The sequence below is a fragment of the Hemiscyllium ocellatum genome, chromosome 12 (genome assembly GCF_020745735.1).
Source record: "Hemiscyllium ocellatum isolate sHemOce1 chromosome 12, sHemOce1.pat.X.cur, whole genome shotgun sequence".
Classification (NCBI taxonomy): Eukaryota; Metazoa; Chordata; class Chondrichthyes; order Orectolobiformes; family Hemiscylliidae; genus Hemiscyllium; species Hemiscyllium ocellatum.
This window is the reverse complement of record NC_083412.1, coordinates 13,121,848-13,410,205: the sequence shown is the minus strand read 5'-3', so window position 1 is coordinate 13,410,205 and position 288,358 is coordinate 13,121,848. Positions and strand designations below refer to the sequence as shown.

The following is a 288,358-nucleotide window of genomic DNA, read 5'->3' as shown; positions in this document are numbered from 1 at the left end:
TGGTGCAACACTGTCTCACGAATGACCCACTGCCTGTGCAGCGCTATCTCAGGACTGACCCGCGGCTGGTCACACCTGAATTGTCATAGGCTATGATTCTGTCCTGACCAAGTGACTTCTCACAGTCAGTGCTGTGGGATTGTTCGAGAGCAGATTGACCGCCATTGACTCATTATGCCATTTAGTGGTGCGCACCTTTAATTCTCCCATAAAGCGCCCATTCTGCAAAACTGCACCAATTCTCCCATTTCCTGCTTCACTGCACTACATCTCTCCTTTAGTGCTGTGCAGTGAACATTCTCCCATTTACTGCTGCACTGTCACAAATCTGCCATTCATTGCTGCACCACCTCAATTCTCCCGTTTAGATCTAAACTGACCCATTTCACAGATTTATTGCTGCACATTCCAAATTGTACTGTTTCGCCCCGCACAGTATCATTTCCCCCAATTTGATGCGACAGTGAACGACTTCTCCCCTACAGTGCTGCAATGCCTCAATTCTCTCATTTAGAGCTGTACTGCCTAAATCAGCCATGTATTGCAACATTGCAACAATCCTTCTTTAGTGGTACACCGTGCCTCTGACACTGAGACACTGTCTCATGCTGACTCATCACTAGTGAAGCACCGACTTTCACACACTCTAAAGATAGTTCACTGCCTCAAGAATGACCCAAATTCTCCCATTTACTGCTCTACTACCCCAATTATCCCAATTATTACCACACAACTCCAATTCTCCCATTTACTGTTGGATTGGACCAATCTCCCATTTATTGCTACACTCCAAATTCTCCCATTTTATGCTACACTGCCCCAACCCTCCCATTTAGTGCTCCAATGCCCAAATATATCCCTTTTAGTGCGAGACTGCAGATTTTTTCCATTTAGTACGACATTGCGACAAACATCGAGCAACTTTCCCGAATTCTCCCTTATCGTGCAACACTGCAGCAAGCTTCCTGTTTAGTGCTTCACCGTCTCTCTGACGGTGAGACACTGCCTCAGACTGTCTCTCTGATGGTGAGGCACTGCCTCAGGCTGACACTCTGACGGTGAGACACTGCCTCAGGCTGACACACTGACGATACATCGCTGCCTCAGGAATGACCTTCTGATGGTGAGGCACTAACCTGCCTTATCCTACTGATGGCGAGGCACCGTGTAAGACTGACCATCTGTCGGTGAAGCATTGCCTTAGGCTTTCCCTTTGATGGTGAGACACTGCCTGCGGCTGACCCTCTTTCGGTGAGGCACTGCCTCAGCCACACCTTCTGATGATGAGTCACTGCCTCAGTACTGACCCTAGATGGTGATGAACTGCCTCAGGACTGACCCACTGCTGCTCAGACACTAATTGTCACGGCCTGTGGATCAGTCTGGCGGAAGTGACTAATCACAGAGTTGTGGAATTGTTCGAGAACTGATGGAATGCCTTAGCTACATTCTCCCATTTCGGAGTGCCCTTCTCTAATTCTCCCATTTATTATTATACTGCCCCATTTCCTGCAAAACTGCACCAATTCTACCATTGACTGCTCCAATGCCCTAATTCTCCCATTTACTGCTGTGCTACTCCAATTCTCCCATTTTATGCCACACAGTCCCAATTCTTCCATTTAATTCTGTACAGCTCCAATTCTCTCATTTAGTGTTACACTACCACGATTCTTCCATTTAGTGTGACACTGCACCCATTCTGACATTTTGTGTTACCCTGCCCCAATCCTTCCATTTAGTGCTCCAATTCTCCCATTTAATGTCTCACTTCACCAATTATTCCTTTTAATGCTGTACTCCCCATTTCTCCCGTTTGATGCTACACAGCATCAACTAATACATCGAGAGTTACACTGCACCAATTCTTTCATTTAGTGCTACATGACATCTTCCCATTTAGTACGAAACTTCACCAGTTTTCCCATTTAGTGCTACTCTGGCCCATTTTTCCCATTTAGTGTTCACTCTCCCATTCTCTCACAATTGAGCACTGTCTTGCCCAAAACCCTCCCATTTCCTCTGAGACACATCTTACACAATGGTTCCCTGCTCAATATTTCTTTCTCCAAGTCTATAATTTAGTGGCACTGGCAACAGTTCTCCAATTATCGATTCCCTGTATCAATGACTTGTTGTCTGGTGCAGATGTTTTTCTCTTTCTGTTTTTGTTGCGAGGTGAACCGAATCTCAAATTTGCAGATGCCTCCTTTTCATTGATTCCCTGCTCCTATCCTACCATTTAGACAATTTCTGTTCCAATTGTTTAACTTATTAACCAACCTAGCAATTTTTGATTGTGAGCCATGCACAAAATCTCCCATTTACTGATGCCCAATACTTCTCCCATTTATTCATACCCATATAGCTACCCCTACTCGTCCATCTGCTGATGCCTAGCACATTTCTGCTATGTAGGGGTGCTGAACTATAATTCTCCCGTTTACTGTTGGTATGCCCCAATTCTTCCAGAGACAGAGTGAGGCAAAGAGAGACAGAGAGAAAGACAGAGAGACGGAAAAAATAGCGAAAGGGAGGGAAAGAGAGAGAAATAGAGAGGAAGAGAGAAAGGAAGAGAAAACGGGAGAGAGCGAGGGAAAGAGAGTGAAAGAGAGGGAACAGGAGGGAAGGAGACAGAAAGAGAGAGAGGAAGAGAAACAGAGAGAAGGAGAGAGATAGTGAAAGGGAAAGAAAGGGAAAGAGAGAAAAAAGAGAGGTAAAGTGAAGAAATCAGAGGGAAAGTGAGAGTAAGAGAGAGAAAGAGGGGCAGAGAGGAAAGAGAGAAAACACAGAAAGTGAGGGAAATACATTGAATGAGAAAAAAAGAAAGTGAAACAGAGGGAAAGAGAGTAAGAGAAAGAGAGAGAGACATAAAGGGAAAGAACGAAAGAGAGAGAAAGAGAAAAAGACATATAGAAACACAGCGATAGATAGAGATAGTGAGAAAGCGAGAGAAAGAGGGTAAGAGTGCGAAAGAGAGGGAGAAAGAGACAAAGAGAGAGAAAGAGAGACAGAGAAAGAGAGAGAAAAAGAGGGAAACATAGATAGAGTAAGGCTGGAAGAGAGAGAAATACAGAGAGATGGAAAGAAAGTGAAAGAGAGAATAGAAATGGAGAGGGGGAAGGAAGAGAAACAGAGAGAAAGACACAGAGAGGGAAAGAGAAAGAATGAGAGGGCAAGAGTGGGAAACAGAGTGAAAGAGAGAGAAAGACAGAGGTAGGGAAAGAGTGAGAAAGGGAGAGAGAGAGCGGGAAGAGAGAAAGATAGAGAGAGGACAAGAGAGGGAAATAGAGGTAAAGAAAGAGAAAGAGAAGAAGAGAGAGGGAAAGAGAAGGAGGGAGAGGGAAAGAGAAAGAAGGAGAGAGAAAGACAGAGAAAACGTCTAAGAGAGATAGAAAGACAGAGAGAGGGGCAGAGGAAAAGAGAGGGAAGGAGAGAAAGTGAGGGAAAGAGAAACAGAGGGAGACAGGGACAGAGAGGGAAAGAGAGGGGAAAAAGAGAAAGAGAAAAGGAGAGGGAAAGAGAAAACGTGAGAGGGAAAGAGACAAAAGAGAGTGGAAGACAGAGAGGGAAAGAGAGAAAAAGAAAGAGAAAGAAGAGAGAGAAATAGACAGAAAGAGAGAAAGAGAGAGAAAGATGATGGGATAATTGGCGCAGTGTAACTCTTAATGGGAGATTTGGTTCCGTGGAGCATTAAATGGGACAATTGGGCCAGTGGAACACGAAATGGGAGAACTAAAACAGTGCAGCACTAATTGGGGGAATTAGCGCAGGACAATACAGGATGGGAGAATTAGAGTAGGGAACTCCTAATTTGGGTGAGGGCATCAGTCAATATGAAAATTGTAGGGCAACATTAAGTGGAGAACGTGTTCAGGACATCAGTAATTGGGGGAAATGGTGCTTAGGAACATTAAATTTAAGAATTGGTGTGGGACAGCAATTGGAGACCTGATGCAGGATGGCAATAACGTTGAGAATTGTAGCAAATGGGAGAACACGGGCAATGCATCAGTAAATAGGACAAATGTTGCAAATGATTAGACATGGAGACGTGGAACCTTATCTCTCCTTCGGGCACTCATACTGTTCATCATATTCTAGATGTGGTCTTTCGTGTACCTTGCTTAATTGCAGCAATGCCTTCCTATTTTTAAAGAATATTCCCTTTGTAACAAATGCTAGCATTTGATTTGCCTGCTCTGCTAAATGCTGATGCTGTGAGCTACATCTTCTTTCAGATCTATGCGCAAGTACTGCCAAAATCCTTTGTTATGTCAGTCTGAAACCAAACGGTGTTAACCTGACAGTAAGTCGGGAATGTGCTGGAAAATCCTGCAAACGATTTGACAATAACCGATAACTGGAACCTGAGAAATAATGAGGGACATATTTTATAATTATTTTTTGTACCTATTAGATTTTATTTGTTGATGGGAATATAAATGGAAGAATAGAGTGGGAGAGTGGAGTGGTGGGAGGGGGATAAAATTTATTTGAATATTCAGCAGTGCTTGGACAAGATTTAATTGGGGCTAAAGAGTAACTCGGAAGAGAGTATGTCGTCTTAAAGATCGTCTGTGTGTGAAACCATAGGTATGGGGGAGTTATGAAACAAATATCTTCTGTCAGAATTTACTGTGGACAAATACATTGAAGCTTGGTAACTTGGGAAAGTAAAAAATCCACAATAGAGAAGGGAAGTAGCTGGAAGCTTAAATTAAATAAAGGTAGGTCGATCGTCAGGAGCTCATCAGGTGTATCCCAGTATCTTGTGGGCAACTAGGGAAAACATTGCAGGACCCCTAAAAGAGGTATTCGTATTATCAAACGTAATGGTGAGGTACCAGAAGACTGGAGGGGGGATAATGCTCTTCTATTACTAAAGAGTTGCAAGGAAAAAAAAAATAGAAAGTGCATGACCAGTGAGGCAGTGATGTGTAAGTTGTTAGAAGAGATTCTGACAGAAAGCAGCTTCACGTATTTGCAAAGGCAAGGGCTGATTAGAGAGAGTCAGTACGGCTTTCTGAGTGGAAAGTCATGTCTCGCAATGAGATCAGTATGAACGGGCATGGGATCCAGGAGGAGCTAGTCAACTGAATACAAAATTTGCTTGATGGTAGGAGACAGAGGATGATTGGAGACATTTTGATTTCCTGACTGCAGGCATGTGAACAGAAGTGTAGTGGGTCCACTGTTATTTGTCATTTGTACAAATGATTTCGATGACAATGTTCCTTTCATGGTTAGTAAGGTTATCGATGACACTAAAGTTCGTGGTATCATGGACAGTAAATTAGGTTGTCATGATACAACAGGATTAATATTTCTGCTGGAATAATGGTTTGAGGAATAGCAGATGGTGTTTTTGTATAAATGTGAGGTGTCACATTTTGATAAGACAAACCAGGAGGGAACTTGCAGACTTAATGTTCTGTGTATTGCTGTCAAACAGAGACCCAAGGATGCAGGTACACATTCCTTTGAAAGTGTGTTTAAGATAAACAGGGAAATTAAGCAAGTGTTTGGTCAAGCTTGCCTTCATTGGTCAGAACTCTGAGAGTAGGAGTGAGGAGGTCATGTAGTGGCTGTACAAGACATTGGTCGCACTGCCATATAAAATAAATTGTTGATCAGTCGGAAGAACTCATTTGGCGCATTTACGTCCTTTAGAGAAGGACACCTGAAATTCTTACCAGGGCTGCATCACATTGAACTCCAGCCCCAAACCAATATGGCTGACTCTGAGCTGCCCACTGGGCAACTAGCAGTGGGACAAAGAATGCTTTCCCTCCTTCCTCTGCAAACACACCTCCAGGCTTCAGCAATTTCTATTGGGTTTGTTACACTGCTTATGTCCTGGCTAATCCCTGTCCACTCTCCCCACCACCAGTATTTTTAGCTCGCCCTGTTCCTATCATCTTATTATACCCAGAAAATTATTCCCCTTCCCACTGCCCTCCTCCTGCTTGGAGAACCTTTGCAATCGCCTTAACACTTACTCTGAAAACACTCTCTCACTTCAGAACTGTTAGTTTTTTTTTCTTGGTGATCTTCTCTGCTTCATAATCTAATAATATCCACTTTGTCCTGAGCGAGAGACAAGTGGGAAATTCCTGATGAGGCTTGTCTGATTCAATGGGATACCATTTTTCTGAGTGATTTACACAATTCCTGTAAGTGCTTTCAATTGTCCACATCAGCCATACATTTTAGTCTGTTTAACCTGTTTACTTTACAACTCATGTCATTGGCAATTTTTATTTTTGTTTAGTTTACCCATTCTGTGATTCAATTTAAACTTGATAATTCAACTAATTTCCGCTTTATCACCGAGATTACTCATTCACTCAGCCTCATCACACAACTGTCGATCTGAGACAGTTACGTCCCCACCCAATTGCACAATGTGCTAATCTTGCCAGATTATATGAAGATTGAAGCCCGACAAAAATATCACAATGCCTTTGTTACAAATTCCAATAAATTCCTGTTTAATGCAGGGGTGAGCAATGAAATGCTGAAAGCAACATAAAACAGATCTTCTGCTTATGTTTTTGGCTCGAAGTACACAGAATCTGCATTCAGGCTGATTCAACTCCATGATCTGATACCCAATGTTTTTAGTGCCTTTGTTATCTAGTAATGTCATGGTTTCCCATCCCGATTTCCCATGCTGCACGAAATTCCACAAAATTGTCTACCATTGAATATTGATATTCCAACATCTGTTTACCCGGTAACCACGTTTCTCTGATGACTAAATCTCTTTTATCTCTGTGTCGCAAGTTCTTCCAACGTTTTGCGCAGACAATTGTCCATTCCCAAAAAGAACCTCATGATTGACGTTTTACCCAAAATTTCCAGTCACAAACTATTCACTGATGTACAGGTTTAGGAAAACTCTATGCTTTCCTGTTCGTTTACGCTTATCTTAACCACATCCCGATTGTATTCTGATGCTTCACTTTTCCGCCTGGGGTTGGAAAGCTCCTTTCACCTGAACCCTGTCCCTGTAGCCCTGTCCATAAGCCTACTGACATGATTGGCCAGGATGCTGGTCTCAGCACGATTCCACTGGGGCCCAATGCAATGAGTTTTTTTTTTAATGCACTCGTGGGATGTGGTGGTGGCTCACTTACCAGCGTTTATTTCCTAGCTACGAACTGCTCTTGAACTGAGTAGGTTTCTAGGCCATTTCAGAGAGTAGTTGAGACACAACCACATCGCTCTGAGTGTGGAGTCACACAATGACATCCACACCGGGTTAGAATGGCAGATGTACTTTACTAAAGACATAAATGCATTCGATAGATTTTTCGTAACATCAGCAATTGTTCAATTCTTATTTGTAGATTGTTGATTCCAGATTGTTTTAGAAGCATTAAATTCTAATTCGAACAATTCCGAAGGTTGGATTCGAACATTAGCTGTGATTCTGGATAAATACACTCACAAGAATACAGCGAGGACATCACTTTGCCCTCTTATAGGTTTTCCATCCCTGCGCACTGATACCTGTGGCACAATAAATCAAAAAACTTGTTCCCACACAATTGTTTGATTCTGAAATCATCCTGCACTCTAGTGATACCATTCCGTTTCTCTCCATTGATGTCCCTCTCTGTGTGGATCTAATTGTTGTCTCTGTCAGCACAGTAAGAACCTGCTTCAGATCCAGATTCAACAGCTTTCTCCACTCCAGAGAACACAGGGCAGGGAGGGATCACTTTGGGAGTTAATGTTATTCTGCCTGTGTAACCCTCGCTCTAATTTCGGAGTCTGCCTATTTCTCTGTATCCTGTTGCTTCTCAAGAAGTTCCTGACACAGTAGACTTCTCAACTGCTGGGTGTCCCGTTCATCACCTTATTGCAGATGTTTGCTCAGCAAGAGAACAAAGAGAAGGGAGATCACGAGTCTTTAATAAATCCTGCAGAGAGGTAAGATCGCTCACAGTGTCACAGAACAGAGAGCAAATAGAGGGCTCCAAGCACCAGCTAACAAGGCATGACAAAGATTCAGTGCTGGAGGGGGAGCATGGTGCATACACACTCCAGGCTCATTCAACACTCTACTTTGACTGATGTTGAACTAAGTCAGCACAGGGAGTTCACAGTTATCACTCCAGTCCTGTACTGCCTTCCTGAGGGTCAGTACAACAGGTGGGAACATGCCTTCCACAAGGGAATGGCAATGCTGCCTGGGATCTTTCTATTCTCTATGCTCTCTCCAACACAATATCTACGTCATGTCTTGCGGGCTGCTGTCTTCAATCATTCAAACTCCAAGAACAGTTCCAATCTCTGTGACCTTCTCACTCTCCAATCACTCCACATATTTGAAAGTTACTCCATTGGTCCAGGATATTCAGCCTCGGACCTTCGGGTGGCCATCCTCCAACGTGGACCTCGGTTCAAGAAGCAGAGAAAAGTGGCCGAGCAGAGGCTGATAGCTAAGTTCAGTACCCATAGGGATGGCCTCAACTGGGACCTTGGGTTCATGTTACATGACAGTGATCACCATTGCACTACACACAAACATACTCTCACGTACACATGGACACAGGTACACACAGATGCGTACACAGACACACACAGACACCCTTATAGACACACACACTCCCACATTCACACATGCACCCCTCACAGACTTAAGACACTCTGCACTCACTACATGCACACAAACACACACACACTTTCTCACACTCACAACCCCCACCCCAGACAGACACACACAAAGACCCACATGCACACACATATTTTGTGGGGTGAATTTGTACTTAGAGAGTTAATTGTACTTTTCTCAAAAACTGCATGCATTCATGTCGAACCCTGAGCTCAAAAACTGCAGGAATTAATGTAAAACTCTGTTATCTCACTTTTTAGATTAGAATCAATCTAAACATCATGGCATAGACAGAGAACACAGGGGGCCAATACCTTCAACATATTGTCTAGCTATCACCATTGTTAACAGCTAACCCGAGAATGCAATTTAAAAATAGGTTTTGTGATTTACTCATGAAATAAGTGAAACTATCACTGTATTCTAACAGATGAAGGGCATAACAGACAGTCAATTTTTCAATGTATAATTTCAATTACATCACACTGTAAATTTTTGCTTTAAATTCTGTGTTACGATCGCGCCCTCCACTATCACCTGAAGAAGGAGCGTAGCGCCAAAAGCTAGTGTGCTTTCAATTAAACCTGTTGGATGATAACCGGGTATTGTGTGATTTTAAACTTTGTACTCCAATCTAGACTACTATCCCTATGTATGCAACATGTTTCAGCCCCTAAAACATGCCTTACCTTGGTATTATCCTCTTCCAGTAACTGGAGACATAGAGTCATGCAGCACCGAAACATACCCCTCGGTCCCACTTTCCCATGCCGACTAGGTTTCTCAATCTGAATGGGTCGCATTTGCATTTGCACGGCCCATGTCCCTTAAACCCTTCTCCTCTCCACACACCTGCCCAAATGTCTTTTACATATTGCAACTGAACTGTTTTTTTTTCTCAATTCCTCTGGCAGTTTGTTCCATACATGCAACGACAGTGTGGAAATCGGCCCTTCAGTCCAACGAGTCCAAATCGACACTTTGAAGTGTATCCTACCCAGACTCTTTCACTAACACTATATTTAACCCTAACTAATGCACCTAAACGAGATATCTCCGATCTGTATGGACAATCTATTATGCCCAATTCACCTAACCTGATCATCTTTGAATTATAGGAGGAAACCCATGCAGGCAAAGTGAGAATGTGCAAACTCAACACAGGCTGTCGCCCGATGTTGGGCTCGATCCCCCATCCCTGGTGCCATGAGGTAGTTGTGCTAATCATTTAGCCACCATGCCGCTCTACCTTTGCTCTTGCACCTCACGTTAATGACCTCTAGTTTTGCACTCCCCTACCTTTGGCTACTCACATTATTTGAGTCCCGCGTGGTTTTATAAATCTTTATAAGGTCATCCCGTAGCCTTCTTTGTCCAATTGCAGTGGTTAGCTGGAACTTGCCTCGGGGAGTGGAGCTGACTTTTGCTGTTTCCTGTTTGTTGCCATTTGCGTTGGAGCTCGCTTGCAGCAGGTCTCATGCTGGTTTTCTATTCAGTTTGACAGTTGTCCGAGTTTTCAGAAACAGCAGTTATGGGTCTTTCCGCTTTGATGAGAGTATCTTTTTCCAGTGAATTGATCATTATGTAGTGCCCAGGTTGGAACATATGAAGTGACTCAGGGTGGAGTGTTGGCATTGCTGCCTTTCCCAAATTATGTTTCGGTGAATGGCCCTATTAAGGGCTTGAACGTAATCCAGCAGGGTCTCCTGGGTCAGGAGTATCGCTGTATCTGTGGGGAGTTTTGTGAGCCTGGTCACTGTCAGCAGGAGTTTTCCCATAAGAACCTCGAAAGGCGTGAGCCCCGTTCCCCAGTTTAACTTGCCAAGTATTGTGTAAAGTGTTAAAGCAAGGCATCTGGCCAGGACAGACCTGATGACTGGATAATTTTAGTAGGATATTTATAAGCATACCATTCATCCATTTCACCTGATAACTGGGGCTGATATGGAGTGTGATGATTCCATGATTTTCCCAGGTCCACTCATCCATTTAAATGTTAGCTGGACTCTGAATATGGAAATAACACCTTTCATCTGAAATTTACACGCTGTGCTCGCGTCATCATTGTTCATGTTGAATGCATCAACATTCTTGCGTAACATACCAATAATCACCAAAATATATTTAAAGCCTTGTTTAAGGGTTTTTTTAATGATTTCTATGTGGGTGAAGGGTCCCTCAGTAATAGGTAGGTGGTCATAATTGGCTGTAGGCTAACCTGCAATGTTTTGGAGCCAAATCATACCGCGTGACAGTAGGATTAGAGCCACGGCAGCAAATCCCATCGCATACCGAGATTACCTGTCCGCATGTATCAATCCCCTCTTCACTGTTGATCAATGCTGTGGGCTTCCAGATCTAGTACATGGAGGTGGGTCTTGGGTTAGATAAAACCATCTTACAGGGTGCATCAGTAGTTGTAGAAATGGTCATTCTTAAGCCCCGCGGCGGATCGAACTGTCCTTATTCACCGTTGGAGCAACCTGTTTCGCGACTCGTGTCGTGTCAGTGACGTCGAAGTGATTCTGGAGCTTCCCGTATCCTGCCGGTCTGCAGTACGTTTGTATTGGAATTGAAAATAGTTTCTCGAGCCGCTGAGTCAGCGGAGATATCTCCGCAAGTGATGGGGTCACTGGCAGCGATGTAAGCAGCACACTATATAACAGCCATGACAGAGGGTAGAAGAATTGCTTTCAGCAGGTTGTCAATTAACTGAGTGTGGTGAAATGGCTTCCCTACTGATGAAATCAATCCCCTGGCTTCCAAATATTGCCGAAGTTATGGAAGACTCAGAATGGATACCTGGAGTCCGAATAAGTGTTGGCTGAGTTGTCTTCAGAGATATTAATGGCTCTGGTTAGATGTCTGATCCAGCAGACAGGAGGGTCTCACAGGAGATGCAGATGTCGTACTGTGCCTGTGCCTGATGTTATGAGTTTCTTAAAGAAAGCCCATCTGTGAAGAAGAACAGGTTAGGCTTATCCCGTAATGTCTCAGAGAGTTCAGGGCACGGAGTAACAAACTGCTGCACTCAGTCCAAACAATCATAATAGAACATAGAAAAATACAGCGCAATACAGGTCCTTCGGCCCTCGATGTTGCCCCGATCCAAGTCCACCTAACCTACACTAGCCCACTTTCCTCCATATGCATATCCAATGCCCGTTTGAATGCCCATAAAGAGGGAGAGTCCACCACTGTTACTGGCAGGGCATTCCATGAACTCACGACTCGCTGAGTAAAGAATCTACCCCTAACATCTGTCCTATACCTACCACCCCTTAATTTAAAGCTATGCCCCCTCGTAATATCTGACTTCATACTTGGAAAAAGGTTCTCATGGTCAACCCTATCTAAATCCCAAATTATCTCGTACACCTCTATCAAGTCACCCCTAAACCTTCTTTTCTCCAACGAAAACAGCCCCAAGTGCCTCAGCCTTTCCTCATACGATCTTCCTACCATACCAGGCAACATCCTGGTAAACCTCCTCTGCACCCGTTCCAGTGCCTCCACATCCTTCCTATGGTATGACGACCAAAACTGCACACAATACACCAGATTAGACCGCACCAGAGTCTTATTCAACTGCAACATGACCTCAGGACTCCGGAACTCAATTCCTCTACCAATAAAAGCCAGTACACCATATGCCTTCTTCACAGCACTATTTACCTGGATGGCAACTTTCAGAGATCTGTGTACATGGACACCAAGATCCCTCTGCTCATCCACACTACCAAGTATCCGACCATTAGCCCAGTACTCCATCTTCTTGTTACTCTTACCAAAGTGAATCACTTCACACTTAGCAACATTGAACTCCATTTGCCACCTTTCTGCCCAGCTCTGCAGCTTATCTATATCCCGCTGTAACCTGCCACATCCTTCCTCACTGGCAACAACTCCACCGACTTTCGTATCATCCACAAACTTGCTAACCCAAACTTCTAGCCCCACCTCCAGGTCATTTATAAAAATGACAAACAGCAATGGTCCCAAAACAGATCCTTGCGGAACACCGCTGGTAACTGCATTCCAAGATGAACCTTTACCATCAACTACTACCCTCTGTCTTCTTCCAGCCAGCCAATTCCTAATCCAAACCTCCAACTCGCCCTCAATGCCATACCTCCGTATTTTTTGCAGGAGCCTCCCATGGGGAACCTTATCAAACGCCTACTAAAATCCATATACACCACATCAACCCCTTTTACCCTCGTCCACCTCCCTAGTCACCTTCTCAAAGAATTCAATAAGGTTTATGAGGCACGAACGGCCCTTAACAAAACCATACAAATCTTCTCACAAACTTTGTTCATAAATCCTATCCCTTACAATTCTCTCGAAGAATTTGCCCACAACAGAGTTAAGACTCACTGGCCTATAGTTACTAGGGTTATCCCTACTCCCATTCTTGAACAAGGGAACCACATTTGCTATCCTCCAGTCTTCTGGCACTATTGGTGTAGACAACGAGGACATAAAAATCAAGGCCAATGTCTCTGCAGTCTCCTCCCTTGCTTCCCAGAGAATCCTCGGATAAATGCCATCAGGCCCAGGGGACTTATCCACATTCACCCTTTCCAGAATTTCCAACACCTCTTCCCTACATATCTCAAAGCCATCCATTCTAATTAATTGTGACTCAATATTCACATCAGCAACAATGTCCTGTTCCTGAGTGAATACTGACGACAAGTATTCATTCAGAATCTCCCCAATTTCTTCAGCCTCCACGCACAACCTCCCACTACTATCATTGATGGGACCTATTCCTACCCTAGTCATCCTTTTATTCTTGACATACCTAGAGAAAGCCTTTGGGTTTTACCTAATCCTATCAACCAAGGACTTTTCATGTCTCCTCCATGCTGCTCTTAGCTCTCTCTTTAGATCCTTCCTGGCTACCTTATAACTCTCAATCGCCCCAATTGAACCTTCACGCCTCATCTTTATATAGGCCGCCCTCTTCCCTTTAACAAGGGATTCCAATTCCTTTTTAAACCACGGCTCCCTCACACGACTCTTTCCTCCCTGCCTGACAGGTACATACTTATCAAGGACACTCCGTAGTTGTTCCTTGAACAAGCTCCACATATCGATTGCACCCTTCCCTTGAAGCCTACTTTTCCGAGCCACGCATCCTAAGTCATGCCTCACCGCATCATAATTTCCCTGCCCCCGGCAATAACTCTTGCCCTGTAGTGCACACCTATCCCTCTCCATCACTAGAGTAAAATGATTGTCTGCAGAACTCCTGGGTGATTTGAATGAATGTTTTAAAGCAGGGATGTTCTGATGGGAGAGTTTGGTCCATGGGAGCAAGATGTCCTTGGAGCCTATTCGCCGATTAGTTAAGAAGTGTTGATTTGCTGCTGTGTAAAACAGCAGGGAGACCAAATCGTGAAACAAAACAGTGCTTCGATAGTCCAGCATAATTGGGCTGGTCGTCTCTACGGCTACTGCAGTGGTTTCCACAGCTCTCAATCGAGCCTGTATTTGCCTTACAACTAGTGGCAATTATACAAAGCTAGGGCGCCAGAGACCCCCATGAACCTTTCTGAAGATGGCGGACACATGTCCCACTTTCTCAGTGAAATGGCTGTGTTTCCTCAGCGAGCCCGCGATCACGAACTGAGATTAGTTGTTATTTGAGGTCTGTGAGTACCTCTTCTATCGTAGGTGACTAGCGTCCCTTTGCTGTCTACTTTGGTGAGGATGTCGTGCGTACGGGTGATTCAACGACATGGTGATCAAGAATCCAGTACCTGCAATATTGAATCATCCCTGGAAAAGCTGACAGCTGGGTCCGTTTGGCAGGCGGGGAGATCTTAGTAATGGCTGTCACCTACTCCTTAGACAGTGCTCTGATACTGTGTGAGAGTTCATATCCCAGGTATTGTATTTTCTTCTGACAGTGTTGCAGCTTGTCCATGCAGACTCCGTGTCCACCCTGAGTCAGGCAATGAGATAAGAAAACAGTGTCCTGTATGCATGAATCAGAGGAGGTAAAGACCACTAATAAATCGTCAGCCTACAGAAGGAGCTTACTTTGGCTTGGCAAGTGGAGAGTTGCACGTGTCCGTTGTATGCAGAAGGCATACACAGTGGGGTTATCCGTATACCTTTGGGCAAGCCACGTGCATGATTTGACTGCTGTGTCCACACCGAGGCTGGAAAGTTGCTTAGCAGTAGGGGTGCTTCGTAAAAGTGGTCAGTAGCTGGACTCCGTTTTTTCAAGGTGGCCAGCAACGATATCAGAACGCAGCCCTCGCAGAACTCATTCTGCGCTAGTTAGGCAGTCTGAACTTAGGGAGTACTGGCGGGGTGAGTGGGGGCAAATTGCACTGCTCGATGTTGTAGCCGCGCTGTCAAAGATTATTAGTTCTTGAACAGCGAGGGGCTATTGACCATGGGAGGAACATGCGAAATCTAAGCCAGCTGTTAGCAGAGCAGTGCAGTCTGCATTGTATTGAGCTGGAATTCTGCTGCAACCTCCTGTCGTCTCACAAAATGCAGTCCGATCAGGGCCAGGGAGATTCTCAGAGCGAGAGGAAAGTACACAAGCACACTGTAATGTGATGTCTGCTCTTGCGGGCCTGAGGCAGTGCAATTAAATTGTCAAAGGCAGCTCTGTCAACACCACTCAGCAGATGCAGGATGCAGTGGGAGATAGAAAGACTGTTGGCAAGTGGGAAACTGGGGGTCAAGGATGGCACGGTCATGTGAGAGCGAACATGATCAGGCACAGATGAAGTCTGAAGGCATACAGGACACTGGGCATTTGGAATGGGCAGCCTGAAGCATGGAAAGATGTTTCTCGGGGATTTCGAGCGTGACACCTTGTGGAGAGCAATGAATGCGAACTTTTCATTCACACAGTTTGCAGGCCCAGGAGGGCTACTGAGCATGATGCAGATGTTGTTGATGTATCCGGGACTGTGACAGAATCTATGCAAATGTTGACAAATCGGATAACGACTGTAAAATGTGTGCCACAGAGATAGCCATGGTGGGACCAGTTTGCGAACTAGAGGACAGTTCCACAAAGGATTGAGTAAAGGAGTCGTGAGATCATGTTGCGGCTATACAGGACATTGGTTAGGCCAGGTGCTGACAGGTGGGACTAGATTCGGTTGGGATATCTGGTCGGCATGGACGGAAGAGTTTGTTTCCATACTGTACATCTCTATGATTCTATGACACTAGATCCCCAACCAGCAATGATGTTTCCGGAAAGTAATAGCAACAGAAGTAATTTGTTTTCACTTTTTTTCCAGATTCGATTGGTTCCACTTCAGTTTCAGACTAATGCATTTCATTGGTGATTATGTACTGCCATTTCTACATCAATGCTCCTCTCTCACTGAGAAATGAAGTATCAGATCAACAATATGTTTAAAGACATTTTATAAACCAATTGTATGAGCCCTGAATCACAAAGTCAAAATTCATTGCCAGGATTATTTTATTTTATGCTTTTGTCCATGATCTGTGTCTTTACCTTATGGTTAATTTGAAGCATGACTGCACTAATCATTAAGTAAAGAATGGTAAAAGAAAGGCGATAGTGAACGGAAAGGTATCTGACTGGCCAGTTGGAGGAAAAATGTATGCAATAGTTGGATTGAAGCATGTATATCGGATGGAACGCCCATTCCTATTTGAGGGAAGCAATGGGAATTTTCACCAGATAATCCTCAGCACACACCCTGATTATGAACCTTCCCTTAAACTGAACGTGTTGGGTCCAGTATCATTGTCCAACTTCATTGCCGACATCATTGCAGTGAGAGTCCTGAGCCATGTGAACAAGATACCGTCTCAAGAATCAGATGAATGTTTATGAGGATAGCATCAGACCGCAAGGAGAAACCGGCCCAATTTGTTTAATGCGTCCTTAGAATGATACATGTGTAAAGGCCACGAACATCTGGGAGTGACACGAATAAAAATGGATTGAGACTGAATTCAGTGGCCAGCTGTCTGACGCAAGAGGAATACGGCCCGCAAATGAAAATGATCATGAAGCTGATTCATCTTTGTTAAAAACTATTGTATTTCCATTCATTCCTTCTGGTTTCGCCTACGTGATCTGGTCAAACAATATTAACTGGATCAGTAATTTCTAATCGCAAATAAGGTGATTGGCGGTCGTTTGCTGGGATGGCCAGAATGAGACTAAATTACGATCCAAGTTACAGGTAAAACAGAATAAGTCAAGCAACCTCAGATACATGTACGCTGTAGGTCAGCCACAACGAGGTTTGTTGTGACCAGAAGATCCACTGAGGGCGGAACATACCTCAGACGCTCGCCCGGGGCCACTGTTCAGACACCCTTTCCAGAGGGCACCCTAGAAGTGGGGACAGGCAGTGGAATTTAACTGTGGAAATATGGCCAATGGGAAGTGTTGTGTCCTTATTGTTCTCTTGGGATTAACACAAGGCTCGGCAGGCTTGCAGCAACCAGAAAATCTCCTAATGAGCATAGAGTCTCGATGTCATTTTGTGTGGCCCACGATTTGAAATCTTCTGTGAGCACAGCAGATTTAGTCTGCACCAGAGAACCAAATGATGTTGCTGTTTGTTGAACCAGTCTGGCAGTTGTCAAAATGTTCGAATCACGTGAATGCAACTGATACCGTCTCGAAAGGAATGAGATAGGTTTTGCAGACAAACAGGCAGCCGAACGCCCCAAACTTCTGAACCAATTGGTTTCGCCGCAAAACCTGGTTTGAGACATTTTACGGATTGGAATGACAGACCTGGGTATGATTCATAAATATCAGGGAAGACCCTGCTGAAGAGCCGCAGTTTATGGCCTCCAATGGATGATTTCTCGAAACTCAAAGCAAAATATGGGTGATCCCTGGTGGACTAGTCTATATTCCTTCTTTGTTGCACTATTTTAGTTGATTATTTATAATCATAGAGTCTGAGACATGGAACGCATGGAAACAGACCAATCAGTCCAAATCATCCATGCTTACCAAATATCCCAATTTAATCGTGCCCCTTTGCCAGCACCTGGCTCATATCATTCTAAACCTTTCGTTTTCACAGAGCAATGCAGATGCCATTTAAATGATGCAATTATCCGAGCCTCCACCATTGCTCTGGCAAATCAATCCATACACTCACCACTCTCTGACTGAAAAAGTTGTCCCTTAGATCGCGTTTATATCTTTTTCATCTCGAACTAAATCTGTGCACTCCAGTTCTGTATTCGCCCATTGCAGGGAAAACATTTTGTCTATTTAGCTTATCCTTGCCGCTCAATATTAAATAAACTTCTAAACGTCCACGCCTCCGCCTTCGATGCTCCAGTGAAAACAGCTAGAGACTATTCAGACTCTCTCTATAGCTCAACTCCGCCAATCCTGGCAACATGCTTGCAAAAGGATACATAACTGTCTACACTTGGGCAAAGAAGGAATGGCTTATACACTATTACAAATTGGGCAGAAGCCAGAATTTCAGAAAGAAGCTGAGCAATGAACTGAACAATATTTGATAAGAATAGAAAAAAGATGAATTCTGTAAAAGGGTTGCGCTGCGTTTATTGAACGACTTCCTTGACTCATTGGCATTTTACTTGTCGACACCTTGCTTTTATGGAATTACCTCGTATACGTTGTTATGAACATTGCCTAATAATAGGAAATATATTTAGCAGATGAATCAAAAATAATGACTGATACTGCTGCCACTATGGGGGTGGACATGTGGGAAATGCTTGCATCAGTTAACCAACACTCTTCAAAGTTTACAGTCACAGGTACTTTAATCCTAAAAAAAACTATGATGCAAGTGAAAGGCCCATTTATCGTCCACATGGTGACCCATTCAGCAGTCAAATTCGAAGGAGAACATGACTGAATGCATGCGATGTAATTCAAAAGAGTGCTACCCCCGGGAGGAACACTGGAATCCCCTGTCTAAGACTTCTGTTCAGTCACTGTCCGCAGCCTAACCATTCTGGCTTTCATTACACTGCGTCTCATCTTCCTATCGGCGCAATGGATCGCCTGATTACCTCTCGTAAACAGAAGTCACAGACTAATGTTTTTCTCTTTGCATAGTTCATCCATGTGAATGTGCCAAATTGCTGTGAATGTGCCAAATACCCATCCGTTCCGAACTCTCACCAATCAGAGTCCTTATGGAATTTTAGCGACACGCAAGTTTAATTTCCCCTGCCTTTGGAACTGTTCAATTAGAAATCGAATTAACACTGCAGACAATCCTGTGCTTGTTTCAGTTCACTGTTGTAGCCCCCCTGTCCAGCCTCGATTTCTCCTTCCTGGTGAAATTCATAATGCGTATTTCCAGTTGCGGAGCCTTCTACCCACGGAGCATTTGTTGATTGTCAGTAATTGACCTTTACTCTTAACATTCAGCAGTGAAGTATACTGCCAATCACATTCTACTGGGTCTGAACTTACTTTTAAACTTGAACAGGTAATTATCTTAGCTATCTTAAGCAAACGACATCACGAGAACAGACAAGTTTTTATACAAGACCCTACTTCTTTTCTGGTTGTTATTTTAGAAGTCCTGGCTTTTTATCTTTTGAATTTAATTTCTGCCGTCATCTGTGGTTGAAGTTGAAACAGTGACTTTAGTGTAATAACGTGGGCCTCTGAATTGTCGGCCCAGTGAAATAACTACTCTCAATGGTGTTCTTGTCGTGAAGTTACTTCAGAGAGAAGAACTAGTTCGTGATAGAAATATTTGTAATCCGAAGACTGGCAACAAGAGAGCTGGAACCGTTCAGTGCGAATTTCATCAGGACGTAGTTGATGGTTTATTCAGCAGAGGCGAGGACTGGGGAATATTATAGAGTTTCTAGTGGACAACATTGTTGGTGAAGAGAACATAGAGACATAAATCAGTTCAGAGCAAAGTGGACCTTTGAAGTTGTAAAAAGTCTTGTTCTCAGATGTTTGTGTTTGTGGGCGTCTGAAATTCGGTAATATTTAATTTGAGTTGTTTTTCAGCCTCGATTACCTCCTACTGGTATTTCCTGTGCAAGCCACAACATCTCCTTTCGATAACACACTCGTAACACGAATTTCCGAAATTATGCCTTTTTTCTGATCTGCTTGAAAGTGTAATGGTCATCATCTCCCTCTATTTTTAACATAGTGATAGTGAGGAAGACAGTCAAATTCGTCACCCTGGTCTGAACCTTGATAGAATTGCATCCGTTTGTCACCATTCAGTTGTAACTCAGTTCATTATTCTGAGCTGAAAATATTCACGTTATCCTCCAAATGTTCCTATTTTCTCCAACCATTCGATCAAATAGGGTTTCTGATAATTCTACTTCCTTTCGTTATCTGTATTCGTTGAATTCTCCTCATGTCTGAAGTGGTGACTTAGTGACTGTGTTACCACACAGCCAGGGAAAACCCAGGTTTTGCTTCCGGTAGTAGCTTATTTGCATGATTTTCCACTGTTTTTTTTACACCACAGTAGGCAGCAGTCCTCGTGCTACTAAACAAGAACAAACTACATTCCCGAATCCGAGTGATCTTCCAATGCGCTGACAATCACATCTCCAATTTTCACTTGATACTGTCTCCTCACTCCACACGACTGAGCAAAAAATTCTCACTATAAAGTCCACGGAATCGCACTTCTTTTTCCTGTCAATAATCATTCAGAGATCCATATTTCCTCATAAATCAACATCAAAGATAGACATGATGCCGTATACCTTTTACTGAAACCTGTACTTGTTGGCCTATGGCAGTAAAACTGACCTTTCTGCACAAATGGCATTTGTTCCTTCCCCAACCTTCGAAGATTTTGGACCTTCTGATGTGTTTTTCTCGACTCCACTGTGCTTTCGTTTAACAGTTCAGCATGCTCATCCTGTTTTCCTATACCCGTCCTCACAATACGTTTTTTTTCTGACCCAACAACAATGTTTCTACATTTGGACCACTTTCTGTCAGTGAAAGCACTGGAACACTTCCATTTCTCTATCCACGTTCCTGGGTTTCCTTGAAGTTATCTAAAACGAGATCTAAAATTTCTTGGAAAGGCCGGGAAGTATCCAGTTCCAGTAACACCCCTTGTTGTGAAGAAACCAAAGAAAGACCAGGGAAATGAAGTTAAATGAAAAATGCCCTGCTATTTTCACAGACTATGTGATTACAAGATTCGACTATCATAAGTCATAGCACGATGCTAGAACTGTGAGAACGATGAAGTTTACATTCAGCTTGCTGACACCCTGTTTGACGTCAAGGTACAGAAAAAGGTAACTGCCGAACAGGTCGAGTGTCAGGCAGAGGTGTTTTCTCTTGAAAATCTAATGGAACTAAAATAGAACAGTGGGACAATAAACGTGAATATATTTTGATGCAGTCTCAGAAAAGGAGGCAGCGAATATTCCCCAGGGTTATTATCAGAAAGATAGAACCATAAGAAGAGAATGGGGACTGTGGCAATTTCAGGCAGACGAGAATTGCACCACATTGTGTTTCTAGTAGCATGCAGAGAGGAACTGTCTGTCACCAGTTTCATTCTATATTGTTCTATCTTCAGATGCTGTTGACCTAACTCACTGAACCGATTTAGTTTCTCCCTCGTCCAGAAAATTGTTCTTAAAATAATTTTAATAGCCCTCTTACTTCATATCTGAATATTGAAGGGAGTGAGTTGAGTAGATTTATTTGGGGCACCTCTCAAGATGAAAAATAAAAATGGGATTCCTCTATCCCAATCATTCTTGTTATCTTGAGAGTATGCTGTTGACGTGGTTTGCAGATTCTGATGCCGTCTTTCTCAAGCTCCTTGGGATTAAGAATGACTCTCACTTGAGTTAAAATACTGTTCACATAACCTATCCATGCCTTTCTCAAACAACTAAGATGTAAATCTGAAAGAAACGATCTGATTCAATCTGCCTACGTAGACCTTACTGCGTGAAGAAAGCTGCTAATTCCTCTACGAAGCCTTTTGCCTTGATGGTCCAAAAGGAAGTTGTGTTCAGAAATCTATTAGACACATTAATTTAATATATTGAGTACTGGTTCCCATTTCTGGTTCTACTCTGTCATCATAATTCTCGAGTAATGTTCTTCGAAGATGGGATTTGGCACGAAGGTTGCTGGTTTTATTACTGCCTGTGGTTTATCTGCCATGTGGCATGCATGACATGTTCAGCAAACGTTAACCCCATCCTTGTGCATTCCAGGGCAAGGAAAAAAATGTACCTTAGCCTGTGTCTTCCGAACTCCTAGGTAACCTCTTACGGGTAGTTCATTTGCTATGTGTAACACATCCTATCTGTATGTGACCAGAAACACAATCTGTTGCCACTCTGCCCATTTCTCGAACCTGCCGTGGTCTCTATTTACGTCTTGCGACACGATCTTGCAAATAATAACCCTGGGGAGTTTTTGCCTCCTTTTCAGAGTCTGCATCAGCATATGTATTTATATTGTCGAGTCTTTCTGCTCTAAGTCCATTGGCTTTTCAGAACTAAACCTATCTGCCTGACTTCGAGTTGTTCATTTTTTTTTCCAGAACCATTAGGTCAAATAGTATCAGGATCCCAAATCAGCAATCAACAAATTTATGTGGGTTATCAGAAATTCAACGTAGCAAAATCGGACTCATAACTAATACGGAGATTGGAGAACTGTGTGAAGAAATTAGCACAAGCCAGTTTCACAACAAAGTTGGACTCAGCGTGGTTAATGGCAGGTAGCTTTCTGGAGGAAAGCGAAAGTTATCTCTGCCTTATAACCACAAATGTGCTCTGTCAATTCAAAACGGAACACACTGGAATGAAGCTCGCACCAGCAACATTCCATAGACACATGAATGTAGTTGTGGCTGGGACACCACATTGCACATTATATTTGCATGACGTAGAGATCTTTGGTGAGTCATAGAAAGATTATTTTGTACAGCTGGCAGAGCTCGTTGAAAGAATAACAAAAACAAAACTTGTAAGAAACTTAAATAAAACAGATTTGGCGATTGCAGTGGCGACGTTCTTGGGAAATAACATTTTTCATCGAAGGTTAACCCTAAGGAACGCGAACACGAAGGTCAGCCGTCCTCGAAACAACGGAAATGTCAACCTATTTGGAGTTTTCTTCAGCCTCCGATTTGTACAAGAGACGCAGAGAAAAAGACAGTAAAGATAAATCTGGATGGGATCGACAGCAGCAGGCTAGTTTTTATGGGAAACTTTAACTTTCAAATTATTGACTGGAAATACTATATTTCGAGTAAAATAGATGGATCAATTTCTACCCACGTTGTTTAAGATGGTTTCCTTACACAATATGTAGACCAGCCAACAAAGTGCAAGGCCACGTTGAATTTGGTCCTGGGAAATGAAAGTGTCCAGGTGTCAGATTCGGAGATAGGGGAACACCGAGTTGATACTGAATGCAATTCGATTTTGTTCACTTGAGCGATAGCAGGGGAAAGGTATGTAATGCAGTGCAAGCGTTTTTGCTGGTGGAAAGGCAATTATTTTGCGATTAGACCACATTTATGATGCACAGAATAGGGAAGGAATCTGCTGGACATGGGCACAATTGAAAGTGAAATTATTCAAGAAACAACTACTCTGTGTCCTTGATAATTGTGTATCTGTCCAGCAGGGATAAGGTGGTCGAGCTAAGGAACCATGGTTTATGAACGAAGTTGAATGTATTGTCCAGGCAAAGAAGAAAGCTTATTTTATGAGGAGACATGAAGGGTCAGTTATGGCGCATGAAATGTATAATTAACCAAGAAAGACCAAAAGAGAGCGCGACGAAGAACCAGAAGGGGAGAGGAGAAGTAGTTAGTAGGGAAATTGCAGGAAATCTCTCAACGCTTAATCGGTACATCAGGAATACAAGAATGATTAGAGAAAGATTTGGGCCAAATAAGGATAATAGTGGAACATTGTGCATGGAGTCCAAGGAGATAGGGGAAGTGCAAAATGAATTTTATTTCTCCGTATTGACAGTGGAGAAAAACATTTTGTTTAGGACAGCGCTAAGATACAGTTTACTGGACGAGACCGGATTGACGTTCGCAAGGAGTAGGTGATAGAAATTCTGGATCGTGTGAAAAAAGATAAGTCCTTGGGTTGGATGGGATTTAATGGAGGATACTCTGGGAGAACTGGCAGGAGATTGAAGAGTCTTTGGTTTTGATCTTTCTATCGTCATTCCTAACAGGAACAGGGCCAGAAAACTAGAGGATAACAAATGTCACATTGTTCAAGGAGAGGAATACTGACATCCTTGTTAATTTTGTATCAGTGAACCTAACTTCGGTTGTGAGCAAAGTATTGGCAAAGGGTTTAAAGATAGGATTTATAGTCAAATCGTGAGGGGTAAGCTCATTAGGGATAGTAAACACCGTGTTATGACGAGGAGGTCGTGCAAAAAACAGGTTATTAGGTTCTTTGAGATGATGCCCAAGCAAGTGGACGAAGGTATAGTGCCTGTCCTGATGCATATGGATTTCAGTAAGGAGTTTGATAAGGTTCCCTATGGTAGGACATTGCACAAAACAACGAGTGTGTTGCTGGATAAGCACAGCAGGTAAGGCCGCATCCGAGGAACAGGAAACTCGACGTTTTGGGCCAAGCTCTTCCTTCGGTCTGAAATTTTGGATTTTCCTGTTCCTCAGATGCTGCCTAACCTGTTGTGCTTCTCCAGAAACACACTCTCGAGTCTGATTTCCAGCATCTGCACACGTCACAATCCCCACAAAATACAGAGGCAAAGAATTGAGGGTAATTTAGCGGTTTGGATCAGAAGTTGGCTTGCTGAAAGAACTCGGAGTTTGGTGGTCGATGGGAAATGTTAACCCTGGAGATTTTTTAATTGTGGTATACCATAAGGATCAGTTTTGGCATCACTGCTTTTTTTTTATTGTTATAAATGGCCTGCATGAGGGCATCAAAGAATGTGTTAGTAAATTTGCGACTGACCCCACGGTCGCTGGCGTTGTGGATAACGCTGAAGGATGTTGCAGGCTACAGAGTGACATAGGTAGATTAGATTACTTACAGTGTGGAAACAGGCCATTCGGCCCAACAATCCACACCGACCTCCGAAGAGCAACACACCCATGCCTATTCCCCTGCATTTACCCCTTCACCTATCAATACGGGCAACTTAACATGGCCAATTCACCTAACCTGCACGTTTTTGGACTGTGGGAGGAAACCGGAGCACCCATAGGAAACCCACGCGCTCACGGGGAGAATGTGCAAACTCCACACAAACAGTTGCCTGAGGTGGGAATTGAACGTGGCGCTGTGAGGCAGAAGTGCTAACAACTGAGCCACCGTGGCTGCAGGTAGGCTGTAGATTTGGGCTGAGAGGTGCAAATGGAGTTTAATGTGGATAAGCCTGAGGTGATTTGCAATGAACAAGAGGAGTAAAGAGTGCTGGACAGCTGGGAACATTCTTAATATTTTCAGTGAGCAATGAGGTCCCGGTGTCCATGTGCATTCGTCCCTCACAGGTGCCACCCAGGTTTCTACGCTTATTTAACAAACATTCTGTTTTCACTATTATTGGAAGAGGGATTGGGTTTGGGAACCAAGAGGACATGCTGCAGCTGTGCAAAACTAAGGTGCTTCCTAAACATGGAGTATGGCATTCATTTCTGGTCACCACATTAAAAGAAGAATGTGGAATCTTTTGTGACAGTTCAAAGGAGATTTACTGGGAAGTTGAATGGTATTGAGGGAAATCTTATGGGGAAAGTCTGTGGGATTGAGGCTGTTTTTGTTCGAGAGGAGAAGATTGAGGGGTGACTTAATTGAGACTTACAACATAATCAGAGCGTTAGATACTGTGGACAGTGAAAGCCGTTTTCCTCGGATGGTGATGGAAGCCATGAAAGGATATCATATGCTTGCACACCACTGAATGAAAGCAACACTGCAGCATCAGAAAGAAGTTCAGAAAATAAATGGGGTGTTGAACTTCACTTTAAGGGGAACTGAGTATATGACTAAGGTTAAGTAAAAAATGAGGTCTGCAGATGCTGGAGATCACAGCTGCAAATGTGTTGCTGGTCAAAGCACAGCAGGTTAGGCAGCATCTCAGGAATAGAGAATTCGACGTTTCGAGCATAAGCCCTTCATCAGGAATAAGAGAGAGAGAGCCAAGCAGGCTGAGATAAAAGGTAGGGAGGAGGGACTAGGGGGAGGGGCGATGGAGGTGGGATAGGTGGAAGGAGGTCAAGGTGAGGGTGATAGGCCGGAGTGGGCCTCACCTTGACCTCCTTCCACCTATCCCACCTCCATCGCCCCTCCCCCTAGTCCCTCCTCCCTACCTTTTATCTCAGCCTGCTTGGCTCTCTCTCTCTTATTCCTGATGAAGGGCTTATGCTCGAAACGTCGAATTCTCTATTCCTGAGATGCTGCCTAACCATATGACTAAGGTTGTCTTACTGCAGCTGTACAGGGCCTTGGTGAGAATACATCTCTAACATTGTGCAGTATTGTGTGACGTGTTTGTCTCCTTCCCTAAAATTGGAGAAACCAGAGCGAACGCTGTGAAGGATGGCCAGACAGATATCTGAGATGGCAGGCTTGTTGTGGGAGCAGAGATTGGATCGAATGTGCCTGCATTACATGGGGTTTGTAAAACGTGAGTAGAGATCTCAGTGAAATATATAAAGCTCTCACAGGGTGAGACAGATTGGAAGCAGCAATAATAATTTCCCTGCATGGGATTCCAAAATACGGGCTCGCAGTATTTACTACAGGCTCGGCAGTCTGTATTGACATGAGATTAAATGTCTACACACAGAGACGACTTAACATGGGAAATTCTTTCATTTGACGGATGTGGTAGCCAAGGTACTGAATATAAATAAGGGTGGGTGGACGCTAAAGCTTTGAGGCATAACAAAAATGTGATAAGTAAATGGAGGAACAGCGACTATTACATTGAATGGGTAGTATAATTGATGTACTGAAAAGAACACTGAAGTGCGTATTTTATTTTTTCAATATTTGAACGCATTAACATATACAAACTTTGTAAGGGAAAAATATTGAGGAGATGTTCGGCCAAGAACGAGAATGGGGAACTTTCAATGTGTTGACTGACCTATTGCGTACCCTGTGCTTCTGTGCAGACTGTGGGAAAGCTCTGGAAATGTTGTCACAAGCTTGCAGATATTTGGAAGGAGGTCTCTGCAGGGTGGAAACGGCAATGTTGCCGTTCCCTTTTCTGATGCGGATGCCAATTGCAGATGTTCTGCCAGGGGTTATCCTTGAAAATCTCGAAGCAATTTGATACAATTGGGCATCTTGTTTGGCCGTTACAGAGAGCATTGAAGAATCTGTCGCATGTCTGTGTGTCTGGCGTCTTTTTACACCAGGCCACAAAAGCACGTGAAATTCATTTCCTGAAAGTGCGTTGGGGATATTAATTCGTCTTTACAATCTACTTTGCTTTTCGGGTCTCAATTAAATCTAGAAATGTCACTAATTTTTTTTTAACTTTCAGCAGCTGACAGAATATTAGCCTTAGCCTGGATTAATAATCCAGTGACATTCCGACGAAATGTCAGATAGGCATTGAACGGAAACCCAAATAGACAGGTTATTTCTGTGTTGCTGGACCGTTCTGTGAAAAAAATAACTTCCACCTGTTTGACTATCGTGATGGAACGGACGGCGTGAAGACTGTTCAGATTGCTTTTATTCACCTCTTAGTGGACTAGATAAAGTTGATGAATTTCACGCAGTGTCAGGGACATTTCAGAGTTGTGTCTGGACTGAAACAGTTTCCCTTGGGGATACACCTTGTTGCACAAGACAGTTCTTCAGTCGTATTGCAGGAATAGTGACAGAGCCCACTACATTCGTCATAGCTGCTGCGTTCACCTGTTTCGTGATATCACGTGCAGTGAAACGATTTGTTTGCGCACTTGTGTCTATGATTCTGTGGGCATCATGACGAGGGTGAGCTGTTATTGATTCTACACTTCTTGCTGATGGTCGTGTAGACTCTACACCATTGTCTTTTAAACTGATTTGCAGGACAGTTCCATTATTTCAGATGGTGATACGTGTGTGCAGCCATCTCCTCGAGAGAGTAAACCATTTATGACTGAGAGCAACAGTACTGGACAGCTAATACCGGAACTATTGGTCTTGGCTCGTTTTACACTCACTGTCAGCTGTTAATTCTGCTGTTTGCGATGCAAGCAGTTCTGACCATCGAATGCCTACCCTCCTTCTTCATGAAACTAGAGATCGGCTTGTTATAAAAAGTGTACTGGGGTTTATCACTGGCCAAAAAAGACAGATTTATTTTTGAATCTGCTTCGGCTGCTGCGGTGGTTTATAGCACTATGTGAAAGTTTAGTTTTGTGCTGCAAAAACTGCGACACAATTTTGCTGCCTGTCCCCGAAATCACATCAACACCCATTCACCATAAGCTTGCACTGAGTAGTGAGAGAAATATTCTCGTGTCTGAATTCTTATCGTTTCCACTTAAATATTCCCACGCATTGGAGGTCACTCCGTGGTGACACGCCTTCAATTTGTCCCATTCCTGAAAACAAATTCACATATTCATCTGAATGTTTTCCCTTTTAGCCGTGCCATCTTCTGTCTTTCAAATGTGTTTCCCTGTTATGCGGCTAGCTGGCTGTAACAGAATGCACTGAAAATTTGAAAATATGCAACATTTGACTGTGAAACGGATGCCTGGATTTTGGAGACTGTTTTGAGAACAAATCATATTGAACCAAACTCTAACATTTACGCTCCAGGAATCCAAAATCTTCTCCCAACTTGGAAATCCAAAATACAATCGATATGAATTTAATGTTTTGACAACTTTGAACCAATGAGACGATCCAATGTCAGGATAAAAAAGAGACAGACAGTTTGACAGCCAGACAGAGAGTAAAAAATCGTCGAAGGTAAACTGACATCGAGAGTGAGTGCCATTGAAATCACACTCAATCAAATCCAACTTTCTCATATGAAACCTCATTGTCAGTAAAGACAAGTCTCAGAGAGATCCTCATGCGAAAGATCCTCATGCGATGAAATCCGCTGCAAATTTTGAAGTTAAGTTGATGTTATTTTCGTAAGGATTGTTACCAGAAGAGTATATTGTGAAAGAGTTGAAGGCAGTTAACAGGCCGTTAGGAAAAAAGGAGGCGAGTGTTGAGGAAAGTTATTCACTTTTAGTGACAAAGGAAACCTTTCTTTTATTTCTTTACAGTGTGCAATTTGGGACTTCGCAGTTACTCATACTTTAACACGGAATACAGGGAGAACTAACCATTTGGATACAGAACTGTCTGAAAGGTAGAAGACACAGGGTGGTGTTGGAGGGTTGTTTTTTTCGACTGGAGGCCTGTAACCAGTGGAGTACCACAAGAATCGCTGCTGGGACCCCTACTTTTTGTCATTTACAAAAATGATTTGGATGCGATCATAAGAGGTACAGTAAGTAAGTTGCAGCTGACACAACAATTGGAGGTGTATTGGACGGCGAAGAGGGTTTCCTCAGACTACAACAGAATCTGGACCACTGTTCAGATGGTCCAGAATCTGGGTAGTGGGTAGAGAAGTGGCAGATGGAGTTTAATTCAGATAATTGCGAGGTGCTGCATTTTGGGAAAGCAAATCTTTGCAGGACTTATACACTTCATGGTAAGGTCCTAGGGAATGTTGCTGAAAAAAGAGACCTTAGTGTGTAGGTTCAGAGATCCTTTAAAGTGGAGTCGCAGATAGATAGGATAGTGAAGAAGGCATTTGGTATGCTTTCCTTTATTGGTCAGCGTATTGAGTACAGGAGTTGGGAGGTCATGTTGCAGCTAAACAGGACATTGGTTTGGCCACTGTTGGAATATTGCATGCAATTCTGGTCTCCTTCCTATCGGAAAGATGTTGTGAAACTTGAAAATGTTCAGAAACATTTACAAGGACATTGCCAGGTTTGGCGGATCTGAGCTACAGTGGGGCTGCTTTCGGTGGAGCGTTGGAGCCTGAGGGGTGACCTTATAGAGGTTTACAAAATTATGTGGGGCATGGCTAGGATAAATAGACAACAATGTTTCTCTCGGGTCGTGGAGCCAAGTTCTAGAGGGCATAGGTTTAGGTTGAGAGGGAAAATGGACTGACTATTTGTTGAACGTGAAATAAATGTAAAACATTTGTGAATTAAGATGTGAAGCAGACAAGTAAATTCACACTATTGAGATCAGGAAGGCACGAACATAGAGAGATCAGTCCGAGGAAAAGCTGAAAAATAGAGAGAAATCATAATCAGTTTATGATGTGAAGTTATACAACTGAATGTTTGCTACTACTGTGTGATGCTTAAAAAAACAGCAGGTCAGGCAGCATCTGAAGAGCAGAGCAGGAGAATGAACGTTTAGACATAATATTTTCATCAGGAATCATATAAATCTGCAACTTATCAAAGTTTAATGCGAGGTGACAATCGAATTTGGGTTTATAATTCATTGAAACATTGAAGCAGGAAACAACTAAAATGTTAGATTGAGAGCACGGTGACTTATTGAATTTGGGAAGTGATGATAAGGTCAGGGTTATACCTGTAGACAGAGTGGAAGTGTTAGAACATAAGACATAGAACACAGAACAATACAGCACAGAACAGGCCTTTCAGCCCACGATGTTGTGCCGAAACTTGGTAATAGCTTAAGTACCTATCCATGTACCTATCCAACTGCCGCTTGAAGGTCACCAATGATTCTAACTCTGCCACTCCCACAGGCAGTGCATTCCATGCACCCATTGCTCTCTTGGTAAAAAACAACCTACCTTGACATGCCCACTAAACCTTCCACCCTTCAATTTAAATTTATGTCCCCATTTAACACTCTGTTGTACTCGAGGAAAGCGTCTCTGACTGTCTACTCTATCTATTCTCCTGATCATCTAATAAACATCTGTCAAGTCACCCCTCATCCTTCACCATTCCAATGAGAAAAGGCCTAGCAATCTCAACCTATCCTCGTATGACCTATTCGCCATTCCAGGCAACATCCTGGTAAATCTCCTCTGGACCCACATCTTTCCTAAAGTGAGGCGACCAGAACTGCACACAGTACTCCAAATGTGGTCTTACTAAGGTCCTGTACATCTGCAACATCACCTCACGACTCTTGAATTCAATCCCTCTGCAAATGAATGCTAATCAACCATAGGCCTTCTTACAAGCTCTATCCACCTGAGTGCTAATTTTCACAGAGCTATGAACATACACCCCAGGATCCCTCTACTCCTCCACCTTACTAAGAACCCTACCGTTAACCCTGTATTTCGCATTCTTATTCGTCCTTCCAAAATGGACAACTTCACACTTGACAGGGTTAAATTCCATCTGCCACTCCTCAGCCCAGCTCTGCATCATATCTAAGTCCCTTTGCAGCTGACAACAGCCCTCCTCACTATTCACAACTCCAGCAATGTTCACATCGTCTGCAAATTTACTGACCCACCCTACGACTCCCTCTTCCAAGTCATTAATGAAAATTACAAACAGCAGAGGACCCAGAACCGATCCCTGTGGAACTCCACTTGTAACTGGGCTTCAGGCTGAATATTTACCATCTACCACCACTCTCCGACTTCGACCGGTTGGCCAGTTCTCTATCCAACTGGCCAAATTTCCCACTATCCCATGCATCCTGACTTTCCCCATTAGCCTACCATGGGGAATCTAATCAATGCCTTCCAAACTCCAGGTACACTACATCCACTGCTCTACACTTATCCACATGTTTGGTCACCTCCTCAAAGAATTCAATAAGACTTGTAAGGCAAGACCTACCCCTCACAAATCTGTGCTGGCTTTCCCTGTGTTCGTCAAAGTAGTCTCTGTTTGGCCTGACACTGCAAAGCAGATACAAATGACACTAAGATTGCTTGCAGATGAAACTAAGTTTGGTGGAGTATCAGTTAGTGAAGGGGGCTGTCAGAGAATTTAGACGTAAACAGAAAAATTGCAGAGTTGGGCAGAAAAAAAAGGCAGATGCATTTCAATCCGGTCAAATGCAACGGGATACATTTAGGAAGCTCCAATTCTGAAGTGAATTATGTGGGAAATTAGAATCTCTAGGCAAAATTCTTAAAGAGACAGATCTGGGTGTTCGAGTCCGTTGTACGCTGAAGGTGGCAACGCTGGTCGATAGAGTGGTCAAGAAGTCATAAAGCATACTTTCCTTCATCATACTGTGTACTGAAAACAAGAGGTGGCAGGTCATGTTACAGTTCGATAAGACTTTCGTTCTACCACATATGGAAAACTGTGCCCAGCTCTGCATACCACATTACCATCAGGATATGGATGCTTTGGACACGGTGCAAAGGACCTTCACCAGATTTTTCCTAGTATAGAAAGTCCTAGTATGAAGAGAGGTTGCGTAGATTAGCATGACTTGCATGGGAAATACTGAGTCATGAAGGGAAAACATTCAGGTCTCAAAATCATGACAGGTATATACAGGGTGGATAGCAAGAAGCTTTTTTTCCCAGAACAAGCGACTCAAATATTAGAGATCAGGAGTTCAATGTAATAGGGGAAACCTCGAGAATAAGTATGCTTTGAAAGTTCTTCCTGCAGAGGGTGGTGGGTATCTAGAACACATTGCTAGCAGAAGTAGTAGAAACGGTCCCAGATAGCGTCATTTAAGTTGGATACAGAATGGGCAGCAAACACAAGGAGAGTGATTCGTGGAAAATATTGACAGGGATAGATAGAGTATCTGGGACAGCACAGGTTTGTCGGCCCAAGAGCCTCTTCCTCTTCAGTAACTTTTTGTTCTCTTTAGACTGTGTTTTGAACAGCAATGAAAGGAGACTGGATTGACCTAGCAGAAATGAGACGCTGCTTCACGTGGAAGACGTGTATTGTGTTGCCAAGAAATTAGGAACGAATCTACAATCTTTTCACACGTCTAGCGTTATTTCTTATTCCAAGCCATTGCATGTTATGGCCTCCGCAGCAACACCTTTAGTCGTCCTTTCTTAGCCGATTGTTTTTAGTCTAACCACTCTCAAGCTGCCCCACCCCCCACCCCGACACATCCTACCAACAGAATAGAGGCAACAATCTGTCACATGTGCTCTTGTCTGGTTTTTTTTCCGATTTTACTTGTTTCAACCGCACTTGCAAATCTGTCGCTTCCATTCGTATTTGTTGTCAAGTTGAAATTGTGCACTGTTCCTTTAAGAGAGAGCGAATCATGTTTTGGACTGAGAGCTTGTAGGCATCTATCAGGTGACTCAATAGAAGTCTCAGGATGTACTCCCAAACTGAAAAAATGAGTAGCATTCGGCTCTGAAACAAATCCATAAATATCGGTTGCTACATTGACATACATTCGAATTCAACTCATGAGTTTGAACTACATTCCAGGAAATTAAAACGCAATTGATTTTTAATTTACTCTTTTGCCAACATCGAACAAATGATCCAATTGTTGGGTATAAGGAAGTAGATATTTTGAGAGTCTGTCAGTGAGACCAACTGCCTTTGCCAGAGTACGTGCCAAGAAAACAAATTCTATCAAAGGTACCTTTCACATGTAAGATATATTTACAACATAAATATATGTTAGTCCGACAACTAACCTTCCTGCCATAAATTTTTATTCAATTTGCTGGCTCCCCCCACGATGCGGATTTCATGCGGTCTAAACTTCCAGAGCAGTCTACTATGCAGAAACGTATCAATGGGCTGATTGCTATTCATACGGACTACGTGCATCACTGTGCCCGCGTCAACCCTCCTGGTCACTTCTTCAAAATTCTCTAAAATACTTTGAGGCATGATTTACGATACAAAGCAATGCAAAATTCGACTCACACATAATTTGTGAAGGTAATTTGGGCAGTGAATAGCATGACGTCTGTTACTGTAAGATGAGTAAAGTACAAAATTCAAGCCATTTTCATGCAAATGCAGAACCTTGATGAGAGAGTATTTGGGGCACTGTGCACAGATTTGATCTCCCTTGTAAGGAGTGATCTCCTAGCCACAGACACAAATTATCTCCCATGAGGAGAGTGTGAAAAACTGCATGCTTAATCTGTCGCGTTGTCAGAGAAGAGATGGTTGCATTGTAACAGGAGTGTTGATGGCAATCATTTATTTCGAAAGGACACATGGATAGATTGAGAAATTCCATACTTTACGCAAGATTGTTGGATTTGATATATTGTCACGCGCACCTGGGTACAGGTGAAAGGCATTTTTGATCAACACAGGAAGATCATAGTGAGTAAGAAGATACGCATCATATCTTGAAATAAAAACATTTCTGCTTCACTGCGCAAAACGTGCAGTGGGCAAGATGAGCATGATTGAAGCAAAGAAAGTCTATTCATCAATCTAATTGAGCATTCATAATCGTTTATATGTCTCAATGATCTCTCTTCACACTGACGTACAGTCGGTGTGTGACCTGCACTAAACTGCATCTGGCTCTCAATCCTGACAATAGCAATAATACCTTCCTTTGAAACGGATAGCCGTTCCCACAAGCTTCAGCCATCCACAGAGAAGACCAGTCTGTCTTCTCAATCATGGAAGATGCCTCCCTGGGATATCTGGATTTCGTTTTCTCAGTAAGATCAGAAGCCATTGCGGTCTCAATAAGCTTCAGTGAAGGTCTCCTTGCTGCTGCTCGTTCTGTTATCTTTATGTTATTTTCTTCCTGTTGCCTCAGAGAATTGCATGCGAGAATTTGGGTTGGAAATGTTGTTTTTGACCAACAGTTGTTGTTATGGAGTATTGGACGGCATGGCGGTTCTGTGGTTAGCACTGCTGTCTCACAAGAGCAGGAACTCGGATTTAATTCCAGTCTTGGGCAGCTGGTTGTGTGACATTTCCACGTCCTCCCTGTGTCTGAGTGGATTTCCTGCCATAGTCCAAAGATGTTCAGGTAGGTCAATTGTTCATGCTAAATTGCCCACGCGTTAGGTGCATTGGTCAAACGGAAATGGGTCTGGGTGAGTTGTTTTTCGAAGGATCAGTGTGGACTGGTTGGGCCAGAGGGCCTTTTCCCACATTTTAAGAAATTTAATCTAATAGAGAGGAATCGTTATTTAGTGATAATTACTGCAACTTTTATTCTGGTAATGTTTCCAACGGAGTTAGCTTAATATGAATTCCTCTTCATTTGGTTGTATTTTATCGAAAGTTTTGGAACAAATTGTGTTTTGCTTATTCTCAAGTAGTTTAACAAGTCAAATCGTATCGAGATCAGATAACTTTTCGCTCACCTGTCTTTAAAACAAGAAAGCTTTATCATCTAGGTTCGCTCCTTAAACTATTTTCGAGAGCCCCTGGTCTGATCCAGAACACCAGACTCCAATTTTTCCTGTGCGATAGTCCTAATGCACTGAATAGGCTACCTCTGTTCTGGTCCAATCCTTCCAATGGGCAGGAACAGAATGGTCTCTTCATTTTGACTTGTGGAAATGAGAAGTGTATCGTAGTCATGCTACATAAATAATACGTGCACTAATGCAAAGCAAGCTTGGATGTTGCCCAGCTCCTACTGCACGGGGGCAAGTTGGGGGGAATCCTGAGTGACAGGATGTATTTGGAAAGGCAAGGGCTGATTAGGGATAGTCAACACGGTGTTTGTTCATGGGAAATCATATCCCACAAACTTGATTGAGTTTTTTTGTAAAAGTAACAAGGAGGATTGACGAGGGCAGAGTGGTAGATGTGATTTACATGGATTTCAGTAAGGCGTTCAACAAGGTTCCCCAGAGGAGACTGGTTAACAAAGTTAGCTCTCACAGAATACAGGGAGGATTAACCATTTAGATACAGAACTGGCTCAAAGGTAGAAGACAGAGTTTGGTGGTGGAGGATTGCTTTTCAGACTGGAGGCCTGGAACCAGTGGAGTGCCACAAAAATCAGTGCTTAGTCCACGACCTTTCATCATTTATGCTCACATGCAAATCATTTATATAAGAGGTATCGTAAGTTTGCAAATGAAATGAAAATTGGAGGTGTGATGGACAGCAAAGGTTATCTCAGATTACAACGGGATCATGATCAGATGGGCCAGTGGGCTTAGAAGTGGGAGATGGAGTTTAATTTAGATAAATGTGAGGTGCTGTATTTTGGGAAAGCAAATTTTAGCAGGACTTACCATTAAGTGTATAAGATCCTAAGGAATGTTGCTGAACAAAGAGACCTTGGAGTGCAGGTTCACAGCTCCGTGAAAGTGGAGTCACTTTCAAGATAGGATAGTGAAGAGGGTGTTTGGTATGCTTTCCTTTATTGGTCAGAGTATTGAGTATTGCAGTTGGAAGGTCATGTAGCACCTGTACAGGACATTGGTTAGGTCACTTTTGGAATATTGCATGCAATTCTGGTCTCCTTCCTATCGGAAAAATGTTGTGAAACCTGAAAGGGTTCAGAAAAGATTTACAAAGATATTGCCAAGGTTGGAGTATTTGAGCTATAGGGAGAAGTTGAAAAGGCTGGGGCTGTTTTCCCTGGACCGTTGGAAGGTGAGGGATGACCTTATAGAGGTTTACAAAATCATGAGGGGCATGGATAGGATAAATAGACAAAGTCTCTTCCCTGGGGTGAGGGAGTCCAGAACTAGAGGACATATAGGTTTATGGGGAGAGGGGAAAGATATAAAAGATTCCTAAGGGGGCAACTTTTTCACGCAGAGGGTGGTATGTGTATGGAATGAGCTGCCAGAGGATGTGGTGGAGGCTGATGCAATTGCACCATTTAAAAGGCATCTGGATGGGTATGTGAATAGAAAGGGTTTGAAGGAATATGGGCCAGGTGCTGGCAGGTGGGACTAGATTGGGTTGGGATATCTGGTCAGCATGGACAAGTTGGATCAAAGGGTTTGTTTCCATGCTGTACATCTCTATAACTCTATCACAGATTGGTTTGAGGGCAACATTACTGTGATAGAGCCTGTCATTGAAGACAACAGTTCCAGTCTCATCGAATAAAGAGAGATCTGAGTGAGAAAGTATTGGATGCAGTAAGAGCCATTTGAGGGGCAAGAATAAAGAACTCTAACAATCAAGAAACCAGGATCCTGTTGGTGATCATCTCTGGATTACTTTCAGTGCCACATACTGGTGAAGGTAAGAACAGGAGTATATGGCAGATGAATGCGTGGCGAAAGAATTGATGCAGGTATTCAGATTTTTGGATCATTGGGATCTTTTCTGGGGCAAAGGTAACCTGTTCAAGAGAGATGGGTTGCACCTGAACTGGAGAGGGACCAATATCTTGGCGGCCAGGTTTGCTAGTGCTGCAATGTAGGGTTTAAACTAGATTGGCACGGGGGAGGTGGGGATCTCAACAGCAGGGAGGCAAGTGGGAGGCTCAAAGGTGACACAGTAATCAGAAATAGTAAGTTGATGAGACAGGTCAGGGTTGAACACGACAGGGAGCAAAGGATGCCTGTTAGATAAAATTGCATTTATTTCAATGCAAGAGGGCTGACAGGTAAGGCCGATGAACTCAGGGCATGGATAGGTACATGGGACTGGGATATTATAGCCATTATAGAAACATGGCTAAGGGAGAGACAGGGCTCACATCATAATGTATGAGGTTACAGGTACCTTTGGCGGGTCAGAAGTGGTGGAAAGAGGGGAGGGGGCATTGCAATTTCAATTAAGGCGAATATCATAGCAGTAGTCAGCAATGAAATAACTGAAGGATCATCCACTGAGGTTTTGTGGGTGGAGCTAAGGAATAAGGAGGGGGTTGGTGAAGTCATTGAAGTTTACTGTAGGCCCCCAAGTAGTCAATAGGAATAAGAGGAACAAATATGCATGGAGACTGGAAAGAGTACAGAAGAAATTTACAAGGATGTTGCCTGGACTCAACGGTCTGAGTTATAGGGACATGTTGGGCAAGCTAGGATGTTTTCTTTAGAGCAAAGAGACTGAGGGGAGATCTTATAGAGGTGTATAAGATCATGAGAGGTATGGATAGGGTGAATGCACCCAGTCGTTTTCCCAGCATTGGGGTATCGAGAGCGAGAGGGCATCAGTTTAAGGTGAGAGGGGAAAGAATAAAAGGGAATCTGAGGGGCAACATTTTTACACAGAGGGTGGTATGCATATGGAATGAGCTGCCAGTGGAAGTGTTTGAAGTGGGTACATTAATAACATTTAAAAGGCAATTGGTCAAATATATGGATAGGAAAGGATTAGAAGAATATGGGCCAAGTGTAGGGAAATGGCGTTAGCATGTGGATGGACATTTTGGCCAACATGGTCCAGTTTGGGCCAAAGGTCTGTTTTCATGCTGTAGGACTCTCATAACCTTGCAAGAATATCCACAGCTACTTCGTCACAGGGAAATGTATGGATGAAAGGATCGGAAATGTGGAAGATGCATGAGGAAAAGAAACAGTTCGACTGAAACAAAGGCAGGAGAGATCATCACCCACTGTTATAAATAGTTGGAGAGATGGGGAGATCATTGCCTTGAACTCTAATGCAGAGAGAACATTGTCACTGAGGAAGCTCTAGACACCATTAAAATCCTCCCTGTTATGGCAGAGCCGGGGGAGTTTAGCAAAGCTATTGACACACACTCATGAATAAAGCTCCAGTTACTTTTGAATGTGCTCATCAAGCACAGAAAACCCCAATCCTGCAGCTTCTGCACTAACCTCTCTGTTTCTTCTGGAGGAGGGGACATTTCCACAGGGAGAGTATGATGTAAGGATTGTGACCCTGTACATGTAAAAGGGCAACTGCAGAGATTGCCAAAACTGTTGAAGTGTCTCCCTGCTAAGCCTCCCTGCATTGGAAAAGGATTTCCCCATGTGGCCTTGTCAGGTTGCAGACAGCGGCTTAAGGCAACTGCCCCCAGTTTCCAATGTGGTTTCAGAATTGCAAGCTCAACAATCTCGGTTCCCTTTTCTCGCAGCTGCAAGATAAATACATCAACAAAGGAGACCGAAAGGACAGTGCAAGGAGACTATATCTGCATTTGAAGAGAGATTAATTACTCAGACACAGGATTTGTTACAGGAAGTTTGTGTTTAAATAAATTCAGCAAAGTTATCAAAGAAGTAACCTGGTGTGTTGACGAGGGCAGTGCATATGATGTGGTCTACATGGATGTCAGCAAGGCTTTTGGCAAAGTCCCTCATGCAGATTGGTCAAGACAGTAAAAGCCAATGGGACCTCATGTAAAGTGCTGGATCTGAAACTGGCTGAGAGGTAGGAGGACAGGGGAATGGTTGAGGGATGTTTCTGTGACAGGAAGTCTGAATTCAGTGGGGTTTCACAGAGCTGAGTGCTGGGAGCTTGCTGTTTGTTGTGTAGATGAATGATTTCGACTTAAAATCAGGGGAATATGATAAAAATATTCACAGATGGCATGAAACTCAGTAGGGTGGTAAAAAGTGAGGAGGATATCTGTAACCTCCAGGAGGATATCAATGGACTGGTCAACTGGGCAGAGCAGGGACAACAGGAACTCAACCTGGAAAAGGGTGCACTTTCCTTTGAGGAGGGGCTAACAAGGCAAGGAATTACTCTGTGAATGATAGGGCCCTGGAAAGGACTGAAGATCAGAGGGACCTCAGATGCATATCCAGATGCAGGTTAGGTAGATAATATTGTTAACAAAGCAATTAGGAAACACATTTTTTATTCACTGAGACATAGAATAAAAGAGCCAGGAGTTTATACTGGAACTATATAAAATGTTAGTTAGGCCACAATTGGTGTCCTTTATGTCGTTCTGGAAGGATATGAATGCCCTGGAGGGGGAATAGAGGAGATTCACCAGGAAGCCATGCCAGGAAGCTGGAGGGGCTGAGCTGTGAAGAAAGATTGGAGAGACTGAGGTTGTTTTCCCTGAGGCAACAAGGATTGGGAAGGAACTTTTAGAGATGTACAAGAATATGATGGGCAGAGGTAAGGTGAATAGAAAGGCACTTTTTCCATGAGTAGAGGGGTCAATCAACAGGAGGCATAGAGAGCAAGAAGGCTAAGAGGAGAGTTGAAGAGTTTCTTTTTCAGAGAGTGGTAGGAGTCTGAAAAATCGCAGTCTGAAAAGCTGGTTGAGTCAGAAACTCTTAATAACCCTTAATCAGATATTAGATAGTCATTTATATTGACAATCTCTAGAGCTACAGGCCAAGAGCTGCTAGAAGGTGGTAGTATCGTGAGACCTTTTTTGACTGGCATGGCCATAATGGGGCTGAAGACCTTCTTCAGTGCTATTTAAGTCGATGATTCTATATTGACATCACTGGTTTTACAGAGGGATTTAACCTCATGAGCATCACTGGCCGAGTCAATCAAGAAAGAACACGTGTGGAGAGGGTGGATACAGGGGAATACAAAGTCATCACAACGACAGTTTTAAATACATTCAGAACAACAGTCAGTTCAACAATTCCATCGATACAGCAGTTACCAAGGGAAATGATACATTAGATTGGAACCAAAGGGGCAGTGTGAAGGAGTTGGAGATGACCTTTGTATTTTGCCAGAACATTCAGTGATGAATTTGATGTTTATATCTTTGGGCTTTCTGCAAAAGACAGGTTTTAAATTAAAACATCATGACATGAGTAAACTGAGAATGGAACTGGGATTAGGATTCACTGAAATGTAAAGTTAAACTGAAAAGAATTTAAAAGAAGCAAAATAAACATAAGGAATAATAGGTTTAAAAATGGATCAATGTCTTGGTAAATATTGATGGAGATAGAAACAGACTTCTGGAGGATTATTATCACTGATATAGAGATTTCTTGTTTTTAATGGGAGAATGGTGTTAAACTGGGGTTCCCAGCGTCAAGGATTAAGACGACTGTTGTTTATGAGATACATTCAAGTTTTCAATTTTTGGGTCCAGGACAAACTCTCAAGTAAAAGAGGAGACAGTTACTGAATTCAAAAGGATTTAGATGGATTGACTGAAGGCAGATTTTTGGCAGGTATGTGAGATAATACATTTGGGTATGACGAATGATGAGGGACTATACAAGACAAACAGTACCATGTTAATGCAGAGGCCCAAGGTGTTTGTATACAAATCTTTGAAGGTGATAGGACAGATTGAAAAAGCAATAAAGCATAATCCTGGTTTAATAAATAGTGGCACAGAATGCAAAATTTGGGAAATTCTGCTCAACATGAACAACTCAACTTCTCTCTGACCTGGTACACTGTGACCAGTACTAAACATTACAGTTTAATGAGGATGTGGAAACTTTGCAGTGGGTATCAGGACGTTTTAATCAGTGTTGGTTCCAGCACTAAGGGATTGCAATGACTTGGACAGATGGATAAATTGGAGTTATTCTTGTGAGAGAAACCTCCAGAATATTAAAAAGGATAGATAAGACAGAGACAGTAAGGTATTGGTTGGGGAGACTAGAAATGGGGCATCATTTAAGAATAAGGTAGAAGTCATTTAGGATTGAGATGAGAAGAAATTGTTTTACTTTGAAAATGATGAATCTTTGGAAATCTCATTCCCAGAGGGCTGTGGAAGCATAGCCGGGGTCTATTTAAAGTAAAAGTTGATACATTTTTGAGTATCAATCACATAAAGAATCATGGAGATAGTCTGGGTCAAAGGCAATGAAGTAACTCGACAAATGCCAGTGTCCCATCACGAAGTCACCTTTTATTTAAGCATGCATAATACATGACACTGACCCAACTAGTTCAGAGCCAGCTCCTAGAGTGAGCAGAACGCCTGACACTCGAATTTATTTTTTCTTTTTCTTACATTCTTATTTATATCTGTCAGCTAGGACTCCCTGATCTGATCAGGTTAACAGCCCCAGTCAGGGAACTCATATTCTAAGATCCATCTGGCCGACCTTATTCCATTCACTACATCCCTCCCACTCTAACCCTTGGGATCCAAGCCCAATGTTCTTCCTGTAGTTTCTGCTGGGGCATTTTCACACCAGGTCCACTTCCTCAAAGTCTGTCTTGGATATTGTTGGCATGTGCCAGACCAAAGCCTTGGAGTGTCTTGGCTAAAATTCATCATCTTCAGGCAGGAATAGTATTGAGGTTGTGACAATTGCCATGTCCATTTCATCCTCAGAGGTTTCTTCGATGCTAAACAGAGTGGGAGAACCCATTGTTTCTGACAGCATTGTGGGATGTTCTGAAGGGCCGGGTATGCTTTGCGCCTGCCCTATTTGCAAAGTCTCAGTTTCCAAGTGATTCATATAATTGCTCAGAATCACCTGTCCTATTGTATATCATCGGATCTTGCCTCGGGTCAAATATGCCTCTTACCCATGCAAGGCCATTCTGTCATTTGAACACGAACTTCATCCCCTGAAGTAAACTGCCTCTCTTGCTTAGCGGAGTTGTGTGTCCCGCATTGGTGTCCCTAATGCTGTGTCAATGTCCCACCCAGGTCTAGGTAGATCAGGTTTAACCTGGTGTGGAGTCTTCTCCCCATCAGCAACTTTGCTGCAGCTGTCCCTGTATATGCATGAGGAGTGGTTCAAATACGATTCAGGACAATTTGGTATCAAGAGAAACTGCAGCCTGTTTCTTTAAGGCTGCCTTCATATTTTGGACTGCTCTTTCCACCAGACCATTGGATGATGGACAATATGTCCTTACATGCCAAATGCCATTCAACTTTCAGAAATACTTCAATTTCCTGCTGATGAATGATGGTGAAATATCTGTGGTCAACACTTCTGAGAGTCCATGCATTGCAGAAGATGCTCACAACTTTTCACTCGTCATCTCCATGTTTGACGAATGAACTTTGCACGTCCAACCACTTTGAATGGGCATCCATTCAATGACTAAAAAGGTAGAACCCATGAAAGGATCGATGTGTAACCAAGTCCAGGGTTTACCCAGCCATTCCCACGAAAATGGGGCAGCTTCTGGCAGTAACTTTTGTCCTGGTTGACACTCTGTGCACTGCCCCACCATTGAGGCTGTGGTCAGCATCCAATCCTGACAACCAGACATAACTTCTCACCAACATCTTCAATTTGGACACATTTGGATGACCCTAGTGGAGTTCAGCCAGTATCTGGAAACACCTTTGCTTAGGACAATCACTGTTGCTCCTCATTATAATATGCTTGCCTCTATGGTCTCACCAGGTCTCAAAAGGTTTCAGTTGTGGTTGTGATGGCCCTTTTGTTTCCCCCATCACCCCATCAGCCATTTTAGTTTTGCCAGGAGGAGATCTTTTTGTGTCCACAGTCTGATACTGTCAGCATGACTGGAAGGTTTAAAACCAGAACGACTCTTCTTATGGCAACACACGTAGCGTATCCACCAGTGGGAGGCAGCTCAAGTCTTGCACATTTACCACTTCGCCTCCCAGATGGTGTTCCAACCTGTAATTGTATATGCACTCAGAATAAGAACCCATTGCTGGATTTACCCTGCAGCTGTGGATGGCACGGCCATGTCTACTTTAAGTAACCCTTTTTCAATAGGAGATGTAAGGGTGTCAGGATGAAGGCCAGTTTATGTATGAACTTCCTGTAATAATCAACCACACCAAGGAAAGACCTAAGCTCTAGTACAGCCGTGGGGGCTGAGGCACCTTTGATCACCGAGGGGGTAATCCAGTCTTATTGACTCTGTCGCCCAAGTAAGTCACCTGGGATGAGTGGAACACATTGTTCCCCTCCTCAGACATATCATCTGCCTTAGAGAAATGTTTGAACGCTATCTCCAAGTTCTCTAAATGTTCTTCATTGTCTTCACAGTTATTAGCACATCTTTCAGATAAATGGCAATCTGAGATAAAATGTAAAATGTTCTCTATCTTCTGTTGGAAAATGGCACAAGCTGTTGATACCCCAAAAGGCAGTCTCCTATATTGGAAGAAACCATTATGGGCATGAGCCCTTCTTCAGGAAATGAGCCTTGCTTCATGCCCAAAATGTCGATTCTCCTGCTCCTTGGATGCTGCCTGACCTGCTGCGCTTTTCCAGCAACAAATTTTCAGCTCTGATCTCCAGCATCTGCAGTCCTCCCTTTCTCCTAGAAACCATTATGGGTATTATTTGAAGCTTACTTCTGGCAACCTTCATCAAATCACAGTGATGGGTATGCATGGCTCATGTTCAGCTTCATGAAGGGCAGCGCCAACCATCCCCCACCCCACACCCACATATCACCAACCCCCCCACGGTCAGTTTTGCATTCAAGTCCTTTATGCAAGGGATTGGGTATTTATCCAGCTGCGAAGTGGTTTACCATTTGTTTACAATCCCCCACCAAGACAAACCGACCCATTGTGTTTCACAATCGTTATGACCGGTGCTGCCCATTTGGCAAACTGTACCGGTTTTATGTTAGCTTTGTTTTCCAGCCTTCTGATTTCCACCTCAATTTTTGCACATAAGGCAAATGGCACTTCATGGGCCTGGCAGAACTGTGGAATTGCTTCTTGGTCAACATGTAAGGTGGCCTTGGGTCCTTTCATAATCCCCAGTCCTTCCTGAAAAATGACTGGGTATTCAATTAGGACTTCAATCAGGCAGCCAATTTCTAATCAATAAACATTGTGCCAATCAAGGTGATTCTTTCTCAACTAATTTTGCCGCAGTAATCTTGGGCCTGAGCCTTTTACTGGAAATCAGTGGTAACTTGACTAGCTGATTCTCATAAGATACTAGAACCAAAGCTGTACCCTTAATCTGTAGGGGTTCTCTGGTATTGGTTCTCAGCCTGGCTGAGGTCTTATACAAACTGAAGGGTTGGAATCCAGAGTGAACTTTGGTAAAGACTGTTCCTGCAATCACTGATACAGTTGCACTGATATTGACCTCCATCAGAACTGGATGACCTTTGATTGGTTCTGATTTGTATGTTGTTAAGCAATTCAACTGTTCCAACCCAAATGTAGGTGGACTTTTCACAACCTTTGCCACCTCTGGAATTTTAGTTTTGTCCCTTTTAAAGATGTAACACAGTGGGCCCTGTGTAAAAAAAAATGTAGGTGAGCTTTCCAAGGTGTGCACTCTCCTGGATACCAGTCTATACGTTCTCTCACTCAATTCAGGCCTATTGGGCTCTTTTGCAACTACAATAGCCTGCTGGCCTAGATCCTCGAAAAAAATTTTAAACAGTTGGCCAAGGTTTGGCTGTGTTTTGGGGTTTTGTTGCGGGCTGATCTAGAGTCCCTTTGCTCAGGATATATCCTGAATAAGGCTATGCAATCTCCTTCACTCAAGTAGTGTTCTCCAAACTCAGTCACCCTGATGAGAAGTCCACTTCAGTCAGAATACCCTATAACTCACAAGCTCCACTTTCCACATTTTCTAATGAAGCTCGTAGGCGCTTTTGCACAGTTACATCATTAATGCAACACGCCAATAACAGGTCTCTTAGTATCTCGTTTGGGGTGAAACCAATATCATATGCCTCTGCCAGTCATCTTAACCTTGTCAAACCCCCAATACAGATTCCCCAGTTCTCAAACAGCTGAGTAAAACAGACAGTGTCTCAGAATTAGAAGCAGCTTGCAGTCATAATATTCCTTAGCTAAATCTGTCAACTCGTCAAAAGATTTTAGTATCTGATGCCTCAGGGAGTGTTCACTTGCACCCAACAATTATGGGGCTCAGTTTTGGACACAAACCAGCCTCACCACCTAATCATGGCACTTTTCAGACTATTGAAGAATGCAACTCTTCACTTTGGTGCTTGCTGACATCTTAACATTGCAATGCTGCTGCCAGGCCAGAGTGTGTGCAGGGAAAGGCACCTATCTCGTGCATCAAAGCAGTGCATTATAGCACTCTTTTTGCTTTCTCTCTTCGAACTATCCTAATTCACCATCAATTTCTCAGGGGCAATTGGGAATGGACAACAAAAGACTAACCTTGCAGTGACTATTGAAAATTAATGTAATCCCAGAGACCAGAAAAAACAAAGCAGCATAATCATTTAGTATAGTATAGTATAGTATTAAGATATATGCATGAAGATCAACAAAAACAATACATCATCGTAAACTTGGGAAAAAATTTCCTAATTTATACATTCAGGTAGGTTTTAGCTAAATTCTTCACATTCCATGGTGCCACGACTTAACTGAGATGAATGCACCAATAATTGTGCTCCACATGGCTTCACAAAATCCATAAAATCCCAGTTAGACCACCTTGATAACCATTTTGCCTGACAGACTGCTATTCAGGACAAAAGCAGTTCACACAAAGGTATTCCTGATGAAGGGCGTTTGCCCAAAACATCGATTTTACTGCTCCTCGGATGCTGCCTGAACTGCTGTACTTTTTCATCACCACTCTAATCTAGACTCTGGTTTCCAGCATCTGCAGTCATTGTTTTTACCTAATTCACACAAGGGTTTTATCATTAACAGGAAATTAATATTTTTCCCCAAGAGTACTTAACTTCAAATGTGACAAAATTTTAAAAAATATCTACTATGCAATTTAAACTATTATCTTTAAAAACCTCAATACACAGAGATTCATCCACAATTAAAACAGATCAAAGACAGATATTTTGACATATTATGGTGGTCAAAATTATAGACAAGGGTAGATTAAATGGTCTCTTACTTTCTTTTGAAATTAGTAATGATGACATGTTGCATGTAAAGTAATAGTCATTCTACAATTCAACAGTCGACTTAGATCTTATTAGAATTCCCGGAATGGTGAATTGCCTTCTGAGGAAACGTTAGATAGGCTAAGCCTGTATCCTTTGGAGTTCAGGAAAATCAGAGATGATTCAATTGAAATGTAGGGGATCCTGAAGGGACTTGTCCACGTGAATATGGAAGGATGTTTCATTACTCTTAGGGGTGAATCTAGAATGAGGAGGCATAATTTACCCATTTAAGACATTAAGGAAGAAAGCTCTCAAAGGGGTTCAGAGTCTTTGGAATCCTCTTTATCAAAGCAGTGGATGCAGAATCTTTAAACATTTTAGGCAAAGGTAGATAGATTCTTGATTACGAAGGGACGAAAGATTGTCAGTGGTATGCAGGAATGTAGAATTTTCTTGCTCGTTGAGAGGAGGAAACAGAGAAATCGTTACAAATTGCCAGTGCTGGATGTCTGTCTGCTCTGCACCTACAGATTTGTAGCAAAATGCAGCTGTCATTCAGAGTGTCTTTCATTAAGACTCACTGCACCAGTCTGTCTCAAAGTACCAATCTCAGTGCTTCATTATCTTAAAGAATTAAAAATGTACACCATTTGACTTTGCCAAGTTGCAAAACTCTCCTGCTATTCCAGTTATATAGAAGTCCAATCTCCATTTTATTTTACAGTCCAAAGAGGAGGAAAATGGGATCCCCTACAATAATGTCAGAAGATTCCATGAAGTTCCTCTTCTCATCAACCCATACTCACATTGTAATCAACTCCACTCCCCACACCACACACAGATACATCTTTCTAAGCTACCTCCTGCAACTCAAACATGACCCCTGTCTGCACTTAGCTCACCCCACTCAATTATGCCTGTCCATTCAACTCAAGCCCAACTCATTTATGCCCATTCATCCTCATTCATAGATATCATCCCTCTCCACTCATCCAGCTCTTCTTCTCCTCTACCCTCCTCATTATCTAGATTTACTTTCCATATTTCCAAGATGTGGGAAAGCTACATTCGAAAAGCAATGATAGTGGAATGATGCAAAATTGGCAACATTTTATCAATCAGACCGAAATCCCAAAATTTTAAAAAGTGTTGATTGATGTTGGAGAGAAACACCCATCAAGACAGAAACCCAGTCCCCAGATCCCTGCCCTTGGCCCCACTGCTCCTTGCAATGAAAAGTATCTAGCTTATTGAAATTCACATTGGCCTTTAGAAAAGAATGAATGATTGCATGGCAGCACATCACTATTGCTCACCAAATTACACTTGCAAGTTTTAACATGGGCACTGGGCGCACAAAACATATTAAAGGGAATTTCAACATAAACTCCAGACTGATACAAGATTATTTTTTGAGGAGAAATTAAAATCTCACATTTACAAAACTCTCCAAGCAAAACCAAAATCCACACTTGCTGCTATATTTAGTAGCCCATTCAATTAGGATTAGTCACTTACCCCCATCACCTCATCTCCAAGGAGTCCTGCAATCAGCTTCTCTCTCTCTCCCTCTTCCACTGCACACACACACCCAACTCACCCTCTCCACTCACATTCAGCTACCACCCTCACCCAAGCAAACTCTCTGCAATCCTAGCTCTCACACCAATTCAGTAGCATTGGCTCTTCAGGGTGCACATGGGAGCAACAGTGACTAGGGTGCGACCTCTGCCAGTCCCAATCACCGACAGTCAGATTGATTGGTGGAAAACTCAATAGTAGTGCTAATTGACAGTTCCCCTAGGCAAAATTAACAGGGTGGTAAAAGAAAATCAAAAGGTGGGATTTTATTTTCTAAAAGTCAGAATTCAACCAAGTGGTGAATATTTCTTGTCCCTTAAGAACTGAGATGTGGTGAAATGACCTCAGTCAAAAGTTGTGAATCTTTGGAATTCTGTACCACAGAGAGGTGTGGATGCTCCATCATTAGAGGAATTTGATGAAGGGCTTTTGCCTGAAATGTTGATTTTCCTGCTCCTCAGATGCTGCCTGATCTACTGTCCTTTTCCAGCGCTGCTCTAATTGAGATGTTGTTTAACTGAGATCTATCCTCAGGTACTCTGGACTGATAGGAAGTTACCAGAGGCAGGTGGGCTATTTTGTTTTTAAACTATTGGCTGTTACTGTTTTAGGGCTGTTCTTTCTCATTCCTTATTTATGTGGAGGTACATACTCATCAATAGGAGTATTTGTCTGTGTCCTTTTGTGTGCAAGACTGTATACAGGAATGTCTGTCTGTTTTGGATGTAGGTTTGTTCGCTGAGCTGAAAGGGTCATTTCCAGAAGTTTTGTTACCTTACTCGGTCACATCTTCAGTGGACCTCATGCAAAGCAATGCTGAAAATTCCTGCTTTCTATTTATATGTTTGGGTTTCTTTGGGTTGGTGATGCCATTTCCTGTGGTGATATTATTTCCTGTGGTGAAGTCACTTCCTGTTCCTTTTCTCAGAGGATGGTAGATGGAGTCTAACTCGATGTGATAGAGTTCTGGTTGGAATGCCATGCTTCTAGGAATTCTCGTGCGTGTCTCTGTTTGGCTTGTCCAAGGATGGATGTATTGTCCCAGTCGAATTGGTGTCCTTCCTCATCCGTATGTGAGAATACTAGTGAGAGAGGGTCTTTTTTTTTGTGGCTAGTTGGTGTTCATGTATCCTGGTGGCTGGTTTTCTACCCATTTATCCAATGTAATGTTTGTTACAGTCCTTGCATGGTATTTTGTAAATGACATTAGTTTTGCTTGTTGTCTGTATAAGGTCCTTCAAGTTCATTAGCTGCTGTTTTAGTGTGTTGGTGGGTTTGTGGGCTACCATGATGCCAAGAGATCTGAGTAGTCTGGGTAAAAACAATGACTGCAGATGCTGGAAACCAGAGTCTAGATTAGAGTGGTGCTGGAAAAGCGAAGCAGTTCAGGCAGCATCCGAAATGCAGTAAAATCGACGTTTCGGGCAAAAGCCCTTCATCAAGAATACAGGGATTCCTGATGAAGGGCTTTTGCCAGAAATGTCGATTTTACTGCTCCTCAGATGCTGCCTGAACTGCTGTGCTTTTCCAGCACCACTCTAGTCTGAGTAGGCTGGCAGTCATTTCCGAGGTGTCTTTGTAGGGGAGAGTGGCTAGGGTTTCTGGATGTGTTTTGTTTGCTTGTTTGGGTTTGTTGCTGAGAAATCAGCAGACTGTGTTCATTGGGTACCCATTCTTTTTGAATACACGGTATAGGTGATTTTCCTCTGTGCTGTGTAGTTCCTCTTTCCAAAATGTGTGTTGGTTCATTGGAATTATGTTCTGATGCATCTTCATTTGTGGGTGTTGGGATGATTGCTTCTGTAGTTCAATATTTGGTCCATACGTGTTGTTTTCTGTAGAAGTTTCTGTAGAAGCTGGTTTGAATTTCCCCATTGGCTGTTCGCTCTACTGTGATATCTAAGAATGGCGGTTTGTTGTTGTTTTCTTCCTCTTTAGTGAATTTTATGCCAGTAAGGGTATATTGATGGTCTTGAAGGTTTCCTCTAACTTGTTTCGTTTAGTGACGACAATGGTATCATCCACGTCCCCTACATGGATGACACCTTTGTCATCACTAAACAAAATTCATTGTTTATAGCTTGCATTTCTTTCAATTTCATGAATCGACTGCACTACTGAACATGTTAACCAACAGCTATAGCTTGCTGCCAGGATCAGTGAGCGACTGAGCTGTTGATTTGCCTAAAGCAGCAACAGCTAACAGTTAAATAACAAAATAGGAAGTGAATGGTATGACCAGAGGCAGGTAAGCTATCAGTAGAGTACCAGAGGATAGAGGTCAGACAGCCCAGAGCATAAGGGCTAACAAGAAACTAAACAGTATGATTGCTGGAAATCTGAAACAGAAAATACTGAGCACGAACAGAAATGTCAGCATAACGCTCATAATTGTTGTGTACATATTGAGAATGTAGGTGCAAGAAATTCCAGAATTCATGTTTTGGCAGTGTTAATCAACAGCATTCTGTCAAAATTGGAAGGAGAAACTGGGGGCATGCAAGAATCTGAACACAGAATTTCTTGACTGAATTGCCTTCTATTCCAATTTTTTTTCCGGAGTGCAGCAGCTTAGTGCAAAAAAAAACCAAGAATTGAGAAACACCACAATGATGGGAATCCATTATGATTACTCCCTTTATTGTATTCATGCTTCCATTCACATAATACAGAAGATGACATGTTGGACGAGTTCAAAAGTTTATGGACACCACCATTAAAAATGAACAAAGTGCTGCATAAAGTGCCATGAAGTGTGCTGTAGTGCATCACATTATCTAAGGTACACTATGACGTGCGAGGAGTAACACTTTGATTAGGTCAAATGTTGCATTAAAATATCCCAGTAAAATCTAACAAGACAGTAGAAGCAGTCATGGCATCAGCCACCATTGAACACATCAACACTCAACTGCAATTGATTTAGTTGATGGTGAAGTGATACCAAGCATCTGATTGCACTCAATGGGCGAGGTAAAGCAGATAAACCTTTTCCTGTACTACTGATATCCAAGTAATCCAAGCTTTGGAAAGCATTACAACAGCTCACAAGCACATCATTTACGTATCAAAGTATAGTCAAAGAGTTATAGCCAAAGCTCACAGGTACTATAAAGAATGCTGCACCTGTAAAATACTCCTTACTCATGGTCATTTATATAAATGAGTTAAATACTTTGTTTAATAATTGACATTTGCAGCATTTTCCCAGACCTATAATGCAGCACATTGGTTGCTAATGGAATGGAGTCACAGTGAATTCCAGAGCAGCTGGACACTCTCAGAGTGTTCCAACAGATCTATGAATGATTTGGTAAATCAACCACTAACAAATAAACTATCAAATGGCTGTGTAAACACTCAAAAGATCATTACCTGCAAGTGCCATATTCAAAAGTTGAAAATATCATTCTGGGACTTAAAGACCAGATTCTCTCACAGTGGTGACCAAGAAAAAAAGTTTTACTACTAAACTGCTGATTGTGTATTAGGTCCAAAAATAAATACATGTGATGACCACATGCATTAAGAAGCATTTGAAAAGCACAGTCAAATGCTGAGTTATGTCTTCATAAAGTGCGACTCAATATCCCTGCCAGTTGCTCTGAAATGTGCTTATCTGAAGCTTTTGATAAAGTACCATCATAGTGGTACTTTTGTGCTGTTATCACTGCTGTTCCTTCAATGCATCATAGCAATAGCTCACCCCCAAAATACCCCACCCGCAAAATAGCCTCACCTTGTCTAGAACTGTCCTTATTATCAAATTGTACTGTTGTAATATTCCACTCCAATCTCTAAAACTTTGGCATGGCCCATTTCTTAATTATTCCATTACTTATCCATCAGAAAATGCTCTTGGCACCACGACTAAATTCACAAAGTGTGCATCCGTCAAAAGAATGAAGAGTTATAAATAAATTCAAGAGCCTTGTGCTCCTCTTTCTGAAGGTCTCAGTAACAGTTTAACAGACACCAGATGTAACGCTACTCCAAGGAGCACTTAATTTAGAAGTTAAAGCCCAGGTGAGAATGAAGATGATGGAGGATGAAGATACAAAATCTTTGACCTTCTACTTCAAAGCTGGTTAGTTTAAGAGGAGGGAGAATTTCCACAAACAGTGTCACCAATTTTATACATCAAAGAGAATTGTTAGCCCTTAATATCTACAACGCTGGTGCTACTGGCAGTGCAATGTTCAGCACAACTTGAAGAGGAGCTCAGGGTGCTTGAAGCACTGGCAGACTCTGGAAAAGAGAGTGAAAGACAAGTGAACGATATTTGATGCTCCAAAAAAAAAGTCAAAGATCATGAAACAAAGTACATTTTACTTTGACACTGAAAACTGCACAATTTCTATAGCAAATGAATGTTAAAGAGACTTTCTAGTTGTTCACACCTGATTAACTGGCATAACGAGTGATAACTAAGTGAAAAAATATAATATGATTTATTATGTCATATTTCTACCCAATTAGAGTCCAATCCAAGATTTCATTCTGGTTTTGTACTGATGCCAGAACTGTGCTCTTGACTGCAACTAATGATATTAGCAATGGATGGATCACTAAACCAATGGGATCACAGTACATTAACAGGAAGGAAGGCTGGATGGAAGTGGGGTGGGAATAAGCAGACTAATATGGTGGGCAGTATATTAAAGGGATAGGTACATCATGATCATAGAGTGAGTACATGTCAATGGGGGGGGGGGGGGGTGAACATGTGCTAATGGAGTGAACGATCAGTCAGTGGCGTGTCCAACAAACCAATCAAGAACATTGTAAAAACCATTGTCACCAACAGTGGGTTGTGCATTAATAATGCAGTTCCTCAACTAACAGCAACTCAGAGGCATCTCTTTGTTTTCTTACCTGAGCTACTTATTGATTGGGAAGAGCTGGAATCCCCGATCAGTGCCTGCAGGTTTGTAGCTGGGACCCAGCCCTCTTTATTTGTGTTAAGATTTCTGACAAGCCTGAGAGCAAAATGAAATTGACATGAACATCGCCCCAGTTTCTTATACAGCAGCCAGGGGACAAGCATACTGATTACTGGCACAGTAGCCATTAAGAGTAGGAAAGCAGCTTAACAAAGCCATTAAAAAGTACAAAGAGAGCACTGGGATTCATTTCTAGAGGATACCAATGTTAAAAAGTTATATAAAGTTTGCATTAGGACCTTGGTCAGAACACACAAATTGTATTATGCAGAATCCTGGTCTCCATATTCCAAAAATAACACTAAAACATTGGAGAAGGCACAAAAATGACTTGGAGGTAACACCACAGCCTGGGTTAAATATTGACTAGGATCACATTTCTTTTTCATAAATAAAAAAATGAATGAATTCAGTAGAATTATGTTTCCATTTGCAGAACAGTTCAAAAATACAGATGCTAAGTAAAACATAATTACCAAGGAGGATTTCAGGAGTAATATTCTTACCCCAAAGATTGATAAGAGTGTGAAACTTGTCAGCAAATGGCTTAGTTGAGGTGAATAGTGTGGATTTAGTTCAGGGAAAACTATGCAATTACATTAGGTAGAAAAAAGATAGAAGGGTACAATTGTTAATGTTGAATGAAGAGTAGAAGACACATGTGGAGCACAAATACCAATTCAGAATTATGGGCCAAATGTTTTGCTTTGGTGTTGTAACATCTATGCTATTTCAAGTAATTTTATGTAATTTTCAGCAGCATAACTCACTCATTTAGTTTATCTACTTGTAATTCACAGATAGGAGATAGTGTGATGGAGGCAATGTCATGGACTAGTATTCCAGAGGTCCAGGTTAAATGTTCTGTGGTTGGGGGTTCAAATTCCAGCATGGCAACTGGTGAAATTTAAATTCAATTAATTACCACATCTGGAATTGAAACCCAGCCTCAGTAATACAAGCATGGGAAATATCAATTGCCATTAAAAAACATCTGGTTCACTAATCTCTTTGAGGGAAAGAAATTTGCCGATGCTTCCAGATTCATAGCATGTGGATCAACTGCTCTCTGAAAGTGATCTGGAAGACTATTCAGTGCAAGGCTAATGAAACTTAGACAATGAATGTTGGCCTTCCAGTTACGATATGCAACATGAAAGAGTTTCAAAAAGTAAACATATTGGTCATGAAATCTGTTCAGAATTTATGGTACCTGTGTAACCATACAATAAGTTAAAATAGTGCTTCCAGAGACTAAGTCACAGCCTGCATGATTCCAGTGCCTGTTTAGATTAGGATCCCTGCTTACTGTGCATAGATTGCTGACATCATAGGAGGGGATCTCCAGGTTGGAAATAGGAGTTTTTCCAAATAGCTGTTAACACAGGAGAAACAAGATGACCTACCTGATGGGTGTGGAGCTCAACGGCAGTTCACAAGTGACAAGTGTGGAACTCAAAAAGCTTGACACCTAAACTCCAGCTGCTTCAAACCCACACACTTCCATTTTTAATAGCTGCAGGAGGAGCAGTGACACACTCTCAGGAAGTGAGATACTTATTTAAATATTTTAATAGAACTACATAGCTTAGATTTTCTCCTTATTTAATGCTGGAGGTAGAGTGAGGCAGTTAGGAATGTTGAATTTGAAGAACAAACAGTTAGGCATGATCTCATTGAATGAAAGAACATGCTCAAATAGCCAAATGGTCTACTTCTACTCCTATTTTTTATGTGCACATGATAGACAGGTTTCCTTGGTCTCAACAAACCAGAAAGCAAAGAGTAGGCAAGGACTGAAACTGCTGGAGAAACTCAGCAGGTCTGACAGCATTTGTGCAGAGAAAACAGAGTTAACATTTTGACTTCAACGATCCTTGTTTTTGTTACAGATTTCCAGCATCTGCAAAAAAAATTTAATTTGGTTGGTTAAATCTGACAGAACTGACTGCAAACTAAACCTGGAAGTCCACTATGTACCCATCAATATCAAAGCAAAGCACTGTCTGTGCAAAATAGTTTTTAAAAAATCAAGCAGCATGAAGGAACGTTTGCTGTCACCCTAATGACATTATACTTTATTTCACACGTAGGATCAGTGTTCATTTTGTGCAGATATTGTGTGACATTGGTTTAAATGTGAGAAGACCTGGGTTCATATCACAGAAGAGCCCTGGCATTCTGCATCTAGCTTAGTGGTTAGCTCTGCTGCCTCACATCACCAAGGACCCGGATTCAATCCCAGTCTTGGGCAATGTCTGTGTGGAATTTGCACATTCTCCCTGTGGCTGCTCGAGTTACCTCTGGTGTCCAACCACAGTCCAAAGATGTGCAGGTTAGATGAATAGACCATGCTATATTTCCCATAGTGTTCACGAATGTGTAGGTTAAGTGGATTACCCATGGGAAATGCAGGGTTACAGGGATAGGATAGCGGGGTGATTCTGTTTGGAATGCTCTTTGGTGAGTCGGTGTTGACTTGTTGGACTGAGTGACCCGTTTCCACGTTGTAGGGATTCTATAAATTAAAAGACTTTCTGAAGAAATAAAATATCAGTGCTACATTGCTCTGCTGCAAAATGTACAGTAAACTTGCATAATTCTTCGAATCTGTAAACATACCATCGTCCATCCTGGCCCTCACAGATCAGTTGCAACAGATCACCGGTACTTGCAGTCAATTCCTCTCCACCTGACTTCCCATAGTCTGCTATTACTGTATATTTTCCAGGGAGCTGGAATGAGAAAGTGAAAACATGGGGCTGAATCACATTCCTGGTTGATGAAAGCAGCAATCAGATTTTCCTTGTGACCATTTTTCCTGGAGTAAGGAATAGGGAGCAGTTGATGTAGAGAGAATTGATTTCATGAAGAAAAAAATGAAGCAACGAATATGTATTTGAAACAGGAAAAATGCAGATACACATTGAGAGAGTAAACAAGGCAATGGGACTGCATCAACAAGCAAGCACAGGCATGATGGTCCAATGGCTGCCTATTCTGTAGATTTCTACTTTGAGTATGCAACCCTGTAACAATTCCTAAAAGATCAAAGTAGAAAACCTTTTAACCACACAAAATATTTCAAGCATGCATTATTTGTACACCAAATAAAGCAACTGTTACTGAAGAGGTAAAGCTATGGAGGTGATTTTCCTACTGTAAAGAGGTCTTCAAAGGCAATTCATTGATTATGTTGCACTGTGGAATATCCTGAACAGTAATGCATACTTATCGGAATGCTCGGATTTAATCAGAGAAGCCAGGATAAGGGGAAAGAAAAATGTATAAAGGAAATTATGTCGAGACAATCAACCTGGTTTAATTTTTATCAGCTTGAAATTAAAAGCTTCAGAAAATGTTTGAGTACTTTCATGGTAGATTTAGTTGCAGCTTATCAAATAACTTATAAAGACATCTTTGAATTATTGTTTTGCAGATCAAGCCATTTCCTCATAATCTAACCAACCAACCAACCTTATGTAAAAGAAAATGAATTCTTATTTGCAAAATGACACCACCAAATTATTGCTTCAGCATAAATTTATTCAGTGGCCCATTCTGATATCTTGCAAGAAGATTCTTTTACCCAAAAGCATACAATAATAAGCAGGGAGTGTGGGAATATTAGTAACTAAAAGTAATGAATGCCGAAATATAACAAACCAATGTTTTAAATAAAAAATTATTGAAAACTAAGTTTATGATTCATTCGTATTTACGTTGTACTAGAAACTATTTTCAATGTCATTGATAAAAGCTGATCCAAATATCTTCCAATTTACCTGAAAAAAACTTTTCCAGGATTTTCTTGTGCAACTAAATTAAATGGGAGCATCTATACTGAGTGTCTAGTCCTTGCGCATCCCAGTATCTTCATCTTTTCCCAGATAGACAACTATTTACATCCCTCAGCTCTGTTCTACTCTACATTGTTTCAAAATCCCGAAGGGAATAAATCTCACACATATTGGACTGCTTGTTCATCTCTCTCAGAAGCTCTTGCCATGGTCAATGAGCTTAATGCATGCATTTCACAATGGAACCAAAGCATTGATGCTATGACTGCTCAGATAGTATGATTTTACCCACGATCAACAATGCTGGGTATGAGACTTCAAGTGGGAAACTAAACCAACATGCTTATCATCCAACAAATATTTGGCTGGAACCTTTGATTAAAACTGCAGCAAAACAATGAATGTTCTCAACTGTTGGAAAAATCTTGCAATTGATGACAGGATTTCAGCAACAGTGGTACAGCTGATGGCCTCAGTTTGAACAGCCAAAAAAAATGAAGTCATTGTCTGATGCACATGGGATACTCACTCCAATAGAAATGGAAGAGGAAATCTGAGTCTCATTCTGTACTTAAGATTTCAGCGCTCATCATGGAAGTTGATATAAAGACATCAAGAACCTACATTCAATGGAAGTTACTCAACCATTAATTGCAGCTAGAAGCTTATACCTACCAACTTTCTACTAGTTTCCTCTTCACAATCAGATGAATTGAGCTGGTCATCAGCACTGGACCATCCATCATTATTTTCTTCTGAAATGTCAAGGGACTGAGACACTTTGGTCCAACCTGCAATGTAAATACAACTACTGACCAGAGAATCTAAAAACATGACATATTATTGTTATGATTTAAAATATTAAAAGATGAACCTGAAAAAATAAAAACAATAATCTAATTTAAGAGCACTTTAAACATTTAAGAATTAAATCAGTTACTTGTAGAGATGTGGGTACCACTGGCAATTCCTATTCTTCCTCTGGTGTTTGGGATCCTAGTGCACAACAGAAGGCTATTCAGCCTACAATGACTATGCTGCTCATTGAAATACCTATTTAATTAGTCCCACGCCCCCTTCTCTTACACCACAATCTTGATTTATTTTTCCCACAAATATTTATACATTTCCCTTTTGGAAGTTTCTGTTGAATGCATTTCACTACTCATTAAGTCACCTAAATCATATCTCCTTGTATTTAAAAAAATTCCATCTCTCCAATAGCTTTTTTTATTTTAAATTGGTGTTATCAGTTATCAACTTGCCTGCCAGCATAAAGGTCTGATCCCCAAAAATAGCCCTTCATTTTAAAACTTCTCATCTATTCTGAAGGTAAATAATTTTTGCTTCCCTAAAGTTTGTGACCTGCCACAACTCTTAACTTTAATCTGTATGTCCATGACGTACATTGTTTGTTCAGACTGGTGCCCAGACAGTAGCCAAACTGAAGCAAGTTTTATCAACTTGTTCTGCATCTTCAAAGGTTTGCATACAAGAACCCAAAGGTCTGTCACCATTCTGGAGTTCGACATATATGGAATGGTGCAATGAGGGTAAATTATGGGATTGCCTTGTGCGGTGTGCAACTGTGTAAGGTGGCGTGATGCAGGCTTGCTGGCTGACTTACTGTTTTCTTCCAGCCTCCTGCTGTCTACTTTGAATTCTAGCATCTGCAGGTTTTTTTTTTGCCTCTGCCCTCAAATTTGAAAGCATGATTCAGCACAGAGTCAACATTACAATATCCTTGTTTAAGTGCAGCTGAAGAGGATGGACAATGCCTGAGAGGGGACCAAGGTTAGAGATGGGCTTGCAAACCAAACTATTCTGACACTAACTGAGCAAGTCCTGGAGTTGGATCCAAATGATTAGAGTTGTGAGTGTGGTACTGGAAAAGCACAGGTCAGGCAGCATCAGAGGAGCAGAAGAATCAACATTTTGGGCAAAAGCCCTTCATCAGGCATCTACAGTCCTCACTTTCTCCAAATGATTACAGCACATCCATTGGTCAAGGCAATATTAGAGGAAGGTGGTGAGATTCCAAGACCACATTCGTATAAATCCTATAAATATTGCTGAAAGGAGTTTTTGGAAACTGTGAAGCTGATACAACAGTAACATTGATTGTTTGTTACTTTAGAGACTTGCTGATTTCCAGCAGGAAGGTGTGTTGCTACACTTAAGGTTAGCATCTCCCAACGGTTTCAATGTTTTTTTAAGGAAGCATATATCTATTTCTCCTCAAATGATGATGATGCCCCTCAGTCTTTCTTTTGTTTTGCCCCAATAAGTGAAACATCAACAGCTGTAAACAACAGCCGAGAGGACCAATTTTAACCTCTGCAGAGCAAGTGGAATCTTCTGGCGGTGCATCACCACATCCTTGCGCACCCCCAATAGAGCTATGTGAATATTAAGGTAGGTATGGTTGATTGTAAGATCACACACTGATGACAAGGGCAGCTGTCACAGACTGACATGAAGCAGCCTCCAAGTGCATGGAGAAATGCAGGAGTGAACTTAGATGCTAGCTGCAAGCCAGTAGTTAATAGCAGGAGGAGCTGTCCATGAGGTGGCAGATTCTGGACATCTAACATTCAGTTTATGGAGACCTAACTGTCACACACTGGCACAGACATTGGAAGTGTCCATACAGGCCATGATCACTGCAATTATCTTCAGAGTTCATGATTTGACAGATGAACCACCTGTCTGTGTAAAGCAGACTTGCAACATGCAGGGCCCTCCACCTCAGGCAACAACAGAACAACTGCCAAAGCCATTCCAGGAAAGGGACTCAACAGTCAATCTGTTTCTAGCAGCAAAGAGGGAGCATAATGCTGCATATCTGATAGAGAATCAAGACAACCTTACATTAGATTAGTGATACAGATGGATGCTTTTCATATTTGTGACTTTTGAACATTTAAGTATTATATTTTCACATAATGTTCTGGTTGCATGGCTACATCATCTGTATGTGTAGTACTGGTTATATAGGTGTTTGTGTTCATGTTCCACGCAACATTATTTGGGACTGCTGCTCTTGACAGGGAGATAACAGACGAAGGTAACAAGGACCAAGAAGGTGTTGAGCTGTGAACCACTTGCTGTTCAAACCTTTTCCACACACAAGAATTTCTGATCTCCCGGGCATCCATACCTTTCTATTCAATAGAATGCACAGCTGGTTGGTATGGCTCACACTCCTCTTCATCAGAATCAGCAATTGAGGGTGGGACTGTCTTCACCAAATGTTTCTCTGCAAGGCTTTCTCCTCTCTGATGGACCAGGTTGTGCAAAATACACAAGAAAATGGCCATAACTGACACTCTTACGGGTACATATTAAAGAGCACCACCTGATCTGACCAAAGACCTAAAGCAGATGCTGATGGCTCTAGTTCATGCATGCTATTATTATACCTCCTCCCAGGCTCTTTCCATAGATTCCTTACTGGTGTAATACATCTTTAAAGATGAGGCAAGGGCTGTGTGGAACAGGTTTAGAATGTAGAACAGTATGGCACAGTACAGGCCCTTTGTCCCTCGATGTTGTGCCAACCTTTTATCCTACTCTTGGATCAAACTAACCTACATACCCTTCATTTTGCTATCATTGACGTGTCTATCCAAGAGTCATTTAAATGTCCCTAATGTATCTGATTCTACTACCATTGATGGCAGTGCATTCCACGCACCCACCACACTCTGTGTAAAGATCTGATATCTCCCCTAAACCTTTCTCCAGTTACCTTAAAATTATACCCCCTTGTGATTGCCCTTTCCACCCCGAAAAAACGTCTCTGGCTATCCACTCTGTGCCTCTCATCATCTTGTACACTCTCTCAAGTCACTTCTCATCCTCTTCGCTTCAATGAGAAAAGCCATAGCTCCCTCAACATTTCTTCTTAAGACATGCCCCCTAATCCAGGCAGCCTCCTGGTAAATCTCCTCTGCACCCTCTTTAAAGTTTCCATATCCTTCCTATAATGAGGTGACCAGAACTGAACACAACATTTCCAAGTATGGTCTAACAAGGCTTTTATAGACCTGCAGTATAAACTCAATCCCCCTGCTGCTGAAAGCCAACACACCATACACCATCTTAACAACCTTAACAGCTTGAGTGGCAATTTTGAGGGATCCATAGATGTTCCACCACACTGCCAAGACTCCTGCCTTTAACCCTGTAATCTGCATTCAAATCTGACCATCCAAATGAATCACTTCACATTTTTCCAGGTTGAACTCCATCTGCCACTTATCAGCCCATTACAACCTACAACAGCCCTCCACACTATCATAACTCCACCAACCTTCATGTCATTAACAAACTTACAAACCCACCTTTCCACTTCCTCATCCAAATGATTTATAAAAAAGAGCAGAGATCCCAGAACAGATCCCTGCGGTATCCATTATTGTATAGAAGACAGCCATCCAAAAGTTTGGAACCAGTGAATCTTCCTGCAACCTGACCGAGTCTAAGTAACCATGACGCATACATCCTATCTAGAGAATATACATACTTGCATTATTTTATGATTATAACTGCATTTAATTTGGATTTTGAGCATTTACTACAGCATAGATGCAATCAATTAACTCTTGATCCTTTGAAAATCCATCCAGGGTAGGTTGTATTTCATTGGCATACCCAAACATGGCATCATGAAAACCTTATGAGGTAACAGGCTGCAGGCTTAGTGATTCCATTAAGGTCTTCACATACTACTGGAATGATTCAAAGGCCGCAGTGGCTTTGAAGGCGACAAACCCTAGCAGCCACTTGCCTAATCAGAAACTAACTCCCAATAAAGCAAGTCATAAAGAAATGGGACTGTCTTCCTTGAAAAATGCAGAATGGCAGAGCAAGGTCAAAGGGCTGAATGGCCTCCCACAGCTCCAATTTTTTTGTTTTTATTTCCAGACTCACTGTTCTTCTGACATCTACATGTGCGACATACTGACCCTGTATGTTCTGTTGCCAGGATAGTGCCCTTACCTATCTTTGCCTGCCTGATGTTGCTGTCTTCCCTCCTAAACCCCTTGCCTTGTTATAAGTTTCCAATCTTGCTGGACAGTATGGCTCATTTGTTTTTGATCAGCTATCCTCCTCTTCATGGGGGAGACACCTCAAATAGAGCAGACAATTCCCAACGGGGACAGCAATATAGAGCACGAATGCTGCAGTGCTCATTTGATTGGTACCCTCCTTTTTACCCCCTTCTGAGAAAATGTCCCAGTGTAGGTTGAAATCTAATGAACTATATGAATGCCAAGTCTTCCATGTACAACAGCAGACACTTATATTAAGTCAGTCATAGTCCCACTTGCAGCAGCCTAATGGTACTGTTGTTGAACTAATAATCCCACCATGGTAGATGGTGAAATTTAAATTTAATTTTTTTTAAAAATCTGGAACTAAAAGTTCTAAAGATGACCACGGTCAATTGTCATAAAAACCCATCTGGTTCACTACTATGCTTTAGGGAAGAAAACTGCTGTCCTTATCTGCTATGTCCTACAATGTGACTCTCGGCCACAATAAATGTGATTTGACTCTTGACTGCCTTCTGAAATAGCCTAGTAAGCCATTCAGTTGTATCAACTATTAGAAAGGGAAAAGGAACAACATTTGGCAGACAGCCAGGCATCAACTAAGGCACTGGAAGTAACAATGGCAAAAAAACAGCCCTTTCAACACTGCAATGTCATTAATCGTAATATCTGGGAGCTAGTACCAAAGTTGAGAAAGCTGTCTCACAGGCTAATCAAGCAGCCCAACACGGTCACACTCATGGAATCATACCTTATACACAAAGTCCCAGATAACAGCATCATCAACCCTGTTGCGCCAGCAGGTCAGATCCAGCAGGGGTGGAGGCACAGTGACATATAGACAGGAGGGAGTTGCCCTAGAAGTCCTCCACATTGACTCCAAATCCCATAAAGTCTCATAGCATCAGGTCAAACATTAACCTGTTGATTCCACCTACTGTGCTGCACCTTACCACACCCATCTCCCCTACAGTTAATGGATGAGTACTCCTACATGTTGAGCAACAACACCTCCTGACTCTCCAAAGCCTGTTCACCATCTACATGCCATAGGTCATACTGCGATGGAATACTCCCCATATGCCTGAACCAGCACAGCTCCAACAGCACTCAAGAAGCTCAACACTATCCAGGACAAAGCAACCTGCATTATTGGCACTGCATTCACAACTATTCAGTCCCTTCCATCACTAGTATTCAGTAATCGCAAAGTGTACTCTCTGCAGATGCACTGCAGAAATTCACAAAGGTCCCTAAGACAACACCTTCCAAATCCACAACCACTTCCATCTAGAAGGACAAGGTCAGCAGGTAAATGGGAACATGGGAACTGCAAGTCACTTTTTACCCTGACTAGGGAAAAATATTGCCATTCCTTCCATGTCACAGGGTCAAAATCTTGGAACTTCCTCCACGAAAAGATTGTGGTTTACTTACACCAAACAGACTGGAGCAGTTTAAGAAGGCAGCTCACCACCACCTCCTCAACAGCAACTAGGATGGGTAATAAGTGCTGGCCCAGCCAGCACTGCCAAAATCACATGTGTGCATTTAAAAAAGAACAAGCCTTACCTTTCACTTTTTCTTGTCTCTTTGGTGAGGTCACTGAAATGCTGTGATTTTCTGGGCTCACAATCTCAGCCCTTTTCATTTTCTGTGCGCTCCGCAGGGGACTGACATGAAAATAAAATAGATTGCACAAACATTACAACCAAGTAAGATGGAAACAGTAGTAAAAATATTAATGTCTCTGAAAGAGGACATAGTTTACAAATAGATTATATCCAACTAATAGCTAGTCACTCAACTTTAAAAATCCATCCTTTTCAAATGATACGCAAATAGTTATCATGCAGAGTTTATGACAGGCCCCAAGGAGGGGCTCAGAAGAATAGATATAATCAAGAGATAAAAGAGAAATGTCCTCTTTGTTATATTGAATGGGCTGACACACAAGGAAAAATAAACAAACAAAAAAGGATAAAACAATGATAGGAAGGAGATAGGTGTCACACATTAGCCTTTTTAAAGTATAAAAGTAGAGATTAAAATACAACTAGGTTTTGACGCATGATAATAAGTAGGTTTAAAAAGGGATAGCCACAAATAAGAAATGTTTCCAGCTCAAAAGGAAGGGAGCAGCATGCTTAAAGAAATTCAATTATGATGCCAAACAGAATTGAACCAAGAAAACCTATAGCATTAATCCAACAGGACCAATACAAGTACAAGTCGTTCTGGTATAATGCAAATTTTGTCAATGAAAAATTGGCAATAACGTGATTAACGAATTGTAAATGTCGCTGTTTGGATAATGCGAACTTTCTACTGAACGAGTACAGTGATTTTCTATGGTGATCTTTCACAGTGTGATTTTTCTATAGCGGGAAGTTACTGTTGTGTTATAGCAGAATGACCTGTACATTAATTCATCTGCATCAGAAAGAGGGTGTTCTTTCCATACAAGTCAACTGGTATTAGCATAAGTTTTCTAAGCTATACTAAGCATGATTACAAAATGAAATGGTTGACATTCGTTCAAAATACAAATACATTTGATTAATCCCAACACTTTGATTTGTTATAGGGTTATAGCTCTACACAACTAATTCTGTGACTTGTACTCCCATCAAGTGAGACACAAAGCCAGCACTGCAGCCTGCTTCAATATGCAATGTATTAGTTTTTGAGTTTCTGTGTTTAACCCTAAACCATATGTACATATACAATTTTCAAGTGTGCAGAAAATAATCCAAGATTATTATGATATTGAATGAATGAAAGTGATTTACTTCTCAGTTAATCAAGTTTTCCACTGAATATCAATTACATAAATTATAAACATCAGACAACATTCATTCAATTAAAGTAACAGAGAGAACTTGCCTGGTATTAACAGGTATAGCTAAAGGAGCCACAGGTGTGTGCTCTAACTTTTGTTGCTGGTTGGAAACTGGAAAACAAAAGTAGCTTGCACTTTATGGTATATAACATCAGCACCACAAATTTCAACAAGTACAGGATCCATAAAAGTGGATGTGAGTCAAAGGAATAACAGAACAACTGCAAATGGGATCACTGTATTCAGATAGTATAAAGGTTATATGTGTCTCATGATTTACCATAAATGGAAGAAGTCATCTTTATGCTATCTGAATACAGTGACCACATTTGCAGTTGTTCTGTTATTCCTTTGACTCAGATCTGCTTAGCATGCACATCCCCGGACACTGGTCAGCAATTTAGCATGGCCAGTCCACCTAAACTGCACATCTTTTGACTGTGGAGGAAACTGGGCCACCTGGAGGAAACCCACACAGACACCAAGACAACATACAAATTCCACACAGACAGACAATCACCCGAAATTGGTATAAAACTCAGGCAGTGGTGCTAACCACTCAGCCTATCACCCAACTCAGATTAATTAACATAATATCAGCACTAGATAATAAGCTAGAGAGATAACAGGGCCATGTCCAAAATCACGGGATTACCATAAATCAGAAATCAGACTGGACCTGCCATATAAATACTGTGGCTGCAAGAGCAAATCAAGACGAGGAATTATGTAGTAGCTCACCGCCTCTCTCCCCAGTGTCCGTGTGCCATCTACAAGGATAAGACAGGAGTGTAATGGAATACTGTCCAATTTCCTGAAGAGTTGCAACTCCAACACTCAAGAAGCTCAATAACACTCAGGATGAAGTAGCTCATTGATTGGCATCATATCCAACACCAGCAAAATTAGCAGATAGTGTTTAATGTAGGGAAATGGGAACTTGTACATTTTGGCAGGAAGAATAGTGAAGTAGCTACAGAGAGGCCAGTACCTTGTCACCAAGACACCCTTTATTTATATGTTCATAGTACACTCGCTGTGACCAGCAAGCTTAGAGTCAGCCTCTGAAGTTAGGAGACTCTCTGAATCCCCTGCTTATATCTGTCAGCCAAGCCTCCCAAGTTAACAACCCCAAACAAGGATCTCATAGCCAATGTGATCCACCTGGTTTTAATCATTATATCACAAACCACCCCTCCCACACACCCCACCCACCCAACCTTCCCCACAAGCCTGTTCTTTTTGTTTAGCTTCTCTTGGGGCATTTTCGCCACAGGTCTGGTTTGTCGGACTCAGAAACGGGCAGCACATAACAACTATTGCCCATCTCTTTCATCCAGAGGATCTCAGGAATTTCCTCCTCCTCTTCCAGCAATAATAGTATCAAGGCTACATCATCTTGGACTCTGAAGTTTCCTCAGCACAAGACAGAGGGGGAGGACCCATGGTTTCGAACAGGTCTTCTGGCTGTTCTGAGCAGCCAGGTATGTTTTAGCCTTGCTCTGTTTGTGAGGTAGCAGCTTTCATATAATCCATGTTTGTTCAGGACTGCCTCACCAACATGAACTTTGTAATGCCACTAGACCTGACCTTGCATTGAGCCTCACTTCATACACATGCAGGGCCGTTTCGTAAACTGTACTAGTTTGATGATTCCTTTGCTTTTCAGCCTCCTGATGCCTACCTCTACATTTTCCTATAAGGTAAACAGCACCAGATGGGCCTCGCAAAATCATAGAATTGCTTCCTGGTCAGCTAGTAAAAAGGCCTTGGCCCCTTTCACTGTCCCTAGCCCTTCCTGAAAAACTCCAGGATATTTAATTAGGACCTCATTCAGGGAGATATTGTCTAATCAAAAAATGTTGAGCCAATCAAGGTGAATGTTTTTCAACCAATTCCACCCCAATGAGCTTGGGCCAAGCATCTTACTGCAATCTGTGGTAATAGCACCAACTGCTTTTCATAGGAGATCAGAACCAAAGTTATACCCTTCATCTGTAACAGATCCCCCGTTCTCAGATTGGCTGACGTCTTGCATGAACTTGGAGTCCAGAGCAAATCTTGTTAAAACAGTTTGCACAACCTCCGATGCAGTTGTGCCAGTAGTGACCCCCATAAGAAACAGGTGACCGTTCAACCAGCCATTCATTTTAATTTGTTGTAATTTGGATGTTGCTAAGCAATTTAACTCTTCCACCTAATATGTAGGTGGACTTGCAGGGATGGTACTCTCTTGGACACCAGACTGCAAGTTCTCTTACTCAAATCTGGCCTTATGGGGCTCCTTTTCTTTTGTGAACCTGATAGTAACTACTATGGCTTGTCGGCCTATATCCTGAAGAAGATTTTAGCCATTTAGCTGAGGCACCCTTGCTAGGTCCCCTTGCTCACAAAATACCCTGCATGAGACTCTGAAATTGCCTACGCTCAAGTTGTGTTCTCCAAGCTAAGTCAGACAGGTAAGGGTGTCCACTTCCATTGGGATGCCCTGTAGTTTCCACATTCTACTTGCTGTGTTTTCTAATGACGACGCCAGTTGTAATGCCTGTTTGAAGTCCAGTTGGATTTCAGCTGATAGGTTCTTGTGCATGATTACATCACTAATCCCACATACCAAACAGTCTTTCAGCATTTCATTCAGGGTTAACCCAAAGTCATCCACCTCTTTCAGTTGTTTTAACCTAGTCATAGATACCGATTCAGATTCTCCTTGTTCTCAAACAGCCAAATAAAAGCAATTGCATCTCAGAGTTAGAGGTCGTTTGAGGTCATAATATTCCTTAACCAAACCCATCAACTCTTGGAAGGTTTTACTGTCTGCAGCCTCTGGGAAAGTTAAGCCCCTAATAAGCAAAAATGCGGCAGGTCTGCAGGCAGTGAGAAGGAGCGCTCATTGCTCTTCATCAGCCCCAATACCATTTGCCCAGGCAAAAAATTGTATTCTAACCACATACTGTGCCAAGTCTTCAACAGCAGGATTGAACAAGTCAAGCTTTCCAAATAAAGGCATGACACCAGAAATGCTTACCCCAACTCAAATGTTCTTCAGGCACGTATTGTTTTCTCCCGTTGACATTGAAATAACTGCACAGAGGCCGTTGCCCCTTTCGCTGTGTCATCCTTTATTTACATGTGCACAGTACACTGGCTATAATCAGCCAGTTCAGAGTCAGTCCCTGAAGTCAGGAGTCTGTCTGAATCTCCTATTTAGATCTGACTTCCTGATTGAGTGGGGTTGTTTACCTGGGCCAACCATCCCAGTCAATGAGATCCACCAGATTCCAATCACTACAAATAGATAAACACGATATGATTTGATTGGATTGCAGAACCTAATGTTACAAAGGGATCTGGATGCCCTGGTACATGTATCACAAAAGGTCAGTCTGCAGCTTCAGCAAGTGATTAGGAAGGCAAATAGAATGTTGGTGTTTATTGCAAGGTAAGTGGAATAGAGAAGTAGCAAAGTTTTACTGTAGGTGTACACAATTTGACATGACCACATCTGGAGTTTTATGTAGTCTACATATTTAACAAAGCATTAGAAGCAATTGCGACAGGGTTTTTCTGTCTCATTGTTGTGATGAAGTGATTATCTTTTAAAGGAAGGTTGAATAGGTTGGGCTTATGCTCATTATTCTAGACTTCAATGATATCATTTAAGCATAACAAGATCCTCAGCAAGCTTAATAGTTGGATGTGGAGGGTATTTGCTCCTTTGGGGGACTCTGGAATGACAATACTCAAAATAAGAACAAGAGATCTCCCTTTTTAGTCTGAGATGAGCAGATTTCCTTTTCTCTCAGAAGATTGTGATCTAAGGAGTTCTCTTGTCCAGAAAGCAGTGAAGGCTATCACTAAATTTCTACAAGGCCAAGTTCTCCATAGTAAAAACTGATGCAAAATACTGATTCAGTATCTCCTCCATCTCCTGTGGTTTCACATATACGCGGCCTTGCTGATCTTTATAAGGAGCCCTATTCTCGCCCTTGTTACTCTTTTGTCCTAAATTGCCCAGTAGTGTCCAGGGATTTGCAGATTAGGTGGAGTAGCCATAGTAAAAACCCTGTGTGGGGTTACAGGGATTGGATAGGGTGGAATGCTCTTTAGAGTGTCAGTGTAGACTTGATGGGCCATATGGCCTCTTTCTGCACCATACGGATTCTATGATCTGACATTGGGGAAACAGGGAAATGAGAGATAACATCACTCCAATTCACTTTACAGTCAGTTTGGTCTGATTTATTATATAATCGTCATTATAGGTATCAGAGATATTCATGATAGCAATATTAACTCTGATGTGGGCATAATATTTTATTTAAAATATGTATCGTAAGTAAAGTTTTAAACTGGAGTTTATCACGTATGTACTTAGAGTGTGTATGTACACACTAAGTAAAGAAATCAAATGCTCAATAAATTAGTAAATAACTAACCATAGGTTACTGCATCAGCAGGTTGCACTGATACAAGCTATATCAAGGCCAAGTTCTGCCTGTGGCAGTTTCCTTGGGTAACTGCATCTAACTGATCCAATGACCCCAACTGTAGGAACAAGATGATCTCATAAATTCTAAACCCAATGCCCAATATCTATGCACCAATACAGCACACATTGAGAAAGGACAGTCAAAGCACTGAAATGGATGGAAACTGCATCATGCCTTGTTCTTTGTGTCTAACTCAACAAAAGAAGAAAATTCATAATTCCTCAATACCAGCAGTCAGCAGTAATATGGAGTCCTGCAATAAGTACCATCCACCTGAAAAGGATCATAATATCTCTTATGGTGCAACTAAGTTTTCTAAATTTCTACATTTTCTCATATTTTTACAACTGGAAAAGCATTGCCATTAAATACTTATCTTCATTTTTTTTTAACATAAATGTACCAGCAACCTAACACAGAATGGCCTTACCCACACATAGCTTGCGCCCAGTAATACATAGATGTTCCTTACCTCTACGAGCTTCCAGTTGACTTGTTAGGACTTTTCGTATTTCATTTACCCATATATTTTTGATTTCATGTGTTGCTGCCTAATGAAAGATAAGTGCATTCTTACATCTTGCAAATATATATTGCAATTTCAGAGAACTTCAGGGTTATTGCAATGAAGTTATTATCCCCTCTGTATAATCATTAAATGCTATTCCATCACTTAAAGAGGCAGTGGAGCATTCAAATCGCTTAATTCTGAGATAGGCCAGCATCAAAAGAGGTGAAAATTACATTTGTCCTTTTATTTGTAAAATGTCAAAAGTATGGTGTTAAAATGAAGTCTCGTTCCTTTTGATATATTTGTCTCCTAACACGTGAATTATTTAGTAAAATGTTTTTTTTGTAGCTTTATATCATGACTAAGGCTGCCACTGTTATAACTTCAAGGACTGAAGATTCTAAACTTTGTTGGTCATACAGGACAATACATGGTGATTCAGACTCAACTATCATACTTTTGAAAGAAACTAAGCAAACAAGAAATGGGTCAAAATTAATTGCCTTGGTTCTTCACTGTCACTGAGAATTTCTTTAATGTCTGGTAACCTTTAAACCCACATCTATATGCAAATCATATGGCAGAAGCAGAGCCACTGGAACGTCAAAAGTTTCTCCAATTGAACATGAAATTCAACAAACTAGTGGCCACTATACCAAAACAGTTGAGATATAATAGATTTAGTCAGGGTGTATGTGATCCAAGGTAGCATATAGCCAGCAAATAGCCAGTCAAATTGATCTCATTGTTGAAGAGGAAGAGTGGCAAATCTGAAGAAAACCCACTTCACAATAACCAGGCATGCTGCTGAATAAATTTCCATGAGGTATGATATGGCCAAGGACTAACATGGTGCCCAAAGTGGACTTAACTGCCCATGTAAATTATGCACCTTCTTGTAGACCTAGTAAATTTTGGTAGGGAGTGTGTTAACAAATATCTGTGGATGCATTCATAGTAAATGGAAAGACACTCAATGAGCGGAAATGTGGGCTCAATGAGCGGAAATGTGGGCTCAATGAACATACAAATCAGGAGAAAATATACCATTGGGCTCCGCCATTCAATAAGATCATAGCTGATCTAGTTATCTTCTACAATTGGCTAACAAAATAGATCCTTGGCTAACAAAAATTTATCTTTCTGCCTTAATGACAATAATCCCTTCCTGAGTTTTTTTCCCCAAGTGCCCAGTTGTAACAATTGACTCTAATGACTTCCCCGCCATGGATGTCAAGCTAACTAAGCTGTAGTTTGCTGTTGGATTTTATTTAATTTATTATTGTCACATCTGCTGAGATGGAGTGAAAAGTATTGTTTTGTATGCTAACCAGACAATTCTTACCTTACATAAGTATATCAGGGTAATAGAACAGAATGTAGGATACCGTGTTATCGCTACAGAGAAGGTGCAGAGATAGATTAAGTCGAATATATGAGCGATCCATTCATAAGTCTAATAACTGCAGGGAAGAAGCTGTTCTTAAATCTGTTGATACATGTTTTCAAACTTTTGTATCTTCTGCCTGATGGAAGAGGGTGGAAGAGAGTATAACTGGGATGGGGTTGAGCTTTGATTATTGGTTGTTTTCCTGAGGCAGCGGGAAGTATAGACCAAATCAGTGGAAAGAAAGCAGATTTTGTCTAGGCTGCATTTCCAATACTGTCTGCAATTTCTTGAGGTCTTGGGCAGAGCAGTTGCCATACCAAGCTGTGATACATCTGGATAGGATGCTTTCTATGGTGCATCTATAAAAATTGGTAAGAATCAGTGTAGACACACTGAATTTCCTTAGCCTCTGAGCAAGTAGAGGCATTAGTGTGCTTTCTTGAAACGTAGTATTGATGTCTTTCTATCTCCCTTCCTCCTTGAGTACAGGGGTATTGCTTGCTGTCATTCATACTTAAGGAATCTTTCCAGTATCTAACAAATTCAGGAAAATTAACACCAACCCATCTATCATCTCATTCGCCACCTACTTAAAGGCCCTAGGACAAAGTTCCTCAGGACCTGGAGACCTATCCACCTACATATCCATCAATTTGCTCAGTACCACTTCCTTAGTGATTTCACCCAGTTCCTTCCTTCCTTCATCCAACCTTGGGTTTACCATGGTGGGTTATCCCCTTGGAATTTTTCTTTATTGTAGGAATGTACTTATTCTGAACACTCTAACATCCCTTTAAAGATCAGAAAAGAAGGAGTGGCAGATATATCTCAATTCACTTCAGCTTTCATGCCCACATAGTCGTTCTTTTTAAATGTAAAATACTAATTTTAGAACCACTGTTCTGCCTTTCAAACTGGAAGTAAACTTCAATCATATTATGATCACTGCTGTCTCGAGGTGCCTTTACTCGGAGTCCATTAATTGACACTGTCAGATTACACAATACTATGCCTATTATTGCTTGCTCTCGTTGATATCAAAAGTGCTGCTGGAAGAAACCATCTTGAAACAAAAGCATTCTAATAACTCATCACCAGGGCGATTATTAGCAATCTAATTTTTGTAGTTTATATATAAATTAAAATAGCCCATAATTATTCACGTGCCTTTACCACAAGCACCCAATGTTGGTCTGGTGAGATTTATGCTAAAAACGGTTACTGTTCATGAACCTGTGAACCAACCCAAGTAATTTATTTTCCTTAGTATTCCTCATCTTCACCCAAAATAGACTCTCAACTTGATTGCCGAAACTAAGGTCATCTCTAATTATTGCACCAATACAATGATTTGGAACGTCACCCCTCCCACCTTTACCTAGCTACCAATTCTTCTTGAATGTCATATAGCCACTAATATTCAGATTCCAATTTTTGTTATCCTGCAGCCAAACCTCCAAAATGGCTATCAGATTATAGTTATTTCTTTCAATGTGCACTATTAATTTCTTAACTTGTTATGAATGTCTTACTCATTCAGGTACAGAATCTTTGATTTTGGATTTTTTTTGTCATTCTTGTGGCAACTAGTCTGAAATATTGGTATACTCTTAGGTTTTTTTTCTTTGCCTACTGTGGTCCTGCCTTTCTTGTACCTTCATTTAACATTTTGCCCTCCTGCCCTGACTTGTTACAATAACTAACTTTGACCCATCACTCTGCTGGACAAGTTTAAAGCCCTTTCTATTTATATAATTGTGAGGCTCACAATAACACCAGTTGCAGTATAGTTCAGGTCTTGACTGTCCAAATGTAGAGATCCCACTTTCCCCAGTTCTGGTGCCTGTGTCACATTCTTCCTTTGGTATGATGACCAGAGCTACACACAATACTCTAGTTGTGGCTCAACCAACATTATATACAGTTCCACTATAACCTCCTTGTTCTTATATTTAATGCCTTGACTGATAAAGTCAGGTCTCCCCTGGACCATCTTAACCGCCTTTGCTATCTTCAAAGATCTGATCTTCTGTATTTCCTACCTTTCAACATGTATTCCCTTGGCTTGTTAGTGCTGTCAAAATGAATTACCTCACATTTTTCAGGATTACATTTCATTTCCCAGTGTTCAACCCATCTGATCATTTATCTATTTTATCCAGTTGTCTAAGGCTTTCCTCCTTGCTTTTTACCACATCACCAATTTTTGTGTCACCTGCAAACTTACTGATCAAACCTCCTGCATTCATGTCTCGATCATTAATAGACATAACATACAGCAACCAACCCAGCACTAAATGCTATGGAACGTCACTGGAAACAGGCTTCCAGTCACAATGCGGGTAAGTGAAAAATACCCTTTGACCTACTCACACTATACTATCCTCTCCAGCTACTACATTCCTTCTTACGCCTTTCACTTAAGAGGCTTCCTGTACTGCACTGAATGGCAAGTTAGCAGATCCACTCTGCAGCACTTACTCTAATCCAAACAACTTGAGAAAACCTCAGGCCTTTTGGACAAATGAGGTTGCTGTACTCCTGTCCCTGGGTCCCCTTTTCTTCCTCACTTGCAGCAACACCACCCGACTCTGACTAAATCAGAAGATCCTGTTTTCTGCAATAAAATGTAGAGGTAATATCACTCTTGTATGATCAGTCATTGTGTCTACAGTTCAGCCTCCACCTCAATAACTGAGCCAAAGTTCCCACATCTACAAACACTTGCTGCAGATTTTTTTTCTTTGAGTTGTGAAACATTGGAATTCCTTTCCTCAAAAGACAGCAGATGCACAATCTATAAGTATCTTAACGCAGAGCTAGATAGTTTCTTTATTACCAAGGGGATGAAAGATTATCGGGGCTATGCATGAATGAGCTGTTGACATTAAAATCAGATCAGTGATGACCTTATTGAATAATGGAACAGATTTGAAGGGCCAAGTAGCCTACCCTTGAATGTTTGTTCTGGTGTTTCACCACTACTAGTAAATTTTGAAATAGTGATGAAACAATGTAATATTTACAACAATGATAAAGCTTACTGTTTCTATCAATACCAAATACTAATATTCCTGCTCCTACTGCTGAACCAGATATCAAATCCTGAAAACAGAGGAAAAATAGATGCAGAAAATCTCTAACCCACCTTCCATACTTACTTTTCACAGCAAACCAGTTTAAAGGACTACTTTCCTACTCTGAATCAAAATCTAAGATATACTACTTCAGCAAAGTCTTCCTCATATTGACAACGTTCCATGCCAACTGTTGTTTGGAAATTTCTTTTCTTTCTTAGAGTTGTCTCAGAGTCTTATCTGGAATTTAGCTTCCTGCTGCAAGGAAGCTGAAGGGTTTCTTAAGGTAAAGGTTTCAGTAACAGATATCTTCTAACCACCTATTAGCAGCTATCTGTTAACCTAGTTATTTTACCTCAAAGTCTGTTAGTTCTAGGTAAGAATCTGACTCTTGATCTAAAATTGAACTTGAAAAAGATTTACTCTCCAAATATCCACTGTGAATTGAATTTCAATATATGTTCCTTTGGCCATTGTCTAACTCGGGTGAAATCTCTCTCACACTGATCTTGCTCCTTAGTGAGAGTTTTTTTTGCTTCTTAACCCAATGCTTTATTTAAATAGTGAAGAGCTAGTGTTGTCAAGAGTGTCAACAATGCTGCACTATTCCAAAGAAGGGAATTGAATGAGATGATGTAAATGTACCATTGAATCAATGGATTTGCCTTTTAATGTCTGCATGGTTTTTGATCTTTCGTTCACACTTACCTGTACTATGTAAACCTCTTCCCTTGCATTGTACCAAATTTCAAACTTCTTGTTATCTCCCTTAACATTCTCAGTGATACCAACAGTGGTCATCTGCAAAATAGAAAAAAAACAGTTATGTCCAGATGTTTCTACAAACACCAAGGCTTTTTTTTACAAACTACAACCATAGAATTTATGGGACTGGTATAGAATGATGAGATTAATCTAACTGGACTTAGTCTTCAGGATATAATATTGCATACATAGCTGCATTAAAATGTTTATCCAGGTATAATCCAACTGTATCTTCAATATACTGACAATTTACCCCATATAGAATTATCAGCTCTGTGTAAATCAGCGGTCAATCATCTAAACTGTCAGTCCCTCTAAAACCTGTGGGAGCAGTGCATTTCATCCACAAGATGCACTGCAGCAACTCGTCAAAGCTCCTTCAACGATATCTTCCAAACTCTTCACTTATACCACTTAGCAGGTTGAGGGCAGCAAATATTTGGTGACAGCATAATTCTTGGAAGTTCTTTTCCAAGTCATAAACAAATTGACATGAAATTCTATCACCATTCCTTCACTGTTGCTGGATCAAAATTCTGAAAACTCATTCCTAACAGCATTGTTACTGCATATCTCCACCAGATAGTTCAAGTAGTCAACTCATGATCACATTCTCAAGGAGAATTGTGGATGTGTAATAAATGCTGATCTTGCCAGCAGAATATATTAATAATAATAATTAAATGATGATGCAGGCTTTCAAATGTCCCTCTTCTAAGTTTGAAACTGTATTCATCGTAAAATGTTTTGTTTATTCATTACAGATTTAATAACTATTCATTATGGAAAAGACTTTGAAGTCACTCTGAATAGAAATTAATAACATATTGCCAAGCTCTTATACTAAACATGTTTTAGGGAGAATGTGTGACAGTAGGTATCCAAATACTTGAACGTGGAAATGCTAACATTCCAAAGCCTTGATAATGGTATAATCTGCTCTTGCAAACTACAGGAATATACACTATTGCTCACGAGATCAAAGTTATCCATTCCTGAGAACTCTGGAAAGAACTCTGCAGTGCCATGTGAAGTGCTTAATTCATTAAAACCTTAGTTTCATTGTAGTAACAGCTTTAACCTGTCACGTAGAAGCCAGAATTTTTTTTTAAAAGGAGAAGAAACTAGTGCTTTGAAGGACTTAATACTCGCAGTTGATGGGTAAAAGAGATGTAGTCTTTTTCTATCAATCACATTTTGTTTCCATTTAGCATTTAACAGTGATCTACAATTTAAATTATAATTGGGCCCCAGGTATGCCTGTCTCTTTGTTGGCTACGTAGAACAGTTGATCTTCTGTAATTATACCGGCACCACTCCCCACCTCTTCCTCCGCTACATTGATGACTGCATTGGTGCCATCTTGTGCTCCCGTGAGGAGCAATTCATCAACTTCACCAACACATTCCATCCTGACCTTAAATTTACCTGGACCATCTCTGACACCTCCCTCCCCTTCCTGGACCTCTCCATCTCCATTAATGACGACCGACTTGACACTGACATTTTTTACAAACCCACCGACTCCCACAGCTACCTGGATTACACCTCTTCCCACCCTACCTCTTGCAAAAATGCCATCCTGTATTCCCAATTCCTCCACCTCCGCCGTATCTGCTCCCAGGAGGACCAGTTCCACCATAGAACACACCAGATGGCCTCCTTCTTTAGAGACCACAATTTCCCTTCCCACGTAGTTAAAGATGCCCTCCAACGTATCTCGTCCACATCCCGCACCACCGCCTTCAGACCCCACCCCTCCAACCGTAACAAGGACAGAACGCCCCTAGTGCTCACCTTCCACCCTACAAACCTTCGCATAAACCAAATCATCCGCCGACATTTCCGCCACCTCCAAAACTACCGCACCAGCAGGGATATATTTCCCTCCCCACCCCTTTCCGCCTTCCACAAATACTGTTCCCTCCGTGACTACATGGTCAGGTCCACGCCCCCCTACAACCCACCCTCCCATCCTGGCACTTTCCCCTGCCACCGCAGGAACTGTAAAACCTGTGCCCACACACCTTCTCTCTCACCTTAATCCAAGGCCCTAAAGGAGCCTTCCACATCCATCAAAGTTTTACCTGCACATCCACTAATATCATTTATTGTATCCGTTGCTCCGGATGCGGTCTCCTCTACATTGGGGAGACTGGACGCCTCCTAGCAGAGCGCTTTAGGGAATATCTCTGGGACACCCACACCAATCAACCACATCGCCCCGTGGCCCAACATTTCAACTCCCCCTCCCACACTGCCGAGGACATGGAGGTCCTGGGCCTGCTTCACCGCCGCTCCCTCACCACCAGACGCCTGGAGGAAGAACGCCTCATCTTCTGCCTCGGAACACTTCAACCCCAGGGCATCAATGTGGACTTCAACAGTTTCCTCTTTTCCCCTTCCCCCACCTCACCCTAGTTTCAAACTTCCAGCTCAGCACTGTCCCCATGACTTGTCCGGACTTGTCCTACCTGCCTAACTCCTTTTCCACCTATCCACTCCACCCTCTCCTCCCTGACCTATCACCTTCATCCCCTCCCCCATTCACCCATTGTACTCTATGCTACTTTCTCCCACCCCCACCCTCCTCGAGTTTATCTCTCCACGCTTCAGGCTCACTGCCTTTATTCCTGATGAAGGGCTTTTGCCCGAAACGTACATTTCGCTGCACTTTGGATGATGCCTGAACTGCTGTGCTCTTCCAGCACCACTGATCCAGAATCTGGTTTCCAGCATCTGCAGTCATTGTTTTTACCCAATTTAAATTATAATTCCACCTTTATGTAAAAATTTAACAAGGTCTCTGCTTGATGAGCCATTGTACTTATTTGATTAAAGGAACAGCTGAACAGTTCCTCTGTAACTAGGTCAGCCAGGCCTAGTTTGTAAGGAGCATTTAATACAGACAGCTAACTCAAATGAACCAATGCATTTGTGTGTGACTTACAACAGTTTTGAAAATATGGGAGTTAGGGCAAAGTGAAAGAAGTGTACTGCTCTTTAGTTTATTCTAACTTTTCAGCTCCTAGGGTGTAGTCCTTACTCTGCTACATGAGAAGAATCAAGTTGTTTCATGAGTTTCCAGTAAGTAACTAAGGTCTATGATATTCCTGAAGTTCAAAATAGTACAGCAATGGATGGTAAGCTTAATACGTAAAAATGTAAATATGTTATTAAATAATTAGTTTATTAAAATAAATTAAGGATGGCAGAATGGGTGATGTGCCACAGCTGCAGCATTTAAGGAGACTCAGAGGCCTCCAGCAAAGGAGATTCAGCATGTGCAATCATCCAACAGATTTGCAATTCTTTCAAGTGAGGGTTGAGACTGGATTACCGTATCAGCATTTTGCAGGAAGCCATTCATGTCGGATGGGTTAAAGGGATGTAGTGGTATTTGCAAATAGTATAGTCAAAGGGATTGACAATCTTCTCTAAATCAAAGAATGCAAGTCCAAAATCCTGTGTTGCCTGCCCAGTGCCAGAGTTCAGGACATATGCTCAGGGCTGGAGAAGAACATGCAGCAACAAGGTCAGGATCTGGTCATCTTGATCCATGCACGTACCAACAACATAGGCAGGAAGTTCTGCATAGTTAGTATGAGGAGCAAGGCACCAAACAAACAAATGGCTAAAAGGTCATAATCTCCACTGTGGGCGGCACGGTGGCACAGTGGTTAGCACTGCTGCCTCACAGCGCCTGAGACCCGGGTTCAATTCCCTACTGACTGTGTGGAGTTTGCACGTTCTCCTCGTGTCTGCGTGGGTTTCCTTGGGGTGCTCCATTTTCCTCCCACAGTCCAAAGATGTGCAGGTCAGGTGAATTGGCCATGCTAAATTGCCCGTAGTGTTAGGTAAGGGGTAAATGTAGGGGTATGGGTGGGTTGCGCTTCAGCGGGTCAGTGTGGACTTTTTGGGCCGAAGGGCCTGTTTCCACACTGTAATGTAATCTAATAATCTGAGACATTTGTAAATTAGTACGGAGAAAATCGGATTAGATAGCTGAATGGCTCAGACTGATGTGGGACTTGTAGAGTCTGGATAGTCAGGTACTGTCACCTGTGTTGGAGAAATTGGGATCCACAACTTACCATGAATCATACTGGGCTGATATTCTTGTCAGTCATATAACCAGCGAAGTAGAGACAATTTTACACTAAGTAGAGGAGGTATGGAGTCAAATTTGGGAAAATATGGTAAATTAAAGAGCAGAAATGAGGCAAAAGAAAGAAAATAATATGGGAAATGATAAACAGATTGTAATAGTAACAATACAGAGTAAAAATCAAAGAGTAAATCCATACGACAAGGCTACATGTTAAAAGAACAACAGATAAAAGCAATGACTCCATATCATAACATTTGAAACAAAACAGAGTGATGAACAGAGTACAACAGAAATAAGTACAGTCTGGTAGCCATTATAAACCCAGAGGCCTCCAGGAAAGGAGACTCCACATTTGCAATTGTCTAACAGGTTTGCAGTTCTTTCAAGCTGCAGGATAACTTGGATTAGTGCCTGAATATTTAGGATAGGTATCTTGGAAAAAGAGGAAGGATGATTCTACTAGTCAATGATGGCATTAACACAATAGAAATAGATGGCCAAAGCTCAGGCATAGCTGTAGAGTTGAAGTAAAGCAAATTTAACTTGGCAATGGGTTTGAGCAATTCCAAGATTTACCAGACTAAAGCCTGGAATAGTCAAGTTGTCTGATGAGCAAAGGTTGAACAGATCAGGTTCGTATCTGCTGGAAATTAATGGAGTCACAGGCAACTTGATTGAAATGTCCAAAACCCCAAGAGGTCTTGACAGGATCAACATGGAGACTTCGTTCCCTCATATGGGAGCATCTAGTAATAATTGTCATTGTTTAAAAATAAGGAGTTACCCATTTAAAATAGAGGAAGATATCTTTAAAGAGAGGGTAATGAGTCTTTGGAATGTTCTTCCTGAAAAGACAGTGAAAGCAGATTGTTTGAATATTTTTAATTAGCAATTACAATGGCTGTTTGTTGATAATCACACAACGCCAGATTATAGTCCAACAGGTTTAATTGGAAGCACACTAGCTTTCGGAGCGTCGCTCCATCAGGTGGTAGTCGGAGCAGCGTTCCGAAAGCTAGTGTGCTTCCAATTAAACCTGTTGGACTATAATCTGGTGTAGTGTGATTTTTAACTTTGTATATACCAGTCCAACACTGGCATCTCCAATCATGTTTGTTGATGTTTTCCCAAGGACTATCAATTTCTCAAAACAAATGCTTGGCTGCTACCCACAATCTATAACCTATCTCAGAATGGTTCCTAATTTCATAGTATGATTGATAGCTTAAAGAGCGTTTTTTAAAATCTCATCCGGGGATGTGGATTTCACTGACTGGGTCGATTTTTCTTACTCATCCCTAAGCAAACTTGAGAATATCATGGCAAATTACTTCTCGAATTGCTGCAGTCCAGTTTATTAAAGAATTAGTTGTCTTTGTTGAGGTTATGAATAAAAGGCAGTTTTCATAGGATATTAAGTATTTGAAGAGATTTTAAATATTTTTAAATAGGTTTCATGACTAGGAGAGATATGTAGCCCTTTGTTTTACTTCAATCATTATGGTTCATGAGGTCTACTCATGTGAATATTAGGTGAGTTAGAAGATAAAGATATAAAGTGCGAGTAAGGAGGCATGAGTTAGCAAAGGTTGTCATCAGGTTGGCCATAGGGGGCTGTGAAGGTGGGTGTGGGAACAGGTTGGCATGAATTGGCATAGGGATGGGATATGAAGACTGAGCATCAGAAGGTCTAAAACTTAAAGAAACTAGTGGGATAAGTCTTGGAGAACCAAAGTAGTCTTCTAAACAGCCTGCTTTAGCACTTGTCAGATCTTGCGGTTACCTTTGATCTGCTAGGGTGGTAATGCCAACTCCACACTTACTATCTCCTTACTTTCAAGTCAAGCCCAAGCTAAACTTAAATATACTGTCAAAGCTGATATTTTACAGCAATACTAAAGGAACAGTGCATTATCAATGCTGCCTTTTTTATAAACGAGATATTATACTACGGTGTCCTCCATCCTCTCAGACGATGCTAAGAAGCCTTGCCACTATGAAAGAAAATGCACTCTCTTATGTCCTGCCTCATGTTCACCTCTCAACACAGAATGATTAAATTATTTGATCATTATCATATTGCTGTTTTCATGACCCCATCACATGCACTGTGGCTGTTATTTATTACATTACTAAAGTAGCTAAATTTTGAGATTACTTCTTTCACTGCACATTGCTTTAGGACTTTGAGGTTATAAAGGTTCAATGTAAATGTATTAGAAAGAAATACAAAATGCAAAATAATGATAATTGCAAATTTGAAACTTGTAATCAGTTTAATTTCAGATCGACATGTTCCATTATAATAAGGAGTTTAATTGAGAATAATGGCATTTCAATGTTTAGGATCATTTGTTTGCAGACAAAACTAAAATTTACAAAAGAGTACAGTTCTGTGTGGTGAAAGGTTAAGCAGATTTGACAGCAGCATCAATTTAAACTCAGTTATGATATCTTAATCAGTGATAGATTCAAAGGAAAATAAACTGTACCAAGGTTGCTTTATTCATATTAAGTACACATTACTTACATGCAAAGACTGCTTATAACTGTAGGAGGGGGCTTTCTCATACCCTTCCCCACTTTCTTCTCTTCTCTTGCAAAAAAGCAATGCTTTCTCATGGAGGAACAGGTGTCTCTGCATTGGTTTGAATCGTGCTAAATCTTTGACTTTTGCATGCCCCTTCTTGTGGTCTATCCAGACGTTGAATGAACCTTGCATTAAAAGCTTACCAAGTTCATTTAAATTCCCCTGTTAGAAAAGAAAAATCACAAGCCCCATGTTTAAAACATCAAATTATTCAAATACAATTTTTATGATCCAGTTCATGTGAGTAACTTAATATCCTCAAACTTTTAATCTCCTTGTATAAACTAAGTTCAAGCGAAGCTCCCTGCCTGAAGTTTCAATTAATTAATATCAATTATTGTTCAAATGAAACTTAAAACCACTTATGTGGTTCACAAATTCACAGAATCGCTACAGTGTGGAAACAGGCCATTCAGCCCATCAAGTCCACACTGACTCTCTGAACAGCATCCCACCCAGACCTATTTCCCCCTTACCTATCCCTGTAACTCTGCATTTCCGATGGCTAATCCTAGCCTGCATATTCCTAGACACTACGGACAATGTAGCAGGGTCAATCCACCCAACCTGCACATCTTTGGACTGTGGGAGGAAACCAGAGGAAACCCATGCAGACATAGGGAGAATATGTAAACTCCACACAGACGGTCGTCCAAAGGTGGAATTGAACCTGAGCTGGTGGTGCTGTGAGGCAGCAGTGCTAACCATTAAGTCCCCATGCCACCCCTTTATTGACCGTGGCATCAAATGAGTTTGATTACACGACAGATTTAATCCTTTACTTGAACTTCATAAAACTGGCCTTCATGTATAAACAGCTTGTCAATCAATTGTTATGTCACAGGGTAAACCCTCCTGCTTAATTTATACCAGCAACATGGAAAGGATTTACCCAATGCAGTAAACTCTGAAAATTCAAGAGGCCAAGAACTATTTAAAGTAAAAATTAAGTATATTTCTTAAAGTATAACAGAAAATAGTTAACAACTATTTACAACTCCTTCTTCGAAATTAACTTTTATCTTTTCTTCTATAATACTACTCCGATTAAAACCCCCCAATTAAGATTTACCCAAAATTTAAGATTTCAAAATCAACCAACTGTCGAATCTTCTATTTGGACCTTTCTGCGTCGTCTTTTAGATTCATAGAGTCATAGGGATGTACAGCATGGTAACAGATCCTTTGGTCCAACCCGTCCATGCTGACCAGATATCCCAACCCAATCTAGTCCCACCTGCCAGCACCCGGCCCATATCCCTCCAAACCCTTCCTATTCTAATACCCATCTACATGCCTCTTAAATGTTGCAATTGTACTAGCCTCCACCACATCCTCTGGCAACTCATTCCATACACGTACCACCCTCTGCGTGAAAAAGTTTCCCTTGAGGTCTCTTTTATATCTTTGCCCTCTCACTCTAAATCTATGCCCTCTAGTTCCAGACTCCCCCACCCCAGGGAAAAGCTATTTATCCTATCCATGCCCCTCATGATTTTGTAAACCTCTATCAGGTCACCCCTCAGTCTCCGACGCTCCAGGGAAAACAGCCCCAGCCTGTTAAGCCTCTCCCTGTAGCTCAAATCCTCCAACCCTGGCAACATCCTTGTAAATCTTTTCTGAACCCTTTCAAGTTTCATAACATCGGCACGGTGGCACAGTGGTTAGCACTGCTGCCTCACAGCGCCAGGGACCTGGGTCCAATTCCCACCTCAGGTGGCTGACTGTATGGAGTTTGCACATTCTCCCCGTGTCTGCGTGGGTTTCCTCCGGGTGCTCCAGTTTCCTCCCACAGTCCAAAGATGTGCGGGTCAGGTGAATTGGCCGTGTTAAATTGCCCGTAGTGTTAGGTAAGGGTTATATGTAGGGGTATGGGTGGGTTGCGCTTCGGCTGGTTGGTGTGGACTTGTTGGGCCGAAGGGCCTGTTTCCACACTGTAAGTAATCTAATCTAATCTTTCCGATAGGAAGTAAACCAGAATTGCATGCAATATTCCAATAATGACCTAACCAATGTCCTGTACAGGCGCAACATGACCTTCCAACTCCAATACTCAATACTCTGACCAATAAAGGAAAGCATACCAAACACCACCTTCACTATCCTATCTTGAAAGTGACTCCACTTTCAACGAGCTATGAACCTGCATTCCAAGGTCTCTTTGCTCAGCAACACTCCCTAAGACCTTACCATTAAGTGTATGAGTCCTGCTAAAATTTGCTTTCCCAAAATGCAGCACGTCACATTTATCTAAATTAAACTCCATCTGGCACTCTCAGCCCATTGGCCCATTTGGTCAAGATCCCGTTGGATTCTGATATAATCTCCTTCGCTGTTCACTACACCTTCAATTTTGGTGTCATCTGCAAACTTACTAACTGTACCTCTTATGCTCGCATCCAAATCATTTATGTAAATGACAAAAAGTATAGGACCCAACACTGATCCTTGTGGCACTCCACTGGTCACAGGCCTCCAGTTTGAAAAACAACCCTCCACCATCACCCTCTGTCTTCTACCTTTGAGCCAGTTCTGTATCCAAATGTCTAACTCTCCCTGTATTCCGTGAGATCTAACCTTTATGCTTTATAGGTCATGGATCGATAAAGGTACCTTTTAAGAGAACTGTTTTTCAGGCAGTCTCCACATGCTGGTGGCATGGCAGTTCTCCTCCAACTGTTCAGGTTTTCTCAGTTTTATACCCCCAAAACATTGGATTGTGTCATTGGCTTTTAAGATAGTCAACATACTCAATTCAAACTTGATTGGAATTTGGTATTTTTCAGGGTATAATTTAAAATGATTGGCCTATTTCAAATCTGTTTTGTTGTTTCCAGACAACCCAGCTAACCTAGCTTTTGACCAAGTGTTACATTGTTACCTTATGAAGGATACTTGGTGCTGTCAGGTAGTTCTGCTAGCTTTTAACTCTCTCAAAGGTCAGTATACCCACATCTTCAACTCTTCTTTTTGAGATAAGAATAGGTTTCTTGATTGAAGCAATGAAATTTGCGATACTTGCAATGTGAACAAAGTAATATAAATAGAGGAACAATAGCCACCCATCAATATGGCTCATTACAAGAATTTCCCATCACATTCAGAGGCATCAGAAACACTGGTTTGAATTATCCAATGATCAGGCTATAGTTCAGAATTTCATCTCCATTGTAGCACATATTAAAGGAAATCCCCATGAAATTAAAATTTCTGCTGGATAATTCCTTACAGACTGGAATCGTCCAAGTCTTTATTTAAGTCTGAGACTTTGAATGATTAAGTAAAATAATTACTTGGGGAAGTTACACTATTGATTATACAAATCGAACTCCTGTGTAACTATTAAACTGACCACATACTTACCTCACAGGAGAAAGTGAGAACTGCAGATGCTGGAAATCAGAGTCAAAATAGGTGGTGCTGGAAAAGCACAGCCAGTCAGGCAGCATCCGAGGAGCAGTAAAGTCGATGTTTAGAGCATATGTTTTTCATTAGGAATGCCACATTCCTAATGAAGATCTTGTGCTTGAAATGTCAATTCTCCTGCTCCTCAGATGTTGCCTGACCGGCTGTGCTTTTCCAGCACTACACTTTTTGATCCACATACTTACCTCACCACAATTCTGCTAGACATCAGCCTCATGGAATCCTACACTCCAGCTGCCTCACACTGTATTATTCTCTCCACCCTGCTGAATCCAGAATGACCCCCACCCTGCCGGACCTAACCCAACAGCACATTGCACCCACCACTAACACCCCTTTCCTTCCTGCAAGACCCAACCTCTCACCCCCACCCTAACTGCTGAACCCGATCCAACAGTACGTGGAACTCCATTTCTCCCACTCATCCTGACCAACTCCAAGCACTGAATCAGATGACTTGCCACCTTACAGCCTGGATCTACACTCACTTGGCACCCTAACTTCTCTCATGCGCTTATATTTTGGCAAGAGCTTCGAGGTGGCTGGCAGAGCCTTTAAATTTCAGAAAACGGCAGCTTACTGCTTTGAAAAGGGGGTGTAGTTTGTTCCAATTATGGGCTAGGAAGAACTATTAAAATGGAAGTATTTCTCCACATTCCTGATCAAAATCTCCGATAAGAGATGCGAAACTCCCTTCTTTCTCGCAGTGGCTGTTAGGTAGGGAGCTCCAAGATGCTGGAACACTCAATTTTGTAAATTCTGTCCTTTCCTGCCACACATCAGTCATCATTACCTAAACCACTACTTTGTCCTTTCCTTTGATTTAATGCGTAATATCTCATGTGATCATTCCTTGCAGTATTTAATTTAAAACCTTCTCTAACACCTGAGTAACACAGCTAGGCAGAGATAAGTGGTCTTTTTCTGGCAGGCAATATGTTTCTAGTGGTGTGCCACAGTGTTTGCAAACTTTCCTGAATGTTGATACTAGGGCCCCATGAATCAAAACTCACTTCTCCAATACCAATGTTTAAATTGTGCATTCAGCTTTAATTTACCGTACACCAATTTGCCTTTGATTCAAGCATTAATACACAGATTTGGATCATAACGCTGGTAATATCCTTCTCACCCACCTTAATATTTCTCCAGGCCAAAGCAGATGACTAAAATCCTGGCATTAGACAGGAATGCATCGTTCTGTACTTCCACTCTCAAGTGCAGAGAAGTATATCTAAACCCTCTGTCTATACTTTTCCTTCCTACCAATAATTTCCTATATTCTCCCCACTTGAATGACAACGTACCTTGATGCCATGGTCAGTTCACTCATACACCTTGCAACCTATTCTCAGATCCATACAAGCTGCAAGAACTCCAAACATTTCGGAAATTTACAACAGTTGAGGCAGCTTCACTTTCAGTTTCTTGGTCCCCTTACCTGTCATCACATCTTCCCATCTTTCACTGTGGACTAAATCAGAAGTGCCTCGCATAAGGCATATGACAGCCTTCTGGAACAGAATACCTCCCACACCCCGGATGAATCAATGTTCATAGCTCAGTCTCCAGTTCAAGTCAAGCTGTAGAAACTTACTTTAGACATGGTTCCTGTAGATCACATTGGTGCCCAGCAGTCCCCATATACTTCACCTGTTCGGCCATCTTTAACGTGTTCAATTTCAGTTTAGGAATATCACACACCTAATCAACACTTGCAGGCTTCAGCTTTCACATCCTGCTGGTTTCTTCTCATAGTTCACTCCTTTGACATAAAGGATTGAAAAGCACTCCTACCCTCACTTACTAAATTCCTTCATACACTGAATTCCTCAGCTAAGACTGCATCCATCTGCACTTAGTGATGAACTGCTCTCACTGTGCTTGCTCACTTAAAGCACAGCTAGCAAACAAAACCATGTACAATGCGAAACATTTTAAGCAGACTAACTTGTACAACACAAATCACAGCTACAAGACTGACAGATATAGTGCAAATGAAAACTCGGAACCAAAACCCGTACACAGTGCAAACTAAATAGTTGGTAGACTCAATGATATATATTATATATCACAACCAGTACAGCAATGCACATGGAATGTAAACCAAAGCTACAGAGTGACCAAGGTACAGATCAAACCAAAATTCAGATAGAACAAATACAGCAAAAATCACGTTGTCAGATGGCATATGTAGAATGTGCATCATAGATTGCAAACTGATTCATATACAGGGTAAATTACAGTCAGTATGGTGAAGGTGTACAATGTACATCACAGCCAGACTAGATCATAATAAGGAAACCTGTCCAGAATATCGGATGCCCTTTGCATCCCTGTCATTCTTCAATGCAGCCACTAATATTGCAACACAAATTAGCAATCTTATGCTGATTCAAAACTGATTGCACTCAGAGAAAAGATGTACTTCATTTTGTCTAACTTCTAATTACTGAAGATGCTCTAATTTCATAAAATGCATAACTCTATATCCATTTAACATGGATAATTCATAGATTATAGAATCCCTACAATGTGGAAACTGGCCATTGGCCCAACTAGTCCACATCGACCCTCCGAAGAGTAACCCACCCAGACCCATTCCCCCACCCTATTACTCTACACTTCCCCTGACTAATGCACCTAACCTACACAATCCTGAACACTGTGGGCTTTTTTAGCATGGCCAATTCACCTAAACTGCATATCTTTAGATTGTGGGAGGAAACCAGAGCATCCGGAGGAAACCCATGCAGACTCTGGGAGAATGTACAAACTCCACAAAGACAATTGCCAGAGTCTAGAATCGAACCCAGGTCCCTAATGCTGTGAGGCAGCAATGCTAACCAGATGAGTCATCCATGCCGCCCATGATGGTTCCCAGGATCCATGTTGGTTTGTTCTAAATCCATTCTTTTGGCCCCCAATCTCTTAAATCTACCATTCCTATTGCCCGTGTGTACAACTATTTTCTGGGAGAAAGTGAGCAATGCAGATGATGGAGATGAGAATCGAAGATTGTGGTGGTGGAAAAGCATAGCTGGTCAGGCAGCATCTGAAGAGCTGGAGAATCGACATTTTGATCATAAGCTCTTCATCCCAATGAAGAGCTTGTGCTCAAAACATTGATTCTCCTGCTCCTCGGATGCTGCCTGACCAGCTGTGCTTTTCCACCACCACAATCTTCGACTGCAACTATTTTCTGCCAGGTTTGCTCTTGCCCCTCCCCATGCTCTTTCCAAATCCATCACATTCCTAGGTTCCTGGTATAGTTCTGAGCTTGAATTCTCAAGGCATTCCTCAAAGGGCCAAAGATTCTTTTTGCTGCATCTTTCAAAGCAGCAGCTCAACTACCTCACCCTTCTGTTTCACCAATTTACACACTCAACATGCCAGCTCAGACTAAACTCACTAAATCCCTGCGTAAAGAATTCACAACACTCTTGGTTGATTAGATGGGCAATTAACACATTACATTTCACTCCAGAATTTCTGTGAGTGCGAGCAACAGCCTTTCTTCTCATGGCCTCACTTTTCAAGACTTCACTATCAATGATATCAGTGGCTGTTAAATAACTTGTCTCACATGAAGCATTGTTAGCCTTGACAAAATATTGCTAACAGCTGGTATTTAGTCTGATGTACTAGTTACTAAAGAAACTGTTTGACAATGTAGTCACAGCACCTCACGTACACTGTGTTAAAGAAAGAGAATCAATACCATAATGTGATGGTGTGAGGCATCATATCACCCATAGCTCTCAGTGAGATCAGCTTGTCTCATACCTCATATCCTGTGATGGCGACCTGGTGCATAGAGTCATTCACAGCTTTCAGAATTCCCAAGATAGCTGCCAGTGCTTCTTGCAGATCCTCGGCTCCATCAGAGTTTTTGCTGTACTTCAATAACTCCTGTTAATTCAGGCATATTCATCAATTCCTCAAACCCACAATTTTTAATACGAAGTGAAAAACTATCAATCTGTTTGAATAAAGAGACTCCTGGGTTCATCCTATTCAAGTCCATATCTTAATGGATAAACTATTAAAAGTAATGACTCTTCTGATTTTGGAAGTTAGTTATGTACAATGAAGAACTTTGCATCACCAATAACGCTTCTGAATGTCTTCCTTCTTCCTCAGCCTTGGACTCACCCCCCTGCACGCACTGAAAACCATAGGTGCCAGGGGCTCAACTTTGTCAGATCATTTCCTGCACTGCTGCCCTCACCTCACCCTCTCAAAACAAAACGGGTGCCTTTGTCCTCGCTTTCCAGCCACTTCATTTATGCTGTTTTCTAACACATGGTGCGTGTTTTTGTAGATTCTGGAGAGTCAAAGTCAGAGGTGTGGCATTAGAAAAGCACAGCAGGTCAGGCAGCATCGGAGGAGCAGGAGAGTCAACATTTCAGGCATAAGCCCTTCATCAGGAACTTGGTATAAATGTTGAATAAATGTTGCTAAGTCTGTTTTAATATCAGCACCATTTTCATTTTTCAAAGCTTTTTTTTCTTTTGATTATTTTGCAATAATAAACAGAGATGGCTCACCAGGGGAAGGTAGCAGGAGGCAGGTTCGTGGCACCGGAGGTGGCTCTGCTGTACAGAAGCGTGGGGAAAAAAGTGGACGGACTATAGACATAGGGGATTCAATCATAAGGGGAGCAGTTAGGCAGTTCTGTAGTCGAAAACAAGACTCCCAAAAGGTATGTTGCCTCCCAGGTGCATGGGTCAGGGATATCTCGGATCGGCTGCAGAACATTCTGAAAGGGAAGGGTGAACAGCCAGCTGTCGGTGCATATAGGCACTGCTGGTATAGGTAAAAATGGGATGAGATCCTACAAGCAGAATTTAGGGAGTTCGGAGCCAAGTTTAAAAAGTAGGACCTCCGAGGAAGTAAACTCAGGATTATTACCAGTGCCATACGCTAGTCAGAATAGGAATGAAAGAATATGTAGGATGAATGCATGGTTTGAGAGATGGTGCAGCAGAGAGGGGTTCAGATTTTGGGACGTTGGGAGCAGTTTTGGGGGAGGTGGGACTATTACAAATTGAACAGTCTATACCTGGGCCAGACTGGAACCGATGTCTTGGGGGTGCTTTTGCTAATGCTGCTGGGGAGGGTTTAAACTAATGTGGCAGGAGAATGGGAATCAAATGAGGTGGTTAGTGGACAGGATGGAGGTAGTAACTAAAGCCGTAAGGAACTAAATAATGAAGTCAACGTGACTAAGGGGAAGAGCATGCAGGGAGCAGATGATGAACGCAAGGGACAGGTAGTCCAAGGTGCATTTGTTTTAACATGAGAAGTGTAGTAGGTCAGGCAGAGGAACTTCGGGTTTGGATTCGTACCTGGGAATATGATGTCATTGCTATTACTGAGACTTGGTTGAAGGAAGGGCATGATTGGCAATTAAATAGCCCAGGATATGGATGTTTCAGCTGGGATAGGGAGGGAGATAAAATGGGTGGAGGAGTTGCATTACTGATCAGAGAGGATAGCTGTGCTGAAGGAGGGCACAATGGAGGACTTGAGCAGTGAGGAAACATGGGCAGAGCTCAAATAGAAAGGGTGCAGTAACAATGTTGGGGCTGGACTACAGGCCTCCTAACAGTGAGTCTGAGATAGAGGTACAAAATGGAGAGAGATCATAGATAAACAGAGTGATGGTGATCGGAGATTTTACTTTTCCCAACAATGACTGAGATTCATTTAGTGTTAGAGGTCTAGATGGAGCAGAATTTGTAAGGAGCATCCAGGAGTTTTTTATACAACAGTATGTAAATAGTCCAACTCGGGAAAAGGCCATACTAGACCTGGTGTTGGGGAAATGAGCCTGGGCAGGTGGTTGAAGTTTCAGTGGGGGATTACTTTGGGAATAGTAATCACAATTCCATAAGTTTTAGAACACTCATGGACAAAGACGAGTGTGGTCCTAGAGGAAGAGTGCTAAACTGGGGGAAGGCCAACTGTACCAAAATTTGGCCGTAGCTGGGGGAATGTAGATTAGGAGCAGCTGTTTGAAGGGAAATCCACATTCGATATGTGGGACACTTTTAAAGAGAGGTTGATGAGAGTGCAGGACAGACATGTCCCTGTGAAGAGGAGGGATAGAAATAGCAAGTTTAGGGATACATGAATGACAGATGAAATTGTGAGACTAGCCACGAGGAAAAAGGAAGTATACATAAGGTTTAGGTGACTGAAAACAGGTGCAGCTTTGGAAGAATATCAGGAAAGAAGGACCAATCTGAAATGAGGAATTAAGAGGGCTAAAAGGAGTTATGAAATATCTTTAGCAAACAGGGTTAAGGAAAATCCCAAAGCCTTTTATTCGTATATAAACAGCAAGAGGGTAACTAGAGAAAGGGCTGACCCACTCTAGGACAAAGGAGGAAAATTATGCGTGGAGACACAGAAAATGGGTGATATCTTAATAAGTACTTTACATTAGTATTCACCAAGGAGAGAGACATGGCGGATATTGACAGGGATAGATGTTTGAATAGTCCAGGTCAAATCAGCATAAGGGAGGGAGGAAGCATTGGGTATTCTAAAAGGCATTAAGATGGAAAAGTCCCCAGGTCCAAATGGGATCTATCCCAGGTTACTGAGAAAACGGAGAGGAAATAGCTGAGGCCTTAACTGATATCTTTGCAGCATCTTTGAACACTGGTGGCGTCCCAGAGGACTGGAGAATTGCTAATGTTGTTCCCTTGTTTAAGGAGGGCAGCAGGAATAATCTACGTAATTAAAGACTAGCGAGCCTGACATCAGTGGGAGGGAAGTTGCTGGAGAAGATACTGATGGATAGAATCTACTTACATTTGGAACAAGCAGTGAAGGTCATGTCTTACCAACTTAATAGAATTATTTGAGGAAGTGAGAAAGTTGATTGAGGGAAGAACTGTAAATCTCATACACGTGGACTTCAGTAAGGCATTTGATAAGGTTCCCCTGATAGGCTGATAGTTCTCTATTCATCATTTTCTCTAACTGGGCAGCAGGACACAGTAGTGGTAAAAGGGTGCCTCTCAAAATGGAGAACTGAGACCAGTGGTGTGCTACAGGGATCCGTGCTAGGACCACTGTTGTTTGTGATATACACAAATGATCTGGAGGAAGGAAAAAGTGGTCTGATCTGCAAACTTGCAGATGATACTAACATTGGTGGAGTAGCAGATAGGACTGTCAGAGAATGCAGAATATAGATAGATTGGAGAACTGGGCAGAAAAATGGCAGGTGAAGTTCAATCGAGGTGATGCATCTTGGAAGATCCAATTCAAGAGTGAACTATACAGTAAATGGAAAAGTCCTGGGGAAAATTGATATACAGAGAGATCTGAGTGTTCAGGTCTATTGCTCCCTGAAGATGGCAACGCAGGGTGATAGTGTGGTCAAGAAGGCAAACGACATGCTTTCCCTATCGGACGGGTATTGAGCACAAGAGTTGACAGGTTGTATTACAGTGGTATGGGACTTTGGTTAGACCACATTTGGAATACTGCGTACAGTTCTGATTACCACATTACCAAAAGGATGTGGATGCTTTGGACAGGGTTCAGAGGGGGTTCACCAGGACATTGCCTGGTATGGAGGGTACTAGCTATAAAAAGAGGCTGTGTAGATTTGGATTGTTTTCATCAGTAAGATGGAGGTTGAGGGGGGACCTGATTGAGGTATACAAAATCATGAGAGGTATAGACAGGATGGATAGCAAGAAGCTTTTTCCCCACAGTGGCGGACTCAATTACTAGGGATCACGAGTTCAAGGTGAGAGGGGAAATGTTAAGGGAGATATGCATGGAAAGTTCTTTACACAGAGGGTGGAGAGTGCCTGGAACGCGTTGACAGCGGAGGTGGTAGAGGCGAGCACAACAGCATAATTTAAGATGTATCTAGACCGATGTGTGAATGGACAGATACAAACACTTAGAAAACAGGTGACAGGTTTAGATAGAGGATCTGGATCATCAGACTTTTCTTTGTAATTTTCTTTGATCTTTGTACTCTACCTTTAGCAGTAACTGGTACTTTGTTATCCGCTGCACTGGTTTCAACAAATAGGAATCCAAGCCCAGCTTGTGTTCCAACTTTTTCTGACATTCCTGAAACACAATTGGTTGAGTAAGAAATTGGAAGTTTAATAAACATGGTTGCAAAACTAACACCTAAAGTACAATACATCAACTAGAAATCTGCATCCAAATATTCCATTCCAAAAAAGTCATAAGAATTCTGTACAATATCAACTGCACTGAAATAATGCATATTTTGTACACTCAGGGCTTCATTCAACGTAAAACTTCTTCAAATCAGGTCTGAACTTACCTATGCATGGCTTTTTCTCACCTTTACCTGTGTTTGCAGTATAATAGGAAACCATGCTTAGGATTCATCTTTTTCACTTATTCAGTGTCTTCAACATTCACTCTATAGTACCAAATATTTATAGAATTTTTAAAAAATAGAATCCCTAACTTGGAAACAGGCCCTTCAGCCCAACAAATCTACACGGAACCTCCAAAGAGCAATCAGCTCCCCCACCACCTATTCCCCTACCCTATTATTCCACATTTACACCAACTAATGCACCTAACCTACACATCCCTGAAGTTAGCAATTTAGCATGGCCAATTCACCTAAATGTGTGAGGAAACCGGAGCACCCGGAGGAATCCCACGCAGATACTGAAAGAATGTGCAAACTCCACACAGACAGCTTCCCAGAGCTGGAATCAAACTCCGATCCCTGGCACTGTGAGGCAGCAGTGCTAACCACTGAGTCACTGTACCAAATTTTAACTTTTATCAACTCTATTTTCATTCTCTCCTCTAACAATTTGGTTCTGCTCAAAGTGCCGATAATTGAATGGTTTGCACTTTGGCAGAACCTCTTTCCCGCAGACAACGCAAAGAGGCAAGTCAGCAATGTCCACAATATCTCAACCTATCAGAAAGTTTGGACTTCATTTCTGATCCCATATCATGATGCAACCTTTTTCGCCACCTCTCCTTAGTCTTAACAGATCTAACGACTCTGTTTTGCACAGACAACAAAAGCGATTACACCAGCGCCACTCCCAAATATAAAATCCACGTCACCTGGCACCACATGTGCAGACATATTAGTCTTAAAAGGACTATGTATAGTACTCTCTATAGTTAAGACCGAGAAGCATTACTTATTCTTATCCTAAATACCAATGTCTTTTGTTTGTACTGCAGAAAAAAGTCTTTCAAAGAGCTAATGTAAGACCTTTACATCAGGACTTTAGCAGCCTAGAGTAACCTTGAAATGAAGCAACAGAACTGCTTCCCACAAGGCATAATTAGCAGTGTGGGAGGAAGTAATTTGATTTGGAAGAGAGAAATTCTTGTAGGTAACATCGCTTCAAGATATAATGAAATCTTAACCTGATCTCCAGTTACCATGTATAGTTGCATATAGTGCTGAAAATGTGTTGCTGGAAAAGCGCAGCAGGTCAGGCAGCATCCAAGGAGCAGGAGAGTTGACGTTTCGGGCATGAGCCCTTCTTCATTCCTGAAGATGGGCTCATGCCCGAAACGTCAACTCTCCTGCTCCTTGGATGCTGCCTGACCTGCTGCACTTTTCTAGCAACACATTTTCAGCTCTGATCTCCAGCAACTGCAGTCCTCACTTTCTCATAGTTGCATATAGTATCAATATGCATTAAAAAAAACCTCTTCAGAAACTTAAGCTTAAAGCAGTTTGACTTGCAGCTCCTCAACCAATATATTTTTGAACACAACATTCAAGTGTAGCCTTAAAATCAAACTGCCAAAAATGCATACTCTGCCCAGAAAAGCATGGCAGAGACAGAAGAAACGACCTGAAATTGTCTGGAGAACAGAAGAATTTTTTTAAAAATCATCTTTCCAAATAAATCATTGGTATAGTTTAAGACCTCAGAACAGATTAAGGATCGATGGAGCTGAACAACTGCCGTAAGAATGAATCGCTGAACAGAAAACCCCTGCAAAGAAATCATCAATACAGATGCACGTCAACTAAATTTTCTTTACAGCCAGCAATAGGGAAAACAAACAGCTAAGGGAAAAAAAACAGAGCAAAGCAAAAAAGACCTATAAGAAGCAAAGGGAATAAAAGTTAGATCAAACATGCACAAAAGCTGATTACCAGACACCTACAGCAAATCTTAGACTAGTCTTAGATCTATGCATACTCTCTAGCAGTCTCTTGTGTAAATTCATAATATATGGTTATATTCATGCTACGCAAATGTCAGATAATTGCCACAATAGATAGCTTAATTATCTCCTGTCTTCTTGCTCCTCCTCTACTCTTTTATACTTTTGACAGAGACAAAGTATATTTTCCATCATCTTTCTCTAACATCGTACCAGACTTGAAGCGTTAACTCTGGTTCTCTTTCTACAGATGGTTCCAGACTTGCTTAGCATCCAGACAGGTTTCTGTGTTTGTTTCAGATTTTCAGCATCCATAGTATTTGGCATTTATTAACTATCTTCCCTTGACATTCAAGGGCATTACAATCAACAAATCCCTCACTATCTACTTCCTTGGAGTCCCAGAAACTTAACAGAACTGTGGGTATAAGAAGTGGTCAGAGTCTGGGAACTTTGTGGTGGTAACTCACCTCCTTCCTTACAAATCCTGTCTATCAACTACAAGCTCTGAATTAGCAGTGAGAATAAATTCTGTTCAATTGCTTCAAGTGTAGCACAAACAATACTCAGGAAACTTGAAAACAATGTCATTCGGCATGCCACAGGTCAGCTTAAATACCCACTCTCTCCGATAATGGCACAACATGATTGCAGAGTACATCATCTACAAGATGTACTGCAAAACTTTATGTAAGAAACCTCTAAACGCAGATCTTTTAACACATAGGAGAACAAGAGCAGCTGATCCGTGGGAATATAACAAACTTGAAGGTATACTTTACCTGTTCAGTGTTACTGGAGCAAAATCCAGTAGCAGTGTGTGCATATGTATTGCACATGGATTACAGTGGAGAAAACTGGCCCACCTTTATATTCCCAAAAGCAATTAGTGATGGACAAAAAAAATCCAGCAATGCCAGCATTTCACAAATTAATGATAATAAACATCCTGAACATGAAGCCACTTCAATAGCGAGGTATAGTCAACATAGGCAGGCTCTGTTGTATTTGTGACAAGGTTTGTGAAACGCACAGTAGGCTTGGCAAATGCAATTTTGAAGACTAGAGCTGTAACTGATAGGCCTCCAGACTCAAGTAAAATGCAGTTAGTTGATAGCACAATCCTAAATTACATGAGGCCACACATCTTAACCATCTTCAAATCCAAGCAATTTAATAAACACATGGAACAGCAGGAGCACAAGTCAATTATAAATGATATCAATACCTGGAAGAAAATGCAGTCTGAGCACTGCCTCCATAAGCTTTCTGAGCGGGGTTTATTCCGACAGTACCACTCATAAATCTGAAGGTCTTCCATCTACAAATAGAAACAATCATCTCAAAAATTTCATAACTTTAAAGCTGCCCAATTGGGTCATTTATAGTCATTACAACTAGTTCGCCAATTGATTAATGAATGGCAATATTCTTCACACACACACACACACACACACACACACACACACACACACACACACACACACACACAAAATCTTGGAACAGAATCCTAAAACTCAGCAGCAGATTGATTTCATTTACATCTTAATTTACAGGTGTCTTATAACATTATTATTGCCCTCACAGACAAGAATGAAAAAGTATCTTGGTTCAGAAGATCTGGAATGAGAATCAGTAGGGATGGGGATTAAGATTCTGGATTAGTGGTGTTGGAAGAGCACAGCAGTTCAGGCAGCATCCAAGGAGCAAAATCAACGTTTTGGGCAAAAGCCCTTCAGGAATAAAGGCAGAGAGTCTGAAGCGTGGAAAGATAAGCTAGAGGAGGGTGTGGGTTGGGAAAAAGTAGCATAGAGAACAATAGGTGAGTGGGGGAGGGGATGAAGGTGATAGGTCAGGGAGGAGAGGGTGGAATGGATAGGTAGAAAAGGAGCTAGGCAGGTAGGACAAGTCCGGACAAGTCATGGGGACAGTGCTGAGCTGGAAGTTTGGAACTAGGGTGAGGTGGGGGAAGGGTAAATGAGGAAACTGTTGAAGTCCACATTGATGCCCTGGGGTTGAAGTGTTCCGAGGCGGAAGATGAGGCATTCTTCCTCCAGGCGTCTGGTGGTGAGGGAGTGGTGGTGAAGGAGGCCCAGGACCTCCATGTCCTCGACAGAGTGGGAGGGGGGTTGAAATGTTGGGCCACAGGGCGGTGTAGTTACTTGGTACGGGTGTCCCGAAGATGTTCTCTAAAGCACTCTGCTAGGAGGCGCCCAGTCTCCCCAATGTAGAGGAGACCGCATCAGCAGCAACGGATACAATAAATGATATTAGTGGATGTGCAGGTAAAACTTTGATGGATGTGGAAGCCTCCTTTTGGGCCTTGGATGGAGGTGAGGGAGGTGGTGTGTGGGCACAGGTTTTACAGTTCCTGCAGTGGCAAGGAAAGCTGCCAGGATGGGAGGGTGGGTTGTAGGGGGGGCATGGACCTGACCAGGAAGTCATGAAGGGAACAGTCTTTGCGGAAGGCGGAAAGGGGTGGGGAGGGAAATATATCCCTGGTGGTGCGGTAGTTTTGGAGGTGGCAGAAATGTCAGCGGATTATTTGGTTTATGCGATGGTTGGTAGGGTGGAAGGTGAACACCAGGGGTGTTCCGTCTTTGTTACGGTTGGAGGGGTGGGGTCTGAGGGCGGAGGCGCGGGATGTAATCACGTTCTGTAGTGGAACTGGTCCTCCTGGAAGCAGATACGGCGGAGGCGAGGAATTGGGAATACGGGATGGCATTTTTGCAAGAGGTAGGTTGTGAAGAGGTGTAATCCAGGTCGCTGTGGGAGTCGGTGGGTTTGTAAAAAATGTCAGTGTCAAGTCGGTCGTCATTAATGGAGATGGAGAGATCCAGGAAGGGGAGGGAGGTGTCAGAGATGGTCCGGTAAATTTAAGGTCAGGGTGGAATGTGTTGGTGAAGTTGATGAATTGCTCAACCTCCTCCCGGGAGCACAAGGTGGTGCCAATGCAGTCATCAATGTAGCAGAGGAAGAGGTGGGGAGCGGTGCCGGTGTAATTACGGAAGATCGACTGTTCTATGTAGCCAACAAAGAGACAGGCATAGCTGGGGCCCATACGTGTGCCCATGGCTACCCCTTTCGTCTGGAGGAAGTGGGAGGATTTGAAGGAGAAATTGTTAAGGCTGAGGACCAGTTTGGCCAAACAAATGAGAGTGTCGGTGGAATGGTACTGTTGGGAACGTCTGGAGAGGAAAAAACGGAGGGCTTGGAGGCCCTGGTCATGGTGGATGGAGGTGTAGAGGAATTGGGCCGTTCCCTCCGTGACAACCTGGTCAGGTCCACGCCCCCCTACAATCCACCCTCCCACCTTGGCACCTTCCCCTGCCACCGCACGAACTGTAAAACCTGAGCCCACACCTCCTCCCTCACCTCTATCTAAGCCCCTAAAGGAGCCTTCCACATCCAAAGTTTTACCTGCACATCCACTAATATCATTTATTGTATCCATTGCTCCCGATGCGGTCTCCTCTACATTGGGGAGACTGGGCACTTCCTAGAAGAGCACTTTAGGGAACATCTCCGGGACACCCGCACCAATCAACCCCCCTCCCCTCCCACTCTGCCGAGGACATGGAGGTCCTGGGCCTCCTTCACTGCCGCTCCCTCACCACCAGACGCCTGGAGGAAGAACGCCTCATCTTCCGCCAGGGAACACTTCAACCCCGGGGCATCAACGTGGACTTCAACAGTTTCCTCATTCCTCCTTCCCCCACCTCCCCCTAGATCCAAACTTCCAGCTCAGCACTGTCCCCCTGACTTGTCTGGACTTGTCCTACCTGCCTATCTCTTTTTCCACCTATCCACTCCACCTTCTCCTCCCTGGCCTATCACCTTCATCCCCTCCCCCACTCACCTATTGTACTCTATGCTACTTTCTCCCCACCCCTACCCTCCTCTAGCTTATCTCTCCACACTTCAGACTCTCTGCCTTTATTCCTGATGAAGGGCGTTTGCCCGAAACGTCGATTTCACTGCTCCTTGGATGCTGCCTGAACTGCTGTGCTCTTCCAGCACCACTAATCCAGAATCTGGTTTCCAGCATCTGAAGTCATTGTTTTTACCTCGTTGGGGATTAAGACTACCAAGGGTCAGAAAACATTGATGGAAGCTTATATGTATCCTTAGTGTAGTTATACCAGGAGAGATTAAACAAGAATTAATTGTAGCTGATAAAGGCAGTGCAACTGTCAGGGATTTAAATCTGCACTGGACAAGGACACAGTGACTCAGTGGTTAGCACTGTTGCTTTGCAGTACCAGTGACCTGATTCTATTCCAACCTTGTGTGACTGTTTGTGTGGAGACTGCATGTTCTCCCTGTGTCTGCACGGGTTTCCTCTGGGTACTCTGGTTTCCTCCCACAGTCCAAAAATGTGCAGGTTAAGTGGATTGACTGTGGGCGGCACAGTGGCACAGAGGTTAGCACAGCACCAGAGACCCGGGTTCAATTCCTGCCTCAGCCGACTGACTGACTGTGTGGAGTTTTCACATTCTCCCAGTGTCTGCGTGGGTTTCCTCCGGGTGCTCCGGTTTCCTCCCACAGTCCAAAGATGTGCAGGTTAGGTGAATTGACCATGCTAAATTGCCCATAGCATTAGGTGAAGGGATAAATGTAGGGGAATGGGTCTGGGTGGATTGCGCTTCGGCGGGTCGGTGTGGACTTGTGGGGCCGAAGGGCCTGTTTCCACACTGTAAGTAATCTAATCTAATCTAATCTAAATTGCTCTGTAGTGTCCAGGGCTGTGCATGCTAGGTGAGTTAGCTATGGAAAAGGTGGAGTTAGGTGGAAAGAATGGGGGAAAAGCTCTTTAGAGGGCCTGTGCAGACTCAATGGGCCAAATAGCTTATTTCCACACTGTAGGGATTCTATGATTCTTCTGATTCCAAGTCAAACAGAAATAGTCATTTCTAATTGACAAAATACTTTTGCAAGAGAAGTTTGTATTCTGGGATCTTAAAAAGAGTGATTGAATAGATCACAGATGCATTGATTGTAACTTTCTAAAATTCCCTCTGTTCACTAAAATGTACCAGCAGATTGGAAAACTGCACACATAACACCACTGTTAAAGAAAGGAGGAAACCACAGGCCAGGTAATTAATATCAATAAGGAAATACTGAAGTTGAAAAATAAGGAGATAATGCAGGATATTTAGAAAGACCTAATACAATCCCGCAGTGTCATTATGCAATTCTGACAGGGAATATGACAGTTGGGATAAGTGGGTAATTTTTAGATGTCAAACTGTAAATAAGAGCACCACAGGGATCAGTGTTGCGTTTCAAATATTTACGATTCATATGACTTGCATGAAGGGACCGACTACCACATTCAAATTTCCTGAGACTACAAAGATAGGTAGGAAAACAAGTTGTGAGGAGGATACAATAAGTCTACAAAGGGAAACGGACAGGTTAAATGAGTGGGTAAAAAGTACTGGCAGCTGGAATATAATGTGAGAAATGTGAGGGTGCCTATTCTGTTGAAAGAAGGCCTGCAAGAGAGATCAGAAATGGGAAGGGGCACTTTGTTTTACATGGAACTGGGATGCAAAGTTTGCTGGCAAAGCTAATATTTTCTGAACATATCTAATTGCCTTTGAAAAGTTGGGGGTAAGCTGCCTTCTTGAACTGCTCCATCTGATACAGAGCTAGAGGAAGTACAGGATGAGCGTGTAGGAGAGTAAAAGTGAAAGAAATAAGGATAGGAATATGAAGATAAAAGTGTGTCAGGTTGGCAATGGGAGATGGAATGGAAATGGGTTGGATGCAGACACATTTATGATGAGAGTATAGTTTCAAAACTTGTGCTGTCTGTACTAACAGCTTATAACCAGCTGAAACTAGTCCTACGCCTGACAGTGATAATGTTTAGAAGTATTGATGCAATAAAGCACAACTCAAATTGACTTTACATACCCGATCCAAGAAACACCGTCCCACCAACTCCGGGCAGTCTATGTAATTTTCCAATTCCCTCAGGAATATCCTATGGAAAAGGAAGGAAACACACTCTCTCAGGTTCGAGTTTTATAATTATCGGAATAATAACAACCAAGCTTGAATCATCTTTGGAGGTTGTGGGCCACACACTTATTCTGGACATTCTTGGTCACCTTGACCAGCAGTACAACATCAACATCTGCTATTTACTGATAAAGAGTACATATGTTGGATAGGGATCCTCTGCACTGGCATTTCCTGATACCTGGGTTGAGGGATTTATGAGGAAAGGTTGTACATGTTAAGCCTGTATCTATTGAACTTTAAAAGAATAACTGAGACATATAAGATTCTGAAATCACTTGACAGGATGGATGCTGAACGTTTGTTTGCTCTTGTGGGAGAGAATAGAATCAGGGGACACAGTTCAAAAATCAGGGTCTCCATTTAGAACTGAGATAAAGAGAACATGTTTCTCTCAGGGGGTCATGAGTCTTTGGACCTCACTTCCCCAGAAAGCTGTGGCTGGAGGTTTATTGAATACTTTTAAATCGGGGGTCACCAACAGATTCTTGACTAACAAAGTCAATGGTTGTGGTGGGTAGATGGAAATGGAGAGTTGAGCCTATAGACAGATCAGCCATGTTCTTGTTGAATGGTGGTGTAAACAAGAGGAGTCAAATGGCGTTGTCCTTCTCCTGATGCATATGCTCCTCATTTCTCCAGTTCAATAACATAGCATGCATTTATATAATGTCTTCCATAAATTCCCAATGTATTAAATATTTCGAGCATTCACTCTGTTTTGCTTTTATATAAATATATTAAAGCAGCCAAATAAAAACTTTTTAAAGTGTAGTCACTGTTATAATGTAGGACACAGAGTCAAATTGCAGACGTACAGCAACAATGACATTAAAAAAACACAGTTACTCTGTGTTAGTGATGGAGTGTTAGGGATAAATATTTACGGGATACAAATGACAATTCTCAACCTCTTCTTTGAGCACTACCCAGAGATGTTTCTATCCAGAGAGTAATATCTGATCAGAGAAACAGCACCTCATTAGTGCAGGACTGTTCAATACTGCATTGTAAGTTGTCAACTTAATCTTTACACGCAAGGCTGTGAAGCGCTTTTAGTAAAGGTGAAAGAGGAAAGCCAAGGAAGTACAGACCAGTTACCATAATATCTGTAATGGGGAAATTGTTGGAGCCTATAAGTCAAGGATAAGGTAACTGAACACCTCAGAAATTCAGTTAATCAAGCAGAGCCAGCATGGATTTGTGACAGGTAGACCATACCTGACAAACCTCTGAATTTTTTTTTTTGAAGAGGTGACAGAGAAATGTATATGGATGTTGTTTATATGGATTTCCAGAACACGTTTGAAGTTCCACATAAGAGGTTGTTAACTAAGGTAGAAGCCTGTCAGAATTGAAGGCAGCACAGCTGGGAAATGGGTTGAGTGGCTAGAAAGTAATGTGTAACTTCTTGAATGGACAGGATGTGACCAGTGGTGTCCCACAGGATCTGTGATAGAGCCCCATTATTCATGATATTTATTGACTTGGTGAATGGCATAGGAAGTCATGCATCCAAATTTGCTGACGACATAATATTAGATTAGATTACTTAGTGTGGAAACAGGCCCTTTGGCCCAACAAGTCCACACCGACTCGCCAAAGCGCAACCCACCCAGACCCATTCCCCAAATGTACCCTTTCGCCTAACACCATGGGCAATTTAGCATGGCCAATTCACCTAACCTGCACATTTTTGGACTGTAGGAGGAAACCGGAGCACCCGGAGGAAACCCACACAGACACAGGGAGAATGTGCAATCTCCACACAGTCAGTCAGTCAACTGAAGCGGGAATTGAACCCGGGTCTCTGGCACTGTGAAGCAGCAGTGCTAACCACTGTGCCACCCACAAGGTGGCACTGTAGACCACGTAATTGATAATATAAAATTACAAAAGGATATTGACAGTCCATGAGAATGGGCAAAAACTTGACAGATGGATTTCAATGCAAGCAAATGTGAGGTTATCCCATTTTGTACAAAAAAGGATAGATCAGGATACTTTATAGCTGGTATTAAGTTAAGTGCAGTGGATATCCAAAGAGACTTGGTAGTTTAGGTGCATAGATATTTAAAATACCATGAACATGGGCAGAAAATAATCAAGAAAGTTAACAAAATGTTGGCCTTTATATCTAGTGGACTGGAACAGAAGGATGGGAGAAAGTAAACTGCAGATGCTGGAGATCAGAGTCAAAAAGTGTGGCACTGGAAAAGCACAGCAGGTCAGGCAGCATCCAAGGAGCAGGAGAGTCGATGTTTCATGTAGAAGCCCTTCATCAGGACTTGGGGGGGTAGGGGAAAAGAAGGAGCTGAAAGATAAATGGGAGGGTGGAGGTAAAGGATGGAGAAAAGGTAGCTGGGAAGGCGAATGGTAAATGCAGGTGGGGGGTGATTGTGATAGGTCAGTGCGGAGAGTGGTGTGGATAGGTGAGAAGGAAGATGGACAGGTAGGACAGGTGAAGAAGGTTGTGCTGAGTTGGAGGGTTAGATCTGGGATGAGGTGGGGGGGATGGAGATTTGAAAACAAGGAACGTCAGTGTTGATTCCACGTGGTTGAAGGGTCTCAACTCAAGGCAGAAGATGTGACATTCTTCCTCAAGTCATTGAGTGGCTTGCATTTGGCAGTGAAGGTGGCCCAGAACTTGTATGTTCTTGGTGGAGTGGGAAGGAGAGTTGAACTGGTCAGCCACAGGGCAGTGGAATTGTTGGTGCATGTGTCCCAGAGATGTTCCCTGAAACATTCCACGAATTGGCACCCTGTCTCCCCGATGTAGAGGAGACCACATCAAGAACAATGGACATAGTAGATGAGGTGAATGGATTTGCAAAGATCCTTTGGGAACTTTGACTGAGGGAGGGGGAAGGTGAGGGAACAGGTTTTACACCTCTTGCGGCAGCAAGAGAAGATGCTGGGAGTGGAGGGTGGGTTGATTGGGGGTGTTGACCTAATAAGGGAGTCATAGAGGGAATGGTCTCTGCAGAATGCAGAGGGGTGGGGGTAAAGAGGGAGAGGGAAATATCTCTCTGGTGGTGTGGTCTGATTGTAGGTGGTGGAAATGGAGGAGGGTAATACGCTGTATCCAGACATTAGTGCAGTGGAAGGCAGTTGGACAGGTGAGGCTCAAGGGCAGAGGTGCAGAAAGTGGAGGAAATGCACTAGAGGGAATTGATGATCACACGGGAGAGGAAGTTGCAGTGCTTGAAATAGGAGGCCATCTGTAATGTCCTGGAGTTGAATTGGTCCTCCTGGGAGCAGATGCAATGGAGGCAGAGGAATTGGGAGGAAGGGATCACGTTTTTACAGGAGGGGGTGTGGAGGAGATGTGGTCCAGGTAGCTGTGAGAGTCAATGGGTTTGAAATAGATGTCAGTGTTGAGTCGTTTGCCGGAGATGGAGACTGAGGGGTCCAGCAAGGACCAGAAGGTGTCCGAAATAGTCTAGGTGAACTTAAGGTCAGGGTGGAACATGTTAGTGAAGTTGATGAACTGTTCCACCTCCCTGTGAGAGCATAAAGCAGCACCAATACAGTCAATGTAGTGGAGGAAAAGGTGGGTATGGTGCCAGTGTAACTGTGGAAGATTGAGTGAAGAGACAGGCATAGCTGAGACCTATGCATTTGCCCATGGCTATCCCTTTCATCTGAAGGATGTAGGAGGATTTGAAGGAGAAGTTGTTGAGGGTGAAGACCACTCCCACCAATCGAACAAGTGTGTTGATGGAAGGATACTGGTTGGGCTGGAGGGAGAGGAAGAAGCAGAGGGCTTGGAGGCCTTCACCATGGCAGATAGAAATGTATAGGGACTTGATGTCGATGGTGAAGAGGAGTGCTGGTGTTTGCGGAAACAAACGCCATGGAGATGGTGGAGGGCGTGAGTGGTGTCCTTAATGTATGTGGGAAGTTACTGGACCAAGGGGGACAGGACAATGTCAAGATATGAGGAGAGGTTCTTTGGGGCAGTAACAGGCAGGGACAATAGGTTGACGGGGACAGTCAGGTTTGGGTAAGAGGTAGAACTGGGCATTGCGGGGTTCTGGAACTATGAGGTTGGAGGCTGTAGGTGGGTCATCCCCTGAGGTGATGAGGTTGTGGATAGTCTGGGAGATGATGGTTTGGTGATAGGACGTGGCATCATGGTCGAGGGGATGGTAGGAGGTGGTATCTGAGAGTTGGCGCTTGGTTTCAGCAGTGTAGAGATTGGTGTGCCAAACTACCACTACGCCTCTCCTTGTCCACTGGTTTAATGGTAAAGTTGGAGTGAAGGGCTGGGCTCTGCAATGGTGAGAGATTGGAATGGTTGAGAGGGGTAGACAGGTTGAGGCAGTCAATGTCACGGCAGCAGTTGGAGATAGAGAGGTTGACGGCAGGTAACAGACCAGGACAGGGTGTCCAAGAGGATGGAGTATGTTGGAGGCGGAAGAAGGGGTCCTTGGAGGCTGGGTGAGAATCACGATTGAACACGAAAGCACTGAGGTGTAGGCAGCGGAAGAAAAGCTGGATGTGGCGACACGCATGGAATTAATTGACCTGGGAGCATAGTTGGATGAAGGTGAGAGCTTTTACTGAGGACTGAAGGATGCAGAATTCATGCTGCAGTTTTGCAAAGGCTTAGGTAAACCTCACTTGGAGAACTGTGAGCAAATCTGGACAATACATCTCAAGAAGGATATGTTGGCCTTGGAGGGAGTACACTGTAGATTTATAAGAAATGTACCTGGACTTCAGAGGTGAAGTTATGAGGAGAGATTATACAAATTAGGCTTGTTTCATTTCAACTTTAGAAGGTTAAGGAGTGATCTGATAAAAGTCTTCAAGATATTAACATGGAAAGACAGGCAAGATAAGGATAAACTACTTTCACTAGTTGGGAATTAGGACGCATTTCTATACACAGAGATTTTGAAACTCTCTTTCACAAAGGCAATGGCTGTTGGATCAGTTATTAATATTAAATCTGAGATAGCAGAAATTTTGTTAAGCAAAGGTATGAAGGGATATATGCTAAAGACAGATATACAGAGTTAGACCACAGATCAGGGAGAAAATGAGGACTGCAGATGCTGGAGGTCAGAGTAAAGAGAGTGGTGCTGGAAAAGCACAGCAAGTCAGGCAGCATCTGAGAAGCAGGAGAATCAACGTTTTGGGCATAAGCCCCTCATCAGGAATGAGGCTTATGGGCTGGGGGGCCGAGAGATAAATGGGAGAAGGGGTGGGGTAGAGGGGGAGGTAGCTGAGAATGCAATAGGTAGATGAAGGTGGGGGAGAAGGTGATAGGTCGGAGAAAAGGGTGGAATGGATGGATGGGAAAAACTATGGACAGGTAAGAGAGCGGTGCCGAGTTGGAGGCCTGGAATTGGAAAATAGGAAACTGGTGAAATCCACATTAAACCAGTGTGGTTGCAAGGTCCCAAGGCAGAATATGATGTATTCTTCCTCCAGGCGCTGGGTGAAGGTAGGGTTTGGTGCCACCTGCAAGTCCTTGCTGGAGCGGGAGAGGAAGCTGAAGTGTTCCACCACAAAGTGGTGGGGTTGGTTGGGATGGGGATCCCAGAGATGTTCTCTGAAACAATCTGCAAGTTGGCATCCTGTCACCCTGATGTAGAGATCACATTGGATGCAACAGATACAGTAGCTGAAATTGTTGGAAGTACAGATAAATGTATGTCAAATGTAGAACGATCCCTCATCCAACTGACTGAACTGATCCTCACCCTTCACAACTTCTCCTTTCAATCCTCCTACTTCCTTGAAACTAAAGGGATAGCCATGGGCACCTGCATGGGCCCCAGCTATGCCTGTCTCTGGGTACATGGAACAATCAACTTCCACTGCTGTACCGGCACCATACCCCTTTTTTTTCCCTCTGCTACATCGATGATTGTATTGGCGCTACCTCGTCCTCCCACCAGGAGGTTGAACAGTTCATCAACTTCACTAACACCTTACACCTTTAAAGTTAAAAATCACAACACCAGGTTATAGTCTCCAGGTTTAAACTTGGAAGCACACTAGCTTTCGGAGTGCCGCTCCGAAAGCTAGTGTGCTTCCAATTAAACCTGTCGGACCATAACCTGGTATTGTATGATTTTGAACTTTGCGCACCCCAGTCCAACACCGGCATCTCCAAATCATGACCTTTCCCCCGATCTCAAATTCACCTGGACCATCTCAAACACCACTGTCCCCTTCCTGGACCTCCCAGTCTCCATCTCTGGTGACCAACTAACCATGGATATTTACTACACAGCCACCCACTCCCATAGTTACCTGGACCTCACCTCCTCCAATCTTGCCTCCTGTAAAAATTCTATCCCTTATTCCCAACTCCTCCACCTCCACTGCATCTCTTCCTAGGAGGACCAGTTCTACCATAGAAAATCCCAGATGGCTACCTTCTTCAAAGACCACAATTTCTTCTCCCATACGGTTGATGATGCCTTCCAATGCATCTCCTGCATTTCCTACTCCTCTGCCCTTGAACCCCAACCCTTCCAACGTAACAAGGTCAGACTCCCCCTGGTCCTCACCTTCCATCCCACCAACCTCTGTATACATTGAATCATCTTCTGCCACCTACAAACAGACCCCACGAATAGGAATGTATTTCCCTCTCCACCCCTACCAGCATTTTAGACTGAGCATTCCCTCCATGACTGCCTTGTCAGATCACCTCCTGACCCGCCCACACCCCATTCCTGGTACCTTCCTCTGCCATTGCAAGAAGTGCAAAACCTGCACCCATGCCTCCTCCCTCACGTTTGTCCAAGGCCTCAAAGGATCTTTTCACATCTGACAGAAATTTACCTATACTTCCACCAAAATCATCCATTGTATCCATTGACCCGATATGGTCTCCTCTACAGGCAAGATGCCAATTTGTGAATCGTTTCAGAGGCAAGATGCCAACTTGCGAATCATCTCTGGGACACCTGCACCACCCAACACCATCGCCTCGTGGCTGAACAGTTCAACTCTCCCTCCCACTTTACCAAGGACATGCAGGTCCTGGGCTTCCTCCATCACCAAACTCTAACCACCTGGCGCCTGGTGGAAGAACACTGCATCTTCCTTCTTGAGACCATGCAACCACATGGGTTTAATGTAGATTTCACCAGTTTTCTCATTTCCCATCCCCCAGCTTATCCCAGTCTCAAACCTCTAACTTGGAACTGCCCTCTTGGCCTGTCTTTTCCATCTATCCGCTCTACCTGCTTCTCCAACCTTTCGCCTTCTCCCCCACCTTCACTTATCTATTGCATTCTCAGCTACCTTTCCCCCCCACCAGCCCCACTCCTGCTCCCATTTATCTCTCAGTCCCCCTGCCAACAAGCCTAGTTTCTGATGAGGGGCTTATGCCTGAAATGTTGATTCTCCTGCTCCTCAGATGCTGCCTGACCTGCTGTGCTTTTCCAGCACCACATTAGAGCACAGATCAGCCATGATCACATTGAATTATAGTTTTCCAATCCAAAACAGACAATTCCTGTATGTTAGAAACTCTGCAAAGTTATTGTTAGGCTGTCTATAATGGGCTCCCCAACCTCCCTCAAACAGAAACAGTCAGATCCTAGGGATTTGTCACTCTTAATTCCATTAATTTCCTCATTACCAATGTTTAACCTATGTTAATTGTACTCAATCCCTATCCTCCGTCTACTATTAACGTCCTTGCAAATTCTGGCAAGCTATCCTCCTTTTCTACTGTATGTATGGAGGCAAAGTAAGAAGTCATCATGACTGCCATTTTCCCCAACTGTTATTGACAATATCCCTATTTTCAGTCTTTAGTGGACCAACGTTGCTCCTGACCACCGCTTTCTTTTTATGTAGCTCTTCTTCCTTTCATAATCCCTTTTATCAGCTCTTATATGCTGCTATGTTGCTCTTTTCAGGTCATTATATCATTCCCTTTCAGCAAAATCTGTGCTATTCTTTGCAGTTTGCAAGTCCTTTCAATCAGTTTGTGCAGTCCCTTATCTCCTTAGTGGTCCATGGCAGTTTTTTTTCTGAAGATGAGTTTTACCCTGTCATGGGTACAAACTGGTTTTGTATTGTATTAAATGTTTCTGTTAACATATTTCACTGTTCTTCAGTTGATTTACCCATTAACAAATTTTCCCAGTTTATTATGGATAGTCTCTGTCTCATCTCAAAGTCAGTCTTACCTAAATTTAAAACTTTAGTAGCTGATTCATGCTTTTCACTTTCAAACACTACATTAACTTCGATCACGTACAGGCACAATTAGATTACTAATTAAACCTAGGTCATTACTCATTTCTAAATCCAACATTGCTTGCCCCCTTTTTGCATCTAGTACATACTGCTCTAGGAAACTATACCAAACACATCTCAGAAATTCACTAACAGATTGCAAGAGGTAGACAAGCACCTGTCAGAAAGGTAAAGTTAAAATCCTCCATTAATACTATGGCTTTTCTACTTGGCTAACTTCTGTACTTAGACAATCTAGCACTTCAGAGCTATTGGGGTTCCATGCACAATACCTATTATAGTTTCAAATTCTTTACTGTTCTTCAGTTCCATCCATGTGGTCTCCGTTGAATGCTTTCCCCTCATTATATCTTCTCTTACTGTTAAAGAAATTTTCTTTCTAATCAGTAAAGCTACTCCATCTCCTCTGCCACTTTTCCCTCCCGTCCTGTAAACATTAAACCTGGCACATTTTAGTTCCCAGTCCCAACAAGCCTGCTAGGCAGCTATTCTTCAGTAATGGCTCCTATATCATCTTCAATTTGAATTTGTGCCTGCAGCTCATTTATTTTGTTCCTTACACTGCAAACCTTGCTTAATAGAAAACTGCTTAACAGAAATAATTGGGCAAATGGGAAAAGTGGGGTAGACCAGCAAAGACTATTACTCACGATCGCTGAAAAATCACCCAAACATCTAATGCAAAGTATCACACAGCCTGAATGAAGGTTGAAATCAAATTTATTAACAAAAAAAACCACTAAATTTAACAGTACATTTATAAAACATAAGAAAGCTGCTCTCTGTACAGTACCTCTCACAGAAAGCTGCTCTGTTGGTAACTGACATTGGTGCACACACAGAACGGCACTGAACAGCACTGACAGTGTGTGCGCAGAACAGCACGAAGACTTTAGTGTGGACATCAAAACATGCAGAATGGCACAAACACCAGCATTAACATCATTCATGAATGGACATCGGCGCATGCATAGAATGGCACTGAGATTTTGGCGCATGAGAAAAATGAAGCTGCAGATCAATGCCTGCTGGAATGGCATTATTGCCAATAGAGGGAAGCATTCTCCAAAGTACCGTTCACTAATTCTTCAGCAAAGTTATAGCCAAATCCTGCTGCCAAAATGCATGTTATTCCAGAACTAACTGGAGAACTCTTCTTTGGGTCAAACACTCTATTCATCTGTTTATTATTTCTCTCCTTTGGTTTAATCTATACACTTCTTATCATTAAGCCTTTACCTGTCATACCTGAAGTAGGATTCCTAACTGTACCTTTATCTTTGTCCTGTTACTTGATTTTGAAACTGCTCAGACTTCCCCGGAGACTCCCAACCTCTCTGAGTTTAAAGTTCTTGTGACCACCATGTTTAGCCTTTCCGCTAGGACATTGATCTGAGTTCAGTGCAATGGTATATTTTTAGTCCCAATATTGATGCTGCGCCACATGAAAAGTAATCCTTTATTCCCAAGTCATTCCTTTAACCACACATTGCTTGTTTAGTAATCCAAAGATTATAACCCTCAAAGTTCTGTCTTTTAACCTCCCTGATTTTTCCCAAACAGAACCTCTTGCCTACTGTTGCATCTATTGTTGGTTCCAACATAGACCACAACAGTTAGACACTTTCCCTCTCACTCCATTATCCTTTCAAGCCAGTTCAAAATGTCCTTTACCTTGGTATCAGGTAGGCAACACATCATATGAACTCTCTATGCTGCTTACAAAGAATGCTAACCGTACCCCTTATTGTACAGAACTCCCTACCCTTACCACTTTTCTATCTATCATAGATAATCATTTTGCAATGATACTTATGTTGTCACAATTCACCAAGAAAACGTGTGGATACACTCAAGCCCCACTACTCCCCAGATGTCACAAAAATTAAACATGTTAAAGTATTCAAAGTTTTCTGGTTTACCTGTCTGATGGACTTGGGTTAATAGAAAACCTGACCAGGTTTCTTTAATTAACAAGAAACTATTAGTTGTTACAAGGAACATAATTCTAACCACAGAAAAACAAAATATGTACCTTGTAACTTTGCTACCTTAAGCTGTTCCTAACCCCCTACACACACAAGCAGACAGAAGCAGGCAAACAAACATGGATGCTATGGATGGAGGGAAAAATACTAGGGACATAGTTCATAGCACCAGTCCACAGGATGTGATGAGATGCTCATTTTGCTCCTTACATGTCCTTCTGACATGTGAAGTCTGGAAGACTAGAGGGTAGCGAATGTTGTGGCCTCATTCAAGAAGGGCTGCAAAGAAAAACCAGAGAACTCTAGACCAGTAAGCCTAACATCTGTGGTGGGTAAGGTTCTGAAGATAAGGTTTTTGTGCATTTGGTAAACAGGGTTTTATTAGAAGCATTCAGCACGGCTTTGTGCGTGGGAGATCATGTCTCACAAATTTATTACAGTACTTTTATGAAGTGACCAGGAAAGTGCATCTAGTCTATGTGGATTTCAATAAGGCCTTTGATAATGGTCCATGTGGTAGGCTGCTCTGGAACATTAGATTTCACTAACAACAAATTGGATGCAAAATTGGCTTGCTGGCAGGAAGCAGAGGGTAGTAGTGGAAGGATGCTTGCCAAACTGGAGATGTGTGACTGGTGGAGTTCCTTAGGGGTTAGGGCTGGGACCATTGCTGTTTGTTATCTATATCAACGATTTGGATGAGAATGTACAAGGCATGATTGGTAATTTTGCAAATGACACTAAAATTGGCAGTATTGTGGACATTGAGGAAGGCAATCAGAAATCACACTACTATCTTGATCAGCTGGAGAAGTGGGCCAAGAAATGGCAAATAGAGTTTAATATAGATAAGTGTGAGGTCTTGAATTTTGGGAAGTCAAATCAAGGTTGGAGTTTCATGGTGAATGGTAAGGTTTTAAAGAGTGCAGTTGAACAAAATGACCTTGGAGTTCAGGTGCATGGTACTCTGAAAGTGGAGTTGCAGATACATAGGGCAATGAAGGCGGTTTTGGGCACATTGGCCTTCATCAGTCAGGGACCGAGTATCAAAGTTAGGAAATTACGTTGCAGTTGTACATGATGTTGGTGAGGCCGCACGTGGAATGTTGTGTACAGTTTTGATCACCTGGTTCCTGCCAGCAAGCTGGAAAGAGTGCAGAAGAAATTTACAAGGATGTTGCCAGGCCTAACGGTCTGACTTATACGGAGAGCTTGGTCAAGCTCAGGCATTTTTCTTTAGAGCGTAGGAGATTTAAGGGGGATCTTATAGAAGCATATAAGATCATGAGACACGTGGATAGGGTGAATACACTCATTCTTTTTCCCAGGGTTGGGGAATTGCAGACTAGCGGTCATCAGCTTAAGGTTTGAGGGAAAGAATAAAAGTGAACCTGAGAGGCAACATTTTACAAAAAGGGCAGAACGCATATGGAATGAACTGTCAGCGGAAATTGTTGAGGTGAATACATTAACATTTAAAAGGTATTTGGACAAACATATGGATAGCAAAGATTTTGACGGATATGGCCATGTGCAGGGAAATGGTGTTAGCATAGGTGGACATTTTGATCGGCATGGACCAGTTTAGGCCAAAGAGTCTATCTCCCTGTTGTAGGAGTCTATGACTCTCTGATCTCTAAATTCTGTATTTCCAGACTTTGCAGTTCTCTGAAGACTGAAGGCGGTTGACATACTAAATTGTTTATGTTTTAGTCACTGGTTGTAGCTAACAGCTTATAGCTAATCTGTCCTACCATTTGCTATCTTTCAGTTTTGGTTATTTCACTGCAGGGAAAATAAAAAGGAGAGATGTTGTCTATTGCAGTCTGGAGGCCTTTTGCCTCTACAATTGTTCAAACACACTCTGTCTACCCACTCAGGAATCAGAAGTAAGTGGTCTCTAATTTGGATATTGGAGTGAGAGGGCAAGTATCCAGTTGTGTCCTTGTTGGGACCAACAACATAGACAATATTAGGCAATAGTCATGTTTGGGGAATAGCAAGAAAATTAAAGAACAGGATACTAACTAAGCTGATGACTATGATCTCTACCACTGACCATAATTGAAAACGCAATCAATAGCCTATATCTAAGTAAAACTCACTCTGAACAGACAAACACACACCCATACTGCTGCTGCTGGGTCTCAAACATCTACCCAACTCCTTGAACAAAGCCAACAGCGTAAACATAACACACAATGAGTTTCAGTAACTCTGTTTTAAAACTGCAGTAGGTCCTTCAATAGTCCTTGGTTTAAAGCAGTCATTTTTTCAATTTTGGTCCTCAATCCAAAAAGATTTAAAAAAAAGATGAGATTTTACAATGTCGTATGATTATGTAAAGAACTGAAAGCACTGAAATGCTTTATCAAGGTATTGAGAGAATGCATGTATATAGATTGAGGTATAAGCAAAGAACTATTGCAGAAGGTTCCATGGATTCAAGTAGCAATACTTAAGGAGACTTAGCCAACCAATACTCAAGGTGGATTCAGGCAAACCATCTACACAAAATCACAGCAGAAGCAGGGATAGAATCACTCAAATGAATTTACTCAACACAACAATGGTCTGCAGTTTGCAAGATTCACATATACGTTTATTAGTAAATAAGAACTGGTATGGACTAATTAATTTGTATCGCACAGTCACCCCCCATTTTTGGACAGAATGGAGAAGCAGAGAGAGAACTGTACTGTCAAAGCATTATTGTAAAAGATTAAAGGTTTCTATCTTACATGATTAAGCTTCAGATCATCACCATTAGAGATCTGATTACCATCACAATTATCAATCAATGGGAGATTAAGAATATGACTTCCACCTCTATCTTAGAAGCTATAGCTCAATATCACCGAGAATGACCATAACAGAGGAAACAATGCAAAGAAGAACAAAGAGATGAGTGAGAAAGTTCTTTTTTTAAAAAAAAAGATATAGAGGTGAGGGGTTACCAGTGCTACAGCCAGGAAAGAGAATGTGGAAAAGAGATCAAAGGACAGCATGAACGATCACAGAAGTAAACACAGCAACCGAGATTATATAGTGTTGAAACAGATCACAGGATAAGGAGAAACTGTAACACGTTGATATAATTGAAGAAATCAATGGCAAGATGGATATGTTTCCCAAAAGAGGAGCAAGAAACATCAACTATCCAGAACACAAATACTCAGAATGGGAGAAGGGATAGGAAGCAGGGGAGGCGCATCGCTAACATGCTAATGTCACTGAACTAGTAATCCAGAATCCTAGGGTAATCTTCTGGAGACAAGGGATCAAATCTGGCAGCTGATAAAATTTGGATTCAATTTTTAAAGAGACTAGAGTTTAAGAAAGCTAGCTAATGGTGACTGTGTAACCTTGTTGATTATTATAAAAATCCCATCTGGTTCACCAATGTCATTTAGGGAAGGAAATCTGCCATCCTTACATGGTCTGACCTATACCTGACCCCAGTCCCACACATGCAGTTGATTCTTAGCTCCCCTCTGAAATGCCTAGCAAGCCATTCAGTCCTATTGTAATGAAACAAAATCTAGAGATAGGTAAGACATTGACTGGACCACCAGGCATCTTCTAAGACATCGAAACAACAACGGCAAACAGAGTCGTGTTGATGCAGGAAAGACCTCCTCACTGGAATTTGAGGCAAAATTGAGAGTTGTCCTACAGTCTAGTTAAGCAACATAGTTACTTACATAGTTATACTCACAGAATTATTCCTTACAAACAATATTCCAGATACCATGCCTGGGTTTGTTTGTCCCACTGATAGAAGTGGTGGCATAGTGGAATACAATTGTGAAGAAATTGTCCTGGAAGTTCTCAAAATTGACTCCAATTCCTATGAAGTCTCAAGGCAACAGGTCAAGCATGATCAATGAAACTTACTGCTAATTACACTAAGAGTGGAGAATGAGTGTTCCTCCATGTTGAGCAACACTTGGAAGAACTATTGAGGGTGGCAAGGGCAAGAATGTACTGAGTGGGAGACTTCAACATTCATCACCAAGAATGGCTTGGTAGCACCAAATACTGGCTGGATCCTAAAGACATACACATAGCAGGTAATGAATGAGAACCAAACAGAGAGAGTTAATCTGCGATAATTAGATTAGTGAAGATGTATCTGTCCATGACAGTATCAGTAGGAATGACCACCAGACAATCTTTTGGCCTGGATATCCCCCACTCTACTGGCTACTTTCATGCCAAACAGCTGAAGGAGGGACAAGAGACAGGCGAAGTAATCTGACAACAAACAATACATGGGCAGCACGGTGGCACAGTGGTTAGCACTTCTGTCTCACAGCACCTGAGACCCGGGTTCATTCCCGACTCAGGCGACTGACTGTGTGGAGTTTGCACGTTCTCCCTGTGTCTGCATGGGTTTCCTCCGGGTGCTCCAGTTTCCTCCCACAATCCAAAGATGTGCGCGTCAGGTGAATTGGCCATGCTAAATTGCCCGTAGTGTTAGGTAAGGGGTAAATGTAGGGGTATGGGTGGGTTGCGCTTCGGCGGGTCGGTGTGGACTTGTTGGGCCGAAGCGCAACCCACCCATACCCCTACATTTAGTTTCCACACTAAGTCTAATCTTAATCTAATCTAAACTCTGTAGTGTTATTATATTCCATTGTAATGGTGTTGGACTATTAAACCATGAACAGGGGGTGGAGGCTCCACACATGAACCTAGATGGTAAAGTGATCCATTTTTCCTTCTTTGCTGAACTCTCATCTGTAGAAGGAATAGGAGAATCCATCCACAATTTGATATGTACAAGATACATCTGCAACCAAATGGGTGCAGTAGGCCCACTGATTATGGCAGGCAACAGGTGTACTCCAACGCCCAAACAAAATGTGGATTGGCCATTTGAGATGCTACAAGCGATTGTGGGGAAGCAGGCCATGGGCACCAAATACTTGGTCATGACAACAGTTTAACATTTGAGATGCACACATGGGGTTGTTGGTGTCAGTGACTCCAATGTAAATGTGGCTCCTGCTGAACCAATAAATCCTTGAGGCCTATGCATCTCAGGGCAATACTTGGTCATATAATGCTTATACCTGTTATGGAAGTCATAGATTTCAGGCATATTTCCAAATAGTACATCTTTTTTCTTCTGCAGAACCACTGGAATGAATGGAATCATTGAGGGATTTTCCATCTCAGCAGCATACCCCTAGAAGGAACAATGCAATAAAAATAAAATCACTTTTAACGTTGACCAGTGGAAGAGACTTGCAACAAACGACTAATAATTAGAGCCTCTTCAATTTATTCATACCATTTCATTTGGGTAGTTTTAATTATGACAATTATGTCAGGATTACTGAGATTTGCTTCAACGTTCCTATACTATCTCTTTTGAGCGAGATTATGGGCAGATTCACCTTGGCTGAGAATTGATGTGAAACATCCCTTTATTAGTGAAACCATTTTGTACAAATCTCAGCATAATTCAGGAGCTAAGTCATTTGAAGAATCATAAAAACATATTAAATAGGAATAGTAGGAGGCTATTCAGTCCCTTGGATCTGACCTGCTATTCAATAACATCACAGCTGACATTGTAAGCTTAAATTCCACTTTCCTGCCTGAACCCAATGAGTCTCAATGCTCAAAATCTCAAACAAAATCTAACTCAACACTGAATATATTCAATAAATTAAAGATATGGGCATCAAGCATCCTCATTGTACAATCAGATTAATGATATCTTGCAATGAGAAATTCATCCTCATCTCAGTTTTAAATCCCATTATTTTGGAACTGCACTCCTTATTCTAGATTCCCTTAGGAGGGGAAACATCAAGTATAGGTATGCCTCCTTCAACCTTTCTTCATAAGTTACCTCCACATTAACTATTTTGATTCATGTACATGAACACCAAAGAATTTTACAGACATTCTCCATTTAAATGATCATCTCATCAAAATGGGCAACATCACATTTTCCCTCATTATGTTTCATCAACTAAATTTCTACCAACATAGTCTATTTGTATCCTTTTACTAATTGTGTCCTCCTCAAAATTTGCTTTCCCCCCATCTTTGCATCAATAACAGATATGGTTATAATAGTCAACTCATTCACCTAAGTCATTCATACAGATTATAAATGGGTGTCAAGATTAGAGTGGTGCTAGAAAAGTACAGCAGGTCAGGCAGCTTCCGAGGAGCAGGGAAAAAAAAAAAATCGACATTTCTGTCAAAAGCCTTCATCAGGAATGGAGGCAGGGAGCCTCCGGGGTGGAGAGATAAATTGGGTGAGGGGTGCGGGCTGGGGAGAAGGTAGCAAGGAGTACAATAGGTGAATGGGGGTGGGGATGGAGGTGATAGGTCAGAGGGGAGGGTGAAGCAGATAAGTGGGAAGGGAGATTGGTAGGTAGGACAGGTCATGGGGACAGTGCTGAGCTGTAAGCTTGGAACTGGGGTAAGGTGGGGGAAGGGGAAATGAGGAAATTGGTGAAGTCCACATTGATGCCCTGGGGTGAAGTGTTCTGAGGTGGAACATGAGACATTCTCCTCCATGCGTCAGGTGGTGAGGGAGCAGTAGTGGAGGCGGCCCAGGACCTGCATGTCCTCAACAGTGTGGGAGGAGGAGTTGAAATGTTGGGCCACAGGGCAGGGGAGTTGATTGGTGTGGGTGTCCCCGAGATGTTCCCTAAAGCACTCTGTGAGGAGGCATTCAGTCTCCCCAATGTAGAGGAGACCGTGTCGGGAGCAACGGATACAATAAATGACATTGGTGGATGTGCAGGTGAAACTTTGATGGATGTGGAATGTTTCTTTGGGGCCTTGGAGATGTGGGCAAGGTTTTGCAATTCCTGCGGTGGCAAGGGAAGGATGCCAGGAGGGGAGGGTGGGTGGGCTGTTGGGGGGCCTGGACCTGACCAGGTAGTCTCGGAGGGAACGGTCTTTGCGGAAAGCGGAAAGGGGTGGGGAAGGAAATATATCTCTGGTGATGGGGTCCATTTGGAATTGGCAGAAATATCAGCGGATGATGTGGTTTTTGCAAAGGTTGGTAAGGTGGAAGGTGAGGAGCAGGGGGTTCGGTCCTTGTTACGGTTGGAAGGGTGGGGTTTGAGGGCAGAGGTGCGGGATGTGGATGAGATGCATTGGAGGGCATCTTAAACCACGTGGGAAGGGAAATTGCGGACTCTAAAGGAGGAAACCATCTGGTGTGTTCTGTGGTGGAACTGTCCTCTTGGGAGCAGACACAGCGGAGACGGAGGAATTAGAAATACACAATGGCATTTTTGCAGGAGGTGGGATGGGAAGAGGTGTAATCCAGGTCACTGTGGGAGTCGGTGGGTTTGTAAAAAATGTCAGTGTCAAATTGGTCATCATTAATGGAGATGGAGAGGTCCAGGAAGGGGAGGGAGGTGTCAGAGATGGTCCACGTGAACACCACTACAGATTATAAATGGTTGAGGCCCCAGCACTGATCCATGTTACATTCCAACAGTTAAAATTTTACCAACCTGAAAAAGAGACGTCTATCCCTACCCTGTTTCCTGTTAGCTAACCAACTCTCTATCTATCCTAATTATTATCCATGACTCAATGGGACCTTAACTTGTGCAATAACCTTCAATAGTACTTTATTGAATACCTTTTGGGAATAATTATAACAATGGTTCATATTTATCCATGCTGCTTACTACACCCTCAAAGAACTCAAATGTTAATTTTGTTTGCCTGTTTTGATTTTCTAATATCCTTTTATGACATCCTTAATAATAGATTCTAGCATTTGCTTAACAATATATAGAGTAAATGGCCTACAGTTACCTGTAACCTGTCTCTTTTTACTAAGAGATGGCGTATTACATTTGTGGCATGTAATCTGTTACGACTTTGAGAATCTTGGGAATGAAGATTGCAACCAAAACATCTACTATCCCCATGACACTAATTTAAGACCCTGAGGTGCAGCTCATCATGTCCTGGGGGCTTGTCAGCCTTTTATCCCTAATACTTTTTCTCATGGTAATTTCATTTTAAGTTGCACCTCCTCTTTTACCTCGATTATTTTTTTCCTACTCTTTGACACTCAATTGATTGACAGTAATAAATTGTTTTGGACTTTGAATTCCAATGTTTATTAAATGAAGTACTTCAATGAAATGCTTATTTTAGTAAGGTTTTATTGAGGTAAAAGGAATTTAAAGCAGTAATAGTATTTTTATGATTGAGTGTGTTTTTCTTCAATATTCTAAAATCTATTTTATTTGAGGACCTGTATTATTTATTATTTGTGCATGGGTTCTGAGGTTTACTTATGGTGACTTGGCATAGTAAATCAAAGATAATGGATAGTAGTTAAGGAGAATTAATTAGCATAAGTTGGCACAAAGTTGGCATTGAGAACATAAAGAATGAAAAGTATAAATCAGCATGGTATGAGGAACATGGAGGTTGGGTACAACGCATGAGGTGGAATGGAGGCCAAAGGGCTATTGGAGGGAAATGTTGAAACAATACAATCAAGTATTGTGGCCATGATGTGGTATCAGAAAGGTAAATGGACATTTAATAGCATGGGGATACTAAATAGTATATGTTAGCATGGATGGGGTATGGGAAGATGTGTGGCAGAAAGGGGATAAGAGTGGTGTGTGAGCTGGAGAGTTGTTTTAGGTTTTATCAGTATTTTAACTAATCTTCCATAACATGGCCAAGCAGGGAGGCAGGGTATTATATTCAAACTACATCCACAGCAGATAGTCTCCACTCTCCTTCTGGACTTGCACAGTCAGAGGATATCCTCCTAGAGGACTCAGCCATTTCTGGAACAAAACATTGACCTCCTGGGTCAGTTTATCCTGGATTGAGTTTGTTGAACCAGGAAATGTCTTGTTTCATTTCTGTGCTCCCAACCAGGGAACAACATTCAGGACCCAAGTATTGTTATTTTTGTAAAATGACATATGTAATAAAGTGAACAATAGAGCAGGCTGAATGCTTTACTGTATCCACCATTATTCATTTAGATCAACTTCAACAAGATGAAGTACAGCCACACTCATCACCAAATGACTTACCTCCAGCACACAAAGCAATTCTTCTACATAGGCTCTCTCTGTTTCAATTAGCTCATTCATAACATGGCTGTAGAAAAAAATGAATAATCTTATCTTTATATCATATTAGAATATGTACATGTATGGACATAGAACCATATAAAATCTGCAGCATCAGTGAAAGGATGGTGATTTTTGCCAGAAAGACAATGGTTGTTGCATTATGAGTTGTAATTCAATGCTTGCGAAGCATTGTAGCATGTTCTATGACTGTGGTAGGCTACTAAGTCTAAGAACATCTATACTCATTATTTCATGAGAATAATTTTGAATTCTAGCAGTTTGGAAAACACATTATTATGTAAGAGGACTCTATAACACAACATAAAAAGGGTTACATTTCCATAGCATCCTTTATGACCTCTAGATGTCCCAAAGTGCATTACAGCCATTGAAGTTCATTTTAAGAACAGTACTATTGGAATGTAGGAAACATGGCAGTAAAATTGTGTCAAGTAAGCTTTCAAAATAGTAATGTTCCAATGATTTTATAATCTACTTTTAGTGACATGGAGAGAGAAAACTATTAATAAAGACCAGGGGATAACAGTCCTATTATAACACAATGGATTATTTTATGTCCACCTGTGATAACAGAAATAATTGGCAAAATTTATAAAAGTAATTAGTAAAAGAACCAAAGGTAACCTGAAGAAAAACTGTTTTGTGGAGCATGTAGTTATGAGATTCGATTCAATGGCTGATAAAGTAGTGTAGGCAGATTATCCAAAAGAAATTGCATAAACACCTGAACAGATGAGACTATACTACCAAAAGTCCACAAAATAACTAAGTTTCAACAAATGCATGGGACAAATGATGGAACGTGCTGCACTCAAAGTTCTGTATGGCTACATCATAGAGGACATAGCACTACAACACTTTAAGGTGAGCTTAGCCCTAATACAATGCCCTTGCCCCCAACATCCATCAACCCTTTTATTAGGTTATTATCGCCAACCAGCCCTCCCTCAGCCATACCTGTCTGCCTAAAGCCTACAGAAATTCCGTCTTTATATGGACTGCTTCGATAACTTGTTTCCATGGGATCAAAACCATCCTCTCCTGAAGTTTCATTTCCTTCATTACCTGGAGCCTTTTCTTGCACCGACACAATTTCCAGAAATACACCTGAAAATCTGACAGTACATTCCCCCATAATATTATTGCACCCTCAGATACTCTTCCACTCTGGCACAAAGATTCAGTATAACAATGCATAGTAGCATTGGTCGCAAGCATGTGACCATTTGGGCTCCTACTATCAAACCCAGTCAGCAAGCAAATACACTGCACGCATATGCATCATTAGTGAGTTTTGAGAAGATTGTAGCTCAAGTTGAGGTTCTGGATGTAGGTTTGCTCACTGATCAGGAAGGTTCATTTCCAAATGTTTCATCACCCTACTAAGTAATATCTTCAGTGGGCCTCCAGGTGAGGCGCTGCTGATAATTCCTGCTTTCTATTTATAGGTTTGGGTTTCTTTGGGTTGGTGATGTCACTTCCTGTGGTGGTGTCATTTCCTGTTCTTTTTCTCAGGTGGTGGTAGATAGGATCGAACTTGATGTCACATGGTAAGGTAAGGTCTTGGGAGAGACCTTGGAATGCAGATTCATAGTTCCTTAAAAGTGGAGTTGCAGGTAGGTAGGATAGTGAAGGTGGCGTTTTGTATGCTTTCCTTTATTGGTTAGAGCATTAAGGATAGGGGTTGGGAGGTAATGCTGCAGCTGTGCAGGATATTATTTAGATTAACAAGGATGTTGCTAGGGTTGGAGGATTTGAGCTATAGGGAGAGACTGAACAGGTTGGGGCTGGTTTCCCTGGAGCGTCGAAGGCTGAGGGGTGACCTTATAGAGGTTTAAAATCATGAGGGGCATGAATAGGGTAAATAGACAAGGGTTTTTCCCTGGGCAGGGGAGTCCAGAACTAGAGGGCACAGGTTTAGGGTGAGGGGGGAAAGATTTGAAACTTTTTGTTTTTACACAGATGTGATGCCTGTATGGAATGAGCCACCAGAGGAAGTGATGGAGGTTGATACAATTACAACATTTAAAAAGCAGCTGGATGGATATATGAATCAGAAGGGTTTAGACAGATATGGGCCAAGTGCTGGCAAATGAGACTAGATTAATTTAGAATATCTGGTTGGCACGGACGAATTGGACCAAAGAGTCTGTTTCTGTGCTGTACATTTCTATGACCCTATAAGTAAGAGTATCTGGATGAATACTCTAAATAACCAAGAGTATCCAACTGAGGTATATCTGCTTATGGAGAAATAAACTCAATGGGAAGGCCTAAAGAGAGGTAGAATAAAGTACGCATTGCCTTCGGGATCTTGGTGAAATAGACCAACCTGACCAACTATCTTGATCAGGGTGTCCAAAATCAGTGTTGAATGCCCAAAGGGCATAGTTATGGAGAGACAGAAGAGAACAAATCACAGAAGGAATAAAGATTTACAGCAGCAAAGAAAGCCAGGCAATTAATTGTCTGATATGTTCCACTGAAGCAGCCCAAAATTATTTTCAATGTAGTATTCCTTCTCTGCCAGTGAATACTGCGCTGAACTTCAAATATTTATCCAGGTTTTCCACAAAGATACACTACTGTCTCCATCCATTCTCTCTGAATAAAAAATTTTCTACTGAGCCTCTCTTCACTGTGACAATTTAGAATTAGTCCCAGGTTACTGACTTTCCATTAGTTGAAGATGCCTTCCTTACTTACAGCTTCAAAACTCTTCTTACTTGATGTGGACATGAAACATGGCCTCACACCTAAAATGCATTGTCTGACCCGAGGTGTCACCTTCATTTTGATAAAACCTTAAGTTATTTTGGGGCAATGGCTTGAAAGTAATTCTCAATTTACATATTAATCAATCAAAATCTGCACCTCCATTCTAACTGATCAAAAACTTAATAGCCATCTAGGTTTGTTCAAACATTTGTATGACCCTTTAATCTTTTCCTTACAAATTCTGTGTCTGATGTATTTTCTCTCATTAGTTGCCAAGGAAGGAGTGGGAGCTCCGAAAGTCTGCGGTTTCAAATAAACCTGTTGGACGCTACCCCAGTGGCATGTGATTTCTTCTTAATTGAAAAACACTTAAGTAATTCCACTCTTTATCTACTCAATGGAAATACTCCTAGTATTTTAACTCAACCTGCATAAGCTCAGTTTCTCACCAGCAGATCATCATCCATAAGATATAGGAGCAGAATTTGGCCCATTTAAGTCTGCTCCACCATTTGATAATGGTTGATACGTTTCTCAAACCCATTATCCTGCCTTCTCCCTGTAACCCTTGATCCCCTACCTATCAAGAAATAAAATAAAATATTGAAATAAATCGAAACCAGTACTTTAAATAATGAGCTACTCATTTTACAGACAATATTCTAAATAAAGTCTAATTCAGGTTTTCTACAAGTGCATTGTTACTTCCTCACATTTGTTGTATTCTGTACTCATACTTAAATTTCAAAATCCTCTTCAACTTTTGATATAGCCTTTGTCTAAAGGCAGACAATATTCATGGCATGTAAGTGCCAAATAGTAACAAAAGAAAGCCCTCTCACCTTTATAGTTCCATCACCACCGAGTTCCCCGTCATCAAAATGTTGGGGACATTGCTAAATGAAGCTTAATTAGACTACCCACTTCAAAGTTGTAGCTGCAAGATAAGATGAGAAGCTTGACACTCCGCAATAAAAGGAAACACTTTAGATCTCTCAGAACCATTACACCATCTTGGTTGGACAGCAACACCCATGAAGCTTGACATTACTAAAACAGAACTTGATTAGTGCCTCGCCAACCAAATTCAATTTCTAAATACTCCACCTCTAATGCATTCGAGCTACTGGATATAGAGTCATAGAGATGTACAGCATGGAAACAGACCCTTCAGTCCAATCCGTCCATGCCGACCAGATATCCCAACCAAATCTAGTCCCACCTGCCAGCACACGGCCCATATCCCTCCAAACCCTTCCTATTCATATACCCATCCAAATGCCTTTTAAAATGTTGCAATTGTACCAGCCTCCACCCCTCAGCCTCCGACGCTCCAGGGAAAACAGACCCTGTCTGTTCAGCCTCTCCTTGTGGCTCAAATCTTCCAACCCTGGCAACATCCTTGTAAATCTTTTCAAGTTTCACAACATCTGTCTGATAGGAAGGAGACCAGAATTGCACGCAATATTCCAACAGTGGCCTAACCAATGTTCTGCACAACCGCAACATGATCTCCCAACTCCTGAACTCAATACTCTGACCAATAATATCAAGTCACCAAGAGTATCAATAGAAACTCTTGCCTCTGTGGTCTCCACTACAAGGATAACAACAACAATGTCATGGGAACACCATTCGCTCATAGACATGGACACAAACATTGTCACTCTTGACTGGTTGGAATAATAACAGGCACAAGGGAAGATAGTTCTAGCAGTTGGAGGTTTATCATCTCAGTATCAGGACACTGCTGCAGGACATCCTCAAGGAAATGCCCATGGTCCAACCATCTTCAATTGCTTTATCGATGATAAGCAATTTATCATTTCAAAAGGTCAGAAGTGGGATGTTTGCTGATGCTTGCACAATGTTCAGCATTAGTTGCGACTCCTCAGATACTGATGTATTTTGGATCCATATGCAGCAAGACTGAAAAGTGACAAGCAGCATTCCTGCTGCACACGTGCCTGTCAATGACCAATTCCAACAAAATAGAACCTAATCATCTCCCCTTGACAGTCAATGACATTACCATCATTGAATCCTCCACTTGTTACTTTTGACCAGAAACTGAATTGAACTAGTCATATAAATACTACAACAAAAAGAGCACAACTGGGATTGGGACATTTGTGGCAAGTAACTCATTTCTTGACACCCTAGAGCAATCTACAAAGCATAATGAAAAAATATGATGGAATATTCTTTACATGTCTGGATCAGTGCACCTCCAACAACACTTCAGAAGTTCAATACCATCCAGGACAAAGCAACATGTTTGATTGGCACCACGGCCACCAACAATATAAATATTCACTCCCTCCGCCAATAATGCAGTGGCAGCAATCCGTACCATATATAAAACATATAGCAGCAATGCAGCAAGGCTGGCAGCACCTTCCACACCTGCAGTCTTTACCATTTAGGAGGACAAGGGCAGCAGATGCATTAGAACAGCATAACTTGCAAAATCCCCTCCAAGTCCAAGCTGTCCTGACTTGCAACTACACTGTCATTCCTTCTCTGTTGCTAAGTCAAAATCCTGGAACTGCCTTCCAAACAGTGTTGTGTATATATCTAAATTAATGGACATGCACAGTTTAAAATAATGCAATTAGGCATCAACAATAAATGCTATCCTAGCCTGCTAAGCCTACTTTAAAACTTGAATACTTTCCAACATCGTCGTGAGAATCGGCAGCAGTACTAAAGTGGTTCACGAACAAAACCACGATTATCTTTGAACGAAAACGAGGGGTGAGGTAAAAAGTTAGGTTTGTCAATAACACTCACATCATGGGAAGAAAGAGGAAATGATTAAATCCACTATATTCTAGGGTGTGGGTTTGCTCGCTGAGCTGTAGGTTTGATCCAGATGTTTCATTACCTGCCTAGGTAATATCATCAGTGGCGACCTCCAAGTGAAGCGAAGCTGTTGTCTCCTGCTTTCTATTTATATGTTTGTCCTGGATGGGGTTTGTGGTGATGTCATTTCCTGTTCGTTTTCTGAGGGGTTGATAGATGGCATCTAGATCTATCTATCTAACAAGCACATAGATCTAGATGCCATCTATCAATCCCTCAGAAAACAAACAGGAAATGACATCACCACAAACCCCAGGAACCCCATCCAGGAGAAAGATATAAATAGAAAGCAGGAGACAACAGCTTCACTTCACTTGGAGGTCGCCATTGATGATGTTACCTAGCCAGGTAATGAAACGTCTGGATCAAACCTACAGCTCAGCGAGCAAACCTACACCCTAAACCTCATCCTGAGCTACAAACCTTCACAAACTTTGCCACTGTATTCTCTTTATCTGAGCAACAGCATTCTCTTCAAATGGTAGGTTTTCCTATCACAATCCAGGCAGGTTTTTGTTTTAAAAGCATTGCCTTTTTTAAGTACTCTCTAATTTTAGTTCTAATTATGCGTTCTAAAGTTTATGGCAGTTGTGACAAACTCTCTCCAATCCAATTCTAAACTTTGTATGTAAGTATCCACCCTTCAGTTCTTTTCTGAATTCATATGATCCAGAACTGTGATGTAATCATTTGTAAATACTGTAACTGGATCTCTTTCTATCACTTCTGGAAGTGTGGTAACATGGGACGTTCAGCTCACAGTCCTGAATTTTCAACAACCAAGTCTCAGTTAATACAACCATATTTACCTATTCCACAGAACCTCTATATTACAACATTCTTTATGCTTTTAGGTACAAATGGTGAACAATATGTTGATTCAGGTTATAAGTCAGAAATAGACAGGATCTAGAGGCATTTCACAAGGCGTGTGATGCATGTATCTACAGCAGGTTGCTAAGAAAAGATAGAAAGTGTTTTCTTTCAGTTGTTTGTATATTTATGCTATCACCTCTTGCTGCTCTCACCTTCTTAACACTGCAAGGTTCTCCTCATTGTCAGAAGTGGAACATTTCCTTCCCTCAACATGTTCATTCATCTCAATCTGCAGAGAGAAGGTAATGTGTAAAACACTGTCAGAATTTGCAAATATACTGCAATGTCACAGACATGAACAATAGTATCTCATCAAAAACAGCTAACATCCCAAAGGAATTAGCAAAGTCTAACAAAGTTCAGAATACAAGGTACCAGCCACATATCTTAAAATTACATCTAACAAAATGAGTGTCATGCCCCCGTTTCTGTAATACGTTTGCTCTGAGTGAAGTGCTTAAACACCCTTCCTCTGCTATAGGAAGGATTTCGTTTTGGAGGATATGGGCCAAATGTAGGCAAGTGGGACTTGATTAGCTTGGGAACATGGCCAGTGCGGACTGGATGGACTGAAAGCTCAGTTTCCATGCTTTATGACTCTATGACTAATCTATTTGAGGTATATAACAAATTTAATCGTTGATACAGTTACTTGCATGCACCAAATATCAATCACTTTCACCGTGCTTTAACTGCATTATAATTCAGATTTTACAAATAAGTTTGTGATGAAACTTACTCAGCAACCCTCAGCAATATATTATCTGAGGGAACATTTTCAAAGTATCACAAAGAATTCCACAAACCTACACAAGTTAACACTTGCTTAGGGGGTAAGCAAGCTGGGTTGGGGGCAGGCAGAGGTGCTATGCACTTACCTGAAGAAGGTGGCATCAGGTCTCCATAATTTTTGTGGTTTAGCCTCATTTAAATTAATTTGGGAGGCTAGCAGTGCAAAATGCTATCTTTGGGCATCTCTCAAAGTGCAGAAAATCTGGCAAGGCAACCAATAGGCTACAGTAGTCCCTAAAAGGGCTGGTACTTTATAGGAGAGGTTCTGTGTGTCTAGAGGGACAGTCGCCTTCAGGATTGAGATACAGCTGCAGAACCATTCTAAACAATATGCCGAGATCCCCTAAAGCAACAGGGAGACACCTATTCAATATGTGAGCAGTAGAAAGGAGTTAAAAATCACACAACACCAGGTTATAGTCCAACAGGTTTAATTGGAAGCACATTAGCTTTCGGAGCGTTGCTCCTTCATCAGGTGATGCTCCAAAAGCTAGTGTGCTTCCAATTAAACCTGTTGGACTATAACCTGGTGTTGTGTGATTTTTAAACTTTGTACGCCCCTGTCCAACACCGGCATCTCCGAATCATGAGTAGAAAAGAGGTCTTCTTCTTACAGGTGGTCAATGCATTTCAAAGCAAACAGAGTGAGGCAGCTGAAACTAACAACGGTGTCAATATTTACCCAGGATACGAAGTGATCAAGCCAAAACTCCCCTTCACATGTCATTCTCTGCTCAGCTGTGTGGGTGTTACTTTACAAGCAGAATCATCCATTTTCTTTACTCCCTACAGTCTCCTCTAGACAATAAGAACACCTCTGCTTGCATTCACTCTCTCAAACACTACTATACCCCACTCAGCATCCTCTGCACACATGTAGCTCCTTTCTCTGTCATAAACATTATGCTAATCCACCGTAAGCATCTTGAAAACCATTATTACCAGACACAGATTAACCCACTGCTCCTCTTCTTGGAGGATTTGCTGGCAGACACAACACAACAGACTTTTAACTGAGGAAAACGTTGTCTACGTGGACTTCAGTGAAGCATTTGACAAGGTTCCACATGATTACCAAAGGATCTCAATCAATTGGGCCAATGGGCCGAGGAGTGGCAGATGGAATTTAATTTAAATAAATGCAAGATACTGCAATTCAGTTAAACAAATAAAGGCAGGACCTGTACAGTTAAAGGTATGGTCCTGAGTAGAACACAGACACCTAGTGGTCCAAGTATGTAATTCTTTGAAAATTGCATCCAGATAGACAGGGTGGTTAAGATGGCATTTACCATGCTGGTCTTCATTGCTCAATTAAATATAAGAGTTGGGACATCATGTTGAGGTCATACAGGACATTGGTGAGGCTTTTGGAGTACTGTGTACAGTTCGAGTCAGTCTGGTATAGGAAGGATATTATTAAATTGGAAAGGGTTCAGAAAAGATTTACCAGGATGTTGTTGGGACTGGAGGGTTTGATTTATAAGGAGACACTGAAGGGCATAGATAAGGTGAATAACTAAGATCTTTTCCCAAAGGTGGGAGGAGTTCAAAACTATGGAGCATATTTTTAAAGGTGAGAGGAGAAAAGTTTGAGAGACTTGAGGGTCAACGTTTTCACACAGAGGGTGGTTTGTTTATACAATGAATTGCCAGAGGAAGTATGAATACGGGTACAGTTACAACATTTAAAAGACATTTGGACTGACAGGTGAATAGGAAAGGTTTAGAGGGATTTGGGTCAAATACAAGCAAGTGGGACTAGTTTAGTTTGGTAAACTTGTTCAGCATGGACGAGTTGGACCAAAGGGTCAGTTTCTGTGCTGAATGATTCTTTACTGATATTGACAAATAGAAAGACCACCATCAACAGTGGCAGAAAACACACACGCAGGCTGGAGGACAGAAACAACACGTTATTTAGGCATTCTGTCTTCATTTCCTTTTTACATTATCATCTCAGTAACACAATCAAGATTTGTAGGTCAATCTGATAGTTATATTATCAATGATGCTAATAGCAAGTTAGAAGGATGGATCTGTGCTGCAAAATTAATTTGAGCACACGAGGCAGAGAACAGGGGTAGGTGAAGATAAAAAGGTTGATCCAAGTAGTAACTGCAAAGGAGCAACTTGTATCTTAGCTCTTCTAGAGAGAACAATACAGAATTTTGGAATGCAGCCTTTAAAAGAAAGATGAGCTTTCTGTGCACCAAAAAATGCTGATTGCTTTGGATTACCTGCCAAAGGATGTGTGCAAGTTGTTAGACATTACCTGCAACCTATGCGATGTTTGGAGCATGTAACAGACATTCTGCACACCACCTTTGAGCATGTAGTGGTCCATAGTGCAATGTTATGACCAGACTCCAGGCAAGGGTCTCGAATTTGTTGCAGTATTGTTTGAGGTACCCCCAAGCCATTAAACCACCAGGTGAGGAGAAGGGAACTGTCTCCCTTTAGTTATTCATCTGCTTCTCTGTTAATCAGGTTAACAAGGTTTATTTTAAAATGAATCCCTTCTCTTGTGGATACCAAACTCCCAGATACATGTTTTAAAAGCAGCCAATTTAAACAGGCTTTCTTGAATTGAGTGAGTTTATTAATTAGAGTTGATCAAATACGAAACTGGAAAAAGCACAGTAGGTGAAGCAGCTTCAGAACAGCAGGAGAGTTGACATTTCGATCTGGACCCTTCATCAGGACTGGGGACAGGGAAGGGGGCTGAGAAATAAATAGACGGAGGGAGTTGAGGCGAGGGGAAAGGTATGTGGAATGTTCATAGGTGGATGCAGTTAGGAGGTGATTGAGATTGGTCAGTGGGAATGGTGGAGTGGATAGATGGGAAGGAAGATGAAAAGGTTAGGTGAGGAGCTGAGGTGGAGAGGGAGGGCTGGACCTTGGATGAGGTGGGGGTGGGGCGCAGGGGCTGAGAGATTTGGAAGCTGGTGAATTCTATGTTAAGGCCAGAAGGTTATAAGCTTCCCAAGCAGATGTTAAGGTGTTCTTCCTCCAGTTTGCATGTGGCCTTATTTTGACAGTAGAGGCGGCCCAGGACAGACATGTCCTTGGGAGAGTTTGGCAGGTTGGGGGGGGATGTTCAAATGGCTGGCAATGAGGAGGTGGGGTTGATTGGAGCATGCGGACCATAGACTTTCCCTGAACTGGTACCCAAGTTTGCGCTCAGTCTATCTGATATAGAGGTGACCACATCATGATCAATGGATGCAGTACATCAGGTTAGAGGAAATGCAGGTGAATCCCGATTTGGAATGATTCTTTGGGGCCTTGGGAGGAGGTAAGGAGGAAGGTGTGGCAGCACATGTTGCACCTCTTGCACCCACAGGGAAAAGATGCCAGGTGTGGATGAATGATTGGTGGGGAGTGTGGACCTAACCATGGAGTGACAGGAGGAAATGATCCCTACCGAAAACAGTTAGGAGTAGGGAAGGAAATATCTTTTTGGTGCTAGGGTCAGCCTGCAAGTGGCAAAAATGGTGGAGGATGATACATTGGATTTAGAGATTGGTGGGTTGAATATGAGGACCAGGAGGGATTCTATCCTTGTTGTGGCTGTTGTTTGCGGGGGGGGGGGGGGGGGGGGGGGGGGATTTGAAGGCAGAGGTATGAGAAATGGAGGAGATGCAGTTGAGGGCATTGTTAATCATGGGGGAGGGGAAATTACAGTCCTTGAAGGAGGAGGATATCTGGGACGTCCAGGAATGTAATTGTTCATCCTGGGAACAGATATGGTGGAGGCAACAGAGGAATTGGGGGTATGGGATAGCATTTTTTGCAGGTAGTGGGGTGAGAGAAGATGTAGTCAAGGTAGTGGTGGGAGTCAGTGGGTTTGAAATAGGAGTCAGTGCTAAGTTGGTTGCCGGTTATGGAGACAGAGAGGTCCAGGAAGGGGAGGGAGGGGTCAGAGATGGTCCAGATAAATTTGAGGTCAAGGTTGAAGTTGTGAATGAAATTGTTCGAGATGGGGGATGATGCTAGTGTCACTGCAGAAGAGGGACTGTTCTATAAATCCTACGAAGTGGCAGGTATTACAATATGCAAGAAGAAATAACAACTTTACACACATACAGACAGATTACATGGAAGAAGCGGGATCCAAAAGTTTTAAAAAAATACAGGGGAAACGTTATGTGAATGATGCACCTGTAGCAGTGGAGATTATGGTAGCATTGACATTGAGAATGAACAGGAAGAAAGTGAGGACAGTGGATGCTGGAGAGTCAGAGTCAAAACGTTTCGGGTATAAGCCCTTTGTCAGGTATGCATGCCCAAAACACCAACTCTCCAGCTCCTCGGATGCTGCCTGACCTGCTGTGCTTTTCCAGCACCACACTTTTTGACATTGAACATGAACAGTTGATTTTAAGATCCTTGACATTGTGATTTGATTGTTAAAAAGAACCAAGGCAAAGAGTTTCAATGTCACAACCCACTTGGGAAAGTAAGTGGATGCCCAGATTAATCACAAAAGGTAAAGATTTAATTAAGTGCTCAAAGTCCCCAGTTTACCTGTCTCAGGTTAACAGAAAACACTGATCAAGTTCCTGTACTTAAGAACTATTGCTTATTACAAATAAATGAATACTAACCACAGGTAAAACAAAACTATGAATTATCAACAGGTAGCTTTCTCAGTTGAAACTCTAACCTCCCTTTAAAATCCCTACACAACAGACAGAGATACTGACAAACAAAAAAACATGGAGTTATAAATAGCGGAATACATCCTGGGGAAATCACAATTCAAAGCATCAGTCTGCTTCCCAGATCTCCTTCATGAATTCTATCACTTTGGTGCAGGAGGTAAAGGATGAATGATATATTAATTGGAAAGTCTTTAAGTTACTGTTTAAAGACAAAAAAAAACAACTGGTGGTAAAAAAATAACTGGCTTTCTTCAAGCTTTAATTTTTCTGCCGTAGAGATAGGCACACAGAATCTGCTCATTCAGGAGGTTTCTCCCACTTCTATCACAAACTGTTCAGCAAGAGCCAGTCAGAGAGCTGTCATCACGCTAAAGCCTTCTGGCATCTACAACTGGTCACAACTGCACAAGTCAATCAGCAATCTGTTGCTGGACAAATCTCACTGTACTCCTAGGTAAAAACAATGACTGCAGATGCTGGAAACCAGATTTTGGATTAGTGGTGCTGGAAGAGCACAGTACTTCAGGCAGCATCCGAGGAGCAGTAAAATCGACGTTTCGGGCAAAAGCCCTTCATCAGGATTCCTGTGCTCTTCCAGCACCACTAATCCAAAATCACTGTACTCATAACCCAGTTGACATGTTAGTGTTTAAAGTTTGTGAGAAGGTTTGTAGCTTGGGTGCTCGTTGTTGTGGTTCCGTTCGCCGAGCTGGGAGTTTTTGTTGCAAACGTTTCGTCCCCTTTCTAGGTGACATCCTCAGTGCTTGGGAGCCTCCTGTGAAGCGCTTCTGTGCTGATTCCTCCGGCATTTATAGTGGTGTGTCTCTGCCGCTTCCGGTTGTCAGTTGATGTCCGCTGCAGTGGCCGGTATATTTGATCTAGGTCGATGTGTTTGTTGAAAGAATTTGTGGATGAGTGCCATGCCTCTAGGAATTCCCTGGCTGTTCTCTGTTTGGCTTGCCCTATAATAGTGATGTTGTCCCAATCGAATTCATGTTGTTTGTCATCCGAGTGTGTGGCTACTAAGGATAGCTGGTCGTGTCGTTTCGTGGCTAGTTGGTGTTCATGGATGCGGGTTGTTAGTTGTCTTCCTGTTTGTCCTATGTAGTGTTTTGTGCAGTCCTTGCATGGGATTTTGTACACTACTTTGGTTTTGCTCATGCTGGGTATCGGGTCCTTTGTCCTGGTGAGTTGTTGTCTGAGCGTGGCTGTTGGTTTGTGTGCTGTTATGAGTATAGGGCAAGCCAAACAGAGAACAGCCAGGGAATTCCTAGAGGTATGGCACTCATCCACAAATTCTATCAACAAACACATCGACCTAGACCCAATATACCAGCCACTGCAGCGGACAGCAACTGACAACCGGAAGCGGCAGAGACACACCACTATAAATGCCAGAAGAATCAGCACGGAAGCGCTTCACAGGAGGCTCCCAAGCACTGAGGATGTCACCTAGAAAGGGGACGAAACGTTTGCAACAAAAACTCCCAGCTCGGCGAACAGAACCACAACAATGTTAGTGTTTTTTCTGTCTTCCTCAACTCCTTGCAAAGCAAAAGTGTAACGTAAATTTAAAGTACAGCAATTACTTCCACAGTCCTTTTCCCAACTTTAGTGCATTATCAAAAATAAAGAAAAATAAAAAATTCAGCGAGAGAGTGCGAGCCAGAGAGAGAGAGAGAGAGAGACAGAGAGAGAGCACGCACATGGGAAGAAGACTTCTTTTTTTGAAAAAGAACATTTTGGTATTAAAAAGTAATAATGTCAATGAGTTCTGATCTATCATCATGATAACTTTTAATAGCATCTCCTGGGAGTTGGGTTCCATCATGCACTCCCCATTCGATGGACTTGGGGACAAACCAATTTATCACTGCAGCTGGTCAAGGAGGTAGCACACTATCACCTTCTCAGCAGCAAGTAGGACTGGGCAACAAATGCTAACCCAGCCAGTTACAACCACATTAAACAATTTTTTTTAAAAAATGCCTTACAGATTTTGTTCCTCTAGATCAATGGAATTGGTAAACCGTAGCCTGACAGTAGGGAAATGGTTGGGAAGGATGATAACATATTAGACCCTAGTAACCCCCTCAAACAACACCTTTCACGGTTTCAGAAACAAGTAAGATCTGACTGCCTGAGGAGAGGTTGAATTATTACTGTTTGAGCCAGAGTCAGAGTCATAGAGATGTACAGCACGGAAACAGACCCTTCGGTCCAACTTGTCCGTGCCAACCAGATATCTCAACTCAATCTAGTCCCACCTGCCAGCACCCGACCCACACCCCTCCAAACCCTTCCTATTCATATACCCTTCCTGATGCCTTTTAAATGTTGCAATTGTACTAACCTCCACCACTTCCTCTGGCAGCTCATTCTATACACTTACCACCCTCCGCATGAAACAGTTGCTCCTCAGGTCTCTTTTATATCTTTCCCCTCTCACCCTAAACCTATGCCCTCTAGTTCTGGACTCCCCCACTCCAGGGGAAGAGACTTTGTCTATTTATCCTATCCACGCCCCTCATGATTTTATAAATCTCTATAAGGCCACCCCTCAGCCTCAGAAGCTCCAGGGAAAACAGCTCCAGCCTACTCAAACTCTCCCTATAGCTCAAATCCTCCAACCCTGGCAATATCATTGTAAATCTTTTCTGAACCCTTTCAAGTTTCAAAATATTTTTCCGATAGGAAAGAGACCAGAATTGCACGCAATATTCCAAAAATGGCCTAACCAATGTTTTGTACAAACTCTCAGAGATGGCTAATGATTGACCTTGTACAAGATCCTGACTAAACTACAACAATAACTTTTCAAGATGGCAGCAAAGTAGGGCTCTCCAGGTAGAGCTTGTTCACTCTGTCTGTTTCTTTTCCTTTTTCCTTTTGTTTCTTTATCCTTCTTTCTTCTCGGCAACGTCCTGAACTTTCGCCCCGAGCATGGACTTGCACCCTTGGCCTCAGTGTGGATCCGGCGCAGCTGACTCCTGGCCCGGAGTGGTCTCATCATGGACTTCCAACTCAAGGTGAAGGCCGCCATGGCGTGGAGGCTAGGTGTCAGCGTGGACTGGGTTGGAAGGACTGTTATTCTAAGCTTACATTTACTTATTTTACTAATTTATTCCAATGGTCAGTAATGCTGGACTTTAATTTTTTCTCCCCCCTCAGAATTTGTATTTAAGAATCTGTACCTAGGTACCTTAGATCATTTGAGTACATGTGACAATAAAGCTCATTCTAATATTTCACCTTCTTTACTGCATCCAATGGGGAACATCTTGCAGGACATTACATCAGAAGAGAACAGTCAAGAAAGACACTGGTGGCTCAAACAGAGGTTATTATTCACATGCAGCCATTTATAACCAGCCACTAAACCCTTTTTGAATTTTCTCTTCTGAACATTCCTCATATTAACTGCAAACAAACTGACAAACAACATGATGTTGGCCGTCTGGAAGATGATATTTGAGGGTGGACATACTGTGATGGATTTTAGACTCAATTATTCTAATGGGATCTGTGATTTCAAAGTTTTTTTTAAGAGAGACAGCATAACTGGAACTGAAAACAGAAACTTCAGCAAACTAAAAGAAAAAACTGAACTTTCAGGATTTTAGGAAAATTGAAAACAATATCAGAAACTTAGGTTTCTGATGGAACGGACATTAGCTGAAATCAGATTTAAAAAAAAATACAAAACCATTTAAGCTCAAATGCCATCTTGAAAAAACACAGGCTGGATCCAAAAACTGGGACTAGGCAAGTACATAATTGTCACTGCTTTTTCTGTTATTACAGCTAACATTGCTGGGTTCACATTTAACAGAAAAATTGTTGTACCTTTGAAAGACTTTTTCTTTTCAACAGATTAATTTGAGTCACATTTGCTTTGTGGCTGAAGCTGGGATCATGTCCTTTTCTGATATCTGAAAGATAAACATATAATTCAAATTGAACTTTAGATCATTCCTACAAAAAACTGTTTCAATGTATTAATATTATATTCACTGGCATAATACTTATGCCAACATGAGAATTGTGCATTATTAACCTAACCAGGGAAACCAATTAACAGTGCAATCACTCAAAGGAACCACCAATCCAGATATCCTTCTAATGGCACATAGGAAAATGAATTTGTATCATTTCATTGGATAATTAGGAAATTCTGGTCATGAAGAGGTAGCAGAAATGTGAGATAAACTAATGGACTTATTGATAGCAAACTCATTAGTTTCAATTTCCAATAATAGGGCATAAAGACAAGCAGTAGGCAAGGACAAGGCCTGGAATTGGCTTTTAGTTCGTACAGAAAATAGCATACAACTCTAATCACTCCAAAGCAGCACATTAGATGCAACAAGAGTCATGGCTCCCCAAGGCTGCTGTAACTAACAGATATTTATGAAAAGGAACACTAAGGTTACAGAAAGATTGCATGAGTCATTTCCTAAATGATTTTCTAATACTATTTGTGATTTTGATCACCTAAATCTGTTTAGCTGTCTCCATTGAAATCCCAATCCTGCATCCCTGTGATGCGGAACATGCACTATACAGTGCAGACCAAATCTGTCCGTCATTGATCCTTGCACATCAGTCAGGAGTACAGTGCATACACACACACTTTGGATGCCCTCAGTCAGGGATTATGTCCACATACAATCCAGTGAGTTGACAGGGGGCAATTCTGCAAGCCCAGCAGCAGCAGTTGGAGAGATATAAACACAGCAGTCAGTCACATCTAGGACTGCTTATTACGGTTAGTGGTCTTGGGTGAATGCAGTCTGAGGGATACATCCATCAAGGGTTCAGGAAGGTGCAAGGGTGACTCGTAGGGGCAGCAGAGGATCACTGCCATTAAAGGTGGAGATCAAGGTAAGTACAAGCACGGAAGATGTAGAGGGTATGGCAGGCAATGGGAACAAGTGGCAGTGACCATGACTGTGTTCTTCAGAGGGGGAAGTATAGAAGATCAGGATGGCATGATTAAGGAGTAATCTGGAATTCACGGTTGGCAGCTGTAGGCCAAGGTCAATGTGGTGAGTCTGTGCATGGGAGTGGAGGGTGGCAATGTTGGAAATGGGCTGTTGGGGAGTGAGAGGATTGAGGAGACATGGAAGCTTTGGCGGTAGCTGGTAATCAGCAGAGCTTAGTTAAAATGGTATTCACCACAAGTGATGCTCCCTGCCACCACTTGCCATTCTGTACATACAAATTGCTACTAGAAAACGGCTGGCACAATGTCCAGGATGAGCAGTCTGATGTGTGAAAGTGCAGTGACCATATTTTCCACAGAGAACACTGAAGGAACAAATACAGAAATGAGCCATTTGCAAATGCCAGCTACATTTAATTTGCAATAATTTCATTGCATATTTACTGTGTTTGCAGAGTGTAGGTGTTTGAAGGTCAGATGTGGTCAAAAGCAATTTGCACCATGCCACTGATGCCTGCAAATTGAACACAGGCATTTTAATGTTATTGAAATTAACCAGTGATAATGTAAAAAGGCAAACGTTGACCAAAGGTAATTCATTATTTGTGCAAATTCCAAGGTTGCTGTGAGAGCCACACATGATCATTTCATCATGTATCATATAAATTTAATGATGGTCCATACTGAATGCAGTGAGAGTTTGAAAGCTTGATATGGGTCTGGAGTACGCAGGATTTCGGAGTACAGCAAGTATTTCTTTTTGTCATCATGTGCTGGTCACTCAACTGGTGCAGCATCTTTATTGAGTTGCTGCATGTGCTGAGGCTGATGCTCAATGAATGATTGAGATGTACTCTTTGTTATCCCATCCAGCACATCTCACTATATGGAGAAGTGTGGTCAGTCCTCATCTACATGGTATGCCGCCAATAACTCTTCTGACATCTAAGGGCTTCTTTCATTCTTGTGTTCCCAATATCGGTCATTTCAGCCTGCCGCTGGAGGCATATTAGTCACTGGAGAGACCTTCCATAGAAGGCAAATGCACATGCAGAAGATCCTCGGCAAACAGCAAGGCCAGGAACAGTATGGGCAGAGGTGGAGGTGAACCAACCAGCCCAAGGAGAGATCACAGCCTCAGGGCTCCACAGGATGCCTGGAGTCTTCAGGTGACTCAGTGTTTTTGCCATGATTTCTTTTTGTGGATAAGAGAGGCGCAGAGTCAAAGCAGGGTGTAAGTGTGAAAATAAATAAGCCCACTGGGCTGGATCGAATTTATCCTAGGATTCTCTGGGATACCAAGACGAGATTGCAAACCTTTACCTTTGATCTTTATGTTGCCACTGTCTTCAGGAATAGCGCTAGAAGACTGGAGAATATCAAATGTTGCTCCCTTGTTCAAGAAGGGGATTAGAAACAACCCCAGTAATTATAGACCAGTGAGCGTTACTTAAGTTGTCGATAAAGTGTTAAAAAATAGTTATAAGAGATAGGATTTATCATCTGGAGAGGAACAAGTTGATTAGGGAAAGTCAACACAATTTTGTGAAGGATAGGTCGTGCCTCACAAACCTTACTGGTCACCTTCTCAAAGAACTCTAAACAGGTGAATGAGGGTATAGTGGTCGATGAAGTATATATGGATTTCAGTAAAGCATTTGATAATGTTCTCTACACTAGGCTATTGCAGAAAATACAGAGGCATGGGATTGAGGGTGATTTAGCTGTTTGGATCAGAAATTGGAAAGCTGAAAGAAGACAAAGGGTGGTTAATGATGGGAAATGTGCAAATAGCAACCACCACTGACTCCCAAAACAATTTGATCATACATGAAAAGTGATTTGTTGACCTGTGGGAGAATGTTTTCTGAAGAAAGGCATTACGCAAATCTTGTTCCCAATTGTGACATAAATGAAAACCATTACAGCTCCCACCAGGCTTGAAAAACTTGGGTATCATTTCTATTCTCAAAGTTTCTATTCGCAGCAATTCAGTGACAGAAACTCTACTAATTAAGTGTCTCAGAAACTTTAGATAGGATAAATAAAACTGAAAGTATCAATAAATCTGGTAGATTAATAACACGCACTCTCGTTTTTTTATATTAAAAAACCTTGGTTTAACTAGATATAAGGTTGCTCTGCACTCTCTGAATTGCAAATATTATTAATAAAGTAACATTCTGAATGTGTAGTTACAAGCGGTACAGTCTAGTTAAGCTACAGTATCAAAAATACTATCAAATAATTAAAAGAATGGAAATTTCATATAAAATGATAGAAAGGGGGATAAAGGAGGCATTTGGCATGCTTGCCTTCATCAGTCAGAGCACTGCGTGCAGCTGTACAAAATATTGGTATGGGCACACTTTGAGTACTGCATACAATTCTAGTCATCCTGCTGTAGAAAGGATGTTATTAAATTGGAAAGGTGCAGAAAAGACTTACAAGGATGTGACCAAAACTGGAGGGTTTGAGTCCTAAGGAGAGGCTGGATAGGCTGGGAATTCTTCCCCTGGAGGGTAGGATGCTGAGGGGTGACCTTATAGAAGCTGATAAAATCACGAAGGCATAGATAAACTGAATATTCAAAGTCTTTTTCCCAGGGTAGAGGAGTCCAAAGCTAGAGGGTATAGGTTTAAGGTGAGAGGGACAAGATTTAAAAAGGACCTGAGCGGCGACTTTTTCACATAGAGGGTGGTGCGTATAATGGAACAAGCTGCCACAGGAAGTTGTAGAGGTGAATACAATTACAACATTTAAATACATTTGCACAGGTACATGGATATAAATGTTTTACAGAGATATGAGTCAAACATGGGCTAATAGAAAAACCGGTTCAGGAAACCCGGTAGGCATGGACGAATTGGGCTGAAGTGTCTATTTCAGCGTATGAGTCTATGACTTTCACTTTTGAAAAAGTCTCACAATACCTGGGCTGGGGTAGGAGATGGGTGATCTTGGAATTCCTTCAGGACGAGGAGCCACTGGTTGCACTGGACGGGTTTGTTTTGCAGCCAGCTTCTTAAGACTTATACTTCGCTTTTCAAACATTTCTTCCATCTCCTCTTGTTTTTGGAAGATTTTTAGAACACGAGCCTGCAAAATGAATGAAGCAACATGACACTCATGAAAGGACAAGGACAGCAGATACATGGGAGCACCACCACCTAAGAGTTGCCCTCCAAGTCACACACTTCAGACTTGCAACATATCATGGTTCCTTCACTGTTGCAAGGTCAACATCCTGGATCTCCCTCCCCAACAGCACTGGGGATGCACCTACCCAAAATGGACTACGGCGGTTCAAGAAGGCAGCTCACAACTACCTTCTCTAGGACAATTATGGATGGGCAAAGGCTGGCATAGCCAGTGAAGTCCATATCCCCTGAATGAATAAAGAAAATTAAAACACCTTTACAATGTAAGTCAAGAAAGAAAAAATACATTCTCTCACTCTGAACACTGCCAGTTCATGAACATCTCAGATCTGTTATGTTTTTTTCCAAAAAAATTCCTTCTTTTCTAAGATTAAGTTCTTATTCCAAAATATGTGTATATGCATTGTACTAATAATTCTTCTCATGTTTAGCAATTCACAACCTCACTCTTTTGTTAAATCAAGGAAGCCTGTTTAACTTGGTTCCTTTTAAAGCACACATAAGTTTGGTGAGGGAGAACACTGTCCACAAAGGAATGGATACTGTTTGAATTAACCTTGTTACAACCAGCTGAGGGGGTAAAGTAGAGCAGCCAGTTCATCCTTGTCTTTATTGAATGCTACCACTGTTTCAGGCAATTTCAATTCCTTCAGCTGCTGTTTGGACTAATCTAAGAGCAGGAATCCTTGAGATGATTTGGGGAATTGAGTGATTGAGTGGAGGGATTTACTGACAGTTTTCAGATTGTTTTCAAAAGGATTTCGTTGAAGTCGCTTGGAACTCGGCAGAGATCCAAATGCATCAGGGCCCCTCTGTTTGTTAAATGCCTTGTACCAAGCGAAGCTTTTAACTGCTCAAAGACAAATGATGAGGTAGGGGTAATGTAAGAGTGAGTAAGGACCAATCGTACAGTGAGTTGCCACTCCTGTGATCCACAGTAAGCTGCTATACCAGAGAAAGAAAAATAAATGCATATAGGGAACACCAGTTGGCTCTACTTCAAGGAACTAGCATGTTACATAAAGAAATACAAGATACAACTTACTTTGTTTTAAGACTGGCCCTTCCTCAGGTATTGAAAGGGAATGTAATTGAGTCAAATGCAAGGAGGGAGCCTGGGCATTTTCCACCACCTCAACCCATCTCAACACCCCACAGTAGTCACCAAAGTTTAAAACAAACACAAGAAATCAGAGCAAGAGCATGCTATTCAAATATGCTGTGACATTCAACAAGACTATGATTGATAGGACTTTGATCAACTTTCCTGTTTGCATTCAATAACCATCGGCTCCCTTTTTGATCAAGGAATTGCCTGACTCAGTTTTGAATAAATGAATAACTCATCTTCATTGCTCTCTATAGAACAGAATTTCAAGGGCTAATGATCCTAAGAGTATAAATTCCTCTTCATCTCCACTTTAAATGGGTGATTTTTATTTTAATTGTTCTGACTCAATCCAGATACCACCCATATGAAGATGCATCCCCTCAGCAACCCTGTCAAGACTTGTTGGAATCTTAAATGTTTCAATAAAATCACCCCTCATTCCAATGAGCATATCCTCACACTGCCCAAACTTGCCTTACAGGATAGGTCTTTAATCATAGAAATCAGCCTAGTAAATCTACTGTGAACGGATTTGAATGCAGTGTAACTCCCCAGAGTGAAGAGGGCAGAAAGATATGCACTACAATGGGGACAATCTCAATAATGCACTTCCCAAAGGCATAAGCAGCTTTGTGCACAGGAGGTGGTGCATGATTCATTTCACCTTACAAACTTTATTGGGGTCAGTGCTGAAAAGACTTGATGCAGAATGCAAGGAATTGCATCAAAGGAATTTGAGTCATGGGATCATTAATATTTCCAATATTTTCAAATAATTACCATGAGGTCATCTCCAAGTATAGCTTTATATTTGTTAGTGATGTTACTAAGATCCTCCAGTTTCTGGCCTGATGCGGTGTCCAGATACTTCTCAATTTCCTGCAGGGCTGCCTCTGCCCCATCCTGAGACTGACATTTATCAACAGATTGTGAGGCTAGCAAATAAATCCCAGAATCACACCACTGCATGGCCTATGGGAAGAGGAGAATGTGCAATCAGTACAGGCACAATAAGACATCAACATCAATTGCAACAAAAACAGAAGTTGCTGGAAAAACTCAACAGGCCTGGCAGCATCTGTGAAGGGAAATCAGAGTTAACGTTTCAGGACCAGTGACCCTTCCACAAAAGATTTTTGAGGAAGGATCTCCAGATCCAAAATGTTAACTCTGATTTCTCTTCATAGATGCTGCCAGATCTGCTGAGCGTTTCCAGCAACCTCTGCTTTTGCATATAAAACAGGCAAGATTAGGAATTAATGAAATGCAAATACGCCTCTTACCACTTATTAGTGAGATTCTTATATCACTATTCCAACCTGTAGTTCGACATCAAGAATCTCATTTTTCCAATCGTCATATTTTGCCAACTGACTCACCATTGGCAATGTTATTCCGGGACTGGGAAAATAGCAAACCATTCAATTTGAGGGTTGGACAACAAATGCTGCTATACCAGCAACAATTACATTCCATGAAAGTATAAGAAAAAAAAACTGTTTGGATTAAATCAAAAAAATCTCTCTCTGCTCAGATTCTCTCTTCAAATTACGTGTCTTGTCATAACATGCACAGTTTGAGTATGGTCCTTTCAGTTCTCAACAGTGTAACAAGCATCAACTTTTCAGAAAGGATATTTACTGTAAGCAAACTCAGTGGATGAGGTTCCATGCCTGAACCACTGTCTTGTAGACAATACACTTAATACAGATACCAGTATTCTAGATGATTTCTAACTTTTTATATAGTTCAGTATTATTTCTACCTGTTCCAGCCTCTTGTGCAACTCCATTGATTGATTAAGTAGTTCCTTTTTGGTTTTTAGTCCATTTGCTATGTTGCGACTCACAGCTCGCAACTCGATGCATTTGGGAAGAATTGAATCCACAGCGTAGTGATTGTCCTCTATAAGGTGATCCCCTTGAACTGCCAAGGCTTCAGCTTTCTCTAATACTTCCTGTTACAAAACAAGCATAAGGTTTCTTTCAAGATACTATAATGTTGGTATTTTCCTTTCCAGCTGCATTTACAATTCAGAACACATAAATGAGCTTTGTTTAATGAAAGCCAGAAACAAGTTAACATGATGCAACTAGCATATGTTCATTGGGATATTTTTAAAATATAAACATTAATATATTTCACAGAATGCAATCTTATGGTTGTGTGCTCTGGACTATATATGTCCTTGGTAATCTTTAAAAAAATACTCTAAATCTTTGTGGATGGTGGGCAGTATTTTAAAGTACCAGCTAGTAAGTTATGCACTACAAACTTTTCAGCTTCTAACCTGGTCCTGTAGCCACAGTATTTACATGGTTGATCCAGTTCTGTTTCTGGTCAATGGGAATGTCCAGGATATTGACAGGATTGAGCTGAGGCAACAATGTCAATTAATGCCATCAGGAGATAATTAGATTATCTCTTGTTGGAGGTGCCCTTTCCTGGCGCTGTCTATTAACTGCCTGGTTCCCATCCCTTCTGCTTTCTGAACCCCTGACTAGAGTTTTGAACAAACATCACTATCCTGGGCTTGTTAAGTTCAACTTTGCCCAAAATTTGATGTAAATACTTGTTGGGAGACGGAGATGTGTTCATGAGTGAGATAGTGTATCTGGTTAGGAATAGAGGAACAGAAGTAGGCTACTCAGCTTAATTCTGTATATCTGCCTTAGGCCCACATCCATCTATACTTTTGCTTAACAAAAATTTATCTAGCTCAGATTGAAAATTAACTAATCTAGCTTCAACTACCATTTGTGGAAGAGAGTTCCAAACATTTATCACCATTTGTGTAGAATGTTTTCCTAACATCTCTCCTGAACAGTCTTCACCCTAATTCTCAGACTGTGCCTTCCTAATTCTGGAATCCCCAACCAATGGAAATAGTTTATCTTTATCTACCATGTCTTTACCTATTAATATTTTGAAGACTTCAATCAGATCATCCCTTAAATCTTCTAAAGTTGAGAGAAAACTGGCCAAATTTATATAATCTCTTCTCATAACTGGGCTTCGGGGGTTAAGTAATCATTCTTGTAAACTTACGTTGTACTCCCTCCAAGGCCAATTATCCTTCCAAAGGTGTGATGTCCAGATTTGCTCACAATGCTTCAAGTGGAATCTAACCAGAGTTTTGTATAACTACAGTATAAATTCTGCATCCTTATACTTCAGTCCTTGAGATATAAAGGCAAGCATTCCATTAACTTGCTTATTTTCTGCACCTCTTCATGGTATTTTAAAGATCCACGTGCCTGAACCCCCATGTCTCTTTGGACATTCACTATATTTAACTTCATACCTTCTCGAAAGTACCCTGATCTTTTATATATACACACAAAATAAAGAACCTCTCACGAAATAATGTGATTAATTGAGGCACTAACACAAATCCTTCAGGGACATCACTGATCACATCCTGCCATTCAAGAATTGACACATTATCCCTACTTTGTCACCTGCCACTCAACCAATTTCCCAGCCATGTCAGTAGTTTACCTTCAATCCGTAACTAAGGCTTCTACCTTAGTTAACAATCTCTTAAATGTGTTCTGGAAATCCACATAAACATCCTTAGACCATTCCCTATCCACTATTTCAGTCACCTCTTCAAAGAAAAAGTCAATGAGTTTTATCAGGTATAACCTACCTGTCATGAATCCATATTGTTGTCCATGATTAACTAAAAATTTTGAGAAGTACAGTTATCCCATCCTTGATTCTAGACTCCAACAAAGTCCCTCCCACAGATATTAGCCTCAATGGTCTGTAATTCTTTGGTTTTCCTCTTCCATCCTTCTTAAAAGGTTGAGTATTATGTGGCATTTTCCAAACCCATATCTAGGGCACTTTGAAAGATTATAGTTAGGATGTCTACAAACTGCTCCCTGACATCCTTTAACACCCTTAGATGGAAATCATCAGGTGCTGGGAATTGGTCACTCTTTATTTTCATTAATTTCCTCTTTCTCAATGTTTTATAGACCTTAAATTTATTCAGTCCCTGCCTGCAGCCCACTATTAATTTCCTTGCAACTTCTGGTGAGCTATCCTACTGTAAATACTGAGGCAAAGTAATCAGTCAGCACTTCTGTCATTTCCCCCAATAGTTATTGGCAGTATCCCTACCTTCAGTCTTCAGTGGGCCAACATTGCTCCTGACTACTGCTTTCCCTCTAGGTTACTCTAAAATTTCCTCTTAATGATTTTGATGACCCTGTCAAGATTCCTTTCATAGTCCCTTTTAGTCATGCTTACAAGCTGCTTTCTAACCTTTAGCTAATCTTTGTATCTTTTCCATTCAATAAGATCTGTGCTGTTTTTTGCATTTTTGTAAGCCCTTTTGATTAGTTTTATGCTGTCCCCTGACTCCTTAAGTCACAGATGTACAGCAGGGAAACAGTCCAACCTGACCATGCCGACCAGATATCCCAATCTTGCCAGCACCCGGCCCATATCCCTCCAAACCCTTCCTATTTATCCTTTCAGATACCTTTTAAATATTGTAATTATACTAGCCTCCACCACTTCCTCTGGCAGTTCATTCCATACACTCACCATTCTCTGCATCAAAACGTTGCCCTTTAGGTCTCTTTTATATCATTCCCCTCTCACCCTAAACCTATGCCCTCTAGTTCTGGACTCTCACTACCCAGGGAAAAGACCTTGTCTATTTATCCTATCCTTCCCTTCATATGATTTTATAAATCTCCATAAGCCTCTGACGCTCCAGGGAAAAGAACCCAGTCTATTCAACCTCTCCCTATAGCTCAAATCCTCCCCAACCCAGCAATATCCTTGTATCTTTTCAGAACCTTTTGAAGTTTCACATAATCCTTCCGATAGGAAGGAGACCAGAACGTAGGAAATATTCCAAAAGTGGCCTAATCAACATCCTGTACAACGACAACATGACCTTCCAACTCTACACTCAATACTCTGACCAATAAAGGAAAGCATACCTTCTTCGCCATCCTATCTACCTGCAACTCCACTTTCAAGGAGCTATGAACCAGAACTCCAAGGTTTCTTTGTTCAGCAACACTTCCTAGGACTTATACCCTTAATGGTAAGGTCCTGCCAAGATTTGCTTTCCCAAAATGCAGCACCTTGCATTTATCTAAGTTAAGTTCCATCTGCCAATCCTCAACCCAGTGGCCCATCTGATCAATATCCCATTGTACTCTGAGGTAACCTTCTTCACTGTCCATTACACTTCCAATTTTGGTGTCATCTGCAAACTTACTAACTAGACTTTTTATGTTCACATCCAAACCATTTATGCAAATGACAAAAAGTAGTGGACCCAGCACCGATCCTTGTGGATCCCACTGGTCACAGGCCTCCAGTTTGAAAAACAACCCTCCACCACCACCCTCTGACTTCTACCTTTGAGCCAGTTCTGTATCCAAATGGCTAGTTCTCCCTGTATTCCATGAGGTCTCACCTTGCTAACCAGTCTCCCATCAGGAATCTTGTTGAAAGCCTTACTGAAGTCCATATAGATAATTTCCACTGCTCTGCCCTCATCAATTCTCTTTGTTACTTTTTCAAAAAACTCAAATCAAGTTCATGAGACATGATTGCCCACTCACAAAGCCATGTTGATTATCCATAATCGGTCCTTGCCTTTTCAAACACGTGTAAATCCTGTCCCTCAGGACTCCCCCCAACAACTTGCTCACCGGTCTATAGTTACCCAACCTGTCCTGACCACCTTTCTTTCACAGTGGTACCACGTTAGCCAACCTCCAGTCTTCCGGCACCTCACCTGTGACTGTCAACGATACAAATATCTCAGCAAAGGGCCCAGCAATCACTTCTCTAGCTTCCCACAGAGTTCTAGGGTACACCTGATCAGGTCCTGGGGATGTATCCACCTTTACGCATTTCAAGACATCCAGCACTTCCACCTCTGTAATATGGACATTTTTCAAACTGTCCCTATCTATTTCCCTACATTCTATACATTCCATGTAAGAGAAAGTTAGGACTGCAGATGCTTGAGATCAAGAGTGTTGTGCTGGAAAAGCACAGCAGCTCAGTTAGCATCCGAGAAGCAGGAGAACCAACTTTTCAGGCATAAGCCCTTTATCAGGAATGAGGCTTGTGGGCTGGGAGGCTGAGAGATAAATGGGAGGGGGGGTGGGTGGGGGGGGGGGGGGGGGGAGGATAGCTGAGAATTTGATAGGTAGATGAAGGTGAGGGAGAAGGTGATAGGTCAGAGAGGAAGGTGGAGTGGATAGATGAGAAAAGTGATGGATATGTCAGGAGGGCGGTGCCGAGTTAGAGGCTTGGGATTGGGATAATGTGGGGGGAGGGAAATGAGGAAACTGTTGAAATCCACATTGATCCTGCAGGGTCCCAAGGCAGAATATGAGGTGTTCTTCCTCCAGGCGTCTGGTGATAAGGGTTTGGCGATGGAGACGGCCCACGACCTGCATGTCCTTGACAATGGGAGGGGGAGTTAAAATGTTCACCCACAGGACAGTGGTGTTGGTTGGTGCAGGTGTCCCAGAGATGTTCTTAAAACAATCCACAAGTAGGCGTCCTGTCTCCCCGAAGTAGAGGAGAGCACATCGGGTGCAAACGGATGTCGTAGATGGCATTGGTGGAAGTACAGATAAATTTCTGTCGGACGTGGATTGCGCAAGGTAGATGAAGGTGAGGGAGAAGATGCTAGGTCAGAGAGGAGGGTGGAGAGGATAGATGGGAAAGACAATGGACAGGTCAGAAGGGTGGTGCCTAGTTGGAGGCTTGGGACTGGGATAATATGGTGGGGTGGGGAATGAGGCTACCTTCCCCCCCCCCAACCCCACCTCCCTCCCATTTATCTCTCAGCCTCCCCTGGTCCACAAGCCTCATTCCTGATGAAGGACTTATGCCCAAAACGTCGATTCTCCTGCTCCTCAGATGCTGCCTGACCTGCTGTGCTTTTCCAGCACTACACTCTCCTCCACAGTAAACACGGAGGCAAAATACTCGTTTAGTATCTTCCCATCTCCTGTGGCTCCACACAAAGGCCACCTTGCTGATCTTTGAGGGGCCCTATTCATTCCCTAGTTATCCTTTCATCCTCAATGTATTTGTAAAAACCCTTTGGATTAACCCTATTTGCCAAAGCTATCTTATGTCCTTTTTTGCCCTCCTGATTCCCTCTTAAGTATACTCCTACTGCCTTTATATTCTTCTTAGGATTCACTCAGTATATCCTGTTTATATCTGTCCATGGCTGTTTTGTATGTAAGGTGGAGATTTTCCCTCTCAGGGGTATTAACTGGCTTTGTATGATGTCAAATGTTTCTTTAAACATTCTTCACTATCCTTCAGTTGTTTTACCCATTAGCAAGTTTTCACAGTTTACTGTGGATAGCCTCTGCCTCATCTCATTAAAGTCTGCCTTACCTGAATCTAAGATTCTAGCTGCTGATTCATTCATTCATTCAAATGGTACATTGAACATGATCACGTTCTGTTAACTATTCTGTTAAATGTTCAAGCACAAATAGGTCACTAATTAAATCCATGATTTGGAGATGCTGGTGTTGGATTGGGGTTTACAAAGTTAAAAATCACACAACAGTAGGTTATAGTCCTAGTGTGCTTCCAATTAAACCTGGAGGACTATAACCTGGTGGAAGATTGTTTAAAAGATCCAGGAACACAGCAATTTCTAAATATTTTCACAACATTTAAATAATATCAGCAATTACCTGAGACTTATCTTCAAAGTTACAGAGGTCTTTAACAATGTGGCCGACATGGCAGGAGCTGTTTCCAAATTCAGTGAAAGTGCTGTGTCGTTCAGTTACAATATCCAAAGCGGCCTTGACCTTAAAAAGAAAGCATTAAATGCTATAAGTTTTCAAAAACTGGCATTGGTTTGAATTATTATTGCAGTTTGATATTTGATATCACCAATTACAGATACTTCAAACCCATTCCACATTATGTTGAAAATTGATATGCAACTTTTAAAGTTATATTAACAAAAGCTGAAAGCTTTCTCATGGTATTTTCAGTCATTAAATGGGGCATGCCCAATCTATGACTTATTAATCAAATTTGGCCAGTCATTTCCTTTTATCCAACTCTAGAAATAGCCCCAGATTTATTTTCATCACTGCACACCACGGGAGCTTAATCTTGGGTGATACCCAGTTGAGTTGGATCATTTGAGAGCACTAAATATCGGTCAGATAAGAACACATAAGCCAGAATACAAGACAAAAACTACACTTGGTATTCATTTTTTTCAGATGTGAATGCACAGCCACCACCCTTTCAGATCTGCCATCATCTTCCCACCCTAACTAATCTATCCCCAACTCCCCTGCCCTGGCAAACCTCCACCATATCTTAAACCTCCTACTTGTCTCTCATCCTCTCTTATGCTGTTGCCTCATAAATGTGTTTTTTTTTTGCAACTCCAATGCATCCTTCCCTTATCGCAGCATCAAAATCACCTTTATCTTTGTCTAAGTCATGTAAAATTTAATTTGTGACTATGATAAACAATCCCTCCTCATCCTTTCAAGCTGTCTGCAGCCTTTCATAGGACTGAAAAGAGTTTCTTTCAATATCTCTCCTCAGTCATCCAGACAAGTGTGCCCACTCATGCCCATGTTGATTCTTATCTATCATGGTCAGAAAATCACCCAAAATAGATTCACTTCCCATCTCTACAGTCCTACTGGAGTCCCCAAAGAACCTACTGTTGGCCCCAAACTATTTCTCATGAACATGCTATTCCTCAGGAAAATCATTCAGTTGGTTCGAGATGTACAGTGATGACATCTGCACCACTACCTTAACCCCTCTCATTCTCCACAGTGTTATGCTGCTCATCTAACACTGAGAAAGCAGAGGTTTCCCCCAACTGAATATTGGATTGCGCTTAGTCAACTTCCCTAATATTGACTGGAACCTTCTCAGTGCAAATAGTTTGGATGGAGCAGGTTTTGTCAGGTGTGTCCAACAAGGATTCCTGACTCATTATATAGATAGGTTGACTAGAGAGGAGGCCATATTGGATTTGGTGTTTGGCAACAAACCAGGTCAGGTGCCAGATCTCTCGGTGGGAGAGCATTTCGGTGATAGTGATCACAATTTCCTATAGTCATGAAGAGGGATAGGAGCAGATGGTATGGGAAAGTATTTAATTGGAGGTGGGGAAATTGCAATGCTATTAGGCAAGAACTGTGGAGCATAAATTGGAACCAGATATTCTCAGGTAAATGCACAACAGAAATGAGGAGGCTGTTAGGGAGCACTTGCTGTGAGTGCTGGATAGGTTTATCCCAGCAAGGCAAGGAAAGGATGGCAGGGTGAAGGAAGCTTGGATGTGGAACATCTAGTCTGACTGCTGCCTCACAGTGCCAGGAACCCAGGTTCAACTCCAGCCTTGTCCGTGTGGAGTTTTCTTCCAGTGTCTCTGTGAGTTTTCTCCGGGTGCTCCGGTTTCCTCCCACAGTCCAAAGATGTGCATGTTCGGTGATTTGGCCAGGCTAAATTGTGCATAGTGTTAGGTGTATTAGCCAGAGGGAAATGGGTCTGGATGGGTTACTCTTTGGAGGGTCAGTGTGGACTTGTTGGGCCTAAGGACCTGTTTTCAAACTGTAGGGAATCTAATCTAGTCAAGAGGAAGAATGAAACTTACTGAAGGTTAAGAAAGCAAGGATCAGACCGAGCTCTAGAGGGTTACAAAGTAACCAGGAAGGAACTGAAGAATGGACCTAGGACCACTAGAGGAGGGCATGAAAAAGCCTTGGCGGGTAGGATTAAGGAAAACCTCAAAGCATTCTACACTTATGAGAGGAACTACAGAATGGCCTGAGTGAGGGTGGGGCTGATCATGGACAGTGGAGGGAACATGTACCTGAAATTGGAGGTGGTAGGGGACATCCTGAATGAATACTTTCCTTCAGTATTCACTAGAGAGGGACTTTGTCGTTTGTGAGGACAGCATGAAACAGCCTGATACGCCTGAACAGATTGATGTTAAGGGAGAGGATGTGCTGCAAACTTTGAAAAACATAAGGACAGATAAGTCCCCAGGGCCAGGAAGGATATACCAAAGGTTACTATAGGAAGCAAGGGAAGATATTGTTGCATCTTTGGTGATGATCTTCGCATCCACACTGTCCACTGGAATAGTACCAGATGATTGGAAGGTGGCAAATGTTATTCCCTTGTTCAAGAAAAGAAACAGGGATAACCCTGAGAGTTACAGACAAACCAATCTCACATCGGTCGTGGGCAAATTATTGGAGAGTATTCTGAGAGACAGGATTTATGATTATTTGGAAAAGCTTAGTTTGATTAGAGTTAGTCAACATAGCTTTGTGAGGAGCAGGTCATGCCTCACAAGCCTTATTGAATTCTTTGAGGATGTGTTAAAACACATTGATGAAGGTAGAGCAGTGGATGTGATGTACATGGCTTTTAGCACTGTGTTTGAGAAGGTTCCCCCATGGTAGGCTCATTCAGAAAGTAAGGAGGCATGGGATACATTTGGCTGTCTGGATACAGAATTGGCTGGTCCATAGAAGACAGAGGATGGTGGTAGATGGACAGTATTCAGCCTAGAGCTTGGTGACCAGTGATGTCCCACAGGGATCTGTTCTGGGATCTCTGCTCTTTGTGATTTTTATAAATGACTCTGAGGAGGAAGTGAAAGGGTGAGTTGGTCAGTTTGCCGATGACATGAAGGTTGGCAGAATTGTGGATAGTGTGGAGGGCTGTTATAGGTTGCAATGGGACATTGACAGGATGCAGGGCTGGGCTAAGTAGTGTCAGATGGAGTTCAACCTAGAAAACTGAAGTGATTCATTTTGGAAGGTCGAATTTGAATGCAGATACCAGGGTTAAAGGCAGTGTGGAAGAACAGAGGAATCTTGGGGGTCTTGTCTGTAGATCCCTCAAAATTGCCACCCAAGTTGTTAGGGCTGTTAAGAAGGCATATGATGTGTTGGCTTTCATTAGGAGGGGGACTAAGTTTAAGAGCCGCAAGGTTAGACCACACTTGGAAATATTGTGTTCAGTTCTGGTCGCTTCATTATAGGAAGGATAAGGAAGCTTTAGATAGGGTGCAGAGGATGTTTACCAGGATGCTGCCTGGACTGGAGGCATGTCTTATGAAGAAAGGTTGAGGGAGCTAGGGCTTTTCTTATTGGAGCGAAGAAGGATGAGAGGTCACTTGATAGCAGTATACAAAATGATGGGAGGCATAGATAAGAGTGGATAGCCAGAAACTTTTTCCCAGGTGGAAACAGCAATCACAAGGGGGCATCATTTTAAGGTGATTGGATGAAGGTTTTGGGGAGATGTCAGAAGTAGGTTCTTTACACTGAGAGTAGTGGGTATGTGGAATGCACTGCTAGCAGTGGAATCAGAAATATTCAGCATATTTAAGCGACTCTTGGATAGACACATGGATGATAGTAAAATGAGGGGGTTCGAAGTTTAGTTTGATCTTAGAGTAGGATAAAAGGTCGGCACAACAGAGGGCCAAAGGGTCTGTACTGAACTATGTCCTAATGTCATTAATGTTACTCCTTGTCATCAACTCCACATTTTCCTTTAACTACTGTGTGTAGCTATACAAGGTCATTTGTAAACTTCACTTTTTTGGACAATGAGTATGCCCGGGCTGAAGTTATCTTCTCTATATTTGAAATCGCCAGCATAACACATCCAAGGACTCCAGATCAGCAATAAAATCTGCCCCATCACAGCTTATATCTTGCAGAAATATTCAACCACCCCGTTTTTCCACCCTCAATTCATCTTTTCAATTAGGCCTCCCGTATTGCACCTTCCATAAACCTATCTAGAATGCTACTGCCCATATCACAGCGCACACCAATGCCCATTCATCCATCAATCTTGTGCTCCCTGACTTTCACTAGTTCTGAGTTTTGCAATACCGATTTTAAAATTCTCATTCTTGACTTCAAACTCTTCCAACCTTTGAAGTATCTTGCAACCGTACAGTTTCCCCAAACTGTGTTCGGCGACTTTAAAAGTCTTCAAAAATATTGGTTTTCACTACCATTGGTAACAATATCTTCATCTGCCCTACTAACTGGAGCTTCAACTCCTTCCTCTTTTAATCAGGCTTTGAACAATGTTTTGGCCATCTGTCCCAATATATCCTTGCACATTTTGAACTCAAATACAGTTTAATATTGCTCCAAAAAAACTACCTTGGGATACTTTATTACATAAAGACATTGCATAAATGTAAATAGTTGTTGTTGCTGTGAGGTCTTCATGTGAGCATTGTCACAAGTATCTAGATTCTAGATTCTCAATATACCAACATTCTAACAGCACAGCTTGACCTATTCCTATTGTCAATGCTCATCTGATGAGGAAAATTCTGATTCGGTAAACTAAATGCATGGCAAAGGCCTGAAAGATTCATCCTTTAGCAACATCCAGACGATATGTTCACAAGTGAGTGAACATTTAAAATACTTGGAGGCTTTGGTGAAAGGGTGAACTAAATATGTGTAAGACTAATTATACTGGCCATTTGTAAACACTGGTCTTTGATTGCAATTTGGGAGTAAATGATTATCATGACATAAATTTGCCTAGAGACATTAAAATTGACAAGATTTGAATGTTCAATATGGAATTCGACCATTCAAGCACTGATTATAAGTAACTATTCTGCAGCAGTGTATGTAGCCTCTATGCCGTGGCTTCTGTTGAAGGTGTGGATTGCATTGGTTGACACAGCATTACATTTCAGGATGGCTTAAGCACTGAGGAGAAAGGGTCATTGGCCTTGACACTGCCGGTCCCAGTGGAACAGGGTTGTATTGTATGGTGGAGGTAGGGGGCCAAGTGAGAGAGAGAGAGAGAATGTATATATATATATGTGTGTGTGTGTGTGTGTGTGTGTGTGTGTGTGTGTGTGTGTGTGTGTGTGTGTGTGTGTGTGTGTGTGTGGTAGAGGAATCCACTTCACCCTTTTGTTTCTCTCATCTTCAGCAGCTGCTGTTGCGGTGTTTGAGCTCATGTTCTCCACTGGACAAAGATAGTCAGTAGCAAGATGTCGAATGACCAAGGGATCCACTTTCTCCCAGAGACTTTAATGTCTCCAATAAAGTGAAGTAACACACCACTCGCTTTCTTCAAACAAAGTCCTCAGTGAAATTCTAGTACAAATGTTGATAGATGTTAACAATTTGACAAGATGACCTGGAAGATCTCAAAGACCTGGAAAACCACAGCAAATGAAAAGCAACAGCTAAGTAAAACTTTAAATAGTATCAGAAACCCTCAGCAATAATCTGTTTACTCCTGATCAGCTGGCTGCAGGTAGCAAGGTTGGTAAATGAAGCACTGCTGTCAACATCCTGTACACCCTTGCACACTCATCTTAATAAATGCTAGCAGACAACTTAAATTGTCAAAAGGCCATAACGATCCCAAACATGTGCTTGAATTCCCTTACCAAAGTGGTAGTAATCTGGTTTGAACAGGTATTGATGCTCAAGTCCAGCAGGGACATGTCAGAGTTTCTTCAGTGCCTCAAGTAAGCAAGGAAAATAATCTCAACAGATACATTTGTCAAACCAAATATTACATTGGGCTTTAGAGAGAACACATGGTAGCAGGAATAAGTTTTTAATTCACTGCAATTATACTTGTAACAGCAATTGTGGTTGTGTTAAAGAGGGAACATTAAGGGCTGATCTGAAGAACTGCAAGCACTTTCCCTGGGCACTCTGAAGTCATTATTCATTGAGCCATTTCATGTTTAAAAATATGTTGACTGGTACATATGTTAAGAAGTCAAAAGAGTATGTTCACTTTAAGATAGAAAGTGTTTTCTGAATTTTTAAAAGTAAATTTAAACTACAGCCATAGCTGCCTAACAAAACAGCTAAGAGATGGGCTGTTCCAAAGTACATAAATGTTACAATTGGCTGTTAAATGGATACCTGAATTTTGATTGCTGTTTTGACAATAATTCAATTTGAACCAATCAATTTAAACTATGCCCAGGAAACTATAACACAATTGAGTTTGAATTTACTATATTGACAACATTGGACCAATGAGAGGGTACAATGTTGGGGCCATAAAACCAGGGTGCTTTCTCAAGTTGGTCAGAGCAACCAATCTAATATCTTGCTCTCAAAAAAATAAGGAGGCACTCTCTATCAAAGGGTACCTTTTCCTGCAAAAGCAGTAAAATGTAAGGCGACTCAAGTAGATCAGCACATGGGAGATTGAAGACAGTGAAGAAGACAAAGACTATGTGGACGTGAGATTAAGTTAATGTAATGTTTAATAATTATTGGTTGGGGCAGTATTTTATAGAGTTGGGATCAGATAGTAATTAGTTAAGAAAAAGTAGGCTTGGATTTGTTAATAGTTTGTGTTTAGTTTTCTGTTAGGAAAATAAATGGTTATTTTTCTTGAAATAGTGGAAATTAAGAGTTCTGTTTCATTCCCTCACACTTCTAACAGATTACAAGGCGAGGCAAGCTTTTCTGGATGCTTGGTTTTAATTAACAGAGAGGTTCAGCTTCCACATCGTAACACATAGAATTATCATCCTGTCGCAAGTACAATTTAAAAAGCCAGGAGGGGATTACTCAGCACTCACCTCTCGGAAATCTTGCTCAAAGTGTCGAAGTTGGAGGCATTGTTTGAGCTTCAGCTGGTGCTTACTCCAAAATTCATCAAAGGCTATTTCAGTTTCATTCAGTTGAGCAAGCAACCTGCAAACAGAAAAGAAAAGGTAAGGCCAGACCTTGCATGATCTAAAAGAAGAGTAATGGAAAATTACCATTAAAATACCAGTTTGTGAATCTTTCCACAGAACTAAGTGGGTTGAATTGGATCATGAAACCTAATTAAATTAACTTTGTCCTATCACCACTTTCATTTGTTATTTCAGTCATAAATTAGTAGGAACATTCAAAGCTGAAAAGTTGCTACTTGACAGAAATACCCATCTATATTTAAATCATAGATTAGCTTGCCAGTTATTTATTAATGACTGAAATCCAAGAGAGTTCACCACAATGTGTGAATGGTTCATCACAGAAATGTCACTGATCACTACTGTGGGGATATTAAAACCACTTTTTCCTTTCAATCAAAATGGGATCCTTCCAATTTTACTGTCATTCTAAGACACAACCACTGCCATTCTATCAGTGGTACAGTACAAGTGCACCAAAAGATCTGCACATTTCAAGGTCAGAGAGCACCAGGCGAGATGAGAAAAGGTAGGAAGGTATTTATATGGAATATAAATACCAGTATGGACCAGGTGAGCCAAATGACCCACTTCTGTTCAATAATAAAAGTTTTTAAAAAGTGCAAATAAGAAATCTGAAACAAAAAAGAAAAAGCCCCAGAGGTGAACAGCATCTGTTCAGAAAATAGCCAATTTTATTTTTGGGTTAAAACCTGGATCAAACCCAATTCTTATAGAGAATGCTGACTCATACATTTGCCTGTGTTCTTTTTACAGAGGCTGACCAACCTACTGTGTGGTTCTAACAATTTCTATTCCATGATCAGAAAACAATCAGCTGTAATTGTTTGGGAGATTTCTTAGCAGAATCAATTCCACACAGGATGTGCTCAATACAGTGCCTTGTGAAACAGGCAATATTAAAGTTGAAACAGCTTTTCAGTACATCGTGATTATACCTGTGACAGAATGCAAGTTCTCCAAAAAAAGGCTAAGATACAGAAGCAATGGTCCTGGTCTTGGCTTATTTGAGATCTTATTCTCAGGCATTTCCCACATCAGAAGATAAAAACAAAAGTGATGTTCTAGAAATTAATGCAAATGAACTGATCTTTATAATGCATTATATGTGTACCCCACAATTCACCTCTCCACAGTGGTCTGATTGTCCAACTCATCGGTGTTCAATTTATGATCTGGATTCGCGTCAACTGGTTCCTGAATACTGGAAAGGAGGGTGGAGCCATGTCTGCGTGCCTGATTTAGATCGTCCTTTTGGAGAAGAGACAGTTAAAAATAATTAAAAACTGATGGGTAAAATCAAAATTCTAATTTAAGTTATAAGATTCTAATATTATCTAACTGAGAGAAAGTAATCTGGCATTTGGAGTCCATTTGAATCCTTGTTTCTGATTTAATTTCTCACACTGATGTCAAAGTTAGTATTGAAGTTTTTAGTCAGTGTTAGGTTATCTGAATACTGGCTCATCTACAGTACCAAGACATACAACTTTCATGTGAAACTTTGAGAAATGTGGCAATGAATGAATTATTTCTAACTCAAGTAAAATGGTAGAACATCACAGCAGGGATACAATCAGGGTCCAGAAAAGGTGAAGGGAGAGAATACTAACCTTATTGTTTCCATACTTCCAATGAAAACCATCTTCCATAATCACAAATGCAAATGCACAAAGTCCATCAAACAAAGTGAATACATGAGTATGTTTTTCAATAAAGAAGCACTTTACTAATTAAGTTTAAAATTGATTTGACATGAATATGGGAGTAAAGGGCATTAAAATGGAATGAATTATTCCAAATGGAATAATAAGCTTTTCAAAATTACACACACAGGCTCAGAATAAGAAAATGGTAATATTAATAAGGTAGAGGGAATTAAAAGGAGCTTCATCCCAGTTACAAATATTTTAGTGGCACATGATAATGGATGGACATCCACGGTGTCGAGTGGATTGGTTGAAATGTAATAAGGACCAAAATAAGGTTAGGAATTACAGACTTCTACCTGTTTCTGATGTGGCAACGACAATAAGATTAAATCAATAAAAAGAATGGTAAGTTCCTGTAAAATAGCTAGGGTAAACCATGATATTAGCGCACACATACTGTCAAGTGAAATACCACTAATGCCAAACAAAATATCTGTGAAGGTTTATATGAAACTGGCCACAGAACATGACAAACCAGTTGTTTTCAGTATGTCAATGGATTTAGAACTTACCCAATCCAAACATTATTGTATCCCTTTAACTTCTCCAATCAAAGTACAACAATGATGTTAGCTGCAGCAGGAGATAGCAGTTTAAATGAGGAAAAAAGAGCACAGTGGCAGTGTCCCTACCTCTGAGCTACTAGACCCAATCCAAATCTCACTTGCTCAAAAGATGTATAGTAACACCACTAAACAGGTCAATTATAAAATATCTAGAACTGTTTACTGATCCACTTTCTCACAGGTTAAAAATCCTGCCGAAAGATTCAGTAGTAAGGAACAATAAGAAACATTTAGAAGAGATCAGTGATAAACATGACAAATGTTTAAATGTTTAAAAAAAAGACACTATCAGGGCCTACAGTAAGACTCCTTTAGGAATAGACTTCATCAATCTTGTAGCCAAGTGATGTGTGGTGATTGTAAGGAGGCCAGCCAAAATGGACCTCAGGATAAGAGTTCCCTTGGACCAGAGTAACAGCCCCAGTCAGAGAATGCTGGCTGTCAGATATATATAGGGAGTATCAGAGGTTCTGTTCACTCTAAGAGCTGACTCTAAGGAAGCTGGATCAGTATCAAGGACTCCCCATGTGTAAATAAAGCATGACTTGATGACAGGATACTGGCCTCTGTAGCATAATTCAATATGGGAGAAGGATTAAAAAAAAGTGTTCATCTTGCACTTCGTAGCATGACAACTAGATTTAGTCAGTCGGCAGTAACAAGGAAATGAGTGAGAGAAGAGGGGATGGTGGAATGGGTGAGAGAAGGGGAAGAATGGGTGAGAAGGGGAAAGGATGTGAGGGTGAGGGTTGAGGGAGATGAGAGAAAGTATGTGGGAGGAAATTGGGGTGAGAGAGATCAGGGGAAACAGATGAGAGAGGTAGCAAAGAGAAAGGGAAAGGGAAAGTGAAATGTGGCACTGAATACAAAAAGTCTGTTATAGTTACAGAGTCGTAATTGTTTAATATTCTAAAGGAAATCTGACAATGAGGCAATCTGAGAAATGATGGCCCATAGAACATTATGTAGCTAACTGTTCTCTTCGGGAAAATGTATATTGAGCAAAGGATGCTGATGAGAAAGGTTTTGAGAACGGACCTTGTTAGCTAAAGGAAACATTAGAGATTTTGAAAATAAAGTGGGTTTGTACAACTCACTAAATGTTATTGTTTCATCAAAAATCATATTTTCTGCAAGAAATTACTAGAGATCCTCACAGCAGGTTAACAGGTTTTATGGAAATTTTTTTGTATAATACAGACTATGAAATTAAAAATATATACTTTTTACACTGATCTGTCGTATCAAAAGGGAAAACAACAATGTGAAATAAATCAATTTTCATGAGTTTGATACAAGGTTTGTTTGTAGGTCTTCAAAGATTTTATTTCGTGAAGTAACTCTATTAATAGAGCAAGTTATTGGGAATAATCAGTTAATTAATTAGCTGGGTAGGACCCATTCCAACTCCATCTTGACTTAGGCATTCCCCCTCTCCCTCCCCGTCCCTCACCTTTAAGGGTCTGCACTGCCCTTAATGGGCTTTGAATGTAAATTATTCAATTGGAAAACACAGATGATTTAGTGGTGGTTGTGGTTAAAAGAAGTTGCGTAAGAACATTTCTGGATTAACATATAGAAAAGCTTGGTTGGATTGGTACATGGAAGAATCTGTAAGACTGGATAGGGAGCACTTGTAGCGCAGTATTTGAGCCAAGTGCTCAAGTGCCACCTGCCCCAGAGTTGTCTCACAACACCTCTAAACAGATTGATTGGAAATAAAGCAAGGTTGAAGAGTTTCACATATTTTGACCAATTGGAAACACAAGTTATTTAAGTGATTGTAGATAATAGGTGAAAAGTCCGAAAGGTGATTTGGTGATGGGAAAAAAAAGATTGTATGAGATAAGACTGCTGGATATAATGTTTAAAAAGGGCTGAATGGTGAAGGGTTCTTGTTGTGCAGTGGTAATGTCTCTACCTCTTAGGAGAAGACCCGGGTTTCAAGTCCCACCTGCTCCAGAGATGGACCATAATATTCTGTATAGCTTTATTAGAAAATATAAAAAGGCTGAATAATTAATAAATTCACTCACAAAGGAAGGTGTCTTGGTTTATGCATCACTGATTGGCTTAGATTCAGATTGTCAATGGTGAACAAATGGCTCAGACCCTAGTTAGGTGGTTGTTGATAAAGCTGTTCTAACACCCTTTCACACAAGATGAGAAGGCTCAATAGCAAGTCTTTCTTTTTTAACAATATGAGAACTGTAATGTTTTATCATTTGTATATATAAGTGATTTTTGAAAGATTTATAGCTCAGGTTAAGGTTCAGGTTATAAGTTTGCACTCTGAGCTGGTAGGCCTGTTCTTAAACGTTTTGTCACCATGCTAGATAACATCATCAGTGAGCCTCCACTGAAGCGCTGGTGTTCTGTTCCACTTTCTATTTGTGTGTTTGGGTGTATTAAGGTGGGTCCTATCAAGACCTACAAGCAAATCAACAGGACACCAGTGGGATCACCAATATCAGGATTTTTAGCAGAAGCAGTTATGCAGAGACCAGAACGAACAGCCCTCCCCATGATCCAACCCAAGTTTTGCGGATGACACCTTTGTCATCACAAAACAGAACAAATTAGAGGAAAGCCACAATATCATCACCAACATCCTTATTGGCATAAACTTCACCAAAGAAGAGAACAACAACAGAGTCCCCTTCCTAGATGTCACAGTGGAACAAACAGCAAATGGAGAACTGCAGACCAGCGTTTACAGGAAAGTAACACAGACTGACCAGATACTCAACTACAGGAACAATCATCCCAACAAACTGAGCTGCATCAGGACATTATTTAATAGGCAGCATCCAAAAACTATGAGAAGCAGAAGAAAAAATGCTTATACAGCATATTCAAGAACAACAGGTACTCGATAAGCACAGTCCACCGACTCTTAACAAACCCAAACAACGTGTCCAAAGACTCTAGCCACACTACCATACATCAAAGACATCTTGGAGATGATGATCAGACTACTCCAACCTCTTGACATCATGGTAGCCCACGAACCTACCAACACACTGAAACAGCTATTGATGAACCTAATGGACCTTGTACTAACAACCAGCAAAACAAAACTAGCCACCAGGATACACGAGCACCACCTAGCCACCAAAAGGCATGACTGACTATCACTAGAATCCTGACACACAGATGAAAGAGGACACCATTTCGACTGGGACAACACATCCATCCTAGGACAGGCTAAACAGAGACACGCAAAGGAATTCCTAGAGGTCTGGCATTCAAATCAGAACTCCATCAATAATCATGTTGAGTTGGACCCCATTTACCAACCTCTGAGATAAAAAACCGGAAAAAATATCACCCAACTTAACAGACTAAGACCTGTTACAGCACGGGGTAAACTTTCCTACTTAATTTAAAATGAGCAACACAGTAAAGATATATCCCATGCAGTAATCTGTAAAACTTTGAGTGGCCAAGAACTATGTAAAGTAAAAATTAACAACCTTATTTCTTAACGTATAACAGAGAATAATTAACTAGCCACTATTTACAATTTCTTTCTTTAAACTATCTTCCCTTCTATAATACTAGTCTTATAAAACTCACAATTAAGACTACAAAACAACACTTATCTCAAAACCAGGCAGCTGTACGTTCTTGTCTTTGGATCTTCCTGTGTCTTCTTTTCTCCTTGTTAGGAATCTCTGCGTCACAGGTTACTGATTGAAAAGGTACTTTTAAGAGAGATATGTTTTTCAAGCAGTCTGTTACATGCTAGGACCTGGCAGTTCTCCTCCCAACTGTTTAATTTTCTATGGTCTCATACTCCCAAAGCATCAGATTGTCATTGGCTTTTAAGATTGTCAATCTACTCAATTCAAACTGGATTGGAATTTGATATTTTTCAGGGTATAATTTAAACCAATTGGCCGAATTTGAATTTGTTTTTTTGTCTCCAGGCAATGAACTAATCAAGTTGTTTGACCCAGTGTTACATTGTTGCCTTATTGAGAACACTTGATGCTGAGTCCTGTAGTTCTGCTGCATTCAATTCTCTTCAAGGTATACCCACAAAAACAGACCAAGGCACACAAACAAAGTATGACAGAACACCAGCGCTTCAATGGGTACTCGATGAAGTTACCTAGCATGGTGATGAAACATCTGAGAACAAACCTACCAGCTCAGTGAGCAAACTTACAACCTTGTACATATAATCGATACAGCTGCGATAACATCATGCACATTAAGGGATATTCTATTTATGATTATTCAATTACACTTTAGTTTTCATCCAAGATGGGCACAAACAGGTGACATCTAAAATTAAATTTCATTACAAGTAAAGAATTCAATCGAAGGCAATTGAAACAAATAAAACGATAAGAAAACAATGAGATTATAGAGTAGCCAATTACCCTTGGAAAAAAAAACCCAGTCACAAAGGACATGCAAGACATAAGGCAAGTAAATTCTTGCCAATATTTGTTGTAGCTGGTGTCCTAGTCCGAACAATTGTTATTAGGATGGATTAGAATTGACAATCAATTCCACATTTTGCTTGTTTAGTTCCCTTCTCAGATACAATCGTATTATCTTTTTGATAGTATTTTCATTCGGATGACTAATATTTCATTAATTTCATAACTTTTTGCATGACTCCTGAATATCACAGAAGTTTCTATGATAAATGTCATATATCCAGGATGGCATGGATAATGCTGATCCTTATAAAACCAGAGAAAAATAACTATTTGAAAAGTTAATCATAATTATTCCCAACTGCAAAATAAGCATCTATTTGCTGCTTCCATCACTACAGTGATATATCAGAGGTACTTTTTTGGGTACTCATTTAACATGATTACACAAAACAAATGTGATTAAGTAATTCATGTTACAGCTTCAAAGGGCATTGGAACAGCATAGAAAACTTTCAGAAACATTTATAATGCTTATGCTTGTAGAGTCACTGGAATGATGACAAAAACAGTGTACAGTACATTGTAGTTTTTGTAAAGGTGGCATTGAGAAAAGGTTTTTGTTATTAACGGCTATTATGAGGTTATTGAAGGTCTAAATAAAACTCATGCCTCTCTGTTTTAATGAATTTGAGTTTTGATGATGTGTCCTTATATGCTAGGACTGTACTGTGAAAGTATTCATTCATATAGCAAATCATAAGTACCTGAACAAATTTGCAATTATATAATCCCTTCAAAGTATATTTTGCAGTTCATCACAATACATAATCCCTTTACGGTATTTAATTTAATTAATGTTTTTACTGCACATATGCGATGTAGCATGCTGTGTGGTTAAACAATCCCTTTACACCAAATGTATACACTCACATCATTGTATGCTCTACATTACCTTCATTCTATCTCGCTTTTGGGTATGTGTTGTTATAAGACCCAAAGTTGTTGTCACATCATTTGGCAGATCAGTTTCAGCTAACTCTGTTCCAAAGGCCTGTAGCATTTGTGCAGTTTCTTTTACCATGACAGCAAAACTTTCAATACCCTAATATATAAGATAGAGTAAATATATATTAGAGCAAATCAGGCTAGAGAAAAAAAATATATAGAATACACATCTGTAATAACCAATAAAACTTCAGGTCGCAAATAAACAATAATAAATATGTAACTCAGACTAAATGGATTCCTTCATTCAAAGTACTCACAATTGGGGTATCAGTATTAAAATGCATGAAACATTAGAAATAGGTCATATGTTTGAGATGCTGATTGTTTTATGGATCTATGGTCAGTTGAGATGAGAACATGCTAATATATGCTGTTGATTAACCATTTGTTCCATTGCTGTATTAAAGATAAAGCCGAAGCATTGACTACCTTCAGCCGAAGTGCTGAGTGAATGATTCATCTCAGCCACTTGGAGGTTCCTAGCATATCAGATACCAGTATTTATCTAGATTGATTCATTCCATATGATCAAGAAAAGACTGAAGCCACTGGGTATGCACAGGCTTTTGCCCTTGACAGTATTTTGCTGATAGTCCTGAAGACTTGTACTCCTGAACTTGCCATACCTCGAACTAAGCTATCCCAATACTGGCATCTACTCAACAACATGGAAAATTGCTCAGGTATATCCTATATATAACAAGATAATTCAACATGCTAATTACTGACCAATAAGTGAAAGGTATCGTCAACACCACTACCAAGCAGCATTTGCTCAGCAAAACCTGCTATCTGAGGCTCAGTTTGGTTTCTACTAAGCCAACTCCTGACTTTATCACAGCTTTGGTCCAAACATGGTGAGATGCAGGTGACTGTCCTTGGTATTGAGGTCACAAATGACGGAACGTGGCATCAAGGAACCCTAAAAAGCTGGAGTCAATAGGAAGCAAGGGAAACCATTTCATTGGATAGAGTCAAAGCTTGTATAAAGGTTGAGATTGTTGGAGGTCAGTTATCTCAGTCCCAGGCTATCACTGCAGGAGTTCCAGGCCCATCTATCTTAAGCTGCTTCATCAATGATATTCCCTCCATGATGAGTTTAGAGTTGGAGATGTTCACTGATGACTGCATGATGCTCAGCAGCTTTTGTAACTACTCAAATACTGAAGCAGCCCATAAACTACTGTGCAAGCCTGGGCTGACAAGTGGTAAGTACCATTCACGGTAATAAGTGCCAGGCAATGGCCATCTCCAAGAAGAGAGCACTTCATCATGACAGTCAATGGCATTGCCATTGCTCAATCTCCTACTATCAACATCCTGGAGATTACCATTGAGTAGAAACTGAACTGGACTAACCATATAAATATTGTGGCTATAACAGCAGGTTAGAGGTTAGGAATACTGCAGGAGTAACAAATCTGCTGACTCCCCAAAGCCTATCTACCAAATACAAGGTACAAGTCAGGAATGTGATAGAATATTCTCAACTTGCTTGGTTGATAAGCTCCAACAGCACTTGAAATGGAAATGCAGAAAAAAGCAACCCACTTGATTAGCACTATACTCAGTCCCTACACCACTGACACACTGTAGTAGCAGTGTGTCTATCTATAAAAAGAACTGCAGAAATTCACCAAGACTCCTCCAAGGACAGCTCCTTTAATAAAAAAAACAAGGGCAGCAAATACATGGAAATACCACCCAAGTTCCTCTCCAAGACACTGATCATCAGGACTTGAAATAATCACTATTCCATCGTTGCCACTGGATCAAAATCCTGGAACTCCCTTCCTAAAACCTTTGGGGATGTACGTATAGCAATCAGACTGCAGTGGTTCAAGGATACAGCTAACCACCACCTTCTCAAGACATCTAGGGACTGGCAATAAATAATGGTTCAGCCAGCGATGCCCATGTCCGGAATGAATAGAATAAAGTATACTGCTCACTATCCTTTAGATAACTTTCTGTCAACCCTCAGCTGCTATGAGGGCCAAAATGTTGAATGCTCAATTAATTATCTCTGTTGAGCTTATTCGTCTAATCTGGGATGTCGAGAAAGGCAACAGAATTGAACTCTGCAAATTGGAAAGTGGAGAATATCTGAAACTAACCCAAGTGCAGAATATCTGTTGTTCAGTGTCAAATTGCTTGCCAATAAATACGACAACCAAATGAAGTTATTTGGATGAAGTTTTGATGGGCAGCAGGATTTGTAAAATTGCTACACCAGTCTACGGGGCTAAAATTTATACAAGCATGATGGATCATGCGGCTCCTTCTGTAATATATGTAATGTAATCATACAATCCCTACACAGTGTGGAAGCAGGCCATTCGGCCCATCCACATCAACCTTTCGAAGAGCATCCTACCCATACTCACTCCTCTACCCTATCATTTAACCCTGAATTTCCTACAGCCAATCCACCTAGCACGAACAAGGGCAATTTAGCACAGCTAGCCCATCTAACCTGCACATCCTTAGACTGTGGGAGGAAACCAGAGAGCCCAAATGAAACATGCATATACAGGGAGAATATGCAAACTCCACACAGACAGTTGTCCGAGGGTGGAATTGAACTTGGGTCTCTGGCACTGTGAGGCAGTGGTGCTAACCATTGAGCCACCATGTTGCCCCATAATAAGTCAGGTTTTCAGGCAGAAAGAAGATTTGAGGAAACTAAACATACTTCGTTTAGTCATTATTGTACAAAAAGGTTTGTATTTCAGCAATTACTTATTTAAGGTCACTATTTTCATATAATGAAAATAAGCAAAGATGATGTACATCAGTTTTCGTTCCTAATTTAAGGCAACATAATTAGTCTCACTCACAAAGCACCATGGGTACCTCTCTCCATTAGAGACGATTGGATACATAGGGCTGAATTTTACGAAAAATTGGCTGTGTAAATTTTTGGGTATTTCAAGGAGGGTTTCTCTCCATGAGCTCAAGTCAGTTATCTAATGTATTTCTCCAAATCATTATGCATGCACCACACCCCTACAGTGCTGCGCTCACACCATTGAGAGCTCACCACTGACGGAAGTACTCGCCACTCCCAGGACCTTCCTAGACTTGTGCCATCATGCCATATTTAGGCCAACTTTGCTGTGCACTATGTCAAGCAATAACCTTTCATAGTACACACAGTGGAAGGGAAAACAGAAAATGAAAGCTTCTCAAGATGCATAGGTGACATCTCATTAGAAATACAGTCCTACAATCATAAACCTATTGCTTCTTTACATAATAATTGCAGCTACAAGAACAAAGTTAGAGGCTATCATTCTTAGTGCCATACCATTTTAGAATCATGTCTGAAAGAATACTACTCTTTTCCTAATGCCAGCACAGCATAACATTGGTCATTGATCAATATGGGAACATCATATGTTGGACAGCTTCCAAACAATTGATCATATTAACTTTAATCAAACAATGGGAAAGTGAAGAAATAAAAGAGATTGGCAGTTCGAAAAAATGGCAGTGGTACTACAGATGCAATGAATACTACCACCCATGACAGTGGATATAAACATTTGAGTGACAGTGAGGAGATTTCAAGGTGGAGTTGCAGGGGAGTTGGGTGTGGGACTGGCTCTCAGCAGGCACCTCTTCCCCATCCCAATTAAGTATTGAAGCTCTTTGAATGAAGGACAGACAGGTAACCCTGTGAGAGTTGTTTTGACACCATCAATGCATAGCAAGCTTGTCCGACTTCTACTAGGCTATAGCACTAGCAGGCTGAAATCATTAGGGGTGTACTAATTTCACATTTAAGGGCATCAATTGATGGTGGGATGAGAAAGCCATCCATGGCCCTTCCCAACATGGAATGGAAAGGCAACCTGGTCCCCACCCACCACCAGCCTACCTATTTAAATGTCCTTCTACCACCAAACTCAACATGGATGGGGGAAAAAAATACTACCATCGTTTTTCAACTATCAAGCCACCTTTCCAGTGTAATTCTGGTATACAGGCTGGCATTCTCGATTAGATTTCAAATTCAATATGATTTTCATATCCTGGTGCACACTCACCCTCTCAAGTAGAGAAATACTCAGTTGCACTAGACTATCCTTGGCACCAAGGCAAGAATATCTACTGTTTATTGTTTAAAATAAAATGCAGAAGTCTTTCAAACTTGACTGTTCTTAGACACCTTTAAAATCGAAAAAGTAAGAGAATCATTTGATACAGTAAAGACAAATAGCAGCTATACAACCAATTATGACAGAACTACAGAGTGAGGCCAGTTAACCCAATGTATCTCAGTTGGATCTATGCTAGATCAATCCAAAATGGAATGCATTGTCCCACATGCCCTAAAAACTCTGAATATTGCTTTGCTTCAAGTAAGTATACAATTTTCCCCAAGGGAAGAACAATTTAGTCTGCCTGATGTGTCTAAGGTTTGGACTTCATTGTATTATATACACTTGGCTCATTGATAAACCTTCTCTTAATACAGAACAGCGAGCCGGTTCTTGCGTAAAAAAAGGTTGAGTGACACATGACAAATTAGCCAAACTTTCAATGAGAAAGCAATACGTTATGAATGACAAATTTTTGGCTAATTTGCAACATTCCACCCATAGACTTGAAAAATGGCAGTCTTATTTTTGCTTTCTCTTTTCCTCTTAATCCAATCTCTCTTTACATAGAACAATACAGCGCAGAACAAGCCCTTCAGCCCTCAATGTTGCACTGACCTGTGAACTATTCTCAGCTCGTCCCCCTACACTATCCCATCATCATCCATGTGCTTATCTAAGGATTGTTTAAATCTCCCTAATGTGGCTGAGTTAACTACATTAGCAGGTAGTGCATTCCACGCCCTTACCGCTCTCTGCGTAAAGAACCTGCCTCTGACATCGTTCTTAAATCTATTACCCCTCAATTTGTAGTTATGCCCCCTCGTACATGCTGACATCATCCTAGGAAAAAGACTTCCACTGTCCACTCTATCTAATCCTCTGATCATCTTGTATGTCTCTATCAAATCCCCTCTTAGCCGCCTTCTCTTCAATGAGAACAGGTTCAAGTCTCTCAGCCTTTCCTCATAAGACCTTCCCTCCAGACCAGGCAATAACCTGGTAAATCTCCCCTGCAGCTTTTCCAATGCTTCCACATCCTTCCCGAAAAATGGGGACCAGAACTGTATACAATATTCCAAAGTGTGGCTGCACCAGCATTTTGTATAGTTGCGGCTCCGGAACTCAATCCCTCTACAAATGACACCTAACATACCGTATGCCTTCTTAACAGCACTATCCACCTGGGTGGCAACTTTCAGGAATCTATGAACATGGACTCCAAGATCCCTCTGCACATCCACACTACCAAGAGTCTTTGCATTGACCCAGTACTCTGCCTTCCTGTTATTCTTCCCAAAGTGCATCACCTCACATTTAGCTGCATTGAACTCCATTTGCCACACCTCAGCCCAATTCTGCAGTTTTTTCCAAGTCCCCCTGCAACCTGTAACACTCTTACCTCTCAGATGTCTTTCTGTACCTGGTTTCAAACTGACATCACCCATTTTAATTCGTCATCTTCATTAATTATGTTACTTTTACAATGCTGCATAAATCTCACTGGTTAAAAGAAGGAAAACTGCTTCCCATCATTCACTCAAGCTCCCAGATATCTTGGTCAAGCTATAATCACCACACACGAATATAAACTTATGCCCTCCAAAAAGATCAAAAGCCTACATGTGCACAAGCAAGACTAACAAATGGGCTATTTCAGACAGCGCCCCACTCCAACAAAATGTAGCCCATTGTATTATCCAATTTCCAATAAGTAATATGATAGGAGATCTGAGAGTACATGTAAAAGTTGTTTGCCACTTACCGTCCGATGATACAACCACTGACTGTGGGAATATTCCAGGGTACCTCCAAGTTCCTGGGTTAGCTGTGTTTTGTCAATGTGACTATGTAATTCTGTTACTGAATTCAGCATTATGATCTGCAAAAGAAGATCCTCATAAATATACTGAGAATCCAACAAAAAAAGTTCCCTAATCAAAATGAATCAAAGTTTACAGGGAGCCAAGGAAGGTCCTTAAGGAAGGAGTGATGGCAGATGGGTGATCTGCACTTGAGGATATGGAACCATTTACAATGCCAGACATGATGAGACCCAGGAAAGGAATAAGGGTAATCAGCAGTCAGATGGAAATTGGATCATGGCAGCACCAGGTTAATACCATATCTTGGCAAAACTTAGGAGGAAGAAATTACTGCAGATGCTGGAACTTGTACTGAACGCAAATGCTAGAGATCGGTGGGTCAAACATCATCCACGGGGAGAGAGTAAGCTATCGTTTCATATCTAGATGACTGGATGACAAAGCTAGGGTTGATAATGTGATGTGTTCAGGCATGGCATGCATTTTCACCCAAAAGCCACCAGGTGGAGCCCAAATGCTTTTTTGCCAGATGTAATTGCCAAAGTAATTTGTCAATATGGCTAACTACGAATTGTGCTTGCAGTGATATGCTAGACCATAGTAAACTTATTTCATACATTGAACAGAATTGGTACGCATTTTAATTGATGCCAAACATGCAGTATTACAACTTATTTAGCTTAGTGATCATTTTCCACTTTACAGATTAGATTACTTACAGTGTGGAAACAGGCCCTTCGGCCCAACAAGTCCACACCGACCCGCCGAAGCGCAACCCACCCATACCCCTACACATACCCATTACCTAACACTACGGGCAATTTAGAATGGCCAATTCACCTGACCCGCACATCTTTGGACTGATGGGAGGAAACCGGAGCACCCGGAGGAAACCCACGCAGACACGGGGAGAACGTGCAAACTCCACACAGTCAGTCGCCTGAGGCAGGAATTGAACCCAGGTCCCTGGCGCTGTGAGGCAGCAGTGCTAACCACTATGCCACCGTGCCGCCCCTAAAACAGTTGTCTGTATTGTAACAATGAATAAACAGTCAATCTTAATGAGACAGGTGAAACAGTAGCATTAGATGTTTTCTGAAATAACAAATGACTAAATTAAATTAAGTATATTGGCTAATCTAAAATTTGTTTACTGCTATTCCTGAAATTTACCAGTTGATAAATCTGGTTTTGAAAATGATGTCATTTTTAAAAAGAATCATGTTTAAATTACATCATGCTTATGTTCATTGGTATTACGAATGAAAGATCACAATAATATTACAGATATACATGTCATTTTTAGGTTTGCAGCGGAGTACAAATCTGCAATTACCATGAGCACATGTTAGCAATGTGCCCTAAATTGTAAGTCATGCACCACAAAGGCAAGAGTTCCTAGCTGGCATATGAACACAATAGCCCAGAAGTGCAAGCACTTGAGCCTTTCAGATCATATTTGTTACTCTATACAAATATAGCAGAAGATTCCTGGACTTCCCACTTCTTTCTATTGCCAAAGTTAATATCAGAACACCAGTAGATAAAGAAGATATCTTATCATCTAGACATTGCTACTAGTGTAAAAGTCAGCTCAAAATCAAAATCTCCTGTTCCAAGCTGATCAACTCCCTTCTGAATCACTCTTATTGGTGAATTCAAATGCAATCACATGGGTATGTAAGTAGTCAGAGAAAGAAAAGGTAATTCTCAAAGTAACATATGTAGCAGAGGTTTAAGGAGTGGAAGCAGAGAAACCAGCTACAACTCACTGGAGCCCAGTGTTTAGAAGAGCTAAATAACTGACGGACATAAATGTGAAAATGCTTTTCTTGCAAATAATCAAAATCTTGATAGAGGAGTTCTATTACTTCTATCTGTAACACAAACCAGTCCATGTAGCAAATGTTGTAACTTAGGGATGTCTGCGGTAAAAGAGACATCAGGAGTCTGTTCTTGGGGCACTTCTGGGTCTGGATTGGCAGCCACAGCTGTCCATAGGAATCCACAGATTCCTTGTTAGATCGCCTTAAGAACACCATTACTCTGGGAGTGGTCAATTATTAGTTGAGACTACTAGGTCTACACTCATGCTGACTATCAACCCAAATATCCCTTACCAGTATCAGCGTGCTGTCAGGAGTGGTATAAAATAGAGCTTTGTTGCAAGACCATGATCCTGATGTACTTTTCTTCTGACCCTTCTTGTAGGCACCTTTATGCCGGAGTATGGCAACCATGATGACTTTCACTTCTCTTTCAAAATCTCCTTTGGATATGCCTCTCAATCACCTAGCACTTAACAAGCACTGTGCAGCAATAGTGGAAAAGCATATTTCAGGAAAATGATAGGAATACTGAATAGACAATGTAGAAAATTGTAGAGGTCTTGCATAACTTTTGCAAATAGTGAAAATATGAGATTTGCTCATGAAATTGACAGCTTCTGCTGCTGCTTATGGCAAAGGAGTGCTTTGCTTCCAAATAGTCAAACATGTATCATTTTTGGGGAATAACGTTCACAATATGGCAATCAAAAGAACATTATTCAATATTTCATGCCTAAAACAAACATGAACATTTAACAGTTTCGGTTTACTTTCTGCAGCTTAACATGACAGACTAGCAATAGGCTTCCCTAGGCCTCATCTTATCTGTCCTGCCTCCCTTTGTCCAAGAGATCATTGAGTTGATTTTCCCATTATGTCTGCACCATCTCACTGAGGGAGCATTATGACTTTGAGCCATTCTCTTGTCTTTATTCAAATAATTATCAAATGCCCTCTTGAATGCCTTGATTGAACCTATCTCTATCACATTTCCAGGCACTGCATTCCAGACTCTTAACTAATTACTGAGTGAAAACTTCCTTTCCCCACCTCCCTCACAATATATTTGTTTCCTTTGTAAATTACTTTAGGTCTGTGTCATCTCATTCTCAATTCTGTTATGAGTGGTAGTTTCTCCCCATCAACTGTCAAGTTCCTTATGATTGAGAAAATTTCTATCAAATTCCCTCTTCACCTTTGCCATTTGAGGAGACTATCCCTAACTTTTAAACCTATCTTCATTATTGAAGTTTCTCAATCCTGGAACTATTCTTGCACTCTCTCCCTTGTGTTCACTATCACTACAATCCTGAAGTTTACTACCCACAACTTTGTCCAGTTCTGGTCGCCCTACTACAGGAAAGATAGAGGCTTTGGAGAGGGTGCAAAGAAAGTTTACCAGGATGCTGCCTGGACTGGAGGGCTTGCCTCATGAAGAAAGATTGAATAAGCTCGGACCTTTCTCTCTGGAGAGAAGGAGGAAGAGAGGCGACCTGATCGAGCTTTACAAAATAATGAGAGGAACAGATAAAGTCAATAGCCAGAGGCTTTTCCCTAGGGTAGGATTGATTGGTACGAGAAGTCATAGTTTGAAGATATTAAGAGGAAGGTACAAAGGAGACGCCAGAGGTAGGTTCTTTACGCAGAGAGTTGTGAATGCATGGAATGCATTGCCAGCTGTGGTGTTGGAAGCAGAGTCATTGGGGACATTTAAGTGACTGCTGAACATGCACACGGATAGCAGTGAGTTGAGGGGTGCGTCGGTTAAGTTACTGTATTTTACATTAGGGTTAAATCTCGGCACAACATCGTGGGCTAAAGGGCCTGTTCTGTGCTGTACTTTTCTATGTTCTATGTTTTACTCTGCTGGAGTGATGGAGGGTCTTTTCCCCAAGGCAACAGTTATTAAAGCTTCTTGCTGACCTGGGCTGCAGAGATGCTCAAGACCTACTGAGACAACAGAAACAGGTCTGTAACATACGGATTCTGTCATTCAGATGGGAATTCTTAAATCCATTCACTCTGGGAAATAATTTTCAAAGCTGAGTCTATAGACAATTCAGTTTTCTTTTGTGAAATAGTGGGGAGGTGATAGATGGATTTTCTGACTGTTTAACAGATGGGTGAATCACATCATGAATACTCCTTCCATGGCCACCAAGTCTTGGCATGGGACTCAAACTCTGGTCTTCCAGACTAGAGATAGGGAGACTACCACTGAACAACAAGACATCCCTTGGACATTTCAATACTTGGATAAAAATTTTAAATTGAAGATAATGGGGGATCAGGGCTTAACAAAGGTTAGAGGTCAGCAAGAATAGGTTGATAGTTGAGTGGAATTTGGGGGTTTTCTACAAGAAGCAGATGTTTAGATGCACTAAGGTTTACAAAGTTTGGAAGATGGACTGGTCATAACCATGAACAAATTGGAATAGCTGTGCCTAGATGTGAGGAAGTTGTGATGAGATTTTCAGTAGAAGGAAACAATGGCCAAGAAAACAAAGTCACCCTCTCAGAAAGGCCGTTTATAAATCTGACAAGGGCATATTCAGTTCTGTGGAACAGGTTAACTGGATTGGAATGAGTCAAATGGGGATGCTGTGCCAGCGGGTGGCATAGATCTTGAAGGCAACAGAATGTTCAAGGACTTAGAGATGTAACAGGAGTAGAAGATGGGACAGTAGTTTACAAGGAGCCAAGGGCAGGTCTTTTTTAAGGAAGGAGTGATGACAGATTTTGAAAGCAAGGAAATCTGCACTTGAGAACATGGAACCATTTATAATGCCAAATATGAGGAGACCCTGAAAAGGAATACGGTAATCAGCAGTCAGATGGAAATTGAATCAAAGCAGCACCAGGTGGGTACCACATCTAGGCCAGATGCTAATTCCTGTACCGAAGCCAAATACTGGAGATCACAGTGGGTCAATCATCATCCATGGACAGAGAGCAAGCTTTCCCATGGCAGAAATGTCTATCACGAGGGGGCATAATTTTAAGGTAATTCAAGGAAGGTTTAGGGGAGATATCAAAGGTAGGTGCTTTACACAGAGAGTGGTGGGTGTGTGGAAAGCACTGCGGGCAGTGATAGTACAGTCAAATACATTAGGGACATTTAAGCAACTCTTGGACAGGCACATGGAAGATAGTACAACAAAGGATGTGTAGATTAGTCTGATGTTAGAGTAGGAGGAAAGGCCAGCACAACATCGAGGGCCGAAGGCACTGTACTGTGCTGTACTGTTCTATGTTCTAACATTTTGAGTCTAGATGACTCTTCATCAGAACTAGGGTTGACAATGTGATGTCATCAGGCATCACATTATCAACCCAAAAGCCACCAGGTGGCGCTCACTTGCCTTTTTGACTGATTTAATTGCCAAGGATTTGTCAATATGGATAACTTTACAAATTCTGCTTACAGTGATATGTTAAACCAATAGTGAATACAGTGGCAATTCACTCTTGCTGAGCCCTTTCAAAACTTATTTCATACATTGGACAGAATTGTTGTGCATTTTAATTGATACCAAACATGCAGTATTCCAACTTACTTAGCTTCGTGATCATTTTCTGCTTTATAGAAACAGACAAAACAGTTGCAGTATTGAAACAATGAATAAACAGTCAATCTTAGTGAGATAGGTGAAACAGTAGCATTTATAACAATGGCCAAACAATCACATTATATACTAACAGATATGGGACAAAGGCAGGTATATGGAGTTTGGCCAATGATCAGTTATGATGTCATTGAATGGTGGAACAGGCTTAAGGAGTTGAATGGCATACTCTTGTGCCCATGTTATGTTCACCAAGCTCAGGTTTAAATCAACCCTTCATTGTTTTTCAGCTTAGTCCGCTAGAACTCCACTCCAGCAGAAGGCAGTGATTAAAAAATACATACACTAAATCTTCTGGATATGAAATTCTATTTATAAAATACTTCATTTAAACAAAATCCTATTTTATAGACTGAAGTAGATTTCAGTCAAACTTCTCACATTCCATGTAATCACATTGTAATAATCTCCTCCCTGCACACACACATGCAGCTTACCGATCCACCTTCTATCCTATATCATTAATGCCATTCTCTGCACTCAACCTCCCAGTCATTCTTTGATACTGTCTTTGCTACCTATTTTCTCCACCTTGTCCAAACGTGGGACAGCTGGAGTAAAAAAAGCTTTGAAAGATATCTAGACCCTGGAAATTGAGATCTGCCATTATAAACCATGAAGCCTATTTATACGTATTTGAGCTTACTAACAGCACATTATTACTGCTTCATCTGAACACACCTGACAATTTTGTTGCCAGCACAAAACAATATTAATATTGAGTATGCAAAAAATATCATCAGGGATCTAGCATAACAGAAAATTCAAACTGTACTGTCATGGTACAAGATCCTTTTGAAAACAAACATTTGGAATAGGTTCTTCAAACAAGATCAACATTATTTGAATAAATTGTGAAAAAAACAAAGTAAAATTCAGATTATGAAACATCAGTGCTATACAATATTAAGATTATTATTAGTGTCCTGATTCAAGAAGGATTCTGCTGAACAAAAACAGAGTAAGTCATTCTTGTATGGAAGAACAAGAAAGACCTCCCTCTTGGCCTGCTCATATCTCTAACTATTTCTTGGTAAACTAACAGGCCTTCTGTGTCCAGGAGGTTTTCTTAAACTGGCTTCTGTAAGGTGTGACAAGAGATTAGATCAAGGTGCTTTTCAACTGGACTTCCTCCATAATATAATTGGCATATTTTCTGTACAACCTGGTTAAAATCACAAATCAATTATAAGGAAAGGTTTGGCCATATATTGCGCAGCCAGTTGACTGACTCCTTTCACGCTTCCCTCCTGACTGCCAGATTAACATTCCAAAATTGCATGGCAATAAGTCATTAAATCAAGTCCAATGCATGAGTTTATTATTAGTTAGTAACGCACATCTTTTGGAGATTATTACTAATAATGTAATTCTCCTTCTTCTCTAGTCATTTCAAAGTAATTTTCAGAGAAGGATTAATTTGGGTATTTGGTGACATTTACTGACATGTGCTCAGGCTGATTTAAAAAGCTTTATCTGTTTAGTTTACTAGCTTGCTGACTCAGTAAAGTTTATGTCACCTTTTTGTGTCTGAGTCCATTTAGTGTCCAGCCTCATGAACCATGAAGCCTCATATGCCTCATGGTGACAATCACCCTTTGAAATGCATCGTTTCTGCTGCTCCTAATCATGGAAAGTTTGTCAGATTGGCAGTAGATTTAGCATACAAGAACTCAGTGACAGCTTCATATAGCTTAGCAAAGGTAGGGAAAAAAATGATTTTGAACAATTGGAATTTCACTAAACATTTTTCATTCCTGTAAATATTGCAGCTACAGATCAAAGGCTGGAGATTCTGCAGTAAGCAACTCACCGCCTGGCTCCCCAAAATCTGTTTGCTATCTAAAAAGGCACAAGTCAAGAGTATGAAGGAATTTTTTTTTTAGATGAGTTCAGTTCCACAAACAGTCAAGATGCTCATCATCATCCAGGACAAAGCAGCCTGTATGATTGATATCCCTCCCAACATTTCAAACAGTCACTTCCTCCACCATTGACATACAATGTTACCACATAACAAAAGGCAGTGAGCAGCTTACCAAACCTCCCTTGACAGTACCTTCCAAACCCCAACCTATACCATTTAAACAGAGGGGGCATCAGATGCTCGAAGATGTAATCAATTGCTAGTTCTCATCCAAGTCACACATTGTCCTGACTTGCAATAAGTTATTACTCCTACACTGTCAAATTGTCAAACTTCCTTCCTAATAGCAACGTGGGGCACCTACATCAAATGGACTGCATAAGATCAAGAAAGCAACTCATCAACGTCTTGACACAGTCAATTAAAAATCGGAGTAAAATGCTGGCTTTGCCAGTGATGCCAACTTACCATGATTGTTTTATTTTGAAACCCAACTGTTTGACAAAAAAAATTTTTGAATTGTCATGACATTCAGTTTCAGAATGGGAGGGAATTGTTTGTTCTGCAGAGCAGATATTGGGGCCAAGGTGCATTTTGTTCTCTATATATTGTATGTTACTTATATAATAGCTAAGGTGTCACATCAGTTCCTTTTAGCACTTCCTTTTCCAGAAGCAGCAAGGGTGCCTGGCACCAGTCCAGCAAGCCATCCAGCTCCAGTCTTAAACTTAAACCTACTGACTACCAGGTATCATTCTAACCTCAACATCCTGCAGCTACTAACTATTCCAATCTGCTGGTCAAGCAGTCAGTCAATCTGTCGATCAGATGGGATCAACAGGACTGCCACATCCTGAGGCTAGGTTCTGCACTCACTGCTAGTATCCATAAGGTAAAAACAATGACTGCAAATGCTGGAAACCAGATTCTGGATTAGTGGTGCTGGAAGAGCACAGCAGTTCAGGCAGCATCCAAGGAGCAGCGAAAATCGACATTTCGGGCAAAAGCCCTTCATCAGGAATATCCAAAACACCATTCCCACCTTCTTATTAATATTGGCTCCACTGATTTTAAATTGGGCATTGAATTGCATATGCTTAATTGGTCATGTCTTCTAACCCTATTTTACCTGAAGACTCTGCTTAGTTTTAACTCCTCTTATACAACATTATACAGGATTGACTGGACATGATTTTGTAAATCTGGTTTACACAAAAACCTTTGGTAATATTTTGGTTCAATCTTTTAGTGGCTAAAAAAGCAAACATCTTCCTGAAGATCACATCTATTTGAAATCTAACTTACAGGTACTTTTAGCTTAAAATCATCTCGATTAAATCTCAAGACAATGTCAGAGATGGCTCTTTGAAAGATTCCTGAAGGTCGAAGAACGAGAACCAATTGAAGATTTCCTGGGAATGATCCCTACAGGGAAACAGAAATCACAAGCAATTAGAAACAAGAGTAGTAATAAGCCATTCAATCTGTCAAGCCTGCTATGCCATTTAATACAAATCATTACATGTATTTGGCTTGCCAACTCCAGTTCCCTGCAAGACCAAAATCCATCTCAGCTTTAAATATATTAAATTTTGAAGAATCCACAGCCATTTGCAGGAGAGAGTTCCAATGATTCATAACACTTCCAGTGAACAAAATAATTCCCCAAAAGCTCATTCAGAAAATGGAGACAGAATTACAGATACCAACAATTGTCCACAGGTAAAATACCTGGTGCTGACATATTGTTTCAGTTTTATTTAGAATCATAAAATCCCTACAGTGTGGGAGCTGGTCATTAGGCCCACCAAGTCCGCACTGACCCTCTAAAGAGCTCTCACTTTCTCAAATAAAGCATATATCTGAGTTCAGCATGCAATAAGATTAAAAGGAAAGGAATCAGGTCATTGTAACTACTTTACAAATGGTTCTGCCCTACTGACAGGGAGAATTTGTATCACTGTTTGCAATTTCAGATACATGCTTTATTTGAGAAAGTGAGAGCAATAAAACTACCTGCAAATTTTCAGTACCACCTTCATATTCCTCATGAAAGGTCTGACTCGAAGTCAGCTCAATGCATACCATTGGATCACCTTAGCACAAAAGTGTACTTGTCTAAGGATGAGCAAGCACACAGACTCCGTCCCACATAGCTGTTGTGTCACAGGTGAGTGTGCTTTCTATTCACGTTTATTATTCAGCAGCTGTCCTAAAGGTATGACTTAAAGGCTACTGAAGCCCGGACTGCAATGAAACTCACCGTGATTCGCAGCAGTGATGCTTTCACGGAGGACCATTTGTCTTGCCTCCTATCCACAAGCAGAATAAATCCAATGTCACCATCTTGAAAGCTGAAGTAAGAAATTTCAGGAAAGAATGATTTCTAGCTTCAAATCTACTACTTCAAACATTAGTGAGGAACTAATTACTGCCAAATTCAACAGTGACCAAAGCTACAGGAGCAGAGCATATTCTAGTTTACATCACCCATTGGAGATGATCACAAATTTATAGCTGTTGATAAAGCCACAAGTTTATAAGAAACTGGAAATTATGGTTTTCAGAAAAACACAAGAAATGCCTCACATAAGGTTGGTTGACTCCTTCAGAAAATGAAACATTTGCATTTCACACGTGAGAAGAAGGGATATCCTCATCGTTCACATCACAATAACTGTAAACAGAGGTAGTGTAGGATGTGGGGCATTGATCAGTTAGAAACAGTTTCCACTTATCTGTATCATTCAATCATGCTTGTTACACAACAACGAACCGAAGGAAACTATAAACCCCAGTCCTTGTAAGTCAGAGCCAATTGTACTATGCCAGCAGGTGGCTGCAAGCCAATTATAGCTAGAATGTAAAGGAGATAGCCTAGTACATAACGAGTAAGCAAATATTTATAATGTTAATTCTATAAACACTGATTCAAAATACAAACCCGAGGTATCATTCCTCCATTGGATTATTTTGTTGCGAAATTCTGCTTCTGTATTCAATGGGTGCAAAACTAGTTAACAGCAGCTGCAGGAATGAGGCAATCACTGCAGAATTGTTCATAATAAAATCCCTTACTGTAATTTAAGCTTTGCCTCATAGCATGGTCTTATCCTTGAAAAACTGAGTAGGGAAAAAAGTTCCCTCTTCACATAAAGTTTAAATGAAACAGCCAGCAAATCCATGATGTAGCCTTGTGTTTTATTTAATATAATTTATTTTCATTTGATTTTTTGAATTAGGGACACATGGGCTTTTGTGTGTGCTGCAAGGCTTTAATAATTAATAGTAGTTCTGTAATCATAGCGATATCTATTAAAACAATTTGAGAGCACTGGTATGGCTATTCAACCATATGATATGGGAACACAAGTCGAGCTTGGTCTGCCATTGATTAGGATAATAGCTAATCAGACATTCATGTCCACTTTCATGAATTTTCCCCATAATACTTGATTCCCTGACTGATGAAGAATCTATCCCAGCCTTAAATATATGCAAGGATTCTGCCCTCCACAGAGTTCTGAGGCAAGGAGTTCCAAAGACTCTCAATTCTGAGAGAATAAATTCCTCCTCTTTTCATTATTTAATTGGTGCCCCTTAATTCCATACCTATACCCTCTAGTCCTAGACTCTCCCATGATTCTTCTAAACTTCAAAAAGTAGAGCTCCAACCAGTTTAGCCTTTGCTCAATACCAGTGATCGTCCTAGTTAACAGCCTCCAATGATATAATATCATTCCTTAAATAAAGGAGAGCAAAACAGGTCACAGTAGTCCAAATGTGGTCACACCAGCACCTTGTACAGTTGTCCTGGTTCGTATTTACTATCTTCCTTGAAATAAGAGCTAACCTGTGTGCTAACTTTTCATTTCACATGCACAAATGCTGGCAAATCTGGTGTCTTGCAGCTTTACGCCATTTAAATAATGTTCTGGTCTTTTGTTCACCCTTCCAAAATAAATAATTTCACATATGTGCACATTATAGTCCATTTGCCAACTCTTTGCCCATTTACCTAAATTATCTTACCATGGCAGATGGTGAAATGTGAGTTCAATAAAAAAATTTGGAATTAAGAATCTAATGATGACAATGAAAACGATGGTTTTACTAATGTCCTTTATGGAAGGAAATCTATCACATTTACCTGGTCTGGCCTACATGTGACTCCAGGCCCACAAAGTCTAAATCCTTCCTATAGCAGGGCATCATCACTAACTTCTCTTTTCTGTTGCTCCTTTTTTCCATTCCTGATTTGACTCTTATTGATCCTACTTTCCTCTGTCAATTGAATTGGTTCATTTGTCAGGGAAAATTGGTCCTGTTGTTCAGAGAGGTTACATGTTTATGCTGCAGAATTTTCAACTTGCATTTCCAGCAAGTTATGATGCAAGCTTTGAGCTGAAGGGTGTGGGAAATAAATATTTTTCAGAAACTACCTGGAGAGATTCCCCCACACTAACTAGATTAAGCTCACTGAACATATGTGGATGTGGAAATGATAATAGTTTAGTCTTACCTGGGAATACTAGTTAGATATTTTATAACAGTTTGGAATTCCTCCTCAGGGATATCAGTAAAATTTGAGTATTCAGGAAAAGTTATAATTGGACAGCCATCAGCTCCTCGGCCTCCTGAAACAAAGAATGCAACAATGAATAAATAACTGCTGCTCTACAGCCTCAAGTCAATAATCCAAAAATTGTCAAAAAACCTTTGTGTAAAAGTAGATCGCTGCCCACTCAAGTTGTTATAAAAGTTTCCATATTACGATTATTACAAAATGCAGGACAGATTTCCAGTGTTCTGGCCAATATTTAACCCTTAGCCAATGGCAATAAAATGGAACATTTGATCATTATCACACTGTTGTTTTGTTCTTCTTCAATGTAAATGTACCAATCAGACACTGGGATTGCTGACATAATAAGATGGGTTCTAATTTTAAGTTAAGACTACATTCTTTTAAAGAAATGTTATCTGGAAAACTACATTTGACATGTACATTTGGTACCTATGACTTATAACTAGACTATATCTACATCATATCGCCCTGAAGTGGTAATGATTGACAGCAGATTAAGATGTGTACCCTTAATCATGACTGCAATCCTATCACAACATCCTCCTTTACTCGAACCAAAAGTTAACCTTGAAGAATCAAACCTTTACATCATTCACAAACAAATAATGTTGTGGTTGAATGCATAAATGTATTTAATGTCATCAATTTATTTCTCCTTCATCTTCCTCTACACATACTTTGTTCAACAATGTGCCTCCTCCCCCTCTTCCACAATGTTCACCTCACATTCCTCCATCCTCTACCTCACACTCTCCTGCCTCCTCCATGTCATATTCCACTCCCCACCCCATCTATCACACCGCTCCTCACATTTCAACCCTTCCACCTCATACATCTCATGCTCATGGCCTCCTCCACCTCATTTCACACCACCTCCACTTCAAATTCTCCCTCCTGCAACTCACATCCATCCTAATTACCCTAGGTACCCACATGATTCTCGACAAAACCCTCTTACCTCCACCTCACAGAGTTGTACTTAAAGCGAGATCACCAGCAATCCAACGTTTAAAGCTTTTTTTCCTGCTTGAACCTCACAGCAATCGAGCCACAAAAAAAATCTTCCAGTTTGGAGTAATCTTACAGGAACACAATGACCACTGGTTGAAGCAAAACATCATCCTTAAACAGAGGCACACTGTGTAGTACCCCAACAAAGCATAGGCTGCAATCACAGGCACCGACTGCACCCCGATGCTGCAGTCACAGAGAAGGGAACGTGAAGCTGTAGTCAGTGTGGTATTGAATCAAATGCTGTGTTGCAGAGGGGCACTGAACTCAAGGTTATAATTAGGAATGAGAACTGAGCCAGAAGCTGTAGTTAGATGGGAATTGAATCTGATGCTCTGGTCACCACTAGGAACTGAACCTTAAGCTATAGATACAAAGAGGAACGGATCCAAATTCTGCATTTACACATGGGAACAGATCCTAAAGCTGCAGCACAGATGGGAACTGAACCAAATAATGTGATTACAAATAGGAATGTCTGTGGTACTTGAAAGGTGATAACTGACGCAGGCATTATATTTTCAATGAGAACTAACCACTCAAGCCTTCACTGAGCCATTGAACACTGACTGCTTTCAGCAACAGCTGCTCCCCAACTTGTTCACAGACTTATGCATCCACCAATTTAACCCGTTATTCTAACTTCCTCTTCGGGCTACTCATGGTTCAGATGCTAAGGTCCCTTTATCAGAACTGCTGCAAATGTGTTGCTGGTCAAAGCACAGCAGGCCAGGCAGCATCTCAGGAATAGAGAATTCAGCTGTGATCTCCGGCATCTGCAGACCTCATTTTTTACTCCCTTTATCAGAAGCCAACTGAAATCCCATCGGGACTTGTGTCAGTTTGTCTCACATCTGTCAGCACTGCAACTGCCAGAGTTGCAGATGCCATGCTTTCATCTGCCAGTCCCATACTCTCCAGTATTGTATCTGTCTGCATTACAACAACTAATCTGTGTTGTACCACATTTCCAATGTCGGCACCATCAACATCGCCTTTGCCAGCCTCATATCTATCAGTATGTAACCACCAGTCTTACTCCACCAGCCTTGCAACCACCAGCCCGTCACCCACCACAACATTGGCAGCTTTGACCTACTAATGTGCAGCCACCAATCATCCCCTGCCAGCCTCATAAGCACCAGTACCAGAAATGCTAGTGTCACCGTCAGCAAAGTTTACAACTATCCATATCTGCCAATGCCACAAATGTTTGCTTGCAACATCTAGTATAACAAGCACAGTTGGTTGGATGGCTGGTTTGCAAAGCAGTGTGATGCTAATTGCATGGGTGCAATTCCTACACTAGTTGAAATTATCGTGGAGGATTCTCCTTCTCAACCTCTCCTCTCACCTGAGATGTAGTGGCCCTCTTGGGTTAAATCACCACCAATCGCCTCTCTCTAATGAGAAAGTGGCCTTATGGCCCAGTAGACTATGGCAATTTGACAATAGCTACAAACTCTAGAACCTTTCTCACTAACCTCACAATCACAAGTCTTGCCATGGCAGGAACAGAGCCATCAGCCTCACGTTCCAACTCTCTCCTCTAGTGGACACCATCAGCCTACTAACTACCAGCTCTGCATTTCTTATACTACAATCAAGGTCACTATTGTCAGCCTATCCTTCACAAGTGCTGCAACTGTCAGTCTCAAAAGTCAAGATCACCATCACCAGCCTCTTCTGTCCCCAGCCTTGGCACAAACATTAATGTCATAACCACCTGTGTCGCCACCAGAAAAATGACAGTGTACCATCACCAGGCTTTCCCACCCACCACCCTTCAATGCCTCCAACCACCCCAAAGCCTCGCATCTGCCAGCCATGACAACCACTAATCTAGTAACTGCCAGTCTATATAAATGGCACAATCTGTACAAAAGTCAACAATGACGGCCATAACAATTTCGCACAATTTGGAAAAGTACATCACATTGGCCAATGTGGTCATATGATTTTTCACAATTTTGGTGGACTTATATCAGGGCCTGGTTGTGGGAATCTCATTCACATAGAACATAGAATGTTACAGTGCAGTACTGGCACTTCAGCACTCGATGTTGCGCCGACCTGTTAAACCGATCTGAATCCCATCTATCCTACACTATTCCATTACCATCCATTCCTGGTTGCATTCCTACCGGTGGGCTACTCAACACAGGAGATTTTCCCACTGGTGACCTCATGTAAATAAATAATCCCATTACACTATTAATGCTGGACCTTCATAGCCTGAATACAAAGGAGGATCTTCAATGTAATTCAATTATTATGGCACTTGTGTTGAATTTCCCTAGCTCCTTAATTTTGATAAACAGAATTTTCCTCTTCCTGCACTGATGTGCTCTACCTGTCCATCAAACAGTGCTGTCAATAATTATGCAACTAAGTTTGCACCAGCAAATTACATGCTATTGGCAAATCTCCTTCAGACAAAGCATGAAAAAGAAATGGGCATTAAAAGAACAATTAACTATTGACTCTACCATGTTCAAGAGTGTTTTCATGAGGTGTACAATATATATCCAACAACAGACTTGTCATCACCTGGGAGAAGCCAAAAAATTCTAACTGACCTGAAGGCAGAATTTGGTTCCCATGTGTCTTAATATCATGAGGAGGATCCTGGCCTTCATCTTAGCCATACTTACAGAAATAAAATACTTGACATGTTATAAATGGTAAAATATTTTCAATATAACTGGTTAAACAAAGTGGATGAAATACACATTTAAACTAATGGATTTTAAAGAAATCGTCAAACAGCCGATGACACAGTATAGTTGCTATGCGATTTAAAATTGCTTCAAGGGACTGCATCTGCATGCAGATAAATATAGATAGTAACCAAGGCAACTAAGGTATCCCTTAGTTACCATGCAGATCTGACACCAGATCCCCTCACCTAATATTCATGGTTTTCATTGCACAAAGTTTAAAAATGGACATATGCTTTTACAGTCCATTCACATTCTAGCCATGAACGTAGCACTGATTAAAGCTTCAGTGATCAATTATTATGCTAAGCTTTATTTAAAGATGTCAACAATCATCTGCTTTGCAGCTCAAGTATGTTCATTTTTTGTAGGCATAAAGTAGAGAGGTGTGTTTACTGTCACAGTTCTTCAAGGAAACACCAACATGCAGAGCATGCAGTAGAATCTAAATAGTACATAAGAAGTTCATGAATGGGACCTCCACATTTCCTACTGATCTTTCTTGTGATGCCCAAATATCTACAATAATGGAGTGCCTGTGTCCAGACATTTTAGAAGCAGTGAAGTTTTTGAGGTTAGAGACATCATGCTTGTTGTTCTTGTACAAAGGCCAGCAGGTCAACAGCATTGCTATGCCTGTAAGTTTCAGAATCTAGAAATACTATTAAGTTAGCCTCTCCCAGTTTTAAATCCATTCCTGGTGTCATTAGTTGGTGTGGGATTGGTGCAAGGTTCTTGTTCTAGCAGGACATGTCACTTACACAGATGGCATGAACTCAGCTTATAACTTGCCAATTCTGGTCAAGTTGGGCTTTTGGAAGCAGGATAAATCAGCCCCTTTAAAGGCATTAAATCCCAATCTTTAGTTGTAAACACGTACTCCTTAGAATCTCCACATAATAAGAATGGTAAGGTACTCAAATAACCATTTTTCAGTCAAGCTACTATTCACAAAATGTGAATATATAAAAAATGAAGCATAAGTGAAGGACAAGCCACTAGCAGAAAGCTGAGCTTTCAAAGCCTTCAGTTATCTTCAAAATAATCAACACTAACTACACCATGTATCGATTTCCTTGGCATCTTTAGATGTGGAAAGAAATGCCTCATATCATGTTCCCCCAGTAAAAGTCTTTATAAAGGTTCAAATTATAATTGAAATATACAAAGCAACCTGTCAAAAGAAAGCGATTTGTATTTACACCCCATCAGATTTGGAACTTTATCACCATTATATCACGGTCCCTGGAATTCTCAGACAGCATGGCGTTCCATGTGTAGGTTTTAATGGCTTCTCTTTCCAAACAGAAAGCAACTACAAGTCACATAACGATGTAAAGTAATAGTATGCAGTACACAAATGCATTTCCTTAAATATTCCCCCATTTCCCTTTTTCACAAAGAACAAACATAAATTGCATCCACTATTTGCAGCTGCAAGTTACCAAATATACATGGTCTATGAAAAAAAATGATCATTCGTGAACAAAAACTATTGTTCATTCCAGTCTGTCCCACACCTCTGTGGACTTTGTGCATGGAAAATCATGTTTCACCAAAATGATTGAGCTTTTGAAGGGGTGACCAAGAAAGTAGATGGGGTCAGTGCAATAGATGTTGTCCCCAAGGCCTTTGACAAGTTACCACGTGGTTGGTTGCTGAGTAAGGTTAAATCTCATGGAATCCAGGGAGAGCTAGCCAATTAGAGGGCTGTTTTTCAGTGTGGCGCCTAGAAAAGCAGAACAGGTCAGGTAGTATCCAAGGGGCAGGAGAGTCAATGTTCCGAGCATTAGCCCTTCATCAGGCATTTGTGGAATTGGGGGGCTGTGAAATAAATAGGAGGAGGGGTGGGGCTAGGAGGAAGGTAGCTTGGAATGAGATAGGTAGTTGCAGGTGGGGTAGGGGGTGATGGTGATAGGGCAGAGCGGAAGGTGGAGCAGATAGATGGGAAGGAAGATGGACAGGTGGGAAAATTCAAGAGGATGGTGTCAACTTGGAGGGTTGGATCTTGGATGAAGTCAATGATAGGGCCCTGAGAAGTTTTATAGAACAAAGAGATCTGGGGGGAGAGGTTCTTAGCTCCTTGAAGGTGGACGCACAGGTAGGCAGGGTGATAAAGAAAACTTTCGACATGCTTGCTTTCATTGGTCAGAACACTGAGCATAGGAGTTGGGGCTGTGGGATATAGGTAAAGTAATGTTACTTCTGCAATTATAATTGCTTATACAAAGTAAGCAGGAGCTAAAGCGGGAGGAACTTTCACAGAAAGAAATACAATGCTGGTCTGAGGCAGTGGAAGATCATCTCAGGGACTGGCTGGAATCAGTGGACTGGACTGTATTCAAGTACTCCGGGGAAAACGTGGACATCACTGACTTCATTAGCAAATGCATGGATGACTGTGTGCCAAAGCCAATCTGGGTGTTCCCCAACCAGAAACCTTGGATGAATGAGGAAATCTACTCCTTACTGAATACCATGCGCTCAGCATTTAAGTTGGATTACCCAGACCAATAAAGAAAATCCACAAATGACCTCCACAAAGCTATCAGAGATGTGAAGAGGCAATACCAAGTTCAAGGTCCAAACCAACCATCCAGACACCCACTGTCTATGGGAAGGCCTAAACAACATAATAGGTTATGAAATGAAGCAGAGCAAGATAGCAGTCAAAACCACGTCCCTCAACGCTTTCTATGTTTAGGTCAAGCAGAATGCCTGGCACAGGGTGTCACCTGCCCTGATAGCTCCAGGCACACCTGTTCCCTCCATCACTGCTGCTGATGCCAGATCAGCCTTCCTCAGAACCCAAGGAAAGCGACAGGCCCAGACAGAGTCTGATCTTGTGCGGAGCAGCGGACATCTTCAACCTCTCCCTCAAACAAGCCGAAGTCCTCATCTGCTTCAAGAAAGACCATCATCATTCCAGGACCTAAGAAAGCACATGCAATGTGCCTTAATGACGATCACCCAGTGACTATGACCTCCATAATCATGAAGTGCTTTGAGAGGCTGGTTATGGTCCACATTAACTCTACTCTCCCAGCCTGCCTCAATCCACTGCAATTCGCCTACCATTGTTACAGGTCCACAGCATTTCCCACCCTGCACTCCTCCCAGGAACATCTGGAAAAGGACACCCATGTCAGACTCCTGCTCATCCACTTCAGCTCCACCTTCATCACCACTATCCTCTCCAGATTGATCACAAAACTCAGAACTAGGTTTCAGCTCCACCCTCTGCAACTGGGTCCTTGGCTTCCTGTCTCATAGATCACAATCAGTGAAAATTGACAACTGCAGCTCCTCCACAATAACACTCAATACTGGAACACCCCCAGCCCCCGCTCCAAAGGGTACGTCCTCAGCCCCCTACTGAACTCCCTGTACACCCATGACTGTGTAGCCAAATTCTGAACAAATGCCATCTACAAGTTTGCTGATGACACCACTGTGGTAGAATGAATTATCAAACAATGAGTCAGAATATGGAAAGGAGATAAAGGACTTGGTTACATGGTGCAATGATAACAACCTCTCTCTCAATGTTAACAAAACTAAAGAACTCATCATTGACTTCAGAAAGGAGAAAAACACACCCCCTTCTTCATCAATACAGCAGAGATTGAGAGGGTTGAAAGCATCAAGTTTCTAGAAGTAACAATAACTTCAATCTGTCCTAGACTTCCCACATAGATGCAATGGTCATGGTAGCACAGCGACATTTTTCTTCCTCAGATGTCTCAGGAAACGTGGCATGTCCATAAGGACCCTCATCAACTTTGACAGATGCACCATAGAAACTATACTGTCTGGGTGCATAACAGCTTGGTAAGGCAACAGCTCTGCTTAGGACCATAAGAAATTTAAAAAGATTATGCACAGCCAAACCATCATGGAAGCTAACCTTCCATCCATGGACTCCATTTACACCTCTTGTTGCCATGCAAAGACTGCTAACATCATCACAGACCCACCCCACCTTGTTAATGCACTCCTACAATCTCTACCATCAGGCAGAAGAAAGAGAAACTTAAACACATCCACCAGCAGGTTCAAGAACAGTTAGATTGATGAATGGACTCTCTAACTTCAAATAATGTTAATCTTGTTAATGTTGTTCTTGCCTCACACACATCCTGTGTGGTATAACCTGAATGCCTCACTCAGTCCCAAGTTTTTATTCACTCTATGATCTGCCTGTCCTTGCTTACTATGATCTGCCTGTACTACTTGTAAACAAAGCTTTTCATTGTACTTTGGTACACATGACAATAAATCAGATCAATTAATCAAATGAGACTTTTGACCATTCAACCCTCTAAACCTCTGCTGCATTGATGTAGAAGTGCGGGAGGGGGGGGAATGTGTTTTTCTCCTTTCTGAAGCCAATGATCAGTTCTTTAGTTTTGTCAACATTGAGAGAGAGAGGTTGTTATCATTGCAGCATGTAATCAAGATCTCCTTTCCATATTCTGACTCATTGTTTGATATTCATTCTACCACGGTAGGAAGTTTAATTGTGAAAAATTGGCAAGTTGGGCCAAAGGGCCTGTATACAGAGGAACCTCGATTATCCAAATATCAAATATCCAAATTTCAGATTATCCGAACAAGATTTCAAGGTCCCATCAAAACATTATATCAAAGAGGTAAGTGAATTTGGATTGCCTGTACTGAAGAACATGTGAAAGCGCTGGCAAAAACAAATAAACACAAGCATCTCCAGCAACAATGACTGGATTTTTTTAAAATGTAAGGGTTAGTTACATAGCCCTTTGCAAAAGTGCTTTATTCCTGTCACTTTACTGGGCAGTTCATGAAAAAAAAGGCAGAGAAAGTAAACACATGTGAGACGGTCCTTCTGTCTTTCTCTCACGACACTAAGTTCAGAGGAAACTGATAAATGTTAATGATTGTAGAAGCTGTTCAGGACCTTGTTTAATGCTGGGATTTCACATATTTGTGTGATGATCCTTCTCAGTTTAGCTTGCAATTTGCTGAATGCAAAGATTAATTTGTTTAAACAGCAGACACATCAAAGTTATAGACATAAACAAACTCTCCGGTAGAGCACAGCATTACATCAGTATGGTTTCCCTTGGTTAAGGTCAAGTTAATTCTCCGAATAATCAATTATCTGAACAAAATACTGCCTGCCCGACTCGTTCGGATAATCAAGATTCCTCTGTACATGTTGTAGATCTCTATGGCTTTCTTGTCAGCTGGCTAAAGCAAAGGAGCAGTTATTCTAGTATACCTGCAGTTGGGAATGATTTAGCTGGTCCTTCATGCTTACTATGTATCATTGAGGTGACAACTTCTCTATACAAACTCTAAATAGCCAAATGGACTTTTGTTAAGCACTGAATGTTTACACACCATAGTTCTCTGATAATCAAGTTCTAGCAGGATACAACTTAGCTTTTTATCATTTGACTTTGCATTTGCCATTCACTTCTATTTCTGACTTCAGAAGTTTAGATTAGATTAAATTAGATTAGATTCACTACTGTATGGAAACAGGCCCTTCGGCTCACAGGTCCACACCAACCTTCCAAATCATAACCCACCCAGAGCCATTCCCCTACCATATATTTACCCCTGACTAATTCACTTCACACCATGGCCAATTCACCTGACGTGTACATCTTTGGATTGTGAGAGGAAACCCATGCAGACACAGGGAGAATGTGCAAACTCCACACAGACAGTCGCCTGAGGCGGGAATCGAACCCGTATCCCTGGCGCTTTGAGGCAGTAGTGCTAGCCACTGAGCTGTTGGAAAAACAGTTGAATGCGGTGACATGAATCAGCGGTTTATGCTATTTCCATGCCATCTGCATGCATGTTTCTCCACTCTAGGATTGTCGTGTATTCACTCCCTTTGCACCTGTTCAATTTTTACAATTCCTTTAGTGATTTCCATTTGAACAGGGATAGTGTGGAAATGATGTTTAGTGCCAAAGTTCCCAATTATTTATGAAGTGCCTGAATTTTTCACTCAAATTACTTTTTTATTTACTAATGGGATGTGATTGTTGCTGGCTAGGTCAGCATTTATTGCGCTTGAGAAAATTGTGGGAAGCTGCCTTCCTGAAACCTGCAGTCAATGTGCTGTAGGTAGACCCATAATGCCATTAGAGAGGGGTTTCCAAAGTTTAGACCCAGCAACGCAAAGAACAGCAATATGTCCAAGTCAGAATGGTGAGTGTCAGCTTGGAGGGAAACTTGCAGTGGTAACGTTCCCATGTATCTGCTGCCCTTGTCCTTCTAGAAGGAAGTGGTCGTGTGTTTGTAAGGTGTTGTCTAAGGCACTCTGGCAAATTTCTGCAGTGCATCTTACTGATGGTATACACTATTGCTACTGAGTGTCAGTGGTGGAGTAAGTGAATGTATGTGGATGTGGTGCCAAGTCAAGTGGGCTGCTTTGTCCTGGATAGTGTCAGGTTTCCTGAGTGCAGTTGAAGCTGCACCCATCCAGGCAGCGGGGAATAGTATATCACACTCCTGATTGTGCCTTGAAGATGATGGACAAGTTACTCACTTCAATATTCTTAGCCTCTGACCTAATTTGTTGCCTGTGAATTTATATGGTGGTTCCAGTTGAATTTCTAGACTTGACTTATACTGAGGACCACCACTACTCTTCACAACATTAGTAAACTATAAAGAGTGAAATTTGCTTAGACATTCCACAAACTCATTGAGATCCATTGAAATCAACCCCAATAATCAAAATAGTAATGACACTATAGTGATAAGAGGGTCAACTAAGTGGACTTCACAGAATGAGTTCCCTGACTGAGGCGGTTAATCTGGTCCAGAGAGCCCCAGCTGACAAGAACAAACAGGTGTAAAGGGCACTGCTTGTCACTGGCTAGGTTCACACATTTATTGTTCTTCACTGTGTCCTACGCCTGCACACACACACATGGATACCGTTGTTAGGCAGTAGCGTGGGGGAAAATAAGAGGAAATAAAAACAGAAAAAGACAGAAAAAAAAAGACAAAACTTCAGCTTCAACTCTCCCCCTTACCACTTCCTCCCAAAAAAAAATAAACAGGTGCGAAGGGCACTGCTTGTCACTGACCACTCGGGTGTTTCCTTTCTTCCTGGTGGTGGAACGTGAATAAAGTTTGATGCACCTGCTGTTCATTCACTGTGTCTAACACTTGCACTTACAACATGGATGCCAGGGAAAAAAAGAAAAGAAAAAATTTAAACAGGTGTGTTGCCTGTGGGCTTGGACTCTGCCTTGGTACTGGAAACTGTATTGTGAGAATTTTGTAAATTCTATTAATGTTTGTGGGTTTTGTAATTAATTGTGTTTGAGTGCACGCCAGAGTGGTCTAGTCAGTACACGGAGCAGCCGGAACTAGAGGGTCGATGATCAGCCTGGGGAAATTTGTTAGTACACAGGGTGGCTGGGGACTAGGCAGCCAATAACATGCCCATAGGAAAGCTGGCCATGGGGCAAGCAGCCAGTATGCAGGCTGGCTGGGGGCTGGAGGGTTGATGACCAGCCAGGAGGGGCCTGTCAGTACGCAAGGCGTGTAGAGCCAGGCAGCTTATAGCGTCCTCGCAGGTGTAGGGCAGGCCAGTCGGTCAGTACACGGGGAGACTGAGCCAGATGGCCGACAGCCACCTGTAGCAAGGCCAACCAGGGGAGGGCCAGTCAGTACACAGGATAGCCGGTCCTTAGGAATGCTGGCCAAGAGAAACGGTCAGTCAGTATATGGGGCAGCTGGGTGTTGGAAGGCCAACAGCTCGACTGCAGGAAAGCAGGTCGGGATTGGTTTGGTTAGTACCTGGGGTGACTGGGAGCCAGCAGCAGACAACCGTCCCAGAGAAAAGCAGGCTGGGGAGAGAAACAGGTTCTGGATCTGTGGTGCTGGAAGAGCACAGCAGTTCAGGCAGCATCCAACGAGCAGCGAAATCAACATTTCGGGCAAAAGCCCTTCATGTCGGGAGAGAAACAGTCAGTACACAGGGCAGCCAGAAGTGGAAGGCCAATAACCAGCTCATAGGAAAGTGGCCTGGGTAGTCTGGTCAGTACGCGGGGTGACTCAAAGCTGGGTGGTCGATGATCAGCCTGGAGGAAAGTGGGCCTGGGGCCAGTCAGTCAGTCAGTACACAGGGCAGCCAGAGACCAGAAGACTGATAACTGTCCCACAGGAAGGCTAGCCAAGGATGGTGCAATCATTATCTAGGGCGGATTGGTGTCAGGTGTCTTTTTAAAGCTTTATTAGGTCTATGCTCCATGCACTGCTTTTCATTTAATTGCTACGGTTATCTTTGTGGTGAATGGAAGTGGGATTTGAGGTTTGTCCTCATCTCCCTGAAAACTGGTTGAACGGTGGGGTTTGGGGTTTGGCTTTGCTGCCCTTCTCCCTGTATAGAGTGTTTTTTTTGTGTGTGGACTGCTGCTTTCTGTTTATTGTTAACTGTATTTTGTACTGTTTAATGAAATTAAAAAAAACAAGTGTGAAGGGCACTGCTTGTCACTGACCACTTGCAGCTACTTGTGTGAAAATGCTGCATGTGTTCTATGTAGTGTTTCTTTTCCTGTGATTCCGGTCACCTTATGGCTGTGTCCCTATTTCACTTGTGCATTGTTACTGTTGTATTGTATTTTGTGAATAACTATGAATAAAAAAATATATAAACAGGTGTGTCAGAGGTCCTGTTCACTCTGACAGCTGGCTGAGGAAGCCAGACCCACTATCAAGAACTATGCACATGTAAATAACTGGTGAGTTGGTGATGGGATACAGGTCTCTGTGGAGTTCGTTCAGTGGTGATGAGACAAACAAAAATACACTCTAAGAAATTCACTTGCAATAGGGATAAGCATTTCTGGCATCAAGCCATTATTTGGGAAGATTGACTTGTTCAATCCTGCCCTCAAAGAATTGGCTCAGTATGTGGAAAGCACGAGTTATTTTTTCGAGGCAAAAGGTATAGAGATATATAAAATCATGAAGGGTATGGAGAGGGTAAATAGAAAAGGTCTTTTTCCTAGGATGAGGGAGTCCAGACCTAGAGGGCATAGGGTAAGGTGAGGGGAAAGATTTAGAAAGACACCTAAAGGGGCAACATTTTCAAGCAGAGAATGGAATGAGCTATCTGAGGAAGTCATGGAGGCTGGTACAATTCCAACATTTAAAAGTTATCTGAATGGGTATACAAAGAGTTCAGAGGGTTATGAGCCATTTGCTGGCAAATGGGACTAGATTAGTTTAGGCTATCTAGGCAGCATGGATGAGTTGGACCAAAGGGTCTGTTTCTGTGCTATACATCTCTAATACTCCATGACATTGGGACAGATAACAAAAGCAATGAGCAATTCTCCTGCTAGTTTGTGGACACGCAGCTCTTTCAGTTATTAGGAGACTATTTTTCCCTGAGACAACAGATACTAAAATCTTTGAAGAGTTGATGGATTTGGTTCAGGAATTTTACATCCATGAGCCTCCTCTAATTCTGAGATGCTATGCAGTTTACTTGGCAGTTCAAGAGTCCGGAGAATACATATTGGGATTTTTGACTAGGTTAAAGAGAACAGGCTGAGGCATGTGACTTTGATTGAACCCTTAATAATATGCTGAGAGACCATGTGGTATGTGGGATTAATGTTGTAACCATGCAAAAGCACCTACTAGCTGAAGTCCAACTGGACTTCAAACAGGCACTATATCTGTCTTGGAACAGTTAAATTGCTTAGCAACCCAAGTCAGAACCAATCAAAATAAACGTCTGGTTAAATGGTCACCTGCTTCTAATGGAGGTTAATATCAGTGTGACTGTATCAGTGATTACAGAACCAGTCTTCAACAAAATTCAGTCTGGAATTAAGTTTTCATAAGACCTCAGCTGGACTGAAAACCAATACTAGGGTAACCTTTACAGATTAAGGATAGAACTTTGGTTCCCATCCTGCTCGATCCAAAAAGGTTTCAATTCTGTTTGTGATGGCCCCTTTATTTTCCCCCATCACCACCAGCTGTTTTAATTTTGCCAGGACCGGATTGTTTTGTATCCACAGTCTGATATTGGGAGTCTTTGACGGGAAGGGTGTCCAGAAAATTTAAAACCAGAGTGGACTTTTCCAGCAGCGAGGACAGTATTTTGTTATAGGGAACAAGAATGATTGTCCAGAGGAAAGGTCGCCACCAAATATTAGTTGAATTTCACCAGGGTCATCCAGGGGAGTCCAAAATGAAAATGTTGGGAGAGATGCTGTTTGTCATTTTCATAAATGGCCTGGATAAGGGGGTAAAAGGACGAGTTAGTAAATTCGTGGATGACACTCAAGTCGGTGGAGTTGTGGACAGTGCGGAAGGATGTTGCAGATTAGAGAGGGACATAGATAAGCTGCAGGGCTGGGTTGAGAAGTGGCAAATAGCGTTTAATGTGGAAACATGTGAGGTGATTCATTTTGGAAGGAGCAACAGGAATGCAGAGTACTGGACTAACGGTAAGATCCTTGGTAGTGCGGATGAGCAGAAAGATCTCAGTGTCTATGTACATAGATCCCTGAAAGTTGCTACCCAGGTTGATAGGGTTGACAAGAAGGCGTAAAGCATGTTAGGTTTTATTGGTAGAGGGATTGAGTTTCGGAACCAAGAGGTCATGCTGCAGCTGTATAAAACTCTGGAGTATTACATACAGTTCTGGTCACCCCATAATAGGAAGGATGTGGAAGCTTTGGGTGTAGTGCATAGGAGATTAACCAGGCTATTATCTGGTATGGAGGAAAGGTTGAGGGACTGGAGGCCGGTTTTGTTAGAAGAAGGTTGAGAGGTGACTTAATTGAGACATACAAGATGATCATAGGATTAGATAGGGTGGACAGCCAGAGCCTTTTTCCCCCAGATGGTGATGGCTAGCACGAGGGGACATAGCTTTAAATTGAGGGGTGATGGATATACGACAGATGTCAGAGGTAGTTTCTTTCGGGTGTGGAATGCCCTGCCTGCAACAGTAGTAGACTCGCCAACTTTAAGAGCATCTAAATGGCTATCGGGTAATCATATGGATGATAATGGAATAGTGTATATTAGATGGGCTTCAGATTGGTTGACGCAACATCGAGGGCCGATCAGCCTGTACTGCGCTATAATGTTCTAGGATCCAAGTTATGTCTGGTAGCCAGATTGGATGAAGCTAAGCTGTGTTGGTGGAGCAGGGTCCAGCGTCCAGAGTGCTAACAAAGGACAAAAACTGCCGCTAGAAGCTTCCCCATATTCATGGGAATGGTCGGGTAAACTCTGGACTCTGTTACACAGTCCTTTAATGGGCTTAATGTTCTTAGATATTATGGACACTCACTTAATGTTTGGATGTGTATAGAGTTTGTTCATCAAACATCGGAACAACAATAGAAAATGTGTGAGCATCTTTTGCAATACATAGACTCCCAGAATTGTTGGTCATACAACGAATCATCAAACAGCAGCAGGGAATTAGAGTTTTTGCTAAAGTCGAACAGCATGTGGCATATAAGGACAGCTCCATACCCATCCGTCATCCCCAATGATCTGGAGGAAAGAACAGCCCAAGCTTTGAAGGCAGGCTTAAAGGAACAGTCTACGGCTTCACTAGAGACCTAGTATGTGTTAGTTTTTCAGACCAACACTCCTGCAACTACAGGGATAGCTCCAGACTTGCCAAGGAGGAGAAATCTCCACATCAGGTTAAATCTGATCTTCCTAGACTTGGGATGAGGGTGAAATGGGATTAGGAACGATAATGCTGACACAAGACTTCTCGAAGCCAGAGAGGCAGTTTACTTCAGGGGATGAAGTTTGGCGCAGAAACCACGGAAATGGCCAAGAGCCATAGTTGATGCAAGGTCAGGTCCTGTGATGTACAAAGTTTAGAAAGGTGAAGTGGTGCTGAACAAGCAAGTGGACCACATGAAAGCTGCAAATTCACGAACGGGGCAGGAGCAAAAAATAACCAGCCCTTCTGAATAGGCAGAAATGCTGTCGGAAGCCATGGGTTTCCCCACCATCTAGTGAAGAAACCTAAGAGTCTGAGACAGACACGGCAGATGTCACAACCTTGACTTGTTTATCATCTGAAAAGAATGAATTTTTTCCAAGATGTTCCGGGTGTAAGGGACAATGGTTTGGTACACGCTGCCTGTGTCAGAGGCTGAGTCAGAGCAACCAGACCCAGTGCAAAAAATAGAGGCAGCGTGAAAGGAGAACAAGCTTCCATTCTTGGAAGTTGGCTGTGAACAGCCTCAATGAAGGAGCTATGGCTGACATACTAACAGCTGTGTCAGAGGTTCTGTTCACTCAGAGCTGGCTCTGAGGAAACCAGACCAGTGTCATGTACTACGCATGTGTAAATAAAGGGTGACCTGGTGAAGGGATACCGGCTCTTTGGAGTTATTGAAAGACTAATTTTTTGAAAAAATAACTACTTCTAGCTTTATTCCTGGTCTGTCTGGGATGGCATGCATCATATGCAACTGTTTAGCTTGCTTAGCTTGGTATGTCATCATTTCATCACAACTTCTTGCAGCACTTGGAGAACTGCAGCTTCTTGCACAGTTGGGATGATCCTGTCATCCTTCTCTGCCATTTTTCTATTTCCCATTAATAATTTTCCTGACCCTGCTTATAAATGGACTCACATTCACCTGAACTAAATTTTTTCCTAACTGTAAAAGTTTTTACAGTCAATTTAATGTTTGCTTGATTATGTTCATTTTCTATGCTTCCTTTCTTTATTAGTTCCTTATTTTTTTGTTTCAGAAAAACTTCTCAAAATACTCATATTTATTACTATTTGACCACATCAGAAATCTTTTCTTTCCATCTTATACATTCGCTAACTGTTTTGTCAGCCATGTTTGACTGACGTTTTGAGTTTTTGCAGCTTGAAAGATTGTATTGTTGTTTAAGCCACGTAAGAATTATTTAAAGACTATCCGTTGCTGATGTGCAGTCATACTTTTAAACCATCTTCCCACTCCCCTCAGACAACATGCACCTCATGCTTTCATAATTCTCCCTATTCAAAATTAAAAACCTTTTAGATTGAACTACCTCACTTCTTAAAAAAAAGTAACTTCTACCATATTGAGACCACTCATTCCTTTTACAAGATTATTAATTAGCCCTTTCTCATTCTATTTTCATTCGCTTCAAAATAGCCTGTCCTCCAGTCAGCTCTTCAACATGCTGCTCTTAGAAAACCATCTGAAGATACTCCAAAAATTCATGCTCCACAGCTTTACTGCTCAATTGATTTACCTAGTTTATATGCAGATGGATATCACCCATAATAGCTGCATTGTCCATGCTGCAAGCTTCTCTCATTTCCCAATTTCCACCCCACACCATTCCTGTGATTCAGTGGCCTATTATAACTCTAACCAATGTCTACTGCCCTTTGTTCTTCTGACACCCTCCCTTACTACTGTACTCATCCAATCCTTTATTATCAGCACAATTCAACCTTATTTTCCTTCTTATCTGCCTTCTTAAACCTCGACCACCCTTGAACATTCAGTTCTCAATCCCAGTCACCATGTTTCTGTAATGGCAATTAGATCATAACTAATTTATATTTGCCAGGATTTGGTGTTGGAGAGACTGTTAGGTCTGAAGGTTGATAAGTCCCCGGGACCTGATGGTCTACATCCCAGGGTACTGAAGGAGGTGGCTCGGGAAATCGTGGATGCGTTGGTGATTATTTTCCAGAGTTCGATAGATTCGGGATCTGTTCCTGAGGATTGGAAGGTGGCTAATGTTATACCACTTTTTAAGAAAAGGTGGGAGAGAGAAAGCAGGAAATTATAGACCAGTTAGTCTGACCTCAGTGGTGGGAAAGATGCTGGAGCCTATTATAAAGGATGAAATTACGGCACATCTGGATAGTAGTAACAGGATAGGTCAGAGTCAGCATGGATTTATGAAGGGGAAATCGTGCTTGACTAATCTTCTTGAATTTTTTGAGGATGTAACTCTGAAGATGGACAAGGGAGATCCAGTAGATGTAGTGTACCTGGACTTTCAGAAAGCTTTTGATAAAGTCCCACATAGGAGGTTAGTGAGTAAACTTAGGGCACATGGTATTGGGGGCAAAGTACTAGATTGGATTGAAAATTGGTTGGCTGATAGGAAACAAAGGGTACTGATAAAGGCTCCATTTCGGAATGGCAGGCAGTTGCTGGGATCTGTGCTGGGACCGCAGCTTTTTACAATATATGTTAATGATATAGAAGATGGTAGCAGCAATAACATTAGCAAATTTGCTGATGATACAAAGCTGGGTGGCAGGGTGAAATGTGATGAGGATGTTAGGACATTACAGGGTGACCTGGACAAGTTAGGTGAGTGGGTAGATGCATGGCAGATGCAGTTTAATGTGGATAAAATGTATGGTTATCCACTTTGGTGGCAAGAACAGGAAGGCAGATTACTACCTCAATGGAATTAATTTAGGAAAAGGGGCAGTACAGAGAGATCTGGGTGTTCTTGTACACCAGTCAATGAAGGCAAGCCTGCAGGTACAGCAGGTAGTGAAGAAGGCTAATAGCATGCTGGCCTTCATAACAAGAGGGATTGAGTATAGAAACAAAGAGGTGCTTCTGCAGCTGTACAGGGCCCTGGTGAGACCACACCTGGAGTACTGTGTGCAGTTCTGGTCTCCAAATTTGAGGAAAGACATTCTGGCTATTGAGGGAGTGCAGCGTAGGTTCACGAGGTCAATTCCTGGAATGGAGGGATTACCTTACACTGAAAGACTGAAGCAACTGGGCTTGTATACCCTTGAGTTTAGAAGACTGAGAGGGGATCTGATTGAGACGTATAAGGTTATGAAAGGATTGGACACTCTGGCAGCAGGAAACATGCCGAACCAGAGGACACAGCTTAAAAATACGGAGTAGACCATTTAGTACAGAGATGAGGAGAAACTTCTTCACCCAGAGAGTGGTGGCTGCGTGGGATGCTCTGCCCCAGAGGGCAGTGGAGGCCCAGTCTCTGGATTCATTTAAGAAAGAGTTGGATAGAGCTCTCAAAGATAGTGGAATCAAGGGTTATGGAGATAAGGCAGGAAGCGGATACTGATTAGGAATGATCAGCCATGATCATATTGAATGGCGGTGCAGGCTCGAAGGGCTGAATGGCCTACTCCTGCACCTATTGTCTATTGTCTATTTATTTCTATTTGTGTCTTAAGATCATCTATCTTATTTCAAATGAATGCATTCAGTTACAGCATCATTAACTTTATCTTTTTGACATCATTCTGCTCAATTCTTGGCTTTACTTCTCCTCTTCAAGTCTCCTTTGCAGCTTTTTATTTCCTATTACCAGTTTAACTCCCTTCAAATTACACCTCACACTCTCAACCCTCCCGACAAGTTGGTTTAAAATCAGCCCCAGAGTACTTGCAAATCACCCTGCAAGAATACCTTTCCCAAACTTGTTCAGATGGGACAAGTCCCATCTGCAGCAGACCTGATCACAATTACTTAGAATTCTGATGCCTTCCCTCCCATACCAATTCTCCAGCCACATGTTCAATTGCTCGATTCATCTGTCCCTATGGATGCTAGCATGTGGCACTGGGAGTAACGTTGAGATTACTGCACTTGAGATCCTACTTTTCAATTTCCTTCTCAACTCCCAGAATTCTACTTTCAGAACCTGAACCACCTTCTTTCTTTTGTCACTGGCACCAATGTTGACCATTCATATGAGTGACTTGAATATTCTGAGGAACAATCACTGGACGTGAAACTTTAACTGATTTCTCTCCTCAGATGCTGCCAGCTCTGCTGGGCTTTTCCAGCCATGTCTGTTTTTGTTTCTGATTTCTAGCATCCACAGTTCTTTGTTTTTACCAATATCACCTTGCTGCATCTTGATGAAGTGACCAGGAGATTTGATGAGGACAGGGCAGTAGATGTAGTCTATATCGATATCTTCTGCCAGAAGAAGGGTTGAGGCGGGTATATTAAAAAAATTTAAAAGGCATTTGGACAAATACATGGATATGAAGGATATGGGAAAAGTGCAGGGAAGTGGGGTTAGTGTTGTCGGACATTTTGATCGGCATGGATCAGTTTGGACGAAAGGCCCTGTCTGTGTTGTAGGACCACAGATGCTGTAAATATGAAACAACAGAAATCATTGGGAAACATCCTTCACTCACCATCCAGCTTGGCAATCAGAGGGAGCCTAAGCTACCTGGCGTACTTGAAGCAATCTAGAGTGTACAGAACCTGTGGGCAGTCAGAGCATGCGGCAGTAAACTGCAAGGTGACTCTCTGCAGGAACTGTAAATAGTAGGGGAAACCAACTAAGGACTGTAAGAAGCCCAAGAGTTGCAATTGGTATGAGGAAACAAGTCACCTCTACAAGGCCTGCTCAAGACAGGGGGCCTTAGAGAGGTTAAATATTTGGGCAAGGGTGTGGCAAATTGAATATAATGAAGGATAATTACAGAGGGGTGGTGCTGTATGTCTTTAAATGCACAAAAGTGAATAAATCCCTTGGACCTGATCAGGTATACCCTAGAACTCGATGGGAAGCTAAATGGATTGCTGGGTCCCTTGCTGATACATTTGTATCATCGATAGTCACAGGCATGGCACCGGAAGACTGGAGTTTGGCTAATGTGGTACCACTAATTAGGAAAAGTGTTAAGGAAATGCCAGGGAACTGTAGATCACTGAGCAAGTTGTTGGAGGGAAACCTAAAGGACAAGATTTGCATGTATGTGGAAAGGCAAGGACTGATTAAGGATAGTCAGCATGGCTTTATTTGTGGGAAATCAAGTCTCTCAAACCTGATTGAGTTTTCCTGAAGAAGTAACAAAGAGGACTGATGAGGACAAGCGGTGGATGTGATCTATATGGACTTCAGTAAGGTGTTTGACAAAGCTCCTCATGATAGATTGGTTAGCAAGATTAGTTATCATGGAATGCCACTGTGGACGGCATGGTGGCACGTGGTCGGCACGATGGCACAGTGGTTAGCACTGCTGCCTCACAGCGCCTGAGACCCGGGTTCAATTCCCGACTCAGGCGACAGACTGTGTGGAGTTTGCACGTTCTCCCCGTGTCTGTGTGGGTTTCCTCCAGGTGCTCCGGTTTCCTCCCACAGTCCAAAGATGTGCAGGTCAGGTAAATTGGCCATGCTAAATTGCCCGTAGTGTTAGGTAAGGGGTAAATGTCGGGGTATGGGTGGTATATGCTTCGGCGGGTCGGTGTGGACTTGTTGGGCCGAAGGGCCTGTTTCCACACTGTAAGTAATCTAATCTAATCTAATCTAATTTGCCTACAGGGAAAACTAGCCATTTGGATACTGAACTGGCCCAATGCAGGTGGTGAAGGTTTACTTTTCAGACTGGAGGCCTGTGACCAGTTGTGTGCCACAAGGATTAGTGATGGGTCCACTGCTTTTTGTCATTTATATAAATGATTTGAATATGAACATAGGATGCATAGTTAGTAAGTTGGCAGATGACTCCAAAATTAGAGATGTAGTGGACAGCGAAGAAGGTTACCGCAGAGTACAATGGGATCTTGATCAGATGGCTGAGGGCTGATGTGAGGCAGATGGAGTTTAATTCAGATAAATGAGAGGTGCTGCAATTTTGGAAAAGCAACTCAGTACAGAACTTATGCACTTAATGGTAAGGTCCTGGGAATGTTGCTGAACAAAGAGACCTTGGAGTGCAGGTTCAGAGTTCCTTGAAAGTGGAGTCGCAGGTAGATAGGATAGTGACGGTGGCATTTGGCATGTTTTCCTTTATTGGTCAAAGCATTGAGTATAGGAGTTAGGCCACTTTTGAAATATAGTGTACAATTCTGGTCTCTTTCCTATCGGAAGGATATTATGAAACTTGAAAGGGTTCAGAAAAGATTTACAAGGCTGTTGCCAATATTGGAGGATTTCAGCTATTGGGAGTAACTGAATAAGCTGGGGATGTTTTTCCTGGAGCATCAGAGGCTCAGGGGTGACCTTATAGACATTTATAAAGTCACGAGGGGCAAGGATAGGACAAATAGACAAGAGATCTAACCTTGCTAACCAGTATCCTATGAGGAACCTCATTGAATGTCTTTTCTCTGGGTGACAAATTCCAGAATTAGAGAGGGGAAAGATATCAAAGGAACCAAAGGTGGTACTTTTTCCACACAGAGGATGGAATGAGCTGCCAGAGGAAGTGGTGGAGGCTGATAAAATTATTGCATTTGGAAGATATCTGGATAGGCATATGAATAGGAAGAGTTTAGAGGGATATGGGCTAAGTGGTAGCAAATGGGACTTGATTAGGTTAGGATAACTGGTCAGCATGGATGAGTTGGACCGAAAGATCTGTTTCTGTGCTGTACATCTCTATGACTCTAATGTGAAATCTTCAATTTTGGCAGGAAGAACAAAAAAGAAGAAATTATCTAACCAGTGAGAGATTGCACAGCTGAACTGCAGAGATTCTCATGCATGAATCACAGTAAGTTAGTAGTTTGCAAGTACAGCAAATATTGGGAAGCTAACAGAATGTTATCATTTCTTACAAGGGGAAATTAATATAGAAGTAAAGAGAATGTGACTACATGGAGAGTAGTGTGTACAATATTGATTATTTTATTTAAGGAAGGATGTAAATGTATTAGAGGCAGATCAGAAAAGATTTATCAGATGACTGATACTGGGAATGAGAGGGATGTCTTATGAGGAAAAGTTGGACAGATTAGGCTTGGATCGGCTGGAGTTTACTAGAGTAAGAGGTGACTTTAATGAAACATAAAAATGAGGAATCTTCACAAGACATTACGGAGCAGATGCTTTTGGAGAATCTAGAACTAGGGCCAATGTTTAAAAATCAGCAGTCATCCATAGAAACAAATGTTAAAAAACAATGTTGAAACCCTCAAAAGGATTCTGGTGTTTTGAACTCATCCTGAAAAGGTGGCAGAAGCAGACTCCTTTAATATTTTTAAAGTAGAAGTTGATACTTATTAAGCAAGGGGGTGAAAGGTCATCAGGATAGGAGACTATAATCAGATCAGCCATGGTTATTTGAATGATGGAGGAGGATTGAGGTGCTAAATAGATTACGCCTGCTCCTAGTTCGTATGTTTGTATGTAACGTTGTAAAGTCCCAAACAATTAAACACAGAACAACCAATTCTGTACATTTAGGTGTATGTTTTTAAATTGAACATTTTTCTCAATACGTTAATAAGTGTCGAGGAAAACCGCCTACAGCCAATCTAGAATCCCTGTATATGCACTCACTTACAAATTAACTCCATTGATGACATGGATTACTTCCATTACTTTGAAAGAAGTTTAAGCTACATTTCAAGGACCCATCACCAGATATAGACTTCTTGCAGGCAATGCAGAACACCTCTTACAAAAATATTTATCTTTACTGCTCCCTAAACAAAATTCCATTTCTTTCTTGTATTTCAAAGCTATTTTGTATCTGTCAATCAGGCAAATTAGTGGACACCATTTTCAACTCTAGCTCTTTGAAAACAAAGACTCAGAATATAGATTTTGATTTTAGTTAAAGTAATAAAATTGGGTTTCTGCACAATTTCCAAAGCAATTACTTACTAATAATCAACTTGATATTGCTACATTTTAATAGTTACAAGTGACGTTCCCATTCTCAAACAAAGAAAGGAAATATAATCTGAATTTAGTACCACATATCTCAATGGGACCATAGGAGGCAATAGGTGATGTAAACAATAACTCTTACCTGACCGAATAGCAAATTGTTTGACCAGCTGTTCAGTGATGTCAGCAGCATATACAGGACTGTCTTGCTGCATGATTTCATCTGTCAAATCAAACAAAATAATAAGTATTAACTCCGGATGAAATTTAGAAAATCTGTTTTTTCTTCTACTCAGAACAATTAATTATACAAGTATTACATTATACTGCAGCTTCTGATCATTTGGTACAATCTTCTCAGAGTGTAGCAAATTCAACCGTATGACTTAAAAGAATGAAACATTAAGATTTCACACTTTACAACATCTACCATGACAAATAATGAAGAAAAAACATAAATGCTCAAATGGTGCTGTAACTCTAAATCCTCAACCCTGCAAAGAAATTATTTTTTTTTGAGAGGAGGGGCAAGTGGAAAATTAAGACAGGAAGTATTTCATGAATCTGTTGCTCATGAAGGCATCTGAAAATGTACAAGTTCAACTGCCATTAAACAAAATCAATTTTCAAAATCAAGGTTTCCAAAACAAAACTCAAGGTCTTTCGACATTTGAGAAAACAGTCTATACCTTAAGAGTTTTTTTGGAGATAAGGTTTTCTTGGAGAGATCCAGGTCCTGCTGAGATTGATACAGGTAGTTATGAATTTGCTTAAAAGCTATATCAATTCTGCAGAACAGCAGGCTATTAAAAATTCTACTTTTTGGTACTTTTTTAAAAAAAATCATATTTAAGGGGAAGAAAAGTCAGTACTTGCAATTTCAATCAATTTTTGCTGACATAAACCTAAGGGTTCTTATTACAGGATTGGTTCTGCCTGACTGCTTCCAGAAATGAACACAGCGAGGAGCTTGTAAATGCACAGTTTGATTGATACGTCCAAGTGGTCGTAAAGACATTAGCTGTCTTTGGTGTCAGATTATGAATTTAAAATTTAAAGTTTGTTTTTTCTGGAAGAGATCAAATGATTGAAGGAAATGAGGACTCAGCGATTAATTACTTGAAATGATTTAAGTATACTGAATGGGCTTTCATCAATTAGAATTTTTAAAAATAATTGTGTAAGTCTGTGATAAATGCTTCAAATGTTCTCTTATTTCATCTGAGCATGGACCTTGACATCTGCCCATGCTGGATACCAGGTGAATTTGCCTGGAGATTGCAACAGAAAAGAGTGGTGGGTGTGAGGTCTTTTCTGACCCCAGGTTAAAGTATGGAGTCCTTTTCCTCCTTGAAATTTCAGACCCAAATGTCAAAAGTCTTCGAGTGTTGAAAATGCCAGACTGTAAATAGTTGCGCTTTAAGCTGTCCATTTAATTCCAAGGGGAAATATATCACAATAATGGATAATTAGCATTTCAATCTGGATACAAGACCCATGTAGATAAAGATGCATAAATATCCAAATGCAGCGGTGGTGTTCCTACCTCTGGGCCAGGAGACCTGGGTATTAATAACTTGGAGGAAGAAAGTGAATGCTCCCATCTCCATCCACCAGCATTCCCCTCTGCCTAGTCGAGCCCATCCTCACCTTGAACATCTTCTCTTTGAACTCCTCTCACTTGTTTCAGGTCAGAGGGGTTGCCATGATTACTTGCATGGGCCCCAGGTTTTCCTGTCTCTTTGTAGGGATCATGGAAAACTCCTTATTCAAGCCCCCAACCACAACTCGATGATAACATTGGCACTGCTTTTCTCTGTCCTCCAGAAGTGGCAAGTTCATCAACTTCACCTTCAATTTCCATCCTGCTCTCAATTTCACTTGATCCATCTCTGACTCCTCCCTTCCTCAACATCTGTTTCTGTTTCTAGGAATAGGCTTGCCAGCAATATTCATTATAGATCCACTGACTCCCACATTGACTATACATCCTCACACCCTGCTTCCTGTAAAGGCCTCCAACTATTTGACAATGTGGCCACTAAAACATCCACCTTCTTCCTCAACCAAAGATTCCCCAGCACTTATCTGATAGGGCCCTCAGCCGGGTCCAATCAATCTCCAACATTTGGGTCCTCACTTCCCTCCCACAACAGCAATAGGATCCCCCTTGTCCTCACCTACCATCCCACCAGCATCCACATGCAAAGGATTATTTAGCTGCTATCTCTCTCCCTCCAGCTGGATGCCACCACTAGACACACATTGCCCTCCCGCTCCTTGTCAGCCTTCCACACAGTTTCCTCTGGGACACACTGGTCCACTCCTTATTCAATCCCAACATCCCCCCACAGCCTGACTGTACCTTTCCCTGCAACTGCAGAAGGTGTAACACCTGACCATTTACTTTCTCCCTCCTCAGTAACTAAGGGTTCAAACACACTCTCTAGGTGAAGTAGCACTTAACGTGCACTTCGCTCAATCTAGTCTAACTGTATTCACGGCTCACAGTGTGGTCTCCTCTATATTAAGAGAACAAAACATAGACTGAGTGATTGCTTTGCAGAACACCCATGTTTTGTACACAGAAAAGACCCTGAGCTTTCAGTTGCTGCCACTTCAACACACCACCTTGTTCCCTGGCTGACATTTCTGCCTCAGGCTTGCTGCAGTGCTCCGGCAAAGCTCAACACAAGCTGGAACAAAAGCACCTCATTTTCCATTTGTGAATTCTGCAACCTTCTGGGCTCAATGTTGAGTTCTAGGCAAAAGCGAGGACTGCAGGTGCTGGAAACCAGAGTTTAGATCAGAGTAGTGCTAGAAAAGCACAGCAGGTCAGGCAGCATCCAAGTAGCAAGAAAATGGACGTTTTGAGCAAAAGCCCTTCATCAGGAAGAGAGGCAGGGAGCCTCCAGGGTGGAGAGATAAATGGGGGGGCTCAACAACTTTAGGACTTGAACTGGTCACGTGCCCTTACCCCAACCCGCGCACACCAGGCCTTGTTATCACATCGTCTGCTACCACACACAACCCATTGTTAGCCACTAACAGTTCCCATTAATATCTATTCATTCTCATAGCCAGGTCATTATCCACTCCTTTGTCTGTTCAACTGTCCTCTCTTTTTGAGCTGTATCTCCACCCATTGTTTACTGCTTAACCCTGCCCCCACTCTACCCTCTGCATAAACATTAACATTTTCCTAGCTACCATCAGTTCAAAGGAAGAGTCATTAGAACTGGAAAGTTAATTCTGATTTCTCTCCACAGAGGCTGCCAGACCTTCTGAGCTTTTCCAGCAATTTCTGTTTTTGTTTCTGATTTCCAGCATCTGCAGTTCTTGCAGTTTTTAAAAAAGTGAATGTGCTGTAGCCAAATCTGCAGGCAACACAAAACTAGCCAGGCACTTGCAAGAGGGATACAAAGTTCACAGAGAGATACTGATAGGTTAAGTAACTGAGCAAAACTTTGGCAAATGGAATATAGTTCCATATGAAAAACATGAAGTTCCTTATTTTGGAAGAGAGAACAAAATAACAGTATTATTTAAAAGGAGAAACAGTTCAGAAAGCTGCAACACATAACCTCATTCTTTCTCACATTGTATTCCATCTGGCATTTCTTTACACATTCTGCTAGCCTGTCCAAGGCCTTCTGCAGCCTCCTCACTTCCTCATCTGTCCCTCCACTTATCTGTTTCATGTGCAAACTTAGCAACAATGCCCTCAGATTCTTTGTTGAGATCATTAATGAATTACGTGAATAGGTGTGGTCCAACAGGGACCCCTGCAGAACTCCTCTAATTTAGGCTGTCAACTTTAAAAAGACCCTTTATTCCTGCTCTTTTTTTTTCCCCAGTCAGCCAATCCTCAATCCATGCCAGCACCTTGCCCCTAATACCACGGGCTCTTACCTTATTTAGCAATGTCCTGTGTAGCACCTTCAGAAAGGCCTCCTGGAAATTCATTGATAGATGGGTAGTCTATTGATTATCTTCACTGTCTCTTCTTTGTAAAGCTTGCTCATTATTTCTCCAAAGAATTCTTACAGAAGTGTTAGTTAAGACCCAACCCCCCCCCCCTTGAAGTGCTGACTCAGCCCTAGTTTACCACGCACTTCCAAGTAGTCCACAATCTCACCTTTAATAATGGACTTTAAATTCTTACCAATGACCAAGGACAGACTAACCAGTCAATAGTTTCCTGTCTTTAACCTCCTGCCCTTCTTAAGCAGGGGTGTTACATTAGCCATTTTCCAGTCCTCTGGGACCCTTCCTGACTCCAGTGATTCCTGAAAGATCACCACCAATGCCTCTATATTCTGTTCAACCATCTCCTTCAGAACTCTGAGGTATAGTCCATCTGGTCCAGGTGATTTATTCACCTTCAACATTTCGGCTTCCCCAGCACTTTCTCCTTACTGATGGCCAATACACTCACCTCTGCCCCCAACTCTCTTGAAATTCTGTTGTGCTGCTGTGAAAACTGATATGAAATGCGTATTTACCTTCTCTGCCATTTCTTTGCTCCACATCACTACTAACCAAGCCTCACCTTCAACACACCAACTCTGGCCTCTCCTTTACCTTTTAGATAGCCAAAAAAAGCACTCTTGAAATCTTATTTTGGATTACTAACTAGCTAACTCTCAAACTTCATCTTCGCACCCCACCCAACTTTTGCACATTTTTAGTTCCCCTATGCTGGTTTTAAGGCTTCTCAATCCTCTGGCTTCCCTCCAATCTTCACCACATCATATGTTTTCTCTTTTGCTGTCCCTGGTCAGCCATGGTTGTCTCATCCACCCCTCAGTATGTTGCTTCTTCCTTGGAATGAATTTCTGCTGTGTCTTTCGAATTACCTCCAGAAACTCCTGCCACTGCTGCTCTACCATCTTCCCTGCTAGGCTTCCATTCTAATCAATTCTGGCCAGCTCATTCCTCATTTCTTTGTAGTTACATCAATTGTAATACTATTACATCTGATTCAAGCTTCTCCCTCTCAAACTGCAGGGTGAATGCTATCATTTTATGGTTACTGCCCCCAAGGTGTTCCTTCACTTTAAGCTCCTTAACTACATGTCACCAAATCCAGAATTGCCTGTTCTCTCATGGCCTCAATCACAAGCTGCTTCACAAAATTATCTCAGACATGCCACAGATTTTTTTCCCGGAGGTCCACTACCAACCTGATTTACTCAGTCTACCTGCATATTGAAATGTTATGTAAGTGTATTGTATAGTGCCTTTCTTATATGTCTTTTCTATCACCCCATTTATTTTCTTCTTCAAACCATGACAACTGCTAAGAGGTCTGTACACAACTCCCATCATTGTCTTTTTTCCCGTGTGGCTCATCAACTCTACACAAAGATTCTAAGCCTTCTATATTACTTCTTGCTATTGATTTATGGGGCAGTCTGCTATCACGTGTGATTCGTTAAAGCTAAATCACTGTAATGCGATTAACGAATTGGGGACACTGTTTCTAAAGAGCGAGCTTTTAAAACATATCTTAGCTGTAACAGGATTATATCGGCAACACTAAGCACTGTTTCAAAACCACGATTTTTTTTAATAATGCATGTTTGCACAAGAACGCAACCATTACGTTATAGGAGAACTACCTTTAGTTTCATTTCTTACTAACAAGGCAATGCTGCCTCCCTGCCCATCTGCCTGTCCTTTCAACAGGACATGTATCTTGGATATTTAGTCCCCAGCCCTGAACCCCTTGCAGCCACAAGGTATGTCTATGATACCCACAACATTGTACCTGCCAATTTCAATCTGCACTACAAGCTCTTTCATATTCTGCATGCATTTAACTACAAGACCTTCAGTCCTGTCTCGGTCATCACCCTTCGCATAGCTGCCCCCTCATCTGCTATGCCTAAAGTTAGATTTCTGACCCATTCTATACTCTCTGTCCTATCACTGGCCCCTCTCCTCACTTAACTTTTCCCAAAATTTTCCATTCAATTGAACTTATTCTTCCATACTACTTAATTTAAAGTCCCATCCACAACTCTCATTGTGATTCATCAGGACTTTGATCCCTGCATGATTTAACTGGAGCCTATCCCATCGATATTGTCCACAAGTTTAAAAATAGCATTTTTGATTTAAAAGTCTGCACTATTAATAGAAATTATGAACAGTGGCTCCAGCTCCAATCCTTTAGGATGCTAGTTCCCACACGGTCACTCTGAATTCCTACTCAATTCTTAACCTCTACTTTTAGCCAATTACATCTTCATCTGCTAATTGCCCTGTTTCTGCAACTTGGTGACAGCAAAATAAAAGTGTGCAATTCTCCTTCACTTTCAAAATGAATTCTTAACTGTGAACTCTTAACTGCCCTCTGAAAGAGCCCAGCAAGTCACCAAATTAAGAGAAATTAGGGATGCTGATCTTGCCTGTAAAACCCACATCCCATGAAAGAAATAAGTATAAATGGTAGTGGGACTTCAGAAAATTACAGGATTCCATCCTTCTCCACCATGAATTTGCTACTGGATTAAAACTAACATTGGCTAATGGGCAGGAAACAGTAAGTGGGAATAAAAGGGTTCTTTTTCAGGTTGGCAATCCATGACCAATGGGTTTCCACAGGGACAGTGCTAGGATCACAAATGTACTGAAGCCAAATTTGCAGATGGACACAAACTTGGATGGCAAGACAAGTTGCAAGAGGATGACAAAAGTTTACAGAGGGTATTGATAGGCTAAATGAGTAGGCTAAAAAAGTTGACAACTGGAATATAATTTAGGAAAATGTGAAGGTTTTCATTCAGGAAGGGTGATCAAAAGAGGAGTATTATTTAAATGAAGAAAATCTGCAGAAATCTGCAATATAAAGAAAAAGGACTTGGGATGCCTGTACTTGAAACATAAAGCTAGCACGCAGATACTACAGGTAATCAGAAAAGTCCTTATTTCAGGAGGGTTAGAGTGTCAGAATAGGAATGTCTTCCTGCAGATGTCAAGGGTGAGAGTCTTTGAAACTCCTTGCCAAAGACTAGGGGGTAGAATCCTTGTGTATATTTAAGGCTGAGACGGATTGATTCAGTAGGGGAATCAAGGGTTAAGGGGAAAAGGCAGGAAAACAGACATGAGAAATGTTGGATCAGCCATGATCCTATTGAATAACAGAACATGTTCAAGGGATAAATAGCCTACTTCTGTTCCTATTTTTTATGACGTTATGGTCTTAACGTGACATTTTGGGTTACTCATAGGAATATCACTGAGAGAGAAAAGACAGCAGAGTTGCACAGTGGGAGAAGAGCTGTTTTTAATGAATGCGAAGCAGCAAGCCAATGTTCTGAGTCATCTCGTCTCTCTCCATGGATGCTACCTGACCTACTGTGATCTCCAGCATTTATTGTTTGCAGTGCAGAATCCAGCATCTGCATAAATTTGCTTCATCATAACGAAGAGGATCGGTTCAGAGGTGTGAAGAGCAAGAGATGGTGCTAAGTGGTTGAGTAGGAATGCAAGGAAGAAGAGAGTCAGAAGGGAGATATCTGGCACGTAAACATGAGTAGTGTGAAAAGATGCAAGGAATCAGGAAGTAGAAGGATGAAAGGTAACAAACAAGAAACCAAGAACAGAAGCACGTGCAGACAGTAAATGGCTATGGAAAAACAGATTACTTGAAATAGAGTGCAAAACATCTAGAAGTTAAAGAGGTTACTCATGCTTATTTACATAGCAGGTCATTATATTAATATGAAATTTTTTGGGACATTTTGAAATATTTCTGAAGCTGGGTCACCACTCACAGACACCAATGAATGACAAGCTAGCTGCTTTCGGTAATGGTGAATAAGACATGTATACTGATCAGGATTTCTTTCACCTCCTCAAAAAATGTCCTAGGTGTCCACCAACACTGGCAGCTGGGCCTTTGATAGAAGGTAGCATCTTTTTTTTAAAGAGTACTTACAGTATGGAAACAGGCCCTTCGGCCCAACAAGTCCACACCGACCCGCCGAAGCGCAACCCACCCATACCCCTACATATACCCCTTACCTAACACTACGGGGAATTTAACATGGCCAATTCACCTGACCCGCACATCTTTGGACTGTGGGAGGAAACCGGAGCAACCGGAGGAAACCCACTTAGACACGGGGGGAATGTGCAAACTCCACACAGTCAGTCGCCTGAGGCGGGAATTGAACCCGGGTCTCTGGCGCTGTGAGGCAGCAGTGCTAACCAATGTGCCACCGTGCCGCCCACAAGAGTGCTTCAAGAGTAACCTCAATTTAAATTGTGTGCTCATGCCAAAACAGACTAACAGTAACTAATACACAATGTATTGGTATAAATAGAGTAGAGTTGCTTTTTATTTGTCATTTCTAGCATATACAACTGATACAGTAAAAATGGGACAGTGTTCCTCCACGACTGAGGGTGCTGCTTTTGGAGCAGTATTAAAGCAGTGTGCTTTGAAAAACTTACTTAGTGAATGACATGTCTGTCAGAACACTCAATAAAGTATAACTACATTACAGCTGTAATGTAGTTAGTGATTTCTGGCACCTTTGAAAAAAGAGCCGGATTTCATAGGTAAGGAAATACAGCAAATATTCACATCAGGTCCAACCATTTCAAAAGGTTTTTTTATTAAAGAAACTGAACCACAATTCCTATGAAGTGTGTTAAGTGTGCCTTACTTGGAAGGTGCAAATGTTATTCAAATATCCTAAAGTCATAAGTTACAGAAAAACAGGTTTAGCAAAAGTACTCAATTTGCAAGGCAAATGCAAATGAGAAGCATTTGGCAACGTATCACATGGGAGACTAATTAAGAAGGTTAAGAACATGGAATTCAGGGAAACCTGGCAAGATGAATCAGATTCTGGATTAGTGGTGCTGGGAGAGCACAGCAGATTAGGCAGCATCCAAAGTGCAGCGAAATCGACGTTTTGGGCAAAAGCCCTTCATCAGGAATAAAGGCAGTGAGCCTGAAGCCTGGAGAGATAAGCTAGAGGAGGGTGGGGGTGGGGAGAAGTAGCTGCAAATGTGTTGCTGGTCAAAGCACAGCAGGTTAGGCAGCATCTCAGGAATAGAGAATTCGACGTTTCGAGAAACGTCGAATTCTCTATTCCTGAGATGCTGCCTAACCTGCTGTGCTTTGACCAGCAACACATTTGCAGCTGTGATCTCCAGCATCTGCAGACCTCATTTTTTACTGGGGAGAAGTAGCAAAGAGTACAATGGGTGAGTGGGGGAGGGGATGAAGGTGATAGGTCAGGGAGGAGAGGATGGAGTGGATAGGTGGAAAAGGAGCTAGGCAGGTAGGATAAGTCATGGGGACAGTGCTGAGCTGGAAGTTTGTTACTAGGGTGAGGTGGGGGGAGGGGAAATAAGGAAACTGTTGAAGTCCACATTGATGCCCTGGGGTTGAAGTGTTCTGAAGCAGAAGATGAATCAGAAACTGGTTTAGTAATATGACAAAAAGGTCAGTGGCAGACGTCTTCCCAGTGACTGGAGCCGGTTTCCACTGGTGTACCTCAAGGTTCAGTATAGGGATCCTTATTGTTTGCTATATAAAAGTGAGTGACACAGATGAAAATGAGGGAGAAAATGTTAAGCAAGTTTACAGACGATACCAAGATTGGTAGAGTGGTTAACAGTGAAGACAACTTTGTAGGTTACAGGAAGATATCAATGGGTTAGTCAGGTGGGCTGAGCAGTGGCAGTTTAACCCTGCTAATTGTGAGGTCACGCTCTTTAGAAGAAACAACAAGATGAGGGAGTACTGAATGATTGGCAGGACATTGGGTAGCTCAGACGAACAGATTTTGGGGTAATTATTCAAAGATTCCTGAAGTTGGTAGAGCATGTAAATGGGATAGTTATGATGACATATGAGACACTCGCTTTCATCAGCTGTTGCATAGAATATAAAAGCAAGGAGGTTGGAGTTGGACAGAGCATTGGTTAGGCCATAACTGAAGTACTGTGCACAGTTCTGGTAACCTCATTACAGGAAGGATATTTGCACTAGAGCATACAGAGGAGGTTCATCAACATGTTGACTGGGTTGGAGCAATATATCGAGAGAGTAGATAAACTTGGATTGTTTTCTTTCAAGCAGCAAAGGCTGAGGGGGAACATGATTGAGGTATAAAGATTATGAGGGGTATGAGCAGGGTGAGGAGGGAGCAGCTGTTCCCCTTGAGTGGTCAATTATAAGAGGGTATAGTTTTGGGGTGAGGGGCAGAAGATTCAGAGGGGATCTGAGAAAAAAAACGTTTTCACTCCAAGGGTGGTGGGAATCTGGAATGCACTGGAAATGTCATGGAGGCTAGAAACCTTACAACCTTCAAAAATTTTTTTTAAAAATGGATGAGCACTTCAAGGATGGGACTAGTGAAGGAAATTGGGATTAGCGTACCTTTAGCAGTAGCTTCTGTTGATGCAGATGTGATGGGCCAAAGGGCTTTTTCTGTGCTGTATGACTGTGACTGTGTAGAGACTGTGACTCTACGACTGTGATATTCTGTCCATTTTAGCAGAAACTAATCCAACTGTCTTTTCAACGATATAGTCACACTAGTCAACCTCAATCATTCATCACTGTGCTAATATTCCCCATTATCTTGTGTCTTTTTGTCAGTTACTACCACTAAAGAGAACATGATATACTGCAAAGAGGCAGCGGATTTATTTTACAAGTTATTATGTCTGCTGACAGAGAAAGAGTTAATGTTTCAGTTTGCGATCAAAATTCCCGAAACTAAAATGTTAACTCAATTTCTGCCTTCACAAATGTTGCCTGATGTGCTGAGTATTTTCAGCATGTCATGCTTTCACTTCAGATTCTCAGCATCTGCAGCCCTTTGCTTCCAATTTGACGAAGACCTTATCATAGCACATATTTAGTATTCACATAACTAGATTGTTGTTCTACTATTAAATAGAACAGTCACTATTCCAGTTCTTAATTTCAAAATTAATACAAAATGCATTACAAGTTCTCCAGGACTTTGAAAAGTTCCAAATCTTAAGTCACCAAGCTAAATATGGTGCAGTTACATTGCTCATTATAATTTATTAGCAAATATCTCAATTGTGTTGCTACTGAAAATAAACTATAAATAATCTTAAACTTTCTAAACACGCCATGTATCTGATATCTCGGATCTGAAAATCTAACCAGACACTAAAGTCTTACAGAAATCTAAGTTACAACTACAAACAAACTGGTAGAACTTTGCATTTATTCAACTACGTCGTAAAACAACTCATTCCTTCTTACCATAAAACAGTCGACTACTAGCTTCCCAATGTCTGCAGAAACAATATTAAGCACTCTCATAAACCTGAAGTTGCAGTTTATTCTGCTTAAAAGTAAGAAGAGATTCAATTACACAAACAATGAAAACATCACAGGCTGAAGGAAGCCTTTTGTGCGCAGGCTTCCTTCCTGCCTTATAATATCAGGCTAAATTTAAACACAGACCTTATGCTGAGGAATTTAAAGAAGACGATAAGTTTGCTTCGTAATATTCAAGTCTGTAACAATGGATGCAAGTTACTCAGAGGCAGTACAGCACCTACAAATCTGAGAGTCAGGCTGTGAATTTGAATCTAATTTGCCATGGCATGCAAATTAGTCTGAACATCCCATTTTCAGTGAGTGCAGGAATATGCTACCCATTCTAAAGATAATTATTTCATCGTTTTCTCCAGTCATGCCATATTTCTGCATAGAGTGAAGACCGACATTACATTTCTTCATAACATTTTTCGCAACATCAGAAAGCTCCAAAGTGCTTTAGAACTAATAAAGTCTTTTTGTGGAATTATGGCCACCAATTTTGGTATACCAAAAATATCAATAAAGCCAAAATCACGTTGGTCAAGGGATAACTAAATATTGACCCAGAACACCAGACAGAATTTCCTGTTCTTTGAATAGTTTCATAAGATCTTTTACTTCCACCTGAGAGGGCTGACAGAACCTGAGCTTAACATGGAGTCTGAAATAGGCATTTAGAACGTGAAATTCAGGTCCATATCACCACTAGAGAGGCATTATGGAAGTCAAAAGTTACCGACTGGATCTAATGTCCCAGGCTAAGTAGACTGATTTTGCTGGTACGTGCTTTAAGTTTCTGTAAGTTGAGAAGATGCAGGTGCATTTTACACAATTGCTCATCTCTCACAAAGAATTAATGTTCAGCTGCAAGATGAGCCCAATTGCAATGTTACTTAAGACTTTGCACCCAACCTACAGTTAAGGTACTTTGGAATATCATTCATTATTACAAAGCATCTGAAAGTTTTATCAAGTGTCACTGAAGGTGTTATATTGTGCTCCTGTATGACAGAAAATGTTGTCACTTTCTTACAGAGGGCAGAAAAGTTGGTGACGTAAGGTCATGATAAGATCTTAAGAAACATGAACAGGAGTAAGCCACTGAGTCTCTCAAGCCTACTCTGCCACTCAATACTATTATAGCTGACCTATCTACAAAATGGCTTCAACAGGCATGTAGTGTCTCTAGGTATACAAGATGACAGGGAGAAGGAGTCAAGGTACCGACTAATTGATAGTCAATATGATGGCCTTTCCCATCCCTGTCCCACACCACTGCCCTCCCCATTAGATCCCTTGATCACAACTTATGAATATGCAAGTTAGGAGCAGAAATGGAGCATTCAGCTCCTCTATCTTGTTCCACTATTTAAAGAAGTTTGTGGTCAGTTTGATTGTGGACTCAAATCCACAATCCCATCCACCTCTAATGAACAAATGACAGCACACAAGGGCTCACCTGGAGTCTGAACTGAGAGCTTCTCATGTACTTATTCACCAACTTAAAGAAAAATTACATAAGAGAGGTGGCAGGTTAGAAAACTCAACAGAATAAATAAAACACAAGGATGACGAAAAAAGTGTATAAAGAAAGCAAAACTAGAATAATACAGAAAGCTACCCAGAAATAGAAAACAGATTTGTAAGTGTTTCTATGGATTTTCTTTCTAAAAGATTAACAATGAGTGTCCTGTAGAAAGGAGTCGGAGGATTTAATAATGAAAAATACGGAAATTTCAGATGAACTGAATGTGTACTTTGCATTAAATCTTTTTAACATCCCAGAAACAGCAAATAAATCAGGAAATGGATGACAGGAAATCAAGAAAATCCCAATAACTAGGAAAGTGGACTGAGCAAATTATTGGACCTGTGGGCTAATGAGTTCCTGGATCCTGATGGACTTCATCCTAGGATCTTAAAGGAAATGGCTAGTGAGACAGTTGATGCATTCACTTTAATTTTACAACATTCAAAGATTCGGAGAAAGTTCCATTAGTCAAAAATGTAACTCTTTTACTCAAAATGGAAGGGAGACTTAAAACAGCATATGACTGGCCAGTTTGCTTAACATCTGTCATGGGGAAAATGTTAGAAGTTATTTTATACATATTAGAGAAGGTTGCTTAAAAAATTTCAATGTAATCAAGCAGAGTCAACATGGTTTTGTGAAATGGAATCAAGCATTTTACATTAATGTCAATCTCATGCCTTTCCCCCTATAACCCTGCATATTATCTGTATTTGAATAATAATAATAATAATCATGACATACCATGAAAGTGTGCTTCCACCACACTTTCAGGCAGTACAGTCATACCTTAACTATAAACTATGTGAAACTGTTCACTCATGTGCATTTTCTTCCTTGGCAAAACACTTGAAAACTGTGTCATCTGATTCTCAACCCATTTACAAGTGGTAACAGTTGCTCCCTACCCATTCAGTTTTGTTCACTCATGATTTTAAACTATCAGACATCTTCATAACCTTCTCCTCCACAAGGAAAACGATATTGATGTTGCCAATCTTTTCTATAACTGAAGTTAGTAAGGATAAAGATTGGCTAGATAATAGAAATCAGGGAGATGTGCTGCAAGGGAGCACAACAGGGTGCTGAATATTCAAGGATATACATCCTATCAAAAAGATATGCAGGTGAGCAGAGGGGGCAGAGTTGACTTATTGGTAAGAAATGAAATTAAATCAATAGTAAGACATCAAGTAGGGTCATCTGGTGTAGAATCTATGTGGGTAGAATTGAGGAAGCACAATAAAAAACAGAATTAAAGGAATGTTTCGGCCTCCAAACAGTAGTCAGGAGCTGGGGCGCAAGATACACCAGGAGATAGAAAGCTGTGTAGGAAAGGCAAAGTTACAGTGATCATGGGGGTTTTCAATATACAGGTGGACTGGGAAAATCAGTTTGGCAGTGGATTGCAAGAAAAGAAATTTGCCAAAATTCTACAAGATGGCCTTTTGGAGCAGCTTGTGGTGGAGCCCATTAGGGAACAGGCAACACTGGATTTAGTGTTGTGCAATGAGGCAGGCTTGATAAGGGAGCTTAAGGTGAAGGAACCCTTAGGAGGCAGTGATCATAATTTGATTGAATTTACTCTGCAATTTGATAGGGGGAAAAGATAGAATCAGTGGTAACAGTATTCCAGCTGAATAAAGGCATCTGCAGAGACATGAGGGAGGAGCTGGGTAGGATTGACTGGGAGAGGAGCTGAGCAGGAAAGACAGTGGAACAGCAACGGTAGGGGTTTCTGGGAGTAATTCAAGAGACATAACAGAGATTTATCCCGAGGGAAAAGAAGCATGGTACAGGGAGGATGAGGCAACCATGGATGACTAAGGAAGTCAGGTTAGCATAAAAGCAAAAGAGAAAGCATATAATGTGGCAAAAGGCGGTGGAAAACCAGAGAATTGGAAGCTTACAAAGACCAATTAGAGGGCAACAAAAAAAAAATAAGGAAGGAGAAGATTAAATATGAAGGTATGCTAGCCAGTAATATAAAGGAAGACTGTAAGAGTTTCTTTCGATATATAAAAAGAGCAAAATACAGGTAAAAGTAGACAATAGGCAACTGGAAAATGATGCTGGAGAGATAGTAGTGGGGAACAAGGAACTGAGGAACTGAATAATTACTTTGCATCAATCTTCATGGTGGAAGACACAAGTAATATCCCAAACATTCAAGAGAGTGAGGGGGCAGAGCTCAGTATGGTGGCCATCATCAAGGAGAAGATGCTTGAAAAACTGAATTACCTGACAGGGAATAAATCACCTGGACCAGATGACAACACTCCAGAATTCCAAGAGAGATAGCTGAAGAGATAGTGGAGGAGTTAATGGTGCTCTTTCAGGAATCGCTAGAATCAGGAAGGGTCCCAGAGGACTGGAAAATTGCCAACATGACACTTTGGTTTAAAAAAGGAGTAAGGTGAAAGACAGAAAACTACAGATCAATTGGCCTAACCTTGATTGTGGGTAAGATCCTAGTGGGCGGCACGGTGGCACAGTGGTTAGCACTGCTGCCTCACAGTGCCTGAGATCCGGGTTCAATTCCCGACTCAGGCGACTGACTGTGTGGAGTTTGCACGTTCTCCCCGTGTCTGCGTGGGTTTCCTCCGGGTGCTCCGGTTTCCTCCCACAGTCCAAAGATGTGCGGTTCAGGTGAATTGGCCATGCTAAATTGCCCGTAGTGTTAGGTAAGGGGTAAATTAGGGGTATGGGTGGGTTGCGCTTCGGCGGGTCGGTGTGGACTTGTTGGGCCAAAGGGCCTGTTTCTTCACTGTAAGTAATCTAATCCTCGAATCCTTTGTGAAGCAAGAGAGTTTTCTGTATACTTGGAAGTGTATGGCAAAAATAGGGCAATATCAGCATGGTTTCATAAAGAGGAGGTCATGCATGACAACTCTTCCAGAATTGTTTCAGGAAGTAATAAGCAGGTTAGACTTCAAGAAGGCCTTTGACATATGAGGAATGTTTGAGGACTCTGGGTCTATACTCAGTGGAGTATAGAAGGATGAAGGGGAGAATCTAATTGAAACATACAGAATACTGAATGACCTGGACAGAGTAGATGATGGGAAGAAGTTTCCATTGGTAGGAGAGACTAGGGCCTGAGGGCATAGTGTTGCAATAAAGTAACACTAGAACGGAGATAAGGAGAAACTTCTTCAACGAAGAGTGATGATTCTATGGATTCATCAGGAATACGCTTTCTCCTACATACCTGGGATGGTCAAGTTATCTTATTAGGTATGATTGGACAGGCTAGGTTTGTATTCACAGAAGAGTAACAAGTAATTTGATTTAAACATACAAGATCCTGAGAGCGCTTAACAGGGTGGAGAGGACACTTCTTGTAGACGAATCTAGAACTAGCTCTTATTGTTTAAAAAGAAGGGGTTATCTATTAAATGCAAACACAAGGCAAATTATTTTCCCTCAGATGATCATCAAGTCTTTGGAATTGTTTTTTCAAATATGGTAGAAACAGTCTTGGAATATTTTTAAGGCAGGGTGAATAATTGTTGGCAAACAAGGAGGTGAAATGTTAGCCAAGGCAGGAGAGGTGAGGATTGATATTACAAACTGATCAGCCTGGATCATCTTAAATGCTGGAGAAGGGTCTCAGACCTACATGGCCAATCCTCCTAATTATTATGTATGAATATACAGAGCTACAGGAGGCTCTCCAGCAGGCCAGCCAATACAACCACTGTCAGGATATACACACCCAGCAGGGATCTCCCGAGGCTCCAGTGAGATCATCAACTGATTTTCAAATAATAGAATTCACCACCAAAGAAAAAGCATCAAAAACTTCTCTCTGCGTGTTTTCTCCTGGTTAGAGGTACCTGAGAATTTCCAGGAACAGCCAACTGGATTCTACTCACTTTCCTCTGCAAATCCACAGTTCAAAAAAAAGTGACATGCTTTTAGAGACTTTGAAAAGGCCAAGTTCTCAATCAGTGAATTAAAGACTGAATACCTAGCTGCACACAACCTTGTGTTGTCAAAGAATCAAACATGAAATAAAAGAGAACATAGGGAGTTAGGTTGGAAGCTAAAATAAGTAGAATGAGCAGAGTAGTAATCTCAAGATTGCGACAGGTGCTACGGGCTAGTAAGGCTAGGAACAGCGAGCGAGTGCTGATGAATGTAGGCGTGAGGGTTTCAGATATGTGGATCATTGGGATACCATCTGGGGAAGGCAGGACCTCTACACGGAGGATGGGTTGCACCTGAACTGAAAAGACATCAATATCCTGAGCAAAGGTTTGTTAGTGCACTTTGGGAAGGTTGAAACTAGTTTGGCGGGAGGGGGATGGGAACCAGAGCTACAGATTGGAGGATGGGGGTAACTAGTGAATAGACAGATACAGCATGCAGGGGGTCTGTGGGAGGGATACACAGTTGATAGGGCGAAGTTGCTGTCAGTGTAAAAGTGGTGGAAAGTGGCAATGCTATTCAGGGATCGTATCACATCTGCAGAAAGGGAGGTTGTCAAGGGGGGTTCATCTATTGAGTCAGTATGGGTGGAAGTCAGAAACAGGAAAGGAGTAGTCACTTTATTGGGAATTTTCTACAGACCGACCCCACCCCCTCCCCCGATAGCAACACAAACACCAAGGAGCAGATTGGGAGGCAGATTTTGAGAAGGTGCAGAAGTAACAGGGTTGTTATCATGGGTGAATTTAACTTCCCTAATATTGATTGGAACCTCCTTAGTTCAATTAGGTTGGATGTAGCAGTTTTTGTCAGATGCATCTGATTAGAGGGGAGGTCATATTTGATTTGCTGCTTGGCAACAAACCAGGCCAGGTGTCAGATCTCTTGGTGGGAGACCATTTGGGTGATAGTGATCACAACTCCCTGAAGTTCACTATAATCATGGAGAGCGATAGTAGCAGACGATATGGGGAAATATTTAATTAGGGGAGGGGGACTTTCAGTGCTACTAGGCAGGAACTGGGGCACCTAAATTGGGAACTGATTGAGGAGGAGGTTGAGGAAGCAAGAATCAGACAGGGCTTCAGAGGGTTGCTAGGTTGCCAGGAAGGAAGTGAAGAAGGGATTTAGGAGCACGAGAAGAGGGCATGCAAAAGCTTTAGCAGGTAGGATTAAGGAAAACCCTGAGGTATTCTACACTTGTGAGGAACAAGAGGAGAGAACCAGAGTGAGTGTAGGGCCAATCAGAGATAGTAGGGGGAACTTGTACCTGGAGTTGGAGGTGGTAGGAGAGGTGCTTAATGAATACTTTGCTTCAGTATTCACTACTGAGAGGGACCATGACATTTGTGAGGACAATGTGAAACAGGCTGATATGCTCAAATAGGTTGATGTTAAGTTTGAAAAACATAAGGACAGCTAAGTCCCCTGAATAGTAACCCAAGGTTACTGTAGGAAGTGACGGAAGAGGGTGCTGCCGAGGGTCTTTGTGTCCTCACTGTCTACAGGAATAGTGCCAAATGATTGGAGGGTGGCAAATGTTAGTCCCTTGTTCAAGAAAGGGAATGGGGTAATCCTGGGAGTTACAGACCAGTTAGTCTTAAGTCTGTGGGCAAATTATTGGAGAGGATTCTAAGAGACAGGATTTATTATTACTTGGAAAACCATAGTTTGATTAGAGATAGGGAGGGACAGGTCAGGCCTCACAACCTTTACTGAATTCTTTGAGGATGTCACAAAAGACATTGATGAAGATAGAGCAGTGAATGAGGTGCACATGGATTTTAGCTCAGTTTTTGACAAGGTTCCCCGTGGTAGGTTCATTTATAAAGTAAAGAGACATGGGATACAGGGAAATTTGGCTGTCTGAATACAGAATTGGCTGTCCCATAGAACAGAGGGTGATGGTAGATGGAAAGTATTCAGCTTGGAGCTGGGTGACCTGTGGTGTCCCACAGGAATCAGTTGTGGGACCTCTATTCTTGTGGTTTTTATAAATGACTTGGATGAGGGATTGGAAGGGTGGATTAGTAAGTTTGCTGATGTCACGAAGGTTGGTGGAGTTATGATAGTGTGGAGAGCTGTTGTAGGTTGCAACAGGACATTGACAGGATGCAGAAGCTGCCACCAAAGTTGTTAGGGTTGTTAATGCATATGATGTATTGCCTTTCATTAGCAGGGGAGTTGAGTTTGCAAGCTGCAGGGTTATGCAGCATCTCTATACAGCCCCGGTTAGACCACACTTGGAATATTATGTTCAGTTCTGGATGCCTCATTAGTAGGAAGGATGTGGAAGCTTTAGAATAGGTGCAGAGGACATTTATCAAGGTGCTGCCTGGACTGGAGGGCATGTGTTATGAAGAAAGGTTGAAGGAGCTCAGGCTTTTCTCATTGGGGCAAAGAAGGATGAAGGGTGACTTGACAGAGGTGTACAACATGATGAGAGGCAAAGATAGAGTGAATCATCAGAGACATTTTCCCAGGGCAGAAATGGCTATCACATGGGGGTATAATTTTAAGATGATTGGAGGAAGGTTTAGGGGAGATCCCAGAGCTTGGTTATTTACACAGAGTGGTGGGTGTGTAGAATGCACTGCCAGCAGTGGTAGTCGAGTCAGGTCCATTAGGGACATTGAAGTGATTCTTGGATAGGCACATGGATGATAGTAAAATGAAGGGTATGTAGGCTAGCTTGATTTTAGGATAAAAGGTCAGCACAACAATGAGGGCCAAAGGAACAGTACCACATAGTACAGCCTACTTTCTAAAACCAAAGCAGACTCTCTGCAATGTTGAGTCATGATAAAAGTCTTTAAAAGGTGAACTCTCAAAGCCAAGCTACACATACAATATGTTCCTACTTTCCAAAAAGAAGTTTAACAATCTACAATAACAATCGAGTCTATGAGTTTCTGTAATACTTCATCAAATCAAGAGTACTACTGCTCCTTTTACCAAACTGGGTAGCCTAAGTTTATCCAATGTGACCATCTGATTACTTGTCTTCTACCTAAGCTTTCAGTCATAATTTCAGACCATTCTCAATTGTGCAACCTTGATGGTGCAAGTATTATTGATCACAAATGTTTGCCAAACAAAAGGGTTTAAAAATAGATGAATCCAAAACTAAGGCTAAATATTTCTCATTCAGTATTCAAATCCAGAATTGGTGGAAAATGCAATTAATTTGTTTTTTTGTAGTATGCATGTTCACAGACTTTTCTAAGGAGGTTTCTATCACCAGGATATCCAATGCATCATAAAATTGCAAGTTTGACTGCTGTTTCAGTGCTTGGCCCCTTCTGCCACAGGAAAAAAGTCCTTTCTCATTAGTTATTTCAGTTGCGATGACATTTGAGCAAAACGGAGAATAATTGATTAAGGAGACTAGATATTTTCAAAGGTCAGAGTTGAAAAGTATGGTGCTGGAAAAGCGCAGCAGGTCAGACAGCATCCGAGGAGCAGGGGAATCGACATTTCAGGCATAAGCCCTTCTTCAGGAATGAGGACGGTGTGCCAAGCGGGCTGAGATAAAAAGTAGGTGGGGGGTGCTGGGAATACGATAGGTGGAAGGAGGTGAGGGTGAGGGTGCTAGGCCAGAGAGGGGGTGTGGGCGGAGAGGTCAGGAAGAAGATTGCAGGTCAAGAGGGCAGTGCTGAATCCAAGCGTTGGGACTGAGATAAAGTGGGGGGGAGGGGAAATGAGGAAGCTGGAGAAATCTATATTCATCCCATGTGGTTAGAGGGTTCCTAGGTGGAAGATGAGGTGCTCTTTCTCCAAGCGTCATGTGGCCAGGGTCTGGCAATGGAGGAGGCCAAGGACCTGCATGTCCTTGGTGGAGTGGGAGGGGGGTTTAAAGTGTTCAGCCAAGGGGCGGTTGGGTTGGTTGGTGCGGGTGTCCCAGAGGTGTTCCCTGAAACATTTCGCAAGTAGACGGTTTGTCTCAATGTAGAAGAGACCACATCGGGTACAGCGGATACAGTAAATGATGTGTGTGGAGGTGCAGGTGAATTTGCGGCGGATATGGAAGGATCCATTGGGGCCTTGGAGGGAGGTGAGGGAGGAGGTGTGGGCGCAAATTTTGTACTTCTTGCGGTTGCAGGGGAAGGTGCTGGGAGTGGAGGTTGGGTTGGTGGGGGGTGTGGACCTACGAGGGAGTCATGGAGGGTATGGTCTCTCCAGAACACTGATAGGGGTGGGGAGGGAAATATATCCCTGGTGGTGGGGTCTGTTTGGCGGTGGCGGAAATGACGGAGGATGATATGATGTATCCGGAGGTTGGTGGGGTGGTAGGTGAGGACCAGTGGGGTTCTGTCCTGGTGGCGACTGGAGGGGCGGGGTTCAAGGGCGGAGGTGTGGGAAGTGGAGGAGATGCGGTGGAGAGCATCGTCGACCATGTCAGAGGGGAAATTGCGGTCTTTGAAGAAGGATGCCATCTGGGTTGTTCAGTACTGGAACTGGTCTTCCTGGGAGCAGATGCGGCGGAGGCAAAGGAATTGGGAATATGGGATGGCGTTTTTACAGGGGACAGAGTGGGAGGAGGTGTAATCTAGGTAGCTGTGGGAGTCAGTCGGTTTGTAGTAAATGTCTGTGTTGAGTCGGTCGTCCGAGATAGAAATGGAGAGGTCTAGGAAGGGGAGGGAGAAGTCTGAGACGGTCCAGGTAAATTTGAGGTCAGGGTGGAAGGTGTTAGTAAAGTGGATGAACTGTTCAACCTCCTCGTAGGAGCACGAAGTAGCGCCAATACAATCATCGATGTAGCGGAGGAAAAGGTGGGGGAATGGTGCCAGTGTAGCTGCGGAAGATGGACTATTCCACATATCCGACGAAGAGGCAGGCAGAGCTGGGACCCATGCGGGTACCCCTGGCTACTCCTTTGGTTTGGAGGAAGTGGGAGGATTGGAAGGAGAAGTTGTTAAGAGTGAGGACCAGTTCAGTCAGTCGAAGGAGGGTGTCGGTGGAAGGGTACTGGTTGGTACGGCGGGAAAGGAAGAAGCGGAGGGCTTTGAGTCTTTCGTGATGGGGGATGGCAGTGTGTATGGACTGGATGTCCATCGTGAACACAAGGCGTTGGGGTCAGGGGAAGCGAAAATCATGGAGGAGGTGGAGAGTGTGGGTGGTGTCCCAAACATAGTTTGGGAGTTCTTGGACTAAGGGGGACAGGACCGTGTCAAGGTATGCAGCGATGAGTTCGGTGGGGCAGGAGCAAGCTGAGACAATGGGTCGGCCGGGGCAGTAGGCTTTGTGGATTTTGGGCAGGAGGTAGATACGGGCGGTGTGGGGTTGTGGGACTATGAGGTTGGAGGCGGGGGATGGGAGATCCCCTGAGGTGATGAGGTTATGAATGGTCTGGGAGATGATGGTTTGGTGGTGAGGGGTGGGCTCATGGTCAAGGGGGCAGTAGGAGGTGGTGTCCGCGAGTTGGCGTCTGGCTTCAGCGGTGTAAAGATCGGTGCACCAAACTACCACTGCGCCTCCCTTGTTTGCCGGTTTGATGGTGAGGTTGGGGTTGGAGCGGAGGTAGTGGATGGCTGCGCATTGTGAGGGTGAGAGGTTGGAGTAGGTAAGAGGGATGGACAGGTTGAGGCGGTCAATGTCGCGGTGGCAGTTGGATATGAAGAGATCGAGGGCAGGTAAGAGGCCAGCACGGGGTGTCCAGGTGGATGGGGTGTGTTGGAGGCGGGAGAAGGGGTCATCAGAGGGTGGGTGAGAGTCCTGGTTGAAGAAATAGGTGCGGAAGCATCTTTGTCTTAAGGAATTCTCACATAATCATATCCTCTACTTTGTTTGAATCAGGATATTTGCCCACCACGGAATAAACAGATTTGAAACAGTTGATCTGTCAGATGTTGTTCTAATTTTTCTGACTGTTGAACACCAATCCTGCATGGCATGACATGCATCAAGAAATGCAAATTGTATTCATGGCCTTGCTTTGTTCTTCCTACCACTGCAATGTCATCAGTAACACAAATGCATCCTGGTATATATTGTCCATGTGTTCCTGGCTGACACGCCTCAAAAGGAGACAGGAAAACCAAATCCTCCAAATGGCATATGGAATATAAAGGAAATTCTGGGACATTTCAACAATATGTACTCACCAGTAATCATGCTGGACATCAATTTATAAGAAGAATTTCACCTCCACACCCTCTAGCGTGATGAACAGAAATTTACACCTACAAATCTTCTATAGCAGGAATTTTATCAGGGCATTATTTCAAAGCTGCATTTAAGTATTGTGGATGAAAACATACCCTCAAAGATTCTTCCTTCTTTATAATGCATATTATTGAGCTAACACCAATCAGTGTTCTCCTGAACTCTTTGAATGACTCCACCTTGGTCCATTTCATCTAGCTCATTCATCAATTCCTCTTTGAAATGGACACTGCGTTTACATGAATGGGTCAATTGATAGGTTTGCATTCTCCTTCAAGTACAACGCTACAGCTCTCTTGAAACAGCACATTCTGAATATTCCAATATTAAGTTGTGAATTGAATTGAAAGGCAAAATTTCTGAGCTTGATCTGTTGTCTCATGTCTGACTGATTCTATAAACTGTGACTCATGACAGATAATAACGTACAAGTAGATCTCAAATTGCTGATTCTGTAGCCACTATGTTGGCAAACATCTCCGATGTCCAGGTGGTCAGTTAGTGGGTGGCTGATATGCAATGCAAAGTGTACCAACAGTGTGGGTTCAATTCATATACCATGAAGGGCACTCATTCTCAACCTCTTCCCTCACTTGAGGAATGCTGACTTTCAGGTTAAACCAGTATCATTCTCTAATGAAACAGCAGCCCTAATAGTCTAGTAGGACAATGTTGACTTAATTTAAAAGGGGGGCAAAAGTGAGTACTGCAGATGCTGGAGATTAGAGTCAAAAGTGTGGTCTGGAAAAGCATAGCACGTCAGGCAGCATCAGAAAGCAGGAAAATGGACGATTTTCCTGCTCCTCAGATGCTGGCTGACCTGCTGTGCTTTTCCAGCACCACACTCGACTCTTCATTTAAAAGTGGAATAACTGCACCTGTATCCAGCACTACTGATCCTGTATATAGAATGGATGCACCATTAAATGCTCAAAGTTTACAATCATTGGTTTTGCCATTGATTTCACATCTGTTGATACTTGTTTATTACAATATTAGCAGTAGTATATTAGTGCTTACCAATAGCCAATTTTAACTAATAATGAATAATCACCAGTTTTGAGGACATCAGAAAATTTTTGCAAACATATTGGATGGCATAATGACATTGATGTTTTCTTTGAGACTGTGTGAAGCACTCTGTCTTATGTAAAATAAACTCTAGTTTGTCAATCACTTTATATACAAGCTGATCTCGGAATACCAGATGTTATTTATGGTAGCCTGATTATTTTAATCCTTATTGTAGTCATAGAATCCCTACAGTGTGGAAACAGGCCATTACCCCAATAAGTCCACAATGACCACCCAAAGAGTAACCCACCCAGACCCACTCCCTTACCCTATTACTCTACATTTACCTCTGACTAATGCACCTAACCTACACATCCCTCAACACTATGGGCAATTTAGCATGGTCAATAGACAGTCACCAGAAGCTAGGATCGAACTCGGGTCTCTGGGGCTGTGAAGCAGCAATCCTAACCACTGAGGCACCATGCAACCACTTAAAAGCCTACTGCACCTGGTATTCCCAGACAGTCTCCCATCCAAGTACTAACCTGACCTGAGTCTGCTTAGCTTCCATGATTAGGTGTTTTCAGAATATTATGAAGTCCTTGTGGTCTGTCTTTGAGGTCAGTACATAGCTCTTTGTAGCATAATCATCCTTTGTACTAGTGCAATGCCTCAATGAATGGCTTTTTTGACAATATGCCTTGCAAAATTAACTGAAGGTGGGACATTTTCTTGGTGCATGCTATCGATCCAGCACACTCCCTGATCATCTGCTTTTCTAATGTGAGTTAAACTAACTGCTCATTGTTTGCTTTTGAGCAAGCTGCTTTCTCAACACTTTGTTACTGGAATAAACAAAGAAATTGATGTCTCATTCATTTTAAACACAAGTTAATACATGACCAGATATCTCACTTACAGATAAATGTGCTTTCTGATTGTTCAAGACTAATAGGCCTCACCAGCACAATGGTTTCCACCACTGTTCAAAAAGGTCAAGTTAATGATAATGGTCTAATATATTGATCTTCAGAGATTTATTAATTCTATAGTTTAACTCATTTAAAATAATAAAGCAAACTACAAGTTACAAAATAGATATTGCAGCAAATCAACTTGCATTTTTTTGTGTACAGTTTGCAAACCCAACTGCCAAGAAGTGTTGCAACTTGGTTTACATGCAGCATAAGGAGTCCTTAAAAGGTGAACTCACTGAAAGACAAGATATACATATAACAGATGAGGTGACAGCTGAGTATCGCAAAGCTGGAAATCAGCAAGAGTAAGATCTGGGTGAGATGGGTGTGTCAGACAGCCTGGGACATATCATTAGTATCTCACCCATCATGCCAGTTAGAAGGAAGACGATCAACTCAAAATTGGGAAGAGGATAGAAGACAATAAAACACTGCCATCCTTTATGTTATCTATCTAGACTTCCAAAAGGCCTTTGATAAGGTTCCTCACGGGAGGCTGCTGAGTAAGGCAAGGGCCCACGGTGTTCGAGGTGAGCTCCTGGCATGGATTGAGGATTGGCTGTCTGACAGAAGGCAGAGAGTTGGGATAAATTGTTCTTTTTCAGAATGGCAGCCAGTGACAAGTGGTGACCCGCAGGGTTCAGTGTTGGGTCCGCAGCTGTTCACTTTAATATATTAATGATCTGGATGAAGGGACTAGGGGCATTCTGGCGAAGTCTGCTGATGAATCGAAGTTAGGCAGACAGGCAGGTAGTGCTGAGGAGGTGCAGAAAGATTTAGACAGTTTGGGAGAGTGTTCCAGGAAATGGCTGCTGAAATTCAACGTGAGCAAATGTGAGGTCTTGCACTTTGGAAAAAAGAATACAGGCATGGACTATTTTCTAAAGGTGAGAAAATTCATAAAGCCAAAGTACAAAGAGATCTGGGAGTGCTAGTCCAGGATTTTCTAGATGTTGACTTGCAGGTTGAGTCCTTGATTAAGAAAGTGAATGTAATGTTGTCATTTATTTCAAGAGGGTTGGAATATAAAAGCAGCGATGTGTTTCTGAGACTTGATAAAGCTCTGGTTAGGTCCCATTTAGAATACGGTGTTCAATTTTGGGCCCCACACCTCAAAAAGGACACACTGGCACTAGAGCGTGTCCAGCGGAGATTCACACGGATGATGCCTGGAATGTAGGCATAACATACGATGAATGGCTGAGGATCCTGGGATTGTATTCATTAGAGTTTAGAGGGTTGAGGGAGATCTAATAGAAACTTACAAGATAATGCATGGCTTAGAAAGGGTGGACGCTGGGAAGTTGTTTCCGTTAGGCGAGGAGACTAGGACCTGTGAGCACAGCCTTAGAATTAGAGGGGATCAATTTAGAACAGAAATGAGGAGACATTTCTTTAGCCAGAGAGAGTGGTGGGCCTGTGGAATTCATTGCCATTGAGCGCAGTGGAGACCAGGATGTTAAATGCCTTCAAGACAGAGATTGATACATTCTTGATCTCACAAGGAATTAAAGGCTACAGGGAGTGAGGGTAAGTGGAATTGAAATGTCCATCAGCCATGATTAAATGGTGGAGTGGACATGATGGGACGAATGGCCTTACTTCTATTTCTATGTCTTATGGTCTTAGTATCACGGCCTGCCTCACAGTTGGCCCCATAACGCAAAAAAAATTTTGTCAGGCTCAGGAAATTTTGGCAATCTTATCCTGTCAGCTGTGTCCTACTTCATTCTATTGTGTGCTAATTTGTCCTACAGAAAATGTCAATGATTGTTTTGGACTATTTTTGATGGGCCTGTTACAGCTGACTAAGTCAGTGGAAACCATAAGGATTGAGCTTGAGATTTGCAAAGTGCATGAGGATAAGATTGCTGTAACATTAGGCATAAATTTTGAATAGCAGGTAATGCTGATGGGTAACTGATAAGGGTGTGGTCCATTACATGGCATGAAAATTTCCAAAGGAGCTTTTGGTTGGACATATCATTTGAAGATGCATTAACTAACCTCAACTACCTAACTGTGGTCAGGAGGCTAGGGTTCAAGTTGCATCTATTCCAGAGATGTGTCTGAATAGGTTGATTAAAAATATACATTACATTTGTTGCTGCACTGCTGCCAAGTCCTTGATCATGGAGCCAGAAATCATCTTCCCAAACTATCTGCTCTCAGTCCCAATGGAAATTTGCTATTTGAAGGTCTGGTGGCATCCCTGCAGGGCCCTGACATCTCTCCTACTGTTCACCTCCACCATATAATCTGAGATCCTAAAGCCTTGTTTTGACCTGGCGTTCTACCTTCCTAGTTTAAAAATAAACAGCAGCATCTCTGGGACAACTTCCCTTTAAAAGGAATAGATTACCTTTTAAAGGCAGCTGGCTGGTTGTATAATATGTTATTGGCACATTCCTCCTTGAACTGAGTGGTTTGCTGGGCCATTTCAGAGGGTAGTTAAAAACCAACCCTTTTGCTACGGGTCTGAGTCACACATATTCTGGTCCAGTCAAAGATGTTAGATTTCTTTCCAAAGAGGAATGTAAACTTGATGTATTCTTGCAATAAAGACAATAGTTTTAGGGTTATTATTACTGAGGCTAGCTTTCAATTCCATATTTTTATGACATGAATTTAAGGCAACCAGCTGCTTGGACACACCATCTGAGCCTCTGAACTACTAGCAAAGTGTCATTTACACTATACCATCATATCTACTGCCACAATAAAAGGGACAGACAAAGCTAGGCAAAATTTCAGAAGAGGAAACAGGAAGTAGTTTTAGCAACTGATTGAAAGTACTTCTAAAATGTAACTTGGATGAATAAACAGAACAAAGTGAATGAGGATCTGGTAAAAGTTTAAAAAGAAAGTCAAGGCAATTGAGCAATGTAGGGCTTTTTGGCAAAGACAAGCAATGTGGGACAAGAAAAAGCAGAGAAATTGATAGTAGCAGTGCAACAACAAATTTTAGATCCAAACAAAATAGAGTGGTAAGAAATTAAAAGAAATAGCTGACTATCTAAATGTGCAAACTATATATTTTAAGATATACACAAACAGAAACAAATAGATTTCATCTATTCAGCATTAGAGAGACAAGATTTCAAATGGTTGGGGATTCTAGAATTATGGAGCATAATCTCAGAATTAGGGCCAAATCATTCATGAGAGATGTTAAGAAGCACTTCTACAAAAGGGTGGTAGATATTTGGAACCTTCTTCCACAAATGGCAGCAAACACTGGATCAATTGTTAATTTTAAATTTGAAAAAGATAAATTTTTGATCAATGAAGATATTAAGGGATATGGGCCAACGGAGTTCAGCCACCGAACAGTCATGATCTCACTGAATGGTAGAACAACTTGAGGGGCTGAATGGCCTACTTCTGTTCCTATGTCTGGCCCTAATTCTCAGACAACATCCCCTAGTTGTAGAATCCCCAACGTATGGAAATTGATAGTTTGTGGGCATGGATAGGTTGAATAGCCAAGATCTTTTCCCCAGGGTAGGGGAGTCCACAAGATTAGATTAGATTACTTACAGTGTGGAAACAGGCCCTTCGGCCCAACAAGTCCACACCGACCCGCCGAAGCACAACCCACCCATACCCCTACATTTACCCCTTACCTAACACTATGGGCAATTTAGCATGGCCAATTCACCTGACCCGCACATCTTTGGACTGTGGGAGGAAACCGGAGCACCCGGAGGAAATTCACGCAGACACGGGGAGAACGTGCAAACTCCACACAGTCGCCTGAGTCGGGAATTGAATCCGGGTCTCAGGCACTGTGAGGCAGCAGTGCTAACCACTGTGCCACCGTGCCGCCCACAAAACTAGACGGCATAGGTTTAAGGTGGTGAAAAGATGAAGATTTAAAAGGGAACTACGAGGCAACGTTTTGATGAAGAGGGTGGTGCATATATGGATGAACTGCCAGAGTGGAGGTAGAGACTGGTACAATTAAAAGGCATCAGATGGGGACACGAATAGTGAGGGTTAGGAGGCATATGGGCCAAATACTGGTAAATGGGACTAAATCAGTTTATGATAACTGATCGCCATAACCAAACTGGATCGAAGGGGTCTGTTTCCATGCTGTACAACTCTTACGACTGTCTTTTCCTGTTAACAGATTGAAATATTCAATCACTTCGTATCTTAACTTTCTAAAGTCTGGGTATCATCCTTGTAAACCTGTGTTGTACTCCCTCCAAGGCCAATATATCATTCAGGTGTGGTGCCCAGATCTGCTCACAGAACTTCAAGTGGGGTCTAACTAAAGTTTTATATAATTACAGCATGACATCAGCATCCTTATACTTCAATATTCTTTTATATAAAAAAGGAGAAAGTGAGCACTGCAAATGCTGGCGAGTCAGAATTTAAAAATTTGGCGCTAGAAAAGAACAGCAGGTCAGACAACATCCAAGGACAAGGGGAATCAATATTTCGGGCATAAGCCCTTCATCAAGAATTCCAAAACATCGACTCTCCTGCTCCTTGGATGCTGCCTGACCTGCTGTGCTTTTCCAGTGCCACACTTTTCGACCATGCGTTAAGGAGGATTGAGAGAGAGAGAGATACAAGCAGTCTACAGAGCTATTAGAGTAAACAGTTTGAGATACCTTGTTTTTTTTATTTTGGAACAATTGAAGCAGCCTGACATGGTCTGGTCAAGCACACACAGAACAAGGATTTTTAGGTTTTTAGTTTTCAGTAACATCAGTTGCTACTGGGGTCATGAACAGTTGTTTTTTTTCCTCTCAGCTACAGCTGGGTGCTCCCTTCCTGTTTGTAGAGTTGCATGTAAAACAAACTGTTTTTTCTCAATTTGCCTTTTGCCGAGATGGTTTTTAAGGGATGCTTCTATATTGGAATGGTTACTGTTTAGTGTAAAATAATCTATTATTCTGTTAAGTTTTCCAATAGAGTGACAGCACATCCATTTTTTTTCTTTTGTTGTATTTTAACTACAACGTATGATAAAGCGTGTTTTGCTTCAAATTTGGTAGTTTGACAAGTCGAATTGCATCTGAAACTCGACACCTTACATTTACCTTTAAAATTAGAAAATGTTCGGGTCTAGGCTATGTTCTTAATATACCTTGAGGGGGTTTAGTCTGATCCATAACACAGTCTCCTATCATCAAGACAATTTTGTATCCAATTAGCAAGTTCTCCCCAAATCCCACATGGTCTAACTTTATAAATTTGTCTAACATGCAGAACCTTGCTAAAGGCATTATTAAAGCCAATGTAAACTACTCTGCACTCACCAATCTTTTTGGTTACTTCCTCAAAAAAACTCAAGTCATGCTTTGTGGGACATAATTTCCCTCGCATAAAGCCATGTTGATTTTTCTTGATCAGTTCTTGTCTCTCCAAATGCATTTAAATCCTATCTTTCAGAATGACCTCCAACAACTTACCCACCAATATCAGACTAGGTAAAAGTGAGGACAGCAGATGAAGATCAGAATCGAAAAGTAAAGAAAAGCACACCAGGTCGGGCAGCATCCGAGGAGGAGAATTGACATTTCGGGTATGAGCCCTTCATCAGGCTGCTCTGGAAATTTAAATAGCATGGAACCCAGGGGGAGCTGGCAAACTGGATATACAATTGACTTGATAGTAGGAAGCAGAGGGTAATAGCAGAAGGATGCTTATTGGACTGGAGGCCTGTGACTAGTGGAGTGCCTCAGGAGTCGATGCTGGGCCAATTGCTGTTTGATATCTATAATCGATGATTTGGCCGAGAATGTACAAGGCATGATTAGTCAGTTTGCTGATGATACCAAAATAGGTGGCATCATGGACAGTGAGCAAGGTTATCAGAAATGGATGTAGGTTTGCTCACTGAGCTGGAGCAGGCTACACCTTGAGTGCTTCATACAGAGGCTCACTGAAGACATTACCTAGTATGGTGACGAAACATCTAAAAACAAACCTGCCAGCTCAGTGAGCAAACCTACATCCAGAACCTCAACCTAAGCTATAAATCTTTTCAAAACTTGTTATCAGAAATTGCAGCAAGACCTTGATCATCTGTGAAAGTGGCCGAGAACTGGCAACTGGTGTTTAATATAGATAAGTGTGAGGTCTTGCATTTTGGAAAGCCAAATCAAGGTAGGAGTTTCATGGTGAATGGAAGGCCCTTAAGGAGTGTAGTGGAACAGAGGGTCCTTGGAGTTCAGGTTCGCAATTCTCTGAAAGTGGAGCCACGCATAGGCAGGGCAATGAAAGTGGCTTTCGGCACACGGGTTTCAACAATCAGGGCACTGAGAAAAGAAGTTGGGAAGTTATGTTGCAGTTATACAGGATGTTGGTGAGGCCACACTTGGATTATGGTGTTCAGGTTTTGTCACCTTACTGGAGGAAGGATGTTAATAAACTTGGCAAGTGTGCAGAAGATATTTACAAGAATGTTGCCTGGATTCAATGTTCTGAGATACAGGGAGAGGATGGACAAGCTAAGACCTTTCTCTTTAAAGTATAGGAAACTGTAAGGAAACCATATAGAGATGTATGGGATCATGAAAGACATGGATAGTGTGAATGCACTCAGTCTTTTTCCCAGGTTGGAGAAATCAAGGTCTTGAGGGCATCAGTTTAAGGTTAGAGGGAAAGAATAAAAGGAAGCCTCAGGGATGGTTTTTGCACAGAGGGTGGTAGGTGCATGGAATGAGCTACCAGTGGAAATGGCTGAGAGGGTACATTAACGACATTCAAAAAGGCATTTTGACAAATATATGGATAAGAAAGGATTAGAAGGACATGGGCCAAGTGCAGGGAAAAGGGGTTAGCATGGATGGACATTTTGGTCGGCATGGACCAGTTTGGACCAAAAGGCCTGTCTCCGTGTTGTAGGACTCAATGACTCTATGACCATTTTCCTACAAATAATGATTTCCTTTAGTTCCTCCCTCTCACTGGACCCTGTGTTCCCCAACATTTTTGGGACATCACTTACCTCCTCCTTTGTGAAAACTAAAGTATTAGTCTGTCACATTTTACTTTTGTAAGATTTGTCTTCGTTAATCTTTTTGCGCTTGCATAAATATTTACAAATCAGTTTGTAAGTTCCCTGCAAGCTTATTCTCATACCCACCTCTTAAATCAATCCCATTTTTCTCCTTTGCTAAAATCTACACAGCTCCCAATCCTCAAGTCTGCTGGGTTTTTTTAAAGCCAATTTTTATGTCCCTTCTTTGGATCTAATTCTATCCTTAAATTTTCCTGATTAGCCATGGTCAGGCCACCTTCCCATTGTATTTTTGTGCCAGACAGAAATCAACAATTGTTACAGTTCCTCCATGCACTCTTTGAATGCTTGCCTTGGCCTATCCACCACCATCCTTTACATACTACTCCCCAATTTATCATAGTCAACTCGTGCCCCATACTAATATCGTTTATTTTCTTGAAATTCAAAAATCTAGTCTCATAATCAACTATGTCACTCTCCATATTAATGAAACATTAATGAAAAAATCATATTATGGTCACTCTTCCCCAAGGGACCTTATACAGTTAATCAATTATAGGTAACTTCTTTAGGTGCTACATTTAATCAGAGCTATCTGTCCCAGTTATTACTGTAACTAATTCTCATCTAACTGTTCCATTTAGCTTATCTTCGAGCCATGCTTTTAGCGCATCTGTAAAACACAACTGTTACTTTAGAATTGAATACAGCAAAAGCTACGTTCTGTCCTAAATAACCATCCTAGTTACTACTTTTAGCTACAACTTTCTCTACCAGGTACTGCTTCCAATTACATCTCTCATTGGTTCAATTTCCAAGAACTTAGACCTATATTGTGCCTTCAGCTTCCTCAAGGAGTTGCAAAACACTTTGCAGTCAATTAAATTTCATTTGTAAATAGTCATTGCTGTTTATAATGACTTTGCACAGAATAGTCTGTTTTCGGTGGCAATGGTTGAGAATTAATTGTTAACCAGGACAAGAGATTTCCCCTTCTCTTCTACAATCAGAATAATAGGATCATTTCTTGAAGCCCAAGGAGGGTGTTAATTTGATATCTCAGCCCAACAACAGCGCCACCACCAGTGTGTCACCATGCAGTATTATATTAGTGTCAACCCTTTTTTGTGCTTAAGGCACTGCAGGTGAACCCCTAATCAGTTGACTCAGAGGAAGAACAAAAGTTCGCCATCATTCTCCCAGGTACAGCATTCAAGTTCAAGGCTGTTCAATCAGTTCCTATGAATGCAGCATTCACTCAAGTCTGAATAAGAGTCATATTGGACTTGAAATGTTAACTCTGTCTTAATTAATTGCTGCCGATCTGCCGAGATTCTCCAGCGTTTTCTGTTCTTGTACTTTTCCATCATATCCAACAAACTGAGCCATACAGCTATATCCAATTAACTGAATATCTGTTTTCAGATAGCAGATTTCCCAAAATACTCCTTACCTCTGCACACAATGTTCCCAGATGGATGTATTCAATAAATTACATACTGAAATATTAGAATATAACACATGATATTTGTGTCTCCCAGGCACTACATATACATTTTCATAGAAAATTTTCCTTTATGCCAGACTGTCAGGTTCTACTTTCCATTTGACCAGAAAATCCCAGGTATAACTTTCTGTTAGATGAAATACTCTCAGGTTACTCCATTAGAACTAACTGCTCCCTAGGTATTACCTTAGTTGACCCAACTCACCCAGGAATTATTTTTGAGCAAATTCAACTGTCCCAAGTACAATTCTTCAACACACCCACCTGTCCCAGATATTAATGAAAGACTAAACTATCCTCTTCCCTTATAACTAACTGACACAGTAATTGTGTCTCATTCACTTTGGCTCATAATAAAAAGGAATCGGTTCAAACCAAGTCAAATGGATACTCCAGTTAAATAGATTACAGAGTTACATGGCATCAAACCAGATGAGATATCAGAAAGTACTCTTTCAAGTTATCTGTGCAATCATAGACAACTGCCTGGTTATCTGCTTGGAGATAAGAAAACTGGGTCAAAAAATGTTCGAAATCATTAGGAGCTAAAAACTTTGGAGGAGCGCAGAGATTTGGAGTTCATTTCCTGAAATCATTACGAGCTAGTGGGCAGAGACTAAAACTTCATGAAAACACTAATAGCTCATTAAGCCTTCATTTCAAGGGGTCTGGGATGCAAACTGGAATTTATGCCACAGTTACATAAAACTGAATGGGCCACATATAGAACTTTGAATTTGTTACAAGCACCAGATCTCAGACAGGATATAGTAACTTTGGAGGAAATACAATTCAGATTCAGACTAATACTAGAGTGTAGGATCAGAATCCCCTCCAAACTGGACTTTAAAATAAAAACAAACCTTAAACCCCATGGAAACAATGCTGAAAATAAAATCAACTCTTCATACAACTAAGCAAAATTAAATTCAAACAGTGCCTCAGCAGGAGGGATTTAATGCCATCCGCAACAAAAACAGAAATTGCTGAAAAGCCCAATAGGTTAAATCATAGTTAATGTTTCGGGTTGAGTGACCATTCCTCTATATCATCTGACTGCTATCATGGGGCAATGGTACAGGGAAATGCCATTACTTACCTCAATCAGGAGGCTGATCACGTAATACATTAGAACTGGAACCCTTCTGCTTGTTACTATGATGGGTCCCCACTGAGGAGAGAAGTGGATATTTCAAACCTTTGTCCATTTGGTAGCAAGTGCTGTTACCATGTCATCTCCAAATAGCAGGAGAGATATTTAAAATCACTGTGAAATGATCATGGTGTCTGGACCGTTTTATTCATGGAAAAGGATTGCATTGTTTCACTGATCATGGACTGTGAGAGAATTACACCTGGGAGGATTAAGTCTCTGACATCCTGAACAAGAGGAAAATGTCTGAAATGTCTGAAACAAAAGCAGAAAGTACTGCTGAAACACAACAGGTCTGGCAGCACCGTGTGAAGAAAGGAAAGATAACACCGAGTCTGGTGATTCTTCAACAGAACAGTCACTGGAGAGTTAGGAAGACTCAACCTGGCTAGTGAACCTACATTTCTCACCAGAAAGACTGATCGTTTAGAGGATTGTTAGTTATCAGCTGAAAAGGTTAAGGAAACCTAAGGGCAACACCAAATCCCGGGGGTTTGAGTCCAAGTTAAGTAAGATTTGGTCAGAGATGTGAGGCTTTGCCACTGCATTTGTGCTGAAGGTTTCTTTCCTAATAAGTTGTAGGTGTTTGTGTGTTTTAGGTAGGAGCGGAGGTTAAATCAGACAAACTAATCAAAGTGTTTTGTGATTTAATCTAGCTTAGAAGGTTTGTATCAAGCCGTTAGGAAGTTTATTTTAATAAACAAAATTATGGTTGAGTCAGATACTGTGTGAGTTTTTTTTCCTTTATGAAGTCCAAGGGTATTGTAAGGGGGAGGAAAAGGAACCATTTACAATAATTAAAAGTCTGAAACTATGAGGACAGGTTGTGGAGACAAGACTCTAGAAATCAGACTATAAATTAAGAGATGATAATAATTGATGAGTAACATTTAATTTGATAAAGGCAGCTAAAGGGGTCAGAGAGGAATTTCCAAGAAGTGTTATTTCTCTCAGCCAGAATTAAGTTGTTTGACTGCATCAGAATCTTCTTCCTCCTAGAAGATTGTGCTGCGCTATATAACAGCAAGTAATGTCAAACAGTATTTCATAGACTTTATGGCACAGAAGTACACTATACATCCCAATAATGCCTATGCCAGTGTGACAAAAGTATAAAGAAGGTTAATTTGAATTTAAATGCTAAAAAAATGACTTTCAGAAGCTACAAAACTTGTTTATTTATTTCAGTCTGCCAGAAAACAGTGAAATCTTAATTTTAAAAAATACTAATTGGAATTTAGGTATCCCTTTTGACACTGCAATGGTCAACACAACAATAACAAATCAGTGGTTTTTAAGTTTAATACGTATAAACACATGAAACTTTAAATTTTAAATCCAGAACTACTTGGGAAGATCTCCAAGCAACAACCATATCAGAGAAGAGCTATCAGTTTAACAGAAAGGCTCACTTCAGAAATGAACCACAGTTCTACGCAAGGATTTCAGCAATCAGCAAATGATGTAATCACAGAATGAAGAAGGAACAATAAACATTCTTTTTTTTCAAATACTTACTTCATCTCCCCAAGTAAGCAACTTCCAGTATCCAACTAAAGAATCCAACACTATTTACATATAACACAAATTTAAAGATTTCAAAGCACAAAAAGAAAATACACAGTAAAATATTTATAATCCTATTAACCCCAAAACGCCTGCTTTGCAATATAGTCATTTCACTTCTAATTCACATCTATAAAGGCTTAACTTAACTGTGATTTCAATGACCCTGTGATTTCAATGACCCATCCTGACAATCTGATTGGCTCTTCTTGAAGGTTTCATACAACTTTTTCTGCTTCTATTCTAGTCTTGAACCTTTAAACTAAACTTCTTATACTGAGGTTTTCTATTTCGTCACAGTCCCACACTCACCCACAAACAAACAAAAACAATCTCCCCTTCTCAGGAGCAAGTGTTTTACACATGCAGCTTCAGCCAAGGTGCCCCATCTGAAACTAAAATGCTTATTGTTCAAAACTTAACATTCAACTGCTTTTTCAGTTGAAAAAAAATCAATCTAAATTTAATTTTAATGCACAACTGTATATTTTGTTCACTGTTATAAGGTTGAAGGTGTGTGCTATATCTTTAAGAATGCTGTTCTGCACTGAAAGCTTACAAGCACCTGTGTTATGTGACTAGATTGCAGTCTCAGTGTACTGGAAAATTGAAAATATGCTACATTTGACTGTAAATGAATACTAGGCAAAAGTGAAGACTGCAGATGCTGGAAATAAGAGTCTAGATTAGAGTGGTGCTGGAAAAGCACAGCAGGTCAGGCAGCATCCGAGGAGCAGGAAAAAAGCCTTCATCAGGGTGATTTTCCTGCTGCCTGGATGCTGCCTGACCTGCTGTGCTTTTCCAGCACCACTCTAATCTAGACTGTGAAATGGATACCCAAGTTTGTTGCTGTTTTGACAACAATTCAAATTTAACCAGTTTAAATTATGCTCCAGGATAAAAACTCAATCGGGTTTGAATTTATTGTTTGCCAACTACTAACCTGCTAGGCTGTTTAAGAAAGTCATGGATAGCTTAAGTGTATACCATCCTGGAACCCAGAGAGCTTTGGAAGCTGGCATCAGACCCTGAACACTATGTTAAGAACGTACTGACAGGGTTACCCGAATGATTGGGATAAAGGTGTGCCATTAGAGATACGCCAAATGAATCTACTCCATTTACTCCCTTTCGGTTAAATATTCTGACATGAAGTAAAACGGTCTTTGAAATTAATAAAAGAAAAATTGACAGGATCAAAATTGGAGATCTCACACTTGGATTATGTGTATCTGAGGCAAAAGAGAGATTAAATCAGGTAGGTGAATTACCTAAACAGCACCTGGAGAGGGTACAGCATAGAATGAAGCAGGTGGTCAATAAAAACTCTCAATTTAGATGTTTTCCCATGGGGATGATGTATTAGTATTGTTATCAGTGATAGGAGATCCCTTCAAAGCCATGTTTTATGATCCCTATCAAATTGAGAAAGTTGAGTCAGGTAAACTATCTGGCAAAGATGCCAGATAGAAAAAGTGTATTGTGTATGTCTTGTGAATATGTTGAAACCTTACTATAATAGAGACAGCTGCAAATGTGTTGCTGGTCAAAGCACAGCAGGCCAGGCAGCATCTCAGGAATAGAGAATTCGACGTTTCGAGCATAAGCCCTTCATCAGGAATGAGAGAGAGTAGCCAGGCAGGCTAAGATAAAAGGTAGGGAGGAGGGACTTGGGGGAGGGGCGATGGAGGTGGGATAGGTGGAAGGAGGTCAAGGTGAGGGTGATAGGCCGGAGTGGGGTGGGGGCGGAGAGGTCAGGAAGAGGATTGCAGGTTAGGAGGGCGGTGCTGAGTTGAGGGAACCGACTGAGACAAGGTGGGGGGAGGGGAAATGAGGAAACTGGAGAAATCTGAATTCATACCTTGTGGTTGGAGGGTTCCCAGGCGGAAGATGAGGCGCTCCTCCTCCAGCCGTCGTGTTGTTATGTTCTGCCGGTGGAGGAGTCCAAGGACCTGCATGTCCTCGGTGGAGTGGGAGGGAGAGTTAAAGTGTTGAGCCACGGGGTGATTGGGTTGGTTGGTTCGGGCGGCCCGGAGGTGTTCTCTGAAGCGTTCCGCAAGTAAGCGGCCTGTCTCACCAATATAGAGGAGGCCACATCGGGTGCAGCGGATGCAATAGATGATGTGTGTGGAGGTACAGGTGAACTTGTGGCGGATATGGAAGGATCCCTTGGGGCCTTGGAGGGAAGTGAGTGTGGAGGTGTGGGCGCAAGTTTTACATTTCCTGCGGTTGCAGGGGAAGGTGCCGGGGGTGGAGGTTGGGCTGGTGGGGGGTGTGGATCTGACGAGGGAGTCACGAAGGGAGTGGTCCTTGCGGAACGCTGATAGGGGAGGGGAGGGAAATATATCCTTGGTGGTGGGGTCCGTTTGGAGGTGGCGGAAATGGCGGCGGATGATACGTTGTATGCGGAGGTTGGTGGGGTGGTAGGTGAGAACCAGTGGGGTTCTGTCTTGGTGGCGGTTGGAGGAGAGGGGCTCAAGGGCGGAGGAGCGGGAAGTGGAGGCGATGCGGTGGAGGGCATCGTTGATCACGTCTGGGGGGAATCTGCGGTCCTTGAAGAAGGAGGCCATCTGGGCTGTGCAGTGTTGGAACTGGTCCTCCTGGGAGCAGATGCGGCGGAGACGAAGGAATTGGGAATATGGGATGGTGTTTTTACAGGGGGCAGGGTGGGAGGAGGTGTAGTCCAGGTAGCTGTGGGAGTCAGTAGGTTTATAATAGATGTCTGTGTTGAGTCGGTCGCCCGAGATAGAGATGGAAAGGTCTAGGAAGGGGAGGGAGGAGTCTGAGACAGTCCAGGTGGCAGAACATAACAACACGACGGCTGGAGGAGGAGCGCCTCATCTTCCGCCTGGGAACCCTCCAACCACAAGGTATGAATTCAGATTTCTCCAGTTTCCTCATTTCCCCTCCCCCCACCTTGTCTCAGTCGGTTCCCTCAACTAAGCACCGCCCTCCTAACCTGCAATCCTCTTCCTGACCTCTCCGCCCCCACCCCACTCCGGCCTATCACCCTCACCTTGACCTCCTTCCACCTATCCCACCTCCATCGCCCCTCCCCCAAGTCCTTTCTCCCTACCTTTTATCTTAGCCTGCTTGGCTACTCTCTCTCATTCCTGATGAAGGGCTTATGCTCGAAACGTCGAATTCTCTATTCCTGAGATGCTGCCTGGCCTGCTGTGCTTTGACCAGCAACACATTTGCAGCTGTGATCTCCAGCATCTGCAGACCTCATTTTTTACTATAATAGAGACAGGCAACTAGAGAAACAGGTGTTAGTTACTGCCACGCAGAGTGAGGAACCAAATCCAGATATCGTGGAGTTTGATGTGCCTCAAAATATATTAAATAATGAGTTAGTCCTTGAGGAATGGGATAGTTTAGTGAACTCTCTCTCTCTCAGGAGCAATGAAAGGTTTATTGCAGCAGTATGAGGTGAATAAGATGGGGAGGACTAATACTATTGTGCATGAGGTGAAAATAGGGAATGCTGTTCCGATAAAACAACACATCTACTGACTTATCCTTTCAAAACCACACAGGTCCAGAAGTAAGTGCCTGTGATGCTCAACAAAGATTTCACCAAATCGGAGTCAGTGAGTGGAGTTCGCTGTTCATGTTAGCTCCCAAACCTAACAGGACTAAATGATTTTGTGTGGATCATCAGAAGGTCAATGCCGTAACAAAATCAGACTCATACCTAATACCAAGAATGGAGGACTGTATAGAGAAAGTTGGATAAACCAGTTACAATCGCAAAGTTGGACTTACTGTATGGTTATTGGCAGGTACTTTTATCAGAGAAAGCGAAAGAGTTTTCTGCATTTGTAACCCCAAATGGGCTATATAAATTCAAAGTGATACCTTTTGAAATGAAGAACGCACCAGTCACATTCCAAAGATTCACGAACTAAGTGTGGCTGGATTAACAAACTGTACAGTTTACCTGGATGACGTAGTGATATTTAGTGAGACATAGAAAGGTCACATGGTACAGTAGGCAGAACTCTTTGAATGATTATGAGAAGCAAAACTGGTAATAAACTTAAAGTAGAATTCACAAAGACAGAGGTGACATTCTTGGGACATAACATTGGTCATGGAATGCGAAGGTGAAGATCAATTCAGGAATTTCCACAATTAACCTCACAGAAAGAGATGCTTCAATTTTTGGGATAAAGCAGATTCCACCAGAAGCTTGTTCAAAACTTCAGCAGCGTGGTGGCACCATTAACAGATTTAATGAAGAAAAACACAAAAGTTCAGTGGACAAAACAATGCCAGGAGGCAATTAACAATTCAAAACAGTATTAACCACTGCACCAGTTTTAACTACACCAATTTTTTTTTAAACCCTTCAAAGTTGCAATCAATACTAGCCATATAGGAGTTGGAGCTGTACTGCTACAGGATGATGATGATGGAATTGAACAGCCAATTGGCTACTTTTCAAAGAAACTCAACGCCCACCAGAGAAAATTCTCTACAATTGAAAAGGAATTACCAAGTTTGGTACAGCCTTACAACACTTTAATGTTTGTGATGAACATAGTGTACATGGACCACAATCCTCTTACATTCTTGGAACTATTTAAAGGCAAAAATATGAGAATATTTTATTGGAGTCTTATGTTACAGATTTTTAATTTACAAACTGTAAATGTTGCAGATTGTAAAAATGTGATCACAGATGTGTTATCATGGATTTAAAAGATAAAAACATAGATAAAATTGAACAGATAGTATGTAGAAAATTAATATGAACTTAGATTAATGACTTATGCATGGCATTGTAATGGGATTAAGAATTAGAAAAAACATGAATCCATATTTTCATTATGATGGTTCATTTTTTTTTCTTGGGGGAAGGTGTTATGAAGTTGAAGGCGTGTATTGTACCTTTAAGCAAGTGTGAATGCTGTTCTGCACAGAGCTCACAGGCACCTGTGTCATATGTCTAAATAGCAGATTCAGCGTACTGGAAATTTGGCTGTGAAATGGATACCAGAGTTGTTTGCTATTTTGACAGCAATTCGAATTTAACCAGTCTATGCCTCAGGATACTAAAATCCAACTGAGTTTGAATTTATTCTTTTGCCAACCTGAACCAATGAGACGATCCAATGTTGGGATATAAAAACATCAGGCATTTTCAAAGTCAGACAGAGACCCAAGACATTAAAATATTCTCGATCAAAAGGTACCTTTTCACATGAAACATATTCACAGCAAAAGATGACGACCCAGGAAGAAAGCTGAAAGAAGAAAGACACCAAACAGGATAGCCGTTGTATGGTTTTGAAATTAAGTTTATGTAATTTTAATAAATGTTTTATTGGAGCAGTATATTGTTATAGAGTTGGAGGTAGATATCAAGCAGTTAAGAGAAAGGGGGCTTAGAGTTGTGAATAGTTGTTGTTTAATGTTCACTTTTAGAGTTAAAAGAATCAATTGATATTATTTTCTTTAAATAGTGAAATTTGGGAATTCTCTGTCACTTATATTTTAACAGATTACGAGGCGAGGTGAGCATTTCTGGTTTAATTAACAGAAAGGTTCACCCCCATGTCATAACAATTTCTAAACTCTCCCAATAAAAGCAAGTTTCCATTCACCTCCCTGAAAACACACATGCAGTATTTCCTTTAGAAACAAAAGCACCATAGCAACAGAAAAACTTGAGTTAATTAATCATTGAATCCTTTCAGATAGACAAAACTCCAATGCTACTTATAAAAATGTTAGTTTGAATTTGAATTTTTTCCCCTGGAGCACAGAGGCTGATGGTGACCTTACAAAAGGTTTATAAGGGGTATCGAGAAGGTCAAGAGCTAAGGTCTTTTTCCAAAGGGTAGGGGATTCTAAAATTAGAGGGCATAGGTTTAAAATTGGAGGGAAAAAGATTTAAAACATACCAGAGGGGAAACTTCTTCACATAGAGGATGGTACATGGATGGGATAAGCCGCCAGAGGAAATACTAGACGCAGGTACAATTGTAACACTTAAGAGACATTTTGACAGATACATGAATAGCAAACATTGGGAGGGATATAGGCCAAACACAGGCAAATGGGACTAGTTCAGTTTAGGATACCTGGTCAGCAAGAACAAGTTGGACCAAAGGGTGTGTATGATTCTATGACTCTACTTCCATGAAAAAATCTGATTAAAATTAACTGGTGTGCCATAATAGAGTCCCTACCTCTGGGCCAGTAGATCCATGTTCACCTGCTTTGTATATCTGTCTGAACGTACTTCTGTTTTAAACTGCATTTTTCAGGTTAAGAGATGCTTTTCTTGCAATCTATAACTGTATGAAAAGAATGCTATTCAAGTGTACAAAGTTTAGTTTCACTTTTTTTATATAAAAGAGCTTTCTGCAGGATATCATCAATGTCATTTTCCTAATATGAATGAAAGAACATTGTTTAGATTCCCTACAATATGAAAACAGCCGTTCAGCCCAACGAGTCCACACCGACCCTCCAAAGGAGTAGCGCACCCAGACCCATTCCCCTACTCTATATTTCTCGCTGACTAACGCACCTAACACTATGGGCAATTTAGCATGACCAATTCATCTGACCTGTGGGAGGAAACCCACACAGACACGGGAAGAATGTACAAACTCCATACACCCAGACAATCGCCAGAGGTGGGAATCAAACCCGGGACCCTGGCGCTGTGAGGAAGTGGTTACCAAGCACTCTTGGAACAAAGGTTGATGATAAATTTGACAAAACCTCACTACTTTCAAATTCTATTCCTTTGGCAATGAACATAGAACAGTATAGTACAGTACAGGCCCTTCAGCCATCGTTGTGCCTGCCTTCTGTCCTACTCTAAGATCAGACTACATATCCTCCATTGTACTAACTTCCATGTGTCTGTCCAAGAGTCGCTTAAATGTCCCTAATGTATCTGATTCTACAACCACTGCTAGCAGTGCATTCCATGCACCCACCATTCTAAAGAACCCTTGCCTGACATCTCCCCTAAATCTTCCTCCAATCACCTTAAAAGTATGCCCCCTCATGATACAAATTTCCGCCATGGGAAAAAAAGTCTCTGGTTATCCATTATCTATGGATCTCGACATCTTGTACACATAATTCAAATCACCTCTCATCCTTCTTTGCTCCAATGAGAAAAGCCTTAGCTTTTCATAGGACATGCCCTCCAAACCAGGCAGCATCCTGGTAAAGCTCCTTGGCAGGCTCCCTAAAGCTTCCGCATCTTTCCTATAAGGAGGCGACCAGAACTAAACACAATATTCCATGTGTGGTCTAACCTGTGCTCTGTAGAACTGCAGTATAGGCTCACAGCTCTTAAACTCAATCACCATGTTAATAAAAGCCAACACACCATATGCTTTAACAACCCAAAACAACTTGGGTGGCAACTTTGAGGGATCTATGGACATGGAGCCAAAGGTACCTCTTTTCTTTACACTGCCAAGAATCCTGCCGTTAACCCTGTATTCTGCATTCAAATTCAACCTTCCAAAATGAATCCCTTCACATTTTTCCAAGTCAAACTCCATTTGCCACTTCTGCATCCTCAATGTCCTGTTGCAACAGACAACAGCCCTCCACACTATCCACAACTCCACCAATCTTTGTGTCATCGACAAACTTACTAACCCACCCTTCCACTTCCTCATCCAAGTCATTTATAAAAGTCACAAAAGGACAGTGGTCCCAGAACTGATCCCTATGAAACACCCCTGGTCACCAAGCTCCAGGCTGAATACTTTCCATCTACTACCACTCTGTCTTCGGTGGGCTAGCCAATTCTGTATCCCATACTTCCTTACTTTATGAAAGAGCCTACTCTGGGGAATCTTAACAAACAAATGAAAATCCAAACACAACACATCCACTGTTCCACCTTCAATGTCTTTTGTGACATCCTCAAAGAATTTAGTAAGGATTGTGAAGCATGACCTGCACTTTATAATTCCATGCTGATTATCTCTAATACAACTATGGTTTTCCAAAAAATCAGAAGTCCTGTCTCTCATAAATCTCTCCAATACTTTACCCACCACTGACGGAAGACTGACTGCTGTATAATTCCCACCATTATGCCTATTCCCTTTCTTGAACAAGGAAATAAATATTTGCCACCCTCCAATCATCTGGCACTAATCCGGTGGACACAGATGATGCAAAGATCACCACCGAAGGCACAGCAATCTCTTCCCTCACTCTCTGTAGTAACCTTGGGTATATCCCATCTAGCCCAGGGGATTTATCTATCCTCATGTTTTTAAAAATTTTCAGCGCATCCTCCTTCCTAACATCAGTGTTTTGTTTGTACTTTTTACAGCATTATGAACTTTTATTTCTAGATTTGTGAACCTGAACCCATAGATCCCTTCACACTTTTCTGTATGGAAATTATCTTGCCATTTACATATCCGTTTTGGACATTTGACAGGGTGTAGGTGCTATTCCGTGTAAAAAACAATGGGTCCATTGATCGTCATCCATCTGTTTTCCATACATATGCTTGCACGTTCATTATTAGACCTGACTTCCTGTAACAAATCTTAAACATCACTGTTTCACTTACTATTTTCAACTGTTCCAGGTTTAATATCAAGAGATTTATGAATGCTTCCTTCACAAAAGGGATGTTTAAGAGCTTCAATGAGTATGGCAATAAGGCAGCAATGGTAGTATATCAGTAATTCAGAGGCCTAGGTTAATGCTCTGCAGAGTGGGATTCAAATCCCAACAAACCAACCAGTAGTACTTAAACTCAAATAATTAATAAATTTGGCATTAGAATCAATTTTAGTAATGGTGATCAGGAATCTGTGTGATTGTTATTCCAAACTCAAGTGGTTCAAAAATGTCCTTCACAGTAGGAAACCTGCAATTATTATTTGGATTGACCTAACTGTGATTCCAGTCCCTCATAACATGTTTGACTCCTCTCCAAAAGTAGCCTAGTAAACTCAATTGTACTAAACTGCTACAGAAAAGTCAAAGAAAGTATAAGCCTTTAAAGGGCCACATGGCATTGACTTATGCACAGGAAACAACACACCTGCCCAACTGACCCTACATAGTTCCCCTTCCTAACACCTGGAGGCAAAATTTCAAGAACTGTCCCACAACCTGACAAGTTATACTCATTGAACCAGAGTTTCCAATATCCCAAACGTTGCCATCACCAATTCAGGATATGTCCTCCACTAGAAAAAGTGAGGCCAACCAGATGTGGTAGCACACAATGATATATCCTTGGATTACCCCAGAAGTCCTTCAAATAGAAGTGGATCCATCAAGTCAAACATGAGCGAGAAAACCTGACTACCATGTGATGCCCTCCCTCAGCTGATAAATCACGGCTCTAATTTAAATTCCAATTGGAATTTAACTAAAGACATCGACTATGTTCTGGGTGGGGGTCTTCAATGGCCAACACTGAAAGCGGCTCATTACCATGACTAACCAGGTCCTGAAGAACATATCTGCAAGACCAAACTTGCAACACGTATTGAGGAAAATCAACAGCTGGCCTTGTTCTCACCAATCTACTTATCATAATGTATCTGTCCATGATAGTTTTAGAAGGAGTGACCACTGGATAGCATTTGTTGCAATGTAAAGAATATTTCAATTGTGCTGTGTGACAATCACCACTGTGCTAAATAGGATAGTTTTCAAACATATGCAACAACTGAAAACTGAACATCCACTTTCAACAGAAGAATTGTACTTCGTCACAGTCTCTAACCTCATGTTAACCAGAACCTTCTTCACTCTACTATTCTATTCAAGTCAGGGGAACAACATCAACAAGAGTGCAGGAGGGCATGACAAGACTAATATCAGAAAGAGCTAAATAATTGGTGTTAACTTGATCAAGCTACAAAACAGCAAACATTACTGGCCAGTAATAGATAGAATCAAGATCCGAATCAAAAGTCTACAGCACTGCAATAATGAATCATGAATGGTGATGGACAATTAAATAACTAATCATTGTTAGAGTGACCACAAATATCCATATCCTCAGCAATGGGAGAGCTGAGGACATCAGTGTAAATGGCAAGACTGAACAATTGACAACTATTTTGAGCTCCAAGTGCCAAGTGAATGATCACTTACTATTTTTTTCCTGTCAAATGATTCAGTTAATTCAATTTGTTCCACGTAATATTAAACAACCAAAGTCACTGGATACAGCAAAGGCTGTGAATACTGACAACACCCCATCATCAGCACTGAAGACTTGTCCTCCTGAAATCGCCACATCACTAACCAAGCTGTTACAACACAGCTACACCACTGCCATCTATCGGCCAACAAGGAAAACCGACCAGTTATGTTCGGTCCTCGCAAAGCAGAGCAAATTCAGCCAGCCACTTATCATCCCATCTATCTACTCACAATCATCAGCAAAGTGACAAAAAAGGTCACCTGCAGTGTTACAAGGAGAACCTAGATAACAATAGCCTGCTCACTGATGCGCAATTTCAGTTCCATCAGATCCACTTAGTATCTACTGAGTGGTACTCATTATGGCTTTTGTCCAAGCATGGATGGAAATCTTTCCACAGGTTGGAAGTGTACCTAGCACAAAGAAAGCTGCAGAGCAATAATCTCAGCTCTAGGGTATATCTGCATGAGTTCCTCAGGTTAGTGTCCTAGGCAAAACCATCCTCCACTGCTTCCACTTCCTTCAATCACAAAGTCAGAAGTGGGGACATTTCTGATGATTGCAGTGTCCAGTTTTGTTCATCTCACTTCAGATGTTGAAATAGAATATCTGAGCACACATTAATAAAATGGACAATTAAGTGGTAAACAAAATGTGTACCACACAAGTGCCAGCAAATAAACATTTCCAACAGGAGAGAAACTAACCTTCTCCCCTTGAAATGCAATGGCATTACCATCACTATCTCCATCATCAGTATCCAGTAGTTACAATTACCTAGACATTTACTGGGCTTATCATATACAAATGTGTACAGGTAGTTCTCCTATAACATCAAACTTGCTTTCTCTTGCGACACCATGTTACAGAAAATCGCAAACTAGGCATAATGAGACCTAAGGGAAAAAAGGGCTTAGGGATGAACCAGCAGAAATACCAGTAAAAATTGAAACAAAAATAGTAGTTAGACTGCTATCCTTTGTGTTGGACTAAGTAAATTTTGACCTGTTGTATGGTACTGTACAGTGTAATTCATCAGAATCTTCAACTGATTACTCACAATTCGCACCTTGACCTGCTGATTACATTACATTACATTCTAGCCAGTCTTCTGATCCCATTCAATGGTAAAACTGCATAAGTCATATCCCAGAATGAAACCTCCCTGGATAGATCAAGGACTGAAACTTAATTCCTTTTGCTCTGTGTCAGTATTGTCAAGTTTTTTGGAGGGTTTCACATCAGGATGTTTGGGTACATCTATCACCTTACTTTACAAAATCAGATTGATTTATTACCTACCCTACCCTTTGGTGCCTCTCTCACACACTCTAGTACCATCATACAATGTACCATTCTCAAAACAACTCATCACTTCTGGATATCCCAGAAGTGACCAACATCTGCAGTGCAGCAAAATCTTTAAAAAGATATTGGGCACCCAGATAAGAGTTGTCATTTCGGAGTTTTTCTGCGTGGTTCTGGACATTGGCCCAGAATGTGACAGACAATGGAAAATTGGTGACCTTTTTGTGGCAGAGGCATGGAAATGGGCATGGGCAGCAGTGGCTCAGTGGTTAGCACTGCTGCCTCACAGTACCAGGTTCGATTCCAGCCTCAAGTGACTGTCTGTGTGAGACAGGTCGGAAAATTGGCCATGCTAAATCACCCATTGTGTTAGGTGCATTGGTCAGAGAGAAATGGGTCTGGGTGGGTTACTCTTTGGAGGGTCGGTGTAAATTGGCTGGGCCGAAGGGCTTGTTTCCACACTGTAGGGAATCTAATCTAATTTAAATGCTGATGGGGATGGCATCCTTTTCTCCCAGGCCAGCAGAGGGCGCCATTCTATTGGAACCATGCCAATCTGAAGAAGTCAAAAAGTGTGGTGCTGGAAAAGCACAGCTGGTCAGGCAGCATCCGGAGAGCAGGAGAGTCGATGTTTCGAGCATGGGCTCTTAATCAGGAATGTCAACCTGAACCAGGGTTACCATCCAGGCTGGTGCAGTCTCAACCATATGAAGGAGCACACAGAACATAGGAAGAAGATCAATTACCTTTTCCACTCTGCCAGCAAAAAGTGCCACCATCTTCTTGTTGATACCTCACACTTTGTTACTGTGCCCACCATTTCCTGCAATATTTTAATAGATAATAATAGACAATAGGTGCAGGAGTAGACCATTCTGCCCTACGAGCCAGCACCACGATTCAATATGATCATGGCTGATCATCCTAAATCAGTATCCTGTTCCTGCCTTATCTCCAGAACCCTTGATTCCACTATCCTTGAGAGGTCTATCCAACTCTTTCTTAAATGAATCCAAAGACTGGGCCTCCACTGCCCTCTGGGGCAGACCATTCCACACAGCCACCACTCTCTGGGTGAAGAAGTTTCTCCTCATCTCTGTCTAAATGGTCTACCCCGTATTTTTAAGCTATGTCCTCTGGTTAGGCATTCACCCATCAACGGAAACATGTTTCCTGCCTCCAGAGTGTCCAATCCTTTAATAATCTTATATGTCTCAATCAGATCCCCTCTCAGTCTTCTAAACTCAAGGGTATACAAGCCCAGTCGCTCCAGTCTTTCAGTGTAAGGTAATCCCGCCATTCCAGGAATTGACCTTGTGAACCTACGCTGCACTCCCTCAATAGCCAGAATGTCTTTCCTCAAATTTGGAGACCAGAACTGCACACAATACTCCAGGTGTGGTCGACCAGGGCCTGTACAGCTGCAGAAGAACCTCTTTGCTTCGATACTCAACCCCTCTTGTTATGAAGGACAGAATGCTATTAGCGTTCTTCACTACCTGCTGTACCTGCATGCTTACCTTCATTGACTGCTGTACAAGAACACCCAGATCTCTTTGTACTGCTCCTTTACTGAACTTGACTCCATTTAGGTAGTAATCTGCCTTCCTATTCTGGTCACCAAAGTGGATAACCATACATTTATCCACATTAAACTGCATCTACCATGCATCTGACCACTCACCTAACTTGTCCAGGTCACCCTGTAATCTCCTAACATCCTCCTCACATTTCACCCTGCCACCCAGCTTAATATCATCAGTAAAATTGCTAATGTTATTACTAATACCATCTTCTATATCATTAACATATATTGTAAAAAGCTGCAGTCCCAGTACTGATCCCTGTGGTACCCCACTGGTCACTGCCTGCCATTCTGAAATGGAGCCGTTTATCATGACTCTTTGTTTCCTGTCAGCCAACCAACTTTCAATCCATGTTAGTACTTTGTCCCCAATACCATGCGTCCCAATTTTGCTCACTAACCTCCTATGTGGGACTTTATCAAAAGCTTTCTGAATGTCCAAGTACATTACATCCACTGGATCTCCCTCGTCCATCTTCAGAGTTACATCTTCAAAACATTCCAGAAGATTAGTCAAGCACAATTTCCCCTTCATAAGTCCATGCTGACTCTGTCCTATCCTGTTACTACTATCCAGATGTGTCATAATTTCATCCTTTATAATAGACTCCAGCATCTTTCCCACCACTGAGGTCAGACTAACTGGTCTTTAATTTCCTGCTTTCTCTCTCCCACCTTTCTTAAAAAGTGGTACAACATTGGACACCCTCCTATCCACAGGAACTGATCCCGAATCTATCAAATTCTGGAAAATAATCACCAACACATCCACGATTTCTCGAGTCATCTCCTTCAGTACCCTGGGATGTAGACCATCAGGCTCCGGGGACTTATCAACCTTCAGACCCAACAGTCTCTCCACCACCTATTCCTGGCAAATATAAATTCCCTTCAGTTCAGGTCCTTCAGCCACTGTTACCTCAGGGAGATTGCCTGTGTCTTCCCCAGTGAACACAGATCTGAGGTACCAATTCAATTCTTCTGCCACTTTTTTGTTCCCCGTAATATATTTCCCTGTTTCTGTCATCAAGGGCCCAATTTTACTCTTAACCATTTTTTTGCCTTTCACATACTTAAAAAAGCTTTTACTATCCTCCTTTATATTTTTGGCCAGTTTACCTTCATACCTCATTTTTCTCTACGTATTTCCTTCTTAGTAATCCTTTGTTGTTCTTTAAAAGCTTCCCAGTCCTCCGTTTTCCCACATATCTTTGCTATGTTATACTTTTTCTCTTTTAACTTTATATGTTTCTTAACTTCCCTCGTCAGCCATGGCCACCCATGCCTCCTCCTAGGATCTTTCTTCCTTTTTGGAATGAACTGATCCTGCATCTTCTGCATTATACACAGAAATATCTGCCATTGTTCCTCCACCGTCATCCCTGCTAAGTATTGCACCATTGAACTTTGGCCAGCTCCTCCCTAATAGCTCCATAGTTCCCTTTATTCAACAGAAATATTGTCACTTCCGATTGTACCCTCTCCCTCTCAAATTGCAAATTGAAGCTTATTGTAATATGTTCACTACTTCCCAATGGCTCCTTCACTTCGAGGTCTTTGATCAATTCTGGTTCGTTGCAAAATACCAGATCCAGATTTGCCTTCTCCCTGGTCGGCTCCAACACCAGCTGTTCTAAGAACCCATCTCGGAGGCATTTCGCAAAGTCTCTTTCTTGAGGTCCAAAACCATCTGATTCTCCCAGTCTACCTGCATGTTGAAATCCCCATAACAACTGTAGTAACATCTTTGCAATAGGCCAATTTCAGCTCCTGATTCAACTTACATCCGACATCCTGACAACTGTTTGGGGGCCTGTAGATAACTCCCAAGAGGGTCTTTTTACCCTTAGAATTTCTCAGCTCTATCCATACTGACTCTACATCCCCTGATTCTAGGTCCCCCCGCGCAAGGGACTGAATATCATTCCTTATCAACATGACCACCCCACCCCCTCTGCCCGTCAGTCTGTCCTTACGACAGCACATGTAACATTGAATATTCATTTGCTAGGCCCTGTCCACTTGAAGCCACGTCTCAGTTATCCCCACAGTATTGTATCTGCCAATTTCCAAAAGAGCCTCAAGCTCATTCATCTTATTTCTAATGCTTCGTGCATTCATGTATAGTATTTTTAATTTGTTACTGCCCTCACCCTTCCCATCAACTCCTATTTCACTCAACCTTGCAGCATGATCCCTTTTTGGGTTTTCTGCTTCATTGATCCAGTTGTCTTTCTTGACTTCCCTTGTTTTAACTTTCCTTTCAATTTCCTTCTTAAACATCCAGTTTGTTCCCCCCCCACCACCCCGCTACTTAATTTAAACGCAGCTGTGTTGCAGTAGCAAACCTGCCTGCCAGAATGCTGGTGCCCAACATCTTAAGGTGCAAACCGTCTCTCTTGTATAATTTATGCTTACCACAAAACATACCCCAGTGATCCAAGAATTTAAATCCTTGCTTCCTGCACCAGTTCCCTGGCCACACGTTCAAGTCCACTATCTCCCTGTTTCTGGCCTCACCAGCCCGAGGAACTGGAAGCAAACCAGAACTGGATGTCCTGCTTTTGAGCCTTCTTCCTAGTTTTCCAAAGTCCCGCTGTAGTATGTTCCTCCTCTTCTTCCGAACATCATTTGTACCGAAATGTACCACCACCTCTGGCTCTTCACCTTTGACCTTGAGGATTTCCTGCACTCTTTCTGTGATGTCTTTAACCCTGGCACCAGGAAGGCAACACACCATCCTTAAGTTCCACCTGCTTCCAAAAAAACCCCGGTCAGTTCCTCTCACTATGGAGTCCCCTATTACCACGGCTCTGTGCGATGTCCGACTCTTCTGCTCTGCCTCCACGCCAACTTTTGATAGACAGACCTGGCTGCCTCACAGACTGGCAGTGTCATCTGTCTCTAATGTTTCCAAAAGATTTAAATTGTTCCTGACAGGTATCTTCCCCACTCATTCTCATTCTCGCTAACATCTGACCCTGACTAATCCTGAATCTCTTCTGCACAGCCTCCTCACCTCTTCAGGATATTACCACGCATGCACCAAAAAGTAAACGTGCCACCCATCTTTCTTTCTCTCATCCACTTTATGCAAAGTTTCCTAACACTGACCATGTCCAAACCTCTGTAATGGTATTTCTTTGCAGTTGGTTACCATAGTGATTGGTCACTGAAACATATTCACGAGTCTGTAGATATTCTTTAAACAAAGAGAGAGAAGAAGAAGAATAAAGACAGGTTTGAAACTGCTTCTCAAAACTGTCCATTTTCTGGTCATCAATTCCAGTGAAATTTCACTCTTATCTCAACTCTAAGTTTTTCTTAAGTAACAGATTGCTCCCAGCTTCATGTCTTCAGGGTGTAGATACATTTTCGCAATGCTTTTCTAAGTCCAATAGCACACATATTTTCAAAATATCTTTCACGAAGCTCATCATGATAAAGCATACTAGCTCACTGATCACGTGATGCCAAGGCAGAGTCCAGTCCTCTGTGCACCACAATACTTAGTTCTGGGAAGAGAATTTCATAACAGCAAACGAGAGTTCGCCTTACAAAAATAAAGTAGGCAATTCACAAATCGTGTTACGGACAAATTGCGTTGAATGAACACGCATTATAGGAGAACTGCATATATGCCATTATGTACTGTGACCACACATGCAGGTCTGAGATAAGGAATCCTGAAATAAGCAACTCCACTCCTGAGTGCCTAAAGTATACCTGTCCAAAAGGCACGTGTCAGCAGTGTGATAGCAGTCTGTTCATTTCCCTAAGTGCAGCTCTATCAACACGCAAGTGTTACCACCCAGGACAAATACAAGCAGACTGGATTAGTTGAAAGTTTTAAAAGCAAAATTCTGACATCACTGTGCTAACCCCCCTGCAAAACCCAAGGGCAGTCATTAACTAGTTTCCAGGAGGAACTCATTCAATAAGAGTTCCCTTCATTACAGGTAATGGCCAGCTCAAATGAAGTCACCGTCTGAGCCCTTTATAAACTAATCAATATGGGCCTTCTTATGGTGCAATGATTGTGTCCCTACCCCTCAAGATATCCAGGTTCAAGTCCCATCTGCTCCAGAGGTGTGTAGTAATATCTTGGATCAGGGAAAAATAGATCAAATTTTAAAAACAGAATCCATTGAACTCTTGTGGCTCAGTGATAGTGTTCTTACTGCTGAATCAGAACACCAGGGTTCAAGTCCCACCTACACCAAATGTGTAAGAACATCCCTGAATAGGTTGATTTACAAAAAAAAAAGTGGACCCACCCTCACTTTTGATGGCTTGCATTGCCTTCATAGGCTTTACATGTAAGCTTCCAATTGGCTGCATGGATGATTATTGGTCAAAAACAAAAAAGAAATGTCATGGTGATTGGGGGTGGGAAAACCATTCAGTTGTGTGTACTAACACTTCTGGAGGTAAAGAAGAAAAAAAAAGTAAAGCACAACCAGTATACGGGTGATTCGGTGGTGTCAGTTAATAGTTAAAAACAAACAAATATCCCCAGAGATTTGGTGGTGGGAAAGCCATTCGGTTATGTGATAAAAACTGTCCCTTTCCTGCAATTACGTTCATGCCCAGATGTCATTGGAGAGGGAGCATGCAATGTCCACCAATGCTCTCAGTGCCTTCATGGAAGGTACTTTGAACATCCCATTAATATTAAATAATATGGGAGGGAATTAAGCACCATCACCATTATTAGAGAAGGAGTATTAGATGACCTAATGGGGCTAAAGGCAGACTAATCCCATGGCGCTGACTCCTTGCATCCAAGGATTCTAAGAGAATAGCAACAGAGATGCATTGGTTGCAAATTTTCCAAAAGATCTTAGATTCTGAAGAAGCACTAAAGGACTGGAAAACTGCCAATGTAACACCCTTATTCACAAAGAGAGGGGGTAATAAGCATGTTAACTATAGGCTGATTATCCTAATGTCTATTGTTGGAAAAATGTTGAAATGAATTTAGGAAATAATTTTAACACATTTGTAAAAATCATAATCGAATCAAGCAAAGTAGTCATGACTTCATGAAAGGGAAATCATGTCTGACTAATTTATTAGATTCTCAAGGAAGTCCCAACCAGAGTGAATAGAGAGGAACCATTGTTGTACTTAGACTTCCAGAAGGCATTTCTCAAGGTACCTAACAAAAGGCGTCTGTGGTATTGGAGATAGTATATTGATGTTGGTAGAGAATTGGCTATACAACTGGAAACTGCAACTGGGGAGGAGTTCTTTTTCAGGTTGGCAACCTACAACCAGGAATTCCACAGGGATCAGTGCTGGGACTGTCACTGTTTTCAGTACATATTAAATGATTTGGAGGAAGGGAGAAAAAGTACTGTAGCCAAATTTTCAGTCAATAAAAATGAAAGACTTGAAACAAACCACAAAAAGTTCAACACAGAGGTTTCCTCCCACAATCCAAAGATGTGCTGGTTAGGTGAATTGGGTGAAAGTGAGGACTGCAGATGCTGGAGATCAGAGTGAAGGTTAGAGTGGTGCTGGAAAAGCACAGCAAGTCAGGCAGCATCCAAGGAGCAGGAAAATAGATGTTTCGGGCAGAAGCCCTTCATCAGGAATGACTCGATTCCTGATGAAGGGCTTCTGCCCGAAATGTCAATTTTCCTGCTCCTGCAAAGAATAAAGGAGCACTAATTTAAGATTGCAAGGAGATGGTATTTCTTCTCTGAGGGTTGAGTCTTTGAACCTTCTTGCCACAGAGAGCTGTAGAAGCAGAGTCCTTGCGAATATTTAAGGCTGACATGTATAGGTAGATACATTCTTGATCAGTATAGAAATCAAGCGCTACGGGGAAAGGGCAGGAAAGTGAATGTACAGAATGATCCTAAAGAATGGTGAAGCAAGAGGCTAAACGGCCTAATCATATTTCTCATGATGTTATGGTTTATGGTCTTTCTGCAGGGCTCCTCTAGGACCTTAAGCAATACGTCAGCTCTCTAATGGTCTGCTCAATGATACCTTGTTTTGGAACACGGCTCCCCAAATTACGTGCAAGGTGCCCATAGCTGTTTAGATTGCACATTACAGTATGATCAGATAGTCAGCAGATAGCTCTTAGTAGCCAGCATTCAGTTCAATGTAGTGGCTCAAACACAGATGGAAAAATGGTCTGGCACAGACCAAATGCAAATCTATTCTGGAAATAGCATGAATTCACTGAAATACTGAGCATAGTCACAAATCAACTGCACATTCAAGGAGTGGAACCTGTCAAGTTTCCAGTATATCTTAGCATCACAGTCATCACATCTAAATGCAATGTACATGGATGTACAATGTACACTCCTGAAGAAGGGCTCATGGCCGAAACATCGATTCTCCTGCTCTTTGGATGCTGCCTAACCTGCTATGTTTTTCCAGCAACACATTTTCAGCAATGTACATGCAGCCAATGATATCTTGCTATTCCTCCTTCTCTATTTTTCTGGTCACAAGTACTGAAACATATGCATAAAAACAATCAATAAGGACAACATAGGACCCGATTAGACTTTATGGCTCCTCACACCTCCACCAAATCAATAAGATCCTGTTTATTCCCGATAACCCTCGACTCTTGAACCCTGATAGTTCTTACTTTGACTAAATTACTTCTGCGTGACTGCTTGCTACTGTAAAGAATTGCCAAGATTCACAATTTTAGAGAAATTTCTCCTCATCTCCTTAAATGGACAACTGCTTAATTTGAGACAGCGTCCCCTAGCTCTAGGTTCACACAAGAGGGAAAATACATTTTCTACCCTGTCAAGTCTCCTCAAAAATCTTTTGTTTCAATCAGACCACCTATTCCTAAAACTCCTCCCCCAACAAATGGCTTAGAAGGTGTTTTATCTCTGAACTTAATAAAGGCCTAAATGCATTAGTGTCCATACTCCCAACACTTTGCTCTATGACAGAAACACAAAGGTTTCTTCAAGAGATTTATACTACTAACAGCAATACCCTGAAATCAGAACACGTTTACATACTGGAATGTTTCAACAAGGGTGCAAGCTAAGAGGCAAGGTCCTGTGCCCTTGGACATCCTTGTTTCAAGACTAACATCATGGTGATGGAGCTTGTCATTGAAGCAAAGCAGCCTAATCTCAATTACAAGAGAGATCGGAGTTAAAAGTTAAATAACTTAGTTATAGTATGTATTTCTATACTGTTTTTCGACTCTCTTGAATAGGAATTGTAATGATGAATTGCATTATAAATCATCACAGGTAGCTCCTGCCCCAGAGTCAGGAACACAGGCAGGTCCTGGCCCACAGTCAGTAATACAACTCAAGAATTGATAAATTCATTACTTACTGTAAGTGATTTTGACTCCAATTTTATTGAATGGACTGTACCATCCCTTCACCAAATACGGTTAAACCTGTGATTAACCGGTCTTTGAAGCACCTTCAGTTTCTGTGATACTTAACACCAGTTGTTATTTAATCCTGTAACGGAGACAGAAGCTGCTCTTCCAAAACACACCTGTTATTTTCTTCAGTCGCAGCCACGTTTGAGTAATATTCTTGCACAACAAGGAAATACTGTTACTGACGATCATAGTCAAATCACAAAATAAACAGCCATCTAGGTGCGTGGCTGTCCAACCCACCAGCAATTCTGCACGCCAACAGCAGCAACACTGATGGCTCAGCCTCAGTCAGGAGGATGTTGCACAAAACACGGAGCAGCGTCCGGGTAGGTGACCCGAATGCGGTGGGTTCTTCTCGCACCGTGACAGTGAATTTGCTTGGATCTGTTAACAGACCACAATTTTACAAGCTAAATGTGCTCAGGATTACAATACTTTAAAGCAAGAAAATCTTATTTTAAATAACAAGTAAACAGATCAAAGACAAAGTATGTCCCTTTATGTCGATAGTTTGAAACCTCCCTAGAGGTGCCCAGTCAGCAGCTTTAATTGAGTCAGGTGATACTGTCGGCCTGAAACGATTAACAGCCAGTGTGTCTTCATGTTGTGAATTCGAGTGCTGTCACCTTACAGCAAAAGTACAAACTGAAATTCTTTGCCAATGTCTCAAGAGAAAACTAGCTAAGCCAGCAGAACGCATTAGTAATTGTTCATCTTATGAACAAGCGATATTTCAAGCTTTTTTTTAAGATTGGGGGAATAGAATAATTATTCTATTTTAAAAATCCAGCATTTCACACAGGGTGGTACGTGTATGGAATGAGTTGCCAGAGGAAGTGGTGGAGGCTGGTGCAGTTGCAACATTTAAGAGGCATTTAGATGGGTATATGACTAGGAGGGATTTGGAGGGATGTGGGCTGGATGCTGGCAGGTAGGACTAGATTGGGTTGGGATATCTGGTCGGCATGGACGGGTTGGACCGAAGGGTCTGTTTCCATGCTGTACATCTCTATGACTATGACTAGGACTAATGAAACCTAATCACGCATCATACTGCGAACAAGATAAGGTATGGAACTGAACCTAATCAGTTAACACAAGTTTGTTTCCCGACAGTAAAATAGTAACAACACTTTAAAAATATTCAACTGGCCATAAAATGTTTTGGAATATCCCAATGCCTTGAGAGACATTGTATAATTGCAAATTTGAACATTTTTCCCTCTTATTCTTCCATTCAAACTGTAAACTGAATGATGCAATTCATGGTAGATGAACAGAATGGCTTCTTGCAGTATTTTGTTGATTTTCAGTCGTTGCTCCCAGGAATACTACCCAGATTACAAACAGGGTCACATATTCATTCATTTTTCACTGGCATTTCCGCAATCTGTTGGAATGGTTGAAATTGCTTTAAAGAGCTACAAAGGGCAAAGAGTCTCAAGTGTTAAGACTACAAATAAAATAAGACTACTTTGTATTTGAATTCTGTCTTTAAGGCAGTGTTTCTGGACCAGTGTTCAAAAATCAGTACTTTGAAATTCCAATTTTCAAAAGCACAGCAGTATTCATGGCAGATGTTTACTATCTTTGAGTTGTTGCTAACTGAATCATGAATGGTGGATTTTGTTTAAATAAATGAGGTATTTTAGGTGTTGGAAGTGATTCCCTCAAAATTCCAGGAGCAGCAATTACTGTTCTATATGCTGTTGCATTGTTTTGGAACTTGGGAGAAAAAAAGTCAAAACAACAGAACTTTTAAAAGGGAGAAGAACAGACAAAGTAAGCACATGGTGAGGTCAGTGCAGGAGAGGGAGAGAGAGAGAGAGAGAAAGAAATCCACATTGCTAACTGTCAGAGCAGTGAACCTGCAGATAACTGCCTTTGCTGTATCACTAGACATTGGATTGTGTCTGGGAAAATTAATAAACAGTAAAATTCACAACTGATCTTGGATGAACCTGTTTGGGAGAGGTCACTGCACGGAAACAGATAAGTGGATATTTTAAGCGTAGCCTTACAGTAAGTCTGCAGTAGTGAGTAGAGTGGGTTCTTTCTTGATTATATCTTTTATTGAGATATGTCTCTTGATTAAACTTAAAATATAAGCCATAAGTAATCATTTAACCTGGAGTAGTATTTTGTAGAGGAATAAGACAGCGCTATTTTCTGGGTCTGTAGATTGAAAGAAGCAAAAATGGCCTTTACTAGAGTGATATACTCTTCTTGTTGGATGAGGGAGTTTAGGGAGAGATTACGGGTTACTGAGGATTATATCTGCAATAAATGCTATTGGTTGTGAATCCTATCAGATCAAATGGATCGGTTGGAGAGACATTTAGAAGCAATGAGGAAATTACAGGAGCAAGGGGATATGATGGATGGCAGCTATAGGAAGGGGAAAAGTCGCAGATATAGTCAGATAGATGGACTAACTTCAGGAAAGGTAAGAGAGGTAGGCAGTTAGTGTAGGAGTCTTCTGTAGCTATCTTCATTTCAAACAAGTATGTTGTTTTGAAAAATGTAGGGGGTGATGTTGCATATAGCACAAACAGCCAAGTTTCTGGTATTGAGACTGGCCCTATTGCAATGAGGGGTATGTCGGGTTCCAAGAGATCTATTGTGTTAGGGAACTCTCTAGTCCAAGGTACAGACAGACGTTTCTGTGACCAGTAGTGAAAAATCGCAATGGTGTGTTGCTTCCCTGGTGCAACAGGTTCAAGGATGTCTCCGAGAGGGTACAGAATGTTTTCAAGGGGGAGAGGGACTAGCCAGAGGTCATTGTACACATTGGAACCAACGAATAGGAAGGGAAATGGTTAAGGTTTTGAAGGGAGAGTACAGAGAGTTAGGCAGGAATTTAAAAAGGAGGTCCTCAAGAGTAGTAATATCTGGACTACTACTCCCAGTGCTACAAGCTATGAGGAAGGAATAGGAAGATAGAGCAGTTGAATGCATGGCAGATGAGCTGGTATATGGGGGACAGATTCACATTTTTGGATCACTGGAATCATTTTGGGGTAAACGTGACCTGTACAAGACGGATTGATTGCACCTAAATTGAAAGGGGACTAATGTACTGGCAGGGAGATTTACTAAAGCAGCTCAGGAGGATTTAAACTAGTAAGGTGGGGGGGGGGGGGACCCAGGGAGATGGTAAGGAAAAAGATATATCTGAGTCTGGTACAGCTGAGAACAAAGGCGAATCAAACAGGGCATGCAGGGACAAAGCAGAGAACAAGGTAGGACTGATAAATAAAACTTCATTTATTTCAATGCAAGAGGCCTAACAGGGAAGACAGATGAACTCAGGGCATGGTTAGGAACATGGGACTGGGATATCATAGCAAATACAGAATCATGGCTCAAGGATGGATAGGACTGGCAGCTTAATTTGCTTCCATAAAGCAAATACTAAAGGAAGGACAGAAAGGGAGGCAAGAGAGGAGGGGGAGTGGTGTAGCATTACAGAGGGAGGATATTCCTGGAAATACATCCAGAGATGTTATTTGGGTGGAACTGAGAAATAAGAAAGGGATGATCACCTTATTGGGATTGTATTATAGACCCCCTAATATTCAGAGGGAAATTGAGAAAAAATGGTAAGGCAATCTCAGTTATCTGTAAGAATAATAGGGTGGTTATAGTAGGTGATTTTAACTTTCCAAACATAGACTGGGACTGCCATAGTGTTAAGGGTTTGGATGGAGAGGATGTACAAGACAATTTTCTGATTTAGTATGGGGATGTACCTACTAGAGAAGGTGCAAAACTTGACAGGGAAATAAGGCAGGGCAGGTGACTGAGGTGTCAATGGGGGAGCACTTTGGGGCCAGCGACCAAAATTGTATTAGTTTTAAAATAGTGATGGGAAAGGATAGACCAGATCTAAAAGTTGAAGTTCTAAATTGGAGGAAGGCCAATTTTGATGGTATTAGACAAGAACTTTCAAAAACTGATTGAGGGGCATATGTTCACAGGTAAAGGGATGGTTGGAAAATGGGAAGCCTTCAGAAATGAGATAACGAGAGTGCAGAGACAATATATGCCTGTTAGGATGAAAGGAAAGGCTGGTAGGTGTAGGGAATGCTGGATTACAAGAGAAATTAAGGATTTGGTTAAGAAAAAGAAGGAAACATATGTAAGGTATAGACAGGATAGATCGAGTGAATCCTTAGAAGGGGCAGCACGGTGGCTCAGTGGTTAGCACTGCTGCCTCACAGCACCAGGGTCCCAGGTTCGATTTCAGCCTTAGGTGGAGTTTGCACATTCTCCCCGTGTCTGCATGGGTTTCCTCCGGGTGCTCCAGTTTCCTCCCACAGTCCAAAGATGTGCACGTCAGGTGAATTGGCCATGCTAAATTGCCCAAAGTATTAGGTACGTTAGTCAGAAGGGAATGGGTCTGGATGGGTTACTCTTCGGAGGGTCGGTGTGGACTTGTTGGGCCGAAGAGCCTGCTACCACACTGTAATCATAAAGGTAGTAGGAATATACTTAAGAGAGAAACCAGGAGGGCAAAAAGGGGACATGAGATAGCTTTGGCAAATAGAGTTCAGGAGAATCCAAAGGGTTTTTACAAATACATAAAGGACAAAAGGGTAGCTAGAGAGAATAGGGCCTCTCAAAGATCAGCAAGGAAGTCTTTGTGTGGAGCAACAGGAGATGGGGGAGCTACTAAACGAGTATTTTGCATCAATATTTACTGTGGAAAAGACATGGAAGATATAGAATGTCGGGAAATAGATGGTGACATCTTGAAGATGTCCATACTACAGAGGAGAATGTGCTGGATGTCTTGAAACATATACAAGTGGATAAATCCTTAGGATCTGATCAGGTGTACCCTAGAATTCTGTGGGAAGGTAGGGAAGTTAATGCTAGGCCCCTTGTTGAAATATTTGTATCATCGATAGTCACAGGTGAGGTGCTGGAAGACTGGAGGTTGGCTAACATGGTGCCACTGTACAATAAAGGTAGTAAAGACAAGACGGGGAACTATAGATCAACGAACCTGATGTTGGTGGTGGGCAAGTTGTTGGAGGGAATCCTGAGGGACAGGATATGCATGTATTTGGATAGGCAAGGACTGACTAGGGATAATCAACATGGCTTTGTGCGTGGAAACTCATGTCTCATAAACTTGATTGAGTTTTTTTAAAGAAGTAACAAAGAGGATTGATGAGGGCAGAGCGGTAGACGTGATCTATATGGACTTCAGTAAGGCGTTCGACAAGGTTCCTCATGGGAGACTGGCTTGCAAGGTTGACCTCATGGATTACAGAGAAAATTAGCCATTTGGATACAGAACTGGCTCAAAGATAGAAGACAGAGGATGGCAGTGGAGGGTTGTTTTTCAGACCGGAGGCCTGTGACCAGTGGAGTGCCACAAGGATTGGTGCTGGGTCCTCTACTTTTTGTCATTTACATAAATGATTTGGATGTGAGCATAAGAGGTACAGATAGAAAGTTTGCAGATGACACCAAAAGTGGAGGTGTAGTGGACAGCAAAGAAGGTTACTTCAGATTACAACAGGATCTTTACCGGATGGGTCAATGGACTGAGAAGTGGCAGCTGGAGTTTAATTCAGATAAATGCAAATTGTTACGTTTTGGGAAAGCAAATCTTAGCAGGACTGATACACTTAATGGTAAAGTCCTAGGGAGTATTGCTTAACAAAGAGACCTTGGAGTACAGGTTCATAGCTCCTTGAAAATGGACTTGTAGGTAGATAGGATATTGAAGAAGGCATGGTATGTTTTTCTTTATTTGTCAGAGAATTCAATACAGGAGTTGGGAGGTCATGTCGCGTTGTACAGGACATTGGTTAGGCCACTGCTGGAATTGTGCGTGCAATTCTGGTCTCCTATTGGAAAGATGTTGAGAAACTTGAAAGGGTTTCAATCTGTCTGTGTCCCAATGCTATGTCAGACTGACAACCCTCTGTATAGTTTTACAGAGGTTTACATAGATTTATGCAGTTTTTGAGCAAAATAATATGTAATTCTGCAAAAACAAATTCACCCCATAAACCTATATTTGTGTGCATGTAGGAGTGGTAGTGTGCATGCGAGTGTGAGTGCATGTAATAGAGTGCACGTGTAAGCTTGGTTAAGTATGTGTGAGTGTGGCAGGGTATGTGTGAGAGGGTGCATGTGTCAGTGTGAGTGCAGAGGGTGTAATTGTGTGCATGAGAGAGAATTTGTGTATGGGGAAGTGTCTGCGTGGGTATGTGAGTATGTAGGAATCTGTGTTCATGTGCATGAGTGTATCGTGCAGTGGGGTCACCTGTAGTGTGGCATGAACCCAAGGTCCCGGTTGAGGCCATTCCTATGGGTACTAAACTTTGCTATCAGCTTCTGCTCAGCTACTCTGCATTGTTGCTTGTTCTGAAGTCTACCTTGGAGGATGGTCACCCGAAGGTCCAAGGCCGAAAGTCCTGGTCCGCTGAAATGTTCCCCAAATGGGAGAGAACACTTCTGCCTGGTGATTGTTGTGCAGTGTTCATTCATGAGTACTCACCACGTACTTGGTGGATGGTGTCTCAATGTGTAATGGTGTTACCCATGTCGATACTCTGACATGCCTTGCAGTGGCTGCTGTGGCAGTGTTGTATGGTGTTGTTGTCCAGAAAGCTGGGCAGTTTGCTATGAATCACGGTCTGTTTAAGGTTTGGTGGTTGTTTAAAGGTGAAAAGTGGAGGCATGGGGAAGGTCTTGGTGAGGTGCTCATCCTCATCAATTATGTGTTGCACGCTGCAAAGAATATGACATGGTCTTTTGGCTCCCAGGAAGTACTGGACAATGAGGGGTAGCCTGTCTGCTGCAGCCTGTGTTTGTCTCCTGAGGAGGTCATTACAATTTCTCATTGTGGCAGATCAGAATTGGCGTGTTGATGAGTTGAGCATCATGCCCTGTTCTTATGATAAGCACCTCACCATGGCCTTCCCCGCACCTCCACTTCTCGCCTTTAAACAACCACCAAACTGTAAACAGATTGTGATTCGTAGCAAACTGCCCAGTTATCAGGGCAACAACACCGTACAACCCTGCCACAGCAGCCGCTGCAAGACGTGTCAGAGTATCAACATGGGTAACACCATTACATGTGGGGACACTTCCCACTATGTACGCGACGAGTACTCATGTGACTCTGCCAATGTGGTCAATCTCATACACTGCAGGCAAGGATGCCCTGAGGCATGGTACATTGGTGAGACCGAGCATGTCTCTGACTGTACTACCACTGCTGGGCAGTGCATTCTAAGTAAAGAACCTACCTCTGACATCTCCCCTAAACCTCCTCCAATTACCTTAAAATTATGCCCCCTCATGATAGACATTTCTGCCAAGGGAAACATCTCTGGCTATCCATTCTATCAATGCCTTTCGATATCTTGTATATCTCGATCAAGTCACCTCTCATCCTTCTTCGCTCCAATGAGAAAAGCCTTGCACCCTCAACCTTTCTTCATAAGAAATGCCCTCCAGTCCAGGCAGCATTCTGATAAATCTCCTCTGCACTCTCTCTAAAGCTTCCACATCTTTCTTATAATGAAGCAACTAGAACGGAACACAACATTCCTCAAAAAATTCCAGCAGATTTGTCAGGCATGACCTACCCTTGATGAAACCATGCTGACTTTGCCCTATTTTACCATACACTTCCAAATGTTCAGAAATCCCATCATTCATGTTGGCTTTCAGGATCTTACACATGACCAAGGTTAGGCTAATTGGTCTGTAATTTTCTGTTTTCTGCCTTACTCCCTTTTTAAACAAGGCTGTTACATTAGCAATTTTTCCAGTCCACTGGGACTCTCCCTGATTCTAGTGATTTCTGAAAGATTATCACTAATGCCTCCACTATCTATTCAGCTATCTCCCTTAGTACTCTGGAGGGTAGTCCATCTGGTCCAGGTTATTTATCCACCTTCAGGCCATTGAGTTTTTCTAGCACCTTCTCTTTAGTGATGGCTGCCATACTCAGCTCTGCACCCTCACTCTTTTGAATTTTTGGGATAGTACTCTTCTACTGTGAAGACTGATGCAAAGTAATTATTTAGTTCCTCAGCATTTCTTTGTTCCAGATTACTATCTCTCCGGCATCATTTTCTACCACCCCAATATCCACTTTTGCCTCTCTTTTGTCCTTTATATATCTTGAGAAACTCTTACAGTCTTCCTTTGTATTACTGGCTAGCTTAACCTCATATTTAATCTTCTCTCTCCTTATTTCTTTTTTTGTTGCCCTCTGTTGGTCTTTCTAAGCTTCCCAATCCTCTGGTTTCCCACTGTTCTTTGCTACTTTATATGCTTTCTCTTTTGTTTTTATGCTATCCCTGACTTCCCTAGTCAGCCATGGTTGCTCCATCCTCCTTGTACCATGCTTCCTTTTCCTCAGGATGAATCTCTGCCATGTCTCCTGAATTACTCCCAGAAACACCTGCCATTGCTGTTTCACTGTCTTTCCTGCTCGGCTCTTCTCCCAATCAATTCAACCCAGCTCCTCCCTCATGCCACTGTAATTGCCTTTATTCAGCTGTAATACCATTATCTCAGGTTCTGTCTTCTCCCTCTCAAATTGCAGACTAAAGTCAATCATACTATGATCATTGCTTCCTTAGGGTTCTTTCACCTTAAGTTCCCTTATCAAGTCTATCTCATTGCACAACACTAAATCCAGTATTACCCATTCCCTAGTGGGCTCCATCGTAAGCTGCTCCAAAAAACCATCTTGTAGACCTTTTATAAATTCCTTTTCTTGCAATCCAGTACCAACCTGATTTTCCTAGTCCATCTACATATTGAAATCCCTCATGATCACTGTAACTTTTCCTTTTCTAAACATCTTTTCTATCTCCTGGGTGTATTTTGCACCTGGGCTCCTGCCTACTGTTTTGGAGGTCTAAACATGACTCCAACTATGTTTTTTTTTAATCTTTGTGTTTCCTCAATTGAGAGATGGAACATGAATAGATGAAAGGGGGGAGGGGAGAGAGAGAGAGATTACAGATAGCTATAGAGAACAGAGGAAGTTCAGGTACACAGAAAGAGAAGAAAAAGAGAGATTCCAGATATGTGGAGGGCTAGGAGTAGAGACAGACTGCTTCGATTAAAGTGAAGGAAAGACAAAAAGATGCCATGCACAGATTTCTTCAAAAGGTTGGCCAGGGTTTTACTTGACACTCACTTTTGATGCATTGCACTGCACAAAATATTGCTGAAATGAGACCATGTTATATAAAAATACAAATGTGATGGAAGTCCTAATTCCCAAATCTAACGCCTGTACTTTTGTAGTCTGAAAACAACCCTAATTAGTTTCTCAGTCACAAGCACAAGATGTGTATACGGGCAGTAGGAGTGTACTTAAGAGGAAAATTAGGAGGGCAAAAAGATGAAATAAATTTGGCAAATAGACTTAATAAGATTCCAAAATGATTCTATAAGTACATTATGGACAAAGGAGTAACAAGGGAGAAAGTAAGGCCCTTCAAATATCAATGTGGTCATCTATGTGTGGTTCCACAAAAGATGGGTGAGATGTGAAACAAATGTTTTGTATCAGTATTTGCAGTGGAGAAGGATACGGAAGCTAGTGTACTTGGGGAAATAAATAGTGATGTCTTGAAAAGAGTTCATATGACAGAAGAGGAGGTGTGAGGGTCTTAGAACATCTAAAGGTAGATAAATCCACAGGACATTTGATATGTGGGAGGCTTTCAAAGATAGTGCAGGATAGGCATGCCCCATTGAAAGCTAAGGATAGGAAAGGCAAGATTCGTGAACCATGGATGACAGGAGAAATCATACGAATAGCTAGGAGGAAAAGGGAAGGGTACATAAGGTCCTGTAGAAATATCACAAGAGTAGGACCAGTCTTAAACAAGGAATCAAACGGGCTAAAAGGGGTAATGAAATAGTTTTAGCAAGCAGGATTAAGGAGAATCCCAAAGGCTTTTATTCTTATATAAGAAGCAAGCGGGTAACTAGAGAAACAATTGGGCCCACTAAAGGATAAGGAAGGAAGGCTGTGTGTCAAACCTGAGAGATGTGGAGGGACATGATGAATGTTGAGATTAGAGATAGAAGTTTGATAACTCTGGATCACATTGACATAAGTAGGGAAGATGTGTTGGGTAGGCTAGAGATTATTAAGTTGGACAAATCCCCAGGACTGGATGGGATCTATCCCGGGTTGCTGAGGGAGGCGAGGGAAGAAATAGCTAGGGTCCTGACAGATATCTTTGTAGCATCCTTAAACACAGGTGAGGTGCCAGAGGACTGGAGGGTTGCTCATGTTGTCCCCCTGTACAAGAAGGGTAGTAGGGATATTCCGGGTAACTACAGACCAGTGAGCCTAATATCAGTCGTGGGAAAGTTGCTGGAGAAGGTACTGATTGATAAAATCTATTTATATTTAGAAACGAATGGGCTTATCATAGGCAACATGGTTTTGTGCCCGGGAGATCATGCCTTACCAACTTAATAAAGTTCTTTGAGGAAGTGACCAAGTTGATAGATGAAGGAAGGGCTATTGATGTCATATACCTGGACTTTAGTATGGTGTTTGATAAGGTTCCCCATGGTAAACTAATAAAGAAAGTGAACTCATATGGTGTGGGGGGTGTTCTCACTAGGTGGATAAAGAACTGGTTGAACAACAGGAGACAGAGAATAGTACTTGAAGGGAGTTTCTCGAAATGGGGAAAGGTGACCAGTGATGTTCCACAGGGATCAGTGCTGGGGCCACTGCTGTTTGTGATATACATAACTGATCTGGAAGAGGGCACTGTTGGTATGATCAGCAAGTTTGTAGATGACACGAAGATTGGTGGAGGAGCAGAAAGTATAAGGGACTGTCAAAGAATACACGAGAATATAGATAGACTGGAGAGTTGGGCGGAGACGTGGCAGATGGAGTTCAATCCAGGCAAATATGTAGTGATGCATTTTGGAAAGTCTAATTCTAGAGCGAATTATACAGTAAACTGAAGAGCCTTGGCAAAAGTTGATGAGCAGAGAGATCTGGGAGTTCAGGGCCATTGTACCTTAAAGGTTGCTGCACAGGTGGGTAGAATGATCAAGAAGGCATCTGGTATGCTTGCCTTCATTGGACAGGGTTTTGAGTATAAGAGCTAGCATATCATGTTGGTTCGGCCACATTTAGAATATTGTGTATAGTTCTGGTTGCCACATTACCAAAAGGATGTGGACGCTTTGGAGTGGGTGCAGCGAAGGTTTAAAGGATGTTACCTGGTATGGCAGGTGCTAGCTATGAAGAGAGGTTGAGTAGGTTAGGATTGTTTCCATTAGAAAAAAATGAGATTATGGGGGGGATCGGATTGAGTCTCCTAATCGTATAGACAGGGTAGATAGAGATAAGGTTTTTCCCAGGGTGAAGGATTCAATAACAAGAGATCATACATTCAAGGTGAGAGGTGAAAAGTTTAAGGGGGATACGCGTGGCAAGTAGTTCATATAGAGTGTGGTAGGTGCCTGGAATGCGTTGCTAGCAGAGGTAGTAGAGGCAGGCACAGTAGATTCATTTAAGATGCGTTTGGACAGATGCATGAGTAGGTGGGGAGCAGAGAGATACAGCTGCTTAGGAGTTGGGTGACAGGTTTAGACAGTAGATTTGGATTGGCTAGGCTTGGAGGGCTGAAGGGCCTGTTCTTGGGCTGTAAATTTTCTTTGTTCCTTGTCCTTGTTCCTTGACCTGATCATGTATTTCCCAGAATCATAGAATCCCTCCAGTGCGGAAGCAGGCAATTCAGCCCATCAAGTCCACACCAACCCTCTAAACAACATCCCACCCAAACCCCTTACCCTATTACTGGAACCATGCATATCCCATGGCTAACATATGTAGTCTACACATACCTGAATACTATGGGCAATTTAGCATGGCCAATCCACCGAACCTGCAGAAATTTGGATTGCGGAAGGAAACCAGGGCATCTGACGGAAACCAACACAGACACAGGGAGAATGATAAGACATCATACAGGCAGTCGCCTAAGGCTGAAATCAAAACTGGCTACCGTGCACTGTGAGGGAGCAATGCTAACCAGAACTTTTGCTGATCCTTTGCTGAAATATTTATATCATTGATAATCATGGATAAGGTGACAGAAGACTGGAGGTTAGTTCATGTGAAGGCATTATTTAAGAAAGGGTATTATTGACTTATGTCAGTGGTGAGTATGTCATAGGGGGATTCTGAAAGACAGGATTTATATTCATTTACAAAGGTAAGGACTGATTACAGATTGTCACAATTGTGACTCAATAACTTGATTGTGTTTTTTGAAGAGGTGACAAAGAGAATTGATGAAGGCAGAGAGGTTGATGTTACCTATGTGGACCTTAGCAAGGCCTTTGAAAAGGTTTTGCATTGCAGATTGCTTAGTAAGATTAGATCACATGGTGATCTAGTCGGGGGAACTAGCCAATTTGATACAAAATTGGCTTGAAGGTAGGAGACAGAGGGTTACTTTTCGTACTTCAGGCCTGTAACTAGCAGTGTGCCACAAGGATCAGTGCTAGTCCACTACCTTTTGCTATTTATATAAATGACTTGGATGTGATTATAGGAGACATACATAAGTTTGCAGATAACACCAAAATAGGTGGTGTAGTGGACAGTAAAAAAAATTATCCCAGAGAACAACCAGGATCTTAATCAGATGGAGTTTGATTTGGATAAATGTAAGGTGTTGCATTTTGGGAAGGCAAACCAGGGAAGGACTTATATAGTTAATGGAAGGGCCCTGGGGAATGTTGTAGAACGAAAAGAGATAAGGATGCAGGTGCATAATTCCTTGAAAGTGGAGTCACATGTAGACAGGGTGGTGAAGAAGGCATGTGGCACATTTGCCTTAATTGGTCACAACCCTGAGTATAGCAGTTGGGACATCATGTTGCAGCTATTCAGGACATTGTTAAGGCCACTTTTAGAATACTGTGTACAATCCTGGTCACCCTTCTATAGCCTTCTTTCGGAAGACCTTGTTAAACTTGAGAGGGCACAGAAAAGATTTACTAGGATGTTACTGGGACTGGAAGGTTTGAGCCAAAGGGAGAGGCTGAATATGCCCGAGGGATGATCTTTGAGAAGTTTGATTTTGACTTGATTTGATTTATTGTTGTCACATGTACAGTGAAAACTGTTTTTTCATGTGCTTTATAGTCAGATCATACCATACAAAGTGCATTAGGTATCAGAACACCATGTAGAATGCAGAGAAGGTGCAGAGAGAGAGAGAGAGAGATCAACATTAAAGTTTGAGAGGTCCATTCTATACATAAACTACTCAGTGTAAAAAAAATTGTTCCTCATTTTTAAAAAAATTTTTATCTTCTCACCGTACAAACATGCCCTCTAGTCTTGAAGTCCCGAAGATGAAACTGAACCAGAAGAAGAATCATATTAGACTTGAAATGTTAACTGTTTCTCTCTCCACAGATATTTCTAGACTTGTTGAGTTTCTCTAGCATTTACTGTGCTTCAGGTTTCCAGCATTTGCAGTATTTTACTTTTACATGTAAATATGTGTTGGAAGACAGATCAGCCATGATCTCAGTTAGTGGTAAAACAGATTTAGGAGCTGAATGGTTTATCCTATTCTTGTATACCTGTAAGAAGGGAGTGAGTGTTCAAGGTAGTGAATACACTTATTTGTCCTGGATGGTGTCAAGCTCCTTGAGCATTGTTAGAGCTGTAGACATTTGGGCAAGTGGAGAGTCTTCCATCACACTCCTAACTTGTGCCTTGTTGGGCAGAGTATTGGGAAGACGGAAGATGTTTTTTGCTGCAGAATTTCCAGCTGCTGTTGGAGCCATGATATTTTTATGGTTGGTGCAGTACAATTTATGGTCAATGGTAGCCCACAGAATGTTGATGGTGGAAGATTTGAGGATGGTGGTGCCATTGAATGTTTCAGAAGATGATTACATTCTTTCTTGTTGGAGATGGCCATTGTGTGACACTTAAATGGCAAGTAACATTTTGTGCCACAAATAAGCACAAGGCTGAATGCTGTCCCAGATCTTGTCACATTTGGACATGGTCTGTTTCAGTATTAACTGAATAGTGAATGATGCAGAATTTTATGCAACATGCACTCCTCAGAGCTTGTAATTACCTTCCCTTGAGTTGGGAATGACTCCAATCAGTTTGTGAAGAGATCACCCTCCACCCCCAATTCCCATTAACTCCAGTTTTGCTGGGGCTGTTTTATGTCATACTCAGTCAAATGCTGCCTTGATGCCAATGATAACCCCTCTCATCTCGCCTCTGGTAATCAGCTCTTTTGCGCATGTTTGAGCCAACATTCCAATGAGGTCAGGAGCTAATTGGCCCTAGTAGAACCCAAAGTCACAGCACAGGAGGTTGCCTCACAAGCACTTGAAGAACTACTTAACCACAGTCATCTTAGAAATAAAATTTATCAAAGTACCGGAAGTGTTTGTTCCTTTTACTGTTAGAGCACATTAAACCTTGCTGAATTAGCAAACACATTCTTTTAAAAAAAGACTGCTGCAATCAAATGAGGAATGGGAAAAAGTAGGGGAGACACTTTCTCCTTGACTGATTGTAAGGGGTTTTAATAAAACAAAAGTATTTCCACTAGTTCATCTGTATTACATAACTTAAAGATTATCTAAAAGATAAGAGAAAAAATTTGGGGAATTTTAGTTACACCAGGGACTGTTCAGAAAACAACAATTTGCTTTTATATTGTGCTATAAAAATAGAAAATCATCAAGAGGCACTTCACAAAGCTCTATCGGTAAAAAAAAAAGGATGCCAAGCAAAGAAGAAGAAAGCCAAACATTTGAGCAAAGAAGTGAGTTCCAACCAGCTAACTGAAAGAGAAGGAAGATGAATAGGCGGATAGTTTTGGAAAGGAAATTCTAAAAAGTGTCACAGATGGCCTGCGCTAAATAAACACAAAGATCCAAAAATCAAACAAACCATCTCACTATTTTGCTGCCTATACTCAGGGAAGATTCTTAAATGAGCCCAAAAGAAATTATAAGTAAACAACAGGAAATTCATTGTTTTCCTTATTTTGTTTTCTAATGGTCACAGAAGGAAGAAGAATGATCCCTAAGAGAGTGAGAGACAAGGAATCAGCACTTGAATAGTTAGGATTGCCAATGCTAAACAGCATTCACTAATTCTGTTTTGTTAACATGGGCCAATACCAAATCCATGTATTTGGGAAGAATCAAAATTGATTGATTCTCGTCGCCTAAAAGACAACATATTGGAAGAATAGCATGTTGTTTATTAAAGGACACATCAAATCTTGTTTCTGCATTTATACAATAAGCTCCACAAAAAGGGTCTCTAAAGATAAAGTGAAAGAACTGCAGATGCTGTAAATCAGAAACAAAAACAGATTGCTGGCAAAGCTCAGCATGTCTGGCAGCATCTGTGGAGTGAAATTAAAGTTAATGTTTCAGGTCAGAACAGAAAGAGCACCAGACCAGAAACATTCATTTTGATTTCTCATCACAGATGCTGCCAGTGCTGCTGAGGTTTTCCAGCAACCTCTGTTTAGGTTATCTAAAGAGTTAACACAGGAAACATTCTCTGCAATGCAGATGTTAGATTGAACAGTAGTTTTAGAATGTTATTAGACATTGTCTTCACAATGCTTGGATATATTGAGGAATAATCTTCTGAAGCCAACCTGCTGACTAGGCAGTATGCTCTAGAACATCCACTGTGATGTTGCCTAATAAGGGGAAGTGATAGCATAGTGGTATTATTGCTGGACTTTTAATCCAGAGACCCAGTTAGTGACCTGGGGACCGAGTTCAAATCCTGACATAGCAGATGATAGAATGTGAATCAAATAAACATCTGAAATTAAGGGTCAAATGATGACCATGAATCCAAGTTGATTGTCAGGAAAAAAAAAATCTGGTTCACAAATTTTCTTTCAGGTGACTGCCATCCTTACCTGGTCTGGCCTACATGTGACTCCAGACCCACAGCCATCTGGTCGATTCGTAACTACCCTCAGGGCTATTAGAGATGGGTAATAAATGCTGGCAGTGACTCCCTCATCCTGTGAATGAGTATTAAAGAAACGCCAAATTTGCCTGCTGTCCATCCTCCTGTTCCACCCCAAAGTAAACCACTCAGAGTGGAATCTGCATGAAGGAAAAGTATTTTCCAGCCTTCCCTTAATTTTATAATTAAATCAGATTTTCACAATGGGTGTATCATAATAAGATCATAAAATCTACACCATTATCCCTACTATGATAATAATGGGTTCCTTTACTGTACTTATACACTGCAGTGATGGTTATATAACAAAATTCTCTATGTACACTCACAAATTACTGCACTGAATTAAGTATATACTTATTTAGACATTCTGCTGTGACTACGCCTGCGATAAACTAATTCTCCATATTCACACAAGCTACGATCAATTAACACTGTTTATATATAGATGTGTGTACCTCACACACAAAGCAGCCTCAAACAACATTCCCTTTGTTTCTCAAGCAGCATGTGACCTGATCACAGATATATATATAACAATGTCATGTTCAAACCTAAACATCAAAATATAACAAATGTAACTCCAACCTGAATACAATATATATTACCTTCAATATCTCCACATGGTTTCAGAGTATCTGCATCCCTTTAAATAATATTGGTTTAATATGACATATTTAAATATAAGCTATTCACCTTAGTATTTGTTCTTTATCTTTTTAAAATCACAATTAAATTGAAATACATGCAAAGGAAAATTACAGATCTATAATGTTTCTATATTAGAAAATATTGATATTTCAAAGCTAAAAGACCTAATAGTAGACTCCAGCTCTGGTGAAAGATCTCTTCTAAGACTAGGAATCAGTGCTGTTGATTTTAAATTATAAGCAGAACAGTAATGTATTTTCAAAATTTTGTTGCTTTGAGAGCTCAATTGACCTTGCACAGAAGAAACCACTAGAACAAGCTATTCTAAATCACGTTGAAGAGCTTATGCTCAAAACGTTGACTCTCCTGCTGCTTGGATGCTGCCTGACTGGCTATGCTTTTCCAGCAGCACACTTTTTGACTCTGATCTCCAGCATCTACAGTCCTCTCTTTCTGCCATACTTAAACAAAAGAGGAGATATAACACTCAGCAGCTCACATACCATCAGAATGGAGTATGTTGCACATCTGATAGCTTTTCATCAAGAGCTTGCACTGAACAAGGACACAACCACAAAAGATGGCCTTATTTATTGAGGCAACTTTGAGGTTAGCCCCCTTGCCTTCCTCAGCCAGATTTGCTGGAGTCAACCAGCTTGCTTGGGCAGGCTTATTGACCCTGTCAGGCTTCACCTTGAACTCTAAGCATTTAACAATAACAAGCCTGGGAGCAGAGACTACGAAATAGCCAAATAACTGAAGTTTGTACTCACCTGACACTGAAGGAAAATGTCAACACCACCAGTACATATCACATAAAAATCGGACTTATAAACACATGCCTTTTCCATTTTTAATTATAAACATTGCACCCCTGAATATAATTCTAGTAGGCTAGAGAGGAAATGAATATTCATGACATGTACATTAATGCAAAACAGACAACTGATCCTCCTAAAAAGATTTTGCAAACTTAACAGCAATATTTCAACCTATTGTCCAAATTTTAAAATATTGCCACCTGATCACAGTATGCTGTCAAATCTAATTTGTCTTAATTCACTTAATTAAAATAGTAGAATTAATTTTTAGAATAGTGGTAGCACGCTACCCACGGTTTTGTGATTGTTATGGTAACACACTGGATTGAGTCAGAGAGGTTTTAGAGCACAGAAAATGGCCCTTCAGCCCAATGTGCCTACAGTGGTCATCAATATTTTTTCAGCAGATTTTCCAACACTATACTGCATACTGGGCTTAAGCCACTCCCATATTCAACAGTGACAGCACAGTATTTAGCCAAGTCAAAGTTGCCATAGTTCCAGAGGGTCATAAAGTGCTCTTGCATTAGAGAGAGAGAGAGAGAGAGAGAGAAGTACAGAGACAGAGAGAGACTCAGCCGGTGGGGCATTTAACTTGAGAGTCACCAACTCAGGAAAGAAGTGAATTTTGAGAAGATAGGGCCTTCACAGTGACCTGATAATGGGATTGAACTCATACATGTTGGATATGTACTTAAGAAACCCATCATCCATGCAACTAAGCTACCAGAGTAGGCATACAGAATTATCTATGGATGGAGTGTAGAGTGATTTCTTTTGCAGCAAGTCTCCTGGGAAACTGACACTTTGTTCCACCCAGTTAAGTTCCCCTATCCGCCCTTCTCATCATCACTCTTCCTCAACATCAAATGCTGTCCCTTATATCAAACACAGGAATTTACCACTGCTATACTAACTGCTGCGTACATACCACCACAAGCAAAGGTTGAGAAAGTTCTGGATGTGCTGTACTCCATCACTAACATCCTGGAGATGGAACACTCTGAGGCCCTGTTTATTCTGACTGGCAACTTCAATCAAGCCAATCTAAGGAAGGTGTTGCCCAACTACCACCAGAACAGTACCTGCCCCACTAGGGGCCCGAACATTTTAGACCACTGCTATACCACTGTGAAGGATGCTTACCGCTCCATCCCCCGCCCTCATTTCCAGGAACTCTGACCACAATGCCATGTTTCTTTTCCTGGATTACGGGCAAAAGCTCAAGTAGGAGACCCCCTCGCGGATTCAAGTCCAGTGCTGGTCGGAGGAGGCAGAGGATCAACTCCAGTGCTGTCTAGATTTGGCTGATTGGGCCATGTTCAAGCAGTCTGCAGGTACCTTGGACGAGTATGCCACCACTGTCACAGACTTTATCAGCAAGTGTATGGAGGACTGCAAACCGAGGAAGTCAATCCGGGTGTTTAGATTAGATTAGATTACTTACAGTGTGGAAACAGGCCCTTCGGCCCAACAGTCCACACTGACCCGCCGAAGCGCAACCCACCCATATCCCTACATTTACCCCTTACCTAACACTACGGACAATTTAGCATGGCCAATTCACCTGACCTGCACATCTTTGGACTGTGGGAGGAAACCGGAGCACCCGGAGGAAATCCACGCAGACACGGGGAGAACGTGCAAACTCCACACAGTCAGTCGCCTGAGGCGGGAATTGAACCCGGGTCTCTGGTGCTGTGAGGCAGCAGTGCTAACCACTGTGCCACCGTGCCGCCCAACAGGAAACCCTGGATGAATTAGGAATGACAGAAACTGCTACAAACCAAGCGTGAGGCCTTCAGATCAGGAGACCCACACAAATATAAGGAATCCAAGTATGACCTTCGCAGAGCCATTAAGACAGCCAAGGACCAATACCAATCCAAACTAGAAACCCAGAGAGATACCTGGCGAATATCATAAGGACTGAATGACATCACAGGTTCTAAAATGAGATAGTGCAAGATAGCAGACAATGACATATCCCTCCCAAATGGTCTCAATGCCTTCTATGCTCGCTTTAAGCAGAATTTCGGTGGAGAGGTAACACCTATTCCGACAAGTCCTGACGAACCTATCCCAACAGTCACTGCATCAGAGGTCAGATCAGTTTTGCTTCATGTAAATCCAAGGAAAGCATTGGGACCAGACAGAGTACCAGGCTGTGCACTCAGAGCATGCACAGATAAACTGGCAGTGGTCTTCTCGGACATCTTCAACCTCTCCTTTCAGCAGGCCACTGTCCCTGCCTGTTTCCAGAGGGCTAACATCATCCTTGTGCCTAAGAAGGCTCATGCAGCATGTCTCAATGACTACCGGTAGTCATGAAGTACTTTGAAAGGCTGGTCATGGCATTAATCAATTCTAGCCTCCCCACAACTCTTGACCCACTCCAATTTGCCTACAGATCCACATCAGATGCCATATCACTTGCCCTTCACTCCTCCCTAGAACATCTTGACACCAAGAACAGCTACGTAAGAATCCTACTCATTGACCACAGTTCAGCCTTCAACACTATTATCCCCTCAAGACTGATTACTAAACTTCGTGATCTTGGACTAAGCCCCACTCTCTGCAACTGGATCCTCAATTTCCGACCTACAGGCCATAATCAGTGAAGATTAGGGACAATATTTCATCCTCACTAACACTCAACACTGGAGCCACCCCAGGGGTGCATACTGAGTCCCTTACTGTACTTACTGTATGCCCACGATTGCATGTCCAAATATCAGACTAATGCCATTTACAAGTTTGCTGATGACACCACCATAGTTGTCAGTTGGTGACAAAACTGACTACAGATGGGAGGTGGAAGACTAGGAAAAATGGTGCACTGAGAACAACCTAGCTCTCAATGCTGACAAAACCAAGGAACTCATTATTGACTTTCAATGGGATGTTACTCATGCTCCCCTACACATTAACAGCACAGAGGTGGAAAGAGTGGAGTGTGTCAAGCTCCTGGGAGCGGTCATCCACAACAAGCTTTCTTGGACCTTCATGTGGATGCACTGGTTACAAAGGCCCAATAACATCTCTTCTTCCTCAGGCAGCTGAGGAACTTTGGCATGACAGCGAATACACTTGCCAACTTTTATAGGTGCGCCATCGAGATCATTCTGTCTGGATGTATCACCACCTGGTATGCAACTGTACCATTCAAGATTGGAGACGGTTACAGAGAGTGGTGAACTCAGCCCGGACAATCACTAAGACCAACCTCCCATCTATAGAATCCATCTACCAGGCCCGCTGTCAAGGAAAGGCTGCCAGCATCCTCAAAGATCCATCTCACCCTGGCAATGTTTTTCTACAACCTCTACCATCGGGGAGAAGGTACAGGAGCCTGAACACATGCACCAGCCGGTTTCGTAACAGTTTCTATCCTACTATTGTTAAAATACTGAATGGACTCACAAACTCTTAATATTCGTGTGTACCTCTGTTTTTGTGTTTACCTATTATTTACTTATCTATGCTACTTAACTATGTGACTTGCCTGCATTGCTCGCAAGACAAAGCTTTTCACTGTGCCTCGGTACACATGACAATAAATTCAATTCAATTCAATTCTTAAAGTTCTAGATAGGCACTGAAAATTCCACCCGGTAATTTAGTAAGTTGTTACATCCTGGAAGTTTCTTGAACTGATCTGTGTACTACTGTTAAACATATTGCAGTTTAAAGCCTGCACCAGCAAAGAAGCTAATGCTGAATGGACACACAGATTGATATCTGTGACCTACGAGTCTTTATGAAATATGCACTGCATTAAAAAGAGATAACATTTAGGATTCAACTTCCTATTCATCATTATAGTCTCTGTTGGATATTACTTTCATTTTATCATTAAAAGACAGCATCAATGTTATGTAAAATAGCCATTGCAAGAATAACAGCATGACATTTGTATTAGAAGAAGGGGGCAGAGAAATCAAAGGAAAACAGCTGCTAATGTTAATTTGTTAAAAAAAATTGAATGAAGAGCTCACCAGACCATCTCCCTTTTTGATACCTCTTCATATTTGCTTTGGAAGTGAGCTGAGCTCTGCTGAAGTCAGATTTTAAAGAATACGATTAATTAATGTGGAGATCTTGTCATTAGATTTGTGTTCTTCCTTCACGTTTACAGAGATTTTCATGCATCAGACCTAGAAATTCCTACAACAATATATTTTAAGTTCTTCATTAAACGATTTTCATCTTTGTCACAAAAGACCAGCTTGCAGAAACAATCGTCTACTGAGATAATCCAAATAGAGGAGAGCTTTCAAGGGCAAATCTGTAATTGAAAATAAGTAGAGTAATTCTTAGAGCATCAGTGCGATTACTGCAAATCTCCTTCCTCCGAACAAACTGCATTCTGCAGGGCTGATAATCATTATTCCTTTTCATCAGTCAGTGGAGACGATTGCTTTTGCGGTATTTACATTTTGTGCCAAATGCAGCACTTCTATGCAAAGGACTCAGCAAGAATTCTTAATAGTTTGTAGCATGTAGTATTGGAGTTCACTATATCACATTTAGTGAAGCGTTATCTTCATAAAGTTTGTCATGTGAAAACAATCAGCTTCATTTTCATGTCTCTTCAGCAAATACAAAGATGTGCTTTCTTCAAATACTCTCTCAATATGATTTAACATCATAAACTGGAACTCAATAAGACAAAGGAGTGCATACTTAGCAGATTATATAAAAATGTTTCTTCAGTTACTAAGACATAAATTGTATGATAACATTTAATGTGCAGACAAGCAATTGATAATTTGCAACACAAACAGAAACTAAGTAATGCTCCCAAATGAGAACTTGTTTATCAGTACTTGTGCATCATTAAATGTTTTTGCGCTGATTATGATTTCCACTTACCATGACTCACTGGTGCTGCAGTCTCTCACAGTACACAGGAATGTTATGCCTCTAGAGGACAGTCATTTAGTGGATTGCTCACATCAGCACCAAGATATGCTTCTGTATGTTGGTGATTCCTGTTCTACTGTCCTTTATTTCCTATACAAATAACATGTATTCCACCAGCAAGTCAGGACAAATCAATGATATGTAAGTACTTCAATACATTGAGAAGCTTGTAGGTTTCCAGTCTATTCAGCCTGGCAGTTCCAGTTTCTAAAATCACACCTTATTGTTTCTTTCTGCTTGGAACATGTCAAAGGGTCTGGTCATCAAAATAAACTTCAAAACTAGAGAGAAGGCGACAGGAAGAAAGGAACCATGAAGTCTCATCAAGTGGTTTTAGATTTTCAGAGAAGCTGATTAGTTTTAGGAACCACTATTTACAAAAACATTATCAGCTAGAAGTACAGCAGTACACTTCCAATTAGATATACTGAATCACATTCACATTATTGAGAGATTAGCAGAGGTGGGGGTAAGGCAGGTGTTTGGCCAGGGTAAGATGCTCTTCAGAGGGTCAGTGTGGACTCAATGGACTGAATGGCCTGCTTCCACACTGTAGGGATTCTACAATTCTGTGAACACTTTCAAAGCTCAACTTTATCCAGGACAGAGCAATCCATTTGATCAGCACCAATTCAATGCCTTCAACATCAACACAGAAAGGCAGCAATGGCTACTATCTACTTGATGCACTGCATAAATTCACTCTGACTCCTTCAACAGCACTTCAAACCCTTTACTGTGGGAGAATGATAATGTAATTGATGACAATACTAAGAGATAAGACTCCAGTCTAGAATAAGCATGTGAAGAGAGAGAAGTCTGAGACATGAGACGGGAGTTTTTTTTGATAACCTACTATGTATAGATGTAAATAAAGGAGTGTTGCAGAATATAAGGAATTAAAGAGCCTTACATAAAGGTAGGGAGCAAGTAGCCTCAGGAACAGTGTATATGCAGGCATCTACAGTCCAGAGATATTCCAGCAAGCAGTTAATAATTTTCAATTAAAGTGCAAGATAAAGCATCTACCACTTAGAAGGTGAAGGGCAACAGACATATGGGAACTTCATGGTTATGTTGTCCTTGGTTTTTTTCAGGAGGTCGTAAAGACACAGGTTCCAAAATGTCTGGATTAATCTACTTGAGGAAGCGTTTAAGTTTAAATAAAAACACTTGTACAATGAAAGGGGAGTGGCAAGTTCTCCCAGCTCAGCTTTTCTCTGGTTTGGTTTTAGCAATCTGGCTGTTCAGAGCAAACGGTCAGTCAGTTTTGAGGCTGCTTGTCAAAGAAACAGTTACATGGAAGAAGGTGTTCCATGCTGAATCTCTCTGCCATCTCTCTCTCTGATAGCTCTCCTGGCTCAGTGGTTAGTTCTGCTGCCTTACAGTGTCAGGGATCTAAGTTCGATTCCAGCCTTGAGCAACTGTCTGTGTGGAGTTTGCAACATTCTCCCTTTGTCTGCGTAGGTTTTCCTCCAAATGTTCCAGTTTCCTCCCACAATACAAAGATGTGCAGATTAAGTGATTTGGCCATGCTAAATTGCCCATAGTGTTCAGGGATGTGTAGATTAGGTGCATTAGTTAGAGGTAAACGTAGAGTAATAGGTTCAGCGAATTGGTCTGGGTGGGTTACTCTTCGGAGGGTCAGTGTGGGCTTGTTGGGCCAAAGGACCTGTTTCCACACTGCAGGGATTCTATGATTCTACATCTGGTGACTATTTGCTCCTCTTCCAGAGCCAGATTCATACCTGGGTGTCCTTGGATCAAAAGCATGCAGTGTCCACCAATGCTCTCGATGCCTCTGGAGAGAGGTGGGCGCTGCCCCTTCCAACTCCATTTTGATTTAAATCTCTTCCCTTCTCTCTACACCCATATTGATATCAGCATTTAATAAGGTAGCAGCCCGTATTTGGGAGGATTTCTCCATTGATCTTAATGGAGAACATGCGCCTGCTGAGTTGATAAAGGACTTGAGTCATCTTGAAGTTGAGGCTGAGACCAATTCCTCAGTGTGCTTTTGCAAAGAAATTTAAAAAGGCTTAAAGATTTTCTTCTAAGACAGTGGAGATGATATTGTCCACAAGGAAGGCTGTCATCACTTTCTCCTTGGATTTCAATTGGTTGACTTTTAAGAAGTTTTTTGTCTGTTCTGTAGAAAATGTCTTGTTCCTGACAAGATAAAAATGGCAATGAAGATGGAAAAAAGGGTAGGGACAATGGAACATCCATGCTTGAGTTTGGTCTTGACCTCAAAAGATTCTACCATATTGCCATAGGTGAAGACCATCACCAATATCTTGTTATGCAGGAGATAGAGGATATTGATGAATTTCTCTGACTAGCTGGCCTTTGAGAGGATCTGCTGTGGCATTTCTCGATTGACTACGTGAAAATTCTTGTTCAGATCAAAGAAGGTCATTTGGAGTGATGGGTGTTGCTCATAGCAGTTCTCTTGGACTTGTCAAGCAGTGAAAATCATGTCCATAGTCCCCGGTTTGGTCAGAAGCCACACTGGTTTTCAAGAAGGATTTGCTCAGAGACTGGGAAAAGACACCTAGTGAGGATTGGGACAATGATCTTCCCAATGTAGAGAGGAGAGAGATTTCTTGCTAACCCACAGTCCATTTTGTCTCCTTTTTTAAAGGTATGGGAGATGGCAGCATGCCTGAGATTGGCAGGGATGGTTTCTTTGTCCAAGATTTTCAGGAACAATTGATGGAGACGATGATGAGTAAGATCTGCTCCTCCATTGAAAATCCGGTCTACTCTCGTTGCTTTTCCATTCCATATGACTAATGGCAGCTTCAACTCCCACCATAATAGGTGGAATCCAAGATCATCTTTGATGGGGAGATGGGGATTTACTCGTACATATCCTCATCAATAATTGTGCTGCAGTTTAAGTGTTCTTTATAGTGGCCTCTCCATTGGAAGTTGATGATTTCTCTGACTCTTAAAAGAGTATCAACTTTATTCCTTCACAGTTTGAACCCAGAGTATTGGGTCCATATATTTCCTTGGTGGCACTGAAGAAGGCCCGTTCTCAAAGATGTCATGCTTGTCATCAAAGAATTTTAGTTCCATAGCTTTCTCAATCCACCTCAGTTCTTGATTTTTGTAGTTCTTCTTTGTAACTCTACCTTTGTTTTGATGAGTTCTCCTCTTTGTTTCATTGGTGATGTTGTTTTGCCAGGCACAGAGAGCTTTTTCTCTTCTTGTCAGTGAGTTTTGGATGATTCTCATCAAACCTGCCTTGGTGTTTCCTGATCTTGTAGCCGATAGCATCTCATAGCATCAGAAGATGGCTGTCTTCAGTTCTTGAAATTGTGTTGCTGGAAAAGCGCAGCAGGTCAGGCAGCATCCAAGGAGCAGGAGAATCGACATTTCGGGCATGAGCCCTTCTTCAGGAATCCTACTCGGAATTCTAGTAGCACACAAACCCACCAACACTCTCAAACAAAAACTAACAAACTTAAAAGACCCAGTACAACCCATGGACAAAACCAACGTCATCTATAAAATTCCATGCAAGGACTGCCACAAGCACTACGTAGGACAAACAGGAAGAAAGTTAGCCACCAGGATACATGAACACCAGCTAGCCACAAAAAGACACGACCCCCTCTCCCTCATAGCCCTACACACGGATGGACAAAAACCACCATTTCGAGTGGGACAACACATCTATTCCAGGATAGGGTAAGCAAAGACATGCCAGAGAATTCCTCAAAGCCTGGTGCTCCAACCACAACGCCATAAACAAGCACATAGATCTAGATGCCATCTATCAACCCCTCAGAAAACAAACAGGAAATGACATCACCACAAACCCCAGGAACCCCATCCACGAGAAAGATATAAATAGAAAGCAGGAGACAACAGCTTCGCTTACTTGGAGGTCGGCACTGATGATGTTACCTAGCCAAGAAATGAAATGTCTGGATATCAAACCTACAGCTCAGCGAGCAAACCTAAACCCAAAAGGTTTTCAGACTATTGAGCATCTTGTTCTCATCCTTTCATTTTATCAGAAATATTTTTTTTTGCTCTTGACAGTGAATTGGGCACTTTCAAATTATTTCTAACAATGATACTGAAATCCCTGGCAACTACATAGAATATTATGCTTTTCCAAGTAATTTCCAATGACCTTTGTGTATCCTGTGAAAAATGTTAACTCAGAGAACTTTTGGAA

General features: G+C 41.7%; 1 protein-coding gene across 4 annotated transcripts; it reads right to left on the bottom strand.

Moving 5' to 3' along the window:
• Positions 1–50,420: 50,420 nt before the first annotated feature.
• mcf2la (mcf.2 cell line derived transforming sequence-like a) lies at positions 50,421–283,706 on the bottom strand. Of its 4 annotated transcripts, none has more exons than XM_060833340.1 (30): positions 283,236–283,706; positions 205,240–205,320; positions 181,690–181,804; positions 179,431–179,521; positions 178,473–178,592; positions 169,785–169,901; positions 163,858–164,007; positions 157,357–157,481; positions 156,111–156,225; positions 149,194–149,313; positions 143,244–143,435; positions 142,259–142,450; positions 140,140–140,305; positions 136,108–136,193; positions 126,955–127,031; positions 120,281–120,347; positions 116,297–116,412; positions 100,885–100,954; positions 96,188–96,280; positions 92,803–92,895; positions 88,573–88,698; positions 81,301–81,522; positions 74,603–74,695; positions 69,389–69,467; positions 64,468–64,534; positions 63,154–63,254; positions 57,197–57,312; positions 55,344–55,456; positions 52,654–52,757; positions 50,421–52,026 (listed from the first exon to the last, which is right to left on the bottom strand). In XM_060833340.1, exons 1-30 carry the CDS (start codon positions 283,264–283,266, stop codon positions 51,932–51,934), a joined length of 3,333 nt encoding a protein of 1,110 aa, XP_060689323.1. In that variant the 5' UTR covers positions 283,267–283,706; the 3' UTR covers positions 50,421–51,931. The 4 variants fall into 4 exon arrangements, with proteins under 4 accessions (XP_060689323.1, XP_060689322.1, XP_060689324.1 ...); XM_060833339.1 differs by lacking the exon at positions 283,236–283,706 and adding an exon at positions 261,846–261,974; XM_060833341.1 differs by lacking the exon at positions 283,236–283,706 and adding an exon at positions 261,675–261,834.
• Between the last annotated feature and the right edge of the window lie 4,652 nt (positions 283,707–288,358).

Bases quoted from the DNA above. Each gene is read 5' to 3' on its own strand.
- mcf2la (XM_060833339.1), bottom strand. From the start codon at position 261,921: ATGATCGTCAGTAACAGTATTTCCTTGTTGTGCAAGAATATTACTCAA. The intron at 74,696-81,300 runs GTAAGTAATGTG...TCTATTTTGCAG, and splicing joins GTTATAAGCAGTCTTTGCAT to ATGACCACTGTTGGTATCAC. The intron at 55,457-57,196 runs GTAGGTATAAGC...TTCTCATTCCAG, and splicing joins AGGAAACTAGTAGAAAGTTG to CTCCCTGGAAAATATACAGT.